We start from the raw sequence: 223606 nt of genomic DNA on the forward strand, positions 1-223606 counted from the left end.
ACCACAGCCATCTTCCTTTGTGCTAGGTATGACTCCAGCCAGTGGAGCGTTTTCCCCCCCTGATTCCCATTGACTTCAGTTTTACTCGGGCTCCTTGATGCCACACTCGGTCAAATGCTGCCTTGATGTCAAGGGCAGTCACTCTCATCTCACCTCTGGAATTCAGCTCCTTTGCCCATGTTTGGACCAAGGCCGTAATGAGGTCGGGAGCCAAGTGGTCTTGGCGGACCCCAAACTGGGCATCAGTGAGCAGCTTATTGGTGATTAAGTGCTGCTTGATAGCATTGTTGATGATACCTTCCATCACTTTGCTGATGATTGAGAGTAGACTGATGGGGCGGTAATTGGCTGGATTGGATTTGTCCTGCTTTTTGTGGACAAGACATACCTGGGCAGTTTTCCACATTGTCAGATAGATGCCAGTGTTGTAGCTGTATTGGAACAGCTTGGCTAGAGGCGTGGCTAGTTCTGGAGCACGTCTTCAGCACGACAACCGGGATGTTGTCAAGGCCCATAGCCTTTGCTGTATCCAGTGCGCTCAGCCGTTTCTTGATATCACATGGAGTGATTTGAATTGGCTGAAGACTGGCTTCTGTTGTGTTGGGGACCTCGGGAGGAGGCCGATATGGTTCATACACTTGGCACTTCTGGCTGAAGATGGTTGCAAACGCTTCAGCCTTGTCATTTGCAGTCACGTGCTGGGCTCCACCATCATTGAGGATGGGATATTCATGGATCCTCCTCCCCCCGTTAGTTGTTTAATGGTCCATCACCATTCACAACTGGATGTGGCAGGACTGCAGAGCTTTGATGTGATCCATTGATTGTGGGGTCACTTAGCCCTGTCTATGGCATGCTGTTTCCGCTGTTTAGCATGCATGTAGTGCTGTGTTGCAGCTTCCCCAAGTTGACACCTAATTTTTAGGTACACCTGGTGCTGCTCCTGGCAAGCTCTTCTACACTCCTTATTGAACCAGGGTTGGTCCCCTGGTTTGATGGTAATGGTAGACTGAGGGATATGCCGGGCTATGAGGTTACAGATTGTGGTGGAATACAATTCTGCTGCTGCTGATGGCCTACAGTGCCTCATGGATGCCCAGTTTTGAGCTGCTAGATCTGTTCTGAATCTATCCCATTTAGCACGGTGGTAGTGCCACACAACACGATGGAGGGTGTCTTCAGTGTGAAGACCGGACTTCATCTCCACAATGACTGTGCGGTGGTCATTGCTACCAATACGATGGTCATTGCTACCAATACTGCCATGGACAGATGCATCTGCAATAGGTAGATTGGTGAGGATGAGGTCAAGTAAGTTTTTCCCTCGTGTTGGTTCTCTCACCACCTGTCACAGGCCCAGTCTGGCAGTTAAGTCCTTCAGAACTCAGCCAGCTCGGTCAGTAGTGGTGCTACCGAGCCACTCTTGGTGATGGACATTGAAGTCCCCCATCCAGAGCACATTCTATGCCCTTGCTACTCTCAGTGCTTCTTCCAGGTGGTGTACAACATGGCTGAGTACTGATTCATCAGCTGAGGGAGGGCGGTAGGTGGTAATCAGCAGGAGGTTTCCTTGCCCATGCTTGACCTGAAGCCATGAAACTTCATGTGGTCCGGAGTCAATGTTGAGGACTCCCAGGGCCACTCCTTCCCGACTGTGTACTACGGTGCCACCACCCCTGGTGGGCCTGTCCTGCCGGTGGGACAGGACATACCCAGGGATGGTGATGGAGGAGTTTGGGACATTGGCTGAAAGGTATGATTCTGTGAGTATGACTATGTCAGGCTGTTCCTTGACTAGTCTGTGGGACAGCTCCCCCAATTTTGGCACAAGCCCCCAGATGTTGATGAGGAGGACTTTGCAGGGTCGACTGGGCTGGGTGTTCCATTGCCGGTGTCCGTAGCCGGTGCCAAGGTCGATGCCGGCTGATCCAACCACTTTTAATGTACCAAACGCCCCTCCCTTTTTCCACAGGGGGTTCAATTCCCAGATTTAAAATGATATAATCCGGACACCGAGATTCTAACTCCAGAAATCACAGCCTTTGCTTCAATCGTGTGAAGTCCGTGCAGTGGGGAAGGTGACTGTTTAGCCCTGGTGGTGAGGCCTTGCTGTCCGCCCCACACAGGGAAACCCAGCCCAGGGTGAGCTCAGCATCTTCAGTCAGGAACTGTCGAAACCCCCACTGAATATTGTGAGGTTTCCAGATTTGAGTGAGACACACACTGACTGAGTGCACACGGCATCACAACAGGAAGTGCCTCACTTTATTTACAAGGTGAACTCATGGATCAAGAAACAGGTAAAATTAATGGATCACAGACACTGACTGTCTCAAAAGAGAAAGGATGAAACAATTCGACAAATAGCTGCCTGATACACTGATGGGTAAATGTTCGATTCAATTTTGCTTTTCCAGGTGTTCTAGGTGAATGGAGTGATCAGCGCTGTGATAACAAAAGTCCTTTCGTTTGCTCCTCCAAACTGTGCCGAAGTTAGAAGAATCTGGCGATGCTCCACAGATCCTTTCCAGGAGTGGATTCAGTGCCTTGATTTGTTTGTAGCCACAGTCACTGCCTGTGGTGACTGGACTGACTTAGTCTCTCAGCCAATAATAAATGTAACTGCATCTTGAGCTGTGTGTTTGATGCTGTGTGAGTCTAGTTTATAGCAGCCTTCCTGTCCCACTGTAGCTTCCGACCCACCTCTTCACTCAATACTGCATCGGGGAGAAGGCAGCACAGACTTTGTAAAATTAACTTTCACTATCTGTGCCTTTTTGTTTTAAAAAGACAAACTTTAAAAGGATGAGATGAACTGAAAGAATTGAACTGTGAAATATTACTGAAAGTAATCTCCGTCAAAGGAAATTAGAAGTGTAGGTCCGCACACACCCTGTAATCCTTACACCCTATAATACAGATCAGCCATACTCAATTTGAATGGCGGAACAGGCTCGGGTGTCTGAATGGCCGACTCCTGTCCCTATGTTTCTAACTCCTCCCACACCCTGTAACACCTCCCACACCCCGTAACTCCTCCCACACACTGTAACTCCTCCCACACCCTGTAACTCCTCCCACACCCTGTAACTCCTCCCATGCCCTGTAACTCCTCCCACACACTGTAACTCCTCCCACACCCTGTAACTCCACCCACAACCCATAACTCCTCCCACAGCCGTAACTATTCCCACAACCTGTAAGTCCTCCCACACCCGTAACTCCTCCGACAACCCATAACTCCTCCCACACCCGTAACTCCTTTCACACCCTGTAACTCCTCCCACACCCTGTAACTCCTCCCACACCCTGTAACTCCTCCCACACCCTATAACTCCTCCCACACCCCGTAACTCCTCCCACACCTCGTAACTCCACCCACACCCTGTAACTCCACCTACACCCTGTAACTCCTCCCACACCTCATAACTCCTCCCACGCCCTGTAACTCCTCCCACACCCTGTAACTCCACCCACACCCTGTAACTCCTCCCACACCTCATAACTCCTCCCACACCCTGTAACTCCTCCCACACCCTGTAACTCCTCCCACACCCTGTAACTCCTCCCACACCCCGTAACTCCTCCCACACCCTGTAACTCCTCCCACACCCTGTAACTCCTCCCACACCCTGTAACTCCTCCCACACCCCGTAACGCCTCCCACACCTCATAACTCCACCCACACCCTGTAACTCCACCCACACCCTGTAACTCCTCCCATGCCCTGTAACTCCTCCCACACCCTGTAACTCCACCCATGCCCTGTAACTCCTCCCACACCCCGTAACTCCTCCCACACCCTGTAACTCCTCCCACAACCTGTAACTCCTCCCACACGCTGTAACTCCACCCACACCCTGTAACTCCTCCCACACCTCGTAACTCCTCCCACATCCCATAACTCCTCCCACACCCCATAACCCCCCCCCACACCCTGTAACTCCTCCCACACTCCGTAACTCCACCCACACTTGGTAACTCCACCCACACTCCGTAGCTCCACCCACACTCTGTAGCTCCTCCCACACCCTGTAACTCCACCCACACTCCGTAGCTCCACACACACTCTGTAGCTCCTCTCACAAGCTGTAACTCCACCCACACTCTGTAACTCCACCCACACTCTGTAACTCCACCCACACTCTGCAACTCCACCCAAATGCTGTAACTCCTCCCACACGCTGTAACTCTGCTCCACTCAGGAATCTTCAGCAGTTGCAGCAGCTAAGCCCACTCCTGTTGTTCCCCCACCCCAATCACAGGGACAATCCTGAGGACGGCAGCCAGTATGTGAAGCTGCTTGAAACTGAACCTATGGAAATGGATGAGTAGCCTCAGGAGGTACAACAAGCACTGGCAGCTCACCCAAATTATTGGAGTGAGGCCCGAGGCCCGAGGCCCAAGGCCCAATTTCGGGTGAGCCTCAGGTCAGAACCAACTTATATCCCGCTGCCTCTTTCTCCATGGACAGTGCCACATGAGATTTGGGCTCCCCTTTGGACCTCAAGGTTACACAGTGAGGACAACACCTTCCCTTCCCACACACTCTTACCTCCAACACAAGGTGCAGGGCACACTTGCAAAGGGGCACTGTCACATTTTGGGATTTTAACTCATTTTATTTCTTCATGAAAAGGATATTTGGGATTGAGTTTTTTTGAAAGGTTATGTGGATTCACGCAGGTTTAAAAAAAGAAAGGCTTTGATGAATGTGCATCAAAGGCAGACGTGCCAGTTTGAGAAATATCATGACTCAGAGTCTCTTGCAAACTAATACAATGAGGATCTATTGTCTCAGCCCAGGCCCATTAGCTGGGATGGCCGAGGATGTTAACCAATTCATCATCTTGCCTCAGGAGGAGAACAATTAGTTGTATTTATTTGCAACACAAGTTGGTTGGACCAGATTGGTCCCCTTGGAGGACAAGACACATTCAACAGTTTGTCTGGAATGTGTAATTTGATCTTGCCTGTTGTAGACTACTCTGCAATGTGTAATTTGATCTGGTCTTGTCAGGCAGCCTACAGAAAGCGGAGCTGTAGTTAGCTTGGTGAATATATCTGTGGGTACATGTGTGGGTGCATGTGTGTGGGGTGCGTGCGTGCATGGGGTCCATGTTTGGGGTCATGTGTGTGAGGGGTACATGTGTAGGGTGCATGTCCACACACACGCACCCCACACACACATTCCACACATACATCCCACACATACACAAACTTCATGCTGCCTGTTAATTAAAATTATTGCAGCATTAAGGAAGCACTAAATGTGCTTTTCAGTGACTTAGTGCCTCAGCAGGGGAACAGTTCCGTGTGAGGTTAGCACTAATTAAAGCTAGCCTGCAGTTCTTAAAGGCAGCTGCATCTCTAAATGGGGAGATGCTTTCTGGTTTCAGCAAGTGATAGTGTTATGTCCCCTATGAGACTTTTAGTATTGTGTTTTGTCTCCCCCCTAGTGTTTTTACTACTTACCTCCTTATTGTTGATTTATGTCATGTGACATGATGAGAAAGTGAAAGTAAAACACAACCACGAGGGAGCCAGAAATCATGGCTGGTGATTCTGCAGCATCTTACGCCATCCTTTTCAGTTTCCCCCTTTGATTGGCATTGTCTGTAAGTAGCTTTTTATCAGATGTCTTTATGTTTGATCTATGTCACCATTTCTTGATATTTGCGGCCAGATGAGTTAAAATATTGTACTTTGTGGAGTTTCCATGTGGCTGGCTATTAGTCTTTCCCCTGGCATTCATGTGTTAGACCTTTGATTGTTGTATCAGATTTACCTCAAATTGTAATAGAACCATTGAGTTATAGTGGTAACATTTCATTCTACTATCCTAGGTTTAATTTGTGTATTCAGATCGTGATTGTAATACCAATCGGCCTTATTTGATGTTGTAATTTCTTGCTCTCTTTGTAGTTTCACCCTGTGTCATTAAACTGGATTAAAAGTAACAACGCCTCCTGTTTGGTGATGAGGGTTTAGCTGTCTGTCGAATCATAGTCGAGAGGGGGACAGAACAGTGAAAAGACACCTTTCCCATGGGCGAATCTACTAAAGGTACAGATACTCAACATCAACACGATTCAATGCATCTCCGAAGCCACACATTCCAGACACCAGTCACAAAAGCTGAAATGGAGGAACAGTCACCATTGAAACAAGCAGAGGAGACCAGATCTTACTGTTCTGGCTCCTCCAGGCATTCAAGTAGGTCTGTTACTGGTGCAGCAGCAGCGATGGCCAGAGCCAAGGCCGAAGCAGCCAAAGCAAAGATATCCTTTGCTCAAAGGGAAATGGACATAAAAATGGAAAAGGCACATATTGAAGCAACATTAGCCGTATTGGATATGGAAAAAGAGGCAGCAGCAGCTCTAGCGGAGGCAGAAGTCCTTGAAGCAGCTGTTGAAGGTGAAGCAACAGGCAGCAACCTTAACCTTCATCTCCCTCACCAATATCCAGTGCAATGCACCACAGAATACATACAAAGCCACTCCAGGTCACAAACTGTTAACTCTTCAATGCCCGACATAGAGCCTGTTCCAGAGTTAATACACGAACAGGAGGAGCCTGGTCATGCATCTCAGTGCCGTTGTGAGCTCAACAAAAACACTGTGGAAGAGGATGAACACAAGTTCCAACCAGAAGACCAAAGGCTAACCCATCATTATCGTTCACAATATCTGCAGACCTATCGCAGTCCAGCTGCTCTACCTCACTACGAACAGACCCAAGGCATGCCAGATTTCATGAGGTTCTTCGCACATCGTGAACTCGTCACCACCGGGTTGCTACAGTTCAATGACCAACCTGAAGACTACAGAGCATGGAAGTCTACTTTTCGGAACACCATAAGAGGGTTAGACCTGTCAGCAAGCGAAGAAATCGACCTACTCGCTAAATGGCTGGGTAAGGAATCCTCTGAGCACGCCAAGAGAATTTGAGCTGTGCACATTAACCTCCCGGAAAGGGGGTTGAAGAGGATATGGGATCGTCTGGACGAGAGCTATGGCTCCCCGGAGGTGGTTGAGAATGCACTGTTTAAGAAGCTAGAGAACTTTCCCAAGATCCTCAATCGAGACCGCCTGAAGCTCAGAGAGTTAGGTGACGTCCTAATGGAAATTGACTCAGCCAAAACTGAGGGATGTCTGCCAGGTCTTCTGTACCTTGACACGGCACGTGGGATAAATCCCATTGTTGAAAAGTTACCATTCAACTTGCAGGAAAGATGGATAACTCAGGGATCAAAGTATAAGGAAGATCACAACGTTCCCTTCCCACCTTTCTCCTTTTTTGCCAAGTTTATCTGCCAGCAGGCTAAAATAAGAAACGACCCAAGCTTCTTCTTCTCCACTCAAAGCCCTGGGCCACCGAAGACAGCACAGTCTGCTACAAGCTACAACCAGAGAACTCCAGTGTCAGTTCATAAAACTGAAATGTCACTGTCCACCACCTCCTCCAGCAACGACGCAGATGGGAAAACGGACGACCCCATCAAGCAATGCCCCATTCACAACAAGCCGCACCCGCTCAGGAGGTGTTGGAGCTTCAGAGCACGGACTTTGGAGGATCGCAAATCGTTCTTAAAGGAACGTGGCATCTGTTATAAATGCTGTTCCTCTTCAACTCACCTGGCACGGGACTGTATCACGGCCGTCAAATGTGCAGAATGCAATAGCGAAGGCCACAACACAGCACTCCACCCAGGTCCAGCCCCCTGGGTCTCAACGGCCTCTACCGCCGCAGCAGAGCACGGCGGGGAGGAAGAGGAAGGCATTCTGACACCTGAAGTAGCCTCACATTGCACCAAGGTCTGCGGAGCACACATCAGCGGCAAATCCTGTTCCAAAATCTGTCTTGTGACGGTCTACCCTGAAGGACAACAAGAGAAAGCCATAAAGATATACGCCATGCTGGATGATCAGAGTAACAGATCACTCGCCAAGTCTCAGTTCTTTGACCACTTTAACATAGGAGGAAACAGCTCCCCATATTCACTGAAAACTTGTGCCGGCCTAGTGGAGACATCAGGAAGGAGGGCCAGTGGTTTCGTAGTGGAGACCCTTGATGGAAAGACGAACCTGCCTCTGCCCACACTAATAGAGTGTAACCAGGTGCCTGATAACAGGTCAGAGATCCCTACACCTGAAGCAGCGCTTCATCATGCTCATCTCAAACCAGTGGCTTACCAGATTCCACCGTTGAACCCTCAAGCTCCCATCCTGCTTCTACTAGGCAGAGACATATTGAGAATCCACAAGGTACGTGAACAGATAAATGGTCCACATGACTCACCTTATGCTCAGAGACTTGACCTAGGGTGGGTCATCATCGGTGATGTTTGTCTGGGAAACGCCCACAGACCTGCCAAAGTGAACACATTCCATACAAATGTGCTGGAGAATGGTCGCCCCTCACTCTTTGATCCGTGCCCCAACAGCTTTCAAGTGAAAGAAAGATACGGCATACAGGTTCCAAGCTCTCTCTCTGATGATCCGACTGAGCAACTAGAACACGGAAAGCAAGAGGATCATCTTGGCCAGGCAGTCTTCAAAGGGACGAGTGACGATGACAAGTTAGCTCCTTCCATTGAGGACAAACTCTTTATAAAGAACATGGATGAAGAGGTCTTCATGGACAGTAGCAATAGCTGGGTCGCTCCTCTACCGTTCAGAACTCCAAGACGACGGCTTCCTAACAACCGAGGACAGGCACTCAATCGACTCATCTCTCTCCGCCGCATGCTGGAAAGAAAGCCGGATACAAAGGACCACTTCATTTCATTCATGCAGAAAGCCTTTGCCTCAGAAGACCACGCCAATGACCTAAAGGACCTGGACCTTGGAGTTGACTTACCTCCTCTACAGCGCAGCCTTGGGCTCAGTTGGGACCTGAATACGGATACCTTTACCTTCCAAGTTGAAGACAGCAAAAAGCCCTTCACTCATCGTGGTGTCCTTTCTACAGTGAATGGCCTGTTCGACCCCCTTGGGTTTGTGGCACCAGTCATCATCCAAGGAAAAGCTCTGCTTAGAGACCTCATGGCAGACACAAACAATTGGGATTCACCACTACCTCGAGAAAAGGAGGGATCTTGGCACACTTGGAGAAACTCTCTCCAAGTCCTCAGAAAGCTTCAAATTCCAAGACCCTATACTCTCATCTCTCCCTCTGAAGCTCAACACAAAGAAATATGTGTCTTTTCTGATGCTTCAAACAATGCCATAGCTGCAGTTGCCTACCTCAAGGTCACAAACCCCAATGGAGATTGTAAAGCAGACTTCATCCTCGGCAAGGCAAGGTTAACACCACGTCCCGAACACAGCATTCCACGACTGGAGCTCTGTGCTGCCGTTCTGGCTGTAGAGATGGCAGAACTGATCACCTCCGAGATTGATTTCAAGCCTAACTCTATCCAGTTCTACACAGACAGTAAGGTGGTGCTGGGCTACATATGCAACCAGACTAGAAGGTTTTATGTGTACATCAATAACAGAGTCCAACGCAGCAGAAGGTCAACACAACCTGAACAATGGCACTACGTGCCTACTCACCTGAATCCAGCCGATCACGCCACCAGATCTGTCACTGCAGCTCGCTTAAGGGATACCACATGGCTTATCGGACCTGAATTCCTGTGTCGTCCCCAGCAGAAAGTCACAGAAGTGTCATTCTTCTCCATACGTGGACCAGCCAAGCAGCTTCGATCTGACTGTGGTACCAACTTCATCGGAGCCTGCAAGGAGCTCGACATTCCTTCTTCTAACAATGACAACACAGTTAAGAGATACCTCGCAGACCAAGGTTGCACCTGGATCTTCAATCCGCCACATTCCTCACATATGGGAGGTTCATGGGAACGAATGATCGGCATCACACGCCGCATATTGGATGCAATGCTTCTGGAACATGGATTTTCCAGACTCACTCATGAAGTCCTCACCACATTCATGGCTGAAGTGGTAGCCATCATCAATGCAAGACCACTCGTCCCTCCGTCATCAGATGCAGAATTCCCACTCATCCTGACGCCGGCCACCCTCCTCACTCAGAAAGGAGAAGCCATTCCTACACCTCCAGGAGAGTTTGGCAGCAAGGACCTCTACAGACATCAGTGGAAGCAGGTATAGAGTCTGGCCAACACCTTCTGGAGCCGTTGGCGACGCGAGTGCCTGTCAACTCTCCAAGCACGTAGCAAATGGCAGTCATCAAAGAGCAACGTCCAGATGGGGAACATAGTTTTAATGAAGGACAGTCAAAACAAAAGAAGTGAATGGCCGATGGGGATCATCTCAAAGGTTTTCCCCAGCAAAGTTGGTAGAGTTCGGAAGGTAGAGGTCAAGATCCCAATCGGTGATGGGACAAAGCTCTTCTACAGGCCAATCACAGAGACTGTGCTTCTTCTCTCCAAGGAAGACCAGACGGTTGCTCCCTGATAAGTTGTATTTTCTTTATTATGTGGCATCTTAGAGATACCAGACGGGGAGTGTTATGTCCCCTATGAGACTTTTAGTATTGTGTTTTGTCTCCCCCCTAGTGTTTTTACTACTTACCTCCTTATTGTTGATTTATGTCATGTGACATGATGAGAAAGTGAAAGTAAAACACAACCACGAGGGAGCCAGAAATCATGGCTGGTGATTCTGCAGCATCTTACGCCATCCTTTTCAGTTTCCCCCTTTGATTGGCATTGTCTGTAAGTAGCTTTTTATCAGATGTCTTTATGTTTGATCTATGTCACCATTTCTTGATATTTGCGGCCAGATGAGTTAAAATATTGTACTTTGTGGAGTTTCCATGTGGCTGGCTATTAGTCTTTCCCCTGGCATTCATGTGTTAGACCTTTGATTGTTGTATCAGATTTACCTCAAATTGTAATAGAACCGTTGAGTTATAGTGGTAACATTTCATTCTACTATCCTAAGTTTAATTTGTGTATTCAGATCATGATTGTAATACCAATTGACCTTATTTGATGTTGTAATTTCTTGCTCTCTTTGTAGTTTCACCCTGTGTCATTAAACTGGATTAAAAGTAACAACGCCTCCTGTTTGGTGATGAGGGTTTAGCTGTCTGTCGAATCATAGTCGTGAGGAGGACAGAACAGATAGAAGTGGCTGGGAAACAGATAGAGGAGCAAGAAAACTGAGTGATTGCACAACATGGCAGAGAGAGAGCTCCCTGATTTTCAGGCACAGCCCTGGAGGCCTTGGTGTGGGAAGTGGGCAAGAGAAGAAACATCCTCTATCCATAGGGAGCCAGGAGGCTCGGCAGACAAACTATGAGAAGGCATTGGGTCCAGATAGTCATCGCAGTCATTGCGAGCCGTGTAGCTCTGAGGACCTGGATGCAGTTCCGCAAAAAGCTTAATGACCTCACATGAGCGGTCAAGGTCAGTGAATTCATCTTCAAATGCCATATCCCACCAACTGCACCACCAACCTGACACACTGCTCAATTCACCAAACCCCCATTACTCACCTACCAACAATCTCTATCAATAACGACTCATATCTCACCACATGCACCATTTCACCCTCACACAGTTAGCTCTGCTGCAAGCCTCACACCCACATCTCACAGTTCACACACACTGCCAGCTATTCAACCATAACAGCCACCTCAGCCAAACACAGTAAACCACAATCGTTGACGCATTACCCTCTCTTTTGCAGGACTCTGGTCCAGTTCCAGAGACAGAAGGGGTGAAATTGGTCTTGGGCACTGGCGGTGGTCTTGGATGAATGTTTTACGCCGCATCCAATTTTCTTTTCCATTGACTTCCAATGTCTTACCTTCACAACCCTGGTCAGGTCATTAAATTATTTCCTGCATTGCAGCCACATACTTTAGAGGATAGGTTAGATGCAGGATCTGCACTTAGTGAGACACCGGGTACAAGTGGGCTGCAGCCAGGGCAGGGGAAAGGGTAGCGCAGATGCCAGCTCCCAGGAGGGAAAGGTTGCACACGACTTCTGCTGCACAGGACTCAGATGAGGACTTTGATGGCCGACCTACAGAAGAACGTTGATGGGTATGCACAATGAGATGCTTGGTGCATTGGCAGGCCTGCCAGAAAATCTGAGTGCAATGTCAAGGAGCATTAAGGAGTCCAGCACCAACCTTGCACAGGGCTTTGCGCAGAGCTTGGAGCCCATCCTTACCAGCATGGAAGGGGTGGGCAGATCTATTAATGCAGTAGTGGACCTAACCATCTTGCAGCGTCTGATAGCCGATGTCTCAGCTTCCATTGCAGCACAAGCACAAGCCACCCTATGTCTGAGTGCAGCAATGGAAGCTCAGAGTGAAGTCATGCAAGCTCAGCTTGCTGCCATGCAAACACAGACTGCTGCCGTCATGGCTGGGTTTACCAGTGTTGAAAGGGGCTTGCAGGGTGTCACAGCAGTCCAGCAATCTGTCCTCCAGCAGATTACTAAAATTGCTGAGGCACCGCCCCAGGGGATTGGCAGTGGCTCCATGGAGCATGAATTTGCTATCATGTCTCAGGATGACAGCATTTGTCTTCCCACCACTGTCACTCCACCAGTGCCCTTGCTGTTGCCTGTCAGCGAGCCAGCCCAGATTGCTGCCGCCCATGCCAAGGTGGTGCAGTCCAAAGCCGGGCCTACTAGGCCCACAGCTGCTCAAGGTCGTCCTGCAAGGCCATCTGCAGTGTCCCCCACTGAAACTCAGCAGCCTTCCACCAGCCATGCTGCAGACACTGGGGTAGCACTACGTAGGAGCATTAGGACAGGCAAAGGCACACTGAAGACAGGCTGTAAGAGAATGCACAAGAGTGATTAGTTGACTTTTGAATGAAATATTGTAATGGTATGATTCATAAAATTGGTTTGGAGTGTTTGTTTTGTGGTGGTTTTATTGTAGTATTGTGGCCAAGAGGACACTGTGATGGTCAGTAACAGAGGGAAGGTAAGTTGTGGGATTAATGTTGAATGGGGAATTGGGGTTGCGTTCACTGGTACTGCAGTCAGATGACTCGATTACAGACGGCCCTGGCTAAAGGCACTGTCTGGGTTGCCTCCTCCCTTCCGCTTCCTACTCATCCACTTCCTCCTCCTCCACCTCCTCTTCCTCCTCCTCATCCTCATCAGCTGGTTGCCGAATGCCTGGTGGCAAGAGCTGTTCCCTCATGATGGCGAGACTATGGAGCATGCAGCAGACCATAATGAAGCTGGAGATGGAAACTGGTGAGTACTGCAGGGCTCCTTCAGAACTGTGCAGGCAGTGGAAGCGTTGTTTAAAGATGCCAATGGTCTGCTCTATCAGATTCCATGTGGCAGCATGGCTTTCATTATATGCCTGCTGCCCACGTGTGGTTGGGTAGCACAGCAGTGTCATGAGCCAGGTGGTCAGCGCATAGCTCTTGTCGCCAGTCATCACTGTGGTGGCTCAAATGCTGATGGTACAGAGGACAGCCGCAGAATGAAGGCATCATGGTTGCTGCCAGGATACGGAGCATTGACCTGCATGATGAGCTGAATATGGTCGCAACAACAGCTGGACATTGAGGGAGTGGAATCCCTTCTGGTTGCGGTACATCTCCAAATTGAAAGGCGGCACTTGCAAAGCGACATGTGTTAAGTCAATGGCACCCTACACCATGGGGGAGCCTGCTATCATGGTGAAGCCCTGGGCTCACTCCGCTTGCTTCTCTCTGGCAAGAGAGAATGAAATGTATTCAGCTCTCTTTGCATACAGAGCCTCACTCACCTCCCTTATACAGGAGTTGACGGAAAAATGAGAGATGTTACTGATGTCGCCTGCTCCAGCCTGGAAGGAGCCCGATGCGAAGAAGTTCAAGACGGTCACCTTTACAGCCACTGTCAATGCCGTCCTCACCCTGGACTGAGGCAGCAGGTTTCCCTGCAGCGGGTGGCAGATTACTGTGAGCACCTCCTTAGTAAAACAGAGAAGTCGTACACACTGTTCCTCACTGAGGTTGAGGAAGGAGAATTGTTCCCTGAAGATCCTGGGTGGATATGGCCTCCTGCTGAGAAGCCTTCTCCTCCTCTACCTCCTGCCTTTTCCAGCAACTTAAAGATTATCATAGACACAGTTTGAAGATTATCAGGGGCACAAATTGAGGATTATCAGGGACACAGACTGAAGATTACCAGGGACACAGATTGAGGATTACCAGGACACAGACTGAGGATTATCAGGGACACAGACTGAGGATTATCAGGGACACAGATTGTGGATTCCCAGGACACAGACTGAGGATTATCAGGGGCACAGATTGAGGATCATCAGGGACACAGACTGAGGACTACCAGGACACAGATTGAGGATTATCAGGGACACAGATTGAGGATTATCAGGGACACAGATTGAGGATTATCAGGACACAGATTGAGGATTATCAGGGACACAGATTGAGGATTATCAGGACACAGATTGAAGATTATCAGGATACAGATTGAGGATTATCAGGACACAGATTGAGGATTATCAGGGACACAGATTGAGGATTATCAGGACACAGATTGAAGATTATCAGGGACACAGATAGAGGATTATCAGGGACACAGATTGAGGATTATCAGGACACAGATTGAAGATTATCAGGGACACAGATTGAGGATTATCAGGACACAAATTGAGGATTATCAGTACACAGACTGAGGATTATCAGGGACACAGATTGAGGATCATCAGGGACACAGACTGAGGACTACCAGGACACAGATTGAGGATTATCAGGGACATACATTGAGGATTATCAGGGACACAGATTGAGGATTATCAGGACACAGATTGAGGATTATCAGGGACATAGACTGAGGATTACCAGGACACAGATTGAGGGTTATCAGGAACACAGATTGAGGATTATCAGGGACACAGATTGAGGATTATCAGGACACAGATTGAGGATTATCAGGACACAGATTGAAGATTATCAGGACACAGATTGAGAATTATCAGGACACAGATTGAGGATTATCAGGGACACAGATTGAGGATTATCAGGACACAGATTGAGGATTATCAGGGACACAGATTGAGGATTATCAGGGACACAGATTGAGGATTATCAGGGACACTGATTGAGGATTGTCAGTGACACAGATTGAGGATTATCAGGACACAGATTGAAGATTATCAGGGACACAGATTGAAGATTATCAGGGACACAGATTGAGGATTATCAGGAGACAGATTGAGGATTATCAGGACACAGATTGAGGATTATCAGGGGCACAGATTGAGGATTATCAGGGACACAGATTGAGGATTATCAGGAGACAGATTGAGGATTATCAGGGACACAGATTGAGGATTATCAGGGACACAGATTGAGGATTATCAGGACACAGATTGAGGATTATCAGGGACACAGATTGAGGATTATCAGGGACATAGATTGAGGATCATCAGGACACAGATTGAGGATTATCAGGACACAGATTGAAGATTATCAGGACACAGATTGAGGATTATCAGGGACACAGATTGAGGATTATCAGGACACAGATTGAAGATTATCAGGACACAGATTGAGGGTTATCAGGACACAGATTGAAGATTATCAGGACACAGATTGAGGATCATCAGGACACAGATTGAAGATTATCAGGACACAGATTGAGAATTATCAGGGACACAGATTGAGGATTATCAGGACACAGATTGAAGATTATCAGGACACAGATTGAGGATCATCAGGACACAGATTGAGGATCATCAGGCCACAGATTGAAGATTATCAGGACACAGATTGAGGATTATCAGGGACACAGATTGAGGATTATCAGGGACACAGATTGAGGATTATCAGGACACAGATTGAAGATTATCAGGACACAGATTGAGGATTATCCGGGACACCGGTTGAGAATTATCAGGGACACAGATTGAGGATTATCAGGACACAGATTGAGGATTATCAGGGACACAGATTGAGGATTATCATGGACACAGACTGAGGATTATCAGGGACACAGATTGAGGATTATCAGGACACAGATTGAAGATTATCAGGACAGAGATTGAGGATTATCAGGACACAGATTGAAGATTATCTGGACACAGATTGAGGATTATCAGGGACACAGATTGAGGATTATCAGGACACAGACTGAGGATTATCAGGGACACAGATTGAGGATTATCAGGGACACAGATTGAGGATTATCAGGAGACAGATTGAGGATTATCAGGACACAGATTGAGGATTATCAGGGGCACAGATTGAGGATTATCAGGGACACAGATTGAGGATTATCAGGAGACAGATTGAGGATTATCAGGGACACAGATTGAGGATTATCAGGGACACAGATTGAGGATTATCAGGACACAGATTGAGGATTATCAGGGACACAGATTGAGGATTATCAGGGACATAGATTGAGGATCATCAGGACACAGATTGAGGATTATCAGGACACAGATTGAAGATTATCAGGACACAGATTGAGGATTATCAGGGACACAGATTGAGGATTATCAGGACACAGATTGAAGATTATCAGGACACAGATTGAGGGTTATCAGGACACAGATTGAAGATTATCAGGACACAGATTGAGGATCATCAGGACACAGATTGAAGATTATCAGGACACAGATTGAGAATTATCAGGGACACAGATTGAGGATTATCAGGACACAGATTGAAGATTATCAGGACACAGATTGAGGATCATCAGGACACAGATTGAGGATCATCAGGCCACAGATTGAAGATTATCAGGACACAGATTGAGGATTATCAGGGACACAGATTGAGGATTATCAGGGACACAGATTGAGGATTATCAGGACACAGATTGAAGATTATCAGGACACAGATTGAGGATTATCCGGGACACCGGTTGAGAATTATCAGGGACACAGATTGAGGATTATCAGGACACAGATTGAGGATTATCAGGGACACAGATTGAGGATTATCATGGACACAGACTGAGGATTATCAGGGACACAGATTGAGGATTATCAGGACACAGATTGAAGATTATCAGGACAGAGATTGAGGATTATCAGGACACAGATTGAAGATTATCTGGACACAGATTGAGGATTATCAGGGACACAGATTGAGGATTATCAGGACACAGACTGAGGATTATCAGGGACACAGATTGAGGATTATCAGGGACAAAGATTGAGGATTATCAGGGGCACAGATTGAGGATTATCAGGGACACAGATTGAGGATTATCAGGAGACAGATTGAGGATTATCAGGGACACAGATTGAGAATTATCAGGACACAGATTGACGATTATCAGGACACAGATTGAAGATTATCGGGGACACAGATTGAGGATTATCAGGGACATAGATTGAGGATTATCAGGACACAGATTGAGGATTATCAGGGACACAGATTGAGGATTATCAGGGACATAGATTGAGGATCATCAGGACACAGATTGAGGATTATCAGGGACACAGATTGAGGATTATCAGGACACAGATTGAAGATTATCAGGACACAGATTGAGGGTTATCAGGACACAGATTGAAGATTATCAGGACACAGATTGAGGATCATCAGGACACAGATTGAAGATTATCAGGACACAGATTGAGAATTATCAGGGACACAGATTGAGGATTATCAGGACACAGATTGAAGATTATCAGGACACAGATTGAGGATCATCAGGACACAGATTGAGGATCATCAGGCCACAGATTGAAGATTATCAGGACACAGATTGAGGATTATCAGGGACACAGATTGAGGATTATCAGGGACACAGATTGAGGATTATCAGGACACAGATTGAAGATTATCAGGACACAGATTGAGGATTATCCGGGACACCGGTTGAGAATTATCAGGGACACAGATTGAGGATTATCAGGACACAGATTGAGGATTATCAGGGACACAGATTGAGGATTATCATGGACACAGACTGAGGATTATCAGGGACACAGATTGAGGATTATCAGGACACAGATTGAAGATTATCAGGACAGAGATTGAGGATTATCAGGACACAGATTGAAGATTATCAGGACACAGATTGAGGATTATCAGGGACACAGATTGAGGATTATCAGGACACAGACTGAGGATTATCAGGGACACAGATTGAGGATTATCAGGACACAGATTGAGGATTATCAGGGACACAGATTGAGGATTATCAGGACACAGACTGAGGATTATCAGGGACACAGATTGAGGATTATCAGGACACAGATTGAAGATCGTCAGGACACAGATTGAGGATTATCAGGGACACAGATTGAGGATTATCAGAGACACAGATTGAGGATTATCAGGGACACAGATTGAAGATTATCAGGGACACAGATTAAGGATTATCAGGGACACAGATTAAGGATTATCAGGGACACAGATTGAGGATTATCAGGACACAGATTGAAGATTATCAGGACACAGATTGAGGATTATCAGGACACAGATTGAGGATTATCAGGGACACAGATTGAGGATTATCAGGGACACAGATTGAGGATCATCAGGACACAGATTGAGGATTATCAGGACACAGATTGAAGATTATCAGGACACAGATTTAGGATTATCAGGGGCACAGATTGAGGATTATCAGGACACAGATTGAGGATTATCAGGGACACAGATTGAGGATTATCAGGACACAGATTGAAGATTATCAGGACACAGATTGAGGGTTATCAGGACACAGATTGAAGATTATCAGGACACAGATTGAGGATCATCAGGACACAGATTGAAGATTATCAGGACACAGATTGAGGATTATCAGGGACACAGATTGAGGATTATCAGGGACACAGATTGAGGATTATCAGGACACAGATTGAAGATTATCAGGACACAGATTGAGGATTATCAGGGACACCGATTGAGAATTATCAGGGACACAGATTGAGGATTATCAGGACAAAGATTGAGGATTATCAGGGACACAGATTGAGGATTATCATGGACACAGACTGAGGATTATCAGGGACACAGATTGAGGATTATCAGGACACAGATTGAAGATTATCAGGACAGAGATTGAGGATTATCAGGACACAGATTGAAGATTATCAGGACACAGATTGAGGATTATCAGGGACACAGATTGAGGATTATCAGGACACAGACTGAGGATTATCAGGGACACAGATTGAGGATTATCAGGACACAGATTGAGGATTATCAGGGACACAGATTGAGGATTATCAGGACACAGACTGAGGATTATCAGGGACACAGATTGAGGATTATCAGGACACAGATTGAAGATCATCAGGACACAGATTGAGGATTATCAGGGACACAGATTGAGGATTATCAGAGACACAGATTGAGGATTATCAGGGACACAGATTGAAGATTATCAGGGACACAGAGTAAGGATTATCAGGGACACAGATTGAGGATTATCAGGACACAGATTGAAGATTATCAGGACACAGATTGAGGATTATCAGGACACAGATTGAGGACTATCAGGGACACAGATTGGGGATTATCAGGGACACAGATTGAAGATTATCAGGGACACAGATTGAAGATTATCAGGGACACAGATTGAGGATTATCAGGACACAAATTGAGGATTATCAGTACACAGACTGAGGATTATCAGGGACACAGATTGAGGATCACCAGGGACACAGACTGAGGACTACCAGGACACAGATTGAGGATTATCAGGGACACGGATTGAGGATTATCAGGGACACAGATTGAGGATTATCAGGACACAGATTGAGGATTATCAGGGACACAGACTGAGGATTACCAGGACACAGATTGAGGATTATCAGGAACACAGATTGAGGATTATCAGGGACACAGATTGAGGATTATCAGGACACAGATTGAGGATTATCAGGGACACAGATTGAGGATTATCAGGACACAGATTGACGATTATCAGGACACAGATTGAAGATTATCAGGGACACAGATTGAGGATTATCAGGGACACAGATTGAGGATTATCAGGACACAGATTGAGGATTATCAGGGACACAGATTGAGGATTATCAGGGACACAGATTGAGGATCATCAGAACACAGATTGAGGATTATCAGGACACAGATTGAAGATTATCAGGACACAGATTGAGGATTATCAGGGACACAGATTGAGGATTATCAGGACACAGATTCAGGATTATCAGGGACACAGATTGAGGATTATCAGGACACAGATTGAGGATTATCAGGAGACAGATTGAGGATTATCTGGACACAGATTGAGGATTATCAGGGACACAGATTGAGGATTATCAGGAGACAGATTGAGGATTATCAGGGACACAGATTGAGGATTATCAGGACACAGATTGACGATTATCAAGACACAGATTGAAGATTATCAGGGACACAGATTGAGGATTATCAGGGACACAGATTGAGGATTATCAGGACACAGATTGAGGATTATCAGGGACACAGATTGAGGATTATCAGGGACACAGATTGAGGATCATCAGGACACAGATTGAGGATTATCAGGACACAGATTGAAGATTATCAGGACACAGATTGAGGATTATCAGGGACACAGATTGAGGATTATCAGGACACAGATTCAGGGTTATCAGGGACACAGATTGAGGATTATCAGGACACAGATTGAAGATTATCAGGACACAGATTGAGGGTTATCAGGACACAGATTGAAGGCGGGTTAGGTTGATTGGCTATGATAAATTGACCTTAGTGTTAGGGGGATTAAATACGTGGGGTTACGGGGATAGGGTGGGATATGTGTTGGTGTAGGTGTTACGGGGATTGGGTGGGATATGCGTCGGTGCAGGCTCGATGGGCCGAAATGGCCTCTATCTGCACTGTGGGGTTTCTGTGATTCTGTGATTATCAGGACACAGATTGAGGATCATCAGGACACAGATTGAAGATTATCAGGACACTGATTGAGAATTATCAGGGACACAGATTGAGGATTATCAAGACACAGATTGAGGATTATCAGGGACACAGATTGAGGATTATCAGGGACACAGATTGAGAATTATCAGGACACAGATTGAAGATTATCAGGACACAGATTGAGGATTATCAGGGACACAGATTGAGAATTATCAGGGACACAGATTGAGGATTATCAGGGCACAGATTGAGGATTATGAAGGACACAGATTGAGGATTATCATGAACACAGACTGAGGATTATCAGGGACACAGATTGAGGATTATCAGGACACAGATTGAAGATTATCAGGACACAGATTGAGGATTATCAGGACACAGATTGAAGATTATCAGGACACAGATTGAGGATTATCAGGGACACAGATTGAGGATTATCAGGACACAGACTGAGGATTATCAGGGACACAGATTGAGGATTATCAGGGACACAGATTGAAGATTATCAGGGACACAGATTGAGGATCATCAGCGACACAGATTGGGGATTATCGGGGACACAGACTGAGGATTATCAGGGACTCAGATTGAGGATCATCTGGACACAGATTGAGGATTATCAGTGGCACAGATTGAGGATTATCAGGGACACAGATTGGGGATTATCAGGGACACAGATTGAAGATTATCAGGGACACAGATTGAAGATTATCAGGGACACAGATTGAGGATTATCAGGACACAAATTGAGGATTATCAGTACACAGACTGAGGATTATCAGGGACACAGATTGAGGATCATCAGGGACACAGGCTGAGGACTACCAGGACACAGATTGAGGATTATCAGGGACACAGATTGAGGATTATCAGGGACACAGATTGAGGATTATCAGGACACAGATTGAGGATTATCAGGGACACAGACTGAGGATTACCAGGACACAGATTGAGGATTATCGGGAACACAGATTGAGGATTATCAGGGACACAGATTGAGGATTATCAGGACACAGATTGAGGATTATCAGGGACACAGATTGAGGATTATCAGGACACAGATTGAGGATTATCAGGGACACAGATTGAGGATTATCAGGGACACAGATTGAGGATCATCAGGACACAGATTGAGGATTATCAGGACACAGATTGTCGATTATCAGGACACAGATTGAGGATTATCAGGGACACAGATTGAGGATTATCAGGACACAGATTCAGGATTATCAGGGACACAGATTGAGGATTATCAGGACACAGATTGAGGATTATCAGGAGACAGATTGAGGATTATCAGGACACAGATTGAGGATTATCAGGGACACAGATTGAGGATTATCAGGAGACAGATTGAGGATTATCAGGGACACAGATTGAGGATTATCAGGACACAGATTGATGATTATCAGGACACAGATTGAAGATTATCAGGGACACAGATTGAGGATTATCAGGGACACAGATTGAGGATTATCAGGACACAGATTGAGGATTATCAGGGACACAGATTGAGGATTATCAGGGATACAGATTGAGGATCATCAGGACACAGATTGAGGATTATCAGGACACAGATTGAAGATTATCAGGACACAGATTGAGGATTATCAGGGACACAGATTGAGGATTATCAGGACACAGATTCAGGATTATCAGGGACACAGATTGAGGATTATCAGGACACAGATTGAAGATTATCAGGACACAGATTGAGGGTTATCAGGACACAGATTGAAGGCGGGTTAGGTTGATTGGCTATGATAAATTGACCCTTAGTGTTAGGGGGATTAAATACGTGGGGTTACGGGGATAGGGTGGGATATGTGTTGGTGTAGGTGTTACGGGGATCGGGTGGGATATGCGTCGGTGCAGGCTCGATGGGCCGAAATGGCCTCTATCAGCACTGTGGGGTTTCTGTGATACTGTGATTATCAGGACATAGATTGAGGATCATTAGGACACAGATTGAAGATTATCAGGACACTGATTGAGAATTATCAGGGACACAGATTGAGAATTATCAAGACACAGATTGAGGATTATCAGGGACACAGATTGAGGATTATCAGGGACACAGATTGAGGATTATCAGGACACAGATTGAAGATTATCAGGACACAGATTGAGGATTATCAGGGACACAGATTGAGAATTATCAGGGACACAGATTGAGGATTTTCAGGACACAGATTGAGGATTATCAGGGACACAGATTGAGGATTATCATGAACACAGACTGAGGATTATCAGGGACACAGATTGAGGATTATCAGGATACAGATTGAAGATTATCAGGACACAGATTGAGGATTATCAGGACACAGATTGAAGATTATCAGGACACAGATTGAGGATTATCAGGGACACAGATTGAGGATTATCAGGACACAGACTGAGGATTATCAGGGACACAGATTGAGGATTATCAGGGACACAGTTTGAAGATTATCAGGGACACAGATTGAGGATCATCAGCGACACAGATTGGGGATTATCGGGGACACAGACTGAGGATTATCAGGGACTCAGATTGAGGATCATCTGGACACAGATTGAGGATTATCAGTGGCACAGATTGAGGATTATCAGGGACACAGATTGGGGATTATCAGGGACACAGATTGAAGATTATCAGGGACACAGATTGAAGATTATCAGGGACACAGATTGAGGATTATCAGGACACAAATTGAGGATTATCAGTACACAGACTGAGGATTATCAGGGACACAGATTGAGGATCATCAGGGACACAGGCTGAGGACTACCAGGACACAGATTGAGGATTATCAGGGACACAGATTGAGGATTATCAGGGACACAGATTGAGGATTATCAGGACACAGATTGAGGATTATCAGGGACACAGACTGAGGATTACCAGGACACAGATTGAGGATTATCGGGAACACAGATTGAGGATTATCAGGGACACAGATTGAGGATTATCAGGACACAGATTGAGGATTATCAGGGACACAGATTGAGGATTATCAGGACACAGATTGAGGATTATCAGGGACACAGATTGAGGATTATCAGGGACACAGATTGAGGATCATCAGGACACAGATTGAGGATTATCAGGACACAGATTGTCGATTATCAGGACACAGATTGAGGATTATCAGGGACACAGATTGAGGATTATCAGGACACAGATTCAGGATTATCAGGGACACAGATTGAGGATTATCAGGACACAGATTGAGGATTATCAGGAGACAGATTGAGGATTATCAGGACACAGATTGAGGATTATCAGGGACACAGATTGAGGATTATCAGGAGACAGATTGAGGATTATCAGGGACACAGATTGAGGATTATCAGGACACAGATTGATGATTATCAGGACACAGATTGAAGATTATCAGGGACACAGATTGAGGAGTTTCAGGGACACAGATTGAGGATTATCAGGACACAGATTGAGGATTATCAGGGACACAGATTGAGGATTATCAGGGACACAGATTGAGGATCATCAGGACACAGATTGAGGATTATCAGGACACAGATTGAAGATTATCAGGACACAGATTGAGGATTATCAGGGACACAGATTGAGGATTATCAGGACACAGATTCAGGATTATCAGGGACACAGATTGAGGATTATCAGGACACAGATTGAAGATTATCAGGACACAGATTGAGGGTTATCAGGACACAGATTGAAGGCGGGTTAGGTTGATTGGCTATGATAAATTGACCCTTAGTGTTAGGGGGATTAAATACGTGGGGTTACGGGGATAGGGTGGGATATGTGTTGGTGTAGGTGTTACGGGGATCGGGTGGGATATGCGTCGGTGCAGGCTCGAAGGGCCGAAATGGCCTCTATCTGCACTGTGGGGTTTCTGTGATTCTGTGATTATCAGGACACAGATTGAGGATCATTAGGACACAGATTGAAGATTATCAGGACACTGATTGAGAATTATCAGGGACACAGATTGAGAATTATCAAGACACAGATTGAGGATTATCAGGGACACAGATTGAGGATTATCAGGGACACAGATTGAGGATTATCAGGACACAGATTGAAGATTATCAGGACACAGATTGAGGATTATCAGGGACACAGATTGAGAATTATCAGGGACACAGATTGAGGATTTTCAGGACACAGATTGAGGATTATCAGGGACACAGATTGAGGATTATCATGAACACAGACTGAGGATTATCAGGGACACAGATTGAGGATTATCAGGACACAGATTGAAGATTATCAGGACACAGATTGAGGATTATCAGGACACAGATTGAAGATTATCAGGACACAGATTGAGGATTATCAGGGACACAGATTGAGGATTATCAGGACACAGACTGAGGATTATCAGGGACACAGATTGAGGATTATCAGGGACACAGATTGAAGATTATCAGGGACACAGATTGAGGATCATCAGCGACACAGATTGGGGATTATCAGGGACACAGACTGAGGATTATCAGGGACTCAGATTGAGGATCATCTGGACGCAGATTGAGGATTATCAGTGGCACAGATTGAGGATTATCAGGGACACAGATTGGGGATTATCAGGGACACAGATTGAAGATTATCAGGGACACAGATTGAAGATTATCAGGGACACAGATTGAGGATTATCAGGACACAAATTGAGGATTATCAGTACACAGACTGAGGATTATCAGGGACACAGATTGAGGATCATCAGGGACACAGACTGAGGACTACCAGGACACAGATTGAGGATTATCAGGGACACAGATTGAGGATTATCAGGGACACAGATTGAGGATTATCAGGACACAGATTGAGGATTATCAGGGACACAGACTGAGGATTACCAGGACACAGATTGAGGATTATCAGGAACACAGATTGAGGATTATCAGGGACACAGATTGAGGATTATCAGGACACAGATTGAGGATTATCAGGGACACAGATTGAGGATTATCAGGACACAGATTGACGATTATCAGGACACAGATTGAAGATTATCAGGGACACAGATTGAGGATTATCAGGGACACAGATTGAGGATTATCAGGACACAGATTGAGGATTATCAGGGACACAGATTGAGGATAATCAGGGACACAGATTGAGGATCATCAGGACACAGATTGAGGATTATCAGGACACCGATTGAAGATTATCAGGACACAGATTGCGGATTATCAGGGACACAGATTGAGGATTATCAGGACACAGATTGAGGATTATCAGGGACACAGATTGAGGATTATCAGGACACAGATTGAGGATTATCAGGAGACAGATTGAGGATTATCAGGACACAGATTGAGGATTATCAGGGACACAGATTGAGGATTATCAGGAGACAGATTGAGGATTATCAGGGGCACAGATTGAGGATTATCAGGACACAGATTGACGATTATCAGGACACAGATTGAAGATTATCAGGGACACAGATTGAGGATTATCAGGGACACAGATTGAGGATTATCAGGGACACAGATTGAGGATTATCAGGACACAGATTGAGGATTATCAGGGACACAGATTGAGGATTATCAGGGACACAGATTGAGGATTATCAGGGACACAGATTGAGGATCATCAGGACACAGATTGAGGATTATCAGGACACTGATTGAAGATTATCAGGACACAGATTGAGGATTATCAGGGACACAGATTGAGGATTATCAGGGACACAGATTGAGGATTATCATGAACACAGACTGAGGATTATCAGGGACACAGATTGAGGATTATCAGGACACAGATTGAAGATTATCAGGACACAGATTGAGGATTATCAGGACACAGATTGAAGATTATCAGGACACAGTTTGAGGATTATCAGGGACACAGATTGAGGGTTATCTGGACACAGACTGAGGATTATCAGGGACACAGATTGAGGATTATCAGGACACAGATTGAGGATTATCAGGGACACAGATTGAGGATTATCAGGACACAGACTGAGGATTATCAGGGACACAGATTGAGGATTATCAGGACACAGATTGAAGATTATCAGGACACAGATTAAGGATTATCAGGGACACAGATTGAGGATTATCAGGGACACAGATTGAGGATTATCAGGGACACAGATTGAAGATTATCAGGGACACAGATTGAGGATCATCAGCGACACAGATTGGGGATTATCGGGGACACAGACTGAGGATTATCAGGGACTCAGATTGAGGATCATCAGGACACAGATTGAGGATTATCAGTGGCACAGATTGAGGATTATCAGGGACACAGATTGGGGATTATCAGGGACACAGATTGGGGATTATCAGGGACACAGATTGAGGATTATCAGGGACACAGATTGAGGATTATCAGGGACACAGATTGGGGATTATCAGGGACACAGACTGAGGATTATCAGGGAGACAGATTGAGGATTATAGGGGACACAGACTGAGGATTATCAGGGACACAGATTGAGGATTATCAGGACACAGACTGAGGATTATCAGGGACACAGATTGAGGATTATCAGGACACAGATTGAGGATTATCAGGGACAGAGATTGAGGATTATCAGGGGCACAGATTGAGGATTATCAGGACACAGATTGAAGATTATCAGGACACAGATTGAGGATTATCAGGGACACAGATTGAGGATTATCAGAGACACAGATTGAGGATTATCAGGGACACAGATTGGGGATTATCAGGGACACAGATTGGGGATCATCAGAGGCACAGATTGAGGATTATCAGGGACACAGATTGAGGATGATCAGGGACACAGATTGAAGATTATCAGGGACACAGATTGAGGATTATCAGCGACACAGATTGAGGATTATCAGGGACACAGATTGAGGATTATCAGGGACACAGATTGAGGATTATCAGGGACACAGATTGAGGATTATCAGGGACACATTTAATGGAACATTATTTAATGAAAGGTTAATTGGACTCATATAACACCTTTCACAACCTCAGAATGACCCAAAGCGACTTACAGCCAGTTACGTACTTTCAACGTGTTATCACTGTTGTAATGTAGGGAAATGCAGCAACCAATTTGCACACAGCAAGATCACAGAAAAATAATGAGATAATGACCAGATAATCTCTTTGTTTATTTTGTTATTGGTGCTGGTTAAGGGATAAACATTGCCAGGACATCAGGAGTGTTAAGTCTGTGTGTTATAATGAGAATTATTACGCAGACCACAAGAGTAAATTTTAACAGGTCTTTACTAGTCGAAAGTCAGGGCGGAACTGCCCAATAAATCATTACACAGCACTTATAGACCGGTATATACTGTGTATATTACAGTATACAGCAGCCAAGATAAAGTAGTGCAACCCTTAAAATAGTTCTCTTGAAGGTGGAACGGTTACATCCACTACAATCCTCCCTTTTTAGCTTAACCGTATATATTCCCCATTAAACATAACATCATAACATATATACACAACTTCATGTAAAAACAGTTCACGGAATCAGTCTCTCTGGAGGCTTCCTGACTCGGTCCGGATAACGCCTCGGTGGTGTAGTAGTTTTCGGTGGTGTAGTAGGTTCTCGTTGCTGGGGTAACTCATCTAATAGTCCTTCACTGGACTCAACAGCTTGAACTTTCGTAACTTCAGAACCAGCATTGTTGACTTCTAAAGGCTCGAGTACCTTGGAAAGTTTTTCTGCTTCCAGACTGATTTGGCTCAGTTCGGAGGGACCACGTGCGTGACCTGGTAGGGGTGATAATGGTTCAGATGAGTCATCATCTTCTGCTTCCTCTCTATTGTCTTCTATTTCCTCCCTCACTTCAGCTTTTGCCTCTGCCACCAATTCCCTGAGTGGCTTATTACTGCTGACACTGCTCACAAAAGGGTGCTCTTTCTTCTTAGCTTTCAACTGATCGATGAATTTGACATATTCCCTTTCTTGCTCAGCTTTGATTCGTTTGGCCTCATCGCGCAGACGGTTTGTGTGTTCCTGTTCCATTTTCTCAATCAGCTGCTTCTGCTGTCTTTCCAGATTTTCCCACTCTGTGTCAAAGAACTTTTTCTTTGCATTCATCTCTTGCTCAAAACGGCGAATCATTTGTTCTAATTGCTGTTGTAGTTTGAAATTGAGTTGAGTTCGAGCCCGGTGTTCCTCAGAAATGTGCATGTCTGTAGACTGGACAGACTCAGAATTCTCTGTCAAACTATGTTGTTGTTGTTCAGTGGAATTCTGTTCTGATACTTTGTTCTCTTCTGAAGCATTTATGCACTCCTTCGTTTTTCCATCATTAGTCTGCAAGTCCATTTTAGACTTGTCTTTTGCACATGGGCTGGTCTTACCATCATCAGTTCCAGAGTCTGAGCTGATTGTCTTCACCGAGTTCTCACTCTCTGCTTTGTCACTGTCACTGCTGCATATGCCCTCATCCAATATTCTGGACAATCGTTCCGGTTTAACATCTTTTTGTCCGGAATCTACCGTTATTGCTTTTAGGGAGTGCCAGTCCATATTTATTTTCCTGATCCACTCCCGTCCCAGAAGTGGTGGACCTCCCTCAGGTAGTACATATATGTCCATTCCTTGGTGTTCTTTGCCCTGGTGTACCACCTTGACTTTTATCTTTCCGATGGGGTATACTCTTTGCCCCGTGTATGTCTGCAATACTATCTTCGTATCCCGTAGGGGAATATGTTTGAATAACCTTTTGTAATCTTGCTTATTCATGACCGTCAACGCCGAACCGGTGTCCAATTCCATCTTCACTTGGACTCCTGCTATCTGCAGTGTGACCCAGATAGTTTGTCGGTCAGCTTCCTTACTCACATTGTGAATTCTCAGACTACCCAGTTCCTTGCTGTTGGAGTCTGAATCCGAATTCTGTTCATCCGAACTCTTCTCAGCCACCTTATGTACCTTTCTGCACTTTTCCTGCGGTGACTTTTTGTTGCTGGTCTTCTTTCCTGACCGGCATACTTTAGCTATGTGACCAAGCTTGCCACATTTTCTACATTCCTGGTTTTTAAACCAGCATTGGTTCTGATCGTGTGTTGTCTTTCCACAACGATAACATTTCGTTGTACCCAAAGCCATTTGATCTACGCTGAGTACCACTGCCTTCAGCTGCATTTCCGCAGTGCCTCTCGCTGCGGCCTCGTGCGATGCTGCAATAGTGACAGCCTTATCAAGTGTAAGATCATTCTCTTCAAGCAACCGCTTTTGTGTTCCTTCTTTTGACAATCCACACACAAATTTGTCTCTCAGTGCCTCTGTCAGTCTTTCCCCAAACTGACAGTATTTCGCTAGCTTACGCAGTTCAATTAAGTACTCCGCGTTGCTTTCCTCTTTCAGTTGCGTTCTCGCATAAAATTTAAATCATCCCGCTAACATCAGCGGTGTGGGGTTCAAATGATTCTTCAGGACAGCAACAATATTAGCAAAAGTCTGATCCGCCGGTTTAGCTGGCGATAGAAGATGCTTCAATAGCCCGTATGTCTTCGCACCCATTGAGTTTAGTAAGGTTAGTGCTTTATCTTCATCTGATATTTTATTTGCCTTACAATATATCTCTATGCGTTCTACATACGTGGCCCAATCTTCAACATCGGGATCGAAATCGTTGATGTTACCACGCTTAGGCATCCTCGCAATCTTCTTGAGAAACAAAAAGAAATTTTTCTTTTATTTTTCTTTTACAAAATGGCGGTTTCCCGCGCTTGTCTTCTTCCCCCGCCTATGAAAATGGCGGCTTCCCGCGTTTGTCTTTCTCCCCCGCTGGCTGTAATGGCGATTGCCGTATTGCTGCGTTCGCCCTCCCCAGCGGTTCTCGAATCGTGCCTCCCAGCCCCTCTTGCAGTCCGGTCCTTTCCCCCCCGGCTGCGGCTGAGTCCTCCGCGGTTTTTTTTATTTTCTCCCGCGCCTTACGCTGTTCTGGTCGCTGCGCCTCGCGGCCTCGGTAGCTGCCCGGCCTTTTTCACCGGTCGCGGTCGAGCTCTCTCTCGACGCTGTTGCGTCTCCCAGCCCGCTTGCAGCCCGGTCTTTCGCACCGGCTGCGTTTGCATTCACCGCGGCTCCCGTGCCTTACGCTGTCCCGGTCGCTGCGCCTCGCGGCCTCGGTAGCTGCCCGGCCTTTTTCACCGGTCGCGGTCGAGCTCTCTCTCGACGCTGTTGCATCTCCCAGCCCGGTCTCTCACACCGGCTGCGTTTGCATTCACCGCGGCTTCCGTGCCTTACGCTGCCCCAGTCTCAGCGCCTCTGGCCCCGACTTCTGTCCGGCTCTTTTCCCCGGCCGTGGTCGAGTTCTCCGCCCTTATATCCTCCGTTTTTCCCTCCCCTACTTCACGCCAGCGTGGCCGACTTGCTGCTCGTCGCTGATCGGCTTACCCACCACCGTGATAGAAGGGATGATCACTGCCTGTTGCTGATGGAAGGCTTCGTGTCAGAATTCTTCCTTTGCTCTGCAGACCCGAGTCTTTTCTCAGCAGAATGATGAGGGCGGATGCCTCTTCTCAACGCCCGTTAAACTGCCTTGGATGTATCTCTGCCGCAGGGTAAGATCGTACTCGTCGCCACTGTTAAGTCTGTGTGTTATAATGAGAATTATTACACAGACCACAAGAGTAAATTTTAACAGGTCTTTACTAGTCAAAGGTCAGGGCGGAACGGCCCAATAAATCATTACACAGCACTTATATACCGGTGTGGTCACTACCGGTATTACAGTGTACAGCAGCCAAGATAAAGTAGTGCAACCCTTAAAATAGTTCTCTTAAAGGTGGAACGGTTACATACACTACAAGGAGAACACTCCTGCTTTTCTTCAAATAGTGCCATGTGATCTTTTACATCCATCTGAGAGCTCCTTAGCTTTACGAATCATCCAAAAGACAGAACCTGCCAAAATGCAGCACTCCCTCAGTGCTGCACTGAGGTGTCGGGCTAGATTACGGGTTCGAGTCTCTGGAGTGGGCCTTGAACACACGGCGTTCTGACTCAGGGACAAGAGCGCGACCACTAAACCAAGGTGACAGCTCCTTCACGGAGGATAACTAAAGAAAGAGTAGGGCCTATTAGAGACCAAAAAGGAAGCTTGTGTGTGGATGTGGAAGACTTGGGTATGGTTCTTAATGAATACTTTGCGTCTGTCTTCACAAAAGAGAGGGACGATGCAGACATTGTAGTTAAGGAGGAGGATTGTGAAACATTGGATTCGATAAACATAGTGAGAGAGGATATATTAAGGGCTTAAGCATCTTTGAAAGTAGATAAATTGCCAGGCCCAGATCAAATGTATCCCAGACTGTTGAGAGAATCAAGGGAAGAAATAGCGGAGGCTCTGACCATCATTTTTCAATCCTCTCTGGCTACAGGTGTGGTGTCGGAGGACTGGAGGACTGTTAATGTTGTACAAAAGGGGAGAATGGGATAGACCGAGTAATTACAGGCCAGTCAGCCTAACCTCGGTGGTGGGCAAATTGTTGGAAAAATTCTGAGGGACAATATTAATCGTCATTTAGAAAGGCACGGATTAATCAAGGACAGTCAGCACGGATTTGTTAAGGGAAGGTCATGTCTGACTAACGTGATTGAATTTTTTGAAGAGGTACCAAGGAGGGTTGATGAGGGTAGTGCATTTGATATAGTCTGCATGGATTTTAGTAAGGCTTTTGACAATGTCCCACATGGCAGACAGGTCAGAAAAGTAAAAGCCCATGGGATCCAAGGGAAAGTGGTAAATTGGATCAAAAATGGGCTCAGTGGCAGGAAGCAAAGGGTAATGGTCGACAGATGTTTTTATGACTGGAAAGTTGTTTCCAGTGGGGTTCCGCAGGGCTCAGTGCTAGGTCCCTTGCTTTTTGTGGTATACATCAATGATTTAGACTTCAATGTAGGGGGATGATTAAGAAGTTTGCAGATGATACAAAAATTGGTTGTGTGGTTGATAGTGAAGAAGGAAGCTGTAGCCTGCAGGAAGATACCAATGGACTGGTCAGGGGAGCAGAAAAGTGGCAAATGGAATTCAATCCGGAGAAGTGTGAGGTAATCCATTTGGGGAGGGCTAACAAGGCAAGAGAATACACAATAAATGGTAGGACACTGAGTTGTGTAGAGGAACAAAGGGACCTTGGAATGCCTGTCCACAGATCCCTGAAGGTAGCAGGACAGGTAGATAAGGCGGTTCAGAAGGCTTACAAAATGCTTTCCTTTATTAGCCGAGACATAGAATATAAGAGCAGGGAGGTTATACTTGAACTGTACAAAACACTAGTTAGGTCACAGCTAGAATACTGCGTGCAGTTCTGGTCACCACATTATAGGAAGGATATGATCGTACTAGAGAGATTTACGAGGATGTTGCCAGGACAGGAGATTTTAGCTATGAAGATAGATTGGATAGGCTGGAGTTATTTTCTTTGGAACAGAGGAGGCTGAGGGGAGACTTAATTGAGGTGTATAAAATTATGAGGAGCCTTGATAGAGTGGATACGAAGGACATATTTCCCTTGGCAGAGAGGTCAATAACCAGCGGGCATAGATTTAAAGAAATGGGTAAATGGATTAGAGGGGAGTTGAGGAGAACTTTTTTCATCCAGAGGGTGGTGGGGTTCTGGAACTCACTGCCTGAAAGGGTGGTAGAGCCAGAAATGCTCATCACATTTAAAAAGTACTTGGATATGCACTTGAAGTGCCGTAACCTACAAGGCTACGGTCCAAGAGCTGGAAAGTGGGATTAGGCTGGATAGCTCTTTTTCGGCTGGCAGATACAATGGGTCGAATGGCCTCCTTCTGTGTCGTAAATTTCTATGATTCTATGAGCACAGGCCAGATGGGCTGAATGGGGAAAAGGACAAAGGAATAAAATTATATGTAGGGCTCTTTCTGAGACCAGCCCCAGGTACAATGGGCCGAATGGTCTCCTTCAGTGCTGTAAACTTTTATGATTCTGATTCAAAACAGGTGAGGTACCACTAGAAACATACAGGTGGCGGTGGTGAGCTACAGGAACATTGGTCCCAGCAGTGCCACCAGGAGGACTACACTGGAACTGCAGCACCCTCACATCCTGCAAAGTAAATTTTGGTAAAATCGTGAAATTGGTGAACTATTACAGTAATGCCGACCCCGCTGTCTCATAAATCAAGAGACAAACTCTTAAAAATCATAGGAATTGGTATAGAAATCATGAGTTGCTATTTTTATCAAACATGAACCAATAGATAGGCAAAATAACAACAGAAAATGCTGGAAAAACTCAGCAGGCCAGGCAACATCCATGGAGAGAAATTAGAGCTGACGTTTCGGGTCGAAACCCTTTTTCAAAACTGGAAAGGAAATAAAATTGATCGAAGTCAGGGCTGCGATAGAACAAAAGAAGTAAAAGAGACATTAAGAGGTATTCAAAACCAGACGAGATGCTAATAGGACAGTGGAGACAAAAGATGGCTCAGATTAGGTGTGAAGTGTACTGGCAGGATAAGAGGCAGCTGCCATGTGGGAGAGAGAAGAGAGCAAAAAAAGGAAAGGTGGGGGGGAAGGGAGACCCAAAACAAAGGGGTGGAAAAAAATATAAGTAAAAATGTAATGGGGGCCGAGGTTATGATCTGAAATTGTTGAACTCAATATTGAGTCCGGAAGACTGCAAAGTGCCTAATCGGAAGATGAGGTGCTGTTCCTCGAGTTTACGTTGAGCTTCCATGGAACAATGCAAAAGGCCAAGGACGGTGAGGTCCGAGTGGGAATGGAGCGGTGAATTAAAATGACAGGCGACCGGAAGCTCAGGATCACCCTTACAGACTGAACGGAGGTGTTCCGCAAAGCGGTCACCCAATCTGCGTTTGGTCTCCCCAATGTAGAGGAGACCGCATCGTGAGCAGCGAATACAGTATACTAGATTGCAAGAAGTACAAGTAAATTGCTGTTTCACCTGGAAGGGGTGTTTGGGGCCCTGGACAGTGGGAAGGGGGGAGGTATAGGGGCAGGTGTTACATCTCCTCCGCTTGCACGGGAAGGTGCAAGGGGAAGGGCTGTTGGGGGTGATAGAGGAGTGGACTAGGGTGTCTCGAAGGGAGCGGTCCCTACGGAATGCTGAAAGGGGAGGGGAGGGGAAGATGCATTTGGTGGTGGGATCACTTTGGAGGTAGCGGAAATGGCGGAGGATGATCCGTTGAATGTGGAGGCTGGTGGGGTGAAAGGTGAGGACAAGGGGAACCCTATCGTGGTTCCGGGAGGGAGGGGCAGGGGTGAGGGCATTTACTTGTACTTCTTGCAATCTAGTATACTCCATTCCCACTTGGACCTCACCGTCCTTGGCCTCTTGCATTGTTCCACGGAAGCTCAACGTAAACTCAAGGAACAGCACCTCATCTTCCGATTAGGCACTTTGCAGCCTTCCGGACTCGATATCGAGTTCAACAATTTCAGATCATAACCTCGGCCCCCATTACATTTTTACTTATATTTTTTTCCACCCCTTTGTTTTGGGTCTTCCCTTCCCCCCCACCCCCCACCTTTCCTTTTTTTGCTCTCTTCTCTCTCCCACATGGCAGCTGTCTCTTATCCTGCCAGTACACTTCACACCTAATCTCAGCCGTCTTTTGTCTCCACTGTCCTATTAGCATCTCGTCTGGTTTTGAATACCTCTTAATGTCTCTTTTACTTCTTTTGTTCTATAGCAGCCCTGACTTCGATCTATTTTATTTCCTTTCCAGTTTTGAAAAAGGGTTTCGACCCGAAACGTTGACTCTAATTTCTCTCCACGGATGTTGCCTGGCCTGCTGAGTTTTTCCAGCATTTTCTGTTGTTATTTCGGATTTCCAGCATCTGCAGTATTTTGCTATCGTACCAATATAGATAGGCAGTTGGTTTATAAACCTCATTGGTGGCTTATTTAATCTCTAACAGGTACAACTCTGTACAAAAACTATATTACTGCATCTGAAAATGCTTTACAGAAAACTTTTTTTTCCTACCTGTTATCACCACATTGCTATGTTTGGGCACTCCTCTCGAGTTTCGGGCGAGTGATTTTTCAGTATCAGTTAAGCGCAAAAATATTGTATTCAAAACAAAAAAAAGGGCTAGAAATTCATGTACTCACCGCCACACCATAGCTCCATGAAATGGCGGTCACCGCTCTTTCGCCAGCTGGTGGTGGGTCCCGCAACGGCCACCATATTCCCCTCCCCCTTTGTGCTGCCGATAACTGGCAGTGCCCTGTGAAAAAAAAGGCAGTGTGGTGACATCAATCGGCATGCAACAGCGACTTAACATCACCAACGCGAACTTCGACCCTAGCGCTGAACCTGGCGTGCAAGCAGGCTGACAGTGGCGATGTCTGCACCTCTTAAAGGGAAACACACTTCATTCAGGTAAGATTGGATTTAAGGGTATGGACTGTTTTTTTTTTACTTTATTGAAGTGGTGGCTTGCTGCGATAGATGAGAAAAGTTTTTTTAAGTGTGTAGAGAATGCTGCTGGATGCTTGCGAGGGCTCGGATGGTAAATGAAGGCCTTTGAGAAAACAGAACATGCTGTGAATACTCAGCAACATCCGTGGAGAGAAAAACAGAGTTCATGTCTCAGGTCGACATGCTGCCTGACCAACTGTGTATTTCCAGCACTTTATGCTGTCATTTCACATTTACAGCATCTGCTTGCAGAGGGAAGAGGAAGACGCAGAAGAGGAGGAAGCCAAAGAGGAGGAATCAGAGGAAAGGATGCACCCCAGACAGCCCCTCTGTGGCCGGGATATCTGGGATGGAATAATCTGCCTGCGGTCCCACTGGCTGGGCAGGCTGCCGCTTCTTGCTGACCCGCTGGCTGGGCAGGCTGCATTTCATGGGTGTGTGAAATGAGGAAGGCACAAGGGTGGAGTTGTGGTGAGGGGAGGGCGTGAAAGCAAGAGGTGCATGCGAGAAGGAGAATAACATATATGGATACCCGCATCTTGTATCCTTTCAGCCCTGCCGCTGGCCAAGGGCTGTGCGGGTTAGGTTGATTGGCTATGATAAATTGACCCTTAGTGTTAGGGGGATTAAATACGTGGGGTTACGGGGATAGAGTGGGATATGTGTTGGTGTAGGGGTTACGGGGATCGGGTGGGAGATGTGTCGGTGCAGGCTCGATGGGCCGAAATGGCCTCTATCTGTACTGTGGGGTTTCTGTGATTCTGTGAAGGGCTCACCCATCCCCCTGCCAAGAATGACCTGCACCATCTCCTCCAAGGGGGTGAGGTGAGGCTGCTCTTGCAGTGTTGACCCCCTGCACAAAGCTGGAGTGCTGCGTGTGAGACCCTCGGTGCCCCTTCGCTGGCTTGCTGAGCCACTTGTGTTAGTGCTGAGGCAGTTTTCCCCATTTGTTGAGGTTAGGAAGGTAATTCAGCTTTACCAGCTGAATATTCACATCTGCCACTTCTTTTAAATATTGAATATTTCTTAAAAGGCAGAAAGGGCTGAAAAATGTATTGATTAACTGCATTTTATTTTGTATTGCTTCAGGGTGCGTGGCCCCTTTAATTCTCAGACCTCTTCATTGCCTACAATTCCCTGTGAGCTCCACAGCTTCACTCACAGAGACTGTGGGAAGCTACAATGCCGGACCTGGACAGGAACTTCGTCCTGGATCCCTCCAGCAATGCCCACCAGGACAGCGTTGCACAGCAGGTGAGCGCTGCGTCACCTATCTCCATGCCCCCCAGACCAATTTCACTCGGTTAGTATTGCGGCCATTTTCAGCGGCCATTAGCTGCTCAGGCCACTGTGGGCTCGATACACAGGCCTGTCCCTAGAATGACACATGAGTGGTCGGCTCAGTGAATATCATCTTCAAATGCCATACCTCACCATCTGCACCATTCGCCTCACACAATACTGAATGCACCACACTCCCATCACTAATACTAATATTAATACTCTCCACTTGCCTGGATGAGTGCAGCTCCAACAACACTCAAGAAGCTCGACACCATCCAAGACAAAGCAGCCAGCTTGATCGGCACCCCATCCACCACCTTAAACATTCACTCCCTCCACCACCGGCGCACCATGGCTGCAGTGTGTACCATCTATAAGATGCACTGCAGCAACTCGGCAAGGCTTCTTCGGCAGCACCTCCCAAACCCACGACCTCTTCCACCTGGAAGGACAAGGGCAGCAGGCGCATGTAAACACCACCACCTCCAAGTTCCCCTCCAAGTCACACACCATCCTGACTTAGAAGTATATCGCCGATCCTTCATCGTGACTGGGTCAAAATCCTGGAACTCCCTACCTAACGGCACTGTGGGAGTACCTTCACCGCACAGACTGCAGCGGTTCAAGAAGGCCGATCACCACCACCTTCTCAAGGGCAACTAGGGATGGGCAATAAATGGTGGCATTTCCAGCGACGCCCTGATCCCATAAATGATTTTTTTTTAAAGTCTCAGCTTCCGTTGCAGCACAAGCACAAGCCATCCAATGTCCGAGTGCTGCAATGGAAGCTCAGACTGAAGTCATGCAAGCTCAGCTTGCTGCCACACAAGCACGGACTGCTGCCACAGTGGCTGGGTTCACCAGTGTTGAAAGGTTCTTGCAGGGTGACACAGCAGTCCAGCAATCTGTCCTCCAGCAGATTACTAGGATTGCTGAGAAGCCACCCCGAGGGAGTGGCAGTGGATATGTGGAGGCCAACCTGCTGTCCTCTCTCGGTGACAGTATTGCCAACTCTCGCGCATCCACCGCGAGAGACGTGATTTCTGAGTGAAATTAAGCATCACTCGCGATCTCGCGATGGAACTCAATCTTCAATCTCGGAACTTTTTTTGGCTTCGCGCCGAATGCCTGATGCCGTCAATTTGCCGATTTACGCATGTGCAAAATAACAATACGGCGATTTGCACATGGGCAAGAAGTTCGCTACCATCACCAAAAGGCAGCATCGGCTCCTGAGAGGCAACTGAAATGATTGATCCCAGCTGCCTATCCTTTCAGGCCAGAGTCTCAGGATTACGTAAGAGAGACTGTTGCCTTCTCTGGGGTGCTTAGAGGCTGGTTCCAGATCCCCCTGACTTCACTCTGTATTTTCCTCTTTTTTCTTTCAGTCTGCTGAAGAAGTTTGCCAAGTTTTTCCAGGAGCAGTTTCACGAGGAGCAGGAACATGCAGAGAAACTGATGAAATTGCAGAACCAGCGCGGGGGCCGCGTCAATCTTCAGGATGTGCCGGTTAGGGCAAGAAGTGGCTTCCTGGCCCCAACACATCTTCCTGGCTCCCTCTCGCTCTCGTTGTTCAGTGTTTGTTTTTTACTTATGGTCTAATCTAATCTCTTCCCTAGAAACCTGACCAGGATGAGTGGAGCAATGGTCGCGAAGCGATGAGGTGTGCCCTTCACTTGGAGGAGACATTCAGCCAATCTCTCCTGGAGCTGCATAAACTCTCTTCTGACAAGATTGACCCTCATGTAAGTATTGACCTCTCTACTTTCATTGCGCTTCCCAAGGCCAATCCTATCGGGTTTTAAACAACCCCCACACCCCCAACCACGGCATTTGATTTTAATGATACCATGACAACTGTAGACTTTCAGTCTAGGAAATATTGGCCTAGAAATTCACTGGCCTTAGCGCCGCTTTTGAGGCGCTAGAGGGCCTAGCGCCGAAGTTATGGCCAGTTTAGAAATTGACAGGGGCCCTAAATCGGCGTTAGGCCGGTGGCGCTGCGCCGGCACCGATGACGTCATCGGTGTGCGCAGCGTCCCGGTTGCCATGGTAACCCGCCCGAACTCGGAAATTGAGTTGCGGCCGCCTCGCCCATGGCAGCCGCAAGCAACGTTCTGGCAGAGGTGCCTTACAGAACTTTGCGCCGGCGCATTAAAGGCCCCGCAGCGGCCGGCCGCTTTCCCGCCGGCCGCCTGGCCGCAGCTCCCTCCCCGGACTTCCCCCCCCCCCCCGGAACAGAAGCAAGCCCGGCACTTGTCCGAGGTGCCGGGCTCATTTTTAAAAAGATTATCGCGGGCCGCGGCCCGGTGCAGGCAGCTCCTCCTTAACGGAAGGAGGAGGCCTGCACTTCCCGAGCCTGCCGCACCGCAGCGGGCGCCGCAGCGCCGGAATAGCGCCGCAATGCGGCGCATGGCGCCAGTTTTGAGGCGCTGAGACCCCTCAGTAGCGCCGGCAGCCGTTTGGGCGCGGCGCTACTGAATTTTTGGCGCGCGCAGGGGGACTTAGCGCCGGCACTAACTTCCGGTGCTAAAGCCCTCACTGCGCCAAAACCGAATTTCTAGGCCATTATCTTTTGTCATATGGGCCACAATTTCACCAACCAGGTCGGCTGGGGTCGGTGTTGCGATCCCAGCCCGCTGCCTACTGCAGCCCGCACTTTCCAAGTGATTTTACTTGTTAAGCCTGCCCTGCGAGGTTCCCAGCCAATTAAAAGGAAGCGGGTCTGATGACGTCATTTGATGACGCGTCATCAACCAGTTTCCTTAAAGGGGCCATGTCCAAATTGATTTTGACAGTTCTGCTGTCAGTGTTCTACAGCATTGAGGTGCTTCAAACACTGACAAGCACTACACAAAGGCTGCACCCAGGCTCTCCTACGACTCATGACTCCCTCCATATGCTTATGGAGGGAGTCACAGCACGCAGGGAGGTTCTCTTCCCTTCCCTTGGGCAGAAGAGACCTCCCCAGGAGATCAACGCAGCCTGGTTGCACATTGCACAAGAAGGCATAAGCAGGAATGTCGTCAGGAGGACTAGGCTGCAGCGGCGCAAACCTTTCAATGATCTCAGTAGATCACAAAACGGTACTGCCAAGCCACACTCAACCTCATCCTGCTGTGCCACTCATCACATCCACATCACTCTGCCTTCCCAACCCTACTCCTGCACATCTTTACTCACACCAACATACCTTACACCTCCACCCATCCCTCTCTATCTACATTATCACTTCTCCATCTCACTAGCCACCCCTCACACTCACCCTCGCAAGCATACCAACTAACAACACACACAGGTAGGCACTTGGGTGTTTTAGCCAATGTTCATGTGAAGTTCCTGGTAATGTGCTGTCAAACATTGAAACCTTTATTTTCAGCACTTTGCATTCTTGAACAGATTTGTGTGCACCTTTGGAAGTGGCTCAGTGCGTTGTAGTGAATGGTGAGACATAAGGGTACACCTACCCCCACCCACCCCACCCGCAGTGGTGATGAGTGTGAAGGAATGGCTTGGGCATTGTAGGGATGCTTTATGGTGTTGGGGTGGGGTGGTGCCAACCTGGCACATCATGTGGCATCCAGAGTTTACAGCGTCAAGTGAAGTAAATCTGGCCATGGTGAGGCGTACCGGGCAGTAATGTGGTCGGGTGCTGTTGCCCTGTGTCCTATGCAGCAACAGTTGATTACGGAGAAGGCTGGTGCTGTTGTTGGTGCTGCTGGTGTGCCCGGTGATGCTGGTGTTGGGGCTGATCTTGGTGGTATTCTGAGGACCAAGGTGAGATATTTTCAAGGGCAACGATGCTGATGGAATAGATGGCAGGTGAGGTTGAGATGACAGAAGCGATCTGTCAATGGTGACAGAGGTTGTTCCAATGAGGTGGCACTGGCTAGAGAGTTGGCTCCAAATACTTGCAAGCTGCAGAAAGCTCAATATGTCTTCCAAATGCAGTAACCAACAGTTTCTGAGCTTTGAAAGTGAACAGCTACAACATGGGATCTTTTATACAACTTTGGCAGCTGTCAGGTCATGAGATAATTCAATGCTGAATCCACTCACGACATGCTGAGCTGGCGTGTTCCCCGAGCAGCGGGTAACCCGTGGGGGAGCACATAAAATTGAAATGTATGCTTAAAATAAGTTACAGTAATTGGATGTTAACAACCCACTTAATGATGTGAATTGCCTCCCCTGCCGCTTGATGTCGGGCCTGTTCAGCGCCGACAGACCCAACACCTGGGAGACTCGCATGGAGGCTGGTTGACAGCGAGTTCCCTACCCGCTGTCAATCTTTGCTATTTTGACAGTGGACCCGCCTCCAAACCCGCCTCTGAGCATCGGCAAAATTCAGCCCATAGTATTTACAGCTCAGACACAGGTGTGGCCCAATGGGTCTATGCCAGTGTTTATGCTCCACACGAGCCTCCTCCCACCCATCAGCTCACCCCATCAAGAGAACAAAAAGCATAAGCTTTTCTTGTGGCAGATTAGTGGGAATATTCTAGCTGCAGTCTAGGAACTTACTGAGTTTTGAGGGGGCATAAACATTTTTATATATTGCAATAACTTGTTCTGATCTTTAACTCTAACTATTATGCATTGAGTCAGTCATAATAATTGACTACCTGAATGAGGAATTGGGGTTGCATTCACTAGGACTGCAGGCGGATGTTTCGATCCCAGATATCCCGGCCAGAAAGGGGCTGTCTGGGTTGCCTCCTTCCTTCCGCTTCCTCCTTCTTCTCCTCTTCCTCCTCCTGCTCCTGAGCTGGTGGTCATATCCCTGGTGGCAAGGATTTTGCCCTCATGATGGCCAGGTTGTGGAGGATACAGCAGACCACCACGAATCGGGACACATGCTGGCCGTGCAGCGCTACTGCGTTCTGAGACTCCTTCCCTCCCTTAAAGGGCAGAGCCATTACTGCAGCCTCTGCATCGGGACCAGTCAGCTGGTTCCCCGCCGGAGGCCGCAAATCGGCAGAGTGCCGGGCTGATCGATTGCGGCCCAGGAGAAGGAAAAAAAATAGAACCAACCATTTAAAAAAATGTAGGCACTTACCTCAGCAACCTCCCCTTTAATCATTGCCCCCAAAGCACCTGGCCTTCCGAGCAATGCCTCCTGCAGCTGCCGGTGTTTTTGCCCGGCGATGCTGCAGGGGGCGGAACCAAAGTTTGGGTCTGGGTGCAACCAGGACGATGCGCATGGCGATGACGTCACGACCTCCCGCCGAATTTAGCGGGTGGCGATATTCTCGCAGCACACAGGCGGTAAGTGGTTAGAACCCGTTATCGCCCCCTGGAGGCGTTAACAGGAGGCGCAAAGGCACCCAATTTCTCCCCCAAGATCTTTGCCAAAACAAACTCAGCCACTGTGGAGCGGCTCAAACCAGCTCAGAATCTGTCCAGTTGATGCTACACGAGCTTTGCTTAGCCCTTTCCACCTGCTCCCACTATGAACCCTTCACACTTAATAGCTGAAATAACTGTTGGTGACATCAGCAGGACAGACACTGGACCTGTTCCTATCACACTCCACCATTCACTGTTGTAATGGAGGTCTTGACCCAGTTAAAATCCTGTGTTAAAATTATGGAGAGAGGAACGTGTTAACCGTTTGTCCTGCTAATACCACCAATGGTAACTTCAGGCTTTTAACTTTCGCCTGTGTACGAACTCGTGGGATTGGCAGAAAGCTGCAACTAAAGAAGTAACAGAAAGAGTAGACAAGGGCAATGCAACAGATGTGGAAGCATGGGCTTTCAAAAGGCTTTTGATAATGTGCTGCACAAGAGACTCATGACCATGGCGTGTGGAGTCAGGGGCCAGGGAGCAGAATGGATTGAAAGATGGCTACAAAACAGAAAACAGAGGGTGGGAGTTAAGGGAAATTTGTCAGATTGGCAGACAGTGAGAAGTGGCAGAAATTATTTGGACCCAAAAATTTGAGGTATGGTGTGGAAATTTCTAGATGATACAAATTTGGGGAGAATAGTTAATAATGTGGAGGATTGCATCAAAATGCAGGAAGACATGAATAAGCTTGCAGAGTTGGCAGATAAACACCTCCACACTCTAATGCTCCTGAACAGGGGACAGCTGAGGAGGACGACATCACTGACTAACTGGCCGAGACTAGACAGAAAGTTACTTTCACTCCATAGTTCTCACTTGTTCTGAAACAGAAGGTGTAGAATTGTTGCAACTTTCAGTCACTGTTTTAAGGCAAACCAGGTCTGACCAATAGATTGTGTGAGGGGAATGGTTGGAACTGAAATTCCAGATATGATTCCCGATCGTGGCAGGAACACATTTTTTAATCTGTTCTCAGGATGTGGTCGTCGCGGATAGGGCGGCATTTATTGCCCATCACAGTTGCCCTGAGGAGGTGGTGATGAGCCTTCTACTTAAACTGCTGCAGTCCTTGGGGTAATGGTGCTCCCACAATGGTGTTAGGTAGAAAATTGCAGGATATTGAAACAGAGACGATGAAGGAACTGCAAAATATGTCAGTCAGGATGGTGTGCCTTGGGAGGAACCTGAAGGTGATAGTATTCCTATAACAATGCTGTTCTTGTCCTTCTCAGTGGCAGAGGTCACAGGGAAGGAAATGCGAGGGTATACACATATCATACAATATACGGCACAGAAACAGGCCATTCGGCCCAACCAGTCCATGCCAGCATTTATGCTCCACTCAAGCCTCCTCCCGCCTTTCAGCATCTAACTCTATCAGCATAACCCTCTATTCCCTTCTCCCTCATATGCTTGTCTAGCCTCCCCTTAAATGCATCTATACTATTCACTTCAACCACTCCCTGTGGTAGCGAGTTCCACATTCTCACCACTCTTTGGGTAAAGAAGTTTCTTCTGAATTCCCTATTGGATTTCTTGGTGATTCTCTTGTATTGATGGCCTCTAGTTATGCTCTTCCCCACAAGTGGAAACATTCTCTCTGTATCCACTCTAGCAAAACCTTTCATAATTTTAAAGACTTCTATTAGGTCACCCCTCAGCCTTCTTTTTTCAAGAGAAAAGAGACCCAGCCTGTTCATCCTTTCTTGAGATGTATACCCTCGCATTTCTGGTATCATCCTTGTAAATCTTCTCTGCACCCTCTCCAGTGCCTCTATATCCTTTTTATATAATATGGCGACCAGAACTGTACGCAGTACTCTAAGTGTGGTCTAACCAAGGTTCGATACCAAGGTTTAGCATAACTTCCCTACTTTTCCATTCTGTCCCTCTAGAAATAAACCCTAGTGCTTGGTTTGCATTTTTTATGACCTTGCTAACTGGTGTCGCAACTTTTAGTGATGTGTGTATTTCTACTCCGCGATCCCTTTGTTCCTCTATCCCACCTAGACTCGCACCCTCCAAGTAATAAGTGACCTCCCTATTCTTCCTACCAAAATGTAATACCTCACATTTATCTGTGTTGAACTTCATTTGCCAATTATATGCCCATTCTCCAAGTTTATTAATGTCCTCCTTTAATTTGTTGCAGTCCTCCTCAGTATTGATATCCACCACCGCCCCCCCCACCCCCCCCTCACACACACACACACACACACACACACATACACACACAATTTGGTGTCACCTGCAAATTTAGAAATTGTGTTTTTGATTTCAAAGTCTAAATCATTAATATAAATTGTGAACAGTGATCCCAGCACTGATCCTTGTGGAACACTACTACCCACCTTCTGCTACTGTGAATAGCTACCTTTTACCCCTACTCTCTGCTTTCTGTCTTGAAGCCAGTTAACTAGCCATTCTGCTACTTGTCCCCTGACTCTGCATTCTCTGACCTTATTCATCAGTCTATTATGGGGTACCTTATCGAAGGCCTTTTGAAAATCTAGATAAATTACATCTACTGCATTATCATTGCCTACTCTCTCTGTTACCTCTTGAAAAAATGCAATGAGGTTGATCAAGCAAGACTTTCCCTTTTGAAATCCATGCTGACTATTCATTACTATGTTTTTGGTTTCTAGATGTTCTTCTATTTTCTCCTTTAGTAGGGATTCCATTATTTTTCCTACCATTGATATTAAGCTGACTGGTCTATAAATCCCTAGATATGTGCTATCCCCTTTTTTAAATATAGGTATTACATTAGCTATCTGCCAGTCCTCTGGCACTACCCCTTTTTCTAACTAATTATTAAATATGTGTAGTAATGCCTCTGCTATCTCTTCCCTAAATTCTTTTAAAATGCATGGATGCAATCCATCCGGACATGGGGTTTTATCCTCTTTGAGTTTGATTAGTTTAATATATCCGCTTTTTATTTTAAATGCACGTATCTCATTACTAATCTCATCATCCAATGTCATGTCCACCTGTACTATCTCCCTGGTAAGTACTCAAGCAAAATAATTATTTAATATTTCTGCCATCTCTCTATCGTTACCTGTGATATTATCCTGTCTATCCCTTAATGGCCCTATTCCCATCCCAACCTTCCCAATAACAGTAATGAAGAAAATAATGGCACTAGAGAGTGACAAATCCCCAGGACCAGATGGTTTCCATCCCAGGGTTTTAAAGGAAGTAGGTGAGCACATTGCAGATGCCCTAACTATAATCTTCCAAAGTTCTCTCGATTCAGGAACTGTTCCTTTAGATTGGAAAATTGCGCATGTCACTCCACTATTTAAAAATGGTGAGAGGGGGAAACCAGGGAATTACAGACCAGTTAGCCTAACATCTGTTGTTGGGAAATTGCTAGAGTCTATAATTAAGGATAGGGTGACTGAACACCTCAAATTTTCAGTTGATCAGAGAGAGCCAGCATGGATTTGTGAAAGGTAGGTCATGCCTAACAAACCTGACTGAATTTTTTGAGGAGGTGACTAAAGTAGTGGACAGGGATAATGTCTATGGATGTTATTTATATGGGCTTTCAGAAGGCATTTGATAAAGTCCCACATAAGAGATTGTTAACTAAGGTAGAAGTCCATGGAATTGAGGGCAAATTATTGACTCTAGGAAATTAGCTGAGCGACCAGAAACAGAGAGCAGGGATAATGGGCAGGTACTCAAATTGGCAGGAGGTGACTAGTGATGTCCCGCAGGGATCTGTGTTGGGGCCTCAACTATTCACGGTATTTATTAACGACTTGGATGATGGCATAGAAAGTCATATATCCAAATTTGCCAATGACACAAAGATAGGTGGCATTCTAGGCAGTGTAGATGGAAGCATCAGATTACAAAGGGATATTGACAGATTAAGTGAATGGGAAAAACTGTGATTTCAATGTAGGCAAATGTGAGGTCATCCGCTTTGGACCTAAAAAGGATAGAACAGGGTACTTTCTGTATGGTGAAAAGCTAAAAACAGTGGAGGTCCAAAGAGTCTTGGGGGTCCAGGTACATTGATCATTAAAATGTCATGGACAGGTACAGAAAATAATCAAAAAAGGCTAATGGAATGCTGGCCTTTATATCTAGAGGACTAGAATACAGGGGGGTAGAGGTTATGCCACAGCTATACAAAACCCTGGTTAGACCACACCTGGAGTACTGTGAGCAATTCTGGGCACCACACCTAAGGAAGGATATATTGGCCTTAGAGGGAGTGCAGTGTAGGTTTACCAAAATGATACCTGGACTTCAAGGGTAAAGCTCCATTACCACTCGGACCTCACCGTCCTTGGCCTCTTGTATTGTTCCACAGAAGCTCAACGTGAACTCGAGGAACAGCACCTCATCTTCCAATTAGGCACTTTGCAGCCTTCCGGACTCAATATTGAGTTCAACAATTTCAGATCATAACCTCGGCCCCTATTACTTTTTCACTTGTAATTTTTCCACTCCTTTCCCCCCCCCCCCCCTTTCCTTTTGTTTCTCTCTCACACCTGGCAGCTATCTCTTGCCCTGCCAGTACACTTCACACCTAATCTCAGCCTATTACCATCTCATCTAGCTTCGTATACCTTTTATTGTCTCTTTTAAATTCTTTTGTTTCTTTCACTTCTTTTGTCCGATCGCAGCCCTGCCTTCGATCTATTTTCTTTTCTTTCCAGTTTTGAAGAAGGGTTCGACCCGAAACGTCAACTCAAATTTCTCTCCACGGATGTTGCCTGACCTGCTGAGTTTTTCCAGCATTTTCTGTTGTTATTTCGGATTTCCAACATCTGCAGTATTTTGCTATCCGACACAAATTAGGGTTGTATTCCCAAGAATTTAGAAGGTTAAGAGGTGATCTGATTGAAGTTTTCAAGATATTAAGGGGAACAGATAGGGTAGACAGTGAGAAACTATTTCCACTGGTTGGGGATTCTAGGACTAGGGGGCACAGTCTAAAATTAGAGCCAGACCTTTCAGGAGTGAAATTAGGAAGCACTTCTACATACAAAGGGTGGTAGAAGTTTGGAACTCTCTTCCACAAATGGCAATTGATGCTGGGTCAATTGTTAATTTTAAATCGGAGATTGATAGCTTTCTGTTAACCAAAGGTATTAAGGGATATGGGCCAACGACAGGTATCTGTAGTTAGGTCGCAGATCAGCCATGATCTCATTGAATGGCGGAGCAGGCTCGAGGGGCTGAATGGCCTACTCCTGTTCCTATGTTCCCTGCTGTTCGCACTCCCCGCACACCATGCTTTCATCCACCCACCCCCCGCGCATGCCTTACCTGCACACCACTCACCCCTGGGCGCCACTCCCCCCCCTGCGTGCGGGATGACTTGTGTGCTTGACATGGGCCTGTGATGTGTCCATGTGTTCTTGGATGTGCATCACTTGAACCGTGGGCTCCGGGTTCTATTGAGCAGATCGATGGGTGAAGTTTTGCTGAGTTTGGGGAAACTGCACATCCAGGAGTTAACACAGTGTTGGTTTTGACACCCAAAGAGTTTGAACAGCGTGAACTCTGTTTGAACAGAACGAGAGTTGCCATAATTTCCAACTTCTGAATCAGACTATTTACTGAGGGGCTTGTAGGAGGGTGAATGAGGCTGAAATACAAATCCTCAAAAATAGATAAACTATTTATTTTATTTAAAGGTCTTCTGCCGCAAACAACATAATGGCCACCTGACCGCGGTGAGCTCGAGGGAGCACAACACTTTCATTGGCCACATGATCAAAGAAGTAAACAATGCATTTCCATCTTCTTGGATTGGCTTGATTGACAGATGCACGGTAAAGTTGAAGATGCCACGTTACAGGTTGCCACCATACATAGAATGACATAGAATGTACAGCACAGAAACAAGCCATCCGGCCCAACAGGTCCATGCCGATGTTTATGCTGCAGACGAGTCCTAATTCAACCATCCCTATCAGTGTAATATTCTATTCCTTTCTCTCTCATGAGTTTATCTAACTTTCCCTTAAATGCATCAATGCTATCCGCCTCAACTACTCCTTGTGGTAGAGAGTTCCACATTCTAACCACTCTCTGGGTAAAGAGGTTTCTCCTGAATTCCCTATTGGATTTATTAGTGACGATCTTATATTTATGGCTCCTATTTTGGTCTACCCCGTAAGTGGAAACAACTTCTCTACATCTACCTTATCCAACCTTCATAATCTTAATGACCGCTATCAGATCACCCCTCAGCCTTCTCTGAGCCTAGCCTGTTTAATCTTTGCTGATATGTATAACCTCTCAGTTCTAGTATCATCCTTGTAAATATTTTTGCACCTTCACCAGTGCCTCTATATCCTTTTTATAATATTGAGACCAGAACTGTGCACAGTAGTCCAAGTGTGGTCTAACCAAGGTTCGATACAAGTTTAACATAACTTCTCTGCTTTTCAATTCTATCCCTCTAGAAACAAACCCCAGCACTTTGTTTACATTTTTATGGCCTTATTAACCTGTGACGATACTTTTAATGATTTGTGTGTCTGTACCCCTAGGCCCCTTTACCCCATTTAGACTCTTATCTCCCAAGGACTAGGTGGCCTCCTTATTCTTCCTACCAAAATGCACCACCTTACACTTATCTATATGGAAATTAATTTGCCAATTACATACCCATTCTGAAAGTTTAATAATGTCTTCCTGTATTTTGTTGCACTTTCTCAATATTAGCTATACCACCCAATTTGGTATCTTGTGCTAAGTTTGAAATTTTACTTCCAATTCCCGAGTCCAAATCGTAAATGGTGAACAGTTGTACCAGCACTGATCCTTTTGGAACACCACTTCCCACCTTTTGCCGGTTTGAGTAACTACCTTTCTGTTTTGTAGCCAGCTTACAATCCATTCTACTACTTCACCCCTGACTCCACATGCTCTGCTCTTAATCATGAGTCTACTATGAGGTACCTTATCGAAGGCCTTTTGAAAATCCAAATATATAACATCTACTGCATTACCCTTGTCTACTCTTTGTTGCTTCTTCAAAGTATTCAATAACGTTGGTCAAGCATGGCTTTTCCTTTTGAAATCAGTGCTGACTACTCTTTATTATATTTTAGGTTTCTAGAGATTTTTCTATTACATCTTTGAGTAAAGATTCCATTATCTTTCCTATCACAGACGTTAAGCTAACTGGTCTATAGTTCCCTGGAATTGTTCTATCTCTTTTTTTAGAAAGAGGAATAAAATTAGCTGTCCGCCAGTCTTCTGGCACGATTACCTTTTCTAATGATTATACATATATATATATATGTAATAGTGACTCTACTATCTCTTCCATAGCTTCTTTTAAAATGCGTGGATGCAATCCATCCGGACCAGGGATTTTATCCACTCTAAATTTGATTAGTTTATAAATTATCTCCCCCCCCCTTTCTATCTTAAATGTTGTTATATCTTTTTTGATCTCTTCTTCGACTGTCATGTCCACCTCCATTCCCTTTACCCCTTTCGCTACCTCTTCTTGCCAGTTTATTTGGGGGTAGTTGAAATCTTCCATGATTATTATTCTGTCTTTGACTCATTTTATGGATTTGACTATATATTTCTTCCTTCACTTCTCTTCCACTGTTAGGTGATATTCCTATTAGCGTGATCGATCCCTTCTTATCCTTTATCTCAAACCATATGGATTCTTTCTACCTTAATGTTAGTTATGTCCGTTTTTTCTACTGCCATTATGTTATCTATAAGTAACACAGCTCCCACATTCCCCCCTTCTTCCTTTGCTATCCTCTTTATGTAGCTATGTTTCAGTTATCCCTACTTCATCTGGCTCCTCGCTATAAATTATTGCCTCCAGTTCCCCCATTTTGTTTCAGTGCTGTACACATTGCTGTACAGGCAATTTAATTTGTTTTTATGAATTGTTCCTCGCACTTTATTTTGAACAGTTATTTTATACTTACGTTTTATAACTGTAACTGTTCCCTGGCCATTTATTACCCTTATTTCTTACCTTAGTCTGACCTTTAATCTCATCTCCTATTTCTTATATCTTCAGGATTATGTTATTTTCACTAGATCCCTCTGCCCGTCTTACTAGTTTAAAGTCTTTTCTACAGTCCTATTTATCCTTTCTGCAAGGATTCTGGTCCCATTCTAGTTCAGGTGGAGACCATCCCAGTGGTACAGCCACTTCTGTCCCAGTACTTGGGGCAATGTCCCAAGAAATGGACAAGTTATTCAGTATTCTAACAGAAATAATCATTTATCTATACCTCACAGGAAAGGACTTGCAAGTGGAGTGACGGATCTTTCTCACCTTTAAGAAACTGGGGCAATGAAAGTCAACCTGACAATTTTGAAGACAATGAGGACTGTGTGCATGCTCATTTCAGTAAGTGTAAGTGACAGAAACTTTATTTTTTGGCAAATTAATTTTAGACACAGATTAACTAATCTTCTTGATTCAGATTTGACTGAAGGTTATCTCAACAGGCCTGATCATACACAGACAGAGAGATCCAACCTAATAATTGCCCGCACATCGCAGAATTGGGCAGATAGGCTGTAACACTGCAGTTTGAGCAACGTACACTGAGTGTGACACAGCTGATAGAGGAATGTACACTGGGTGTAACACTGTAGATAGAGGAACGTACACTGGGTGTAACATTAGATAGAGGAACGTACACTGGGTGTAACACTGTAGATAGAGGAATGTACACTGGGAGTAACACTGTAGATAGAGGAACGTACACTGGGTGTAACACTGTAGATAGAGGAACGTACACTGAGTGTAACACAGCTGATAGAGGAATGTACACTGGGTGTAACATTGTAGATAGAGGAACGTACACTGGGTGTAACACTGTAGATAGAGGAACGTACACTGGGTGTAACACTAGATAGAGGAACGTACACTGGGTGTAACACTGTAGATAGAGGAACGTACACTGGGTGTAACACTGTAGATAGAGGAACGTACACGGGGTGTAACATTGTAGATAGAGGAACGTACACTGGGTGCAACGCTGCACATAGAAGAACATACACGGAGTGTAACATTGTAGATAGAGGAACGTACACTGGGTGTAACACTGTAGATAGAGGAACGTACACTGGGTGTAACACTGTCGATAGAGGAACGTACACTGGGTGTAACACTGTAGATAGAGGAACGTACACTGAGTGTAACACAGCTGATAGAGGAATGTACACTGGGTGTAACATTGTAGATAGAGGAACGTACACTGGGTGTAACACTGTAGATAGAGGAACGTACACTGGGTGTAACACTAGATAGAGGAACGTACACTGGGTGTAACACTGTAGATAGAGGAACGTACACTGGGTGTAACACTGTAGATAGAGGAACGTACACGGGGTGTAACATTGTAGATAGAGGAACGTACACTGGGTGCAACGCTGCACATAGAAGAACATACACGGAGTGTAACATTGTAGATAGAGGAACGTACACTGGGTGTAACACTGTAGATAGAGGAACGTACACTGGGTGTAACACTGTCGATAGAGGAACGTACACTGGGTGTAACACTGTAGATAGAGGAACGTACACTGGGTGTAACACTGTAGATAGAGGAACGTACACGGGGTGTAACATTGTAGATAGAGGAACGTACACTGGGTGTAACGCTGCAGATAGAGGAACATACACGGGGTGTAACATTGTAGATAGAGGAACGTACACTGGGTGTAACACTGTAGATAGAGGAACGTACACTGGGTGTAACACTGTCGATAGAGGAACGTACACTGGGTGTAACACTGTAGAGGAACATACACTGGGTGTAACACTGTAGATAGAGGAACGTACACGGGGTGTAACATTGTAGATAGAGGAACGTACACTGGGTGTAACGCTGCAGATAGAGGAACATACACGGGGTGTAACATTGTAGATAGAGGAACGTACACTGTAACACTGTCGATAGAGGAACGTACACTGGGTGTAACACTGTCGATAGAGGAACGTACACTGGGTGTAACACTGTAGATAGAGGAACGTACACTGGGTGTAACACTGTAGACAGAGGAACGTACACTGGGTGTAACACTGCAGATAGAGGAACGTACACTGGGTGTAACACTGCAGATAGAGGAACGTACACGGGGTGTAACATTGTAGATAGAGGAACGTACACTGGGTGTAACACTGTAGATAGAGGATCGTACACTGGGTGTAACACTGCAGATAGAGGAATGTACACTGGGTGTAACACTGCAGATAGAGGAACATACACTGGGTGTAACACTGCAGATAGAGGATTGTACGCTGGGTGTAACACTGCAGATAGAGGAACAGCTTAATACAGTCATAAAAATACAAACAAAGCACTGTGGTTCATTTCTAGAGGGATAGAATTGAAAAGCAGAGAAGTTATGTTAAATTTACATAGAACCTTGGTTTGACCACACTTGGGAGTACTGTGAACAGTCTGGTCTCCATATTATAAATAGGATAGAGGCACTGGAGCAGGTGCAAAAAATATTTACTAGTATGATACCAGGACTGTGAGGTTATACCTATCACAAGCTGGGGCTCCTTACTTAAGAAAAAAAATTGAGCGGCAACCTGATAGAGGACTTTAAGATTATGAAATGGTTTGAAAGGGTAGACGTAAAGAAGACGTCTCCACTTACAGGCGAGGCCAGAGCAAGGGGATAAAAATATAAGCTAGCCACTAATAAATCGAATCAGGCATTCAGGAGGAACTTCTTTACCTAGGGAGTGGTTAGAATGTGGAACGTGCTACCACAAGAAGTCGTTGAGGTAGATAACATAGATGCATTTAAGGGGAAGCTAGATAAGCACATGAGGGAGAAGGAATAGAAGGGTATGTTGATGGGGTTAGATGAAGAAGGGTGGGAGGAGGCTTGTGTGGAGCATAAACACCAGCACAGACCAGTTGGGCTGAATGGTCTGTTTCTGTGCTGCAAATACTATGTAACAATATAATACTATGTTAACTGGGTGTAACATTGCAGGTTTCTTTTTATTTATTCATTCACGAGATGTGGTGTCACTGGCAAGGCCAGCATTTATTGTCCATCCCTAATTACCCTTGAGAAGCTGTTCACAAGTCTCCTTGTTAAACTGTTGAAGTCCGTGTAATGAAGGTACTCCCACAGGCTGTTAGGTAGGGAGTTCCTGGATTTTGACCCAGTGACAATGAAGACATGGCGATATATTTCCAAGTCAGGATGGTGTGTGACTTGGAGGGGAACTTGGAAATGTTCATGTTCCCATGGACCTGCTGACCTTGTCCTTCTCGGTAGTAGAGGTCGTGGGTTTGGGAGTTGCTTTTGAAGAAGCTTTTGCGAGTTTCTGCAGTGCATCTTGTAGATGGTGCACATTGCAGCCACGGTGGAGGGAGTGAATGTTTAAGGTGCTGCATGGGGTGTCAATCAAGCGGGTTGCTCTGTCTTGGATTGTGTTGAGCCTCTTGAGTGTTGGAGCTGCACTCAGCCAGGCAAGTGGAGAGTATTCTATCACACTCCTGACTTGTGCCTTGTAGATGGTGGAAAGGCTTTAGGGAGTCAGGAGGTGAGTCACTCACCATAGAATACCCAGCCTCTGAACTGCTCTTGTAGCCACAGCATTTATGTGGCTGGTCTAGTTAAGTTTCTTGTCATTGGTGATGCCCAGTATATTGATGGTGGGTGATTCGATGATGGTAATGCCATTGAATGTCAAGGGGTGGTGGTCAGACTTTCCCTTATTGGAAATAGTCAATACCTGGCACTTGTGTGGTGCAAATATTACTTGCCTGGTGCGAATATTACTTGCCTGAATGCTGTCCAGGTCTTGCTGAATGCGGGCACAGACTACTTCATTATCTGAGGAATTGTGAATGGACCTGAACACTGCAATCATCAGCAAACATCCCCACTTCTGACCTGATGGAGGGAAGGTCATTGATGAAGCAGCTGAAGATGGTTGGGCCTCGGATACTGTCCTGAGGAACTCCTGCAGTGATGTCCTGGGGCTGAGATGATAGACCTCCAACAGCCACCTTCCTTTGTGCTAGGTATGACTCCAGCCAGTGGAGTCTCTTCCCCCCCAGATTCCCATTGACCAATTTTACTAGGGTTCCTTGATGCCACACTTGGTCAAAGGCATTTTTATGTCAAGGGCAGTCGCTCTCGCCTCTCCTCTCGAGTTCAGCTCTTTTGTCCATGTTTGGACCAAGGCTGTAATGAGGTCCGGAGCTGATGATTGAGAGCAGGCTGATGGGGCAGTAATTGGTCAGATTGGATTTGTCCTGCGTTTTGTGAACAGGACATACCTGGGCAATTTTCCACTTTGTCGCGTAGATGCCAGTGTTGTAGCTGTCGTGGAACAGCTTGGCTCGAGGCACAGCTGGTCTGGAGCACAAGCCTTCAGCACGAGAGCTGGGATGTTGTCAGGGCCCATAGTCTTTGCTGTATCCAGTGTGCTCAGCTATTTCTTGATATCACGTGGAGTGAATCGAATTGGCTGAAGGCTGGCATCTGTGGTGGTGGGGACTTCAGGAGGAGGCCAAGAAGGATCATCCATTCGGCACTTCTGGCTTAAGATGTTTGCAAACGCTTCAGCTTTTTGCACTTGCGTGCTGGGCTCTGCCTTCATTGAGAATGGAGATATTCCTGGAGCCTCCTCCTCCCATTAGTTGTTTAATTGTCCACTATGATTCATGACTGGATGTGGCAGGACTGCAGAGCTTTGCTCTAATCCGCTGGTGTGGGATCGCTTGCTGGTATAGCATGCTGCTTCTGTTGATTAGCGTGTAGTCCTGTGTTGTAGCTTCAGCTGTTGGCACCTCATTTTTAGATATGCCTGGTGCTGCTCCTGGCATGCTCTTCTACAGTGCTCATTGAAGCAGGGTTGGTCCCCTGGCTTGATGGCAATGGTAGAGTGAGGGATATGCTGGGTCGTGAGGTTACAGATTGTGGTGGAATACAATTCTGCAGCTGCTGATGGACCACAGCACTTCATAGATGCCGTTTTAAGCTGCTAGATCTGTTCTTAATCTATCTTTTTTTTAAAATTCATTCATGGTATGTGGGCGTCACTGGCAAGGCCAGTATTTATTGCCCATCCCCAATTGCCCTTGAGAAGGTGGTGGTGAGCCACTTTCTTGACCTGCTGAAGTCTATGTTGTGAAGGTGCTCCCACAATGCTGTTAGGCAGGGAATTTCAGGATTTTGACCCAGCGATGAAGGAACGGTAATATATTTCCAAGTCAGGATGGTGTGCGACTTGGAGGAGGTGGTGTTCCCATGCGCCTGCTGCCCTTGTCCTTCTAGGTGGTAGAGGTAGTGGGTTTCTGCAGTGCATCTAGTACAGGAAACTTTCTGGTATCCAGCGCGGACGGGACCGAGCTAGTGCCGGTCCATCAACAATGCCGGATAACCGAACGCTATAGTTAAAAGATACGGAGCTCAGCGCTCCGTCTAAAGCAACAAACACCTGTTGCTCAACAGCTTCAAAACAATCGGCACAACTTGCAAGCGTCTCTGTAGCTTAGCAACAGCTTCAGCTACACGCTTGCACAGCCACAAATGAGTAAAAAAAGTAACTAAAAGTAAAAAAAAGTTATCTGAACCGACTCCTGAATTTTGCCAGTGGATAGAGCGTTCCGGTTATTTAGTGGCCAGTTAATCGAAAGGTTCCTGTAGATGGTGCACACTGCTGACCACCCCACACAGGGAAACCCAGCCCAGGGTGAGCGCAGCATCTTCAGTCAGGAACTGTCCAAACCCCCACTGACTATTGTGAGGTTTCCAGATTTCAGTGAGACACACACTGACTGAGTGCACACGGCATCACAACAGGAAGTGCCTCACTTTATTTACAAGGTGAATTCATGGATCAAGAGACAGGTAAAATTTATGCATCACAGACAGCGACTCAGGCAGCTTGATTCATTGCCACTATTTCACAAATAGCAGCCTAATTCACTGAGGAGTAAATGTTGGTTTCAATTTTTCTTTTTCCAGATGTATTTGGTGGGTAGAATGACCAGCCACGTACAAACCGGTTTCCTGTTGTTTGCTCCTGCATGAAGGCTTCGGAGAGGGTACAGAAGGCATGTACTGGAATGGTCCCAGAATTGAGGGAGTAGTTATGTGGATAGACTGGAGGTAGGCCGGGGAGAGAGAGAGAGAGACACGCACCAGGACTCCGAGGAGAAGTGAGAATCAGGTTATCTGTAGCACACACCAAGAAGCAACAAACCCTGGGGGAGACCTCCCTGCCTGGTCAGCTGTGTCTTTTCCCTAGTGAACCACTCGATTCAGCAGTATTAATGATACGAGACATGTCCTGAGGTAGAGTTACACCAGCTTTATTTATGTAGTTCAAGCACCAGCCTCTCCCTGCATACCACAGGTGCCAGCGGCCGTGCAGTGCCTCGGCCGTGCATTGTTCTTCACCCGTTAGCCCAAACAGCTGTGTAGGGCTTCACCCAGAGCCCCAATCTTGTGCTCACTCGACATTCCACAAAGAAGGGGTCACATCAGGAACAGGAACCTGGCTGATTTTCCCGTCTCTAATCCAGGGGTCACTGGGCAGTGATCAGGAGCAGCAATGCTGGCTAATTTTCCCCTCTCTCTAATCCAGGGGTCACTGGGCAGTGACCAGGAACAGGAACGCTGGCTGATTTTCCCCTCTCTAATCCAGGGGTCACTGGGCAGTGATCAGGAGCAGGAACGCTGGCTAATTTTCCCCTCTCTCTAATCCAGGGGTCACTGGGCAGTGACCAGGAACAGGAACGCTGGCTGATTTTCCCCTCTCTAATCCAGGGGTCACTGGGCAGTGATCAGGAGCAGGAACGCTGGCTAATTTTCCCCTCTCTCTAATCCAGGGGTCACTGGGCAGTGATCAGGAACAGGAACGCTGGCTGATTTTCCCCTCTCTAATCCAGGGTTCACTGGGCAGTGATCAGGAACAGGAACGCTGGCAGATTTTCCCCTCTTTCTCACCCAGGGGTCACTGGACAATGATCAGGAGCAAGATTGAAAACAAAAAATGCTGGAAATACTCAGCAGGTCAGGCAGCATGTGTGGCGAGAGAAACAGAGTTAATATTTCAGGTTGACCTGAAACATTAACTCTGTTTCTCTTGCCAGAGTTGCTGCCCAACCCGCTGAGTATTTCCAGTACTTTGTTTTTAGTTCAGATTTCCAGCATCTGCAGTATTCTGCTTTTGTATCAGGAGCAGAAACCCTGGTGATTTCCCCTCTAGCCCAGGGGCAGCGAACCCAATCGTTCCAACCTCCGAGTTACATTAGCTAACTCAGCACAGACCAGGGCTTAAACCAGAGACCATTCTGGTCTGTAAGGCTCAGTAGCACACTGCCTTTATATATTGTCCCATCATGTAGAAACCCCCCACTTATCATCCACGTGGGTGGTTTTGTGTCACCAACAACACAATCTGTTTAAAAATAACATTTTGTAGTCCTAGGAGGACACGAGTGATGGAGCAGCTAATCCTGGCATGGTGTGAATGGGCACACTCATGCCCAGCCCTCAGGCTGCCCAACACAAACCACAAAAGGTTAGTCATGTATTGCAATTAATATTTCACTACTAAAGCAGTACAATCGGCTCAGAATTAATCTAAACTAATAGACGGTGTCTTTTAAAAACAGCCCCGTTAAACTGTACTTCTCACCCAGATGGGGCACAGGGAAGACTAGCAGTATGAGAACACAAACTACACAAGCACAGCAACAACACTAAAGATCCTTGAAGAGCAGCTGTGGCCCAGGGCTCCAGTTGTAAAAAGATTACTTTCCCCTTCTAGCCTAGAAAAAATGGTCATTGATCTCAACATTTATAGCACGTGATTTGACTTTGATTTATGTGTTGGTCTGTGTCTGAGAGAGACGTGAAGCTTAGATCACTGATCAAGTGTGAAATGGTCACGGGCCAATTCCAAGCAAATGCAAATGTATTAAAAAAGGAAATAACAAACATTTTAAATTCAAGTACGAGGTTTGAGTGTTTCCCATCTGCAGCGAATTAAGCGAATATTCTCTTCTGTTCAAAGTAGGCTTCCAGTCTGTACAGGGCGTAATCCTGAAATGCAGAGAAACTTCACTTCAACAACTCTCTTTACAGAGTGCACAAACCCAGACTGACTGCAAGTTAACATTTCTGGTGAACTATATTTACAGCTTGTTGACTATAAAAGCACCACCTTTGTGGTACTGAATCGTACAGGGTGGGAATATGTGCCCCTAATAGGGGCATGTTGTGGGGGGGGCAGTGACTGCCTAGAGGATCACAGCTTTCATCCCCAGCCTGGCCTTAGTTAACCGATCTTCAGCTGGGGCTGCAGTAGCGATGTCATAATTGGCCTCAGTGCCCCTTGGGATGGTGAACATTGGGGGAGAATAAATCCATCAGCCAGGACTCCTGCTCAGGATCCAGTGAGCCCTGCTGGAAAGTGTCTGTCACATGCACACACGGCAAGGGTAGATGAAGAACATCCACTTGGTACCAGAGGTCTGTGGCACTGCACTCAGCACCTTCAGCGGGGGGGGGGGGGGGGGGGGAGGAAGCTGAAATGAAAGTCCCATTAGTACCCGACTGCAATCCCCTTTAAGGAAGTAGAAGTGGGAACAGAACCTATGGGGTAGCGTTTGACTGCAGGGGTGGCTGGGGGGTTCTGGGTGCCCGCTAGTCTCGTAGGGAGGACCAGTCCATTGAGGGCCAGCGGGTGGAAAATAAGGTCAGCAAGCAGCCCCCCGCCACACAGCAGTTTAGGGGCACGACCGACCTGTGTCTGCGCAATGGCCCCAATGAAAATCTACTCAAATGTCTGTGTGGGGCAAATCCTGGTGCCATCACACCTTTTCATCAGCAGACAGTGGTTTCTGTGCTAGTTATACGGGCGGAGGGGAGAGTGACACGCACACACAGGCGGGGGGGAGAGTGACACGCACACACAGGCGGAGGGGAGAGTGACATGCACACACAGGCGGAGGGGAGAGTGAGACGCACACACAGGCGGAGGGGAGAGTGACACGCACACACAGGCGGAGGGGAGAGTGACACGCACACACAGGCGGAGGGGAGAGTGACACGCACACACAGGCGGAGGGGAGAGTGACACGCACACACAGGCGGAGGGGAGAGTGACACGCACACACAGGCGGAGGGGAGAGTGACACGCACACACAGGCGGAGGGAAGAGTGACACGCACACACAGGCGGAGGGGAGAGTGACACGCACACACAGGCGGAGGGGAGAGTGACACGCACACACAGGCGGAGGGGAGAGTGACACGCACACACAGGCGGAGGGGAGAGTGACACGCACACACAGGCGGAGGGGAGAGTGACACGCACACACAGGCGGAGGGGAGAGTGACACGCACACACAGGCGGAGGGGAGAGTGAGACGCACACACAGGCGGAGGGGAGAGTGACACGCACACACAGGCGGAGGGGAGAGTGAGACGCACACACAGGCGGAGGGGAGAGTGACACACACACACAGGCGGAGGGGAGAGTGACACGCACACACAGGCGGAGGGGAGAGTGACACGCACACACAGGCGGAGGGGAGAGTGACACGCACACACAGGCGGAGGGGAGAGTGACACGCACACACAGGCGGAGGGGAGAGTGACACGCACACACAGGCGGAGGGGAGAGTGACACATACATGCACGGGCAGAGGGGAACTCACCAGGTATCCAAACTCGATAGTGGAAATCTTTGCCTGTAAAATGGCCCAGAGCGCCCACAGGTAGTGAGAGGCCAGGGCATACCTGAAAAAAGTAAAGTGCTGAATAAGTACCCCAACCAAAAATAACATCTGTAGCTTTTCTGAGCAGTTTTACTTCCACAATTTCATTTTTATTTTAAACCTTGGTTTTTTTCAAACTGCAACTTGCCCAGACACTCTTCTTTTGCTGAATAAATGCTGCTAATTTGGGGCTTACTGACGGCTGAATCAACCACCAATCTACCCCCAGGCTCACTGCACGTCTACAGGCCTTGGATCCATGGGACTAGAGTAGCTCAGGCAACGAGCAACAGTGCCAGGCGTGCAATCCTTCAATCTCCTTAAACACATTTCAGGGAGACGGGGAGGGGGGCGGGGGTGTAAGAGAAGAGATGCGCCAGGTGGGGGGGAAGAGAGGCGGGGGTTCTGGTGGAGGAGACGGGATGAGTCAGAAAACAGCAATGTAGATGTTCCCTAGGTGGGGATCAAGGCGAGGGAGGCAAAGAATTTATTCTAGGGAAAGAACAGCGAGCCGAGTCTCAGTTTGAACACAGCGAGGATACAAAGAAGGAAAGAGCTGGACAGCGCATCAGGAGGATGAGGGAAAGCTCAGAGGAGTACTGACCAGAGTCGTAGTGTGAATGTGGAAAGAGACGGGAGAAAAAGCCGGGATTATTACCTGAGACACGTGCAAACTGGCATAGGGACAAACAGATTAGAGGTTTAAGGCTCAAAGAGTGGTGTGGGAGGAAGGGGTTTCAGTTCATGGGGCACTGGCACCAGTACTGGGGAAAGAGGGAGCTGTTCCATTGGGACCAGTATCCTGGCAAACCGAATAACTAGGGCAGTGGACAAGGCTTTAAACTAATGAAGGGGGGTAGGAGGTGGAAGGATTCAGGAAAGAGTAAATTTTAAAACAGCGAGAGAAATGTCAAGGCTCTAGAGCAGATTAGAGTTTTGGGTAAAAATAAGCAGAGTGGGTCAGGAAGGGACAGAGAGCTTAACAATGGTAATAGGGCATCAGTGACTAAGGTAACATCAGGGAAAAATAGAAATAAGTCAAAGCTAAAGGCACTATATCTGTGCGCGAAGCATTCGCAACAAAATAGATGAATTAATAGCGCAGATAGAAATGAACAGGTTTGATCTAATAGTCATAACGGAGATGTGGTTGCAAAGTGGCCAAGGCTGGGAACTAAATATTCCAGGATACTTAACTTTTAGAAGAGATAGGTAAAATGGAAAAGGAGGAGGGGTAGCCCTGATAATAAAGGATGGGATAAAGACAGTAGAGAGAAAGGATCTTAGCTCTGAAAATCAAGAAGTAGAATCAGTTTGGGTGGAGCTCAGAAACAGCAAGGGGCAGAAAACATTGGTGGGAGTTGTTTATAGGCCCCCAAACAGTCGTCGTAATGTAGGGCAGAGTATAAATCGGGAAATTAGAGGCGCACGTAACAAGGGTAATACAGTAATCATGGGGGACTTTAATCTACATATAGACTGGGCAAACTAAATTTGTAATAGTGTGGAGGACAAATTCATGGAATGTATGCAAGATAGTTTTCTAGATCAGTATGTTGAGGAACCAACTAGGGAAGTGGCTATTTTAGATCTAGTATTGTGCAAAGAGAAAGGGTTAATTAATAACCTTGTAGTAAAGGGGCCTTTAGGGAAGAGTGACCATAATATGATAGAATTTTATATTGAGTTTGAAAGTGATTTAGTTAAATCTGAAACTAAGGTCTTAAATCTAAACAAAGCAAACTACGTAGGTATGAGGGGCTTGTTAGCTAAGGTAGATTGGGAAACTACATTAAAAGGTATCACAGTAGATAAGCAATGGCTAGCATTTAAAGAATTAATACATCATTTACAACAAATATACATTCCTTTAAGGCACAAAAACCCCACAGGAAAAGTGGTTCAACCGTGGCTAACAAGAGAAGTTAAAGATAGTATTAGATCAAAGAAAGAGGCTTATAATGTTGCCAAAAAGAGTAGTAAGCCTGAGGATTAGGAAGATTTTAGAATTCAGCAAAGGAGAACCAAGAAATTGATAAAGATAAAGAAAGGGAAAATAGAATATGAGAGTAAACTTGCGAGAGACATAAAACCAGACTGTAAAAGATTCTATAGGTATGTAAAAAGACAAAGATTAGCAAAAGTAAATTTGGGTCCCTTGCATGCTGAGACAGGAGAAATTATAATGGGGAATAAGGAAATGGCAGAGAAATTAAACAAATACTTTGTGTCTGTCTTCAAGGAAGAAGGTGCAAAAAAATTCTCAGAAATAATGGCGAACTAAAGCTCTTGTGAAAATGATGAACTGAAAGAAATTACTTTCAGTAAAAAAAAAAATAGTACTGGAGAAATTAATGGGACTGAAAGCAGATAAATCCCATGGACCTGATGGCCTACATCCCAGGGTTTTAAAAGAGGTAGCTATAGAGATAGTGGATGCATTGGTTGTCATTTTCCAAAATTCCATAGATTCTAGAATGGTTCCCGTGGATTGGAAGGTGGCAAATGTAACCTGTGGTGTATTTGGATTTTCAGAAGGCATTCGATAAGGTGCCACACAAGAGGTTATTAAACAAAATTAGGGCTCATGGGATTGGGGGTAATATACTAGCATGGATTGAGGATTAGTTAACGGACAGAAAACAGAGCAGGAATAAACGGGTCATTTTCGGATTGGCAGGCTGTAACTAGTGGGGTACCGCAAGGATCAGTGCTTGGGCCTCAGCTATTCACAATCTACATCAATGGTTTGGATGAGGGGACCAAATGTAATATATCCCAATGTGCTGATGATACAAAGCTGAGTGGGAATGTAAGTTGTGAGGAGGATGCAACAAGGCTTCAAAGGGATATAGACAGGCTAAGTGAGTGGGCAAAAACATGGCAAATGGAATATAATGTGGAGAAATGTGAAGTTATCCACTTTGGTAGGAAAAATAGAAAAGTAGAGTATTTTTTAAATGGTGAGAGATTGGGAAATGTTGGTGTTGGTGCTCAGAGGGACCTGGGGTTAGCCATTAAAACTGAGATGAGGAGAAATTTCTTCATTCAGAGGGTGGTGAATCTTTGGAATTCTCTACCCCAGAGGGCTGTGGAGGCTCAGTCATTGAGTATATTCAAGACAGATAGACAGATTTTTGAATATTAAGGGAATTAAGGGAATCAAGGGATATGGAGATAGTGCAGGAAAATGGAGTTGAGGTAGAAGATCAGCCATGATCTTACTGAATGGCGGAGCAGGCTCGAAGGGCCAAATGGCCTACTCCTGCTCCTATTTCTTATGTTCTTGTGTAGGAGGAGAGGATCAGTTATCAGATAACAAATTGTTCCTCGTGCCTGGTTCAGGAGGGAGAGTTAACACATTTGTCTCTTGCAGGTGTTGCCTGGTCCACTGGGTATATCTCTCGTTCTTGTCTGTAAAGTTTGTCCTCCTCAGGTTGAGGGATGCCGATGCTGGGAGATGGAACGTTTCAGTACAGGCACCCAGATCCAGCAAGTATGGTTCTAGACCTTGCTGCGGGGAGAGTGCGGGGTAGTGGGATTAGTTCCTGTAATGGCCTGGCACAGGCACGGGCATGATGGGCTAACTGGCCTCCTCCTGCGCTGCATGCTTCTATGGTTCGAACAGTGCTTCCAAGGCAAGCACAGCGTGGTTAGATACACTGTAAAACTCTCCCTACTTTACGCCCAACGAGACATAGGGGGAGTGCAACGAAGGTTCACCAGACTGGTTCCTGGGATGGCCGGGGGGAGGGGAAATTGTCCTATGAGGAGAGATCGAGTAGACTAGGCCTATATTCTCTGAAAGATGCCACACTGGGTGACAATGCTAATCAACCTATACCAGCCATTCTCTGGGCCAAGAATGCCAATTTGGAGCCAGTTAGTGGCAGTTTTGTGCCATGGGTCGATGCCCACCAGGACCTTGACACTGCCCAGGCTCAGAGAGGACCCTTACAGGCAAGAGAGGAGGCACCTTTAACCCCTCAGTCCTGGTTAGATTTGTATCCAGGTCCCAGAGGTAAATGGCCACTGTCTAACCCACTACATGACTCAGTGCCCAATCTTCAGACTTCTAGCAGTTAAGCTCTTATTCTACATTTATATTCTATTTACTCCCAGCTCCTCTGGCCATTATAACCCATGATAATCCACACACAGCACCCTACCTGTTAATCTCAATGATCATTTCTTCTTCAATCTTAGTTTGGTCCTCGTGCATCGAGTCTCCCTTATTGCCGGAGTATTCAGATAAGTAGTGTCGGATAAAGTGAAGCTGTGGAAAAGGAGAGTCAATTGTTTTTATGAAGCAAGAAGCTTTCAAATTGCATTTGCTGTTCATAAGATAATTTAAAAGGAACAGTCCACTCAACTGACCAAAAGCAATTGATTTAAATCTTAAATATAATTTTCAACCAGTGTTTAAATTTGGATTAATTGAATAAAATATTATAGACTAATGAAGTGTTGCAGCTGCAGAGGTCTCTCCTGTAATTTAAAACAATTGCACTGTTAAAATGCTGATCCTTGTGTGTCAGCCATGGCTCAGTGGCAGCAATCTTGCCTCAGAGTTAGAAGGTCGTGGGTTCAAGTCCCACTCCAGAGACTCGAGCATATAATCCAGGCTGACACTCCAATGCAGTACTGCACGGTCAGGTGAGCCGTCTTCCCTCTCAGGTGGATGTAAAAGATCCCATGGCACTGTTGAAAGAAGAGTAATTCTCCCTGTGTCCTGGCCAATATCGATCTCTCAACCAACATCACTAAACAAAAACAGATGATCTGGTCGTTATCAGATTCACATGTTTGTGAATGTTTACATTGGCTGTAAAGCGCTTTGGGAGATCCTGTGGTTGTGAAAGGTCAATGAGTGGCGGGATCAACTCAGTTCTTACTGCATCAATGTATTTCCAGTGTCAAAAAATAAGCACCGTGCTTATAGAATTTAAACAATTGGTGCAAAGAGAATCTGCCTCATGAAACATGGAAGATAGGAGCAGGAGTAGGCCATTCGGCCCCTCGAGCCTGCTCCGCCATTTAATGAGATCATGGCTGATCATCCAAATTCAGTACCCTGTCCCTGCCTTCTCCCCATATCCCTTGATCCCTTTAGCCTTAAGAAATATATCTAACTCCTTCTTGAATATATTTAATGAATTGGCCTCAGCTGCCTTCTGTGGTAGAGAATTCCACAGGTTCACCACTCTCTGGGTGAAGAAATTCCTCCTCATCTCTGTCCTAAATGGCTTACCCCTTATCTTTAGACTGTGACCCCTGGTTCTGGACTCCCCCGCCATCGGGAACATCCTTCCTGCATCTAGTCTGTCTAGTCCGGTTAGAATTTTATAACTTTCAATGAGATCCCCTCTCATTCTTCTAAACTCCAGCGAATATAAGCCCAATCGACCCAATCTCTCCTCATACGTCATTCCTGCCATCCCAGGTATCAGTCTGGTGAATCTTCGCTGCACTCCCTCCATGTCAAGAACATCCTTCCTCAGATAAGGTGACCAAAACTGCACACAATACTCAAGGTGTGGTCTCACCAAGGCCCTGTACAACTGCAGCAAGACAGCCTTGCTCCTGTACTCGAATCCTCTTGCTATGAAGGCCAACATACCATTTGCCTTCTTAACCACCTGCTGCACCTGCATGCTTACCTTCAGCAACTGGTGCACAAGGACACCCAGGTCTCGTTGCACTTCCCCTTTTCCCAATCTATTGCCGTTCAGATAATAATCTGTCTTCCTGTTTTTGCACCAAAGTGGATAACCTCGCATTTATCCACATTATACTGCATCTGCCATGCTTCTGCCCAATCACCCAACCTGTCCAAATCATACTGGAGTTTCTCGGCATCCTCCTCACAGCACACACTTTGACAGCCCAAGAACTCCAGGTCGGAGAAACTACTTTACAAGCAGAACCTAAACGACGAGTAACCAGAGAACTGCAAGTTGCCTTAGTTCAGAGGAAGCTTGGATTTTAACATCAGCTTGTTCAAAAGGAGTTAGAACCACAGAACGGGAATGTCATTTTACAAGGGATTAAGCAATGTCTAGCGAAAATGAAGCTGAAATTCAGCAGCTAGAGATCAGCCAGCAACAAGGCACACAGGAGCACAGAGCGACTAAAGAAGGGCACGCTTAAAAGGAAGCTAAGCTGATGAAAGGATCCATCAGATAGCAGAGATGGAGGCACAAGTCCTCACACAAGGTCACAGAGCTGACGATCAGATGATCCAACTGGTCCAAGAAGTCTCGAGGGAGAGGGCTCAGTTCCACAAGCTACCGGTGATATACACCACCCCTCTGACCAAACAGCCTGGGAAGAGAAGGCCTCTTCCCATGGCCTGTCAGGAATAATCTCCCTCAAACAGAGCATTTAACTGGAAATAAAATCTTTACACAGGGACCAAGAGAGTCACATATTACACATGCCGAAAATATCTGATTGTTTTCTGATGACAAGATGCCCTGAGATAGGCTCCCCCAATCCCACTCAGGCGAGAGAGGGGTGAGCTTCCATTCGCTCCTCACACTCCCATGGGCGGGGAAGTTCCTCGTGCCGGGAGCTGCCCAGAGACTCTGACTTCCCAGGAGGTCCCTACCTGCTGCTGGCGGTTAGGGTACTTCTCCAGACTGGCTTTGAAGAACGGCCACTGATCATAAGTGTAGTCGTACATCCACTCACAGAAATGGTTCCCGATATCAAAGCCCCTGCAAACAAAGTCAGAGCATCAGCATCACCCTAAACCAGCTACCCACCCCCTCCCCCAAACTCCAACAGCAACCCATAGATACCTTTCACCTCCCCCTGTCCATTCCCCCCCCTTCAGCCCGTCCCCTACCCCTCCCCCACAGCCCCAGCCACTACAAACATTAAGCTCCCAGTTACGAGCTGTCACTCCTGCAGGCCAAGCGCAGCGTCAGCCTGGGCTATGGTGCGCTCCATGATGAGTAGCCTGCCCAAGAAAGAGAGAGAAAGAGAAAGAGAGAGAGAGAGAGAGAGAAAGAGAAAGAGAAAAAGAGAGGAGAAAGGAGAGAGAAAAAGAGGAGAGAAAGAGAAAGAGAAAAAAAGAGAAAAAGAGAGAAGAGAGAGGCCTGTCACTTGCAGGCTGAGATTGGCTCTAGGTAATGTTGTAGGCTGAAGGAGTACAGGAAACTTTCGATTTACCGGCACCTAAATAACCGGAAATCTTGGTTAACTGGCAAAATTCAGGAGTAGGTTCAGGTAAGTTTTACTTCATATTGTACTTGCCTTCCTCGATCTGTTGCTGTGCAAGGGTGTGGCTGCAGCTGTTGCTAAGCTACAGATACGCTTGGAACTTGTGGCCATTGTTCTGAACCTGTTGCTAAGCAACAGGGTTTGTTGCTTTATACGGAGCTCTCAGCTCTCCGTATCTTTTACTATAGCTTTCGGTTATCCGGAATTTTTGATGAACCGGCACCACGTCGGTCCCATTGGTGCCGGATAAAAAAAAGTTTCCTGTAACATGTTGGGTGGTCCCAGTTGGAACATGATCTATGCTGATGGGCTGTGAAGGGTCTTTCCTGGGTCCCGATTCCTTGGCTTTCCTCAGATCTGCATACAAGCTCTCTGGATGTCTAAGAGGGACATGTCTCTACAGGGAGTGTGAGCACTCCGCATTAAACAAACAAGCTACTCTTGTAGCTCTTTGATTTGGGGACTTTCCCACATGTATCAGACATCCAGCTCAACAGCGGTGAAACCCCGGGAGTGGCCATTACCTGTAGTTATAGCTGCTGTACTCAAAATCAATCAGCATCAGCTTGTCGGTGGATGAGGGGTCTTTGCCCGCCAAATAGAGGATGTTACCTGGAAGAGAAACAGTCGTTCAACAACTCAAAGGAAGGAAAGGCTCAGCATGGGGTGACGGCAAAGGTGAGCGAGAACGAAAGGATGATTCATTAAATATTTATCAGATAAGCAATTTTTTTCTGAATAATGCAGGAGACTTTCACGATATTAGATTTTGATTATCAATTGGTAATGAGTTTGAAGGGGACAGATCCAGTGCAAGGGTTTTCACTTGGACTGCACCATCAGGGAGGAAGGACAATCTACCCATTCTGGCTCATCCATTCAGACACAACAAGATTTCCATCACAATTTCCAGCGGGTGACTCGTGGGATTACTTTATTTCAAAGTAGCAACATAAACGAGCATGAAACAGCGTAAGTTAAACAGGAGGGAAAGGGGAAAGGTCAGGGAGGGGGACGGAATGCATGGTCGAACAGAGGACCTTCGGAGAGGTTTCTGGAACATAACACAAGAACATAACAAATAGGAGCAGGAGTAGGCCATTTGGCCCTTAGAGCCTGCTCCGCCATTCAATGAGATCATGGCTGATGATCTACCTCATCTCCACTTTCCTGCACTATCCCCCATATCCCTTGATTCCCTTAATATCCAAAAATCTATCGATCTGTGTCTTGAATATACTCAACGACTGAGCCTCCACAGCCCTCTGGTCTAGAGAATTCCAAAGATTCAACACCCTCTGAGTGAAGACATTTCTCCTCATCTCAGTCTGAAATGGCTGACCCCTTATTCTGAGACTGTGACCCCTGCTTCTAGATTCCCCAGCCAGGGGAAACATCCTCCCTGCATCTACCCTGTCAAGCCCTGTGATAATTTTGTATGTTTCAATGAGATCACCTCTCATTCTTCTAAGCTCTAGAGAATATAGGCCTAGTCTACTCAATCTCTCTTCATATGACAATCCCCCCATCCCAGGAATCAGTTTGGTGAACCTTCGTTGCACTCCCTCTATGGCAAGTATATCCTTCCTTAGGTAAGGAGACCAAAACTGTACACAATACACCAGGTGTGGTCTCACCAGGACCCTATATAATTTCAGTAGGGCATCTTTACTCTTATACTCAAATCCTCTTGTAATAAAGGCCAACATACCATTTGCTTTCCTAATTGCTTGCTGTACCTGCATGTTAACTTTCAGTGATTTGTGTACAAGGACACCCAGGTATCTCCGAACACCAACATTTCCCAATCTCTCACCATTTAAAAAATACTCTGCTTTTCTATTTTTCCTACCAAAGTGGATAACTTCACATTTCTCCACATTATATTCCATTTGCCATGTTCTTGCCCACTCACTTAGCCTGTCTATATCCCTTTGAAGCCTCTTTGCATCCTCCTCACAACTTACAATCCACCCAGCTTTGGATCATCAGCAAACTTGGATATATTACATTTGGTCCCCTCATCCAAATCATCGATGTAGGTTGTGGAATAGCTGAGGCCCAAGCACTGATCCTTGCGGTACCCCACTAGTTACAGCCTGCCAACCCGAAAATGACCCGTTTATTCCTACTCTGTTTTCTGTCCGTTAACCAATCCTCAATCCATGCTAGTATATTACCCCCAATCCCATGAGCCCTAATTTTGTTTAATAACCTCTTGTGTGGCACCTTATCAAATTTCTTCTAAAAATCCACCAAATCCACTGGTTCCCCTTATCTATTCTGCTAGTTACAACCTCAAAAAACTAAGATTCGTCAAACACGATTTCCCTTTCATTAATCAGTGTTCCCTAAAGGCCCCTTTACTACAAGGTTATTAATTAACCCTTTCTCATTGCACAATACTAGATCTAAAATAGCCTGTTCTTTAGTAGGTTCCTCAACATACTGATCTAGAAAACTATTTTGCATACATTCCATGAATTCGTCCTCCACACTATTACTGCAAATTTAGTTTGCCCAGTCTATATGTAGATTAAAGTCCCCCATGATTACTGTATTACCCTTGTTACATGCGCCTCTAATTTCCCGATTTATACTCTGCCTTACATAACGACTACTGTTTGGGGGCCTATAAACAACTCCCACCAATGTTTTCTGCCCCTTGCTGTTTCTTAGCTCCACCCAAACTGATTCTACTTCTTGATTTTCAGAGCCAAGGTCCTTTCTCTCTGCTGTCTTTATCCCATCCTTTATTATCAGGGCTACCCCTCCTCCTTTTCCATTTTGCCTGTCTCTTCTAAAAAAGTATCCTGGAATATTTAGTTCCCAACCTTGGTCACATTGCAACCACATCTCCGTAATGGCTATTAGGTCAAACCTATTCATTTCCATCTGCGCTATTAATTCATCTATTTTGTTGCGAATGCTTCACGCACAGATACAGTGCCTTTAGCTTTGACTTATTTCTATTTTTCCCTGATGGCACCTTCGTCACTGATGCCTTATTACCTTTGTTACTCTCTCTGTCCCTTCCTGACCCACTCTGCTTATTTTTACCCAAAACTCTACTCTAGAGCCTTGACATTTCTCTCACTGCTTTTAAATTTACTCTTTTCTGAATCCTCCCACCAACCCCCCCCCACCGCCCCAACCCTTCATTAATTTAAAGCCATGTCTACTGCCCTAGTTATTCGGTTCACCAGGACACTGGTCCCAGTCCGGTTTAAGTGCAGCCTGTCCCAACGGAACAGCTCCCTCTATCCCCTGTACTGGTGCCAGTGCCCCATGTACTGAAACCCCTGCCTCCCACACCACTCTGAGCCACACATTTAAACCTCTAATCTGTTTGTCTCTAAGCCAATTTACATGTGGTTCAGGTAACAATCCAGAGATCATTACCTTTTAGGTTCTGCTTTTTAATTTGGATCCTAGCTGCTCAAACTCCCTCAGCAGAACCTCATTTCTAGTTCTACCTATGTCATTGGTTCCTACGTGGACCACGACAACTGGATCCTCCCCCTTCCACTCCAAGTTCTCCTCCAGCCGTGAGGAGATGCCTTTAACCCTGGTACCGGGCAGGCAACACAACCTTCGGAACTCTCAGTCGCGGCTACAGAGAACAGTATCTATCCCTCTGACTATACTGTCCCCTACCACAACTACATTCCCTCTCACTTCCCCCACTTGAATGGCCTCCTGCACCATGGTGCCATGGTCAGTTTGCTCATCCACCCTGCAGGCTTTTCCCTCATCCACACAGGCAGCAAGAACCTCATACCTGTTGGACAAGGGCAAAGGCTGAAGCTCCTCCAGCACTGCACCTGGGGTCCCCTTATCTGCCTGATTTGCAGTCACACCCTCCTGTCCCTGACCACTAACCAGACCTGTACCACTACCTAACCTAAGGGGTGTGACTGCCTCCTGGATCAAAGTGTCCAGGTAACTCTCCCTCTCCCTGATGCCCCACAGTGTCTGCACCTCGGACTCCAGCTCAAACACTCTGAGCTGAAGTTCCTCAAGATGCAGGCACTTACTGCAATCGTGGTTGTCCGGGATCACAATGCTCTCCACAAACTCCCACATGCTGCAGTTGCGACACACCACCTGCACTGCTATCCCTATATGACCTTGTTTTATTTAATTAAATTTGTAATTAGATAACTTAGTTTACAGTGTAGTTTCTTGACTACTTACTTGATCTAGATTAAGTTCAGGGTACTGAAATTATATATCTACCTGTAACACAAAGCACTACAAGTAGTGTCGGCAGAAAGCAACAACTCCTTCCCCCTCTTCTCCAAATACCCACTCTTTCCAAATTCCCAAATAAAACACTCTGTTTAAGTACACTCCGTTTTAATCCCGCTGTGCAGACCGCCTTCTGTGATGAAAGGAAGCACCTGGGCAAGTAGCTGCAGAGGGCAAAAGGTCAGTAGCTAAAGGCACGGCCACCAGTAGCGGAGCAGAGGGAGCTAGGGGAGAGAGTTGGAAGGTGCTGCAGGGACACGAGGCAGGAGGAGTTCACCAAGGATTGGTCAGGTGATACCATGGAGCGATCAGAAACCCAAGATGGGGATTTTTAAACCAAATATGTTGGAGCACAGGCAGCCAGAGGAGCTTGGGGGAAAGCAGATGGTGCAGTGGATTAAGGATGTGCAATAGATTAAACACTGGCCATTCTCCTCAGGGACCTGGTTTGAAATCCAGCCCAAATGGTTGGCACAAAGCTCTCCTGGTTTATATTTATTGGTGTTGCAAGGAAATTTGGAATGGTCATGACCCCTGGAATGTAGGGCGTGCAGACAACTTGCATTTATATCGCACCTTTAACGTAGTAAATTGTTCCAAGGCGCTTCACAGCAACGTTATTAAACAAAATTTGACACCGAGTCACAGAAGGTGAGCAAAACTTTGGTCAAAGAGGTAGGTTTTAAGGAGCGTCTTAAAGGATGAGAGTGCTGGAGAGGTAGGGAGGTTTAGGGAGGGAATTGTAGAGCTCAGGGCCTAGGCAGCTGAAGGCACGGCCACTAATGGTGGAGCGATTAAAATTGGGGACGCGCAAGGCGGCAGAATTGGAGGAGCGCAGAGATCTCGGAGGGTTGTAGGGCTGGAGGAGATTACAGAGATAGGGAGGGGCGAGGCCCTGGAGAAATTTGGAAATGAGGATGAGAATTTTAAAATTAAGGCGCTGCTAGACAGGGAGGCAATGCAGGTCAGCGAGCACATGGTGCACATTAGATGCAAGGCTTATAGTTAAGAGACTGAAATTTTGTACTAGTTTGTGGAGAGTTTGTATTGCACAAGTCTGCAGTAAATCGGAGACAAATTCCTCCAAATAGGGCTATTGCCAAGGCAGGTTACAGGAACGGTAGTTTGTGGCTCACATGGGACAAGGAGCACTTACAGGACCTGCTGCTAATCAGCTGAGAGTGCGAGAGGAAATTGTAAGGGACTTGAATCAGGTCAGCCAGTACAACTGGTCAACACTTGGTGTCAAGGTTAAAAATGGTTTTCGATAAATTTCTCCTTTCTTTCTTCCGATGGTGAACAGGAAATACTTTCTGTTGTGTATGTAGCTTTAAGGGAATAACTGGTCTCAGACTGCAGTACCGGCAGTGACCACCCCTGTATAAAAGGCCCTAGCAGGCTTCTGTAGTTTCAGTTTCCAGGTTGTCTCCATTCAGTAAAGACTTGTTATAATCAACTCCTGCCGTCCGTGTCTCAATTATACACGGACATAATACTGGCGACGAGTAAGAAACGAACTTACCTGCAACTCGGCAGCACCTCAGACGACGTTATTGAAGGTCGGAGCCAGAAGAAAGAAAAAAAAAATAATCCAAAGAAACTCGAGAAACGGGCGTCGACCGTCGGCAACCGCCCTCCAAATCATCGAATTGAAAAATTGCAGGAGACACTGTCGAGAGCCAGGCTTGGTTCTCCAGTCTGTGGTTTCCCAGCTAATCGGGCTGGTGGCAGGTAGTGCACTGATCCTTCCTGGGCTGCGGCGGGCTAGAGCTCGATCGGGTGGCTCTGCAACGGGGCCGGGCAGCGAGTCGGGAAGCAAAGAGAGAGAGGGTGGAGCACACGGCGCGGCCGGTGCTTCGAAGCCGGGCAGCGTTCGGACCTAAGAAGAGGGAGGGAAGTGTCCCAGAGGGTCCGCTCCACGACGGGAACGGTTCTTCAATTAACGGAGCAAATATTGAAGCGCGATAGAAAAATAAAAATACCGCGGAGAGCGGCGTTGGCAGCAGCGATCGGGGAGGCGCGAAGACCATAGGGCGTCGCCATTACAGGATAGTAAAATAAATATAATCGCCAGCAACAGCGTTGGCAGCAGCGGCAGCGGTGGGAAAGCGCGGGAGGCGCCATCTTAACTCGGCGGGGAAGAAGGAAAAGCGCGGGAGGCGCCATCTTAGATTTTCAAGATGCCAAAGACTGGCGATATCACTGCCTTCGATAATGCAATAGAAGACTGGACCACGTATGTGGAAAGAGTCGAGGTATATTGCGAGGCAAACGAAATAGCCGATGAGAAAAAGGCATCGGTATTGCTAAATTTAATGGGCGCAAGAACGTACGGCCTATTGCGAGACCTGATTACTCCAGCCAAACCGAAGGCGAAGAGTTTTAACGAAATTGTTGCTATCCTACAGGAACACCTAAATCCTACACTGCTGCTGATAGCAGAAAGATTTAAATTCCACAGGAGAAATCGGCATAAAAATGAGAGCAATGCTGATTACCTTACGGAACTACGTAAGCTATCAAAGCACTGCCAGTTCGGAGCAGGACTGGCAGATACCTTACGGGACAAATTTGTCTGTGGACTCCTGAGTGAAGGAACCCAGAAGAGGTTACTCTCAGAGAAAGAGCTGACGCTAGATAAGGCTTTCAGCGTGGCAGTATCGTACGAAGCAGCAGCAAGGGGAGCTGCGGAAATACAACAAAAGCCACAGGAATACGGCACCCACAAAATGACACGGGGATTTGCAAAATGTTATCGCTGCGGCAGAACAAACCATGACCAGAAGGACTGCTGGTCCAAGGACAAAATATGCAGGCAATGCGGAAAGATGGGACACATTGCACGAGTTTGCAGGTCTGGGAAGAAGACCAACGACAACAAAAAGGCTACTAAGGAACCGTACAGGAAAGTACAAAAGATGACGGACAGTAGTTCCGAAGACCAGATGAGCGATAGTGAATCCGGGAACAAGAGACTAAGCTGTCTCAAACTTCACAACGTAATCGCAAAAGAGGATCACCGAACCATTTGGGTCACCCTCACGATAGCAGGGTCCCAAGTCAAAATGGAATTGGATACAGGATCAGCTCTAACCGTCATGAATCGACGAGACTACGAGCGGCTATTCTCACACAAACCCTTGAGAGAGACATCCATTGTCTTGAGGACATATACGGGGCAAAAAGTATACCCCAGAGGAAAAATAAGGGTGCCTGTCGAATACAACGGCAAGAAAATACGGAAATTGTATCTCTACATTCTGCAAGATGGTGGACCACCGTTATTGGGACGTGAATGGATCAGAAAGATAAGTTTAGACTGGCACTCCATTCAGGCACGGACGGTGGCTGGTAAAAAGGATGACGACGTCACTCCTGGACGATTGTCAACAATCTTAGCTGACACCAAAGAGGTATTTCAACAAGAACTGGGCACTCTTAAAGGCGTAACCGTCTCGATAAAAATAGAGGAGAATGCAATTCCCAAGTTTTTCAAAGCAAGACCGGTACCATATGCAATTCGCCCAGCCGTCGAGGCAGAGCTGGAGAATCTGGAGAATGCAGGCGTGTTATCTAAGGTAGACTGGAGCGAGTGGGCGACACCCATCATTCCTGCCATGAAGAAAACGTTAAACAATAAGTCCGAGGAGCCAAGGAAGGTTCGCATCTGTGGGGACTTCAAGGTGATGGTGAACCCAGTCCTTCACACAGTACAATATCCTCTTCCAAGGATAGAAGATATCTTCGCCTCACTATCTGGAGGGAAGCGTTTTACAAAAATTGACCTAGCACAAGCATATTTGCAGATGGAGGTTGAAGAATCCTCTAGGAAGTATCTCACGATAAACACTCACAAAGGTCTTTACCAGTGTAATCGACTGGTATTCGGAGTAGCATCAGCTCCGGCGATATGGCAAAGAGCAATGGAACAAGTCCTGCAAGGGATTCCGGGGACTCAGTTACTTGGACGACATCCTAGTGACAGGTGAAGACCTTGCCAACCTAGAGCAGGTGCTCACTAGACTACGTGAACATGGGCTACGAGCCAATCGCCCCAAGTGCGAGTTTTTTAAGAAACAGATATCGTATTGTGGCCACGTGATTGATGAAGAGGGGTTGCATAAGTCCCCTGACAAAATTGAAGCGGTAGTTAAGGCTCCAGCGCCTGAAAATGTGTCGCAACTGAGGTCATTCCTCGGATTGGTGAATTACTACCATAAGTTTTTGCCAAATTTGTCCACAATTCTGCATCCACTGAACGCCCTACTACGAACGGGAGTAGCATGGAAATGGAGCGATGAATGCAAGCGGGCCTTTCAGAAGAGTAAGGACCTAATCACTTCAAGAGAAGTATTGGCTCACTACAACCCATCACTACCGATAAGACTGGCGTGTGATGCGTCTCCCTAAGGCACTGGGGCGGTACTGTCACATAAATTCCTTGATGGTTCAGAGAGGCCGGTAGCTTTTGCGTCACGCTCGTTAACTTCAGCCGAGTGTAACTACGCCCAGATTGACAGAGAGGCCCTCAGCCTGGTGTGGGGGGTGAAGAAGTTCAATCACTACCTGCACGGTCAGAAATTTACTCTACTAACTGATCATCAACCTCTCGTCTCCATTTTCAACCCTCAGAAGGGCGTACCGATAATGATGGCACAACGGCTACAGAGGTGGTCCCTTTTCCTAGGGGCTCACCAATATGACATCGAGACAAAGGAACTAAACAGCATGGGAATGCTGATGGATTGTCGCGCCTACCGTTGCCGATGGTGGAAGAAGAACTGGCAGTGGATCCAGTGGAGTTATTCCACTCGACTATAGTCGAATGTCTCCCTGTGACGAATGCAAACATAGAAAAGGAAACACGAAATGACCCGACACTTTCCTGGGTCTATGATTTAATGGTGAAGGGATGGCCAGCACATGGTGAACCACTGCTGCCAGCATTCTCGCCGAGAAGAGAACAGCTGTCGGTGTGCAGAGGAACCTTGATGTGTGGATCCAGAGTAGTAATTCCACCCAAATTGAAGGATAGAGTGCTCAATGAGCTTCATGAGGGTCATCTGGGAGGGGTAAAAATGAAGAACTTAGCCAGAGCGTTTGTGTGGTGGCCGGGAATCGATAGAGAAATCGAAGAGCTGACCAAGAGCTGTACAGGATGCCAGAAGGTCCAAAACGCCCCACCACAAGCCCCTCTACATCCATGGGAGTGGCCCTCATCTCCATGGCAAAGGGTGCACATTGATTTTGCTGGTCCCTTTATGGACTCGATGTTTTTAATTGCGGTGGATGCACATTCAAAGTGGCCAGAGGTAATAAAAATGTCCTCAACCACCACAGAAAAAACTATCACAGTCTTACGAACCATATTCGCCAGGAATGGGCTGCCTGAACAGATTTGCTCTGACAATGGACCACAGTTTGTGTCTGAAGAGTTCCGGAGGTTCTTAAAGAACAATGGTGTTAAGCATTACACATCCGCCCCATATCATCCAGCCACTAATGGATTGGCCGAGAGGTTTGTTCAAACATTCAAGAAGGCTATCAAGGCAATGTGTAATGAAGATATACCCCTACAACACAAGGTGGATAACTTCTTGTTTGCCTACCGGAATGCGACACATGCGGTTACCAACCAAACTCCAGCCATGATGTTCTTCAATCGAAGACTACAATGCTGCTTGGATTTGGTTCAGCCAAACATCAGAAGAGATGTGGAGAACAGGCAGTTTCAGAATATGAATGAAATGCCGACCAGGAGTTTTAAGATAGGTCAACCAGTTTTGGTCCGGGACTACCGCACAGAGAAATGGCAGCCAGGAACGATCTGTACACGGCAAGGACCTCTAATGTATACCGTGGACATTGGAAAGAGCATTGTAAGACGCCATGCTGACCAGATTCTAGAGTCACTGGAAAACGTCAACTCCACACCACGATCTGATACACCTGGCGATGAAACCGAAGTACCAATTGCATCTACCGCAGAATCGGTGATATTGGAAGCAGACGAACCAAACAACGACATTGATCCCGACTCAATCTTGCCAGAAGAACCTGATATCCCAAAGAGGCGTTATCCAGACAGAATCAGGAAGCCTCCTCAAAGACTGAACTTATAATTGCTTAACTTCAACCAATGTATCTAGCAACCGTAATTGTAATTAGTTATTATTTAGTTGTTAAATGAATGTTATGTACTGTTTATCTAAAAGGGGAGGAATTGTTGTGTATGTACCTTTAAGGGAATAACTGGTCTCAGACTGCAGTACCGGCAGTGACCACCCCTGTATAAAAGGCCCTAGCAGGCTTCTGTAGTTTCAGTTTCCAGGTTGTCTCCATTCAGTAAAGACTTGTTATAATCAACTCCTGCAGTCCGTGTCTCAATTATACACGGACATAATACTTTCAAGGTCATTAGGATGATGCTTTAGTTTCCTACTGTTTTGCAGTGCATATATTTTTGAATGGTGGGAAAATTCATTTAAACTTGAACGCTGTACGCATGTGGAGAAAATGTGTTGGAGGTTTAGGAGAGAGCATACAGCAGATTTTAAAATTCAGGGTCAGCCAAGAACATGTGCACCAAACGAATGGACAATGCACGGTTCCAACAAGTGCAGCATTTAAACACTGTTTTAATGGTCTGCACAGTAACTACAGGTGTTAAAGAATATGGAGCAGTGGCAGGAGACTGGAGCACTGGAAGGGAGGTACAATAATTCACGCAATGTGCCAACTTATTACACAGCTCAACCTCGAGTAAAACAGCTCCCAACTTCTTAAACTCGCGTCCCTTTGCATCTGAACCCTTCACAGGTAGTGAACAAAACTAAACTGACTATAGTATTCAAAAGGGAACTATGCAATTCACTTAAATAATATAAAATGAGATGGGGAGTGACGTAAGAAAACTACTAGGCACTTGGTCTAAGCGTTAAACAAAGCTTTAATCAACTGTTTTACAACATGGAGGTCTAGTTGTGTCCTTCACTAGTTCCTGTTAAGAATGTCCTGCGCAAGCTGGGCCCGTGCCCGAGTATTTATACTCTCCCTGGACAGCGCCACCCGCAGGCCGCTCAGTTGGTTCATGTCAGGGAGAAACCAGGAAAATGGAAGAGTGCAAGGGTTTAATCCTTAGGTTACAGGAGGAGGGAGGCCCACACTTGCTCCACCGATTGCTCCGTTGTGTTAGGAGATGGACCACAGGCTGTGGCAAGTGTTCTCCCACCTCAAACACTACAGGTGTGTGCGACATGAAGCGGGATCCGGTCCAAGTCCAGAGTATGGTTACTTTAGTACAAAATAAAAATAAAAATAAAACACAATTTAACTAGAGAAAGAAAGACCTGTATTTACATAGTGCTCAGGATAGAATATCCTCAGGACGTCCCAATAAACTCACAGCTAATGAATTATTTTTGAAGTTTAGTCACCTCTTCTGATTCTCACCTGAGGCCATGTCCCAGCTCACGCCCTCTGCTCTTTGAACTCTGATCTACTGCGCCCACCTCCCTCTGCTTCATCAGTGGTGTGGCCTTCAACCACCCTCCCTAAACCGCTCTGCCTTGCTGCCTTCAAAAGCCTCAAGTCCGCTCCGATCGTATGTGCATTCAGTCACCCACTTCTCCCCCTCCCCACCCCATCCCACCACAGCTCTGGCCAGGTGTCAGATCTCCTCCCCACAGAATGTTGGTCCATTTAGACACGATACCAGGGAAGACAGGTTGTCCTGTGCAATCACTGGCAGAGAATAGAGGCTCTTTGGTTAAGGTTAGTAAAGGTATCTTGTGTGGGTACTTCCTGAACCCACCACAGACACTGGCCACGGAATTCTGTTCCTCACCTCTGCCATTTAAAGCCAATTGACCAGAAGGTGTATTTATTCTACAGCCTCCTCCTTACCTTCCTGAACATCATTGTGGCAAAAAACCACAGGTGACGGAGTGGCATCTAGCAGTGACCTGAAAAAGAGAAAACACCAAGTTGGTAAAGGACACTGATCCCAGGGGGTGACAGCAAGGAACAGTAAAGGTCACTGATCCCAGGGGGTGTCAGCGAGGAACAATAAAAGGTCATTGATCCCAGAGGGTGTCAGTGAGGAACAGTAAAGGTCATTGATCCCAGAGGGTGTCAGCGAGGAACAGTCAAGGTCATTGATCCCAGGGGGTGTCAGCGAGGAACAGTAAAGGTCATTGATCCCAGGGGGTGTCAGTGAGGAACAGTAAAGGTCATTGATCCCAGGGGGTGTCAGTGAGGAACAGTAAAGGTCATTGATCCCAGAGGACGTCAGCGAAGAACAGTAAAGGTCATTGATCCCAGGGGGTGTCAGTGAGGAACAGTAAAGGTCATTGATCCCAGGGGGTGTCAGTGAGGAACAATAAAGGTCATTGATCCCAGGGGGTGTCAGTGAGGAACAATAAAAGGTCATTGATCCCAGGGGGTGTCAGTGAGGAACAATAAAAGGTCATTGATCCCAGGGGGTGTCAGTGAGGAACAGTAAAGGTCATTGATCCCAGGGGGTGTCAGTGAGGAACAGTAAAGGTCATTGATCCCAGGGGGTGTCAGTGAGGAACAATAAAAGGTCATTGATCCCAGGGGGTGTCAGTGAGGAACAATAAAAGGTCATTGATCCCAGGGGGTGTCAGTGAGGAACAATAAAAGGTCATTGATCCCAGGGGGTGTCAGTGAGGAACAATAAAAGGTCACTGATCCCAGGGGGTGTCAGTGAGGAACAATAAAAGGTCACTGATCCCAGGGGGTGTCAGTGAGGAACAATAAAAGGTCACTGATCCCAGGGGGTGTCAGTGAGGAACAATAAAAGGTCATTGATCCCAGGGGGTGTCAGCGAAGAACAGTAAAGGTCATTGATCCCAGGGGGTGTCAGTGAGGAACAATAAAAGGTCACTGATCCCAGGGGGTGTCAGCGAGGAACAGTAAAGGTCATTGATCCCAGGGGGTGTCAGTGAGGAACAATAAAAGGTCACTGATCCCAGGGGGTGTCAGCGAAGAACAGTAAAAGGTCACTGATCCCAGGGGGTGTCAGCGAAGAACAGTAAAGGTCACTGATCCCAGGGGGTGTCAGTGAAGAACAGTAAAGGTCACTGATCCCAGGGGGTGTCAGCGAAGAACAGTAAAAGGTCACTGATCCCAGGGGGTGTCAGCGAAGAACAGTAAAGGTCACTGATCCCAGGGGGTGTCAGTGAGGAACAATAAAAGGTCATTGATCCCAGGGGGTGTCAGTGAAGAACAGTAAAGGTCACTGATCCCAGGGGGTGTCAGCGAAGAACAGTAAAGGTCATTGATCCCAGGGGGTGTCAGCGAGGAACAATAAAAGGTCATTGATCCCAGGGGGTGTCAGCGAAGAACAGTAAAGGTCATTGATCCCAGGGGGTGTCAGTGAGGAACAGTAAAGGTCATTGATCCCAGGGGGTGTCAGCGAAGAACAGTAAAGGTCATTGATCCCAGGGGGTGTCAGTGAGGAACAATAAAAGGTCATTGATCCCAGGGGGTGACAGCAAGGAACAGTAAAAGAGAGAAAAAAGTGTTTCAGAAACAGTGCAATGTACTTCCTTCCCTTCCCAACACACAGACCACAGCTCCTGCCAATTAGCGGGGTACACTGGTTTCAAGCTGTACCTGTACATTGTCCTGTCTAACAGCAGGGATCGGTGCTTGGGCCCCAGCTATTCACAATATATATCAATGATTTGGATGAGGGAACCAAATGTAATATTTCCAAGTTTGCTGACGACACAAAACTAGGTGGGATTGTGTGTTGCGAGGAGGATGCAAAGAGGCTTCAAGGCGATTTAGACAAGTTGAGCGAGTGGGCAAATACATGGCAGATGTAGTATAACGTGGATAAATGTGAAGTTATCCACTTCGGTAGGAAAAACAGAAAGGCAGAGTACTATTTAAATAGTGATAGATTGGGAAATGTTGATGAACAGAGAGACCTGGGTGTCCTTGTACACCAGTCACTGAAAGCAAACGTGCAGGTGCAGCAAGCAGTTAGGAAGGCAAATGGTACGTTGGCCTTCATTGCAAGAGGATTTGAGTACAGGAGCAAGGATATCTTACTACAGTTATACAGGGCCTTGGTGAGGCCACACCTGGAGTACTGTGTGCAGTTTTGGTCTCCTTACCAAAGAAAGGATATACTTGCCATAGAGGGAGTGCAGTGAAGGTTCACCAGACTAATTCTTGGTAGGACTGTCGTATGAGGAAAGATTGGGTCGACTAGGCCTGTATTCACTAGAGTTTAGAAGAATGAGAGGGGATCTCATTGAAATGTATAAAATTCTGCCAGGGCTAGACAGACTGGATGCAGGGAGGATGTTTCCCCTGGCTGGGGGGTCTAAAACGATGGGTCACAGTCTCAGGATACAGGGTAGGACATTTAGGACTGAGATGAGGAGAAACTTTTTCACTCAGAGGGTGGTGAACCTGTGGAATTCTCTACCACAGAAGGCTGTGGAGGCCAAGTCACTGAATATATTTGAGGAGATAGATAGATTTCTAGACACAAAAGGCATCAAGGAGTATGGGGAGAGAGCAGGAATATGGTATTGAGATAGAGGATCAGCCATGATCATATTGAATGGTGGAGCAGGCTCGAAGGGCCGAATGGCCTACTCCTGCTCCTATTTTTCTATCTTTCTATGTTTCCAAGTGGTGATTCAAGAACCGTTAAATTCTTACCTTAAACTCGCTAACTCTGCTGGCAGGTTGAAACTCTTCAGCTTGTTAAACTTTTTCACATGCGTCTCTCTGATGAACGACAGCCCCATTAGCTGCTTGAGATATCTTCACAACAGAGGAGAGAGGTGATCTTCATTAAATCCACTTCAGATCAGATCCTAATAAGAGCATCACCTCGCCCCCCACTTGGACATCACTTAGCCTGAATAACCCTTTTCAGGAACACATCAAATCAGATTAGATTTATAAAATTAAAGCACTTTCTAAGAAATTGTACATCTTGCAGATAGAACATTTAAAGACAGAGGACACAGCTGCTTGTATATCTGCTTTTAGGAGAGAGGGAACGTTGGGAGATAGAGCAATTAACACTGGTAAGTGGGGCATTTATCTACAACAGTTAGACTGCAGGTGGGTGGAGAGATTAGACTGTAGTATGGTAGGGGGGGTTCCATTTATATAACTTTCATAGTGGGTGGAGGGGCACTTGTGAAATGCGGGGGTGACAGCAGAGCGCCAGAATCAGGAAATTCAGCTGTGAACATGGAGAGGCCGGCTTCAGGAATCAGTCAGCTCGAAGAGTGGCAGAGGTTAACAGGGAATGTGCACCGAGGGTTGTCAGCCTGAGGTTAGGGAGGGCAAGCTGGAGAAATGCAGCAGAGCCATGATTCAGCTCTGCCAATCAGAAAAATTAGGAGAATGGAGTTCAGAAGTGATTTTTATGGGAAAGATGGACAGCAGTGCTCAGGACAAAATAAAAACTTCAACCAGCAAGATCTCGGATGTCCCATCGTGTTCCAGCAAATACAGCGTCAACACAAATGCAAAATACTGCAGATGCTGGAAATCTGAAATACTCAGCAAGTCAGTTCTGACAAAAGGTCATCGAGCTGAAATGTTAACTCTGTTTCGCTCTCCACAGATGCTGCCTGACCGGCTGAGTATTTCCACCATTTTCTGTAATTACAGCACCACTTGGTGGTGAGTTTTAGGAACTGCAGTGAACACACAAATAAGCAGATTAACAGCAGCTGACGTGTCATTGGGGGAGTCCCACTTAAATTAACCAGTCACAGAACGTTACATTCACAGCGCAGGCTACAGCTACAATACCATTACAGTGTAGTGACCACTCACTTTTTAAATACATAATTAGTCGATCTCCCATCACATTGCACACAGGGAATCAAGAGCCAAGTATATTTCTCAGGTAGAGCGGGATTAGTCGGCAGGAGATAAAGTGAGCAGAAGGGGGAGGTGGGTGGAAGAAAAAAAAACGAGAGAGGAATGGTGGGTGCGGGGGGGGGAGGGGGAGGGTAGCCTCTTGACTAATTCACTGAACAGTCATAACAATTAGTAACAGGCAGGAGATCAGGGTTAGTATTGAAAGCATAAAGTGGAAGAGGAGAAGGATTAGTTTGTCTTGGTTGAATCGGCATACAGTCCAGCTGTATATGGGATCCATTCCACAAGGGGCTGCTGGAGCGGAGTCAGTCACAACATTTAAAGGAATACGAGGGCAAATATTAAAGGGTTTGAGGTAAGGGCCGGTAAATAGGACTGGAGAAGAGCGCTCCAGTACCGGCACGGGTTGGGCTCAATGGCCTCCTTCTATGTAGGAATTTTTACAATAAGAGTATTTGATGGAGTTAATTAGTGAGGGAGCCAGAAACAATGTGTTCCATAATGAGCATTCTGAAGAATCACCACAAGGACTAATTTAAACATCACTTTCCTTTGGACAGTCAGATTGATTCTGGTAGTGCAGCAGACAAATAGTTACAACTTCCTATTTTCTGCAATCTCAGCTGTTTTAATATCAATCTCGCTTATTCAGTGGGTAGCACTCTTGCCTCAGAAATCAGAAAGTCATGGGCACAAGCAAGGTTTCCCCTAATTTGTTTTGGCTGCGCGGCCCAGTGTTTCGCACACGCACAAAATTTAACATTAGGAAAGCTGATCCCGGACTGCGCGGGACCGCCAGAGAACTGCACGTCCACATTGGGCACAAGTCCTCCTCCAGAGACAAGCAAATAAGCTAGGCCAATACTCCAGTGCAATACCAAGAGAGAGCTGCACTGTCGGAGGTGCAGTCTTTTGGATGCGACGTTAAACCGAGGCCCCGTCTGCCCTCTGGGGTGGATGTAAAAGATCCCAAGGCACTATTCAAAGAAGTGCAGGGGAGTTCTCCCCAGTGTCCTGGCCAATATTTGTTCCTCGTCGGGATCGTTTTCCAGTCGAAATCAATGGATAGTGATCAGAAGCAGGAACCAAACCAATTTTCACTCATCTGAACCTGGGGCACTTAAACCAATTGCTGCCCCCTTACTGTCTCTTAGCTGAAATCAACTGACTTGGCAGAAACTGGGGATTGACCCTGGCACCTTCCTGCTCTTCAAGTTTATCCAATGAACAAGTCTTGATTTTCACATCGGGGAGAATGCAGAGAAAGAACAAGCAGGACGGCATATTTGGAACATGGGGGGAGAAGGTGAGAGTTAAGGTCAGAGGAGCATCGACCACACTGAGATCAAGAATGAGGAATTCAACACATTCCTATAAATAGGCCGAGTTAGCCGAAATATATTGCAGAACTAATACGGAGTTGTACCTTCTGACTTCGCAATGCCCTTTCACAGCCTTTATATATTGCCCAGCATAGAGTCTATGAAACCCATCGGTGCCTCTCTGCAATGGTAACCTGCAGATTTGGACTCTGCTTTTACCTGCAGTTCTGCTCTGTTTCAGGTCATTGTGCCTGTATTTACACCAGTCTTTTTTAAAAAAAACCTGCTGGCCCCGCTCTTCTCATTCACGTACTCACTGACCTGCTGTGTATTTCCAACATCTCCCTGTTTTTATTTTGGATTCTCAACATTTGGTACTTTCACTCTTAATCTACTGCCTCCAGGGTTCAAGAAATGACCCGTAAACAGAGCTACTGAAACACTGAACCCTTGGCCAGTGTAGTGTTTGGGTCAATGAGTTAGTGGCATCAACCTTCAGCCTCTGGAATGTCAGACAGCAAATCAATCATTCAGAATTTTACATGAATTAACCCAGTAAACAAAATCCATCAGTTTGCCCTGCTGCAAACAACTATCTCCCGCACTTCTACCCCCACCCCTGCCCCTCCCTCCTGGAACCATGATAGTGTTCCCCTTGTCCTCACCTTTCACCCCACCAGCCTCCACATTCAACGGATCATCCTCTGCCATTTCCGCCACCTCCAGCATGATCCCACCACCAAACGCATCTTCCCCCACCTCCCCTTTCAGCATTCCGTAGGGACCGCTCCCTCTGCGACACCCTAGTCCACTCCTCTACCACCCCCAGCACCCCTTCCCCTTCGCCCGGCACCTTCCCGTGCAAGCGCAGGAGATGCAACACAAGCCCTTATACGTCCCCCCTTCCCACTGTCCAGGGCCCCAATCACCCCTTCCAGGTGAAACAGCGATTTACTTGTACTTCTTGCAATTTAGTATACTGTATTCGCTGCTCACGATGTGGTCTCCTCTACACTGGGGAGACCAAACGCGGATTGGGTGACCGCTTTGCGGAACACCTCCGTTCAGTCCGTAAGGGGGACCCCGAGCTTCCGGTCGCCTGTCACTTTAATTCACCGCCCCATTCCCACTCAGACCTCACCGTCCTCGGCCTCTTGCATTGTTCCACGGAAGCTCAGCGTAAGCTCGAGGAACAGCACCTCATCTTCCGATTAGGCACTTTACAGCCCTCTGGACTCAACATAGAGTTCAACTATTTCAGATCATAACCTCGGCCCCGATCACATATATATATATATTTTTTTATCCACACTTTGTTTGGCCTTTTTTCTTCTCTCCCACAGGGCAGCTGTCTTCCATTCTGCCAGCACAATTCACACTTCATCTAGAGCCATCCTTTGTTCCTTAACCTGTCCCATTACCACCTCCTCTTGCTTTGAATATCCCTTAATGTCTCTCAATGTCTCTTAATCTCTCCTGCTTTCTATCCTATCACTGACCTTCCTTTTTGTTCTTTCATCCCTTCTCAGAGGAAGGATGTTCTTGCCATGGAGAGAGTGCAGCGAAGATTCACCAGACTGATACCTGGGATGGCAGGAATGACATATGAGGAGAGATTGGAGAGATTGAGTCGATTGGGCTTATACTCGCTGGAGTTTAGAAGAATGAGAGAGGATCTCATTGAAACTTATAAAATTCTAACAGGACTAGACAGACTAGATGCAGGAAGGATGTTCCCGATGGCCGGGGAGTCTAAGGATAAGGGGTAAGCCATTTAGGACAGAGATGAGGAGGAATTTCTTCACCCAGAGAGTGGTGAACCTGTGGAATTCTCTACCACAGAAGGCAGTAGAGGCCAATTCATTAAATATATTTAAGAAGGAGTTAGATATATTTCTTAAGGCTAAAAGGATCAAGGGATATGGAGAGAAGGCAGGGACAGGGTACTGAATTTGGATGATCAGCCATGATCTCATTGAATGGCGGAGCAGGCTCGAGGGGCCGAATGGCCTACTCCTGCTCCTATCTTCTATGTTTCCCCTTTTCCCAGCCCCTAAACTTGCTTTCCACTTCCTACTTTTTTCCAGTTCTGACGAAAGGTCTTCGACCTGAAACGTTAACTCCATTTCTCTCTCCACGGAAGCTGCCTGGCCTGCTGAGTTTTTCCAGTGTTTTCTGTTGTTATATTGAATTAAAGTGTGTGGTGTTATAAAACTGGGACTGGCTCCGAACTCGGAGATTGCAGCAGGAGGGGGAGAGTGGGGACGGAGCTCGCAGGGAGACCTGTATCTGTGGAGCAGGGGGGTGGGCTCAGGGAGACCTGTATCTGTGGAGCAGGGGGGTAGGCTCAGGGAGACCTGTATCTGTGGAGCAGGGGGGTGGGCTCAGGGAGACCTGTATCTGTGGAGCAGGGGGGTGGGCTCAGGGAGACCTGTATCTGTGGAGCAGGGGGGTGGGCTCAGGGAGACCTGTATCTGTGGAGCAGGGGGGTAGGCTCAGGGAGACCTGTATCTGTGGAGCAGGGGGGTGGGCTCAGGGAGACCTGTATCTGTGGAGCAGGGGGGTGGGCTCAGGGAGACCTGTATCTGTGGAGCAGGAGGTGGGCTCAGGGAGACCTGTATCTGTGGAGCAGGAGGGTGGGCTCAGGGAGACCTGTATCTGTGGAGCAGGGGGGTGGGCTCAGGGAGACCTGTATCTGTGGAGCAGGGGGGTGGGCTCAGGGAGACCTGTATCTGTGGAGCAGGGGGGTGGGCTCAGGGAGACCTGTATCTGTGGAGCAGGAGGTGGGTTCAGGGAGACCGGTATCTGTGGAGCAGGAGGGTGGGCTCAGGGAGACCTGTATCTGTGGAGCAGGGGGGTGGGCTCAGGGGGACCTGTATCTGTGGAGCAGGGGAGTGGGCTCAGGGAGACCTGTATCTGTGGAGCAGGAGGTGGGCTCAGGGAGACCTGTATCTGTGGAGCAGGGGGGTGGGCTCAGGGAGACCTGTATCTGTGGAGCAGGGGGGTGGGCTCAGGGAGACCTGTATCTGTGGAGCAGGGGGGTGGGCTCAGGGAGACCTGTATCTGTGGAGCAGGGGGGTGGGCTCAGGGAGACCTGTATCTGTGGAGCAGGAGGGTGGGCTCAGGGAGACCTGTATCTGTGGAGCAGGGAGGTGGGCTCAGGGAGACCTGTATCTGTGGAGCAGGGGAGTGGGCTCAGGGAGACCTGTATCTGTGGAGCAGGAGGGTGGGCTCAGGGAGACCTGTATCTGTGGAGCAGGGGGGTGGGCTCAGGGAGACCTGTATCTGTGGAGCAGGGGGGTGGGCTCAGGGAGACCTGTATCTGTGGAGCAGGAGGGTGGGCTCAGGGAGACCTGTATCTGTGGAGCAGGGGGGTGGGCTCAGGGAGACCTGTATCTGTGGAGCAGGAGGTGGGCTCAGGGAGACCTGTATCTGTGGAGCAGTGGGGTGGGCTCAGGGAGACCTGTATCTGTGGAGCAGGAGGTGGGCTCAGGGAGACCTGTATCTGTGGAGCAGGGGGGTGGGCTCAGGGAGACCTGTATCTGTGGAGCAGGGGGGTGGGCTCAGGGAGACCTGTATCTGTGGAGCAGGGGGGTGGGCTCAGGGAGACCTGTATCTGTGGAGCAGGAGGTGGGCTCAGGGAGACCTGTATCTGTGGAGCAGGAGGGTGGGCTCAGGGAGACCTGTATCTGTGGAGCAGGGGGGTGGGCTCAGGGAGACCTGTATCTGTGGAGCAGGAGGGTGGGCTCAGGGAGACCTGTATCTGTGGAGCAGGGGGGTGGGCTCAGGGAGACCTGTATCTGTGGAACAGGGGGGTGGGCTCAGGGAGACCTGTATCTGTGGAGCAGGAGGGTGGGCTCAGGGAGACCTGTATCTGTGGAGCAGGAGGGTGGGCTCAGGGAGACCTGTATCTGTGGAGCAGGGGGGTGGGCTCAGGGAGACCTGTATCTGTGGAGCAGGGGGGTGGGCTCAGGGAGACCTGTATCTGTGGAGCAGGGAGGTGGGCTCAGGGAGACCTGTATCTGTGGAGCAGGGGGGTGGGCTCAGGGAGACCTGTATCTGTGGAGCAGGAGGGTGGGCTCAGGGAGACCTGTATCTGTGGAGCAGGGGGGTGGGCTCAGGGAGACCTGTATCTGTGGAGCAGGGGGGTGGGCTCAGGGAGACCTGTATCTGTGGAGCAGGAGGTGGGCTCAGGGAGACCTGTATCTGTGGAGCAGGGGGGGTGGGCTCAGGGGGACCTGTATCTGTGGAGCAGGGGGGTGGGCTCAGGGAGACCTGTATCTGTGGAGCAGGGGGGTGGGCTCAGGGAGACCTGTATCTGTGGAGCAGGGGGGTGGGCTCAGGGAGACCTGTATCTGTGGAGCAGGGGGGTGGGCTCAGGGAGACCTGTATCTGTGGAGCAGGGGGGTGGGCTCAGGGAGACCTGTATCTGTGGAGCAGGAGGTGGGCTCAGGGAGACCTGTATCTGTGGAGCAGGGGGGTGGGCTCAGGGAGACCTGTATCTGTGGAGCAGGAGGTGGGCTCAGGGAGACCTGTATCTGTGGAGCAGGGGGGTGGGCTCAGGGAGACCTGTATCTGTGGAGCAGGAGGGTGGGCTCAGGGAGACCTGTATCTGTGGAGCAGGGGGGTGGGCTCAGGGAGACCTGTATCTGTGGAGCAGGAGGTGGGCTCAGGGAGACCTGTATCTGTGGAGCAGGGGGGTGGGCTCAGGGAGACCTGTATCTGTGGAGCAGGAGGTGGGCTCAGGGAGACCTGTATCTGTGGAGCAGGAGGTGGGCTCAGGGAGACCTGTATCTGTGGAGCAGGGGGGGTGGGCTCAGGGAGACCTGTATCTGTGGAGCAGGGGGGTGGGCTCAGGGAGACCTGTATCTGTGGAGCAGGAGGTGGGCTCAGGGAGACCTGTATCTGTGGAGCAGGGGGGTGGGCTCAGGGAGACCTGTATCTGTGGAGCAGGGGGGTAGGCTCAGGGAGACCTGTATCTGTGGAGTGTGGGCAGCGGGTGGGGGCGCAGAGTGACACCTCATGGGGGAACTTGTATCTGTGGAGCAGCGGAAGGGGCTGTTGGAGCTCTAAATCAGAGCTGAGTGCAGCAGTGTCAGGGGAGGGGAAGACCTGTACCTGACAGCAGCGAGTGGAAGCAGGTCTAGATGAGGACAGCAGCTTGTATGAGTACATTTAATACCAGCACCCCAGACTAATCCACCCAGACAGGGTAGCAAAGCCAATGTCTGGGTTTGAAGCATAAGGTGCACTGCTTAGCCTCATGATGAGAGAGAGGGTGCCTGCCTTGATTTTTGCTGTAGGACTGGCCAATTCAACAGCCCATTCTTGATCACCACTCCACCCCACCTCATGCAGATTCTTGCCACTGTACCTGTCCATGGTCTCAAACAGCCACTTTGGTTCTTTGTTGAAGGGCATGACCATTCCGTGGAATCGAGACATCTTCACAGCGATCTCTGCGGAAAAATCCGGAAACCCCAACTCTTCAGTCAGCAGCCGACGGCTCTGGACAGACACATTCGGAGGAGGACGCTAGTTAAACATTTGCTGTCTTTTAGCCTGTCCTTAACAAAGGAGCTCTACTCCACAACCCAACACCTCGCCATTCCTCTGGGATATTAGAGTCTAAACTCGGGGCGCAGGGACTCATGGGGGAGGGGCAAGGTGCAGGAGAATTTGGGCTTCAACCTCCCACCAGACCACCATCAGCGATAGGCAGCTGCTGGTGCTGAATCCATGCCACCAGACCCAGAATACCCCGGGTCCTGCTGCTCCAGGACCAGCCCCCACTGTCCTGCACAGGCGCACTCCCAGTTGGTGACAGCATGAATCGTAATCCAGCAGAGAGAGAACCGACCTCTCGCATTCCTGTGCCAAGATAATTAATGCATTTCAATTTTATTCCATTATCTTTATTTCAGCACTTCCAGCAGGACTGGCTGCCTTCTGATAAACTAAGGTCCCCGCGAATGTATTTTATGAGCCCCGTGCAGTCACTCCAAGTGTAACCAGCAGCTGGCTGGGTAAATTCACCAAGTTATAGATCCTTGGTCTGGCCACGTTAGCTCATCTCAATCAGAGAAGCAGAAATGGTGCACCAATTGGTATCTAAACCACTGGGCTCGGGAAGGGAGGGAAATCTGTCAGGCTCCCGCTCCGAATCGCTGTCCAATGACTGAAAAGTGTACGAGTGTGGACATCAGTTGAGGATGGGATTGAGCTCGACAGAGATGACTTGCTCCACAGTCGAGTAGCCTGCTGATGCTCATTATCCTGGGACACCTGATCAGAGGTACCAGAGGTTGGTCTGGGCCCAATAATCCATAGCCCAGCAACAGTTTGTGGCTTCAGGAAAAGAGGAGAAAATGAGAATGGGGGGAGAGATGGGGATGGTGAGGCGGGAGAAAGGGTAAAGGAGTTCTGGAAAATAAAGATGCTGTCTACATGATAAAATGTGGGACAAACCTCTCGGGTCTACAGAGTGAGGATAGCTGGCTATTAATGTCCCTGACATCACTCACAAGTGACAATGATTTACAACAAATTGTGAAGAAATTAACCTGGACATAGAGGGAGTGCCCTTTAGAGGATACGGCACTACATAAAGATGGAGTGACAAAGGAGCAAGTAACTTGCGACTCACATTGCCTGTACCCTCCACTGGAAATATTTTATGAGACGGGATCGTCAACATAACACACCGCTTCGACCCGCCATCTGGCGGAGTTCCCAATCCCAGCTGTGCTGCAAGGTGCCAGATGGACACAGTGCGAGACAGACCCAATCGCCCACCAGCCACTGACCACCATCAAGAGTGGCGAGGAAAGCCGACTAGCTCCACCCGGACTGGAGCATGGCCCGGTGTGCTGAAACTGACAAGGCGAGAAAATTGGTTGCAGGAGGGGCACGAGAAAGAAAACTGAGCAGGCTGCAAAGAAAAACACGGCTAAATAAATTCCATATTTGGCCACTTAGTACGACCGGTCTCCCAGCCCAGTGGCAGCCACGGCCTCCCAGCCCAGTGGCAGCCACGGCCTCCCAGCCCAGTGGCAGCCACGGCCTCCCAGCCCAGTGGCAGCCACGGCCTCCCAGCCCAGTGGCAGCCACGGCCTCCCAGCCCAGTGGCAGCCACGGCCTCCCAGCCCAGTGACAGCCACGGTCTCCCAGCCCAATGCACCAATCCAATGGCACCCAGTGGTTGGCCAAAGCCTTTCATGTGCAAGGACATTCCAACAAGTGGATTAATGATTGTACATGGATGCTGTACATTTGTTGAGAAATAGTCTTGAAGCAATTCGAGACGAAGCCCAATATGTGACACAGGAGAGAAACATGTTCATACTGGAATGTACTGCTCCAGACGTCCCTGTGGAAACACTCCATATAATCTTGGTCCCAAGGTACGTTCTGCCAAAACAGCAAACATCACACTCTCCAATACCAAGGAATCCACACCCTACAAAAAAAGGACAAAAAACAAGTTTATGGTCACGCCAATAGCAAAAATCCCATCCGATACAATAACCATTTGGTAATAAATTCTGGTAATGGCTTTTCAAAACAGGGCAAAAGTCACTCTGGATAAAAGGTCGTCAATTTTAGCCACATCTGATCCAAGTTGCGTGGCAGGGGCATTCAAACATTCAGTTTCAGCAGTCCAAGGCTCCGGGAAAGAAAACAAAAAAAAATCAACCAGGGCTCCCATTTCCGATCAGTGGTCAGTGACTGTACCGAGAAATACATATGGATGGATGTCAGGTGAGAACGGGGCTCCACTGTGTGAGTGAGGCCTGTTTGCAGAGCCCTTCAATATGAAGAATGGCCACATGGGCAAGCTACTTGGTGACTGTGGAACCTGTATTCCAACAGGGGACTGTAGCTTCAGGATGGGTGAATTTATGTTCGAGGTAAGGAACCTCAGAACTGGGCAATTAATATAAAATGTTCCTCTACACCGCCCCATCAAACACTCCCAGGGCAGGTACAACACAGGTTAGATCGAGTAAAGCTCCAAGCAAATCAGCAAAGATGGTTTTCATTCATTGTTCATGACCAGCTATTCTGGCTGAATTAATGGGAGATGTGCGGTTTCCCCACGGGAGTGGATCCAAATTGGAAACCGCAGTGATTGACAGCTCAGCAGACCAATCCCCGACATCAGTCTTAACAAAGAATTGGACTGTGAACGCAAGATGCCTGCAACAGGAAAAACAGGACCAGCTAGCTGCGGAATAGCTAGCTTGAATGTGTACTTACACTTAGAGGATTATATGGGTGTGTATTATTTTTAATTAGAGGGAGGGGGGCTGGGATTGGCTTGGTGGGAAAGGGGGACGGAGCAGAAGCAACTGTGCATATAGTCTGCCTTGGTGACAAAGAAATCCATGGGCTTCTCACACTTGGAGGGGAGGGTGGAGGAGGTTTAAGGAGGGGGTTGGTGGTGCAGAAAAATAGCTGGAGGAATGTAGGAAATTGGCTGATGTCACTCCGAAAACTGTAATCTGTTCATTCACGTATTTACTATAAAAACGCCAGTGTGTTGCTTTGCAGTTGTGTGTTGTCTCAATAGTGTGTGGCACGTGACTTTGCAGTCGCCAGTATACACAGTTCTGTGTTACAATCCGCAGGACGTGCTATTGTTTAATGAGGCATTGGACAGTAAAAGGGGTGACTGGATCATAGGGGACATTAGGTCTGTTCACAGGAGTGACGGACGACACGAATACAGAGAGAATATCTCGTGCTAAGCCCAAACACCAAGATGTCCCAACTTCAGAAGAACATCCTGTTCTTCTCTGGTGCAACATCTAGAAACAGGCATATCCTACTTATAGCGGGGGAGTGGGACGAACGGGAATGCTCTTTGGAAGAGCCGGCGTAGACTCCATGGACCGAATGGCTTCCTTCTGTGCTGTACTATTCTATGATCCACAGACTGCAAGCCAGATTGCCAATTGTCTGGCGTTGTGCTGTAGCATGGAGTTTACTCGGAATGGAGTGGAGACTGCCCCCAACTCAATTCAGTTAGGGACCGTCCCAGCAGCAAACAGAAGGCTTTCACTGCAGCCAGGTGCTGCCATGAGCACCCACACTGGGGGCGTTTTCCAAACCAGTAGCCAGAAATAAACAGGGACTGCCAAAAACAGAGTGTTCAGTTCTGCAGCATCAACAGGCTCATACTCCTTCACAAGTCCCTGAATTTTAGCCCACATTGAAATTACAAATCTGCAAATTCAGGGTCTAAAAATAAACAAAATAATTTGCCTCTGTCCTAAGGGGAGATGAATATCCAAGATATCCAGTCTTCAGCCCTGTTAGATCAGGTGTACATGTGCACAAGGGCAGGATCAATCACAGCTGTGATGCCCCCACGGTCAAGCAGTTTGCAGACACTCGCCATCTAGGCTTGGGTGAGGTCACAGAGGGGTGAGAATCTGTGGAAGCATAATCCAGCAAGTGTCAGCACATTCAGAAGAGGAGGGTGGCGGGGTGGGGGGCAGTGAAGAAAGACAATTGGAGATTCTTTAAAAGAAAAAGCGACTTTTCTAATGGAAAAATTGCCCAGCAAGATCAGAGTTTAAAAGCTGCAAAGGAGTTTTCAAAAGCTCGGGGTTTTTTTTGCAGTCCAGAATCAGTCAGCAGCACTTACCTGTAGGATAGCTCCATAAACTCGCAGCAGAACCTGGCCAGGTTCATCCCCCACACTCAGTACATGGTCCGGCAATGAGCAGAGGTACAACAGGTTACTGAGGCCACCACTAGAGAGATAAGACAAGACAAGAGAGAGAGAGACACGGCAGAGAGAGACACGAGAGAGAGAGAGACAAGACAGAGAGAGAGAGCGCGAGAGACAAGACAGAGAGAGAGACACGACAGAGAGCGAGAGACAAGACAGAGAGAGAGCGCGAGAGACAAGACAGAGAGAGCGAGCGAGACAAGACAGAGAGAGAGAGCGAGAGAAAGAGCGAGCGAGACAAGACAGAGACAGAGAGAGGGAGAGAGAGACAAGACAGAGACAAGACAGAGAGAGAGAGACAAGACAGAGAGAGAGCGAGAGACAAGACAGAGAGAGAGAGACAAGACAGAGAGAGAGACAGACAAGAGAGACAGACAGACAAGAGAGAGAGAGAAGACAGAGAGAGAGAGACAAGACAGAGAGAGAGACAAGACAGAGAGAGAGAGAGAGATAGAGATACAGACAGACAAGACAGAGAGAGAGAGACAAGACAGAGAGACAAGACAGAGAGAGAGAGACAGACAAGACAGAGAGAGAGAGACAAGACAGAGAGAGAGAGACAAGACAGAGAGACAAGACAGAGAGAGACAAGACAGAAAGAGAGAAACGAGAGAGACAGACAAGACAGAGAGAGACAAGACAAGACAGAGAGAGAGAGACAAGACAGAGAGACAAGACAAGACAGAGAGACAGACAAGACAGAGAGAGAGAGACAAGACAGAGAGACAAGACAAGACAGAGAGAGAGACAAGACAGAGAGAGAGAGATAGAGAGACAGACAGACAAGACAGAGAGAGAGAGACAAGACAGAGAGAGAGAGACAAGACAGAGAGAGAGAGACAGACAGACAGACAAGACAGAGAGACAGAGAGAGAGACAGAGAGAGAGAGAGAGAGAGAGAGAGAGGGTTAGCCATTTGGGGCAGATTTTCAGAAGTCTCCAACATTTCACTTTTCACACTCTTTCTAAGCAGCAGCTAATTTACTCGTTCCCGGGTACGGGGGCATGGTGGTTATGTTACTGGACTAGTAATCCGGAAACGCGAGTTCAAACCCCACCATGGTAGTTTGAGAATTTGAATACAGTTAATTACATAAATCTGGAATAAAAATCTAGCATTGGTAATGTTGACCATGAGTTAAACACCCAATGGCATGTATTGTAGATACAACAAAAGTACAATAATGAAACTGGACGGACCCCTAGGCATCGGATTCAGACACGACAAAGGCCCACCCAGCCCAGAGGCCTGGCACCCAGCCCAGAGACCTTGCACCCAGCCCACCCAGCCCAGAGACCTTGCACCCAGCCCAGAGACCTTGCAGAGTCTTTCTAACATCTGGGGACTTGAGAGCTGGGCCAAAATTGGGAGAGCTGTGCCATAGACTAAACTAGTCAAGCCTGACCGGTTATACTCACAGAATCATACCTATTAGCCAACATCAAAGACTCCTCCATCACTGTCCCGCCAGCAGGACAGACCCAGATGTATAGTCGGGAGGGAGTGGCATTGGGAGTCCTCAACATTGACTCCGGACCCCATGGTATCATGGCATCAGGTCAAACATGGGCAAGGAAACCTGCTGATTACCATATTGAACACCACTTGGTGGGTAGCAATGTACTCTGGGTGGGGTACTTCAACATCCATCACCAAGAGTGGCTCGGGTAGCACCACTACTGATCGAGACCTGAAGGACATAGCTGCCAGACTGGGGGTGAGAGGACGAACACGAGAGGAAAATCTATTGTCCACGACAATATTGGAGGGTGTCTATGCTCCACTCTGCTGTGTGAATGGTGGTGGACGATTAATCAACTAAAGGGAGGAGGCTCCATGAACATCCTCATCCTCAACGATGGCGGTGCCCAGCACGCGAGTGCAAAAGACAAGGCTGAAGCATTCACAACCATCTGCAGCCAGCAGGGCCAAGTGGATGATCCACGTCAGTCTCCTCGAGGTTATAGAGTGAATCGAATTGACTGAAGACCATATATCAAAACAAGAAACGGTTGAGCACACTGGATACAGCAAAGGCCCCAACAACCTCCCGGCTGTAGTGCTGAAGACCTGTGCTCCAGAACTAGTCGCGCCTCTGGCCAAGCAGTTACAGCACTGGCAATTTTCCATTGTCGGGTAGATGCCAAAGTTGGACAAATCCAATCCGACCAATTACCACACCATCAGTCTACTCTCAATCATCAGCAAAGTGATGGAAGGTGTTGTTAACAGTGCTATCAAGCGGTACTTGCTCACCGATGCTCAATTTAGGTTCTGCCAGGTGCACTCGGCTCCAGGCCTCATTACAGCCTTGGTCCAAACATGGACAAAAGAGCTGAATTCCAGGTGAGGTGAGATTGACTGCCCTTGACATCAAGGCAGCATTTGACAGAGTGTGGCATCAAGGAGCCCTAGTAAAATTGAACTCAATGGGGATCAGTTTTGGTCGCCTTACCTGAGGAAGGACGTTCTTGCCATGGAAGGAGTGCAGCGAAGATTCACCAGGCTGATACCTGAGATGGCAGGAATGACGTAGGAGGAGAGATTGTGTCGATTGGGCTTATACTCACTGGAGTTTAGAAGATTGAGAGGGGATCTCATCGAAACCTATAAAAGTCAGGCCTGGAGAGACTAGATGCAGGAAGGATGTTTCTGATGGCCGGGGAGTCCAGAACCAGGGGTCATAGTCTAAGGATAAGGGGTAAGCCATTTAGGACTGAAATGAGGAGGAATTTCTTCACCCAGAGAGTGGTGAACCTGTGGAATTCTCTGCCACAGAGGGCGGTGGAGGCCAGTTCATTAAATATATTCAAGAAAGAGTTGGCTATATTTCTTAAGGCTAAAGGGATCAAGGGATATGGGGAGAAGGCAGGGACAGGGTACTGAATTTGGATGATCAGCCATGATCTCATTGAATGGTGGAGCAGGCTCGAAGGGCCGAATGGCCTACTCCTGCTCCTGTCTTCTATGTTTCTATGTTTCCACTGGCTGGAGTCGTACCTAGCACAAAGGAAGATGGAGGCCAATCATCTCAGCCCCAGGACATCGTTGCAGGAGTTCCTCAGTGCAGTGTCCTAAGCCCAACCATCTTCAGCTTTATCAATGAAATTCCCTCCCCTCCATCAGAAGGTCAGAAGTGGGGATGTCCACTGATGATTGCTGTGTTCAGTTCCATTCGCAATTCCTCAGATAATGAAGTAGTCAGTGTCCGCATGCAACAAGACCTGGACAACATTCAGGCTTGGGCTGATAAGTGGCATGTGCGCCACACAAGTGTCAGGCAATGACCATCTCCAACAAGAGAGTCTAACCACCTCCCCTTGACATTCAATGGCATTACCATCATCAAATCCCTCACCATCAACCAGAAACTTAACTGGACCAGCCACATAAATACTGTGGCTACAAGAGCAGATCAGAGATTGGGTATTCTGCAGCGAGTGACTCATCTCCTGACCAACGTTTCCTTTAAGCTGCACGGCTGTGAGAAAACGGCTCACCACCACCACCTTCGAGGCCAACTAGGGTTGGGCAATAAATGCTGGGCTTGCCACGATACCCACATCCCGTGACTGAATAATGTTTTTAAAACATTGCAAAAAAAAATGCCTACAACGGTCGGATGACTCCATCGTTAAGCATATTGGCTAGTGTACAACTGAGCTATACAAACCAGAAGGTCCCATGGTCAATCCCAGGTCTTTGTTGACATAACTAATGTCTCCTGGTATGGCAATTGGAGAGCTACCATTGGCCTTCATGTCTTAGGAATAGGGGGGGGGGGGGGGAAGAAAGAGGTGAAAAGTCAGCCACTGTTCCCACTCCTAACCCCTATCCAGTATTTCCTGCTGTAGAATGGATGTGTGTGCATGCCTGGCAACATCAGCGATGAGGCTCTCTGCGGTAGAATTGCCTGCAGTTAGACTTCCTGGCCTTGTCCATAAAAAGTACAGCCGTTTAGGTAATGTAGCAAAGGGCTGCTGGTGCCCATGGATTGTATCCCAGCAGAAATCTGTGCCTCAGAGACATGGAGAAAAACAGTTAGAAGGTAGAAAATAATTCTCTATTAGGTGGTTAGAGTGTCAAATTCTCTGCCACAAAATTATAGAAGCAGAGTCCATAATTTCTTTTAAAAAGGTAATTAAATAGTTGCTTTAAAAATATTCAGGTGTGGGATTACATCAGTTAGGGACTTGTGTAGAAAAACACAAGTACAGATTCGATAGACCAAAGGGCCTGTTTCTACAATACCCCTCCAGATTTCTTTTTTCTGTGAGTAACTTGTGATCAGTGCCAAGCCTCATGTTTAACAAGATATTGATCTACACCAAAAACAGGAAACTGATGTCAAGACTTGAAAGTTTTGAAGAAGGGTCCAACCCGAAACGTCAACTCAAATTTCTCTCCACGGATGTTGCCTGACCTGCTGAGTTTTTCCAGCATTTTCTGTTGTTATTTCGGATTTCCAACATCTGCAGTATTTTGCTATCAGACTTGAAAGTAACTGGCTATTCAGGGTAATTCTACATTACAAAAATAAAATAAGTTAACGAGATTTGGAGCTGGGTGTGTCACATCACCATCGGGAGCCAATCTCTGGAACTCCAATCCACTAGCAGCTCCTCACTGATCTGTGTTTTGCCAGTGCTGATATTGTTCCTCAGACGTGCTCCCCCACAAAATCAAGTCTCGTCGCACCATCTCCTGCACTAACTCATTCTGTCCCAGGATCTCAAAAATGTGCAATCCCTCCCCAGGGTTTACTCACCCTGACCAGCTACAGCAATTTAAACTCCAAACTTAGCATCAACTAATCACACCCTCCCCATTTACGCAATCTTCTCTCCCACTCTTTCCCAACCTTGACAGTGCCCTGCACTTGGGGGGGGGGGGTGTTCATAATCATAATCATAATCAACTTTGTCATTGTTAGTGCACAAGTGCAGTACAACGAAATGTAGGCTTGCGGCTCCCGAGAGTGTACATTTAGATTAAGACATTTAAACATTCAACATTCATTTGGCTTGTAATACATTAACATAAACATAATAAAGTGCATTGGCAGATGTGCAGGCTTTAGAGTTTATTTGTGGAGTTCAGTAGAATGACAGCCCTAGGAAAGAAGCTGTTCCTAAATCTGGTCATTCGGGTGCGAATGCAGCTGTAGCGTCTCCCAGATGGCAGGGGGGGCGAACAGACTGTGGCTGGGGTGGGTAGGGTCTTTGATGATGGTCAGTGACCTCCGTAAACAGCGTTTCTGGTATATGTGCTCTATGGTCGGTAGCCGGGTGCCGGTAATGCGTTGGGCAGTTTTGACCTGGGTTTCTCACGTTTAAGTCCCATTCTTACTCTAAGTGAATGCAATACTGTACTAGGAACACTGCCAAGATGAGAGATTTCCTTAACTTGTCCTGTCTCGAACATGTAGAGGAAAACACCCCGATTGAACTCTACTCAACTTCCAAAAACTTTTGAAAATGACAACTGTAGAAGTTTATAGCACAAAAGATTATTCAAGTCAGTGCTGGCTCTTTGCTTGAGCAATCCAAAATTAATTCCACTGCCCCACTTTCCCCTTAGCGCTTTATCTTCTGGTTCAAATATTTATCCCTTCATCACTGACTCCCCAACCAGAAGAAATAGTCTTTCCCTCCTCACATCATCAAAACCCTTCATTATTTTTTAAATCCTCAATTAAATCTCTTGGCCTTTTCTGCTCCAGTAGATAGTCCCTAAAGCACAAGCCTCTCCTCATAACTAGTTTCCCATCCCAGATGTCATCCGGATGAATCGACATTCCACACTAGCTATATAAAGCCATGTTACATAGTATTTACAACACAGAAACAGGTCATCCAGTTCAACAGGTTTATGTTCCACACGAGCTGTCTCTCACACGTCATCTAACCTCATCAATAGATCCTTCCATTCCTTACTCCCTCATGTTTATCTAGCTTCTCCTTAAATGCATCTATGCTATTTACCTCACCTACTCCTTGTGGTTTATAATATGTAGACCACAACCATTCACAGTACTCCAAGTCTGCTCTAACCAAGGTTCTACACAAGTTTAACAACTTCTGATTTTCAATTCTATTACTCTTGAAATGAACCCCAGTGCTTTGCTTGTTTTTTTTTTTTTTTATAAAACAGCCTTATGGGCGTTGCTACATTTAGTGATTTGTGTATCTGTACCCCCGTGCTCTCTGCTCCTCTACTCCATTTAGACATATTTTCCAAGGAGTATGTGGCCTCATTCTTCCTACCAAAATGTACAGCCTCACACTGATCTATATTGATGTTCATTTGCCCATTACAAACCCATTTTGCAAGTTTATTAATGTCTTCTTGTATTTTACACTACAACAATGACTTTTAAAAACTCATGGGCTAGTAAATGCATCAGAATGTCCAATGTCGTGCAAGGCACTATATAAATGCAAGTTCTTTCTATCTGCTAACCTTTATTAAAATATCCTTTTAAGTTCTTCTAATCTCCCTTTTCACATTGTCACTGTAACCAGTGAAGCTTGCTGGAAAGTGCTGATGTGTGTGGAGGTTGGGAGAGTTTGGCACACATGGCAACTACTTAGAGTAGATACAACACAGTCAGCTGCCTCTTCCACGTTTTTTGAACCTGGCCACCTTATTGAAGGGACACCAGTAGTGCACTGTAGAGGCTATTTTGGGTTGTATTTAGGGTGAAGTACAGTGACAGGTGGTGTGAGTAGCCAGAGGCAATGTATTTAACTGTCATACACAATGTGCATCACACATTTAAAGCACTGACTTACACCAATCATCAATATTGCAATAAACCCTTCTGCAACTCAGGAGCAGAAGAACACGTTTGGGTAGGTTTGCAACCTGGTACTCAGACAACTTGATCTCCAGTGAGTTTATTAAACATATTTGTATGGGTGTAGGGCCATTCAATACAGGTACAGAAACTGGGACACCAAAACAAACAAAGAAGCCACATTTATTATTCATTCTCATGTGGGTGCCACTGGCAAGACTGGCATTTATTGACTATCCCTAGGTGCCAACAAGATGCAGGTGAGCCACCACCTTCTTCAATGGCTGCAGTGTTGTAGTTTATTACAATGGAGAGGCTTGCTCAGCCATTTCACAGGGCACTTGAATCAACCACGCTGGTGTGGGACTGGAGTCACATATAGGCCAGACCAGGTAAGGACAACAGGTTTCCTTCCCTAAAAAAGGACATTAGTGAACCAGTAGTTGTTTTTTTGACAATTCAACACCTTAACGATCATTTACTGAGACCAGCTTTTTATTTCCAGATTGTGTAACAGAATTAAATTTGAGAAACAGCCATGGTGGGATTTGAACTCCTGTTCTCTGGATTATTAGTCCAGTAACAACCACCACACTATTACAGCCCTCAGGTGATTTTACAGAGTACTAAAGGGCTATTGGAATCAGCCAGCTTGCATTCTAAAATAAAGTTTAAATGAGAATTTAGCATTTTAAAACAGTCACTTGTTCCACGATGGCAGTGGATAATCACCCTGCGGGCAGTGTTGCTGAGCAGGAGGTTCCAAGCTCCATCTCTGGTCTGTGCCAAGATGGTTGGTTCCACCGGAGGTGGCAGTAGAACACAATTGGCCTTTGCTGCTCAGGCTCACACTGGAAGAATGCTACATGGTAGGAGTGGGGAAGGGCAGCCAGTACCTGTTGAATTGTGCCGCAGCAAGGAGTCCAGGCCATCAGGAGAAAGACTGCAAGGGGGTGGGGAAATAACAAATACCACGGCACCAGTACACTAAAAAAAAAGCTTGCAAATATGCATTAACATTGTGCCAGTGTTGTGCAAGATCCTTCATTTCACCCATAAGTCCCCCTTCCCATCAGGCCTGTAACCATCAGTGCCGTCACTGTACCCCCTCCCTGGACACAGCCCGAGTTTGGAAAGGCAGAACGTAGGACTATACCACTGGTGCTTTACAGTTTAAATGGATTAAAATTTCACACCATATTCCACTGTATGAAGCCTCATTGATAGCACAGATAGAGGCAATGGGAGTTGTTTTTGTTAAATTCCAACCACCATTGCATGCCTGCAGTAAACAGTGGAGGCTGGGTAGTGTTTGGAACAACTACTGCTGACAAACCTATGAGGAGCTCCACCGTAATAATGTACAGTGCAATCGGCCCACAACCATTCTATGGATGCAAGGGTCCAACCCTATTTGCAACACCCAGTTAGATCAAACCTGCAGAACGCCCAGTGGCTCCACTGACCAGTTAATGCTGGGAATCCTTTGTTCATTTCTTTTCTAGCAGGATGAGCATTTAAATAGCCCAGTGGGGGATTTAAACAGCTGCTGCACTGCTCAAAATACCATACATAGCCAAAACACCTCAAAGCCACTGAATGAATGCTGAAACAATGCCTACAGGTTACATTCAATGTAAAAAGGACTATCTGTACTCAGTCCTGCTCAGCAGCCAGCTTCAGAGTCACTATAACCAGTTTCCACTAGATTTTTTTTTTAATTATAAACTCCAGTTGGGGCACTGGCCACGGCCACATTTAATTTCAGGGCTCAGGTAACCCCCAAATCGCTCGATTGACTCCAGCCTGTAACTCACTACAGGCAGGTGGTAACCATCTGCCCTCAAGGGATTAAGAAATCTGTTGTACTGCAAGTAAATAAAAAATGTAAAGCGCTCCGTTTAAACCTGGTAACCCTTGCCCGGTGCATGGTGATGCGGCCAGTTTCTTCCCTTCTGTTCTGGTGAGCCAGGGTGTAGAGAGATGATTATCTGTGGTGGCAGCAAAGTTGAGTCATAGGCTGAATCACCAATTAACTCTGCCTCTGATCGTTCCACAGTTCCAAACATGCGATAAGTGATTCATGTACAGTTGGACAGACTTTAACCCAGTCACAGAACTACTGATTGTACTGCAATATATCTTGAATTTTGAACTGCCTTTCTCTTGAAATGGACTGTTTCATCAGCTCTGCCAATGGTTACACGGTTGAGCACACTTTCACAGCACCAATGGTTATGTAGTTGAGGTCACTATTCACTCAGGTCAACAGCCAAATCACTGTTGTGGGACACAAGTGCAGTTGACTCATTTTCCAGAATCGATTCCTCATATACAAGGACGTGTCAGATAATTCAAAGTCTTGATAGATACCAAAGATTTAATGGATAAAGTTTAAGTTAACATTGAGTCAGCAGCCACTTGTCAGTTCAGGTCATTGATGGATCATAACACTGACTCGACAATTGTTACCAATAACCTGCTACAGCTGCCTCATTTATTCATGGTATTCACCCACAAATTGCATTTCTGTCCATTTTCATCCCTCCTAATATCACTGATGCCCAAGTATCACCTCCAACCCTTCCTCCTTCCAATTTCCTTCTTGCATCTATTGTCAGTTCTCCTCAGAATGTTCCCCCTAAACTTCCAATCTCCCCCTCCTCCACCCTGGATCCTGCATTGAAACCAGATATCACCATCTCCTAATCTGACTCATTCCTTCCAAAACTATGGAACTCCTTGACAAGTTCATAACTGACCAGACGGTCAATAACAGAAAACCTGCAGCTAAATCATAGAGCCGTACAGCACAGAAGGGGGCCATTCGGCCCATCGTGTCTGCACCAGCTCTCAGAGCAATCCAGTTCAAAATCCAAAATACCAATTTCTTTCCAGGGATAGGAATAGGAGTCGGCCAGTCAGCCATCAAGACAATTCTGCCATTCAATTAGATCTTGACTGATCTGTACCTCAACTCCATATCCCTGGCTAGCCTTACCCAGCAAAAGTCTAGCCATCTCAGTCTTGAAAATTTCAATGGGTCCAGCATCCAGAGTTTTTTGGGGGAGGAGAGTTCCAGATTTCCACTGCCCTGTGTTTGGAAAAAGTGCTTCCTGATTTTACTCCTGAATGACCTAGCTCTAATTTTGAGATGATATCCCCTTGCTCTGGATTTCCCCAGGAGACTAGTTTCTCCATATCTACCTCATCAAATTCCTTAAACATTTTAAAAGGCCTTGATTAAAATAATTCCTCAAATCTTCTAAACTGAAGGTAATACAAATCAAGTTTATACAACTCAATTTAACCCTTTAAGCCCCAGCGCCATTCCAGAAGTGAATTCCCTTTTCTTTCTGCAGCAAAGTATCAACCAACAGAACCAGATCTCATGACCTGACGAGGCACAAGCGGGGGTCTGCACCCAACTGCTCGGTGGCAGGGTGCTCATTCTTAGACAGCAAAAGGAATCAAATCTTCAGTCAGTCATTCCCTAGCATTCCCCACAACTTGTTAGCTCAGAGGCTCTCAGAATGAACTGGTTGCAACACCATTTCAGGATTGATTGCCACTTGCAGTCTTGGGAGAGAATCTTCAGCTTTCAATCAGATTCTCCCCTCCATGTTATCCAGATGCAAGACATGCATCGATACCCAGCACCATGTTTAAAGTCTTCCAACAAAGCTACTGCACGACCTACTCTTGTAGAGTTTCCATTCGTCTGATAGATTGTATTCTTTCCCCGTAGAACACACCCCACTTAGCCAAGTCTACAAACATTAAAACAAAAAAGTGGGCAGTCCCAAGGGTTAAAGATGGTGCCCCCTCTCACCACACCCAAGTATTCAAAGATAACATCTAACTAGTTTAAACTATACAGCTCGCCAATATAAAGCATTGGCCACCAGCAGCCTCCCCATTAGGTTTACCTGAAGCCCAGGTACTGGGATCAACTTCTGGAACAGATGGCCTCTCCATCTTCCACTGAACACCTTCAAGATCCAGTCTTGAGCTGTGTAAAGCTACAATACTCCACCTAGGATGTTTGGGGGGGACAAGGGGGAAGAAGAGACCCATCATATCACACTGGTTAGCCCTTTTTGGCATTAGTAGAGTGCTTGAAAACAGCAGGTTGGAAATCACATCGATCTGTCTGGCATCACTGTCCTTCGAGTTATCCATCCCCTCCCGGTTAAATTGCATTTTCTTTTCCAAAATAATAAATTTGGTACCAAAGTTTTACCATTGCAGTTTTACAAACCATGGAAAAATAGGCCATCAACTTGGATAAATCTTCAACTCGATGCAACTCTTTCTGCCTCTGTATAGCTTTCAGTTACTTGACACCAGATAAGAGAGTTATGCAATCAGTGAAACTGGTTTGATTTGTGCAAGACATCAGCCTTCACAATGCATTTTCCAAGGATCTCGAAGCATTCCACCTGCTACCCTCTTCACAAGATCTGTGTTTAATGGATGAGCAAACAGACAACTTTATAAATCCACCTTCAACATACAACTAGCATTTACAGTGTTTAAGGTTTAAAAAAAAATATTCCAAGGTTCTTCACAAGTGGAAAGAGACAGATTAGGAGGGAGGATTGAAAGTCAGGCCAAATGTTGGGCTTTAAGCACTTTGAAAAGGCAAAAGAAGTGGAGTGGTTTTAGAAAGGGCGCTCCAGGGAGATGGAGCAAAGTTGCTGCAAACTCCACTACAAATGAAGGGGTGGGGGGGGTGCAGTGGCAGGAGAAAACAATACAAGAGGTTAGGCTTGGGTGCAGGAGGAGATTAGAGTCTGGAACTGGTGGCAGAGATTGGGATTTGAAGAATGACAGTTTAAATTTGATAATGTGAGAGCACCAGGGACTTGGTGCAGGATGAGAGACATGTGGCAGTGTTTGAGACATCCATTTGGCAGTTGGGAGACCAGAGGGCATCAGAATAATCTAGTCTCGAGGTAACAAAAACTTCAGACAATAGAGGGGGCTTTGGTAGTATCAGAGGTGGGCAATGGGTAGGATGTGGGGTTTAAGTTCAGCTCAGGCCCCATTGAGCTCAATCTAGGGCAGCAGTGTTGAAAGCAGCATCCTTTCAATGAAACATTAAACTGAGCTTCCATCTGAATGTTCCATTGCAGATTATACAGATAAGCGAGACCTTTCAGCCTATCCATTATTCTTTCACTGAAATGCAAGATCTCAGTCACCATCTCTAAATGCCCCTTGGAATTATTCCAGTGATGTTGGCCCCTACCCAGAGCCTATTCCAGGCATTAATCACTGAACACATGCTTCCCAACATCAGTCCTGAACATGCCATTTAAGAGTTTGTACCTATGTCCTTAGCCCTACTTTAACATGAAATAGAAACCAGGATTAATCTTTGTTCTAATTTAGAAAAAAGAATGTTCATTTATACAGTGCCTTTCACCACCTCTGGCTGTGAAATGCTTTGGGATGTCCAATGAAGTAACTTTGAAGTGCAATCATGGTTCGCACACAGCAAGATCCACAAATAGTAATGAGATAATGACCAGATAATATGTTTGAATGATGCTGGTTGAGGGATAACTGCTGGCTTGGACACAGGGAACTCCTCTGCTCTTCAATTATGGGATCTTTTACAATCCGAGCAGGCAGATGGGGCCTTTGTTTAACATCTCATCTGAAAGACGACACCTCCGAGTGCAGCACTCCCTGGATGACGTGCTCAAGTCTCTGGGGTGAGGCTTGAACCCATGACCTCCTGACTCAGAGGTTACCACTGAGCCAAGGCAGACAGTATCTTGTACAACTCTACAAGGTCCCCTCCCCCTGGCCTCATTTCAAGGCTGTACAGCCTGAGCTTCTGTAAACTTTCCTCAGAGTACTGACAACTAGGGATGTGCCTTGAACTGCCACCACTTCCAAATCAGAAGCTTTCCTTAGTGACCAAGTAGTCAAGTTGTATCCTGACCAGACCACTACACAGCTTCATATGATGACCTCCGACTTTCAGCAGAACGCTCGTTTTGGTCCCTTGACCAGTTTATCACTGTTAAATAGGTCCCCCATTTTTATTCCAATATGTATAACTTTCCACATATCTGCATGGAATCTCATGTGTCACTGTTGTGCTCACACCCTCTGCAGTTGCTTCAGCATTGCAATTCAGTGGCATCCGCCAATATGGCCAACCTCCACTGTACAATGGGAGCTGTGTTGTTGCCATTCTGGAACAACTAAAACCATGTGGGCTTTCCTCTGAACCCGCAAGATTTCTGCAATTCAAAGTACAATCAAAAGGCAAATGAACTCTAACATTCAGAAGGTTTGAAGGAAACAGTTAACTCCTTTGGTTAAGGAAAACAAATACTGCAGGTAATTCAACAAGAGCTTATCTAGTGCAGAAAAAACACATCCTAGATAACAGTACAGATTAAATTGTTTGCTCATTTCTGGCTGATAAAACAAGCCACACTTTCTCTCCCCTCCCCGCAAAGCCCAGCACCAGCAGCCTTCCAGAGAGGGAAGGGCTTCCAGCAGTCACCACAAATGGCTAACAAGTATAGAGCTATCAATATTAGACAAACCAAGTGGGAGATACTCGGTCTCAAACCACACCCCTGGAGGTGTCCACTTATGCAAAGAGCTTCAACACCATACACATTGCCAGCTGCACCAGTCACAGGGCCCTGGGGTCCCAGTTAAGGGATGTTAATCTGCTTTCCTTTTCTCAATTTGCTCTTCAGAGCCTACCAGTGATATCAGCAGGCATTTCCCCTGATTGCAGAGCAAGAGAAAGCAGAGAACAAGCTATGGAAGCAAGAGTATCCCATCATTCATACTGGTAATGAAAGTGCTCTACCACTGGTCCCATCATTTTAATTAGAAGGCTTGGCCTGGGAGGTGCTAATTGGGCTCAGTCAGTAGCACATTCACATCTGGTTCAGAAGGTTGTGGGTTTGAACATACAATCTTAGGCTGAAAGTTGAGTGAAGGGAGTTCTACATCAGTCTTACATGCTTAATGTGTGGCTGGGGCAGGGGATGATACTGCAATCCCATTCACAGTTTAGATGGATGTTAAAGCTGTAATTGGAAAACAGCAAGGCTGGTGTTTTGGAATGGAGATCAAACAGACTGAAGGGTGTTCATCTTGTGATCGCCCAGCTTCATAGTGGACTTGTTCTCACTAAAAAGAAATCCCTGGAATTACCAGCAGAATAGGATCCCGAGGTGGGAGATCTCAGTCTGTTCCCATTGGTGGAAGGGTCAAGAACCAGAGGACACAGATTTATGGTGATTGGCAGAAGGATCAAATGTGACGAGGAAAAACTTTACTCAGCGAGTGGCTATGATCTGAAATGCACTGCCTGAAAGGGTGGTGGAGGCAGATTCAATCATGCCTTTCAAAAGGGAGTTGGATAAGTACCTGAAGGAAAAAAATTTGTAGGGCTACAGCAAAAGGCTGGGGGAGTGGGACTAGTTGAAGTGCTCTTGCAGAGAGTTGGCATGGGCTCAATGGGCCAAATAGCCTCCTTCTGTGCTGTAACCATTCTATGATGCTATGCAGAACAGCATGTAGCTTTGTCTTAACATTAGGGATATAAAGTCTATTCAATTCAACATGTGCACATTCCCAATTCTGTGCTCCACATTCATCCTGGCGCTATCCCACCACTCAGCACATCCTCCATGCCAATGGAAGCAACTCAAAATGGAGGTAGGTGTAATTACAGCTCATTATCTGGCCTGCAAAGATCCTTTCAAATCCTCAGCCATCTATATCCTTTTCCTGGGGAGCCAGCTCAGCACCCAATGTCCAGCACTGGTAATCAGGCTGTTGGATGTATTCTCTACTTTAAAATCACTCCTTTAAAAACCTGCCGCTTTCCTGTCCTAATGTTTTGGTGTCAAATTTTGTCTGACAACACTTTACTATGTTAAAGGCACTATATAAATGCAAGTTGTAGTTGTTTATTTAGCATCACATGACTGCAAGGTGACAAAGCTCCAGCTTTTAAAATGTTTATTCCATTCAGACCAAGGGCCTCTAATCAGGAATGTTGCAGCACAAATTGAGCTAGGCCCAAAAACTAGCTACAACGAAGCTGAATTATTCAAATGCTGGCCTGAGGTGGCAGTTACCACATTCAAGCACATTAAATCTAGTCATTCTCTATGCAGTCTCTGGCTGGACGGAGGCCAGCTATTGCTCATATGCTGATGGTAATGTGATGTAGGGGTAATGTGATGCGGGTTTTCTGGCACTTACAGCAGCAGTGTTGTTTGAGAAGCTGGAAACCTGAAAGCAAGCAGCCTTTTTTTTTTAAGTAAACACATTTGTTCTTTATGGCTGCTTAGTTGCCCAGAGATTGTTTCAACATCTAAGCAGTTTGTTCGGTCAGATCAGAGGGCAATAAGAATCAACCACATAGTGTGGGACTGGAGTCACGTGTAGGCCAGACCAGGCTCCCTTCCATGGAGGACATCAGTTTCTAATGATAATCCAACAGCTTTCACAGACACTTGTTCTGGTGCCAGGCCACAAATTAGGAGATTTGTTGAATTTCAAAATCACATCATCGTAATCTAGAAGAGAATAGGCTGAAAGGTGACCTTTGAGGTATTTAAAATGGTGAAGGGGTTCAATAGAAGACAGAAGATGTTTCCACTTTTTGGAGATTCAAAAGCTGGGGCCATGAATAGAATAGTCACTAATAAACCCAATAGGGAATTCAGGAGAAATTTCTTTACCTGGAGTGGTGAGAATGTGGAGTATGCTCCCACTAGTTGAGGCAAATAGCATAGATGCATTTAAGGGGAAGCTAGATAAGCACATGAGAAAGAAAGGAATGGACGAGTATGCTGATTGGGTGAGAAGAGGCTCGAATTGGAGTATAAATGCCAACAGGGCAGCAGCTGGGCCAAATGGCCTGTTTCTGTGCTGTAGACTCAATGCAACATGCCAGGGTGAGCTTTGAACTAAGCCTCTAGCCCAGGATCATAGCCACTGCACAACAGCACCCAGTCCTCCCCTCCTTTCCTGAAGGCTCAGGCTCATTGCTCTGATATAGCTCTACATGTACTCGGTGTTGTTGCCCATACAGAAAGTGCGGACAGCCCCCTCGAGCACAACTGAACCCGATCCTGGCCTCGTCTGATGTATACGCACCCCCACCAAAAGCAACATGAATGTTTCAGCATTCTGCTCCTTTTTCAGAGCAGATTGCAGCTTGGATTCCTCTGCTATCGAATCTAGGAAAAGAATGGTTCAAGGACTGAAGGCTGGGATACGTCTCAATGCGTTAGTCCAAACATTTGACCTTTTCACCGTCAACTGTGGGTCTCAACAAATCAGCTCTGCACCCCCTTCCATTCCTGCCCAGCTAAGGGATGACCAGAGGTGTGAGTGATTGCACAATGCCCCTTCCTGCAGGATCTTTCATTTCAGCATCAAAAAAAAAAATCAGACTTGCAGTTTCCACCCTCACTTCCACTTATTAGAAAGTGAGGGATCTCCACTCGACAACAGCAAACCTCAGTTAAAAATAAAGTTAGCAAATAACCCTGATAACAGACAAAGCAATGGGCTACAAGGTGAGGGGTTTTACAGAGACAGCTTCATATAAACTAGACAGCTCAACTGGAGCAAGAGGAAGGGACACAAGGTGTAATAAGTAGGGGAGGTACAAGTCAATCCAATAGTGGTATTACCTGCAACAATAAATATTATGGGCAAATATCAGCTTCTGGAGGGACGAAGCAAAGAATACAAGTGCTGGAGTTGAACTGGTTAAAACCACACTAGACAGAAAATTCCTACTGCTTGCCCAGCTATGACCATCCTACCTATTAGGCCACCAGTTTGCAGGATTATCTGGAACCAGGTGGGAAGAATCCCAGCCTCTGGTGACAGGGGCATGGAAGAATTCCAGTCCTCAGTATCTGGGACAAAGAACAAGCAGGACAATGGGCTTCAGCGAGTGGTTTGTCAAATGGTGCACAGAAACAAATTGGCTTGGGAGAGAGAAATGGGGAATTTTCTCATTGAGAAGTTTATGCAAAAAAGGTTGGCTGCATGCAAGATGGGGAGCTAGGCTGTTGGGAGTAATTGCAGTTTCTCTGTCCCTTGCACGGGTCCCAACTCAAGTCGCATACATCAGATTCTTGAGCCACTTACAAGGGAAGAGTAGCTGAGCTGGTTTCCCCCATTGCCTTCCTCACTGGTTTTTAATCTTTGGAGTAGCTTCTCTTAGCTGGGCTGCAACCAAAGCTAAAGAGCTCCACCTACCCTTTACAATGACTGAGGGCCACTGGCACCCATCGGATGCGAATGCCCCTGCTGGACATCAACCCAGTATGTCGAGACCAGATTCTAGTCTCCACTCGATGGGGCTGTAATCACAGTAAGAAAGAGGGAAAGACAGAAGTTAATGGATAAGTAGAATTGGAGCACACTGGTGGGCACGGCACCCCAGGAAAGATATATTGGAGGGAGTATAGTGCAGAATCACCAGAGTACTACCAGGGATTAAAGGGTTAAATTATGAGGCCAGGTTGTACAATCTTGGTTTGTATTCCCTTGCATATAGGAGATTGAAGGGTGATCTAATCAAAAAGGTGTTTAAAATGATTAAGGAATTCGATAAGGTAGATACAGAGATGCCATTTCTTCCAGTAGGGGAATCCAAAACAAAGAGGAACCACCTTAAAATTAGCACTAGGCTGTTTAAGAGTAAAATCAGGATGCACCCCCCCCCCACCCCACACAAAGGATTGTGGACATCTCTCCCCAAATGGCTGTGAATGTTGGGGCTCAACTGACATTTTCCAGACTGATATTCCCAATTTTTGTTATGCAAGGATCCCAACTGAAACATCCCAACTGACAAAAGGTCATAAGACCTGAAACATTAGGCTATTGTTCCTCCTTCCACTGTTACACCCTGACACGGAGCTCTTCTAGCATTTTCTGCTGATTTCAGATTTACACTATTTCAACTTTTTTTAACTGCCAGATTTATTTAACACATTTTCACAACTTGCAATGGTGAAATTGGCCTACTCCAGGGCCTTAAACACTACACTACTCAACACTGCTTGAAAGTGGAGGAGGCACTTCAGTTCCTAATAGACTAAACTGCCTTTAGGGAGTTTTATTATGCATCTAACCCCTGCTGTATCTGCCCTGGGAGTGTTTGATGGGACAGTATAGAGGGAGCTTTACTCTAACTGCACTGGGAACGTTTCATCGGGCAATGGGTGCCTGATATTTAAAGTGCCCCCCCACTGACAGGTGGCAACACCATTCTGAATAAATTTCTTTCTTTGCCCCTCCCTGGCTGTTACCATCACGCCTATTTTGGAAATGCCTTGGGATGCGGTTTGCTGTTAACGGGTGCTACATAAAATCAACGTTTAGGAAAAGGACTCAAACCGTCATCTTACCTGATAACGGAGATCTGGAACTCCTCTACTGTAATCAGCTTCCAGGATCCAGCCAGGAACTCCTTGCACCAGGCATAGGATTGAACCTTGGTTTCCCAGTGCACCGCCTCGCTACGGCCATCCCGATACTGCTCGGCATCCGAATCCTCGTAGTCCTCCCCATTGGTGTCGGGCTCCTCCCCTCTGGGGCTGGGGTTCCTGGAAAGGTCCCTGCTCCCGATGGTGCGCAGCCGGTGAGGCTCTGGGGCTACTGCGTTGCAAGCGCCATCCCCTTTGCACAAACCTTTCGCCTCCATTTGCTCACAATTCCCAGGAAAAGGGGGAGAGGGGGGCCAAAAACCAGGCGATGCAGATCAAAAGTTTTTTATATTATAAAATTGTCAACCGGTCTCAATGTTTAAAAATGCCGTGAGGATTGTGACTGACAATAAGTCAACGTCCTATTAGAATATTAAATTAAATTTCACCCGATAAAAAATTTGCGCCACACTGGTCCACCTCCTTTAAGGGGTTTGTGACCTTCCCCTTTAAGCCGGGCGCTGAGGGGGACAGGGCCCAAGGCCAAGAGCAGGCGGAGTGTTCAGCACTGCGCCAGGCGCTATGCCGTGCCCAGACAGAAACAACTAGACTATGAATGAGATAGCTAACTTAGGCCACGCCAATCTTCGCCCCACTTCTGCCCTTCCACAACTTGCGCGGCTCCGCCTCCACGGCGGAAAATAAGGCGAACCTGCCAGAGGCGGAGACACGCAACTAATTGACAGTTACCCTCCACCAATCAGACGCCGGCCACGTCCCAACGTGACTCGTTGCTGCGGGTAATTAGGGCGGAGTTTCCGCCGCGCCGATTGATTGACGCCAATATTTAGCCAATCAACTACAGCGCCTGTGATCACAGGACCGGCGTGGACAATGCTTGAAGAGGCGTGGCGAATTCAGATGGGCGGCTGAACCAATCAACAGGCAGGCGCCGGGCTTCTTATTTGATTGACAGTCCCGCCGAAGCGCAACCGCAGAAGGGGCGGGGCGAGTGACATTCCCCGCTCTCTCATTGGCCTGTTAATGCGACAATCAAGTGATTGACAAGAGCAACGGCAAATGGAAAGTGAGAATGTAAAGAGCGCGAAGAACGAGGTCGATGAGGCGGCGGTGTGTAGACTTGTGGAGTCTCTGACAATCAGGCCTGGAGGTGAGCGGGCCTACAGCGCATTAGCACCGGGAGCAGCAGAGCGTCAAGGAAAGGCTCTGAGGTGGAATAAACAGCAGTCCCCCTTCTGCAGGGGCGGGCACCGTGCTGTGGCTGTCTCCTCAGGTAATGCTGGCAGTAGCGTGTCCGAGAAACCCTGGCCTGCCACCCCTGTCGTGTTGTTCACAATTGATAGGGGAGAGTAAACCCTCTAAATTTAGGGGTTTTAATAGAGTAGATAGGGAGATGAAGTTTCCACTGGCAGGGGGGTCGGTAATCAGAGGACACAGATTTAAGGTGATTGGCAAAAGAACCAAAGGCGACTCGAGGCAAAAGCTTTTTGCATAGAGTTGTGATCTGGAAAGCACTGCCTGAAAAGGTGGTGGAAGCAGATGCAACAATAACTGACAAAGGAAATTGGATAAATACTTGAAAAGGAAAAAATTGCAGGGTTACGGAGAAAGCAGGGGAGAGGGACTAATTGGATAGCTCTTTCAAAGAGCTGGCACAAGCATGATGGGCTGAATGGCCTCCTGTGTTGTATCATTCTACATGGGCTGTGGAAGGAGGTTAAATGGGTGGGCAGAGTCCACGATAGGGCAGTGGAAGGTTTGGGCTTGATGAACTAAGTGCCCATTTTTTTTCTGCCTTCTGTTTCGAGTTCCCATTTTATCCACTATTTGATGCAGTTTTGGTATGTCATCCATGTGGCCATTCCAAATGTGCGCCTACTCAGTTATTGGACAGTGATGAGGAGCAGGGGCCCTGAGGGAGATTGTAGCCTGTTAACTATCGCTCTGGCTGAGATCAGTTAGCACAGCACAGAGTAGGCACTAAACCTGGGACCTTCCTAGATGGTATGATTCAAAACCAGACATGTTTACTGCTAGCTAGGGAGAATTGTCAATTTCTTTTTAAAAATATCTTCCTTGTGGGAGGTTTCACACTCGAGCTTGTGCTTCATGTTTCAGTTGACGATGCCTCGCAACGTGGAGATCAAAGCTGCAGTTCGTGACTGGGATCAGCTGATAGAAAATGCTAAAAGATTAAGCCAATCGGAGGGAATTTTAATAATGCAAGAAGATACCTTCTTTAACGTGTTGAAAGGACGCCTTAAACTGCGCAATCTGAAGGTGAGTAAGATTGTAAAAGGCTATCCAGGCCACCACATTGTGATTGGTGGAGCTGCAGGGGAGGTTGGTGCAGACCCTCCAACAGGTGTGGCCTGTGGATTTGGGCAATCTTTTATTGGCGAGTCTGATCAGGACTGCATGTGATCAATCCAGTTGGTGTCACAATCTTTGGATGGTTTGATCACTTTACATGTTCCATTTTTGCATCTCATTACTCTTTTTGTTGCTTTTTATAGCTCTTCCAGTCTGTTAGATTTCTGCTTTCCCTGCATTTGTGTAAGCCTTTTCTTTTGGCTCAATATTGCCTCAGGAATTCGGGTCGGAGGCTTCCCGTGGGTGCAAGCCTCCGACCTGCACTTACCTAGCGCGCCGGCCGTTGAGCTGTGGGCCCACGTGGGATTCCGATCCTGGGCCTCCTCCAACTGCCGGCGCACAGTGCTTGCGTACGCCAGGGGCGCAGTTAGTTTGATGCGTCCCCTGGGATCACGTGGGCCATGGAGAGCCAATGGTAGCAGGGAAATGCCCATTCATAAAATTGACAGGAAGAGCTGTCAAAAATATAAATGCTATAAGCCCCAAAACTTCACTAAAACTTTAAATAAAAAAATTTTTAAATCACATTTTTAAAATAACTAAATTACATAAAATAACTTTTAAACAATTTAAATTTTTGAAAAAATGAATGACATTTTCTAACGGGGCTAAAAATAAACTTACCTTTCTTTAAAGTATTTAAAAATAATAAACCTGTGGAAAAAATGTTTTAATTTTAATTAATTCACCACTTACCTTGTTAAAAGCAGGCCTTGCGCCTGCTTTTTACATGTGTAACTCCTGGAGACTTACCCTCCCGGAGAAACCTGCAAAAAAAAGTAAGTTCCATGCGCACGCGCTGCCTCGCTGGCATACGCGTTCGACCTCTGAACCCCTTCCTTTAAGGGAACGGAAATTCTGGTTTCCCGCGCATGCGCAGTGCATGCACAAAACCGGCACTTCCGTTGGACCTACGGGTGAGTACCCCGTGCGTACTCACCCGTGGAAACCCGAATTTCTGGGCCAATGTCTTTAAGCTCATTTGTTGACCATGGTTGACTAGCTACACAAGTGGAACCTTAACGTTTTAGGGATATGTACTGGTTTCGTATTGTACCAAATACTTTCAATACTTCCCACAGTCTGTAGGTTTACCCATTAACTGTTTAACTCTGTTTAATACGGTGAACTTATTTCACATCCTTTTGAAGTTTACCATGCATAAATTTTAAACCTTGGTTTGTGACTCTCCCTCTCAAACCTAATATCAAACTTAATTATGCTGTGGTTGCTATTTGCAAGATGTTCCCTTACTGTCAGAATGTTAACTAATTGTGGTTTGTTACTCATCACTATGTCCAGTATGGTCTGTTCCCTTGTCGATTCTAAAACATATTCTTTTTTTTTAGAAAAACACCTGTCCCAAGTACATTCTAGAAATTCAGTGCCTTTCCAACTTGAGCAGTTCTTCTCCCAGTCTGTCTGAAAATTAAAATCTCCCTTTATAACCACCTTGTTTTTACTACATGCTTCTGTGATGTCCATATTTATACATCCTCCCACTACATCACTACTATCGGTAGTTTAAAAAAAATATTCATCCTCTGGATATGGGTGTCCCTAGCAAGGCCGGTATTTATTGCCCGTCCCTAGTTGCCTTTGAGAAAATGGTGGTGAGCCGCCTTGCTGCAGTCCGTGTGTGGTTAGGTAGGGAGTTCCAGGGTTTTGACACAGTGATGAAAGAATGGCGATATATTTCCAAGTCCGGGTGGTATGTGACTTGGAGGTGGAGGTGGTGATGGTGTTCCCATGCACCTGCTGCCCTTGTCCTTCTAGGTGGTGGAGGTTGTAGGTTTGGAAAGTGCTGTCGAAGAAGCCTTGGCGAGTTGCTGCAGTGAATCCTGTTCATAGTACACGCATGCTGTCTTAATGTCAAGGGCAGTCACTCTCGCCTCACTTCTGGAATTCAGGTCCATGTTCGGACCAACACAGCAGCAGTCACTGCACTTTAAAGTAATTCATTGTATGTGTAGTTTTTGAGATGTGATACGGTGTTATAAGTCTATCTTTTTATTTTTTTTGTCTCTTTCTTCAGTTTCTTGTTCTCTCCCTTGCGTCTTATTTGCAGTTTTTTTTTCCAGAATGGAGCCGGCCAGCTCATATTCTATCAGCGTGCTGATATGGACGGACCCAAGCTCTCTGACTATTCAATATCCCCCACAGCAGATCCAGATGGGCTCACGGTGGGTATTGGAGTCTTTTTGAAAGACTCCCCATCTCTCTGAGATCTCGGTATCTGTTTCCTGTGTCATCATTATGGATTCCATGTGCTGGGAGCTGTATCAAGCCAACACTAAAATAGATCAGTATTTGTGGGGGGTTTATTTGTTTGGAAAATCTTTGTGCTTTTGATGGATGAATCATAGAAATGCCGGTATAGAAGGAAATGGTGCATGTGTATGTCCCCAGCTCTTCAACAGGAGCTGTCTAATTGAATCCCATTTCCTGGCCCTTTGCTCCGATTCTTTTATATTCCTTTTCACAGTTACCAGATTCCTGTTTGTGATATAGTCTCTGCTTCATTAGCCCCTTTGTGGTAAAGCATTCCAATTGTAGGAAGGTCTCTTCTAACTTCCCCCTTTGATCTTTGATAATCCTGATTCTATGCTTCATTACCACATTGCATACAACCCTTCTTAATTTTGAAAAATATTAGATTCTCCCTTTAACTTTCTAAATTTAAATAAAAAGCTCCAATTTTTGAGCCTTTCTTAATTATAAATTCTGATCCTGATATTCTAGTGAATCATTGCACCTTTTCATGTTCTGTTTTCCTCCTTAAAATGGGGTGTGCAGAATGCCTGCAATAATCCAACTCAAGCCTATCCAGTGTCTTGTACAAATTCAGCTTTTGCTTGCTTTTATATTCGCTATCCCTATACATAAAACACCAAACCCCATTTGCCTTTTTCTACCTACACTTGCACCTTTAAACATCTATGTATCTGCCCCCTCAATCTCTTTGTTCCAACACCTTGTTAAGCAAATTACCATTTAAGGTATTTTCCCCCCAAAAGATACTACGTACTGTATATTTTTCTGCATTGAACTCCATCTGCCATCTATCTACCCAGTCTGCCAACTTGTCTAAGGCATCCTGTATTGTTCCTCACTGTTTGTCACAGTGATGATTTGGTATCATCAGCAAGATTCAATATTATTCCTCAATTCATTGGATGAAAGGGAAAACAAATGAGGTCAGGTATAGAATGGGCTTGCTGCAGCGAAGAATTCCCTCTGCCTAGCTGCAAAAACTACCTCAAAAGAGTGTGCCCGTTTTAATATTACTTGAACTTTCTCACTGTTGTCCACCCCTGCTATGGTATGGACGTTTTGTGACCCATTTTTCTGGACTGATTTTCAAACTGTTTTTAGAAATGAAAGACACAGACTCCAGCTCGGCTCCAATGGTTGCAGAGGAAAGCAGTGATGTACGTCAGAGCAGGATATGACCTGACTTCCTGTTCACTATATGGAAACTAAGCTTAATAGCAGTAGGGATATGATAAATGCATTGTACTGGGGTTTCCTGAGTGCCATTGTTTCTAGACTGTTCATGATTGTACAGTTGATTTAAAAAATGTCAATGATCCCATCCAGGTTGTACAACAGACTAGAGACAGCACTCATCATTACATAGTCTGGGGTAGAAGCCCACCGAGAGTGCACTTCAGGAAGCCACGAGCATGCTCCCCGTGATTTTCTACCTGTGGATAGAAAATTGCGGGAGTGCACCTGTGATGTTTCCCAGGGTGTTCTGTCGCGAGGCTTCGCGCCAGATACGTATATTCAGAAAATTGTCTTATCGTGATTAATCAATTGTACAAGCAGTTGTGTTCCGGAATCTCGAACTGGGACTAAAGAGATAGGTGATAAATTTCTGCAAGTATTTAGCCTGGTAACAAGACTAGTGCGCTCCCCTGGATCAAATTCTGTGTTCTAAATGTATACAGGGTTACTGAGAGTGCTGGATAGAGTAGTAGCCTTTCCTGATTCATAGTTCCTTCTGTCTTTCCACCCTTTGAAGGTGTCAGTTCTGTCTGCAGTGGTGTAATTGAAGCTTTAATTTCCTTTTGCAACATACTTTCTCTAGGTTTCCCTGCATTGTCAAACAGGAGCTGCTTGCTGAGGAGAAAACTTGAGATCACTATTCCCTCTAAGGTCCCTAAGCTCCTGCGCACTTGAATTCAAAGGCCATGCACTTCAGCTGGAGCGGGGGGATGGGCCCAATAAACAACGGCCTGGGATTCCTCGGAGAGTAGTTTGTGAGAATGTTAAGGGAGTGGGTGACATGTCGGTTGTGTCTCCCTCAGAGAAGTGCCACGTGCTGCAAGCAGAAGCTGTAGAGCAGAATTCAGCTGGTTCCTATGGTGATGAGGGAACATGTACACCTCCTTTGATGCCACTGTTACAGAAACTCTGCGCTCACTGCCGAGCAAATCGGAGCGGGCCAGATCAGTGCAGCCGGCCACCACTGTGGGGTCGGACGAAGCTTTCAAATCGGTGGGAGAGATCAGTAGATACCATGTGTACCTCATCTTATTAAACCTAGACAGCTGAGTGAGTTGCCGAGTTTTACCCGCAGCAGGTGAGTAAGAAGGTACTTTTTGTTGCTGTCAGATGGCAGTGAAATGTTTTAGGAGAGGAAATGAGAAACTGGTTTGTGTGAATTTTGAGCTGTACGTGAATCTGCTTTTTTAATAAAATGATCCTATTGCAGATGGGTTTGTAAGATCAGGCTTTCAATCATTAGGTGAAGCAAGGAAGCATTTTAGCAGAAGGAAGAAGAGTGGTTAACACAAGTTTAACTTTCTTTTATTAGCTACTTTTTACTAAATCCAATATTGCACCAGTGGTGGATTTATGGTTTTAGACTTGTTGCTGAAAGTTAATAAAAACCTTAGCATAAAAAGTGGGGGAAATTGGAGCTTACGTTTGAAAATCAGAATTCAAGCATCAGGTTTATATTTTTAGAAATGTTGAGACACCTCACTTTCTACAGGCCTACCCAATTAGCACATATGTCTGCTGAGGAATTCAAACCGCTGGGGACAACAAAGGTTGCCTTTTGTATTGGATGGTAGAGTGAGTGTGGCTAGCTGAAGGCACGGCCATCAATGGTGGAGTGATTAAAATTGGGAATGTGCAAGCAGCCTGAATTGGAGGAGCGCAGAGATCTCGTAGGATTGTAGGCACTATTCCCTGTAAGGTGCGCGGTTGTGTAAGGTCCCGTGCACTTAAATTCAAAGGCTGCGCAGTGAGCTTGGGGTGGGTGGAGGGGCCCACTACACAATAGCACGGGAATCCTCACAGAGAGTCGTTTGTGATCTCGGAGCCGATCCGAATTGGAACGGCATTTGCTAAGATTGTGCCCCCATTTGTATGTCAGAGTTTCAGAGACGGATGGAACGGCAGCAGAAAAAGAGGAAACAACTTCTCCAAAACTCATCGCCAAGGCTGGGGATAGATAATCTCACCGCCTTCTTAGGATTGGGGAGTTTAACCACTTTATTCACTTTCTTATTTGAGCTCCGTTTGGAATTAGTTTCTTTTTTTGTTGTATGTTTAACGACAGCGTTGAAGAGGTAAAGAGAAATTTGGGGCAACTTCTTCTGTCAAAGCTGCAACAAAACTTGAAAGAAATTAAAGATTTTTAATGAACTTTTCACAAAAATGAGTGTTAAAAACACTTTTTTCCTCCCTAAGTTTCCAATATGATTTTGGAAGAAACAAACAAAACTCAATTTTCCCCTCATCTAAACAAGTTTCAACCAGGTCGAAGTCCAAATGCTTTTAAAGAGGGTCTGAAATGCTTAGAATGTTTTAAAATTGAAATTTCGCAATATTTGATTTTGAGCAATCGACTGAAGTGAGTAGCTTTACACAAACATGCAACCATGCTGTTGAAGAGGGGGGGATTAGGGGAGGATTTGTAGGAGTTACCTATTACTTTTTATTGACTTTAAAAATATATCATTAAGATGTTTCAGAAAAAGAGGGGAAAAACACAAACCTTTTTTGTCTGTTCTAGTCTTAAGTCCCAGGAATAATGTAAATACAGATTTCCTCTTGAACGTTTCATGGATTGTTAATGGAAACAAAGCTACATTAGAAGAAACTACAATTTGTTTATTGAGAAAGACACAGATAATGTACAATTTCAATTTGGTATAAATGTTTGAAATTGGAGATTAAAAATTGAGAATACAATGAAGTTTGTTTCCCACTATTTAATTGCGAATTACCTAAAATAATTCAACACGTTTTGTGTTAACAGCAGGGATTAATATTGTGGAGAATGTTTGAGAGAAAAAGCATTAGAAGCAAAATTCGTAAATTAACGTCTTTATGTCAACTTATTAGTAAACATTCCCAAGTCAGTCTGATTGATTGATTCTCCTATACAGGATGAAAGATGAATGGTTATTTCTGCTAAATCATAGCTTTTCCTGCTTTTTGTTTTTAATTCGGTGATGCAAATTGTGTATGTGTTTTTCTGCACTTGTGAATAAGTGCTGCATTTCTGACATGTTACATTGTGGGGAAGTGCTGGTTCAGGAAGACGATGGAAGCGATTGAAGTTGAAAATACGGATACCCGTTTTTGTTCTGTTTTTAATACTGTGAACTAAAGAACTACAGCCCTTTATATTTGTTGGTTGTCTGGTTGCATTGTAATTGATATTCTAATTACTTATGTGGACGTCCAGCACGTCAGCACCATAGGAAAGCTGCTGCTCCTGCTGCTTGTGCAGCCGTTGCTATAGTGACATGAGGGATAGACTAATACGTTGAAAATTTTAAAATTAATACAAATTACACAAATAGATATGCCTCTTTCAACTCACCTTGGGCTTTTGGATTGTTTGTCGATGCATAACCGTGTAACTGAGTGACGTTTCTGAAGTGTTAATGCATTATTATGCCATTCTTTTATATCCCAGTCATTTCTGACAAGTAATTTTTTTAAAAATAGTTTGTACATGACGAACTAAAAGCTTTTAATTAATTCTGCCGTAAACAAACTTGCAGAGTATGCATGTAAATGACAAATGAATTTCAATATAGGCAAGTGTGAGGTGGTGCATTTTGGCAGGAGGAATAAGGAGGCCACCTACTCCTTGCAAAATAAGAGTCGAAATGGGGTAGAGATGCAAAGGGATCTGGGGGCATAGATTCATAAATCATTAAAAGTAGCAATGCAGGTTAAAAAAGCCATAAAAGTGCAAATAAAACACTGGGGTTCATTTCGAGAGGAATAGAATTCAAAAGCAGCAAAGTTATGTTAAACTTATACTTATACCTTGTCTGGTTGTCTCATGATTTGAGACAGTGGGGTGGCAATATGTCATGTACAGTATATATGCTTTTAAGTGGTTGCTGCCATTGTTGTAAAACTTGCCCACGGACGAAAAGGTCACGCTCAAAGGAGTTTGTGGCCCCCTCGGTACAAAATAAATTAGAGGGAACATTGCTTGAGATCCTGCTGTCCTAATGAAGAGGCAAGTCCTGAAGCACACAAGCTTGCTGCGCTCGGATAAGAAGCATTATTTTAATTATTCTTTCTCTCTGTTTAGAAAGTGCTGTCTGACGTTCTGGGAGTAAAAGGTGTGGTGAAGAAAGAGCGTTGGTTGTATATGGTTGGGCAAACACGGATTCATGTGGATCAAGTGGAAGGGTTAGGGAACTTCATGGAGTTGGAGGTGAGACACTCAATACAGTAAATTTAAGCTAATGATACTTTCCTTTTTTCCTCACTCCAGCGAAGCCATCGACCGACTGGTGCTGTTCTACTTCGTGTGAACCTAGACAGAGCGTCAACAGAGTATTTAACCATTGAAAGAAAAGAAAAAAAGACTTGCATTTATATACACGATCACCGGACGTCCCAAATCGCTTTATAGCCAATGCAGTACTTTTTTGAAGTGTAGTCACTTGGAATGCAGGAAAGGGTATCCTAGCTGAGCCCAATCAGTCCTCACCAGTTGTCTATACATACCTTTTCCAGCAGGAGTCACTGATCAGGAGTTCGAACTCTGCCTCATTATTCTCGCCCCTCCTTAGCACTCTTCGAGACTTCGAATAGACCAGGAATCAAACTTGGAACCTGCAGGTCTGTGGCTGAGTTCCACATTTGGTGATGTACGTGTCCACTGGGAAGCTCCAAGCAACGTATTAGTGCTAATGCACAGGATCTAGTGAAGTCCTCCTTGTGTTTGGTTCATGTTTAGTTGTTTATAAGGAACACCGTGTGGACCTTGTATCTTTAGTACATGAGTTATCTTCGCATAGTTGGACAAAACACCAGCCAAGTGCATGAGAAAGGATTACACGTGGCTAGTGTATTACCTGGTGGCCATTTTCAGGCAAGCAGTACTTGAAGCGGTGTGCAATGGAAGTGATGGACAAGTGGATGGTCTGTGGGAATTACCTACAAAAGAATGGGAAGGAGGTAGTAAATTGGGATTGTATTCATGGTGTGAATGGGATGGGGTCTGATCCATTGGGATTGTATTCATGGTGTGAATGGGATGGGGTCTGATCCATTGGGATTGTATTCATGGTGTGAATGGGATGGGGTCTGATCCATTGGGATTGTATTCAGTAACATGAATGGGATGGGGTCTGATCCATTGGGATTGTATTCATGGTGTGAATGGGATGGGGTCTGATCCATTGGGATTGTATTCATGGTGTGAATGGGATGGGGTCTGATCCATTGGGATTGTATTCATGGTGTGAATGGGATGGGGTCTGATCCATTGGGATTGTATTCAGTAACATGAAAGGGATGGGGTCTGATCCATTGGGATTGTATTCATGGTGTGAATGGGATGGGGTCTGATCCATTGGGATTGTATTCATGTGAATGGGATGGGGTCTGATCCATTGGGATTGTATTCAGTAACATGAATGGGATGGGGTCTGATCCATTGGGATTGTATTCATGGTGTGAATGGGATGGGGTCTGATCCATTGGGATTATATTCAGTAACATGAATGGGATGGGGTCTGATCCATTGGGATTATATTCAGTAACATGAATGGGATGGGGTCTGATCCATTGGGATTATATTCAGTAACATGAATGGGATGGGGTCTGATCCATTGGGATTGTATTCATGGTGTGAATGGGATGGGGTCTGATCCATTGGGATTGTATTCATGGTGTGAATGGGATGGGGTCTGATCCATTGGGATTGTATTCAGTAACATGAATGGGACGGGGTCTGATCCATTGGGATTGTATTCATGGTGTGAATGGGATGGGGTCTGATCCATTGGGATTGTATTCAGTAACATGAATGGGACGGGGTCTGATCCATTGGGATTGTATTCATGGTGTGAATGGGATGGGGTCTGATCCATTGGGATTGTATTCAGTAACATGAATGGGACGGGGTCTGATCCATTGGGATTGTATTCATGTGAATGGGATGGGGTCTGATCCATTGGGATTGTATTCATGGTGTGAATGGGATGGGGTCTGATCCATTGGGATTGTATTCAGTAACATGAATGGGATGGGGTCTGATCCATTGGGATTGTATTCAGTAACATGAATGGGATGGGGTCTGATCCATTGGGATTGTATTCATGTGAATGGGATGGGGTCTGATCCATTGGGATTGTATTCATGGTGTGAATGGGATGGGGTCTGATCCATTGGGATTGTATTCAGTAACATGAATGGGATGGGGTCTGATCCATTGGGATTGTATTCAGTAACATGAATGGGATGGGGTCTGATCCATTGGGATTGTATTCATGGTGTGAATGGGATGGGGTCTGATCCATTGGGATTATATTCAGTAACATGAATGGGATGGGGTCTGATCCATTGGGATTGTATTCAGTAACATGAATGGGATGGGGTCTGATCCATTGGGATTGTATTCATGGTGTGAATGGGATGGGGTCTGATCCATTGGGATTGTATTCAGTAACATGAATGGGATGGGGTCTGATCCATTGGGATTATATTCAGTAACATGAATGGGATGGGGTCTGATCCATTGGGATTATATTCAGTAACATGAATGGGATGGGGTCTGATCCATTGGGATTATATTCAGTAACATGAATGGGATGGGGTCTGATCCATTGGGATTGTATTCATGGTGTGAATGGGATGGGGTCTGATCCATTGGGATTGTATTCATGTTGTGAATGGGATGGGGTCTGACCCATTGGGATTTTATTAAGTGAGACTAGCTTTGATCTGTTAAAACTTGGATCCTGTTTTTAAAATGCTAAATGTTGTGATGATTTTGTTTTTGATGGTTGATTTGGTTTCTCCAAGGTGGTTCTCAGTGAAGACCAAAGCCTGGAAGAAGGAGAGGCCACAGCTCAGAAGTTGATGGGTGAGCTGGGGATTAAGAAAGCAGACCTCCTGACAGGGGCTTACATGGACTTGATTTTAGCTGACAAGTAGCATGTGGAGAGTTGGTTCAACATTCACTGGCTTTCCAGTGAGGCTGGGACAATGGGCAACGAGTATGGACATCGGCTCGGAACATTATCATAGAGGACAGGCGTGAGGAGCAGTTACTAGCTACTGTGAACAGAAGGAGACCAAGTTCAAGGACTGATCCTACAATTTGGCAATTCACAAAGTGGCTGAAGTAGCCAAAGTTGTTTAAAACATTACTGATAAAATAAATATTTATGAGGTCCTGTCTGGTGTAGTACTAAACCTTGCAGACAAGAAAGTCCCAAATCTGCTCTCTAGTCTGAGGAGATAGTAATAGCTACAATTGTCCTCTGTATCCTGGGCTAGGGAGAGAGGGGAGGGGGCTATTCAGTAACTCCTGCTGGAAAGTATGCATGTCTGCCATGCTTGTGATTCCTCCCACTGTCAAATATCCTGCTGGCACTCATGACTGAGGCTTTCACGTGAAGAATGGCTGCTCACATGAGGTACCCGGAAGGCTCTGGCCCATGGTAGATTGCACAGACAAAATAACGGTGCATACATTCAGATCACCCCATCTCAGCCTTATTGTAAGAGAATTGTCTCTGGTTAGCTCACAGCAGCATTGGTGAAAGCCTGGTCCATCTTGAGCTACACTTTATTATAACTTCTACTAGCTGTTTGTCTATATTTGTCACTGTACTGCTGAAATCAGCCATGTTGTAAAGTACAAATGTTTCAACATCATCATCGGTTGAATAAATGCAAGGCTGTTAGGCCCATCGCGTCTCTTCCATTTTGTTAGCCCTGGCAGCTCAACCTCTTATCCCCATTCACAGCCCTTTCACCTAATTCAATTCAATTCAATTTTATTTGCCATATGTAACAAGTACAATTACAATGGAATGCTTACTCCCCGTCGGGACACATCAGCTATTCATACAGCGCCGGGTTCAGAAAGTCAATACAATGGCTTCCAGTGCTAGTGGGAGCACGATGTCCCTCAGCGGCTCCGTCCTCCTCACTGTTGCCGGCTCCAAGTTAATGAAGTGAAAGCAGGTCTTCTCCTATGGTCCCTAATGCATCACCATCACTGTTCTAGCAGGATGTTCTTGCAAAATCTCTGAAAACCCTTGCTTCCCAACTAACTATCTTATCTCCCATTCAAACAACTCAATTAACTCAGCAAACATTTGTTAAAATATTGGAATAAAACACTTGACCTATTTAAAAATGCTTTGTTTTTCCAGCAAATGCATTTATTTAAAAAAAATATGTGCTGTTGCACCCATACTATACACTCAACAAGCTGTTTTATCATTCATTGAATGGTTTCAATTCCGGGAATATGAAAAAAAACTTGCAAGGGATATTGAAGCTAGCAGTAAAAGTTTTTATAAATATATTAAGTTGCTGCCTGACAATTTACTGTGTGCTAAACTACAAAATATTGACTAGTAATGTATTAAAGAACTGCCTACACTTGGTTCTGAGTCCCCATGTGTAACATCACAAGAGACTGACTATAATATATTAAAAAATCTTACATCAGCATGTGCTTCCAGTCAACTTTTCCCATTATGGATTCCTATGTCCACATTTATAATGGGAACTGCCTGTATAGGTAAACTTGTCACACTGTAGTGACCCCTCCCAGGGAGATGATGCAGCGTCAACACTTGCCGGATGATGTAATTACAGTGTAACAAATTTACATAAGGCAGGTTACATTGTAAATTTGGATAGAAGAATTTATAATAGGAATAGAAAAGTAAGATTAGAATTTAAGACTTTAAAAGGGGAATGAATTACACATGTGTGCCCACTCAATTATCCCTCTCCCTGCCAAATCCACTTCATCTGAAGACATAAGAAATAGGAGCAGGAGTAGGCCAATCGGCCCCTTGAGCCTGCTCCACCATTCAATAAGATCATGGCTGATCTGATCCTAACCTTAAATCTACTATCACTCTACATCCCTCCCGAACCCATGTGATCTCCTGGGAGAGACAAAAAACCCAATGGCCAATTTAGGAGAAAAAAATCTGGGAAATTCCTCTCCGACCCATCTAGGCGATCGAAACGCGTCCAGGAGATCACTGTTCCTATATTTTCTACAGTACTTACCTTCTGTAAAAGGTGATCTCCACCCCAGCCAGGAACAGGAATAGAACCATCTCCTGAAATCTAACACATAATTAGAACACAAGAAGTAGGAGCAGAACCAGGCTATACGGCCCCTGGGCCCGCTCTGTTACCCACAGGGCCATGACCGATCCGAACCTAGACTCATGTCCAATTTCCTGCCCGCTCCCCGTAACCCCTAATTCCCTTTACTTCTAAGAAACTGTCTATTTCTGTTTTAAATTTATTTAATTATGTAGCTTCCACAGCTTTCTGGGGCAGCAAATCCCACAGACCTACTACCCTCTGAGTGAAAAAGTTTCTCCTCATCTCAGTTTTGAAAGAGCAGCCCCTTATTCTAAGATTATGCCCCCTAGTTCTAGTTTCACCCATCATTGGGAACATCCTCACCACATCCACCCGATCAAGCCCCTTCACAATCTTATATGTTTCAATAAGATCGCCTCTCATTCTTCTGAATTCCAATGAGTAGAGTCCCAATCTGCTCAATCTCCTCATACGTCCACCCCCTCATCCCCAGGATTAACCGAGTGAATCTTCTTTGTACTGACTCGAGAGCAAGTATGTCTTTTCTTAAGTATGGACACCAAAACTGTATGCAGTATTCCAGGTGCGGTCTCACCAATACCTTCTACAACTGCAACATTACCTCCCTATTTTTATATTCTATCCCCCTAGCAATAAAAGCCAACATTCCATTGGCCTTCTTGATCACTTGCTGCACCTGCATACTAACTTTTTGAGTTTCGTGCACCAGGACCCCCAGATCCCTTTGTACTACAGTACTTTCCAGTTTCTTGCCATTAAGATAATAACTTGCTCTATGATTTTTCCTGCCAAAGTGCACAACCTCACACTTTCCAGTATTGTATTCCATCTGCCAAATCTCTGCCCACTTACTTAGCCTGTCTATGTCCCTTTGCAGGTTTTTTATGTCCTCCTCACTCACTACTTTCCTTCCCATCTTTGTATCATCTGCAAACTTTGATATGTTACACTCGGTTCCCTCCTCCAAATCATTAATATAGATTGTAAAGAGTTGGGGACCCAGTACTGACCCCTGCGGAACACCACTAGTTACTGATTGCCAGTCTGAGAACGAACCATTTATCCCAACTCTCTGCTTTCTGTTAGATAGCCAATCCTCCACCCATGCCAGAATATTACCCCCAATCCCGTGATTTTTTATCTTGAGCAATAATCTTTTGTGTGGCACCTTGTCAAATGCCTTTTGGAAGTCTAAATACCCCTTTATCCACCCTGTATGTTACTTCCGCAAAGAACTCAAGCAAATTTGTCAAACATGACTTCCCTTCATAAAACCACGCTGACTTTGCCCTATTAAATTGTGTTTATCCAAATGTCCCGTTACTGTCTCCTTAATAATGGACTCTAAAATTTTACCAACCACAGATGTTAGGCTAACAGGTCTATAGTTTCCAGCCTTCTGCCTACTACCCTTTTTAAATAAGGGTGTTACATTAGCAGTTTTCCAATCTGCCGGGACCTTTGCTGAGTCCAGGGAGTTTTGGAAAATTATTACCAATGCATCTACAATCCCTACCGCCACTTCCCTCAAGACCCTAGGATGTAAGCCATCAGGTCCAGGGGATTTATCCGCCTTGAGTCCCATTATTTTACCAAGTACCACTTCCTTAGTGATTTTAATCGTATTTAGCTCCTCCCCCCCCCCCCCCCCCCCACTAGAGCCCCCTGATTCTCAAGTACAATGCTATGGGTGATCGATTCATATAGTAATGAAAATTACCTTCCTAAAATAAAATACAGACTTCATAACAAAAGTAATAAATCTGGCTGTAAAATTGTGTTTTGTGCCTTTGGAACTCTTCCTGAACATTTTTGATCAGCGACCTCTTCATCTGAGAGACACCTGGGGCCATGGTTTTGGGCTGAATTCTCTGTTTAAGCTGTTTTTCCTGGGTTATGTGGCCTTTTTTATTTTGACTGGCATATCATTCACGTAGAGCTGACAAGTGGAATCCATGCACGTGATAATTGGTTTTGGGTCATATCTATAACTACTTATTTTCATATTGTTTGTTTTGTTACTTTTCTCCTGCACAGACTTGATTTTAAGGTCTGCACACCCCATTGTACTCGATTATATTTCAAGCTTGTTTCCTATTCTAGTGTGAGAAGATTTCACCCCATACTTTTGCTTTGTTTTTCAATGTCTGTATATTAAACACTTTTTTCTTTTTAAACATAGCTCTCTTACAAACTTGTTTTCGAATTCTTTCAATGCAGGTGTGCACCCCTCCACAGCACAGTGGCACCTCGCCTGTTTCAACATCATCATCGATTGAATAAATGCGTAGGAATAGGAGTTGGCCAATAGGCCCATCGAGTCTCTTCCATTTTATTAGCCCTGGCAGCTCTACCTCTTTTATCCTCATTCACTGCCCTTTCACTAATCTCTGAATACCATTGCTTCCCATCTAACTATCTTATCTCCCATTTAAACAACTCAATTAACTCAGCAAGCATTTGTTAAAATATTGGCATAAAAAACTTGACCTATTTAAAAATGCAGGAGGGTGACGTGTAAGTCACTGTGGGCAGCACCAGGGAGGAACTCCTAGTATTCTAAGAAAAAGCAAGCTAATGTTCACCGGTGTTTGATTCCTTGGAACCACTGGGATTTCTGACTTACTCGAGTGGGGATTGTTTGGCACAAGCCTTGAACAGGCGGCAACCAGGTGCATAAGCAACAAGGATGTAATAATCCTCTCCCTTTCCATGCCGAAGATTTTTGATTCACTAAGAGGTTAGATATCCATCACTAAGCTCTGGAATTCCCTCCCTAAACCTCTCTGCCTCTCCTCCTTTAAGTCGCTCCTTACCGACATTACAACCTTGACTGCACTTCATAGCTGCTTCATTGGCTGTAAAGCGCTTCGGGAGGTCCTGAGGCCTGAAAGATGTCTTTCTTTTAAAACCCTACCTCTTTGACCAAGCTTTTGGCCACCTATCCTAACATCTCCTTACGTGGTTCTTTGTTTGATAACGGTTGCACTACGTTAAAGGTGCTCTATCAATGCAAGTCCTTTAATCCACTGGCTGGGAAGACACTGTTCACGCCCCATGACCGCGGGAGCTGTTGAGATTCAGCACCTCGGGGCTGTGGACAGCTCCCGGTTCGCATTCCCCCCCCCCTCCTCTTTGAATCTGTCCTCAGTGGCGGGGGCTGAGGATCACTTCGGGGCAAACTCGGCAGCTCATGCGTTATTTGCAAAGAGACTGTGGGGGGTGGGGGGGACATTAAAAAAATAATTTCCCCCTCCCTTCCTTCCCATCCTCACCGTGACGTGTGAATGCCCCCTCCCCCTCGCTTTATCTGCAGCATCCCTCTGCACAGTCAATGTGAGGAGCTGGGTGCAGCAGGAGCCGAGCTGGTTTGCATTGCGGTTATGTAGCCTCCAAAAAAAACCCATCTCGCTCTTTGCAACAAACACCCGCCCCCCTCCGCCCGATCCTCTCAGTTTTCGACGCAAACCAGTGCCCCAAATGCGCAGGGCAGCCGGTCCCGGGACACCGCGGTGATGCAGCCGAGTTAGTGCAGGAGTCCAGGTGCTCCGCAGTGCCGGTCGGTGCCTCGTTATTATATATAAAAATATTGACACATCTCCGCCGTGTCAGAAATTAGAAGAGCCAATTCTTTCATCCCACCACCGGAGCTCCTGATGTTTGAGAGGAGCCCGGATCGCGGCTTCTCCCTGAATTGGAAGCTTTGATTTTGTTTTTTTTCTCTCTCTCTTCCCATCAATTGCAAAGCCTCTTGTGTCCTTGGGTTATTTTTTGCGTCAGAAGATGGCGGATCCCACTGAGATGTTTTCCCTGTCAACCTTCCACTCCCTCTCCCCTCCGGGCTGCAGGTAAGAGCAGATTTTAAATATGTCTGTATTTTTTAATGTATTCATATCCATGCGGTCTTTACTTCTCTCACTTCTGCTGCATTTCAGCACTAAACCTGTTATTGTTTCCTATTAATTGTTAGCTCAACCCAGACACAATACACCATCTAAATATTGTGGATTTTATTTTAGAATTTTAATTTGTTTAAATACGGTAAAGGTTTTGCCAGCAAGGCCAAGGATTCAAAGCTGTTTTGTGAGAGCATGTCTGAAGGATGAAGATATCGCAGGCCACGGCTGACACTGCCGGAGGACAGTCAGCGCTGGGCCTGGCGGATTGTCAATTATATATTTTTTATATGTTTATAAAGGACAGCGGGTTGTCGCAGGGCCTGTTATGCGGTTATTGCGCCCTATTCTGAAATTAGAATCTCATCTTTTAATGTTAACATGTGATTTATGTTATTTATTGATCTTTATTTCACAATGGAATTTAATTAGTCACATCCCCCCACACACCCATCCCCCACCACACACATACACTCACCCATCCCCCCACACACACCCATCCCCCAACACCTGTACACTCACCCATCCCCCCACACCCGTACACTCACCCATCCCCCCACACACACCCATCCCCCAACACCTGTACACTCACCCATCCCCCCACACCCGTACACTCACCCATCCCCCCACACACACCCATCCCCCAACACCTGTACACTCACCCATCCCCCCACACACACCCATCCCCCAACACCCGTACACTCACCCATCCCCCCACACACACCCATCCCCCAACACCCGTACACTCACCCATCCCCCCACACACACCCATCCCCCAACACCCGTACACTCACCCATCCCCCCACACACACCCATCCCCCAACACCTGTACACTCACCCATCCCCCCCACACACACCCATCCCCCAACACCTGTACACTCACCCATCCCCCCACACACACCCATCCCCCAACACCTGTACACTCACCCATCCCCCCACACCCGTACACTCACCCATCCCCCCACACACACCCATCCCCCAACACCTGTACACTCACCCATCCCCCCACACACACCCATCCCCAACACCTGTACACTCACCCATCCCCCAACACCTGTACACTCACCCATCCCCCCACACACACCCATCCCCCCACACCCGTACACTCACCCATCCCCCCACACCTGTACACTCACCCATCCCCCCGCACACACCCATCCCCCACCACACACATACACTCACCCATCCCCCCACACACACCCATCCCCCAACACCTGTACACTCACCCATCCCCCCACACCCGTACACTCACCCATCCCCCCACACACACCCATCCCCCACCACACACATACACTCACCCATCCCCCCACACACACCCATCCCCCCACACCTGTACACTCACCCATCCCCCCACACACACCCATCCCCCCACACCTGTACACTCACCCATCCCCCCACACCTGTACACTCACCCATCCCCCCACACCCGTACACTCACCCATCCCCCCACACCCGTACACTCACCCATCCCCCCACACACACCCATCCCCCCACACCTGTACACTCACCCATCCCCCCACACCCGTACACTCACCCATCCCCCACACCTGTACACTCACCCATCCCCCCACACCTGTACACTCACCCATCTCCCCACACCCGTACACTCACCCATCCCCCCACACCTGTACACTCACCCATCCCCCACACCTGTACACTCACCCATCCCCCCACACCTGTACACTCACCCATCCCCCCACACCTGTACACTCACCCATCCCCCGACACACCCATCCCCCACCACACACATACACTCACCCATCCCCCCACACTCACCCATCCCCCCGCACACACCCATCCCCCACCACACACATACACTCACCCATCCCCCCACACACACCCATCCCCCAACACCTGTACACTCACCCATCCCCCCACACCCGTACACTCACCCATCCCCCCACACACACCCATCCCCCACCACACACATACACTCACCCATCCCCCCACACACACCCATCCCCCCACACCTGTACACTCACCCATCCCCCCACACTCACCCATCCCCCCACACCTGTACACTCACCCATCCCCCCACACCCGTACACTCACCCATCCCCCCACACCCGTACACTCACCCATCCCCCCACACACACCCATCCCCCCACACCTGTACACTCACCCATCCCCCCACACCCGTACACTCACCCATCCCCCACACCTGTACACTCACCCATCCCCCCACACCTGTACACTCACCCATCACCCCACACCCGTACACTCACCCATCCCCCACACCTGTACACTCACCCATCCCCCACACCTGTACACTCACCCATCCCCCACACCTGTACACTCACCCATCCCCCGACACACCCATCCCCCACCACACACATACACTCACCCATCCCCCCACACTCACCCATCCCCCCACACCCGTACACTCACCCATCCCCCCGCACCCGTACACTCACCCATCCCCCCACACTCACCCATCCCCCCGCACCCGTACACTCACCCATCCCCCCGCACCCGTACACTCACCCATCCCCCCGCATCCGTACACTCACCCATCCCCCCACACCTGTACACTCACCCATCCCCCCACACCCGTACACTCACCCATCCCCCCACACACCCATCCCCCACCACACACATACACTCACCCATCCCCCCGCACCCGTACACTCACCCACCCCCCCCACACCTGTACACTCACCCATCCCCCCGCACCCGTACACTCACCCATCCCCCCACACCTGTACACTCACCCATCCCCCACACCTGTACACTCACCCATCCCCCACACCTGTACACTCACCCATCCCCCCACACACCCATCCACTCACCCATACACTCACCCATCCCCCCACACCCGTACACTCACCCATCCCCCCACACACACATACACTCACCCATCCCCCCACACCTGTACACTCACCCATCCCCCCACACACCCATCCCCCCGCACCTGTACACGCACCCATCCCCCCACACCCGTACACTCACCCATCCCCCCACACACACCCATCCCCCCACACCCGTACACTCACCCATCCCCCCACACACCCATCCCCCCACACCTGTACACTCACCCATCCCCCCACACCTGTACACTCACCCATCCCCCCACACTCACCCATCCCCCCGCACCCGTACACTCACCCATCCCCCCACACCTGTACACTCACCCATCCCCCCACACTCACCCATCCCCCCGCACCCGTACACACACCCATCCCCCCACACCTGTACACTCACCCATCCCCCCACACACACCCATCCCCCCACACCCGTACACACACCCATCCACCCGCACCCGTACACTCACCCATCCCCCCACACCCATACACTCACCCATCCCCCCACACACCCATCCCCCTGCACCCGTACACTCACCCATCCCCCCACACCCGTACACTCACCCATCCCCCCACACCCATCCCCCCACACCTGTACACTCACCCATACCCCCACACACACCCATACCCCCGCACCCGTACACTCACCCATCCCCCCCCACACCCGTACACTCACCCATCCCCCCACACACACCCATCCCCCCACACCCGTACACTCACCCATCCCCCCACACACACCCATCCCCCCACACCTGTACACTCACTCATCCCCCCACACACCCATCACCCCGCACCCGTACACTCACCCATCCCCCCATACACACCCATCCCCCCGCACCCGTACACTCACCCATCCCCCCACACCCGTACACTCACCCATCCCCCCACACCCCCCCATCCCCCCACACACACCCATCCCCCCGCACCCGTACACTCACCCATCCCCCCACACACACCTATCGCCCCGCACCCGTACACTCACCCATCCCCCCACACACACCCATCCCCCCGCACCCGTACACTCACCCATCCCCCCGCACCCGTACACTCACCCATCCCCGCGCACACTCAACCACACACACACTCAACTAGACACACCCATACACACACACCCATCTACACACACACACCCATGTATATGCACGTGCATACATGCACACCCAACTACGCAGACCCATCTAAGCACACACCCAACTACATACACACCCATACACAGACACCCATCTACACATACACCTAACTACACACATCCAACTACAGGAAACTCTCTTTTTACCGGCACCTAAATAACCGGAAATCTCTCAACCGGCAAAATTCAGGAGTAGGTTCAGGTAAGTTTTACTTCATATTAGTGGCTGTGTAACCGGTGTTCCTGGATCTGTGGCCGTGTAACCGGGGTTCCTGCACCTGTTGCCATGCAGCAGGGACGCCTGGATCTGTGGCCGTGTACGGGGCTCTCGTACCTTGGTAAGTATACCTCTCTGTAATCCGGACTTTTTGATCAACCGGCACCACGCCGGTCCCGTCGGTGCCGGATAAAAAGAGTTTCCTGTACTTACTCATTCACACCCATCTACACATAACTTGCATTTATATAACACCTTGCATTTATATAGCGCCTCTAACGTAGTAAAATATCCCACGGCACTATCAAACAAAATTTGACATCAAGGCGCATAATGGCGATGACCAAAAGCTTCGTCAAAGAGCTAGGCTTTAAGGAGTGTCTTAAAGGAGGAGAGGGAGGACAGATGCATTTAAGGGGAAACTAGATAAACACATGAGGGAGAAAGAAAAAGGTTATGCTGATAGGGTTAGATGAAGATGGGTGGGAGGAGGCTTGTGTGGAGCATAAACACCGGAATGGACCAGTTGGGCCAAGGATAGATGCAAGGGGGACTCCAGAGGTAACGGTGCGGGAGCGGGAAGTGAAGCCACTGCAGGAGATTTTCTGGCAACGACTGGATAGATAAGAATGGAACCAGGCGGGTGCAGTCCCACCCAGCTGGACAACGGAGGAGAAACGTTTGAGGAGGATGGTGTGGTCAACTGTATCAAACATGCCCATCTACACATACATGTCACACTCATCTACACACACCCATCCACATACACCCATCTACACATGTCCAACAGCCATCTACACACAACTATCCATGCACACATATAATTATACTCACTTACCTATGCACACATCCATCCCTCATATACACTGATCTATACATACACCCATTTACACACACATACACCCATCAATCTGCACACATACATCACAATACCCACATCTACTCTCACAGCCATGTACAAACACCCATCTATGGACACATATATACACATCAATGTACACACACTCTCATTCCCCACATCAATGTACACACATCAATGTACACACACCTCTCATCCCCCACACATACACTCATCAATGTACACACACCTCTCATTCCCCACATCAATGTACACACATCAATGTACACACACCTCTCATCCCCCACACATACACTCATCAATGTACACACACCTCTCATTCCCCACACATATACACACACATCAATGTACACACACCTCTCATTCCCCACATCAATGTACACACATCAATGTACACACACCTCTCATTCCTCACATCAATGTACACACATCAATGTACACACACCTCTCATTCCTCACATCAATGTACACACATCAATGTACACACACCTCTCATTCCCCACACATACACTCATCAATGTACACACACCTCTCATTCCCCACATCAATGTACACACATCAATGTACACACACCTCTCATTCCCCACATCAGTGTACACACATCAATGTACACACACCTCTCATTCCCCACACATATACACACACCTCTCATTCCCCACACATATACACACACATCAATGTACACACACCTCTCATTCCCCACACATATACACACATCAATGTACACACACCTCTCATTCCCCACATCAATGTACACACATCAATGTACACACACCTCTCATTCCCCACACACATACACACACATCAATGTACACACACCTCTCATTCCCCACACATACAAACATCAATGTAGACACACCTCTCATTCCCCACACATACACACATCAATGTACACACACCTGTTATCGCCCACACATATACACACACAATGTACACACACCTGTCATCCCCCACACATACACACATCAATGTACACACACCTGTCATTCCCCACACATACACATACATCTATGTACACATCCATCTATGCACACCTCTATCCACATACACTCAATCTAAACACCCCCACAGCCATGTACATACACATACATGCACAAAGCTTTTCCCACACTGATCCCACACACTCATCTACATACATACCTATCGATGCACTCATATATACATGCAAACGCACACCCATCAGCACACACATACATCCATCTGTGCACACATCCGTCTATACATACACTCATTTATACACACACTCATTAACACACACCTATGTACATGTGCATGCACTCATACCCCCAACTGGGTACACATCCATTTCCACTCACTCACACCCTCTACACACATGCTTATAGAGTCAGACAATATACACACAACCAGCTACACAAAGCAACACCTACACTGACAGACATACAAGTACATTCACACACACCTACATAGCTGTGTCCCAGCTGGTAGTCTTACCAGAGACTCTGGCAGTTACATGAGCTCAGTGTCAAGGATGGAGGTGCACTCACTCACCTGCCAGTCAGCATACTACTTGGGTATGATACTCTGGTGATTCGCTTCCTCTTCCCTGAGATGCTCCTTGCTTTTGCACTCGTTTCCTACCGGACACTGTCACTTTATTCTGCGAACTGTTACTCACTGTGGGCAGGGAGTCCTGATCTGGCATTCGTTTTTGCATGTGGTGCGTGGGAGAGAGTCGGCTCACAGAATAGAGCCGGGAATGGCAACGAGGAGCATGTCAGGTGTAAGGGAGCGTGCTTCAGGGGGTGCAGACTTCTACACCAGGAAGGAGACAGCAAAGACAGGAGAGAATGCTGTGAGTCATAAAGGCAAAGTGGGCAGTTCATAGCGATGGCACTGAATGGGAAGGGGCATATTAGGTCTGGAGCATTGAAGAGAGCAACTCTGAGATCAAGGGGTAGAAATTGGTATCGCCCATTTTACAGTCGCACAGAATCAAGGTCAAGCCCTCAGCCCCTTGTATATGTTAATGAGAGGCCTCAGGCCTATTGAAGGACCCCTCTGGGAAATTTGTTTCTGATGAGTGGAGCTGGCTTCACTCAGGATTCTTCAGCGTCCCCCTGCTAAAAGTACTTTTATTTTTTAAATCTATTTTTAAAAAGCTGTCCAGGAGGAGCAGGATGTTCCCACCCACCCCCACAGTTCTCACACTCACCACCCCCCACCCCCGCCCCACACCCCCGTCACCTAATCTAACCCCACGGGACGTATTTTTGTGCCACTGAGGGTGAGGCAGCTCACACATCAAAAACTAATCAGACCTGAGGCACAATTTGGCGCCACCGTTGGGCCTCTGGGTTTGGGCGTGGCAGGTAGTGTCTGGTCTGTTGTACCCGTATCATTGTTGGAACTGAAAAGAGTCAGTGGCTGCTTTTCAGTTGGTGATGGACTCTCTACTACGCTGTGTCTGGTGGAGAGATGCAGAAAGCTGCAGTACTCTGGCCATGAGTTACTGTAAACAGCACCGACACCTACATTGCCTTTGTTCCTGTCACCAGTCATCTTCCTCATCTTTAAATCTGCGCAACTAACCTGAGAATGTTTGATGGGGCAGTGTAGAGGGAGCTTTACTCTGTATCTAACCCATGCTGTACCTGCCCTGGGAGTGTTTGATGGGACAGTATAGAGGGAGCTTGACTCTGTATCTAACCCGTGCTGTACCTGCCCTGGGAGTGTTTGATGGGACAGTGTAGAGGGAGCTTTACTCTGTATCTAACCCGTGCTGTACCTGCCCTGGGAGTGTTTGATGGGACAGTGTAGAGGGAGCTTTACTCTGTATCTAACCCGTGCTGTACCTTCCCCAGGGAGTGTTTGATGGGACAGTGTAGAGGGAGCTTTACTCTGCATCTAACCCATGCTGTACCTGCCCTGGGAGTGTTTGATGGGACAGTGTAGAGGGAGCTTTATTCTGTATCTAACCCGTGCTGTACCTGCCCTGGGAGTGTTTGATGGGACAGTGTAGAGGGAGCTTTACTCTGTATCTAACCCGTGCTGTACCTGCCCTGTGAGTGTTTGATGGGACCGTGTAGAGGGAGCTTTACTCTGTATCTAACCCGTGCTGTACCTGCCCTGGGAGTGTTTGATGGGACCGTGTAGAGGGAGCTTTACTCTGTATCTAACCCGTGCTGTACCTGCCCTGGGAGTGTTTGATGGGACCGTGTAGAGGGAGCTTTACTCTGTATCTAACCCGTGCTGTACCTGCCCTGGGAGTGTTTGATGGGACCGTGTAGAGGGAGCTTTACTCTGTATCTAACCCGTGCTGTACCTGCCCTGTGAGTGTTTGATGGGACAGTGTAGAGGGAGCTTTACTCTGTATCTAACCCGTGCTGTACCTGCCCTGGGAGTGTTTGATGGGCAATGTGGAAAGTGTACAATTCCCAGCATTGATGTGCCTCATCTCATACAAAAATGCACTGAGTGATGCAGAACCTGACATTTCACATTTTCACTTACGTCAACAAAGTGGAAATGAAGGATTGAGTAAAGTCGGAAATTGATGAATCATCATTTGTATTCGGGATGCAATATTATAATCGGTCTATCCGTCAAAGGACTTTAACTTCCACTCAGATTACCCACGCTCAGTGTTCCCAGATTAGAGCATGGAAATGATCCAATGAATAATTGGTATGAGGATTCCTTGCAAAAATGTCAACCGCACCCCACCCCCACCCCATTCCCTCACTCAAGGTGCTGTGTTCACTGGGGAACAGCCCATGGGCATCAGCTGCCCTCCAGTATGTCATCCAAGTGACCCTTTTTCATAGGGACATCAGAACAGGATGGGGCCATTCAGCCCCTTAAGCTTGTTTCTATTCAGTTAGATCATGGTTGATCTGTACCTTAACTCCATCTACCCACCTTTGATCCAAACCCCTTGATACCCTTACCAAACAAAAATCTACAAATCTGTCTTGAAAGCTCCAATTGACCCTCTGCATTCACAGCCTTTCGGAGGAGAGAGTGCCAGGTTTCCACTGCCCTTTGTGTGAAAAAGTGCTTCCTTGTTTCATTCCTGAATGGCCTCGCTCTCATTTTAAGATTATGCTCTTTTGTTCTGGATTCTCCCACCAGAGGAAATAGTTTCTCTGTATCTACCGTATCAACTCCCTTTATCATTTCTAACACCTCGATCTGCTCATAGGGGTACGGTAGCATAGTGGTTATGTTACTGGACTAGTAATCCAGAGGTCTGGACTAATGATCCAGAAACATGAGTTCAAATCCCACCGCGGCAGCTGAGTTTTGGATGATCTCAAGCTTACATCGGGTGGAATGTGGGAGGCCAACCAGGCAGGAGTGCATTGCAATAGTCAAATCTAGAGGCATGGATGAGGGTTTCAGCAACGGATGAGCTGAGACAGGCGATGTTACGGAGGTGGAAATAGGCCGTCTTAGTTAAGCCGCGGATATGTGGTCGGAAGCTCATTTCAGGGTCAAATACAACACTAAGGTTGCGAACAATGTGGTTCAGCCTCAGATGTTGGGGAGAGGATTAGTCAGTGGCTATGAAATGGAGTTTGTGGTGGGGACCGAAAACAATGGCTTAGATCTTCCCAATATTTAATTGGAGAAAACTTCTGCTCATCCAGAACTGGATGTCGGACAAGCAGTCTGACAATATAGAGATCGTGGAGGGGTTGCGAGAAGTGGTAGTGAGGTAGAGCTGGGTGTCGTCAGCGCATGTGTGGAAATTGACGCTGTGTTTTTGGATAATGTCCCCAAGGGGCAGCATGTAGATGAGAAATAGGAAGGGGCCAAGGATAGATCCTTGGGGGACACCAGAGGTAACGATGCGGGAGCGGGAAGAGAAGCCATTGCAGTTGATTCTCTGGCTACGATTAGATAGATAAAATTGGAACCAGGCGAGTGCAGTCCCACCGAGTTAGACGACGGTGGAGAGGCGTTGGAGGAGGATGCAGTTGTCACCAATGTCAAAGGCTGCAGACAAGTCAAGAAGGATGAGGAGAGATAGTTTACCTTTGTCACAGTCACAAAGGATGCCATTTGTGACTTTGATGAGAGCCGTTTCGGTACTGTGACAGGGGCGGAAACCTGATTGGAGGGATTCAAACATGGAGTTGTGGGAAAGAAGGGCACAGATTTGGGAGGCGACAACATTTTCAAGGACTTTGGAGAGGAAAGGGAGGTTGGAGATGGGGCAGTAGTTTGCAAGGATGGAGGGATCAAGGGTTGGTTTTTTGAGGAGAGGGGTGATGACGGCAGATTTGAGGGAGAGGGGGACAGTACCTGAGGACAGAGAACCGTTAACAATGTCAACTAACATGGGAGCCAGAAAAGGAAGTTGGGTAGTCAGCAGTTTGGTGGGAATAGGGTCAAGGGAGCAGGAAGTGGGTCTCATGGACAAGATGAGCGCGGAGAGGTTATGAGGGAAGATCAGAAAGAAACTGGAGAAAGATGTGAGTTCAGGGCTAGGGCAGGGAGAACCTTTAGAGGAAGTTTGGTCCGGTGGGCTATGGGAAGGAAGGGAAGTGGCAGAGGCAGCTGAACGGATGGTCCCAATTTTAGAGACCAAGAAGTCCATGAGCTCCTCACACTTGTTGTCGGAGGTAAGGGTGGAGGAGACAGGGGAGAGGGGTTTAAGAAGACGGTTAGCAGTAGAGAATAGAAGCCCGGGTTTATCTTTGCATTCCAGAATGATTCTGGAATAGTGAGCAATTTTAGCAGACGAGAGCAGGGCCCGATAATGCTTTATGTGGTCCAGCCAGATCTGGCGGTGAATGGCGAAACCAGTTATCCGCCATATCCGTTCGAGTCTGTGTCCATTAGACTTAAGGGAGCGAAGATGAGAGCCGTACCAGGGGGAATGGCCAGAGTGAGAGAGGGTAATTGTTTTAGTAGGGACTAGGGCATCAAAGGTGGCGGTGAGGGTATGGTTGAGCAGATCGGTAGCTGCAGAAATGTCATGTTGAATGGAGGGCCAAAGGCTGAACAGTTGGGATTTTGTAAGTACAGTTGTAAGAGAGTTGGGAGAGAGTTTTTTCCAGGGGCGGACACAGAAGGAAGTGGGGTTGGGTGGGGGGGAAGGGGGATGAGGGTGGAGAGCGATAGGAGGAAGTAGTCAGAGATGGCCTTATCTGCGATTGACACGATGGTTGTAGCGAGGCCACGAGAGATGGCAAGGTCGAGGGAGTAGCCATGAATATGGGTTGGGGAGTTTACATGGAGGGAGAGATTGGGAGGATAGAAGGCTAGTGAACTCAGAGGAAAGAGAGCATGATGAATTGAGATGGAGGTTGAAATCACCAAGGATGAGAAGTCGCTCGGTGCAGAGGCTGAGGGAGGAAAGCAGAGAAGATATCTCAGTAATAACATTTTTATGGTACTTGGGTGGGCGGTAGAGAATGAGAATTTTAAATGAGAGGTGAGGGGGTGGAATAAGGTGAGATGCTCAAAGGAGGAGAAAGCGCCGGAGGATTAGGGGAACAGACCAAGGTGTGATTTGGTGATGAGAGCCACACCACCACCACGGCAGTCTGAGCGGGGCAAGTGGTGGAAGGTATAGCCAGGTGGGGAGGCTTCATTTAAGGGTAAGGTGTCATCAATCTATAGGCTCAATCTACTCAATCTCTCCTCATAGGACAACCCTCTCATCCCAGGGATCAATCTAGTGAGCCTTCGTTGCTCCGCCTCTAAGGCAAGTACGTCCTTCTTCAGATAAGGAGACCAAAACTGTGCGCAGTACTCCAGGTGTGGTTTCACCAAGGCCCTGTACAATTGTAGTAAGACTTCCTCACTCTTGTACTCCAACCCCCTTGCAATAAAGGCCAACATGCCATTTGCCTTCCTTTGAGATAAAAAACATTCGCCTTTTTGATTACTTTTTGTACACATGCATGAGTTTTTAGTGATTTGTTTACCTGGACTCCCAAATCCCTTTGCTCTTCCACAGTTTCTAGTTTCTCACCATTTAGAAAATACTCTGATTTATCTTCCTTGGGTCCAAAGTGGATGACCTCACGCTTCTCCACATTGAACTCCATTTGCCATAGTTTTGCCCACTCAGTTAATCTGTCCATGTCCCTTTGCAACTTCCTGCTCCCATCTACGCAACTTATTGTGCCTCCTAACTTAGTGTCATCTGCAAACTTGGATATACAACTCTCTATTCCTTCATCCAAGTCATTGATAAAGATGGTGAAAAGCTAAGGCCCCAGTACAGATCCCTGGGGAACATCACCTGTCACAATCCACCAATCAGAGAAGATTTCTTTGTGGATGGTTAGAAAACAAAACAAAAAGTTTATCAGGAATGGAATCTAGAAATTCTGGGTCCTGGAGGGTGGAATTCTGGTGTACGTATGGTGAGGGGGATTGGAATTTGGAGCAGATACTGGAAGGCAATTACATTCCAGCAGCATTTTCAGGGTTTTCTGGGATTGCCCCAAGAATTCTACCCTTCGCGCTCCCTTTACCATCAAGTGGACTCTGGGCCTGCTGACTGGGGGTGTGGGGTCCGTTGTGGGACAGCAAAAGGCCCAAAGTAACCAATGTCACGAGGCTGGTTTGGACCCACCCTCCCCTCCGTCCCTGGAGCAGCTCTGGCCACACCCTGTTTGCGATGTCACTAGATCGACCTTGCGACTTGAGAGGCTTCAAACCAGAGAGAAACTCCACGCCAGGATATCAAGAAAAAAGTTCTGCTCAGATTCTAATTTCTTGCTGTAAAATGGAAGCACCCGGAGTAACGAGGCCTCCCTCTGGACTTTCCATTTTAAACATCATTGCGGGGAAGCAGAATGATGTAATGTGTTTACGAGGAGCTCAGCCGCTCAGATCCTGAGTGTAGCACCAGGCAGATTAGGTTTTGCTGACTGTTTTTGTTCCTCGCTGATTTTCCTTCCCAAAGGCTGAGTTTACTAATACTAAAGAAATTAGTATTAATAAAAAAATAGTACTGGAGAAATTAATGGGACTGAAAGCTAACAAATCCCCTGGACCTGATGGCTTACATCCTAGGGTTTTGAAAGAGGTGGCTATAGAGATGCATTGGTTGTCATTTTCCAAAATTCCATGGATTATAGAACGGTTCCCGCGGATTGGAAGGTAGCAAATGTAACCCCACTATTTAAGAAAGGAGGGAGAGAGAAAATGGGGAACTACAGACCAGTTAGCCTGACCTCCGTAGTAGGGAAAATGCTAGAATCTATTATTAAGGACGTAGTAACCGGGCACTTAGAAAATAATAATAGGATTGGGCAGAGTCAACACGGATTTATAAAAGGGAAATCATGTTTGACAAATCTGTTAGACTTTTTTTGAGGTTGTAACTAGCAGAATAGATAAGGGAACCAGTGGATGTGGCGTATTTGGATTTTCAGAAGACATTCAATAAGGTTCCACACAAGAGGTTATTAAACAAAATTAGGGCTCTTGGGATTGGGGGTAATATACTAGCATGGATTGAGGATTGTTAATGGACAGAAAACAGAGAGTAGGAATAAACAAGTAATTTTCAGGTTGGCAGGCTGTAACTAGTGGGGTACCACAAGGATCAGTGCTTGGGCCTCAGCTATTCACAATCGATATCAATGATTTGGATGAGGGGACCAAATGTAATATATCCAAGTTTGCTGATGATACAAAGCTGGGTGGGAATATAAGTTGTGAGGAGGATGCAAAGAGGCTTCAAGGGATATAGACAGGCTATATATCGCCGATTCTTTATCGTCGCTGTGTCAAAATCCTGGAACCCCCTAACAAACAGCACTGGGAGTACCTTCACCACACGGACTGCAGCAGTTCAAGAAGGCGGCTCACCACCACCTTCTCAAGGGCAATTATGAATGGGCAATAAATGCTGGCCTTGCCAGCGACACCCACATCCCATAAACAATTTTTTTTTTAAGTTTGTGGGCAAGAACATGGCAAATGGAATATAATGTGGAGAAATGTGAAGTTATCCACTTTGGTAGGAAAAATAGAAAAGCAGAGTATTTTTTAAATGGTGAGAGATTGGGAAATGTTGGTGTTCAGAGGGACCTGGGTGTCCTTGTACACAAATCACTGAAAGTTAACATACAGGTACAGCAAGCAATTAGGAAAGCAAATGGTATTTTGGCATTTATTACAATAGGATTTTAGTATATAAAAGTAAAGACAGCTTACTGCAATTATGTAGGGCCCTGGTGAGACCACACCTGGAGTATTGTGTACAGTTTTGGTCTCCTTATATACTTGCCATAGAGGGAGTGCAACGAAGGTTCACCAGACTGATTTCTGAGATGGGGGATTGTTCTTTGAGGACAGATTGAGTAGACTAGGCCTATATTCTCTAGAGTTTAGAAGAATGAGAGGTGATCTCATTGAAACATACAAAATTCTTACAGGGCTTGACAGTGCAGATGCAGGAAGGATGTTTCCCCTGGCTGGGGAGTCCACTCCATAATATAACCACTTATACCCCAGTATTATTCTGGTGAATCTACACTGCACCTCCTCCAAGGCCAATCTATCCTTCCTGAGGTTCGGAGCCCAGAACTGAACACAATACTCCAGATGGGGTTTAACCAAGGCTCCGTCCAACTGAATTCTATATTCCAGCCCCTTTGAGATAAACTACGGCCTAACCAAGGTCTTGTTCAAAATCAACATTACCTCCTTACTTAGAATCATAGAATCCAACAGCACAGGAGGCCATTCGGCCTGTCATGCCTGTGCTGGCTCTTTGAAAGAGCTGTCCAATTACTTTCACTTCCCAACTTTTTCCCCATAGCCCTGCAAATTAGTCCTCTTCAAGTACATGTCCAATTGCCCTTTGAAAGTTCCTATGAATCTGATTCCACCACTCTTTCAGGTAGTGCGTTCGAGATCTTAACAACCCTCTGTGTGAAGACATTTCTCTTATTTTGCCAATTATTTTAAATTTATGACCTCTGGTTACTGACCCACTTGCCAGAGGAAATAGTTTCTCCCTACTTGCTCTATCAAAACCCCTCATAATTTTCAATACCTGTATTAGGTCTCCCTTTAACCTGCTCTGCTCTAAGGAGAACAATCCCAGCTTCTCCTATCTCTTCACATAACTGAACTCCCTCATCCCTGGTATCATCCTGGTAAACGTCCTCTGTACCCGCTCCAGGGCCTTTACACCCTTCCTAAAGTGTATTCACAATATTCCAGCTGAGGCCTAACCAGTGAATTTTGTAAAGGTTTAGCATGATTTCCCTATTTTTGTATTCAATGCCCCTATTTACAAAGCCAAGTATCCCATACGCTTTCTTAACTACCTTATCTACTTGCTCTGTCGGTTTTTGTATTCTATTTCTCTAGGTACAAAACCAAGAATTCCATTGACCTTTTTATGGCCTTGAGCTGTCACCTTTAATGACCTGTGTATCTACACGCCAGTCTCTGCTTCTCTACTCTTTCTATTTAAGGTGCTTTTCCTTTCCGTATTCTTACTTCCAAATGTATCACTTCACATTTTTCTACCTTAAATTGTATGCACCTTCTGTCCATCCAGTCGTTCTATCCCTGTCTTCTGTTCATCCTTCACAATCCACGTGACAATTTGCCATCTTCACCTCTTTCTCCACTCCCCCCTCCCCCCCACCCCCCCCAAACACACACACACCAATTTGGTGTTATCAGCAAAGTTCAATATAGTTCTCTCAGTTCCCAAGTCCAGATGTGCCTAATCAGGATTGGCTGTGAGGCCTCCATGGATGATTAACTAGACACTGATTGTGTAGACTCACACAGAAAGAATGTTTCTTTGACCGTTTTCTTGCCTCTTCCTCATAGACCTGCCCATGATATCAGCCTGGAGGAGTTTGATGATGAGGATTTGTCTGAAATTACTGATGACTGTGGCATTGGACTGAACTATGACTCGGATCCATATGAGAAGGTAAGAGGAAAGCATTTTAATTAGCAACATCCTGAAATGTATTTTTTTTTATTTGAATGTTATTCCAATTCCAAGCACCAAGTGGCACTAGTGATGAGAGGAATTTTCTCCAAATGGGTACAGGAACCAGTTAATGCTGCACTGATTGATGCTGTTAAAAAGAGCCGGATACATAACTGGTTGAGTAGAGGAATGGAAGTTATCAGGAAAGACTGAGATTGGCAAATACTATAGGGGACACAATGGCCGATAAATTCAGCCACGCAGCACTCGTTTTTCAGGCTCTAACTGGCCTACTAAGACCCCATGGACAGGGAGTGTTGCGCTGGCAGCAGGAGCCCATGACGGCAACATTTAACATGAAGAATAATTTGTTGTTGATTTTCGATCGCCCCAGCGCTTCACTCGCTGAGCTCGCCCAGAAAAACATGAAGTTAACCGGCATGAATGCCCCCATACTCCTCCCGATGCCATATTAAAAGAATATGGACCGATCTCACCCCTAATAGCTACCAATCCCCACCCCCGGCCACCAATCTCTCCCCTCCCAAACACCGATCCCCATCCCTCCCTCTGGCCACTAATCTCACCCCTCCCAGCCACCCATCACCTCCCCCCATCCTGGTTGCCCCTCCCCCCCAGCTTCCTCACTTATCTGAGGGCCTCTGCAAGCATCGCAGCAGCCTGATAAATCACGCTTCGACAGGCAAGCTGCATCTTATTCTCTGCAGCTTGCCCACTTCATGGAAATGAGGCCCAAGGCCTAATATTTTAGGTGCCTCGAGCTTCACCATTCAGGCTCCTGCTCACCCAACAATAAGCGCGCTTGAATTTCTAACCCAATGGCTTCTGTACTATTCCTGATTACAGGAAGGTCTGTTGTATTTGGAGGAATAGGCTTTTCATTTAGGGTATTCTATTAGTGAGTTTGGGTATGTTGGGTTGAGCTTCATATGAGTCCCAGTGTGAGTATGTGGAGTGAGATATGAGTGCCAGTGTGGGTATGTTGGATAGGGTATAATGAGTGCCAGTGTGGGTATGTTGGATAGGGTATAATGAGTGCCAGTGGGTATTTGGGGTAGGGTATAATGAGTGCCAGTGTGGGTATTTGGGGTAGGGTATAATGAGTGCCAGTGGGTATTTGGGGTAGGGTATAATGAATGCCAGTGTGGGTATTTTGGATAGGATATAATGAATGCCTGTTGCTCAAACATTGGATGAAATTATTGGCTATTTTAAGAGCCTCTTTACCAGTGGCAGTGATTCTCAGAATCTCTGTGCATGGCAGGGGGCCAACAAGTCACTTTTAAAATGACCTTTCCTTGTATTGGAAATGGAAATATTAACATTAATATGATAACAGATATAAGTGAAGGATATTGGTGTCTGACCAGTCAGGACAGCAGAATGAAACTGAAATATTGCTAAGTTCGTTACAACAATGCTGACCCACTGTGTGATCAGGGAGATGAGATTTGAGTTGCTTTTTAAAAAATGTTTGTAATTCTATGTTTCTTTCCATGGGTTTTGAAAACCAGTGAGATACTGCAATCAGAGCAGCTTGTGGACAGTATGTGGCAGTTGTTGTGTCCATCAGTAGTAAGACACAAGACTGCAGGAGAACGGTACAACAGGTGTTTACTCAACGTGGCTCACTCTGGAACTGACTGTGCAGATTACTACTCAGTGCTATATACAGGTGTGGTCACTGCCGGTACTACAGTATACATGAGCTGTAAAAAGTAGTTCCCCCCTTAAAGGTATATACATTACAATTCCTCCCCTTTTAGATTAACAGTACCATAACACTCATTTAACAATTAAATATCAAACTAATTACAATTAACACTTTTAACATACAACGTTAGCTGAAAATAGTCCATTTATATATTCAGTCTTTGGGGAGGCTTCCTGATCCTTTCTGGATAGCGCCTTTCCCGAGTGTCTCGCTCTTGGTGCGGAGGCGATTCTGGCACCCTGTCGTCGGTTGGGTCATCAGCTTCCGATGCTACTGTTTCTGGGGTAGATGCGACCTGTACGTCGGGTTCCTCACCAGGTACATATGGGCGAGGCATGGGGTTGACTTGTTCCTGTGACTCTAGGATCTGGTCAGCATGGCGTCTCACGATGTTCTCCCCAATGTCCACTGTGTACATTAGTGGGCCCTGCCGTGTGCATATCGTTCCTGGCTGCCATTTTTCTGTTCGGTAGTCGCGGGCCAAGACTGGTTGCCCTACATTGAAGCTCCTTGTTGGCTTCTCATGGATGTGCTGGAATTGCTTACTCTCAACATCTCTTCATACGTTTGGTCTGAGCAAATCCAGGCGAGATCTTAACCTTCGGTTAAAGAACATCATGGCCGGGGCCTGGTTGGTGACTGCATGTGTCGCATTCCGGTAGGCGAACAGGAAATTGTCCACCTTATGCTGCAGCGGAATGTTGTCATTGTACATAGCCTTTATTGCCTTCTTAAAGGTTTGTACGAACCTCTCAGCCAATCCATTTGTGGCTGGATGATACGGGGCGGATGTGTAATGCCGTACCCCATTCTTCTGCATAAACCTCCGGAACTCTTCGGACACAAACTGTGGTCCGTTATCGGAGCAAATCTATTCTGGCAAGCCGTTCCTGGCAAAAATGGTCCGTAGGACTGCAATAGTTTTCTCCGTGGTGGTGGAGGGCATTTTGATGACCTCAGGCCATTTCGAGTGCGCATCCGCGGCTATTAAAAACATTGAGTCCATGAATAGACCAGCAAAATCAATATGCACCCGTTGCCATGGAGATGAGGGCCACTCCCATGGGTGTAGAGGGGCATGTGGTGGTGCATTTTGGACTTTCTGGCATCCTGAGCAGCTCTTGGTCAGGTCCTCGATTTGTTTATCGATTCCCGGCCACCACACATAAGCCCTGGCAAGGCTTTTCATTTTTACCCCTCCCAGATGACCCTCATGAAGCTCATTGAGCACTCTATCCCTTAACTTGGGTGGAATTACCACTCGGGATCCACACATCAAGGTCCCCCGGCACACTGACAGCTGTTCTTTTGTCGAGAATGCTGGCAACAGTGAGTCGCCATGTGCTGGCCATCCCTTCACCGTCAAATCATATACCCGAGACAGTGTCGGGTCATTTCGGGTCTCCTTTTCTATACGAGCGTTAGTTACCGGTAGGTATTCAACTATAGTCGAATGAAATATTTCGACAGGATCCACTGCTGGTGCTTCTTCGCAGTAGGCAGTGGCAGGCGTGATAGCCCATCAGCATTTCCATGCTGTTTCGTGCCCTTATATTCAATCTCATAGTGGTGCGCCCCTAGAAAGAGTGACCATCTTTGTAGTCGTTGCGCAGTCATCACCGGAACGCCCTTCTTCGGATTAAAAATGGAGACAAGAGGCTGGTGGTCAGTCAGCAAGGTGAATTTCTGCCCGTGCAGATAGTGATTGAACTTTTTCACTCCCCACACTAGGCTGAGGGCCTCCCTGTCAATCTGGGCGTAGTTACGCTCGGCTGAGGTTAGTGATCATGACGCAAAGGCTATTGGCCTCTCTGAGCCGTCCGAGAATTTGTGTGACAGCACTGCTCCAATGCCGTAGGGTGACGCATCACACGCCAACTGAATTGGTAGTGCTGGGTTGAAATGGGCCAATACCTCTTTCGATGTGATTAGTGTTTTGCTCTTCTGGAAAGCTCGTTTACATTCGTCACTCCACTTCCATGGCACTCCAGTTTGCAGTAGGGTGTTCAGTGGGTGTAGTATTGTAGACAAATTTGGCAAGAACTTATGGTAGTAGTTTACCAGCCTGAGGAACGACCTCAGTTGTGACACGTTTTCCGGTGCTGGAGCCTTGACTACTGCCTCAATCTTCTCTGGGGACTTATGTAACCCCTCTTTATCGATAACGTGGCCACAATACAAGATCTGTTTTTTAAAAAACTCGCATTTGGGGCGGTTAGCTCGGAGCCCATATTCCTTCAATCTAGTGAGCACCTGCTCCAGGTTGGCGAGGTGATCACTGTCATTTTCGCCCGTGACCAGGATGTCGTCCAAATAACACTGGGTCCCTGGGATCCCTTGCAGGACTTGTTCCATTGCCCTTTGCCAAATAGCCGGAGCTGATGCTACCCCGAATACCAGCCGGTTGTATTGGTAGAGACCTTTATGGGTGTTGATTGTGAGGTATTTTTTTGATGCTTCTTCTACCTCCATTTGCAGATACGCCTGGGCCAGATCAATCTTAGTGAAGCGTTTCCCTCCAGATAGCGAGGCGAAAATATCTTCAATCCGCGGAAGTGGATATTGCACAGTGTGAAGGACTGGGTTCACTGTTACCTTAAAGTCCCCACAGATGCGAACCTTCCTTGGTTCCCCAGGCGTGCTGCTCAACGACTTTTTCATCACAGGGACGATGGGTGTAGCCCACTTGCTCCAGTCTACCTTGGACAGTACTCCTGAACGTTCCAAACTCTCCAGCTCTGCTTCGACAGCTGGGCGGATCGCATAAGGTACCGGTCTGGCCTTAAAAATTTTTGGGCTTGCGTTTTCTTCGATTTTAATTGTTGCTGTCATGCCTTTTAGTGTTCCGAGTCCTTGCTGGAACACTTCTTGCGCGTCGGTTAGGATCTTTGACAGTCGCCCAGGTGTGACGTCGTCATCCTTTTTGGCAGCCACAGTCAGTGCTTGTATGGAATGCCAATCCAGCTGTAGTTTCCGGATCCATTCACGTCCCAGTAATGGTGGTCCTCCATCTTGCAATACATACAGGTCTAGTTTTGGTGTTTCCTTACCGTTATATATAACGGTCACCCTTATTTTTCCTTTGGGGTAGACTTTTTGCCCCGTGTACGTCTTCAAAATAATTTTTGTGTCTCTCAAGAGTATGTGTGAGAATAGCCGCTCATAGTCCCGTCGGTTTATGACTGTTAGGGCTGATCCTGTGTCCAATTCCATTTTTACCTGGACTCCTGCTATCTTGAGAGTGACCCAAATGGTTCGGTGATCCTCCGTTTTGATCATATTATGTAGTTTCAGACAATTCAGCTCCCTGTTTTCGGAGTCGGTATCACTCTTTTGTTCGTCTGAACTATTCTCCGTCACCTTATGTACCTTCTTGTACTTTTCTTTTGGAGATTTCTTATTGCTGGTTTTCTTTCCCGACCTGCAGACTCGTGCTATGTGTCCTACTTTTCCACACTGTCTGCACACTTTGTCTTTGAACCAGCAATCATTGTGGTCGTGTGTTGTTCTGCCGCAGCGATAGCACTTCTCTGTTCTGTATGACATTTCGTTTGTGCCATATTCCTGCGGTCTCTGTTGTATCTCTGCAGCGCCCCGTGCTGCTGCTTCATATGATACCGCAATGCTGAAAGCCTTGTCCAGCGTAAGGTCCTTTTCAGATAAAAGCCGTTTCTGGGTTCCTTCACTTTGAAGCCCACGCACAAACTTGTCCCTTAAGGTATCTGCCAGTCCCGTTCCAAACTGGCAGTGTTTCGATAGTTTGCGCAGTTCTGTTAAATATTCAGCATTGCTTTCATCCTTATGCTGGTTCCGTTTGTGAAACTTGAATCTTTCTGCTATCAGCAGCGGTGTGGGGTTTAAATGTTCCTGTAGTATCGTCACTATGTCTCCAAAACTCTTTTCCACTGGCTTCGCTGGGGTTACTAGATTTCGTAATAAGCCATACGTCTTTGCACCCATTAAATTTAACAATACCGGCGCTTTCTTGTCATCTGACACCTCATTTGCCTTGCAGTATACCTCTATTCGTTCGACATATGTAGTCCAATCTTCGACTTCATTGTCAAATGCGGTGATACTGCCACTCTTCGGCATTTTGGGTGTGGCTTAAAATGGCGTCTCCCGCGCTTTCCTTCCTCCCCCACTGCTGCCAACGCCGCTCTCGGCGGTCCTCGTGGCAATGGCGGCGCCCTGTAGGTTTCGCGCGCTTCTCCTGCGCTGCTGCCAACGCCGCTCTCGGTGGTCCTCGTGGCAATGGCGGCGCCTCGCGGGTTTCTGCGCATCTCTCTCCCTCTCCTCGACGCTGCTCGGCCCCTGAACACTGGCTGCGCCCTGTGCGCTCTGCCCTCTCTCTCTCTCTCCCGTCGACGCTGCTCGGCCCTTTGCTGTGCCGCTCGGTCGGGCTCTAGCCCGCCGCTGTCCGGGAAGGGTCTGCGCACTACCTGTTGCCAGCCCATTTCGCTGGACCACCATGACTGGAAAGCCAAGCCTGGCTCTCAACAGCCTCCCCCGCAATTCTCGAGTCTCTGCTGGATGACTGGGCGGTTGCCCGTGGTCGACGCCCGTGTCTCTGGCCTTGCCCTCCAATCTACTGGTCTCCAGGAACGAATCCCTGGGAGGTGATGCAGAGTTGCAGGTAGGATCGAATTTGCCTCGTCGCCAATGTTGTGTCTGTCAGTACTAAGACACAAGACTGCAGGAGAACGGTACAACAGGTGTTTACTCAACATGGCTCACTCTGTAACTGACTGTACAGATTGCTACTCAGTGTTATATACAGGTGTGGTCACTGCCGGTACTACAGTATACATGAGCTGTAAAAAGTAGTTCCCCCCTTAAAGGTATTGTAGTGGCGCTTCTTAGTTTCCAAACAGGCAGGCCACTGGGCTGTGGGGCTTTTAACATCGAGTAGACGCGTGTCGAAATAAAACGTTCCCAAACGTAGCTTTGTCTTTTAAACGGTTTACTATAACACTTAACAAACAGAATTACAAAGCAAACACGTATAAACGAACACGGTCAAAAACTGTACTGCTCCAAACCTCACAGCTTCTGCCTCTTTCACCACGTGCAGTTTAAAACTGTAAGATGGCTGCACCCATGTGTGTCTTAGGGACTGTTCCATTGTGGCAAGAATGAAGGGGGTGTCGGACTATACTACTGGAGCAAGAAAATAGGGGGTTTCTTAATACAATAAGTCGTTCAGGTAAATTAACTGTATTATTCCATTTAGCCACTATTTTAAAGTATTTTCTTAAGCTTTTATGGCTCTTACATTCCGGCCCCTAATTGACTAGGCACATGAAGCATATCAATTACTCAAACATTAAGAGTCATAAACTAATGAGTTCAACATATTTACAATACAAGTGTCCACTTTTTTCTTTCGTTCAGGAGCTTTTCACGCTGCTTCTTGTAGCAGGCAGAGCTTTGTGATCGGTCTCTCCAGGGTACTGGTCTTGGTTTGCAAACAGACGCGACGAACGACGCCTCTGGAGTCTGGCATGGTCTTAATTATTTTTCCCATCAACCAAGAATTTCTAGGGGCTGAATCATCCACAATTAAGACAATGTCTCCGACGATGAAGTTCCTCTTTATTTTGGACCATTTTTGACGCTCCTGTAGCAGAGGTAAGTATTCTCTTGTCCATCTGGTCCAGAAGAGGTCTGACATATACTGAACTTGCCTCCACTTCCGACGGGCATACAGATCTTCCTTTTTGAAGACTCCCGGGGGCATGGCTGGCTGTGTTTTCAACAACAACAGGTGGTTCGGAGTCAGGGCTTCGAGGTCATTGGGATCATCTGATGTCTTAGTTATCGGTCGGTCATTAATGATGGCTTCGACCTCGCACAGAACGGTTTGGAGTCCCTCGTCGTCCAGCGCTTGCTGCTTCAGTACAGAACTGAGTAGTTTTCTTACGGTGCGTATCTGTCTTTCCCAGACACCTCCGTGGTGGGATGCAGCCGGAGGATTGAAGATCCACTTAATTCCTGTTTGCATCATGGCTTCCTGTATTTTAAGCTGATTCCAACCTTCAATAGCTTCCCGTAGTTCTCCGCTCCGACAAAATTAGTGCCATTATCAGAACGCATAATGGACACCTGTCCTCTTCTACAGACAAAGCGCCGCAAGGCGTTAATACAGGAATCAGTGTCAAGCGTGTGTGCCACCTCAATATGAACTGCTCTGATGGTCAAACAAGTGAAAAGCACACCATATCTCTTGACAAGGCTCCGTCCTCGCTTTACCTCGAAAGGCCCGAAATAGTCCACCCCTACGTTTGTAAATGGGGGCTTGTCTGGTAACAAACGGTCTTCAGGCAGGTCTGCCATTTTCTGCTCCCCAGCTCTAGCGTGTAACCGTCTGCAAACAATACATTCAGAGAGTATTTTTCTTATTACGGAATTAGCTCCTGGAATCCAGTATCTTTGTCTTAGCTTCAGCACCGTCATGCTATCCGTCCAGAAGACGGATTCTTCTAATGGGAGCTGTAACTCTTTACGCATCACCTGGTCAACTTTAACTGCAACAACCGCTGCCGTCAATTCCAGTCTCGGGATGGTGACCTGCTTCAGCGGAGCCACCCTGGATTTTCCCATGAGGAAGGCACAATGTTTCTGGCCCTGTTGATTTGTCAGCAAGAGGTAGGTAGCCGTGCCATAGCCGTCCTCACTGGCGTCCGAGAAATGATGTAGTTGAGCCGTCTTTGTAACTCCAAAACTCGCGGGCTTGATGCATCTACTGACGTTGAAGCTAGAAAGTTGTTGCAGATCTGTCAGCCATCTGTGCCATCTCTGAGCTTGACCTTCTGGGATATCTTCATCCCATCCTCTCTTGTCTCTACACAGCTCTCGTAGCATCAGCTTCACCGGCAGAATGAGTGGTGCCAGGAATCCGAGAGGGTCGTAGATGGAACTGACCACGGAGAGAATCCCTCGTCTTGTGGATGGTCTTTCGTTCACCATTATCCTGAAGTTGAACGTGTCTGACTCGATGCACCATTGTACACCAAGAGCTCTCTCGATAGGAAGGACATCGTGGCTCAGGTCCAGATCTTTGACTTCAGTGGCTCTTTCCTTTTCTGGGATAGAAGCTAGAACTGCTCTGCTGTTGCTTATCCACTTAGTCAGATGGAATCCTCCATTCGAACACAGAGTTCTAAGGTCTCTTGACAGTGCGATGGCATCGTCTTCTGTTGACACGGACTTCAGACAGTCATCGACATAAAAGTTTCTGAAGATTGTCTCCACAGCCTCGGATGGTGCTTTGCCCTTGCCATCTTCTGCAGTTTTTCTGAGAGCGTAGCTTGCACAGCTGGGAGATGATGTGGCTCCAAACAGGTGTACGGCCATTCTACATTCCACCATCGCTTCACTAACGTCGCCATCTGGCCACCAAAGGAAACGCAGAAGATCAGCATCTTCGTCAGGGATTCTGACTTGGTGGAACATTGATTCTATGTCTGCCATCATGGCAACGAGCTCTTGTCTAAACCTAGTCAAGACGCCAATGAGGGTATTAGTAAGATCAGGACCTTGAAGCAGCTGGTCATTCAATGAAGTTCCTCTGAATGAGGCGGCGCAGTCAAACACTACACGGATCTTTTTCTTCTTTGGGTGATACACCCCGTGATGAGGAATGTACCAGACCCTTCCATCGTCTCTGTTCAACTGTTCTTCGGGCACTTTTACAGCATAGCCTTTCGCTATGATGTTTCTCATGAAGTCTTTGTAGTCTTCGTGAAAGTCGGGGTTCTTGTTCAGCTTTCTCTTTAGACTGATGGCGCGTTGCTCTGCTATGCAGCGATTGTTCGGCATCTTCGCAGTCTGTCTTCTCAGTGGCAAACCAATGTGATAGTGGCCATCAATGAACTGTGTAGACCTTGTCATCAAACCCATGAACTGATGGTCTTCTTGTGACATCTCTGTCTTTTCCTCACAGCTGCGTTCTGAGAAGTCTGCGTTGAACTGCTGTATCAACAGCTCTTCAATGCTTGCGATAGAGATGCGATTAACTGTGACGTTTTGTAGTTCCTCCTTGTTCGACTTGTGGCCATCATCTCTCCTTACCGGTCCATTGATTACCCATCCAAGGGCTGTCCTGATGGCGTAGGGTCCGTCATCCTTGCTGTTTATCACCTGCCATGGCTCCATAGTTTTGTAGGCATTGGTTCCAATTAATAGGCCAATTTCTGCTTCAATGTATGGGAGACGCACCTTTTCTAGGTAGGGCCATCTATCCACATCCTTCTGCAGGGCTAGGTTCCCTATTCTAACAGGAATCTCCCTCTGTGTGAAAACATTAGGCAGGTCTATGAAGTCCTTCTCTTCAAGTCCACACACTTCTAGGTCTGACAGGATATAACTTTGCATTGACTTCTCATGACCCATGGTGCGTAATAGGATTTCTGTTCTTCTGCCTCTAACGTTCAGCTGTCGCATGAGTGATTCTGTGCAGAACGTTGCTGAACTACCTGGATCCATGAAGGCGTAAGTCTCCACAACCTTCTCACTCCTCTTAGACTTGATCCTTACTGGTACGATGGCAAGAATACAGTCACTGTCACCGGCCCCAGTGAGTCCACAAGTCTCTGGTTCTAGCGACACCAGAGCACTTGAAACAACCTTCTCGTCGGTATTGTTTTCTTCACTCTTCTTAGAGACTTGTTCTTCTTTATGGATATGCAGCAGACTGGGATGTTTCCGAGTGCACTCTCTGCATGTTGTTCTTTGCTTACAGTTTCTACTCAGGTGCCCCTGAGAGAGACATCCAAAACATAGGCCGTTGTACTTCAGGAATTCGATTCTGTCCTTATGTGGCTGTGCTTTGATGTCGCTGCAGAAATCCAATGTATGATTCTTCTGGCAGAATAAGCATGGCTTCTGAAAGGCATTAGCAGGCGTCACTGTGCTGCTCTTTTTGGGAGATGAGTTCTGGGGCCTTTCTTCCTCGGCCTGAGTGACGATAGTTGCAAAGCTGCTTCCCCTGGAACCACCTTTCCTGAGAGTCTTTGATTCAGCAGGCTTGGCTTTCACTCTTCCATCGGTGGTCGGGCTGACATCCTGGATGTTTCCAAACAATGGGTCCCTAGCAATTTTAGCCTGTTTGTCTATGAAATTCACTAAGTCTGCAAACCTGGCTCTACTTTTCCGTCTCTCCATTATCTCAAAGGCTGTTCTTCTCCATTGTTCTCTCATCCTGTAAGGAAGCTTAGAGATGACGATTCTCATAGTCGTAGGATTGTCCATCTCTTCCATGAATTCAACATCCTCCATGGTGTTGCGACATCCTATGAGGAAGAGAACATATGCGTTCAATGCCTCTCCGTCTTCCGATCTGATCTGTGGCCACTTGGTAGCCTTTTCGATATATGCAGTGGCTATCTTCAGCTCGTTACCATAGTGCTCCTGCAGCAACTTCCTGGCTTCTATGTATCCCCGGTCCGGTCTCATGTGTTCACAGCTTCTGACCAGGTCTTGTGGTTTACCACTGGTGTACTGTCCCAGGTAGTACAACTTATCACTGCTGCTCTCTGTCTTGGAGTCAATGGCTTGTTCAAAGGATCTGATGAAGGGCTTATACTTGAGTGGGTCGCCTTGGAACACTGGTATGTCTCTTTGAGGGAGTCGAAACAGATTCTGTTGTTTTACAAGCATCTCTGTAATTTCGTTCTGACGTTGCATCACTCGGTATAGGCTTCTCCCTGTGTCTTCAGGCCTCTGGTGGTCATCAGCAGGGTCTAGTCTAGACCGTCTGACGTCTGGGGTAGCATCACGTGCTCCTGTTAGTGGAGAGGCCACTCTTCCATGCTGTAATGCCGGGGAATTGCTTTCGGGCTCTGTTGTAACTCTTGAAGGTGCCCTGGATCCAACTCTTATGTGGCAACGTTGACTGGCAGTGGCTCCCGCCGTCCCGTGAGCCTTCATAATCTTCGTACGCACTCAACCTGGCATCTGAGACCTCGATAGCTGTTTTCATCTCCAGCCGTTCTTTCTTTGCCTGCACCTGGGCCCGCTGGGCCTGCACTTGGGCCTGTTGGGCCTGCACTTGGGCCTGCAGTTGGGCCTGTTGGGCCTGCAGTTGGGCCTGCAGTTGGGCCTCTTGGACCTGCAGTTGGGCCTCTTCCCGTTCAAGAGCTTGCTTCTCATCTAAAGATGCTGCGCGCGCCATCAACGCCGCCCGTTCAGCCTCCGCTCTCCTGCGTCGCGCCGAGCTTGTGGTAGAAGCGACTGACCTGCGTCCAGAAACAGAGCTACCTTCTTTTCGATTTTTGCTCGGTCTGGCGGAAGTCTCTGAAATGCTATCGTCTGGTCCGGCTTCATCGTCAACCTTATCTTTCTCTGCTGTATCAGCATCTTGACGAATTTTTAACATCCACTGCTCCGTGGCCTTGATATAGTCCTTAATGCTGGTTGATTTAAGATCAAACCAGTCGTGCTGATCAGTGTTTCCCTCTTCTTCAGACAGAAGTGCTAATACATCTTCATTGAGTATATTAAATTCTTCATGCAGCTTGGAGAAATCGTAATACATCGTGTCTTCAGCTTTCTTAATATTAGCATTATCTTCCATGAGACGATCAATTATCTTCATTTTTCCAGTTATCTGGACTAATTTAGCCTTCCTTGCACCTATGCTTCTATGTAACTTCTCTTCCCTTGCCTTTGGGGTGAGCTTTATTTCCCTCTTTTGGCCAGCAATCCTTCTGGCTGGGGGAAGCTCCTGGCTCCTTAAGGCCTCGGCCATTTTACCCGCAGCTCTTATCTAGCTTCTCAACAGAATGAACAAAGCAAGTAACAGTCACTGTACCTTCGCTTTCTTAAATTGTCGTCTGGCTCCGTGACCATTCATGTATACGTTCGCCGACGATTCCGTCCCTTCCTTCTTAGGGAGCTAGTTTTTGACTAATGTAGTGGCGCTTCTTAGTTTCCAAATAGGCAGGCCACTGGGCTGTGGGGCTTTTAACATCGAGTAGACGCGTGTCGAAATAAAACGTTCCCAAACATAGCTTTGTCTTTTAAACGGTTTACTATAACACTTAACAAACAGAATTACAAAGCAAACACGTATAAACGAACACGGTCAAAAACTGTACTGCTCCAAACCTCACAGCTTCTGCCTCTTTCACCACGTGCAGTTTAAAACTGTAAGATGGCTGCACCCATGTGTGTCTTAGGGACTGTTCCATTGTGGCAAGAATGAAGGGGGTGTCGGACTATACTACTGGAGCAAGAAAATAGGGGGTTTCTTAATACAATAAGTCGTTCAGGTAAATTAACTGTATTATGCCATTTAGCCACTATTTTAAAGTATTTTCTTAAGCTTTTATGGCTCTTACAGGTATATACATTACAGCAGTGGGATTGAAATGAGACAATTACTGAACCGTTCTGCATCACTGGCTCTCTCTCAGGGCCCTCCTGTCTTTGCTCCCGGACAGCTCGACTACGACATCATCGGTACTCAGTATATTTAGATAAACGTTAAAACGATCGCGAGCCAGAGAGGAAATGACACTGGTGACTGTAATCCTGTGCTCCCAGCAGGGATGCCTGGCTTGATGTTAACGGGCAGCACCAGTGCCTGATTCTCTGACTGTCTCTCCCTGCGCCTACAGCTTTTCACAGAATTTACCCAACACAACGACTCAGCTTCATTATAAAGCAGTGCAACTGCCTGATTTGTCAAAGGGGACCTACTAGGGAGTATCCTAATTCAGCTACTCACACTGTATTTTTAAAATTTTTATGAATTTTGTACTCCTCAAAGTGAGGGATGTTAGTGTGGCAGTCAAGAACACTTTCATTTCAGGCACCCAGTGTCAGCATCAAGAATGGATTACATACAGCGTGAAGCTCCCTCTACACAGTCCCATCAAACACTCCCAGGGCACGTACAGCATGGGTTAGATACAGAGTAAAGCTCTCTCTACACTGTCCCATCAAACACTCCCAGGGCAGGTACAGCACGGGTTAGATACAGAGTAAAGCTCCCTCTACACTGTCCCATCAAACACTCCCAGGGCAGGTACAGCACGGGTTAGATGCAGAGTAAAGCTCTCTCTACACTGTCCCATCAAACACTCCCAGGGTAGGTACAGCACGGGTTAGATACAGAGTAAAGCTCTCTCTACACTGTCCCATCAAACACTCCCAGGGCAGGTACAGCACGGGTTAGATACAGAGTAAAGCTCCCTCTAACTGTCCCATCAAACACTCCCAGGGCAGGTACAGCACGGGTTAGATACAGAGTAAAGCTCCCTCTGCACTGCCCCATCAAACTCTCCCAGGGCAGGTACAGCACGGGTTAGATACAGAGTAAAGCTCCCTCTACACTGTCCCATCAAACACTCCCAGGGCAGGTACAACATGGGTTAGATACAGAGTAAAGCTCCCTCTGCACTGCCCCATCAAACACTCCCAGGGCAGGTACAGCATGGGTTAGATACAGAGTAAAGCTCCCTCTACACTGTCCCATCAAACTCTCCCAGGGCAGGTACAGCACGGGTTAGATACAGAGTAAAGCTCCCTCTACACAGTCCCATCAAACACACCCAGGGCAGGTACTGCATGGGTTAGATACAGAGTAAAGCTCCCTCTACACTGTCCCATCAAACACTCCCAGGGCAGGTACAGCATGGGTTAGATACAGAGTAAAGCTCCCTCTGCACTGCCCCATCAAACTCTCCCAGGGCAGGTACAGCACGGGTTAGATACAGAGTAAAGCTCCCTCTACACTGTCCCATCAAACACTCCCAGGGCAGGTACAGCACAGGTTAGATACAGAGTAAAGCTCCCTCTACACTGTCCCATCAAACTCTCCCAGGGCAGGTACAGCACGGGTTAGACAGAGTAAAGCTCCCTCTACACTGTCCCATCAAACTCTCCCAGGGCAGGTACAGCACGGGTTAGATACAGAGTAAAGCTCCCTCTACACTGTCCCATCAAACTCTCCCAGGGCAGGTACAGCACGGGTTAGATACAGAGTAAAGCTCCCTCTACACTGTCCCATCAAACTCTCCCAGGGCAGGTACAGCACGGGTTAGATACAGAGTAAAGCTCCCTCTACACTGTCCCATCAAACTCTCCCAGGGCAGGTACAGCACGGGTTAGATACAGAGTAAAGCTCCCTCTACACTGTCCCATCAAACTCTCCCAGGGCAGGTACAGCACGGGTTAGATACAGAGTAAAGCTCCCTCTACACTGTCCCATCAAACACTCCCAGGGCAGGTGCAGCATGGGTTAGATACAGAGTAAAGCTCCCTCTATACTGTCCCATCAAACACTCCCAGGGCAGGTACAGCACGGGTTAGATACAGAGTAAAGCTCCCTCTACACTGCCCCATCAAACACTCCCAGGGCAGGTACAGCACGGGTTTGATACAGAGTAAAGCTCCCTCTACACTGCCCCATCAAACACTCCCAGGGCAGGTACAGCACGGGTTTGATACAGAGTAAAGCTTCCTCTACACTGCCCCATCAAACACTCCCAGGGCAGGTACAGCACGGGTTTGATACAGAGTAAAGCTCCCTCTACACTGCCCCATCAAACACTCCCAGGGCAGGTACAGCACGGGTTTGATACAGAGTAAAGCTCCCTCTACACTGTCCCATCAAACACTCCCAGGGCAGGTACAGCACGGGTTTGATACAGAGTAAAGCTTCCTCTACACTGTCCCATCAAACACTCCCAGGGCAGGTACAGCACGGGTTTGATACAGAGTAAAGCTCCCTCTACACTGCCCCATCAAACACTCCCAGGGCAGGTACAGCACGGGTTTGATACAGAGTAAAGCTCCCTCTACACTGTCCCATCAAACACTCCCAGGGCAGGTACAGCACGGGTTTGATACAGAGTAAAGCTTCCTCTACACTGTCCCATCAAACACTCCCAGGGCAGGTACAGCACGGGTTTGATACAGAGTAAAGCTCCCTCTACACTGCCCCATCAAACACTCCCAGGGCAGGTACAGCACGGGTTTGATACAGAGTAAAGCTCCCTCTACACTGTCCCATCAAACACTCCCAGGGCAGGTACAGCACGGGTTTGATACAGAGCAAAGCTTCCTCTACACTGTCCCATCAAACACTCCCAGGGCAGGTACAGCACGGGTTAGATACAGAGTAAAGCTCCCTCTACACTGCCCCATCAAACACTCCCAGGGCAGGTACAGCACGGGTTTGATACAGAGTAAAGCTCCCTCTACACTGCCCCATCAAACACTCCCAGGGCAGGTACAGCACAGGTTTGATACAGAGTAAAGCTTCCTCTACACTGTCCCATCAAACACTCCCAGGGCAGGTACAGCACAGGTTTGATACAGAGTAAAGCTTCCTCTACACTGTCCCATCAAACACTCCCCACTGGTCATCGGATTGAGGCTGCTACTAACTGATTGTACACAGACCCTTCAGGCCAAAGGACCACTTTAACCATCACTGGGGCTAGATTTAAACTGCAGTTCCAGAGGTCAGTGCCCAGTAAAAAGAAAAAACTTGCATTTATATAGCACCTTTCACAACCTCAGGGCATCCCAAAGCGCTTTACAGCCAATTAAGTACTTTTGAAGTGTAGTAACTGTTGTAATATAGGAAACACGGCAGCCAATTTGTGCACTGCAAGATCCCACAAACAGCAATGAAATAAGTGACCAGATAACCTGTCTTAGCGATGATAAATATTGTCCAGGACATTGGGAGATCTTCCTGCTATTTTTGGAATAGTACCATAGTCCTGAGATAAGAGACTTAGGCCTAGAAATTCAGTGCCCTTAGCACCGATTTTGCGGCGCTAGAGGGCCTAGCGCTGCAATTGGCGCCGGTTCCTAAATTGCCTGGGGCCCTTCCGCGGCGGTAGACCGGTAGCGCTGCGCCGGCACCGATGACGTCATCGGTGTGCGCAGCGTCCCGGTTGCCGTGGTAACCCGGCCCCAAGCCGAAATTCAGTTGCGGCCGCCTCGCCAGTGGCAGCCGCAACTAAGACTCCGGCAAACGAGTGCTGCCGGAGTCTGCGCCGGCGCTTTAAGGAGGTGCGGCGGCCGGCCGCTTTCCCGCCGGCCGCCTGCCCGCAGCTCCCTCCCCGGACTTCTCCCACCCCCCCCGGAACAGATGCAAGCCCGGCACTTGTCCGAGGTGCCGGGCTCATTTTTGAGGAGATTTGCGCGGGCCGCGGCCGGGTGCAGGCAGCTCCTCCTTAAAGGAAGGAGGAGGCCTGCACTTCCCGAGCCTGCCGCACCGCAGCGGGCGCCGCAGCGCCGGAATAGCGCCGCAATGCGGCGCGTTGCGCCAGTTTTCAGGCGCTAAAACCCTGCAGTAGCGCCGGCAGCCGTTTGGGCGCGGCGCTACTGAATTTTTGGCGCGCGCAAAGGGACTTAGCGCCGGCGCTAACTTCCGGCGCTAAAGCCCTGGCGCAGCGCAAACTCAATTTCTAGGCCTTAATGTCTCATCCGAAAGACGACACTTTCCCTCGGTACTGCACTGGGATTGTCAGCTGGAATCTCTGGAGTGAGACTTGAACCCACGACCTTCTGACTCAGAGGCGAGAGTGCTGCCCACTGAGCCACAGCTGACACCTGAACAGCAGTGAGTCAGGAGCATTGAAGGAAAAATCAGCAAACTTAACAAAATGTGAAATACATCCTGTTACAGTGCCCACCGCTTATAACCGGCGTCTTCGTGTCAATGTGATCTGGCCCTTATACGCGATGTCCGGTATAACTGCCATTGCAGACTTTCATGTGTTGAGCATTCCTAGCATTAAAATGTTATAGTCACTCTCCCTAAAATACCTTGTTCTAAAACAATATAATCCCCAAGCTCGAAATGATGTCAGCTGCACTTATCCAGAGACGGTTTTAACTTTAATAAAACTTGCGAACAGGGTGACCAAACATCAGCGACCAGCTCCCAGCCCCACTCCCAGCTCCAAGTCCCCCAGCTCCCAGCCCCCCAACTCCCAGTGCCTCAACTCCCAGCTCCCAGCCCCCCAGCTCCCAGCCCCCCAACTCCCAGTGCCTCAACTCCCAGCGTCCCAGCCCCCCAGCTCCCAGCCCCCCAGCTCCCAGCCCCACTCCCAACTCCCAGCCCCCCAACTCCCAGCCCCCCAACTCCCAGCCCCCCAACTCCCAGCCCCCCAACTCCCAGCCCCCCAACTCCCAGCCCCCCAACTCCCAGCCCCCCAACTCCCAGCCCCCCAACTCCCAGTCCCCCAACTCCCAGTCCCCCAACTCCCAGTCCCCCAACTCCCAGCCCCCCAACTCCCAGCGCCCCAACTCCCAGTGCCTCAACTCCCAGTCCCCCAGCGTCCCAGCTCCCAGCCCCCCAGCTCCCAGCCCCCCAGCTCCCAGCCCCACTCCCAGCCCCCCAGCTCCCAGCCCCCCAACTCCCAGTCCCCCAACTCCCAGCCCCCCAACTCCCAGTGCCTCAACTCCCAGCGTCCCAGCTCCCAGCCACCCAGCTCCCAGCCCCCCAACTCCCAGCCCCACTTCCAGCTCCCAGCCCCACTCCCAGCTCCCAGCCCCCCAGCTCCCAGCCCCCCAACTCCCAGCCCCCCAACTCCCAGTGCCTCAACTCCCAGCGTCCCAGCTCCCAGCCCCCCAGCTCCCAGCCCCCCAGCTCCCAGCCCCATTCCCAGCTCCCAGCCCCCCAACTCCCAGTCCCCCAACTCCCAGCCCCCCAACTTCCAGCCCCCCAACTCCCAGCCCCCCAACTCCCAGTCCCCCAACTCCCAGTCCCCCAACTCCCAGTGCCTCACCTCCCAGCTCCCAGTCCCCCAGCTCCCAGTCCCCCAACTCCCAGCTCCCAGTCCCCCAACTCCCAGCCCCCAACTCCCAGCCCCCCAGCTCCCAGCTCCCAGCCCCCCAGCTCCCAGCCCCCCAACTCCCAGCCCCCCAACTCCCAGCCCCCCAACTCCCAGCCCCCCAACTCCCAGCCCCCCAACTCCCAGTGCCCCAACTCCCAGCCCCCCAACTCCCAGCGCCTCAACTCCCAGCTCCCAGCCCCCCAGCTCCCAGCCCGACTTCCAGCTCCCAGCCCCACTCCCAGCTTCCACTCCCCCAACTCCCAGCCCCCCAACTCCCAGTGCCTCAACTCCCAGCTCCCAGCCCCCCAACTCCCAGTGCCTCAACTCCCAGCTCCCAGCCCCCCAACTCCCAGTGCCTCAACTCCCAGCCCCCCAGCTCCCAGCTCCCCAACTCCCAGCCCCCCAGGCCCACTCCCAGCCCCCCAGCTCCCAGCCCCCCAACTCCCAGTGCCTCAACTCCCAGCTCCAGCCCCCCAGCTCCCAGCCCCCCAACTCCCAGCTCCCAGCCCCCCAACTCCCAGTGCCTCAACTCCCAGCCCCCCAGCTCCCAGCCCCCCAACTCCCAGCCCCCCAGCTCCCAGCCCCCCAACTCCCAGCCCCCCAACTCCCAGTGCCTCAACTCCCAGCCCCCCAGCTCCCAGCCCCCCAACTCCCAGCCCCCCAGCTCCCAGCCCCCCAACTCCCAGTGCCTCAACTCCCAGCCCCCCAGCCCCCAGCGCCCCAGTCCCCCAAACGCCCCAGCCCCCCAGCGCCCAGCCCCCCAGCGCCCAGCCCCCCACCTCCCAGCCTCCCAGCCCCCAGCCTCCCAGCTCCCAGCCCCCCAGCTCCCAGCCCCCCAGCTCCCAGCCCCACTCCCAGCACCCCAGCTCCCAGCGCTCCAGCCCGCCAGCTCCCAGCGCCCCAGCTCCCAGCTCCCAGCCCCACTCCCAACTCCCAGCCCCCCAACTCCCAGCCCCCCAACTCCCAGCCCCCCAACTCCCAGTCCCCCAACTCCCAGCCCCCCAACTCCCAGCGCCCCAACTCCCAGTGCCTCAACTCCCAGTCCCCCAGCGTCCCAGCTCCCAGCCCCCCAGCTCCCAGCCCCCCAGCTCCCAGCCCCCCAACTCCCAGCCCCACTCCCAGCCCCCCAGCTCCCAGCCCCCCAACTCCCAGTCCCCCAACTCCCAGCCCCCCAACTCCCAGTGCCTCAACTCCCAGCGTCCCAGCTCCCAGCCCCCCAGCTCCCAGCCCCCCAACTCCCAGCCCCACTTCCAGCTCCCAGCCCCACTCCCAGCTCCCAGCCCCCCAGCTCCCAGCCCCCCAACTCCCAGCCCCCCAACTCCCAGTGCCTCAACTCCCAGCGTCCCAGCTCCCAGCCCCCCAGCTCCCAGCCCCCCAGCTCCCAGCCCCATTCCCAGCTCCCAGCCCCCCAACTCCCAGTCCCCCAACACCCAGCCCCCCAACTTCCAGCCCCCCAACTCCCAGCCCCCCAACTCCCAGCCCCCCAACTCCCAGTCCCCCAACTCCCAGTGCCTCACCTCCCAGCTCCCAGTCCCCCAACTCCCAGCCCCCAACTCCCAGCCCCCCAACTCCCAGCCCCCCAGCTCCCAGCTCCCAGCCCCCCAGCTCCCAGCCCCCCAACTCCCAGCCCCCCAACTCCCAGCCCCCCAACTCCCAGCCCCCCAACTCCCAGTGCCCCAACTCCCAGCCCCCCAACTCCCAGCGCCTCAACTCCCAGCTCCCAGCCCCCCAGCTCCCAGCCCGACTTCCAGCTCCCAGCCCCACTCCCAGCTCCCAGTCCCCCAACTCCCAGCCCCCCAACTCCCAGTGCCTCAACTCCTAGCGTCCCAGCTCCCAGCCCCCCAACTCCCAGTGCCTCAACTCCCAGCTCCCAGCCCCCCAACTCCCAGTGCCTCAACTCCCAGCTCCCAGCCCCCCAACTCCCAGTGCCTCAACTCCCAGCCCCCCAGCTCCCAGCTCCCCAACTCCCAGCCCCCCAGGCCCACTCCCAGACCCCCAGCTCCCAGCCCCCCAACTCCCAGTGCCTCAACTCCCAGCTCCAGCCCCCCAGCTCCCAGCCCCCCAACTCCCAGCTCCCAGCCCCCCAACTCCCAGTGCCTCAACTCCCAGCCCCCCAACTCCCAGCCCCCCAGCTCCCAGCCCCCCAACTCCCAGCTCCCCAACTCCCAGTCCCCCAACTCCCAGCCCCCCAACTCCCAGTGCCTCAACTCCCAGCGTCCCAGCTCCCAGCCCCCCAGCTCCCAGCCCCCCAACTCCCAGCCCCACTTCCAGCTCCCAGCCCCACTCCCAGCTCCCAGCCCCCCAGCTCCCAGCCCCCCAACTCCCAGCCCCCCAACTCCCAGTGCCTCAACTCCCAGCGTCCCAGCTCCCAGCCCCCCAGCTCCCAGCCCCCCAGCTCCCAGCCCCATTCCCAGCTCCCAGCCCCCCAACTCCCAGTCCCCCAACTCCCAGCCCCCCAACTTCCAGCCCCCCAACTCCCAGCCCCCCAACTCCCAGCCCCCCAACTCCCAGCCCCCCAACTCCCAGCCCCCCAACTCCCAGTCCCCCAACTCCCAGTCCCCCAACTCCCAGTGCCTCACCTCCCAGCTCCCAGTCCCCCAGCTCCCAGTCCCCCAACTCCCAGCTCCCAGTCCCCCAACTCCCAGTCCCCCAACTCCCAGCCCCCAACTCCCAGCCCCCCAACTCCCAGCCCCCCAGCTCCCAGCCCCCCAGCTCCCAGCCCCCCAACTCCCAGCCCCCCAACTCCCAGCCCCCCAACTCCCAGTGCCCCAACTCCCAGCCCCCCAACTCCCAGCGCCTCAACTCCCAGCTCCCAGCCCCCCAGCTCCCAGCCCGACTTCCAGCTCCCAGCCCCACTCCCAGCTCCCAGTCACCCAACTCCCAGCCCCCCAACTCCCAGTGCCTCAACTCCTAGCGTCCCAGCTCCCAGCCCCCCAACTCCCAGTGCCTCAACTCCCAGCTCCCAGCCCCCCAACTCCCAGTGCCTCAACTCCCAGCTCCCAGCCCCCCAACTCCCAGTGCCTCAACTCCCAGCCCCCCAGCTCCCAGCTCCCCAACTCCCAGCCCCCCAGGCCCACTCCCAGCCCCCCAGCTCCCAGCCCCCCAACTCCCAGTGCCTCAACTCCCAGCTCCAGCCCCCCAGCTCCCAGCCCCCCAACTCCCAGCTCCCAGCCCCCCAACTCCCAGTGCCTCAACTCCCAGCCCCCCAGCTCCCAGCCCCCCAACTCCCAGCCCCCCAGCTCCCAGCCCCCCAGCTCCCAGCCCCCCAACTCCCAGTGCCTCAACTCCCAGCCCCCCAGCTCCCAGCCCCCCAACTCCCAGCCCCCCAGCTCCCAGCCCCCCAACTCCCAGCTCCCAGCCCCCCAACTCCCAGTGCCTCAACTCCCAGCCCCCCAGCACCCAGCGCCCCAGTCCCCCAAACGCCCCAGCCCCCCAGCGCCCAGCCCCCCAGCGCCCAGCCCCCCAGCTCCCAGCCTCCCAGCTCCCAGCCCCCCAGCTCCCAGCCCCCCAGCTCCCAGCCCCACTCCCAGCACCCCAGCTCCCAGCGCTCCAGCCCCCCAGCTCCCAGCGCCCCAGCTCCCAGCGCCCCACTCCCAGCGCCCCACTCCCAGCGCCCCACTCCCAGCCCCCCAGTCCCAGGCTCCCAGCCCCCCAGCCCCCCAGTCCCAGCCCCCCAGCTCCCAGCCCCACTCCCAGCGCCCCAGCTCCCCAGCCCCCCAGCTCCCAGCGCCCCAGCCCCCCAGCTCCCAGCCCCCCAGCTCCCAGCCTCCCAGCCCGCCAGCTCCAAGCCCCCCAGCTCCCAGCCCCCCAGCTCCCAGCGCCCCAGCTCCCAGCGCCCCACTCCCAGCGCCCCACTCCCAGCGCCCCAGTGCCCCAGCTCCCAGCCCCCCAGCTCCCAGCCTCCCAGCGCCCCAGCTCCCAGCCCCCCAGCTCCCAGCCCCCCAGCGCCCCAGCTCCCAGCGCCCCAGCTGTCAGCCCCCAGCTCTCAGAGCCCCAGCTCCCAGCGCCCCAGCTGTCAGCCCCCAGCTCTCAGAGCCCCAGCTCCCAGTGCCCCAGCTCCCAGCGCCCCAGCTGTCAGCCCCCAGCTCTCAGAGCCCCAGCTCCCAGCCCCCCAGCGCCCCAGCTCCCAGCGCCCCAGCTGTCAGCCCCCAGCTCCCAGTGCCCCAGCTCCCAGTGCCCCAGCTCCCAGCGCCCCCTCCCAGTCCCAGCTCCCAGTGCCCCAGCTCTCAGTCCCAACTCAGAAAACTACAACTTGCATTTATATAGCTTATGTAATGAAGTAATCCTCCCAAAGTGCTTCACAGGAGCGTTATCAAACAAAATTTGACACCGAGCCACATAAAGAGATATTAAGGCAGATGAGGTAGGTTTTAAGGAGCGTCTTAAAGGAGGAGAGAGGTAGAGAAGCGGCAAGGTTTAGGGAGTGAATTCCAGAGCTTAGGGCGTTGGCAGCTAAAGGCACGGCCACCAATGGTGGAGCGATTAGAATCAGATATGCTCAAGAGGCCAGAATTGGAGGAGCACAGAGATCTCGGAGGGTTGTAGGGCTAGAGGAGTTCACAGAGATAGGGAGGGGTGAGGGATTTGAAAAAAAGAAAGAGAGTTTTAAAATCGAGGCATTGCTTAACCGGGAGCCAATGTAGCTCAGCAAGCACAGGGGTGATGGATGAACGGGAATTGGTGCGAGTTGGGACATGGGCAGCAGAGTTTTGGATGACCTCAAGTTTGCGGAGGGTAGAATGTGGGAGGCCAGCCAGGAGTGCATTGGAATAGTCAAATCTAGAACTAACAAAGGCATGGACAAGTGTTTCAGCAGCAGATGAGTTTAGGCAGAGGTGGAGTCGGACAATGTTACAGAGATTGAAATAGGCGGTCTTAGTGATGGCACGGATATGTGGTCGGAAGCTCCTCTCAGGGTCAAATAGGACAGGTATAGCTTCACCAGGGTGACTGAAAAAGAATTCGACTTGTCACAGGAATTTGGGAGCAGCCATAATCTGCAGCACTGACGTCAATCACTGGCTCACTTTCCAATAAAACACCAGCCTCCAGCAGATTCTGCCCTAGATAAAGGGAGCAGTACAGGCGCTGTAACCGGCAACTGTGAAATGGACGTCAGTGCAAATGGTGAATGCTTTTTGCCTTTTGCCCAATATAAGTGACTGCCGGTTTCAACGGTGAAGGTTTTAAGTGGTGGTGACTGTACTACTTCTCACAGTTGCAGTTCGTGGTTAGCCTTATTGCTAATTGTATCTCAGTATATCAATGTGAATGGTTTCACAAGTCTGATGAGGATTAGAAGCGGCGGAAGAGCAGGGTCAGCCAGGAGTTCAGAAAGAATGCGATTCATCCACTCACACACACCCACCCTTAGCAGCCACACTGGCCAGGCCGAGCAGCAGTCCCTCCCACCTGAGGATTATTATGAACGGATGCAAAAGGAAACTAAATTAAAACTCAAAATTAAACATTGGTGTGGCAGAACCACTGAATGACTCTGGCTAACTGTATATAATTCTCTTTAACGAGGTTCTAACACCAGCCTAAACCTGTACCATTGTGTTAGGCATTACTGTGTTTTGTATATAGAGTTTGCATGTACGGGGCGTGGCCCCTTTAAGAGCGCGGGAAAACGCGGGCAAACGCGATGGCGTCACGTCGCAAACCACAGGACTGCCCAGTCAGTCCTCGTGGCATCTCCGTTGAGTAAAGACCTGTTTAATCGTTCTCTGGTGTCGATCTCAGTTATTCGTAGGAATTCGTTAATTCCTACATTGGTTACATTATAGTTGTCCCCGTTGGCAGGAAAGTGTCCCGTCTTGTTTGACATTTGGTTGGGATTGATGAAGCTGTCAACAGCCCTTTTCTCTGTGGCTGGCACTGACTGGCTTCTTTCCCCCTCCCCCACCTTTTATCAGCCCATTACCCTGGCCATAAGCAGATTTTACTGAATTATTCATGGCCTGCAGGATTCATTAGTGAAACACCAGAGGTCCCTCAGGAGCTTGGGCACCAGGCAGAGAAGATTAAGTTTCCTGGGCAGTGCTGATTCAGCTCATCGATTCCCTCAGTGTAATCGTAAAAATGATTTATTATAGAGTCCAGGCATTTTACTGTTTCAAGGGACAGGGTTCTTTCTGAGTCTATCATCCATAGCTTGAATCCACCACAGTGATTCCATCCTCAGACTTATTCCACACAGACCCTGTTTTGTAAATTGAGGAATCTGGGTGATTTGGAGACGCCAAGCTTGGCTTTTAAAAGCTTCTGGAAGGCAGGGGGGGGAAAAGGCTGTTGGAGGTGAGGAGGACCACAGTTCTCAGGTCCTGGGAACTAATGGGCTGGATTTTGTCAATGGGGGCGCGTTGGAGGCGGGACTGCTGGTTTTCGGGTTTTAGTCCCACCCCCAACAACTTCTGACCAACCAACGCTATTTTCCCTTGATTGAGCTTGTTAAGCCCGCCCTGCGGGTTTAGCCAGCCAATTAAGGGAAAGCTTGTGACAGAGGACGTCAGCGTATGACGTTTCATCTGTCGAAAATTTTTTGACAGATGAATGGTCAGCGTTTGACAGCTTTGAGAAGCTGTCAAACACTGACAATCTCGGTTCTAAGGTGAGCCCTTGCATGAAGACTCACCAAGACCTCTCTCCTCAGCAGAAAGCAGATGGCTGCTGCATCTGAGAATTAAGCAGCCATTCTGTCATCTCTGCCATTGAGATGAGGCATCTCCGGATCCCCAAGGGTTGAAGCCTGCAGAAAGAAACAAAGGTAAGGAAACTTTTTCCAACACTTTACACTCACTTCTCATACTTATCTGTCCACACTTGTACCCATCACTCACCTCTACAGCAGACAATTCGACCCCTCTCACCCCCGCAGACCCACTGCTCTCCTTGCTGACCCTGGCGAGGTTCACAGCTGTCGGGAAGCCCGCACTTGTGTGAGTAAAATGGGGATAAGCCTCAAAACTGCCTGTTAACTACCTGTTAACAGGCAGTTAATTGGCTCTAATCCCCTTTCCGCCTCGAGGAGATGGGTCCCTGCGCGAGTCGGGGACTCACCTCCCGGGAAGATGGTTCAGACGCTCCCAATTTTTCCCATTTTGCCAGCAGTCCTGCCTCCAAACTCGCCTCCTCAGGGCTGGTAAAATCCATCCGAATGAGTTTGATTAGGAGACAGTGCAATGGGTATTTATCTCAACACAGTGGGGAGGACAGCAAGTGTGTAGGATGGGGCCTTTGGAGCTTGAGAGGAGAGGAAGGGGTAGAAATTGGTATGCATTGCAAAATGGGCGCGACCTATACCAATTTAGCATTAGGACTATGTGTACAGGCGAAGGGCCACTACTAAATGTATCTCAGTATATCAATGATAATTGTTCCCATGCAGCCGTCTAAAACAGGTGTCAGATCCCTTGTAATAAAAACAGAAAATGCTGGAAATACTCAGCAGGTCAAGCAGCATCTGTGGAGAGAGAAACCGAGTTAACGTTTCAGGTCGATGACCTTGCGTCAGAACTGGAAAAAGTTAGAAGTGTAACAGATTTTAAGCAAGTGCAGAGGTATGACAAATGTGTTGATGATTCTGCTATTCCCATTTACACCTCTTCTAGACCCGTCTTTTGTTTCTTTACTTGTCTCATTACCCCCCCCCCCCCACTTTTGTCTTGCTCCATCATCCATTTTGCCATTTAATCTCTCCTGCTTATCACCCTATCACAGACCTTCCCTTTTGTTCTTTCCTCCCCTCCCCACTTTCCCTGCCCCTGTACTAAGGGAAAGCGCAAGGGTGATTAGTTGATGTTTCTATACAATATGGCATGGTTTAATTTATAAATTTTGTTTGGAATGTTTATTTTGTGTTGGCTTTTATTTTTGCATTGTGGCCAAGCGGATGCTATGATGATCAATAACAGGGGGAAGGTAAGGTGTGGGACTGTTGGTGAATGGGGAATTGAGGTTGCGTTTATTGGTATCACAGTCGGATGGACAACTGGACCAGAATGGGGCTGTCTAGGTTGCCTCCTCCCTTCCTCTTCTTCCGCCTCCTCCTGCTCGCCATATAGCTGGTAGCAAGGGCTGTGCCCTCATGGTGGCGAGGTTGTGCAGCATGCAGCAGACCACCACGAATCTTGACACCCGTTCTGCTGAATACTGCAGGGCTCCTCCAGAGCAGTCAAGGCAGCGGAAGCGTTTTCCAGCATGTTAATGGTCTGCTCTATCACATTTTCTGTGGCAGCATGGCTTTCATTGAATGCAAGCTGTCCACGTGTGCAACGGAGTCATGAGCCATGCCGTCAACGGATTGCCCTTGTTGCCCAGTAGCCACCCTCTGGTTGTCATGGTGGCTCAAATGCGGATGGCACAGAGGACTGCCGCAGAATGAAGGCATCATGACTGCTGCCAGGATACTGGGCATTGACCTGCATGATTTGCTGCGTATGGTCGCACACCAGCTGAACGTTGAGGGAGTGGAATCGCTTTCGGTTGCAATACATCTCAGAGTTGACATACAGCGCCCACAAAGCGAAGTGCGCCCACAAAGCGAAGTGCATGCGGTCAATGGTGCCCTGCACCATGGGGAAGCCTGCAATCTTCACAAAGCCACGTGCTCGCTCCACCTGCTGGTCTCTGGCAAGAGAGAATGAAATGTAGTCAGCCCTCTTAGAATAGAGAGCCTCAGTGACCTTCCTTATGCAACAGTGGACGGCAAACTGCGAGATGTTGCTTGGAAGGAGCCCGACGTATAAAGGTTCATGGCCACAGTCACCTTCACAGCCACAGGCAATGCAGTCCTCGCCCTGTTTTGAGGTTGCAGTTGTGGCTGCAGCAGCAGCGGTGACAGATTTCAGTGAAGACGTCTTTAGTGAAGCACAGACGTCTCACACACTGTTCCTCGCTGAGGTTCAGGCAGGGGAATTACTCCCTGAACACCCTGGGTGGATATAGCCTCCTGCTGAGAGCCCTTCTCCTCCTCTTCCTCTTCCCTCTTCCAGCAGCTTGCCCTGCTCTGTGTCGCCTCTGCTCATTCTCCCAGTCATGCTGTATTCCAAGTGGAATGCCTACTACTGCACCCATGTCTGGAAGCAACTGGCTTGTGCAAAAGCCTTGAGGTCAGGACAAAGTCCTTCAGCACCTGCCTCACTACCCCCTGTAGATTTTAGCAACTTTAAAAAACTCTAGAAAGCGCCAAACACTTGTACAGTCGCAGCAATCAATCAGCAACTAAGCTGAAAGTAGTTGATGATCCCTTTAAAAAGCGCCAGTGGGTGGGTCGTTCCTGTTTCTGAACGCATGTTCAGCTGTGCAAGCTTAAGAGAGAGAGTTAGCTGGAGCATTGAGCTCCAAAATGGCAGCGCTGCTGTCAAATCAGCGTGATGTCCTGATCTGCTTACTCTGCATTCTTCTGGCGGACGCTCACTGCGCATGTGCTAATGCCCTCACCAATATGGCATTCGGCGTGACTCGCACCAGAAGCGTGTGTGCGTGTGCTGCGGACGCCGTTTTGGACCACTAAGGGCACTTGCAGGCCTAGAAATTGAGTTGGCGCCGCGCCAGGGCTTTAGCGCCGGAAATTTAGCGCCGGCGCTAAGTCCCCCTGCGCGCGCCAAAAATTCAGTAGCGCCGCGCCCAGACGGCTGCCGGCGCTACTGGCGGGGCGTGAGCGCCTCCCAATGGGCGCTGACTGCCGCATTGCGGCGCTAATCCGGCGCTGCGGGACCCGATGCGGTGCGGCAGGCTGGGGAAGTGCAGGCCTCCTCCTTCAGTTAAGGAGGAGCTGCCTGCACCCGCCCGTTGTCCGTTCAAATATTGAAAAAAATGAGCCCGGCACCTCGGACAAGTGCCGGGCTTGCAGGCCAGACGCATCTGTTCCGCGGGGGGGAGGTGGAGGAGTCCGGGGAGGGAGGTGCGGGCAGGCGGCCGGCGGGAAAGCGGCCGGCCGCCGCGCGACCTTAATGCGCCGGCGCTAACTCGGGGAAGACTCGGTTGAAAAAATCTTAGTTGCGGCTGCCACGGGCGAGGCGGCCGCAACTCAATTTCGGCGCTGGGGCCCGTCACCACGGCAACCGGGACGCTGCGCACACCGATGAAGTCATCGGTGCCGGCGCAGCGCTACCGGTCTACCGCCGATTCTAGGGCCCCAGGGAATTTCTAAGCTGGCCATAACTCCAGCGCTAGGCCCTCTAGCGCCTCAAATGCGGCGCTAAGGCTACTCAATTTCTAGGCCGCAGTGTCCAAAAAATGGGCGCTACGGATCCGAATTTTGCGCCCCAACTCATCCACAACTCTGCTGCCGCATCCTATCCTCTGCTAAGTTCCACTCACTCCCCCCTTACCAACCGCCACTGCCTCTCCACCCCTTAAATTAGTGACTTTACAGTCCTTATCCTCCTTTACAAATTTCTCCAAAGCCAGAATCTACCCAACATCAGCAACCTCCTCTAGATTTTTGAGAGCCCAAAATTCTGATTTCTGCATCCCCGTGCTCTGGTTTCTCAGTCCCCCCCCCCACCCCCCCCCCCGTGCTCTGGTTTCTCAGTCCCCCCGTGCTCTGGTTTCTCAGTCCCCCCCGTGCTCTGGTTTCTCAGTCCCCCCCCCCCCCCATGCTCTGGTTTCTCAGTCCCCCCGTGCTCTGGTTTCTCAGTCCCCCCGTGCTCTGGTTTCTCAGTCCCCCCCCCCCCCCCATGCTCTGGTTTCTCAGTCCCCCCGTGCTCTGGTTTCTCAGTCTCCCCGTGCTCTGGTTTCTCAGTCCCCCCCCCCCCCCCCCGTGCTCTGGTTTCTTGGTCCCCCCGTGCTCTGGTTTCTCGGTCCCCCCATGCTCTGGTTTCTCGGTCCCCCCGTGCTCTGGTTTCTCGGTCCCCCCGTGCTCTGGTTTCTCGGTCCCCCCGTGCTCTGGTTTCTCGGTCCCCCCGTGCTTTGGTTTCTCGGTCCCCCCGTGCTCTGGTTTCTCGGTCCCCCCGTGCTCTGGTTTCTCAGTCCCCCCGTGCTCTGGTTTCTCGGTCCCCCCGTGCTCTGGTTTCTCGGTCCCCCCGTGCTCTGGTTTCTCGGCCCCCCCCATGCTCTAATAAGTGTTCTCTGCTGTGCTCCCTCTCTAGGACTGTTTGATGCTGGATGTGAAGGGTGCACCTCAGGCTGTGACAGAGATCTGCTCCTTCCAGGATGATCTGCAGGAGTTTGAAATGATTGATGACACAGACGACATGGAGGAAACCGAACTGCTGCCCTCGCCCTCTGCCACAACCACCCAGCAGACCCGACCTACCACCTTAAACCTCGCCACTCCACTCTCCCACTCACAGGTTGGTGAGACAGCAAAGAGTTCACAAGAGAAAGATGATAGAAAAAGGGGACTCAAAACGGCATTGTGACATTTTGGGAACGACCAGCTATCACAGACAGGCATGTGCTAACGCCCTCACCAATATGGCGTTCGGCGTGACTCGCACCAGAAGCATGTGCGCGTGCACTGCGGACGCCATTTTGGACCACTAAGGTCTAAAACCTGTTCCCTAATGGCTGAGGAGTGCACTAAATGTCGAAGCTGGTGTGGTACTGAGTTATAGAGACCCAGAAGGTCCCAGGTTCCAGCTCTCTGTGTGAAATTAGCCGATTTAAGGTGTGGCGTTAAAACTGGATTCAGGGCACCAGGACTGGGGAAGGGATCAAAATATCAGCCAGGGGTCCCACTCTTGATCACTGTCCAGTGGCCCACTTAGAAAGTGTGCTTGGCGGCAATGCTCTATGGTCAAATAGCCTGCCACTGGTCACTGTCTAGGATTAAACATGAAGAATGTAGGGTTACCTTGGGCCAGGTACCAGATGATAACTGGTGCCTCACATTTTAGGTAGTTGTGGAATTGCTTGCATTCCTCACACTTGTTCCTGTTCTTCTTTTTCCAGGATTCTCTCAATAACAATGCCAGTTTCTCTCCCAGGAAAGCTAGCTGGCAGGAGACACTGCTCCATTCCTCTAGTGGTGAGTACCAACCTGTTTCTCCCCAAGGATGGTCAACGGTGGGAGTTAAGAGGGAGGGAGCTCTCCATTCCATCCCCATCCTCGCACATTGTCCAAAGGGGTCAACAACATGAAGGCCACCTCAACACTTCAGCAACAGGAGCTTAAGTCACAAACACAGAACATCTTGACTTGTCCTTAAGGCCCAAGGTTCATCTGGAATAAGATGCGACTTCTTCCTCAGTTCGTCAATCTTTTTCAGTCTCCGGGAGCCACACGTTTCCTCCCCCACTGCCCAGAACACCTCGCCTATGCCTTGTGACTTCACTGTATGGCAGTTGAGATCGCTGGTGAATTGCTGGCATGAGCCTAGATCCTGCTGCTCTACAGTGAGATGCCCCATTGCACCACCCATGCAAACACTTTAAAAGCAGTCAGGGACTAGCGGCACAATAAGTTTCAACTTCTTGGACCTCAGTTTGAATCTTGCTTGGACTGAAGGCATAAAAGTTTCTTTCTGTTCATTTTAAGATTCTCACCAGAAATGAGTTGCCAGCTGCTTCAGCTCAGTCCACACAACTTAGTAACCTCACTCAGAGAGTTGTGACAAATGAAATTGTTGGCACCTTCAGGGGAGGGGAGAGAGTCAGCACTTTCAGGGGAGGGGGGAGAGAGTCAGCACCTTCAGGGGAGGGGGGAAGAGAGTCAGCACCTTCAGGGAGGGGGAGAGAGTCAGCAGCTTCAGGGGAGGGGGGAGAGAGTCAGCACTTTCAGGGGAGGGGGGAGAGAGTCAGCACCTTCAGGGGAGGGGGGAGAGAGTCAGCACCTTCAGGGAGGGGGAGAGAGTCAGCACCTTCAGGGCAGGGGGGAGAGAGTCAGCACCTTCAGGGAGGGGGAGAGAGTCAGCAGCTTCAGGGGAGGGGGGAGAGAGTCAGCACTTTCAGGGGAGGGGGGAGAGAGTCAGCACCTTCAGGGGAGGGGGGAGAGAGTCAGCACCTTCAGGGAGGGGGAGAGAGTCAGCACCTTCAGGGCAGAGAGGAGAGAGTCAGCACCTTCAGGGGAGGGGGAGAGAGTCAGCACCTTCAGGGGAGGGGGGAGAGAGTCAGCACCTTCAGGGAGGGGGAGAGAGTCAGCACCTTCAGGGGAGGGGGGAGAGAGTCAGCACCTTCAGGGGAGGGGGGAGAGAGTCAGCACCTTCAGGGAGGGGGAGAGAGTCAGCACCTTCAGGGAGGGGGAGAGAGTCAGCACCTTCAGGGGAGGGGGGAGAGTCAGAACCTTCAGGGAGGGGGAAGAGAGTCAGCACCTTCAGGGGAGGGGGCAGAGAGTCAGCACCTTCAGGGAGGGGGAGAGAGTCAGCACCTTCAGGGGAGGGGGAGAGTCAGAACCTTCAGGGAGGGGGAGAGAGTCAGCACCTTCAGGGGAGGGGGGAGAGAGTCAGCACCTTCAGGGGAGTGGGCAGAGAGTCAGCACCTTCAGGGAGGGGGAGAGAGTTAGCACCTTCAGGGAGGGGGAGAGAGTCAGGACCTTCAGGGAGGGGGAGAGAGTCAGAACCTTTAGAGCGGGGGAGAGAGTCAGCACCTTCAGGGAGGGGGAGAGAGTCAGGACCTTCAAGACGGGGGAGAGAGTCAGCACCTTCAGGGGAGGGGGAGAGAGTCAGCACCTTCAGGGAGGGGGAGAGAGTCAGCACCTTCAGGGAGGGGGAGAGAGTCAGCACCTTCAGGGGAGGGGGGAGAGAGTCAGCACCTTCAGGGCGGGGGAGAGAGTCAGCACCTTCAGGGAGGGGGGAGAGAGTCAGCATCTTCAGGGGAGGAGGGAGAGAGTCAGCACCTTCAGGGAGGGGAGAGAGAGTCAGCATCTTCAGGGGAGGAGGGAGAGAGTCAGCACCTTCAGGGAGGGGGGAGAGAGTCAGCATCTTCAGGGGAGGAGGGAGAGAGTCAGCACCTTCAGGGGAGAGGGGAGAGAGTCAGCACTTTCAGGGAGGGGGGAGAGAGTCAGCATCTTCAGGGGAGGAGGGAGAGAGTCAGCACCTTCAGGGAGGGGGAGAGAGTCAGCACCTTCAGGGGAGGGGGGAGAGAGTCAGCACCTTCAGGGCGGGGGAGAGAGTCAGCACCTTCAGGGAGGGGGGAGAGAGTCAGCATCTTCAGGGGAGGAGGGAGAGAGTCAGCACCTTCAGGGAGGGGGAGAGAGTCAGCACCTTCAGGGGAGGGGGGAGAAAGGCAAAACAATCAGGATTGCATGTCCAGAGAGTATGTGGATTGTTTTTCCAGCATTTCATCAAATCTCTATTTTCCTCAAAGAACTTGATTAAATCCGTCAGATACAATGAACCTTTTACAAATCCATGCAATTTGTTCTTAATTAACCCATGTCTTTCTAGGTGAGTGTTAATTTTATCCCATATTATAGCCTGTAGAAGATTACCCACTACTGAGGTTAGGCTGACAGGTTTCTGGTTACCTGCTTTATCCCTTTCTCCTATTTTGACCAGAGATGTTCCATTGGCATCTCTCCAGTCCTCTGGCGTAACCTCCATAACCGAGGATGTTTGAAAGATTGTTCTCAGCGTCTCAATTCTCTCTCTGACTTCCCCATCATTCTCAGATACCTGTCAGCAGGGCCTGGTGCCTTTTGTACTTTGAGCGCCACGAATACTTTCAGCACTCATTCCTTATATATCGTTATCCTCTCTAATTGCTCCACCTCCTTCTCATGTACCCTTTCATTCCCAATACCACACTCTTGCAAAAACCAAGGCAAAACTCTTGTTTAGCTTCTCCATAATTCCTTCATGCTCTGAGTTTTCTATTTCCATCTCTAATTGACCCTACCCTGTCTTTAACTTTCAAGGGGGGAAAAATTGAGTCTCGCCCCCTTTGGGGTGCTAACTTCGCTGGGGCGCTACTTTTAGCGCCCCCAAAAAATTAGCGCCCCCATGGCCAAAATTCATCGGTAGCGCCCCAAGAGGGAAGTGGGGCGTTACTGGAAGCGCCCCGCCTCCCTCTTGGGGCGCTGCGAGGGAATATCGTGGCGCTGCAGCGCGTCGCGCCGCAGTACTGCAGGCCTTCCTCCCCTTCTTAAAGGGGAGGGGCCTTGCGCAGCATGACCCGGGGCCCAGCTGGGCCACCAGGGATCGGAGTGCCGGCAAAAGAGCCCGGCACTCAAGAGAAGTGCCGGGCTCATGGAGCGCAGCCGGCACTCCGCGGGGGGGCTTCTCAGCAGGCCGGGGACGGCAACGGGGGTAGGTGCTGGCAGGCAGCCAGCAAAAAAAATGGCCGCCCGGCACCTCGCCTTTAATTAGTGCCGCCCCGGCTGCAGGTAGGCCGCCCTGACCCTGTCGGACATAGCGTCTGGCGCTACCAAAGATCGTGGCCGCCACTGTTGAATTTCACGGGAGGCGCTGGCAGTGCCGCGCCCGGGCGCTAATTGCTTTGCGCCCGGGCGCTAATTGCTTTGCGCCCCATTAGCGCCCTCTTAGGGAGGCGCAAAGCAACCGAATTTTTCCCCCTATGTGTTTACAAATTCTTTTACTGTTTCCCTTTTTATTATTTGCCAGTTTTCTTCCTAACTCGTCGCCTTTCTAATCTCTTTTTTGCTTTCCCTCTATATTTTGAATATACTTGTAAAGGAAAAAAATTGCAGGGCTATGGGGAAAGAGCAGGGGAGTCGATAGCTCTTTCAAAGAGCCGGCACAGGCATGATGGGCCGAATGGCCTCCTCCTGTGCTGTATGATTCTAGGTTTGCCCTATGCATCCTTTTTAAGTCTCGTTTCAATTTTCACTACTCATCCAAGGGACTCCAGCTATTGCTGTGTACTTCCCTCCCTGCGTGAACATGTCTAGTCTGTACACCAACCATCTCCTCTTTGACTGTTTCCCACTGTTTGTCTGATCTGCCAGTTTTTACTTCCAGTTTATCTGGGCAAGTTTCCTTAACTCAATGAAACTTGAGTCATGTACTTTTATCTTGTACTATTTGATCTCCTTTTCAGTTTTTATTTTGAACCTGATGATGTTCTGGTTGCAGTTTCCTCAATGCTCCCCTACTCTACATTACCTACTTGCCCCACTTCATTTCCAAGAACAAGATCCAGCACTGCCTCCTACCTGATCTAGAAAGAAATCCGGACATATTGTGGAAACCCAGTCATTGCACGTCAAAGTAATTCATTTTAACTGACGTGCTTTCAGAATTTTCTGAGAATTGATCCATAAAAGCATCTTTTTTCTTTTGGGTGTCAGGCTTAGCTCAGTGGTAACACTGAATCAGAAGGTTCAGGCCCCACTCCAGAGACTTGAGACCATCATCTAGGCTGACACTTCTGTGCAGTACTGAGGGAGTGCTGCACTGTCAGAGATGCCGTCTGCCCTCTCAGGCGGATATAGAAGATCCCACGACACTATTGGAAGAAGAGCAATGGGAGTTCACGCCGGTGACCTGGCCAATATTTATCCTTCAACCAACACCATTAATACAGATAATCTGGTCATTTATCTCATTGCTATATGTGGGACCTTGCTGTGCGCAAATTGTGCGCACAGCGGCTGCTGTGTTTCCTACATTACAACAGTAACAACATTTCAAAAAGTACTTCATTAGCTGTAAAGTGTTTTGGAACATCCTGAGGTTGTGAAAGACACTATATAAATGCAAGTTCTTTCGTTCTTTTAACGGAAGTTAATTTGTCATTACAGGTCATTTAACCCCTCCACATCAGTGTGTCCAGGACAGTGTCCACCCTGCTGGCTGGTGTACGACCGCCCCGAACTCTGGGCCGCATGGTAATGGATCGCCACTGAAACACACAGAGACTGTGTCAACCCAGTCACCTCTGAAACCCCTACTATACGATTTTGAAGGGAATCGGCGGGATACTCTGGAATACGGTAACAGCAAGGCTGACCAACTCATAGAGGATCATAATATGAATGTTGTATCGTCATCATTGCCATATCCATCATTGCATGCAAACAAAGAACTCGCTAAACACTGTCTCTCTCCGACAGGGTCTTTTGGTTTTCATAGAAAGTCAGCAAGCTCTTTCCCAGAGATGGAACCTGATCACGATGGCAATGTACATCCAACTAATGCAGCAGACAATATCACGTCACAAAGCTCAGACACAGAGCTGGAACAGGACCTGATTAGCAGTAGCTCCAAGGGACATTCTTGTCCTGGTAATCGATCCAGTGAAACGTACACACTAGCCTCTGAACTAGGGATGAATACTGAGGTTGAAGCTGATCAGACCTTTGCTGCCATTAGTAAATGCTTATCTTCATCCAACCTTAGCAATGGTTCCTGCACTCCTGTGTCTGATGCAGAGTTAGAACTAGAGTTTGGGGTTGAGTTTGGGAGCAAGATGCACAGACCACACTCCGAGCAAACGGCTTTTGTGCCACCTATTCTCGAGAGAACGAATTTGAAGACCGCTGCCACCACTGCAATGGGATCTTCCATTCCCAACTTGGCCTCAGAGTTGGAACACGATCACATCACACAAGTGATTGCTGATGACTACGCACAGCCATCTAGTTCCAATAGCGATACAGCATCTCCTTCCTCTGACCCAGGCATCGTGGCAGATCTCACCAGTAAAAGCAGCAAGAAATTCATCCAGTCATACCAAAGTGAGGATGGTGGGTCCTCTGGTTCTGACTCAGAACTGGAAGAACTGGAAGAAAGACATACATGTGGAAACAGTGCTGCATGCAACATGATTTCTTCCATCTCTGAGACAGAGTTAGACCTTACCAGCGAGAGCAGCAGTGGTAGGTCATCACACCTAACCAACTCAATCGAGGAAGCAAGCTCACCCAACTCTGATCATGAGATTGACTGGGAAGGAGAAATCAGTACTGCAAGTGTCAAAGATCGATTGTACTTGGTAAAGACAGCCAACAATATCAGTGTCAATTCTTTGGAACCGGTTAACGAATGGGACCATGACAGTGGATATACAAGGAGATTACTTTGTGCGGTGGACGAAACCAATTCAGATATTTCTGCCAGAGTCTTGGAGTCGGAACTAATAACTGACCAACTTGCCAAGGTTATCGCTGGGTCTTTGAAAGATCCTGACCAAACTAAAGACCAGGTTACTTCACCACAAGCTTCAGAGTTCAAACCAGACAGTAAGAGTGAAGGTACCAGGCCAACATATCTTGATATTATACCAAATCAAGCAATATCTCGAGCTCCAAGCCCTAAATCACAAACACAAGAGAATGCTGAGGAGAACAGTGATGATGAACTGAGTAATGATTCTGAGTCTTCATGTTCTGATCATGATTCGGATCCTGACCTGAGTGAAAGTTCTGACTCTCCTTGGCTCCTTAGTAACATGGTCAACACAATGATCTCACAAGGCTCCCACACCGTCAAAGATGAGTGTTGGCTGCAGACTAACTCATTCAGTGAGACTATTTCCTCATGCTCTGACATTGAGATCGAGCCAGTCAGTGTCAGCGAGCTACTGCGCACTTCAGGCTACCAAATTAACTCGGGCCAAGAAGGCTCTGAAAATGCAGATCTTTCCCATCCTGAATTAGACATTGAGATAATGGACAGCAATGATGATTTTGGTGACTTAATGCGCTCTGAAGATGAAGCAAAAGGTAAAGGGACAAGAATCAAGGAAACTGAGTTAGAGCCAACTCCTGCCAATAAGCCGCCCACCCTTTACTTGGCTTTGAGTAATCCACCCAATGACACAGTCGTAACAGGAGACAGTTGTAATGTGTCATTTACTCCAGCGAGAGTTGGCTCCTGTGAAGCAGAAGCAGAATTAAACATGGATTTTAAGAACAATCGCACAGATGAATGGGACTATGTAGCAGCCACACAGGCCACAATTCCTAGCTCCACTCTAAGCTTCAAATACGAGGAGTCGGTGGAATCCCTTCAAGGGATGAAGCCAATTCGGGACACGAGATCACCACGTTTCAGTGAAGAGCTAGAAGCTGCATTTATTCTAGAAGATAAGTTAAGTGAACTGAATAAATACTCTAGAGCATTACCCTTGGAGGTGCAGATGAAATCAAAGCCGGTCAATGACGAGACCGACTCTACCAGTAGATGCTCAAGCCCACGTTCTCCGCTGTTTAATGCAAGCTCTAAAATACCCATATCCTTTAATGACCTGTCAAATGGAGCTTTCAGCCTGAAGGAACTGTCCCCATTACACAGGGCAGCCAACGAGCAGCTGGACCAGTCCCTGGCCTACGATTCCATTAAATACACCCTGGTGGTAGACGAAAACACCACTTTGGAGCTTGTCAGTTTGAAGCGCTGCACGTCCATCTTGAGCGACGACAGTGAGCTCTCAACGCTATGCGACAACTGCGAGCTGGAAATGGACAATGAGTTCAGGGACTGCCTGGGGAGACGGGACGTTGAGATCTCATCGGAGGATTCATCGCCTGAAGCAGACACACAGTTTTCCAAGAAATTCCTCAATGTTTTTGTCAACAGCACTTCTCGATCTTCCAGTAAGCTGTGCCATCTCATTACAAGTCTCAGCATGCACTGTGTGGCACATCCAGTGCAAACCATATGCTAATGAGTGCTTCCATATTGATAGCCCGTTTCACGGATTAGCATAATTTTCCACATATGCCACACAATTTTTGAGCTATGATTTTTCTGCTCATTTGTGTAATGTCAATGCTGAGGATTCCATGCTCTGGGAACAGTTTCATGGAAAATCCCTTGTAGTCATAGACCGAGAGAGAATACAGCACCTAGGATAATCCACTAGTTACTGGGTTGTACAGTGCAAGACAGTAGCCAATAATACAAGGATGAGGGCCTTCAGTTATATGGAAAGACTGGAGAGGCTGGGGTTGTTCTCCTTAGAGCAGAGAAGTTTAAGAGATTTGATAGAGGTGTTCAAAATCATGAACAGTTTTGATAGAGTAAATAAAGAGAAACTGTTTCCAGTGGCAGAAGGGTCGGTAACAGAGGACACAGATTTAAGGTGATTTAGGATGTAGGGGCTGGGTGTTGAGGTAAGGGGTGTGGGAGCTGGTGTCCAGGTGAGAGGTGGATGTTGCAATGAGGGTGGGGTTGCTGGTGTTGTGGTGAGAGGTGGATGTGGCAGCGAGGGTGGGGGTGCTGGGGTTGTGGTGAGAGGTGGATGTGGCAGCGAGGGTGGGGGGGCTGGGGTTGCGGTGATGGGTGGTTGTGGCAGCGAGGGTGGGGGTGCTGGGGTTGTGGTGAGAGGTGGATGTGGCAGCGAGGGTGGGGGGGCTGGGGTTGCGGTGATGGGTGGTTGTGGCAGCGAGGGTGGGGGGGCTGGGGTTGCGGTGATGGGTGGTTGTTGCAATGAGGGTCAGGTGCTGATGTCACGGTGAGAGGTGGAAGTTGCGGTGAGGGTGGGGTTTCGGGTGTTGCGGTGAGGGGACCGGTGCTGATGTCGCGGTGAGAGGTGGAAGTTGCGGTGAGGGTGGGGTTTCGGGTGTTGTGGTGAGGGGACCGGTGCTGATGTCGCGGTGAGAGGTGGAAGTTGCGGTGAGGGTGGGGTTTCGGGTGTTGTGGTGAGGGGACCGGAGCTGATGTCGCGGTGAGAGGTGGAAGTTGCGGTGAGGGTGGGGTTTCGGGTGTTGTGGTGAGGGGACCGGAGCTGATGTCACGGTGAGAGGTGGAAGTTGCGGTGAGGGTGGGGTTTCAGGTGTTGCGGTGAGGGGGCTGGTGCTGATGTTGCGGTGAGAGGTGGAAGTTGCGGTGAGGGTGGGGTTTCAGGTGTTGCGGTGAGGGGGCTGGTGCTGATGTCGCGGTGAGAGGTGGAAGTTGCGGTGAGGGTGGGGTTTCGGGTGTTGCGATGAGGGGACCGGTGCTGATGTCGCGGTGAGAGGTGGAAGTTGCGGTGAGGGTGGGGTTTCGGGTGTTGCGATGAGGGGACCGGAGCTGATGTCGCGGTGAGAGGTGGATGTTGCGGTGAGGGTGGGGTTTCGGGTTTTGCGATGAGGGGACCGGTGCTGATGTCGCGGTGAGAGGTGGATGTTGCGGTGAGGGTGGGGTTTCGGGTGTTGCGATGAGGGGACCGGTGCTGATGTCGCGGTGAGAGGTGGATGTTGCGGTGAGGGTGGGGTTTCGGGTGTTGCGATGAGGGGACCGGTGCTGATGTCGCGGTGAGAGGTGGATGTTGCGGTGAGGGTGGGGTTTCGGGTGTTGCGATGAGGGGACCGGTGCTGATGTCGCGGTGAGAGGTGGATGTTGCAGTGAGGGTGGGGTTTCGGGTGTTGCGATGAGGGGACCGGTGCTGATGTCGCGGTGAGAGGTGGATGTTGCGGTGAGGGTGGGGTTTCAGGTGTTGCGGTGAGGGGGCTGGTGTTGAGGTGGGGGGTTGGGGGTGGGTGTTGAGGTGAGTGGGGAGGGGCTGGGACACCTGCTGGCTGGAGTGACCTTGTGCTCTCTCTCCTGAATAGGTACGGAATCTTTTGGCCTTTACTCCTGTACAATAAATGGTGAGGAGCGGGAGCAGACTCATCGAGCGGTGTTCCGGTAAGAATCATCCCCCAAGGTTCAAACTGGAGGGAGATCCTGAGCAGTGCCCCTGTCTCCCAGCATCACCCTAACCTTGCTGCAGAGCAGAGTGGGGGATCACTGAGACAAGACTAGGGTGCCCGGAGCTTGTGAGCAAGTCAAAGCTTTCCTTCGTATTGGCTGATGTTTCTGATCAGCCCAGGGGGTGTGACAGTGAAGAATGGTTAACATTAATGTGCCCATGGTAACAGAGGCTAGCCACTGTTTTGACCAGGAACTGCAGAAGTTTATCTGATATGTGTTATTCAGGATCTTTAGCCCTCCGTGACGCATCAATGTTGTTGTGAATAAAGGGACAGAAGTTCTCGGTCACCTCTTCTGCCTCTTGTCGATTACGCCGGCCTCATTGTTTCAAACCATGGAAATTTCTGTCTTTTTAAGAATTCCCAAGCATCAAAGAAAAATAGGGTTTAATCCCATCTGATCTTTGTTGGATTACTAATTTTCCAACATAAGAGACACAATATGGATTAGTTAGGACAGGCTCATCTCAGATCTATCAGAAAGGCCTCAGAGCACTTACGACTATCACAGCATTCAACTGTGTCTCAAATGATGCTCAGGATTTTCCCTCCATTGCCCTACCTGGGAGTACATTCATGCGTTTGCCTCTCCCTCTGTGCAGAACTTCCTGACATCAGTCCTAGGTTTGATCCTGTGCCCCCTCATCCTACTATCATGGCTTAACTTGAAATATTTTATGGATTTACATTTTCCGCACCGTGTAGAATAGAATAGTACAGCACAGAAGGAGGCCATTTGTCGCACAGCTCTAGAAAGTCCCCTTTCAGCCGCCTCCTTTCCAGGGTGAAGAGCCCAAGTTTCTCCAGTCTTTCCTCGTAACTCAGTCTCTCTGACACCAGGGATCAGCTTCATGGCTCTTCTCTGCACCGTTTCCAGTGCTTGAGTGTCTCCCTCATATCTCAGTGACCAGGATGTGGGCGTCGCTGGCAAGGCTGGCATTTATTGCCCATCCCCTAGTTGTCCTGAGAAGGTGGTGGTCCTTCTTGAACTGCTGCAGTCCGTCAGTAGCTTGCTAGGCCACTTCAGAGGTCAGTTAAGAGTCAGCCCCGTTGGTGTGGGACATATAGGTCAGACCGGGTAAGGACGGGGAGTTTCTTTTCCTAAAGGACATTAGTGAACCAGTTGGGTTTTTAACAGCTTCATGGTCACTTTTACTGATACCAGATTTTTACAACTGAATTCAAATTCTCAAATGGCCACAGTGGGATTTGAACTCTCATTCTCTGGATTACTGGTCCAGTATTGGACACTGTACTCTAGGTGCGGTCTGACCAGAGCACTGTACAGTTTGATCGTGGCTTTCTTTGACTTGTACTCTGTTGCTTTGGCCATGTAGTTCAGCACTCTGTTGGCTCTGATTGATGTTCCACACTAACTGAACATGTTGAACGTTGAAACTACTTAAACACCTGGATCAACCTCACCCTTAAGTTATTTGAACACCATTCATGGAGTGCACGTGCTGCCCATTTTTCCTTCCTGCGTGCCGCACTTTACGCTCCGCCCAATTAAAATTCATCCGTTGTTGCTGTGCGCATTGAACTCATTTTATCAAACTCATTCTGGAGCTCTTTCTTCAGCTACAACTGCTCGTTTGATCTGCTCATTTCCTGGTGTAACCGAATTGTTTCCTGTTCTCTGAAGGTTCATACCTCGCCACCAGGATGAACTGGAGTTGGATGTTGACGACCCGTTGTATGTTGAAGAGGAGGAGGATGACTACTGGTACCGAGGCTACAACATGCGGACAGGAGAGCGCGGGATCTTCCCAGCATACTATGCCCATGAAGTAGTCAACCAGGCCAAGGAATTTCTGGGTAGGTCCGAAAGTAAGATTGGGGTCAAAGTTCAGGGGCATTCAGGCCTGTTGAGTTGGGGACGATGAATGTTGTCGGCAGTTGAGTGGAGAGCATTGGGGTTCTTAGTTAACCACAGGCCGAAACTCTTCTGCGACGCGGAGAGAAACTTAATGCGAAATCAGGAAGGTTCACAGTATTTTCCAGGGAGTGTTCAGGAGCCAATTCCAGGGACGCGGGTGCAAACCTGGAGGTATAAAGAGGCTGGATCCTGATGCCGTTAAGAGAGACTTATTTATATAATCCTTTTATCGACACTGCCACTCAGAGGATTTGTAATGGAGCTGCACGCTAACACAGATACTGACTTTTAACAGTGAGAATATAGTTACAGAGCTTGGAATTGCACTAACGTTTACAGAGCTTGGAATTGCACTAACGTTATGTGACAGGCCTTTGGCCAGTATAGATGACAATTACAGAGCAACAACAGGCGTTACAAGGTACTGCAGGTAAATGTTGACGCTTTTAAAATGGGTTTCCCATCGAAAAAGTCTGGACACAGGGTTTACAATGTATTTTAGGACGCAGTGTTGAGGCCACTCAGCATTTTTAATATATAATAGAAGTTTGAGGTGGTACAAGATGAACAAAGGCATGGCAGGGAGGTTAACGGGCTGCCAAACCATCCTGTAGATTTGTGTCTATTGTTTTTTTTTTACCTTGCTCCCTCCACAAACCCCTTCACTTACAGCCTTTCCAAGGGCTGAACCCTGCTGTGACCATGTTTCAACCCTGCAAAAGGCTCCAACATTTTTGCCCCACGACACAGCCACGTGCCTTTCCGTTTGAGCAGCAGCCCTTTAAAGGTTGCATGCTCCGCATTCAGTGAGGTCTCCATTACAAACCCTGTGCAAGGCTCAAGCTGTGCAGGGAACACATTTAAATTATGTAAATAAGCCCACTGAATCCAATGCAGATGGCTGCTCCCTTCACCGCTGTAAGTGCGCCTGTGAGTCCCGCAATCGTGGCTGCATTTTCCCCAAGATCACACAATCAATCCTGCTCTATTTTTAGTTCACTCGTAATAGGGCTCAACACTTCCCAAATATCTATTATACATTAAAATTGGAAAGTGGATTGCAGTGCTCCATGCAGTACCTGTTACGCAGCTAGATGGCACAGTGATAGGTAATTCCAACATAACTCAGCAAGTAACGTTACCGGGCTCCCATCAGTTGGCAGCTCTACACTGGCTTACAATTCCTGACTGCATTTTACACATTAACCACTAGGTGGCCCCCTAAAGAGATCCTAGCCTCCACCATAAACTCAAAGATTTAAGGAGCATGTAGCCTAATCCTTTTGTAATAACGGTAATGATTTGGTCTAAAACGTAAAATCAATTTGCAGGCATTTTTTTCTGCAAGTAAATTTCAGGGTCCTCCCCTTCCTCGTCATAAGCGTTTACATTGGCTCACACTAGGCCTGAGCGAATCAGACACCAAGATGGTGGGTTAGTGTGTCCCTTCTCCTTAATATTCCAGCCAACTGAAATCATGGTCCCGTTGACTGAATTCAGGAGCTGTCACTAACGGGCCAGCCTCGGTCTCCAGCCGGCTGGTCTCAGTCTCTAACGCCTGCTCTGTTGTGTGTTGATTCAGGGATAAAGAAGAGCAGCATCTGGGTGGAGAGGTTCAACGTGCAGTTCCTGGGATCTGTGGAAGTGCCATATCACCAGGGTAATGACATCCTGTGTGCCGCGATGCAGAAGGTGAGAAGGCCACAATCACTGGGAGATGGGGAATAGTATTGCTTTAAAGCGAGGTATGTGAAGGGTGAACTGATTGTGCAGATCATCAAACATAAAAATAGGAACAAGAGTGGCACATCAGGACTAAATGGTTAAGTGATGTCAAACTTGGGTTAAAAGTCTGCAGACCAGGCGTTTCCAAGCCTTGGTCCCCTGGCAGTCTCGCCCTCCCGAGCGAATCACTTCATTCCCCAATTGTTGGTTTGTTCTGTTTCAATTTCCTGGGCCTGGAGGATTGGGAAAGCACTACTTGGAAGATAAATCCCAAAACTAAATCGGGGAATAAACAGGGATGGGAGTTTAAACTTTCCACATGACCTCCAGGGAGAGTGGAGGAAAGGGGGAGAGGGAGAGACAGAGAGAGACCAACCCCAGGGGCAAAGGGAGATCCACCCCAGGATCTGGAGGAGGCACTGTGGCAAATTTTAGGAGCAGGCACTGTAGCAGATTTTGGCTCCCTTCTTAACCCAGGAATGCATAGGCCAAATATAGCAGCCCAGCTACAGATCTGATTTAGCTCCACTCAGCACAAGCCAGGGCTGGAACCGCAACATTTTGCTCCGTTAATAGTATTACCTGGGTTTAATAATTGTACAGACCAATACCCGTGTGTTTTTTTTATTCATTCATGGGATGTGGGCGTCGCTGGCAAGGCCAGCATTTATTGCCCATCCCTAATTGCCCCTGAGAAGGTGGTGGTGAGCCGCCTTCTTGAACCACTGCAGTCCGTGTGGTGAAGGTACTCCCACAGTGCTGTTAGGGAGGGAGCGCCAGGATTTTGACCCAGCGACGATGAAAGAACGGCGACATATTTCTAAGTCAGGATGGTGTGTGACTTGGAGGGGAATGTGGAGGTGGTGGTGTTCCTCTAGGTGGCAGAGGTCGCAGGTTTGGGAGGTGGTGTCTTGGTGAGTTGCTGCAGTGCATCTTGTAGATGGTACACACTGCAGTCACAGTACACCGATGGTGGAGGGAGTGAATGTTTAAGGTGGTGGATGGGGTGCCAATAAATGTCCCCCGTAAGCAGCCCATTAAATTTTTTGCGCATGCGGGGCATCTACAATGGAAAAGCCTGTGAGCGGCCTGAGTGCGACCACGCAGCTTAGCGGGAACATTGGTGCCAATCAAGCGGGCTGCTTTGTCCTGGATAGTGTCGAGCTTCTTGAGTGTTGTTGGAGCTGCACTCATCCAGGCAAATGGAGAGTATTCCATCACACTCCTTACTTGTGCCTTGTACTGTAGATGGTGGAAAGGCTTTGGGGAGTCAGGGGGTGAGTCACTCACTGCAGAATACTCAGCCTCTGACCTGCTCTTGCAGCCACAGTATTTATGTGGCTGGTCCAGTTAAGTTTCTGGTCAAGGGTGACCCCCAAGGATGTTGACGGTGGGGGATTCAACGATGGTAATGCCATTGAATGTCAAGGGGAGGTGGTTGGACTCTGTCTTGTTGGAAATAGTCATTGCCTGGCACTTGAGTGTCATGAATGTTACTTGCCACTTATCAGCCCAAGCCTAAATGTTGTCCCAGTCTTGCTGCATGTGGGCACGGACTGCTCCATTATATGAGGAGTTGCGAATGGAACTGAACACTGTACAATCATCAGCAGACATCCCCACTTCTGACCTTATGATGGAAGGAAGGTCATAGGATGCTGCCCTGAGGAACTACTGCAGTGATGTCCTGGGGCTGAGATGATTGGCCTCCAACAACCACAGCCATCTTCCTTTGTGCTAGGTACGACTCTAGCATGTGGAGAGTTTTCCCCTGATTCCCATTGACTTCAATTTTACGAGGGCTCCTTGATGTCACACTTGGTCAAATGCTGCCTTGCTGTCAAGCGCAGCCACTCTCATCTCACCTCTGAAATTCCGCTCTTTTGTCCATGTTTGGACGAAGGCTGTAATGAGGTCTGGAGCCGAGTGGTCATATAGATAGATTTTTGGACTCATGGGGAATCAAGGGATATGGGGATCGTGCGGGAAAGTGGAGTTGAGGTTAGATCAGCCATGATCTTATTGAATGGCGGAGCAGGCTCGAAGGGCTGTATAGCCTAATCCTGCTCTTAATTCTTATGTTCCTATGTTGTTATGGTCCTGGCAGAACCCAAAATGAGCATTGGTGAGCAGGTTATTGGTGAGTAAGTGCTGCTTGATAGCACTGTCGACGACACCTTCCATCACAGACTAATACCCGAGTTTAATATTGTACAGACTAATACCGGGTTTAATACTGTACAAACTAACACCCAGGTTTAATATTGCACAGACTAATACCCGGGTTTAATATTGAATGCAAAACACTGCGGATGCTGGAAATCTAAACTAAAAACAGAAAATGCTGGAAATACTCAGCAAGTCAGGCAGCATCTGTGGAGAGAGAAACAGAGTTAATGGCCCAGAAATTCGGGTCCCCACGGGTGAGTACGCACGGGGTACTCACGCATAGGCCCAACGAAAGTGCCGGTTTCGTGCATGCACTGCGCATGCGCGGGAAACCGGCACTTCCATTCCCCTGAAAGAAGGGGTTGACAGGTCGAACGCGTGCGCCGGAGAGGCAGCGCGTGCGCATTGAACTTACGGTTTTTTTGCAGGTTTCTCCGGGAGGATAAGTCTCCAGCAGTTACACTTTTTTAAAACGCAGGCGCAAGGCCTGCTTTTAACAAGGTAAGTGGTGAATTAATTAAAATTAAAACACTTTTTCCACAGGTTTATTATTTTTAAATATTTTAAAGAAAGGAAAGTTTATTTTTGACCCGTTAGAAAATGTAATTAATTTTTTCAAAAATTTAAATTTAAAATAGTTATTCATGTAATTTATAGTTATTTTAAAAATGTGATTTAAAAAAAAAATTATTTGATGTTTTAGTGATGTTTTGGGGCTTATAGTATTTATAGGTTTGACAGCTCTTCCTGTCAAACTTATGAATGAAGCATTCCCTGCTACCATTGGCTCTCCATGGCCCACATGATCCCAGGGGACGCATCGAACTAGCTGCACCCCTGGGATACGCAAGCACTGCACACCGGCAGTTGGAGGAGGCCCAGGATCAGAATCCCACGCGGGCCCACAGCTCAACGGCCGGTGCGCTAGGTAAGTGCAGGTCGGGGGCTTGCACCCGCGGGAAGCCCCCGACCTGAATTTCTGGGCCAATGTTTCAGGTCAATGAATGATGCTGCCTGATCTGCTGAGTATTTCCAGCATTTTCTTTTTTTTATTTAATATGAAATGGACTGATAACTGGGTTTAATATTAATTTTCAATGTCACACTCTTGCAGATTGCTACAACTAGAAAGTTGACAGTTCACCTGCGCCCACCTGCAAGTTGCGAGTTGGAGGTCAGCACTCAAGGGGTTAAACTGGCCATGAGTTTGAACGAGTATGGACCAGAGGACAAGGTAGGATCATCTGTGTATTTTGTATTGGTCCACCTGTCTGTCAATCCATCCGTCTGTCTATCTACTTGTCTAGCATTTATCTATTGATGAATCTGCCCGTCCACTGTCTGTGGGCACATCTCTGTACTGCCTATGGACAGGCCTGCCTCCTGCCAATGGTCTACAGGCAGGCTGGTCTGTCTACGGGCGGGTGGGTCTGTCTACGGACCATGGGCGGATCTGTCTACTGAGTTTGATAGGACAGTGTAAAGGGAGCTTTACTCTGTATCTAACCCTTGCTGTACTTGACTTTCTGCGCCCATGGTAAAATAGCCTGCAGACAGTCATTAGATAGACTCACACATTCAGATTGGCCAGTTGGGTGAGTTACTAGAGGGACTCAATAGCGAGCGTCAGTGTCTTCAGGGCAGCAGAAATTGAAACAGAAGAGGGAGAATTTTGTCAACCTTCTGGAGCTAGGAATGACCCTAATTTACATCTGGCTATTACACCATGTCATTCAGCCATGACCTAATGATCAAGTGCATGATTTAAAACAGCAACGTTGCGATAAATGCATATTATTTCTCCCCTTCCCCCCGACTTCTATTGCAACAGGGCAAAATCTCAAAATACCAAGTGTTAGACACATGCTCCTCTTTGCCCCATTGTACTCAGTGGGCTGCCAACTCATTCTTTGGTTTAACAGTAGAAATTGGTTGAATGTTTCCACGTGGGAGGGTACAAGCGGGGAGATTGGCCAGGCGCAGCAGAGAGAGAACGCCTTATTTTACTCATGCATACGTCTGATCTCTTTTTTTCTCCCAGAGTGAAAGATGCAGCCATTTTTTCCAGATGAAGAACATCTCATTCTGTGGATGTCACCCTAAAAACAGCTGGTAAGAGTCAAAGATCATCCATTAACTGCTGATGTTACACCTGCCTATTCCATCATATCATCGAGCCATGTTCTCTTAGTTATCTCTGCTTCTTCAGCTATTGCCATCAACTTGACTCAGTTGGTAGCACTCTCACCTGCGAGTCTGAAGGTTGTGGATTCTAGCCCCACTCCAGGGCTTCAGAACAGTACTGTCGCAGGTACAGAATGGCTGCTGTGTTTCCCCAATTAACAGTCAGTGCACTTGGAAAAAAAGTAATTGAACATGTTGATAGGTTATAAGGTGTTCTATTAGTGCAAGTAATTTTATCATTTATTATAGTTAAGTTTTCCAGATAGTGACAACCCTAACTTTTTCCGTGACCTCAAATCATTAATGGCCTTGTGACATATCTTTCCCTGGACAGCTGAAGACCACTGATTTGTCGCTCTGTCTGTAGAACTGAATTCAACCACCTCCGATCTTCTCTCTTGAGGGACTCAAAGTCCAGTTTTTACATCTGTTCACCACTGAAGACCACACACAACACAATCATAAGAACATAAGAAATAGGAGCTGGAGTAGGTCATTTGGCCCTTCGAGCCTGCTCCGACATTCAACAAGATCATGGCTGATCATCTACCTCAACTCCACCTTCCCGCACTATCCCCATATACCTTAATTCTTAGTTCCCAAGAATTTATCGACTTTTGTCTTGAATATACTCAATGACTGAGCCTCCACAGCCCTCTGAGGTAGAGAATTTCAAAGATTCACAACCATTTGAGTGAAGAAATTTCTCCTCATCCCAGTCCTAAATGGCTGACCCCTTATTCTGAGATTGTGACCCCATGTTCTAGATTCCCCAGCCAGGGGAAACATTTTCTCATCATTAACCCCTTAAGAATTGTATATGTTTCAATTAGATCGCCTTTCATTCTTCTAAACTCTAGGGAATATAGGCCTAGTCTACTCAATCTCTCCTCATAGGGCAACCCCCTCATCCCAGGAACCAGTGTAGTGAACCTTCGTTGCACTCCCTCTAAGGCAAGTAAGTATGTCTTTCCTTAGTTAAGGAGACCAGAATTGTACACAGTACTCCAGATGTGGCCTCACCAATACCCTGTATAATTGTAGTAAGACTTCTTTACTCTTATACTCTAATCCCTTTATAACAAAAGCTAACATACCATTTGCTTTCTTAATTGCTTGCTATACCTGCATGTTAACTTTCTGTGATTCATGTACAAGTACACCCAGGACCCTCTGAATGCAAACATTTCTCAGTCTTTTATCATTCAAAAAATATTCTGCTTTTTTGATTTTCCTACCAAAGTGGATAACTTCACACTTCCCCACATTGTATTCCATTTGACATGTTCTTGCCCACTCAGTCAACTTGTCTATTTCTCTCTGCAGCCTCTATGTGTCCTCCTCACAGCTTACTTTCCCACCTAACTTTGCATCATCAGCAAACTTGGATACGTTATACTCAGTCCCTTCATCTAAGTCATTAATATAGATTGTAAATAGCTGAGGCCCAAGCACTGATCCTTGCGGTACTCCGCTAGTTACAGCCTGCCAACCTGAAAAAGTCCCGTTTATTCCTACTCTCTGTTTTCTGTCCATTAACCAATCCTCAATCCATGCTAATGTATTACCCCCAATCCAATCCTAATTTTGTATAATAACCTCTTGTGTGGCACCTTATCGAATGCTTTTTGAAAATCCAAATACTCTACATCCACTGGTTCCCCCTTATCCATCCTACTAACATCTTCAAAAAACTCTAACACATTTGTCAAACACGATTTCCCTTTCATAAAACCATGTTGACTCTGCCTAATCATATTACGATTTTCTAAGTGCCCTGTTACTATGTCCCTGATGATAGATTCTAGCATTTTGCCTACTACTGATGTCAGGCTAACTGGCCTGTTACTCCCCGTTTTTCCTTTAACTCCTTTCTTAAACAGCGGGGTTATGTTTGCTACCTTCCAATCCTTGGAGACTGTTCCAGAATTAGAAGATTAATACCAATGCATCCACTATCCCTGTAGCTACCTCTTTTAAAACCCTCGGATGCAGGTCGTCAGGTCCAGGTGATTTGTCGCCACTAGTCCCATTAATTCCTAGCCCTATGTCTTTACTTATACTGATTTCTTTAAGTTCCTCATTCTCTCTAGACCCTTGGTTCCCGATTATTTCCGGAATGTTTTTTGTGTCTTCTACCATGAAGGGGTTGATTTTCAGTGTGCCGTGAGGCGGGCTTTTAGGCGTGTGGGGGGGGGCTAAAATCCCGAATTCGGGGGTCCCGACACCTTCCCGCCCAAAACCCGCCTCCATGTAAGTTTCAAAGGAGGCGGGTACCCGCCCCGCACTGGGACCCGCCGACCCGAGGCGGGAAGGGATTAGTGCCAATTAACTGCCTGTTAACAGGTAGTTAACAGGCAGTTTTTAGCCTAATCCCTATTTTGAAGGTTGTCCTGTGGGATTCCCAACGGCTCCAAACCACGCCAGGTTAGAGGAGTCGGGCCGTCGGGTTGAAGGACTTGGAGGGGTCGATATGTTGGTGTTCAGGTGAGTGATGGGTGCATGAGTGCAAAGTTAAGTGTGTTTGGTGTGTCTAAAGTGTGTAAAGAAGTTTAAATTACCTGTACTTACCTTTACAGCCTTCCTTCCTCTAGGCTTCGGGAGTCCATCATTCAGCCGGCACAGAAAGCAGAACGGCTGCGATCTGTCAAAAGTGACAGCCTGCAGCTTTCAGTGCCGGCGAGATTTCTAACTGAGTCTGTGTAGAAGGACTCAGGTTAGAAGTCAGACTGTCAGTGTTTGACAGCTTCAAACAGCTGTGAAACACTGATACTTCATCTGTCAACACGTCCTGACAGATGAAATTTCAGTCTGTGACATCACCTGTTGCCGGGTGGCCCTTAATTGGCCTGCTGGGCGGGCTCAATAAGGTCAATCAAGTGAAAATCGCGTGGATTGGCTGCATCTCGATGGAGGCGGGACTAAAACCCGAAAGTTGTAGTCCCGCCTCCTTCCCGACTTCTGAATAAAAATCCAGCCCAAAGTATTTGCTTAATGTCTCTGTCATTTCCTTATTACCTATTATAATTTTTCCTGCCTTTGCCTCTAATGGGGGCCCAAGTTTACTTTCGCTAATCTCTTCCTACTAACACACCTATAGAAACGTTTACAATCTGTTTTTATGTCTCTTGCTAATTTACTCTCATATTCTTTTTTCTCTTTCCTTATCAATTTCTTGGTCCTCCTTTGCTGAATTCTAAAATCCTCCCAATCCTCAGGCTTACTACTCTTTTTGGCAACATTATAAGCCTCTTCAATCATTCAACATCTTATCACCAGTCTTATTTTACAGCTGCACTGAAACACTTTTGCAATTGCTATGCTCTGCTCACGTCATCCATCTGTTTTTGACTTGCTCTCTTCCCATTTCACTTAGTCTCAGCTCTGTTTCTGGGAGCTTGCTCTTTCTGATGACTGCTGCCCTCACCAGATTATCATTCACTTTCAATCCATTGTCCAAACTTGGTTAATTTACCTTTGCAGGTATCATCTCCTGTATCATCAGTGTGTCTCAGATTGTTTATCAATTTAACATTGGATGAGTTAGAAGTTGGGTTCAACATCAGAGTGTGTCTGAGAATGAATTTGGAGTATATAGTTTGATAAGATTGGACAACGTCCTTGTCTCACTCCTCCTCTGATCTTTGTACATTTGTTAACTCATTATAAAGAAAGAACTTACATGCATTTGTATAGCACCTTTCACAAGATTAGGATGGCTCCAGAGCGCTTTACAGCCAATGAAGTACTTTTGAAGTGTATTCACTGTTGTAATGTAGGAAACATGGCAGCCAATTTGCACGCAGGTTCCTCAAACAGCAATGAGATAAATGATCAGATAAATTGTCTTTGTTTAGCGATGTTGGTAGAGGGATAAATGTTGGCGTCAGTGCGTATTCTATCCACCTCTCCGTGAAAGTTCCTGTTCTTAATATAACTGCTGGTTGCATTTTTCTTCCTTTTGGTTATTCGTTCTCTCGCTCTGTTACATCCCTGACATGGGAAGTTTTGTCGCGTCCCCTTCAGCAGGATTGCTCTGGTATGCCCCCATCTCTAGCCCTGCTGTTAGCCTAACTCACCCAGTGGGTGGGGTGGATCGTCAGTTTCACACCCTGCCAGATTTTAACATTGACTTGAATGGAGAGTAAAATCGGGCGGGGTGCAATGTTCCCTTTAAGCAGTGCGGCTCGAGGTCCTGCGCAGCCAGTGAGCCAGCTTTTAAATAGAAAAACCACGCATGCGCGGAATTTTGAATGGCCCACGCAGCCCGTTGGAGGGATCATTGGCAGGGTGAAAAACAGACGCCTGACCAAAACCCGCGAGTTAGGCCAAAATCGAGGCTTCTGGGTTTTGTCTCCTTTAACCGGACCGCTGTGCAGTCTTCCCTTAAATAGAATCGCTAACGGTGCCTCCATTAACAGGATCACTGCACTATGTTCCCATTAGCAGGACTGCTGCTCTGTGTCTCCTTTAACTCTGTCACGTCTCTTTCAGCTACTTTGGATTCATCACCAAGCACCCAGTGGTGAACCGCTTCGCCTGCCATGTGTTTGTATCCGAGGGGTCCATGCGCCGTGTCGCTGAGTGTATTGGGTAGGTGCCAACCACCAGCAGCGGGGAGGGGGGGGGTGGAGTTGGTGGGGAAGGGCCGAGACAGAAAACATTCCGACTTCTAAAACTATATTGTAACACCCTCCATCTCTTCCCCTCCCGAACCCTACGACTGTCTCCTAGACCCCAGCGAGAGTCTGCTGGTGTAATATCCAAACTCACGCCAACGGCATACCGCAGTCACCCAACTAAAAGTCCACAGAAATGACAGAGCCACCGTCCTCTGGGTGACTGACTGGCAGCGTGTGATGAAGCAAGGTCCCACTCGAAGAGTCTTCAGGCTGCTCTGGGACCCCCACAGAGCCTGTGGTCCTGGCGCAGGCCTTGCATCAGATGTCTCCAGTGCCTTCACTGAGGCACCCAATGGATGTACGAAGAGCAAAATTGGGTGGAAATTCTCATCTCAGTAAGACTGGCTCTGCGCTTCCTATAGGTGTAGTGAAAAGGGAAATCCTCCTCTCATACCACCCTCTGCAGTGATAAACATAGGAACAGAAATAGGCCATTCAGCCCCTCGAGCCTGCTCCCCCATTCAATTAGATCATGGCTGATCTGTACCTCAATTCCATTTAGCTGCCATTGATTCATATTCCTTGATTACCTTACCCAACAAAAATCTATCAATCTATCTTGAAAGTTTCAATTGTCCCCCAGCATCCACAGCCTTCTGGGGTAGTGAGTTCCAGATTTCCGCTACCTGTGAAATGAGCTTCCTGATTTCACTCCTAAATGACCTAGCTCTAATTTTAAGATGATGCCCCTTGTTCTGGATTCTCCCACCAGAGGGAATTGTTTCTCCATGACCTGGCCTCAGAATTTAACCCTTTAAGCCCTGGTAAACAGCCAAATAGACCAGAGAGCAGGTCCAGGCATGCATTAGTGTGAAGGAGATCGTAAGAGTCAAATTTTACACTGAGATGTATTAGAAGTTCCATTGCACGGGAGCGGGTTCAGGAAAAATATAGGGGTGAAATTGGCTTACGATGGCTCGGTTAACAAAGACACTGAAGGTGTGGCGCTGAAACCATCCAGACCAGGGGCGTCCCTGGTTCCATCTTCGGTCTGTTTGGAGTTCTCGAGTCGCAGTCGAGGTGCTACTGGTGGTGCTACAATTTGCCTCAGCACCCTGGGGGTAGGGAGAAGAAGAAATGAAATCAGCCGGGCTTCTTGCCTCCTAATCGCGGTCCACTGCAGGAAAAGTGCGTGTGTCTTTGCTTGGACGTTGGGTGGGAACAGAAACTGGGCTCAACTCTGGTGCGCACCAACACTCACCGTCGCATGTGAAGAAAGGCTCCTGAGTGAGGCATCAGTTGGCTGACCGTGGGTGTGAAACCATGCACCCTGCAGGAGTCAGCACTTTCGGAGGGCGGCGGGTGGGGGGGACACAACAAGACAATGTATGGTGTACGTACTAACACCCGCTTTCTCTGCTTTACAGCCAAGCGTTTCAGGAATACTATCAGGAGCACCTGGAATATGCCTGTCCAACGGAAGACATTTACCTGGAGTAGGGGTTTAAAAGCTCATGTGGATACATGATGGTTTCTCTGGACCTGGGCTCAACTGTGAGCGGTACCTCTGCTCCCTGTATATAAAAAAAAATTAAACAAACTCCTATCAAACCAAGAGAATCCTAGTAAGGGTATACATGGGGCCCCCTGTGAGGCTTTAGCATCGACTATGAAAGCCCATCATATCAAACCTGTGTTTGCTACACATATCCATTCCATATCTGACTCTAGCCTCCATCCCCTCCTCTTGCTGCTGTTACAGGTTGTTTAAAAGCCAAATTCAGAGGCTCTTGGTCAAAGAGAGAGAGATGAAAATGGGGCTTGACGAGTTTACAAATCACCAGAAATTCATCCAAGAGCTGAAAGTAAAATGAATTCCCCTCCTTTTCTTCAGGTGTGTCTGTTATTGGGGGCACGCTGCACAGTGTCCAACCACCTTCTAATGAGGTGTTTGTGTGTGCCTCCCATCAGTCCTCTGAAGGAACACCCTGCTGAATCGTGCGGAGATGCCTGTGTGGACGGACAGTGAGGAGTGGTCTTCTCTCTAGCCTGTGGATCACCGCTAAATAAAGCGAGGAGTGGTCCTCTGTCCTGCCCACGGATCACCGCTAAATAAAGCGAGGAGTGGTCCTCTCTCACACCCGTTAAATAAAGCATGTCCTTCAATAATTAAAATTCTCATCCCTTCAAAATATTTTGTTTTCTGCACCTTAAAAGACCTTAGATTAACAAGTGTCCTCAGAATAATGACCCTGGACAAGTGGATTTGACTCTGAATAAGGTGTTGGACCTGGACGAGGGGGTTTGACCCTGAACGGGGCGGGGGGTGGGGGGGTGTTTGACCCTGGACGGTAGGGGGGAGGTGGCGGGGGGATATGACCTGGATGAGGGGGTGGGGCGGGAAGGATATGACCGGGACAACCTGGACGGGGCAAAGGTTATGACCTGGACAAGGGGGGATATGACCTGGACGAAGGTGGGGGTATATGACTTGGACGAGGGTGGGGGTATATGACTTGGACGAGGGTGGGGGTATATGACTTGGACGAGGGTGGGGGTATATGACTTGGACGAGGGTGGGGGTATATGACTTGGACAAGGGGGGGGATATGACCTGGACGAGGGTGGGGGTATATGACTTGGACGAGGGTGGGGGTATATGACTTGGACGAGGGTGGGGGTATATGACTTGGACGAGGGGGGGGGATATGACCTGGACGAGGGTTGGGGGGTGGTGTGGTTTATGACCAGGAGGGGGGTTGGGGTTATGACCTGGACGAGGAGGTTTAACCACCTTAACTCCAAAATAAACAGATACAGTTCAAGACCGAGAAAAGCAAGGGAAGATGTCACCGATGGGAGCAGCATAGACTGGAGAATGCAGCACATGCTCAGTCCTTAACCAGCCACCTCCGCTTCTGCCACTGATTTATTTTAACCTGGCAAATTCTTTTCTTGAATCTGACCCCTTAATAAATCCCCCAAATTGCCACTGGCCCCAACAGATCAGCTGAGAGGCTGGGGTGAGAATTATATCTGCCTCATTTATGTATAACACAGTATCAGGTTTTTATTAGAATATTACTCGATGTTACACAAAAACGTGCAGCAGAGAGAGCCTTTTTGGCGGGAAGCAGAGTTTGTCAGTGGGATCGAGTCAGCAACGCCTCGGAATGGCTTTTTTTGTTGTAGAGTGAACCATGACTTAGGGAAACTGTACTCTTCGCAGTCACGTTTTCTCCTGGGGAAGTTGACTTTGCTCCACTCCAAAGTCATTGCCCCGTCACCCCCCTCACCTCACCCTCAGGTAAAATGAACAGACGTGCTCCAGAACATAGACCTGCTCGTCCCCATCAGTGACATCCTAAGCGCCAACTGTAAGCACGGAAACAAAAATGGCAGCTTTCTCGGGCAGGAAGAAGTGCTTACAGTTAGATCTTTTACACAGGCATTAGAAGTGAACTCTAAAGGACTGCTCTCCTGTTGACTACAGTGGTCCCACTTTCAATATGATTTCCCACTCTCCCGCCAGGAAAGGCACCAGTGTTCTGGGCCACCCGTGGTCCAATCGCACCAGTTCATAGCTCCGCCAACTCTTCCGCCCTGTGTAAAATGGGCTCCGCTCATTGCCAAGGAGGCTCCTTACGACGTGCATGGTTTTTAAAAGCTGCATGAAATCTCCAATTTAAAGCTCGCTTCTTGCCCAGGGCCAAGGGGGAACAAGGAGTCCAAAACGCTGGTGCCTCAGTGCCGAGTGACTCACTCTGTCAGCTTCACACGTGCAGCATACTCATAGTGAGAGTATCTTTAATTAATTCTCTGCTCTCACTTTATCTGACCACCATGAATCCATCTTTAGCCATTCCTTAATCTCCTGGTTATAGCAGTCTGTGCTCTCATTTACAGCAACTGAACTGAATTTTGTTTTTACAAGAATAAAGGTAATGAATGTTGGTGAAACTGTTCCTATTACATCGGCCTCATTTTAAAGAGGTGGTTTCTACCTGGAGCTGGTAAGGTACCCAGACAGCACTTAGTGAGTGGAGACATACCTCGGTTGTAGCGCTGTGGAGGAATGTTAAGTGTTGGTCAGACACATTCCCTCAGTGAGATGGGAACGGTCACCCCAGGCTGTCCTTGAGCACCTCCAATTACAAGGGGCACTGATATACACAGTTATACAGCGGTGGGTGTAATTAGTAACTAGACAGGGGGAAGGGACAAAGGTCCTAAATGGGCAAAATCTCTAACACAGAGACCCACTCTCATGTCACAGGCCACTTGTAGGATGGCACCAGTTGCCGTAGGAAAAACAATCTGAAGGGAGCTGTGTTAGAGCCCATTAGACTTTGAGCACTATTGGTACAATACAGCCCTTCAGCAAAACAGCCCCTGCCCACTAGGTAATCATCCATTTCTTTAAATCAGAGGTTCCCAAACTGGGGGGAGGCGGGGGGGGCGCCGAGCTTATGGTGGGGGAGGTGGGGTACGAGGAGGATGGGCAGGCCAAGAATGAGAGGCACTGACACAGCCTCGCAGAGCCAGAGAAGGGGCATTATGGGGCCATCTCAGCACAGATGTTTGAATCTATCGGAGCTGCTTCTAGTGCAACAGTGATCAGGTGCTATGCACCAGAAGCAGCTCCAATAGGCGCAATATCTGCTTCGATCAATCGCCGTGGATTCAAACACCCTGCGTGCCACCATAATGCCCCTCCTCCAACTACACAAAGCTGTGCCGGTTAAAGTGAAAGACATTTCTGTGGCATCTCCTAATTGTTGCACGAGCGTGCGATCCTTGAAGCAGTCGGCTGTTTGAGACACACAATCCCTACAGCACTTTCCACTTCTCTCAATTATTTCCCCAGTTTTTGCAATCAGTAATATTGAAGTCTGCCATCCTGGAGACTACAGAATACTGTTTCCTAGAAAAAGGGGACTGGAGCGTCAATGGGACATGACTTTCCGAAGGGAGAGGGGCCCAGCAAAAATAAGATTGGGAACCTCTGTTTTAAGTAATGATGCTCGTAGGAACTACAGTCAACAACATCATTTACTCATGATTCTTAACGTCATAGTGCTGCAATAAGGGAGCTCAGAGCCCTCTGAGTGCGAATGAGAAGCATTCACAATAAGTAAAGGTAGAGCAGAGGGCAACAACATGTCAGGACCACTGGGGTTATGTTTACCTGCAACATTCCAATTTATAGACAGTGAGGTGAATGTTTGTTTCTTGTCTGTTTCCAACTGTTCTCCCCATTCACCATTCCCTTTCCCCAATGAGATGGTGGGTGGCAGCTCCAATTTCTTATCACCTCCCAGGAGAAACACAGTGGGGAGGTAATGCGGCATAGGTGGGTCTGGTGTGGCTCTTAGTTGTGATGGTGTGTTGGATCCTCAGTGCACTGTTCGACCCAACAGGAAAATCCCTTTTACACAAACGTGTGCAATGTGGATGATCTAGGAGGGCAAATCAGGGGAGGTCAATCGCCACAGTCTGCAGAGAAGGCATAAGAGGCAAGCTCACTGAGGAATATTAAATAGGATAAATAAGGGACACCCAGACTAAATCAGACCAGTAAGGCCAAATAAGATACAAAGAGCAAGACATGTTTGGAATAATCTATCAGGCAAAGAGACAAAACCACTGGTTATTCAAAAGATAATAGATAACCATTACTGGAGAGATGGGCTTTGATGGGAGAGTTTGTGTACTAGAGGGATGGGCTTTCATGGGAGAGTTAGGATATTTGGGGGATGGGCTCCAATGGGCGAGTAAGGGTACTAGAAGGATGGGCTTCGATGGGAGAGTTAGTGTACCAGAGGGATGGGCTTTCAATGGGAGAGTTAGAGCATTTGGGGAATGGGCTTCAATGGAAGAGTTAGGGTACTAGAGGGATGGGCTTTCAAGGGAGAGTTAGCTGTAGTAGAGGGATGGGCTTTGATGGGAGACTTGGGTTACTTTCCCTGGATAAAGCTAAAGGGAAAATAATTAGGTGAGTTACACAAGGGCTGTGAGTGGGCTATGCAAAAGCTGTGCATTGGTCTGTAATCCACAGCAGTGGAGGGGATGGAATGTGGAGACAATACAAAAGAACAAGCTGTGTTGAAAAAAAACATGAGCAGCCTGCTCTCGGGTTTGAGAGGAACCAGTTGAAACCGACTCGCCACCTCTGCCTCACATCTCGTACCAGCCATTGATGGAGTGGAATTAACTCTGGTCCTATACTGCTCCTGGTGCTCGATTTTAGCTGGCGAATAACCGAGCCACTCAGACCAGAAAAGGTCCCAGGTTCGATTGCCAACCTGTGCTGAGCTGCTGATCTTGGCAGGGTTTAACCTTGACCTTAATGACCCTGGGTTAAGGCGAAGAATACCCTGCTCCTGTTCAGTACTCAGTGGCTCCTTCTACAACATGAAAGTTGGGTGAGAACAGGATTGTGCTCAGCTATCAACTTGAACAGACTGCTGGCACTATCTATCCAGAATCACCCATGAATACCTGCTACTTGGGTGTGGTACAAGAGGGTACTAGGTAAAGCCAGTGTCTTTGAGGGGGCGTGGGGGCAACAAGAGGAAATTGATGACAAACAGGCTAAGTGCTGACCAGGTGACCCCCACCCAATGCCATTCTTGTCTGGGAATTGGAGAATGTAAACCATCCATTCCACCTGCCCATTGCTCCATTTAATGGAGGCATAGGGAGCTCAACACTCACACATTGGGAGTTTCCAGCTATACCATTCCAGGTGAGTCCAGAGTTTCACTGCACTTGTGGATGCCTCTGTGTGGAGATGGCATAAATGGGTTTTAAGATTTCCCTTGTCCATATTTCTAGCAAAACTAGAAATGTGTTTGGGATGAACATCCTCCAGAACCATGAAACAAAGGAAATCTTCACACACATTGACATCATCCCTATACACAGGACTTGCTACTGTGTGGTGCATTCCCCAGTGCCCCGGCACTGACCTGTGCCAACCTGTTAACAAGAAACATCCCTCCTCCTACTACCAGGTAAAGTATTCTTTGAACTAGTTATGAGCAAATAAACTAGCGACTGAATATCAGAATCTTCACCCAGCTCAGATTGCGGTGAGGAGTGAGGGTGGGACAAATTCCCAGGATACGGGCTGGTATATATAGTTTCTGGTTCTCAGTTTGCCTTTAACCCCGTGGTACATCAAATGGGTTGAAATATCAACATGTGAAAGGCAGCTCACACCAGCCTCTACTGGTTCCTAGTCACCCTGGCTTAGCTGCATTCTCCGATGTAACTTTCAGATACGTGGGGTTGAATATTGTGTGGGAACACAGTTAAAACTATAGGAATATTGCAGCACTTAGCTTTGGCCATGAGGGCTGTAAAGTGAACGGAAATGCCAAAGCAGCTTCCAGTGGACAACACACTGTGATTGACATCTTTTCCACTTGTCCAGTGACCTTTGGATTGATATTTCCCGGAAGAGCACGTCCTTGGACAAGTGCAGTTATCAACCCTTGGATTATGCTAGTTATTCTACTGGTTGCCTGTATGTTAGCTGCATTTACCTGTATGTCATTTTGGATTATGCTAACCATTCACTCTATAACTAAACACATCAGTATGTAACAGAATAAGGTAACTTATCATCTAATTGTATAAATGAGGAACTGTTCACAAAGCCTTGTCATGTTTTTGATCGTATGATTAAAAATATGCTTATTGAACTTCCAGATATCCATTTATTTTCCCTTTCTGTGGAATAGCGACTTAAGAGATAGGAAGGCAAAATGGCACTAATCAAAGAGACAAGTAGCCCTTCACAATAGCAAAATACTGCGGATGCTGGAAATCTGACGAGAGGTCCCAGACCTGAAACGTTGACTCTGTTTCTCTCTCCACGGATGCTGCCTGGCCTGCTGAGTGTTTCCAGTGTTTCCTGTTGTTATTTCAGCCCTTCACAATAGTTGAGAGTTCAGCCAAATGGAAAGGTCAATCCAATAGGCGATGAGGCGACAGACTGGCTGCTCGATGTCTGCTTCAGTCAAATGTCGTAACCATAGTGGCATCTGATGGCTCAGTAGGAATACGCAATGGTGGGTCCGGAATACCACCAGTCAGACCAGGGAGAATCTCAGCTTTCATCCCTAATTTTTGCTGAGTTGGTTGACCTGAACACGGCCGGTTTGGGGTCAATACTTTGCCGCAGTGCTCAGAGCCAAGGGGAGATGGGGATCAGCCAGGGCTCCTGCTCCTCAGCACTACCCAGTGACACCCCTACTGGAAAGCTGATGATGACCGGTCAAGCTGGACTGTGATGCCCCCTCCAGTCGCATATTGTCCGGGCTCATGCATTATGATTGGTTGCTTGAGTGAGACCTGTGGAGATGATACTGAGACATAATATGCTGAGAAAAGGTTATTCAGTCCTTTCAAGCTTATTCTTACTGTAGATCCCCACAAACCAGCCATCATTTGACTCCAATTTACTTAACCTCCTTGGGAGGGGTAGGTGAATAAATTCCGGAGGGAAAACTCTTAAATCTGTCTGCTACCCCTAAACAAACACAGCAGTCTGCATCACTCCATCCAGACCAGTTCACCACAGATCACACTTCCGTGGAGCCAGCCATTGTCTGTTGTGCTCTACCGTGGGGCAGGTCCTAACTCAAGATTCGATTTACTAGGGAGGGGTAGCTAAGGTGGTTTCCCATTGCTTTCCTCACGGTTTTTATCTTCAGACTGCAACGAAGGCTAAAGAGCCTCATCCACCCTTTACGATGGGGGGGGGGGGGGGCTACCGCCACCCTTCGGGCACAAATACCCCCGCTGCACGTCAAGCCAGCATTGAGAGTCGGCGCTGCAGACTCCGCTCACCGGGGCTGTCTGGAGCGGGGTTTGAACCCTTCACCTTCTGACTCGGGTGCAGGGATACTACCTTTGAGCCAGTGGTCGCTCTGTCCCGACACGGGTCCTCCGCTGGATGTCAACCCAGCATTTTGAGACCAGATTCTAGTGTCCACTCACCAGGGCTGTTGGGAGTGAGGCTTGAATTCTTCACCTTCTGAGCCAGATACAGGAATGCTAACACTAAACCAAAGGCTCAGTCCCTAGGAACCATTGTATCTCATGGAATATCACCTCAGTTTGTACCTCTCACTATATAACCTCTAATCCCATCCCAACCAGATATTTATTCCACTCCCTTTTTGGGCAAATTAGCGGCCATAGCTATTAGACTTGAACTGTGAACTCAGAACTAGAGATTCAGTATTAGCAGGTCTCATACTAGACCAGATCTGAGGATTTTGTTTCTCCTGGATAGTACACGTGGAATAAATTTGCAGCAGAAACAAATTTCCACGGGAATGTAACTTTCCTGCTGGCGCTGAGTCACATGGCCAGAGGAAATGAGCACCCCATGTGCCTGTCCGATTCCTGTTCCCATGTGAATCCCGTGATACTGATCGACATTCCTTAATCCACCTGCTTCGCTGGTGCAGTTTATCTCAATGTTGTCTATCTTTGCCTGGTCATGGTGCTTCTTGCGAGCAAAATCCTGGTTTCATTACACAAGATGCTGCTTCTTCACATCATTTTTGAAGATGGTGAACAGTGAGACCCACACCAGACTCCTGTATCACTCCATGGCATAGATTTTCTGTTACCTGTGCACTTTACTCCTGAATGCCTAGAAACTACTTTTGATCACCTTAGAGGATCAGAGAGTAATTGCCCAGATTCCTCTCTCCACAAATTGCCTATGGGTTGTTTTTTCAATATTTTTTTGCGTCTCTCAGGAGATTCCATGACTACTGGTGGGTGGGGGTGTTGGGAAGCATGATGCTAAATGCGTCGTGACTGTGGAGCAGGCGCGATGGACTAACTGGTCTTTTCCTGTCCATCATTTTCATATGCACTGACACTTTGGCAACAAGCACCAAGTCAGAATGGGAAGATCAAGCACCAGCTTGCATTGCTTCCTCGTCCTCCATGAATAAGTTTATATCCTGAACTTTCATCTTGGAGGAACATACATACTCAAAGTTCTTACAGAGGTCTAGTCAAAAAGTATGCAGAATCGCCAGTTGACTTTTATAGGTTTAATAGGAAAACAAAAATATTTCCGCAAAACAGATCAATATACTCAATCTCATACCATGCAATAAACTTGCAGAATGGGTACTTAATTGGCAAATTAATTTCAACATAGACAAGTGCAAGTTATTCCGTTTTGGTAAGAAAAATAAGGAGGTCACATATTACTTGGAAAATAAGAATCTAAATGGGGTAGAGGAGCAAAGGGATCTCAGAGTACAAATACACAAATCACTAAAAGTAGCAACGCAGGTTAATAAGGCCATAAAAAAAGCAAACCAAGCACTAGGGTTTATTTCTAGAGGGATAGAATTGAAAAGTAAAGAAGTTATGCTAAACTTGTATCGAACTTTGGTTAGACCACACTTAGAGTACTGCGTACAGTTCTGGTCGCCATATTATAAAAAGGAGATAGAGGCACTGGAGAGGGTGCAACAAAGATTTACAAGGATGATTCCAGAACTGCGAGGTTATACATATCAGGAAAGGATGAACAGGCTGGGTCGCTTTTCTCTTGAAAAGAGAAGGCTGAGGGGTGACCCAACAGTGGTCTTTAAAATTATGAAAGGTTTTGATAGAGTACACACAGCGAGAGTGTTTCCACTTGTGGGGAAGAGCAAAACTAGAGGCCATCAATATAAAATAGTCACCAAGAAATCAAATAGGGAATTCAGAAGAAACTTCTTTACCCAGAGAATGGTGAGAATGTGGAACTTGCTACCACAGGGAGTAGTTGAGGTGAATAGTATAGATGCGTTTAAGGGGAAGCTACACAAGCATATGAGTAAGAAGGGAATAGAGGGTTATGCTGATAGAGTTAGATGAGGAAGGATAGGAGGAGGTTTGAGTGGAGCAGAAACACCTGTTTCTGTACTGTATATTCTATGTAATCCTATGTAACTGTATGTTGATGCAAGTGCAGCCAACTCATTCTCAATCACACAAATATTGTGCTATGCACAGCAACCATAATAGAAAGTAAAGATCCAGTGACCTACAGAGTTTACTAAACTTTCTACCCGACAGGATATTGAACTGTGGTTTACCTCCAGTATAAAAGCAGCAAACAAACTCTACAGCGAGTCAGCAATGGTACATTGCATGCCTCTGCTAGTCATAACTGAGAATCATTCCTGCAAATAATCAATATTTATGTAAAGACAAACGCCAACCAAAAATCTTGTTTTACAAACAGAGGTATCCTTCATAGCACAGTAAAGGTATACTCAGGATCACAGCTGCTTGACACTGGAGGGGTTGATTTAATTTATTTAACTGCTGCCTATTTTCTTCCTCAAGAGATTAAAATGTAGAGAGCCAGTATCTGGGTAAATTCTCCACGGCTGCCTGGAAGGAGTCCAAATGCTCTTTCTCACCCATGCTATTTTACAGGACTACTCAGGAGACCTCACACCTACTGTGGCAGAGTTTTTTCAAATAAGAACAGAAGAAATAGGAGCAGGAGCCTGCTCCGCCATTCAATAAGATCATGGCTGATCTTTTACCTCAACTCCACCTTCCCGTACTATCTCCATATCCCTTGATTCCCTCAAATTCCAAAAATCTATCGATCTCTGTCTTGAATATACTCAACGACTGAGCAGTCACAGCTCTCTGGGGTAGAGAATTCCAAAGATTCACAATCCTTTGAGTGAAGAAATTTCTCCTCATCTCAGTCCTAAATGACCGACTCCTTATTCTGAGACTGTGACCCCCCTAGTTCTAGACTCCCCTGCCAGAGGAAACATCCTTCCAGCAGCTACCATGTCAAGCCCTGTAAGAATTTTATATGTTTCAATGAGATCACCTCTCTTCTAAATTCTAGGGAATATAGGCCTAGTCTCCTCAATCTCTCCTCATAGGACAATCCTCCTATCCCAGGAATCAGTCTAGTGAACCTTTGTTGCACTCCCTCTAAGGCAAATATATCATTCCTTAGGTAAGGAGAGCAAGACTATATACACTGTACTCCAGGTGTGGTCTCACCAAGGTCCTTTTCAGTTGGGTCAGCAATATAAATTAATGAGCGGCCAACATATACAGTGACGTAAGAAAACTATTAGGCACTTAGTCTAAGTATTAAACAAGGCTTTAATCAACAGTTTTTCAACACGGAGATCTAGTTGTGTCCTTCACTAGTTCCTGTTAAAGAATGTCCTGAGCAAGCTGGGCCCATGCCCGAGTATTTATACTCTCCCTGGACAGCGCCACCAGCAGGCCGCCCATTATCATTTCATAAGTCATTTCCACATGAATGACGAGATTCATGTCATACAGTACTAGCATCTAAGTGTGGCAAAAAGGTCCCCGAAAATTAACTATCCCTCACCCTGGGGCTTCCCCCACCCCCCCTCAGTCTCCACTCCCCACCCTGGGACTTTCTCCCTCTCAGTCTCCACTCCCCACCCTGGGGCTTTCCCCCCCCCCTCAGTCTCCACTCCCCACCCTGGGGTTTCCCCCCCCCCTCAGTCTCCACTCCCCACCCTGGGGCTTTCCCGCCCCCTCCCCCTCAGTCTCCACTCCCCACCCTGGGGCTTTCCCGCCCCCTCCCCCTCAGTCTCCACTCCCCACCCTGGGGCTTTCTCTCCCTCAGTCTCCACTCCCCACCCTGGGGCTTCCCCCCCCCTCAGTCTCCACTCCCCACCCTGGGGCTCCCCCCCCCCCTCAGTCTCCACTCCCCACCCTGGGGCTTTCCCCCCTCAATCTCCACTCCCCACCCTGGGGCTTTCTCCCCCTCAGTCTCCACTCCCCACCCTGGGGCTTTCCCCCACCCCCCTCAGTCTCCACTCCCCACCCTGGGGCTTTCCCCCACCCCCCTCAGTCTCCACTCCCCACCCTGGGGCTTTCTCCCCCTCAGTCTCCACTCCCCACCCTGGGGCTTTCCCCCACCCCCCCTCAGTCTCCACTCCCCACCCTGGGGCTTCCCCCCCCTCAGTCTCCACTCCCCACCCTGGGGTTTCCCCCCCCCCTCAGTCTCCACTCCCCACCCTGGGGCTTTCCCGCCCCCTCCCCCTCAGTCTCCACTCCCCAGCCTGGGGCTTTCCCGCCCCCCCCCCCTCAGTCTCCACTCCCCACCCTGGGGCTTTCCCGCCCCCTCCCCCTCAGTCTCCACTCCCCACCCTGGGGCTTTCTCCCCCTCAGTCTCCACTCCCCACCCTGGGGCTTTCCCACCCCCTCAGTCTCCACTCCCCACCCTGGGGCTCCCCCCCCCTCAGTCTCCACTCCCCACCCTGGGGCTCCCCCCCCCTCAGTCTCCACTCCCCACCCTGGGGCTTTCCCCCCCCTCAGTCTCCACTCCCCACCCTGGGGCTTTCTCCCCCTCAATCTCCACTCCCCACCCTGGGGCTTTCTCCCCCTCAGTCTCCACTCCCCACCCTGGGGCTTCCCCCCCCCTCAGTCTCCACTCCCCACCCTGGGGCTTCCCCCCCCCCCTCAGTCTCCACTCCCCACCCTGGGGTTTCCCCCCCCCTCAGTCTCCACTCCCCACCCTGGGGCTTTCCCGCCCCCTCCCCCTCAGTCTCCACTCCCCACCCTGGGGCTTTCCCGCCCCCCCCCTCAGTCTCCACTCCCCACCCTGGGGCTTTCCCGCCCCCTCCCCCTCAGTCTCCACTCCCCACCCTGGGGCTTTCCCGCCCCCTCCCCCTCAGTCTCCACTCCCCACCCTGGGGCTTTCCCACCCCCTCAGTCTCCACTCCCCACCCTGGGGCTCCCCCCCCCCGTCAGTCTCCACTCCCCACCCTGGGGCTCCCCCCCCCTCAGTCTCCACTCCCCACCCTGGGGCTTTCCCCCCCCTCAGTCTCCACTCCCCACCCTGGGGCTTTCCCCCCCCCAATCTCCACTCCCCACCCTGGGGCTTTCTCCCCCTCAGTCTCCACTCCCCACCCTGGGGCTTTCCCCCACCCCCCTCAGTCTCCACTCCCCACCCTGGGGCTTTCTCCCCCTCAGTCTCCACTCCCCACCCTGGGGCTTTCTCCCCCTCAGTCTCCACTCCCCACCCTGGGGCTTTCCCCCCCCCCTCAGTCTCCACTCCCCACCCTGGGGCTTCCCCCCCTCAGTCTCCACTCCCCACCCTGGGGCTTCCCCCCTCCCCCTCAGTCTCCACTCCCCACCCTGGGGCTTCCCCCCCCTCAGTCTCCACTCCCCACCCTGGGGCTTCCTCCCCCCTCAATCTCCACACCCCACCCTGGGGCTTTCCCACCCTCAGTCTCCACTCCCCACCCTGGGGCTTCCCCCCTCCCCCTCAGTCTCCACTCCCCACCCTGGGGCTCCCCCCCTCAATCTCCACTCCCCACCCTGGGGTTCCCCCCCTCAGTCTCCACTCCCCACCCTGGGGCTTCCCCCCCCCCCTCAGTCTCCACTCCCCACCCTGGGGCTTTCCCCCACCCCCCTCAGTCTCCACTCCCCACCCTGGGGCGTCCCCCCCCCCCTCAGTCTCCACTCCCCACCCTGGGGCTTTCCCCCACCCCCCTCAGCCTCCACTTCCCACCCTGGGGCTTCCCCCCCCCTCAGTCTCCACTCCCCACCCTGGGGCTTTCTCCCCCTCAGTCTCCACTCCCCACCCTGGGGCTTTCCCCCCTCAGTCTCCACTCCCCACCCTGGGGTTTCCCCCCCTCAGTCTCCACTCCCCACCCTGGGGCTTCCCCCCCTCGGTCTCCACTCCCCACCCTGGACTTTCTCCCCCTCAGTCTCCACTTCCCACCCTTGGGCTTTCCCCCCCCATAATCTCCACTCCCCACCCTGGGGCTTTCTCCCCCTCAGTCTCCACTCCCCACCCTGGGGCTTTCCCCCACCCCCCTCAGTCTCCACTCCCCACGCTGGGGCTTTCTCCTCCTCAGTCTCCACTCCCCACCCTGGGGCTTTCCCCCACCCCCCTCAGTCTCCACTCCCCACCCTGGGGCTTTCTCCCCCTCAGTCTCCACTCCCCACCCTGGGGCTTTCTCCCCCTCAGTCTCCACTCCCCACCCTGGGGCTTTCCCCCCCCCTCAGTCTCCACTCCCCACCCTGGGGCTTTCTCCCCCTCAGTCTCCACTCCCCACCCTGGGGCTTTCCCCCACCCCCCTCAGTCTCCACTCCCCACCCTGGGGCTTCCCCCCCTCAGTCTCCACTCCCCACCCTGGGGCTTTCTCCCCCTCAGTCTCCACTCCCCACCCTGGGGCTTTCTCCCCCTCAGTCTCCACTCCCCACCCTGGGGCTTTCCCCCCCCCTCAGTCTCCACTCCCCACCCTGGGGCTTCCCCCCCTCAGTCTCCACTCCCCACCCTGGGGCTTCCCCCCTCCCCCTCAGTCTCCACTCCCCACCCTGGGGCTTCCCCCCCCCTCAGTCTCCACTCCCCACCCTGGGGCTTCCTCCCCCCTCAATCTCCACTCCCCACCCTGGGGTTTCCCCCCCTCAGTCTCCACTCCCCACCCTGGGGCTTCCCCCCCCCCCTCAGTCTCCACTCCCCACCCTGGGGCTTTCCCCACCCCCCTCAGTCTCCACTCCCCACCCTGGGGCTTTCCCCCACCCCCCTCAGTCTCCACTCCCCACCCTGGGGCTTCCCCCCCCTCAGTCTCCACTCCCCACCCTGGGGCTTTCCCCCACCCCCCTCAGTCTCCACTCCCCACCCTGGGGCTTCCCCCCCCCCTCAGTCTCCACTCCCCACCCTGGGAGTTTACCCCCCTCAGTCTCCACTCCCCACCTTGGGGGTTTGTCCCCCTCATTAATTTGCCAGAAAATAAAGTTTCTATCACTGTTAAATTTACCAAAATTAGTGTGCACACAGTCCTCACACTGTCCATAATCGTTGGGTTCATCATCACTGCCCCATCTTCTAAAAGATGATGATGATTTCACAATCCACAAAAAAGTCCCTTCCTGCGAGGCATAAATCAATGAACATTTCTGTTAGAATACTGAATAACTTGTGCATTTCATGGGACACTGGCCCCAGTACTGGGACAGCAAGGAGTTGTACCACTGGGCCGGGCTCCACTAGAACCAGAACGAGACAAGGATTCTAGCAGAAAGGATAAATAGGACTGTGGATAAGACTTCAAACTAGTAAGATGGGTGGAGGGATCAGGTGGAAATAACATAATCCTGAAGATAAATGAAATACAAGATGAGAGTACAGAGTACATATAAGGAATATGGTTAACATAAACGGTCAGGAAACAGATAGAGTTATAGAATGTGAGTATAAAATAACTGTTCAAAATAAAGTGAGAGGAACAATTACTAAAAATGAATTAAATGCCTGTACAGCAATGTGCACAGCATCTGAAACAAAATGGGGGAACAGGAGGCAATAATTCATAGTGAGGGACCAGATGTAGTAGGGATAACTGAAAAATGGCTACGTAAAGAACAGGATTGGCAGTGGAGGAAACATCAAATGGCTTGGAGGACGACCTCGAGCAGCTCTGCGCTTAGGAGGCTCGGCTTCAGACGGCACCATCTCAGCATGGGCGGCAGCAGTCTGGGTTGGCTGGTTGGCAGGGCACTGGCAGAGTGGCAGGGGTGGGATCACGAATGTTGTCATCAAGAGAGAGGACAGCAAGTTTGTGCTCCATGTAGCCACTGCCACTCCCCCAGGGCGGCGACTCAGCAATCCTCGTAATCTGTTGGAGGACAGATTGCTGGACTGCTGTGACACCCTGCAAACCCTTTTGAACTCTGGTATCCACAGCCATGATGGTAGCAGTCTGGGCTTGCACGGCAGCAAGTTGACCTTGCATGACAGCAGTCTGAGTTTCCACTACAGCACTCAGAATTTTGCTGGAAGCTGCTTGTGCTGAAATGGAACCTGAGACATCGACCATCAGATGCTGCATCATGGTTGTGTCCACAAGTGTGTTGGTGGAGTTGGTTGCGAATGTTATTCCTATAGTCAGTGACATAAGAAAACTACTAGGCTTTAATCAACTGTTTTCAACATGGAGATCTAGTTGTGTCCTTCACTAGTTCCTGTTAAAGAATGTCCTGAGCAAGCTGGGCCCATGCCCGAGTATTTATACTCTCCCTGGAGAGCGCCACCAGCAGGCTGCCCAGTATCATTTCATAAGTCATTTCCACATGAATGACAAGATTCATGTCAGTCAGCACTGATTTCAAGAGGGAAAGCCACGCTTGACCAACCTTAATGAATACTTTGAAGAAGTAACAGAAAGAATAGACAAGGGTAATGCAGGAGATGTAATATATTTTGATTTTCAAAAGGCCTTCGATTGTAGACTCATGATTAAGATCAGAGCATGTGGAGTCAGGGGTGAAGTAGCAGAATGAATAGCTAGCTGGCTACATAACAGAAAACAGAGACTTGGGGTTATGGGTAGTTATGGAAGTGGTGTTCCAAAAGGATCAGTGCTGGATCCACTGTTGTTCACCATTTACATAAACCATTCGGACTTGAGAATCAGAAGTACAATTTCAAAATTTGTGGATGACACCAAATTGGGGGTATAGTTGATACTGAGGAAGACTGCAACAAAATACAAGAAGACGTTAATAAGCTTGTAGCATGGGTATGTAATTGGCAAATTAATTTCAGTATAGATAAATGTGAAGTGGTGCATTTTAGTAGAAACAATAAGGAGACCGCCTGGTCCTTAGAAAATAAGAGACTAAATCGGGTAGAGAAGTAAAGGGATCTAGGGATACAGATACACAAATCATTAGAAGTAGCATCACAGGTTAATAAGGCCATAAAAATTCAAACAACTGGGGTTGATTTCTGGAGGAATAGAATTGAAAAACAGAGAAGTTATGTTAAATTTATATAGAACCTGGGTGAGACCACACTTGGAGTACTGTGAACAGTTTTGGTCTCCATATTATAAAAAGGATATAGAGGCTCTGGAGAAGGTGCAAAAAGATGTACAAGGATGATATCAGGACTGAGAGATTTTACCTATCAACTAAGATTAAACAGGCGGGACAGTTCTCTCTTGGAGAGGTCTAAAGGGTGACTTGAACGAAGTCTTTAAGATTCTGAAAGTGTTTGATAGGGTAGGTGTAGAGAAGTTGTTTCCAATTGTGGGGGAGACCAAAACTAAGGGCCATAAATATAAGATAGTCACTAATAAATACGATTTGGTATTTAGGAAATACTTCTTTACCCAGACAATGGTGAGAATGTGGAACTCGCTACCACATGGAGTTGTTGAGGTGAATAGCACAGATGCATTAAAGGGCAAGCTAGCTAAACGCACGAGGGAGAAAGGAATAGAAGGATATGTTAATGGCATTAGATGAAGTAAAATGGGAGGAGGCTCATGTGGAGCATAAACATCGGCATGGACCGGTTGAGCTGAATGGCCTGTTTCTGTGCTGTACATTCTCTTTTATGGTATGTAATGTAGCAAGTTGTAACGTGGCAGCCTGTAACTTTACCGTGTATCTGTCATTCAAGTCAATCCAAGTTGGTGGATTTGAGATGTCTATTTCCCTGATCACGACGCCAATGAAAGTGTTGTGCTCCTCTGAGCTCACCGAGGTCAGGTGGCCATTATTGTAGTGTATGTAACGTTCCACCTTTAAGAGAACTATTTTAAGGGTTGCACTACTTTATCTTGGCTACTGTATACTGTAATACCGGTGGTGACCACACCAGTATATAAGTGCTGTGTAAGGATTTATTGGGCAGATTCGCCCTGACCTTCGAATAGTAAAGTCCTGTTAAAGTTACTCTTGTAGTCTGTGTATTAATTCACCATATAACCCACAGACTTTACAGTGGCGGCGAGTTCGATCTTACCCTGCGGCAGTGATACATCCGAAGCAGTTAACGAGCGTCGAGAGGAGGCACCCGCCCTCGTCATTCTGCTGAGAGAAGACTCGAGTCTGCAGAGCAAGGAAGAAGGAAGAATTCAGACACGAAGCCTTCCATCAGCAACAGGCAGTGATCGTCCCTTCTGCCACGGTGGTGAGTGAGCCGATCAGCCACGAGAAGCAAGTCGGCCACGTTGACTGTGAGTAGGGGGAAAATTTTTAAAAAAAGAACGGAGGAAGGGCGGTGAACTCGACCACGGTCAGGGGGGAAAGGAGCCGGACACAAGTCGGGCCCAGAGGCGCTGAGACTGGGGCAGCGTGGGGCACGGAAGCCGCGGTGCAAGCGGGAACGCAGCCGGTGTGAGAGACCGGGCTACCAGCGGGAACGCAGCCGGTGTGAGAGACCGGGCTACAAGCGGGCTGGGAGACGCAACAGCGTCGTGAGACAGCTCGACCGCGACCGGCGAAAGGCCGGGCAGCTACCGAGGCCGCGAGGCGCTGCGACCGGGATCGTAAGGCGCGGGAAGAAATAAAAATAAGAAACCGCGGAGAACTCAGCCGCAGCCGGGGGAGGAAAGGACCGGACTGCGAGAGGGCTGGGAGGCGCGATTGGAAGCCGCTGAGGGAGAGACAGAGCCCGAGCGAGCGGGAGAGACAGAGCCGAGCGAGGGAGACCGAGGAGATTCAGCCAGCGGCTGGAACTGTTCGCCGTCAACGGGTTGTCCCCAGCGCCGGTTGCCCTGCCGAGAAAAGGGAACAAAGAACGCACTGAAGCCGGCGCGCAGGCTGCGAACCCCGAAAGCCAGCGGTCGTCGCCCGAGGGAAAAGCTTACCCCTCCCGCCAGTAGGCGGAGAAGAAGACAGGAGCGGGAAACCGCCATTTTGAAAGTGGGCGGGGGAAGAAGACAAGCGCGGGAAACCGCCATTTTTGGAAAAAAAAAAGTTAAAGAAAATTTCGTTGTTGTTTCTCAGGAAGATTGTGAAGATGCCTAAGCGTGGCAACATCAACGAATTCGATTCTGATGTGGAAGATTGGACCACGTATGTAGAACGCATCGAGATATATTGTAAGGTCAATAAGATAGCAAATTATGATAAAGCTCTAACCTTACTAAACTCAATGGGTGCGAAGACATACGGGTTATTGAAGCATCTTCTATCACCAGCTAAACCGGCGGATCAGTCTTTCGCTAATATTGTTGCTGTCCTGAAGGATCATGTGAACCCCACACCGCTGATGTTAGCGGAACGAGCTAAATTTTACGGGAGAACGCAACTAAAGGAGGAAAGCAACGCGGAGTACCTGGTTGAACTGCGTAGGCTAGCAAAAGACTGTCAGTTTGGGGTAAATCTGACAGAGGCACTGAGAGACAAGTTCGTGTGCGGGATGTCGAAGGAACACAAAAGCGACTGCTCGAAGAGAACGATCTTACACTTGATAAGGCTGTCCTTATTGCAGCATCGCACGAAGCCGCAGCGAGAGGCACGGCGGAAATGCAGCTGAAGACAGCGGTACTCAGTGTGGATCAAATGACTTCGGGTACAACGAAATGTTACCGTTGTGGGAAGACAACACACGACCAGAACCAATGCTGGTTTAAAAACCAGGAATGTAGAAAATGTGGCAAACTTGGTCACATAGCTAAAGTATGCCGGTCAGGAAAGAAGACCAGCAACAATAAGTCACCGCAGAAGAAGTACAGAAAGGTACATAAGGTGACTGTGAAGAGTCCAGATGAACTGAATTCGGATTCAGACCCCAACAGCAAGGAACTGGGTAGTCTGAGGATTCACAATGTGAGTAAAGAAGCTGACCGACAAACTATCTGGGTCACACTGCAGATTGCAAAAGTCCAAGTGAAGATGGAAGTGGACACCGGATCGGCATTGACGGTCATGAATAAACAAGATTACAAAAAGTTATTCAAACATATTCCCCTACGGGATACGGAGATAGTATTGCAGACATACACGGGGCATAAAGTATACCCCATCGGAAAGATAAAAGTCAAGGTGAGACACAAGGGCAAAGATCACCAAGGAATGGACTTATATGTACTACCCGAAGGAGGTCCACCACTTCTGGGATGGGAGTGGATCAGGAAAATAAAGATAGACTGGCACTCACTAAACACAATGACGGTAGATTTCGGAAAGAAAGATGTCAAACCTGAACGGTTGTCCAGAATATTGGACGAGGCTAAAGAGGTATTCTAGCAGGGACTGGGAACACTGAGAGGAATTAAGGCAAAAATCAAGATTGCAGAACATGCAAGCCCAAAATTTTTCAAAGCCAGATCGGTACCTTACGCGATACGACCTGCTGTGGAGGCAGAACTGGAAGAGCTTGAACGTGCAGGGGTACTGTCGAAGGTGGACTGGAGTGAGTGGGCCACGCCCATTGTTCCCGTCATGAAGTCTTCATCAAGTAGCAAGCCAGGGGGACCGGGGAAGGTCCGCATCTGCGGAGACTTCAAGATCACAGTTAATCCGGTGCTTCACACGGTACAATACCCGCTTCCACGGATTGAGGATATCTTTGCTTCATTGTCTGGCGGGAAACACTTCACCAAGATAGACCTGGCACAAGCATATTTACAGATGGAGGTCGAGGAAGAGTCACGCCAGTATCTCACAATCAACACGCACAGAGGCTTGTATCGATATAATAGACTGGTTTTTGGAGTAGCTTCGGCTCCAGCAATTTGGCAGAGGGCCATGGAGCAGGTCTTACAGGGTATTCCAAGCACTCAGTGTTATTTGGACGATATCCTGATTACGGGAGAAGACGAGGAGGAACACCTCACAAATTTGAAACTGGTGCTCACCAGGTTGAAGGAATATGGCCTTCGAGTTAATCGCCAGAAATGTGAGTTCTTCCAGAAACGGATCTCGTACTGCGGTCATGTCATTGACCAAGAGGGGCTGCACAAGTCACCTGACAAGATCGAAGCGGTCGTGAAGGCCCCCGCTCCGGAAAATGTATCACAGTTGAGGTCATTTCTGGGGTTGATTAATTATTACCATAAGTTTCTGCCAAATCTATCCACGGTGCTGCATCCGCTGAATGCTCTGTTGCGGAAAGAAGTACCATGGAAGTGGAGCGAGGACTGTAAGAAGGCCTTTCGCAGAAGCAAGGCGTTGATTACCTCTGAGGAAGTGTTGGCTCACTTCAACCCAACGCTACCTCTTCGTCTAGCTTGTGATGCTTCCCCTTATGGTATTGGAGCTGTACTCTCACACAAGTTATCAAATGGCTCGGAAAGGCCAGTCGCATTTGCGTCCCGATCATTGACCTCCGCTGAGCGAAATTATGCTCAGATAGATAGGGAGGCTCTCAGCCTTGTGTGGGGAGTAAAGAAATTCAATCATTACCTGCAGGGCAAGAAGTTTACATTGCTGACAGACCACCAGCCGTTGGTGTCCATATTCAACCCTAACAAGGCCGTTTCCACTATGACAGCACAAAGGCTACAGAGGTGGTCCGTTCTACTAGGGGCACACCAATATGACATCGAATACAAAAGGTCCAAACAGCATGGAAATGCTGATGGGTTATCGCGCCTACCGTTGCCAGTGGAAGAAGAGGCGACTACAGTGGACCCAGTGGAGACAAGAAATGACCCGACTCTCTCACGAGTCTACGATTTAACGGTGGAGGGATGGCCAGTACATGGCGAACCAATGCTGCCAGCATTTTCGCACAGAAGAGAACAGCTGTCAGTGTGCCGAGTAACCTTGATGTGTGGATCCAGAGTGGTGATTCCACCCAAACTCCAGCAGAAAGTACTAAAGGAGCTTCACGAGGGGCATCTGGGTGGAGTGAAAATGAAGAACCTAGCCAGAGCGTTTGTGTGGTGGCCAGGTATTGATGGAGACATCGAAGAAATAACCAAGAGCTGTCTAGGATGCCAGAAGGTCCAAAACGCGCCACCACAAGCTCCTCTGCATCCATGGGAGTGGCCCTCATCTCCATGGCAAAGGGTACATATCGACTTTGCTGGTCCATTTATGGACTCAATGTTTTTAATCGCGGTGGATGCACACTCCAAGTGGCCGGAGGTAATAAAAATGTCCTCCACCACCACGGAAAAA

General features: G+C 48.2%; 3 protein-coding genes across 5 annotated transcripts; 2 read left to right on the forward strand and 1 right to left on the reverse strand.

Moving 5' to 3' along the window:
* Positions 1-57135: 57135 nt before the first annotated feature.
* On the reverse strand, positions 57136-113961 carry chkb (choline kinase beta). 2 transcript variants are annotated; one of them, XM_086010540.1, is made up of 11 exons: positions 113228-113954; positions 94909-95017; positions 92602-92715; positions 90631-90764; positions 82750-82854; positions 79951-80009; positions 68319-68406; positions 67178-67286; positions 64737-64843; positions 60508-60589; positions 57136-58889 (listed from the first exon to the last, which is right to left on the reverse strand). In XM_086010540.1, exons 1-11 carry the CDS (start codon positions 113521-113523, stop codon positions 58833-58835), a joined length of 1260 nt encoding a protein of 419 aa, XP_085866666.1. In that variant the 5' UTR covers positions 113524-113954; the 3' UTR covers positions 57136-58832. The 2 variants fall into 2 exon arrangements, with proteins under 2 accessions (XP_085866666.1, XP_085866667.1); XM_086010541.1 differs by lacking the exons at positions 57136-58889; positions 60508-60589; positions 64737-64843; positions 67178-67286; positions 68319-68406 and adding an exon at positions 78992-79338 and having other exon boundaries at positions 113228-113961.
* Positions 113962-114249: 288 nt separating this feature from the next.
* Positions 114250-126832, forward strand: LOC147105790 (uncharacterized). Of its 2 annotated transcripts, none has more exons than XM_086010543.1 (5): positions 114250-114416; positions 115385-115546; positions 117721-117822; positions 123216-123341; positions 125942-126832. In XM_086010543.1, exons 2-5 carry the CDS (start codon positions 115391-115393, stop codon positions 126071-126073), a joined length of 516 nt encoding a protein of 171 aa, XP_085866669.1. In that variant the 5' UTR covers positions 114250-114416; positions 115385-115390; the 3' UTR covers positions 126074-126832. The 2 variants fall into 2 exon arrangements, with proteins under 2 accessions (XP_085866669.1, XP_085866668.1); XM_086010542.1 differs by having other exon boundaries at positions 114254-114539.
* Positions 126833-131285: 4453 nt separating this feature from the next.
* mapk8ip2 (mitogen-activated protein kinase 8 interacting protein 2) lies at positions 131286-202303 on the forward strand. Its single transcript, XM_086010544.1, has 12 exons — positions 131286-132093; positions 147933-148038; positions 177678-177881; positions 178483-178558; positions 183230-186025; positions 187964-188039; positions 189750-189922; positions 191566-191675; positions 194992-195111; positions 195919-195989; positions 200556-200654; positions 202111-202303. The coding sequence occupies exons 1-12, from the start codon at positions 132029-132031 to the stop codon at positions 202181-202183; spliced, it is 3969 nt and encodes a 1322-aa protein (XP_085866670.1). The 5' UTR covers positions 131286-132028; the 3' UTR covers positions 202184-202303.
* Positions 202304-223606: the final 21303 nt, after the last annotated feature.

Source organism: Somniosus microcephalus, chromosome 17, assembly GCF_052327205.1.
Source record: "Somniosus microcephalus isolate GS21.2 chromosome 17, FLI_Smic_1.0, whole genome shotgun sequence".
NCBI classification, from domain to species: Eukaryota; Metazoa; Chordata; class Chondrichthyes; order Squaliformes; family Somniosidae; genus Somniosus; species Somniosus microcephalus.

Bases quoted from the DNA above. Each gene is read 5' to 3' on its own strand.
- chkb (XM_086010540.1), bottom strand. From the start codon at position 113,523: ATGGAGGCGAAAGGTTTGTGCAAAGGGGATGGCGCTTGCAACGCAGTA. The intron at 64,844-67,177 runs GTAGGGACCTCC...CCTTTTCCACAG, and splicing joins ACCCTAACCGCCAGCAGCAG to CTTCACTTTATCCGACACTA. The intron at 58,890-60,507 runs GTGAGTTCCCCT...TCTGCATTTCAG, and splicing joins CTATCGAGTTTGGATACCTG to GATTACGCCCTGTACAGACT.
- LOC147105790 (XM_086010543.1), top strand. From the start codon at position 115,391: ATGCCTCGCAACGTGGAGATCAAAGCTGCAGTTCGTGACTGGGATCAG. The intron at 115,547-117,720 runs GTGAGTAAGATT...TTTTTTTTCCAG, and splicing joins TTAAACTGCGCAATCTGAAG to AATGGAGCCGGCCAGCTCAT. The intron at 123,342-125,941 runs GTGAGACACTCA...GGTTTCTCCAAG, and splicing joins GGAACTTCATGGAGTTGGAG to GTGGTTCTCAGTGAAGACCA.
- mapk8ip2 (XM_086010544.1), top strand. From the start codon at position 132,029: ATGGCGGATCCCACTGAGATGTTTTCCCTGTCAACCTTCCACTCCCTC. The intron at 189,923-191,565 runs GTAGGTCCGAAA...GTGTTGATTCAG, and splicing joins CCAGGCCAAGGAATTTCTGG to GGATAAAGAAGAGCAGCATC. The intron at 200,655-202,110 runs GTAGGTGCCAAC...TCTGCTTTACAG, and splicing joins CGTGTCGCTGAGTGTATTGG to CCAAGCGTTTCAGGAATACT.